Source organism: Periplaneta americana, chromosome 3, assembly GCF_040183065.1.
Source record: "Periplaneta americana isolate PAMFEO1 chromosome 3, P.americana_PAMFEO1_priV1, whole genome shotgun sequence".
In the NCBI taxonomy this organism is placed as follows: Eukaryota; Metazoa; Arthropoda; class Insecta; order Blattodea; family Blattidae; genus Periplaneta; species Periplaneta americana.
The window spans coordinates 126,284,309-126,572,666 of record NC_091119.1 but is presented as its reverse complement, the minus strand read 5'-3'; the positions used below and the strand labels follow the sequence as shown (position 1 = coordinate 126,572,666).

At 35.3% G+C, this 288,358-nt stretch overlaps 3 protein-coding genes and 1 non-coding gene across 4 annotated transcripts; 1 reads left to right on the top strand and 3 right to left on the bottom strand.

Moving 5' to 3' along the window:
• Positions 1–8,489: 8,489 nt before the first annotated feature.
• On the top strand, positions 8,490–17,096 carry LOC138697138 (uncharacterized). The gene is made up of 3 exons (XM_069822718.1): positions 8,490–8,699; positions 14,935–15,083; positions 16,586–17,096. Exons 1-3 carry the CDS (start codon positions 8,652–8,654, stop codon positions 16,722–16,724), a joined length of 336 nt encoding a protein of 111 aa, XP_069678819.1. The 5' UTR covers positions 8,490–8,651; the 3' UTR covers positions 16,725–17,096.
• Positions 17,097–55,921: 38,825 nt separating this feature from the next.
• Positions 55,922–105,476, bottom strand: Plap (phospholipase A2 activator protein). The gene is made up of 13 exons (XM_069821568.1): positions 104,992–105,476; positions 104,702–104,895; positions 90,868–91,104; positions 86,769–86,913; positions 83,010–83,177; positions 82,797–82,931; positions 77,760–77,949; positions 75,744–75,969; positions 72,833–72,955; positions 69,755–69,874; positions 64,471–64,623; positions 62,704–62,978; positions 55,922–56,860 (listed from the first exon to the last, which is right to left on the bottom strand). The coding sequence occupies exons 1-13, from the start codon at positions 105,126–105,128 to the stop codon at positions 56,543–56,545; spliced, it is 2,421 nt and encodes an 806-aa protein (XP_069677669.1). The 5' UTR covers positions 105,129–105,476; the 3' UTR covers positions 55,922–56,542.
• A 7,178-nt stretch (positions 105,477–112,654) lies between these two features.
• Positions 112,655–262,796, bottom strand: LOC138696511 (uncharacterized). The gene is made up of 5 exons (XM_069821566.1): positions 262,249–262,796; positions 185,552–185,750; positions 142,832–143,115; positions 133,432–133,757; positions 112,655–119,847 (listed from the first exon to the last, which is right to left on the bottom strand). The coding sequence occupies exons 1-5, from the start codon at positions 262,505–262,507 to the stop codon at positions 119,017–119,019; spliced, it is 1,899 nt and encodes a 632-aa protein (XP_069677667.1). The 5' UTR covers positions 262,508–262,796; the 3' UTR covers positions 112,655–119,016.
• TRNAA-CGC (transfer RNA alanine (anticodon CGC)) lies at positions 156,273–156,344 on the bottom strand. Its single transcript has one exon. It is a non-coding gene; the product is annotated as a tRNA-Ala (tRNA).
• Positions 262,797–288,358: the final 25,562 nt, after the last annotated feature.

The following is a 288,358-nucleotide window of genomic DNA, read 5'->3' as shown; positions in this document are numbered from 1 at the left end:
GAGAAACCTACCTAATGGGGTTTGAAATATCTCGTGCCCTAAAGCCTGTTAATAGTACAGAATTCCTCAAAAGAGTAATGATTGAGGTAGCTTAAATAACTTGTCCATAAGAAGTTTTTAATTTTGAAAAACTACGAATTTCTCGACCAATGTATCGAGAGAAGAATTTAGAAAATTCCTGATTAATGATTATATTCAAGAGGAAGGTTAAAAAAAGAAGCAGGCAAAATCATTATTCACTGGTTCTTGATGACAGCAGTGACATTACTAATACAGCAAAGCTTGAGATTTTTATCCGCGGGATTGATCAAGACGTTAGTACAGGAACCACCACTGGTTGTAGTTTTCCTGCCAAGTACCTTTCCTCCGTCTTCTTACTTCATAGGCTGTCTGTCGCATGTAATCACTGCAGCTCGAGTTTTGGTCACCACTGAAGGTACTCGTATCTCCGTTGACGTGTTAATTAAAATAATATTAGTAATTTTGTATTATAAATTATGTATTTATTTATTTATTTATTTATTTATTTATTTATTTATTTATTTATTTATTTATTTATTTATTTGTCTGTCTCTCTGCCTGCCTGCCTGTCTGTCTGTTTGATTGTTTCTTTTCATTTATTTGTTTGTTTATTTGTTTAATTATTCATTCATTAAATCGTAGTTTCATTGTTTCAATTCTTTTTGTTTCTTCTTCAATTTATTAATTCGCTAATTGCTCGTATCTTATTAATTCACTAATCCATTCATTTGCTCAATCTTTTATTCATTCATTCTTGAATTCATTCCTGCAACCATTATTTATTTATTTATTTATTTATTTATTCATTCATTCATTCATTTATTCATTCGTTCATTCTTAGCTCGTCCATTCTTTCATTCACTCGTTAATTCATTCGTTCATTCATGATCTCAGCCATTGTTAATTCATTCGTGTTGTTGTTCTCTTATGTTCATTCATTCGCTCAATCGTTCATTAATTTTTTATTCATACATATATTATTTCGTTCATTCACTCATTGTTGTATACCGGTACATACGAACATTAATGAAATAGTTCATTTATTCTTCCATTAATTAATTAATTCATTCATTCACTCATTCACTCATTCCTTCATTTTACATTAATTTATTCATTCATTCTTTCGTTCTTATATATTCTCTAATTTTTTATTACGTCATTCATTCTTTCATTAATTTTTCTGCTCAATAATTCGTCAGTTCCTTTGATCATTTTTTCATTAATTATTTCGTTCGTTCTCGCACTGTATAAAATAATAAAAACAATGTTATAATAATGAAAAGAATTGTTTCCTTTGACAACACGTCACAAAGATAATAATTATTTCATTTCAACAAAATTTGTTGAGTATTCATTTAATAAAGAGATAAAGTAACCGCATATGGTTAGAAATTGTGGAAGCAGTTGTACGAATATAATCTGAAGTTTCAGGTGGCACCATCTGCCCACACCAGACAAAACAGAGAATCCGAACTCTTGATAACAATAAAATGCTTATAGCTACTTCCCCCAATCTCTGAAGTACACAGTTAAGCCGATAGGTCAACTAGCTACCCGAGCTGATTCGAGGGATGCAGGAACCTTACTCCTCTACGTAACTCATGAGCCGGAAAAAGAAAATCCAATTACAGTGCCTGTGAAAATCTGTCCTTCCCCACCATCTTATAAAGATGTACAGTGAAGGAGACCAACAGGAAGTCGAGAATTGTGACATTCTTTTCAAGTACAATTTTACAAAGTTTGCGCTTACCAATATACATTTCCACCAAAAACGAATCAAGTCATTCCGTTAATATTTTATTTTCATTACTCAATGCCCTTTTAGAAGAAGAACAAGTTTTGTGTCATAACTAGAACCGAATATATTTTTTTTCATGGTTATATACTTTTGCGTCCCTTCACTTCATTTCTCTCGGTAATACTATAAAGTTGTGCTTCAATTACTAACGTCGCGTCGGATGACTTGTATAACCGCTTGCTACACCCTTCGACTCCCGGCAATGACCACCTCATCAGGATTTTATTCTGACTATTACACTTTTACTGGACGGCCGGGTAGCTTAGTTGGTTACGGACTGGAAGGTCCGGGGTTTGATCCCAAATGGTGACGGAATTTTTCTCGTTGCCAAACTTTCAGAACGGCTCCGAGGTTCACTCAGCCTCCTATAAAATTGAGTACCGGGGGTAAAAGGCGGTCAGAGCGTGGTACCGACCACACCACCTCATTCTAGTGCCGAGGTCATGGAAAGCATGGGGCTCTACCTCCATGCCCCCCCAAGTGCCTTCATGGCGTGTGACGGGAATACCTTTACCTTTTACACTTTTACTACGTCATACTACTTTTGACCATTAAAACGGTACGAAAGGACGTATTTCAACCAATCATGGCTGTTTATCGCTACAATTTTATCACTTCCCTAGCATTTGCTTGTTTTTATCCCTAGCATTTGTTTCTTCGCCAACATTTAAAACTGCAAATTCTTTACGGTACTATAAAACATGCTTCGCGATCGTTATTTGTTTCCCGCATAGATAGCCAACAGAAAATGGCGGCTCCGTTCAAACGTTTTGATGAAGCTAACATTAGTGAAATAGAATTTTAGTAAGTCAATTAATACCTATTTTATTGTATTAGAGTGCTTTATTTCTTCTAATGTTTATATACTTTCTTCTTATCGTGTAATAGTCAATTAAATCCCACTCGAATTTAGATTTTCTCTAGATAAATCAAAACCTCTAGTGAGATTACTGTTGATAGTTTGCAGAGCAAGACAAAAAACTTTATTTTTCTTGTTCTTCTTCTTCTACTACTACTACTACTACTACTACTACTACTACTACTACTACTACTACTACTACTACTACTACTACTACTACTATACTACTACTACTCATTTTATGTCTGACGATTTGTTTTCCCAAAGTAACTGGATGGCGACTTGCTGGTTTTCCTTATAGTGTTGTGTGAGTCAATATATTTCCTCCCATACGTTTTATATAGTCATACCATTGTCTTTTTCTTTGTCTACCTTGCCTCACTATGTTCTGTACTCCATATTGATTGCTTACATCTACATTAATTATGCGGTTTTTTTTTTTTTTTAAGTTTTTCAGACAACTGCTCTCAGCCTCTTCATTTCTGCTGTTCGTTATAAAAGCCTACTTTTAGTTTTACTTCTGTCCGCTTAAGTTTCAATAGTATATGTCTTAATTGGTCTTATACAATTCTTATTAGGTAGAAAATCTCTGTCAAGCTTTCAGATGTTTTTATAACCCTACTAATTTGAAGCTTTTCCCTTTATAGGATCATGGCTGCTTAACAGACCTAATCCGAGATATTTAAATTGTCTTGTTCTCCACCACAAGTTAGCACCTGACTGGATCCTACACGTAAGTCACACATTCAGTTTTGTTCACAGATATTCATTCCATCTGCATCTGGTAAGTAAAAATTCTCATAGGAGCAGAAAAAAAAGTTATTTTTTTTCTTCTATTATGGTAATAATGCCAAAAAAGTACTTGTACAAATTTTTGCCACTCGAGCGCAATTACGATGGTCGTCCAGAAAGTAAGCTTCCCTGGAGCCGTTTACAAGAAGAAAACACAATTTCATGGAAAAACTTATTGGAACAGATACGGTAATTCTTGAGCTATTTTTGAACATATTTCCCACCGGAATTGAGACAATTTTATTGTCATACCGCGGGATCAACAGAGAGGTGCAGACGGCTGTCATATACTGGTTTCGATCCCAAGCGGGAGACTTCTACGACAAAGGGATACAAAAGTTATTGTGAGACATATTAAAGCATAAATAGCCAAATGGTTCGGTTATTTAATAATTGAAAAATAAGGCACTAGAGTGGATACTTGCAGCAAGACGTGCTAAAGGAAGACCGATATCTTGATAGCTAAATTATATTTCTAAAGATCTGTACACTTCAAGATTACAAAAACTGGGATCAAATCGTTCGAGAAGGAGGGGGAGGAGCAGGAAGAGGAAGAGGTATTTGGAACAAATTATGGAGTAGGCCTGTTTTTTAGTAGGTTATTTTACGACGCTGTATCAACATCTTAGGTTATTTAGCGTTTGAATGAGATGGTGATAATGCCGGTGAAATGAGTCCGGGGTCCAGCACCGATAGCTACCCAGCATTTGCTCATATTGGATTCAGGGAAAATCCCGGAAAAACCTCAAGCAGATAACTTTCCGCGACCGGGATTCGAATCCTGGCCACTTGGTTTCGCGGCCAGACGCCACAGTTGTGGACTGGAGTAGTTCGGAAAGCTAAAATCAATATAATAATTTAACACTCAAGGAAGAATATATTTTTGAATCTATATTATTCCCTCCTTCCCTCCCGCAGTATCACATTGCAAATTGTTGCCATACCTCATAATTGTCTGGCTACCTCTAATTAAGGTCTTCTGCCACTTTAAAAGATTATATTTTAATACTGATGGTATAGACTCAGTGTAGAGCATCCTTAACATCTTCAACTATGTTATGTTTGTTGTTGAAACAATATGATGGCAGAAACAATAGAACGCATACAACTTGGTTCGTTTTATAGTAGCCATTAACACTTGGTTTCTTAAGACGCTTATGCCGAGAAATCAATATGGCTCGAAGCCATGTGATGGGCTCGAAAACTGTCTGATCTACCCATAATTCAAAGCTTTTGTCCCGCACCTTCAGGTTTCCCCGCCTTTCGTTGCTATGACATGCTCTCCGCTATGCTCGCTTGTTTTTCGTAATTTATCACTTCGGAGCTCCCAGAATACCCCGCGAGAAGCTAAGAGATTGTGCTGGGATATCTTAAGAGTAGGCACAAAGCTAGTTCAACAGACGCGTTCAATCTGAAACGTTTAGCATTTAGCCTGATTTTAATTCAATGCAAATAAATTAATAACAAGAATCGGAATTCATCTTTTTTATTTTAATGTAATTTAACCCATGACCTTTCTTGGGTGATACGGTACTTCACGTGTTGTGAGCGGCTATTGCCGCTATATAACGCGTTTTAAAATTTAATTCTCTCTTGTCCTACACTTCCATTATCTTCTTTCATGTATTAAGTTCAATACTTTCAAACATATGATAAATTACCGTGTAAGGGGTTAGGTACAGCTTAAAGGAGTAAAATTTTGGAAATATTCAACATTTTTTTCCTCCATTACTGTATCTTGTACAATAAACACTGTCCTTCTACTGTATGATAAACATATTTTTACGATTAAAAAAAATTATAAGTATCCAACATTCTGTGATGAAATTTTTTGTGTGTATTTATACATGTCATATCTACAATATGATGCAAAATCACTTCTCTACCTTTGATAGATTGTCTGATAAAAATAAATTCATTTTAAAAAATTGGTCAAATATCAGTATTTTCTTGTAATACAAAATAAAAAAAAAACATTATTTATTAAGGAATGTAGCTGAAAGAGCATGATATTGTAAACATAAGCTTCAGCAATAAAATAAAAGAGAGAGAATATGAAAAAGTTAACAAGTTTATGAGTTATGAGGGGAACGCTTCATCACTGCACAATGAACTGCCACCGTTTTTTAATTTTGAAAAAATATATATAAATAATTTTTTTAAATCGTAAAAATATTTTTATTTCGTATAGCAGAAGGACAGTATTGTACACATACCAATTTTCATTATTGTACAAGATACAGTAATGGAGGAAAAAAATGTTGACTATTTCCAAAAATTTTACTGCTGTAAGCTGTACTCTAACCCCTTAAGAAAATTTTGTCAATCAGATACTCAGCCGTGTACATGTTGCACAATAGTTCACTATTCTACTAACTTTGAGCGATGCGAAGTATAAAATCTTAGACTAAATCGCAACTAAAAGTATAAAAAACAATTACGTAACATAATTAACTTCTCCTAGAAAAATATTTCATTCGATATGAACTATAAATTCTGTATCATTAATTTTTATTTGTGAGGTTATTCTAAGTTAGACAAAAAATTACGAATATTTCGTTAGAGTTTGTGCTGCCTCAGTCGTCGTGGGTTTTGGACGGACGGACGCACAATTTAATGTCATTCAGCAAATATACAGCCCATAGACAACGTCAAAATACAAAATATGTAATACATGGCCTACAAAAATATAAATTAAAATTAAAATAAATATACAATTACAAGACAATTACAAAAACGGATTAAAAGTGTTGAAAGAAATGGTGTAAGATCAGATTAAAATGTACAAATGAGTTCAAACAATAGTACCTAAAACGTAATATTACTAAACTCATTAACACTGTAGAGTGGATTTGCCATCAATGCCTTTCTTACTAAACTTCTGAAAGTAAAATATGACTTATTTCTTATATTCATATTTTGTTTTATTTTAAACATTTCATTCCGAAGACTGTACAATGCAGCATAGGAAAATGTCATGATTTACAAGTAAGCAATAAATTCATAAGTTACATATAATGAAATAATCACATTATATAATATCATGTGGAAAATTCTCCCTAAAAGTTATACAGCTATATAGAGTTAAAATACTCACCAATATTATATAATGACAAGTCTATTAATTTATTTTTAATTTCTTTCTTAAAAAGCCTCAAGCTTAAATTTCTAATATTGCCGGGTAAAACATTATATAACTTTTTACAAATCTCTACAAAGCTGCTATTAGTAGTAGTGTAGTTGCATTGTCCTTTTCTTAAATCATTTTTATGCCTTGTAGAATAGCTATGTACTGAGCTATTTATAGTAAAATTATTAATATTTTGTTTGTACATACATTAAACAACTTAAAATATACAAAGACGGTACAGTTAAAATTTCAAGTTTCCGAAATAAAGGTTTACAATGTGTACGGTTATCAACATTACAAATTATTCTTACTGCCCTCTTTTGTAGTTTCAATAACTTTATTATTTTAGGATCATTACCCCAAACTATTATTCCATACGTCAGATGGCTATGGATATAAACATAGTATATGGATTTTAGCACTTCAACACTAACATGTGTTTTTAATTTCCATAACATAAAAATACCTTTGTTGAGTTTCTTAGATAGTATGTCAATATGACAGTCCCATTTAAGTGTAGATTGTATATGCACTCCTAAAAATTTGACAGATTCTTTACAATTGATTCTATTGTTTAAGGAAAACTCTAAGTTCTGTATCTTCTCTTTGTTTAAGCAAAGAGAATTAGCTGAACACCAATTTTCTATTTTTCGGTTGATTGCATCAAGATCATTAATAATTTTCAATTTATCATATCCAGTATTTGTTATAGCAAGATCATCCCATATAAATATAGGTAAAGAGTATAAAGTTTATATGATATGAAAATAAAACTATTGCTTGTAGTAGGCGTATATTTGTACTTGGTTAAAATATATAAAGTCTGGAACGGGTTGAATAATAAAGTGGCTAGGCTAGGTCTACTCGTTATTGAATATGAACAAAATCTGCCAAATATCTTAGGAAAAGTCTCTGTCCACGGTAGATCTAAGCATGGTGACCAGAGGTCCGGCTTTTGGAGGACATGTTCCTCCTTTTTTGGCCTTGTCCTCCAGATACTTTAAAAATTGGCAAAATGTCCGGCATTTTAATGCATGGCTTGATTATTCAACTCTTCGCAATTCGTGTTATTGATTGTTACAATGTTCTATAACGCTCATTGCCAAAGAGTAGTAGTAATAATTAAAAGAGAAAAGCACGCACTCCGCATAATGCATGCAATCGGTAGTCGTCTGTTCTTCGTTTGGTTTGCGTTGTCACTGAACTTCCATTTTTACAGCTGGGTATAGTCAATGCCACAGCCAAGTCAGCCATTAAACAAAGTTCATCAAATGAAAAATGGAAAGAAAAACAAAATAAGACATGGAAGACATGGAAAGAAAAACAAAATAAAGTGGTGTAACTTTCTATCAAATATTACTAAAATAATAAAACATAGGAAACAGTTCTTACAATTCTGATTTTTATGTTTCACTTACTATTAAACTTTGGAGAATTCTATGAAGATTTACACATAATGCTCATAACTAGCATAATATTTTAATAAGTTTGTTTTTTTTTTTTTTACATTTAGAATTGACATAATATGTTATCAGAACAACATCATAAAGGAAAAATAGTTCTTAAACAACATTTTTTAAGTGTTCAAAATAGTGTAATTACATGAGAACATCGTATAATTGCCCATTACCCTCCTTTCTGGTTCAATGTTCTCCATTTTCAGTCACTTTGCCATCCATTCCATTTTTTCAATGTGGCCATCCTGATAAGATGACATTACTAAAACAAATTTTGTCGTATCAAGTATGCAGAAAACTATATTTCCTTGAATACCTAGCAAATGTTTCCTTTTCAGCATCACAGTTCTTTCTATTTATATACAGAATGGACATAAAGTCTCGATATATTTTTGAGCTAATGTTGGAATTTATTATTTGTTTAAGACTAATCTATTAGTAGACCTATGCTGAGTAACATGTGCACAGGTGCAGCAGGCGTTTGTACGAAAATTACGAAAACGGGCGAGAACACAAGAAAACATCCGACTCCTTGTCAATAAATTCCAGCGAACAGGAAATGTCGCCGATGAGCCGCGTACTGGTAGACCTTCTATGCCCAAGGAGACTGTGGAACGTATTCGAGAAGCCCTCAAGCACCGGGTTGGTAACCAGTTACATGTTCAACCGTTCTGAAAGTTTTTAAGTTTACACTGAAAAAGTGACCTTAACACATCTAGGTGTTGCACAAACTAGATGACGAAGATTATGCAGCTCGTAGGACAGTTTGTTATGATTTAATTGAGGCTGTAAACAACGAACACCTCTTTGATCGTATCGTGTTTAGTGATGAGACCACATTCCACACTTAGGCCTATGGTAAAGTTAACAACCACAATTGAAGGGTACACGGGAAAAACGAACAAGGTCACAATTCTGTTAAGGGTGATGTCGTTATCTAATTCACTGTATTACTACAAACTTTAGTGTTATTTTTACCAAAAGTGGTAAAGGAGAATTAAAACCACTGATACACTCATCATTTCCTTCATTTCAAGTAGAAACACCAATACATTTTGTAATAATATACTGAAATAGATCATTATCTCACTTTTAATGGAAATGTGACATTGTTCGTTTTTCCGTGTGCCCTTCAATTGTCGCGTATGGGGCACTGAGCCACCACACAATTCCTCTGAATGGAAAAGAGACTCGCCTAAAGTGAATGTGTGGCTTGGGTTCACAAAAACAATTGTTTATGGTCCTTTTGTGTTTACAGAAACTACTATTACAGGTAACATTTACCTGGACATGCTGGAACAATTTCTAGAACCACAGCTACAGCAGGATGTCATTGTTGACACGGTTCTCTTTCAGCAAGATGGAGTACCCCATAATTTTGCGATAGCCTAGATGTAAAAATGTACGTACCTCAATCAACGCTTTCCCAAGAGATGGATTGGCAGAGGTTCACTACGAGTATGGTCGTCACGTTCGCCTGATTTGACGCCCTTAGACTTTTTTTCCTGGGAGTTTATCAAGTTGCGAGTGTACAAAACCAACGTAAGAGACCAACAGGACCTGAAAAATCGTATTCGGGAAGCATCTGCAGCGATTTCTGGTGACATGCTTGCGAATGTCTTTAGAGGGCAACATTCGAACGTTGGACACAATGCTTTTACAATGGATGATGGTCATGTTATGTTGCGATGAATTACATTTGTGCGTAACATTACAATACCCCTATATACAGTTAATGTCTAAATAACCATTATTTCACGAAAATGGATCGAGGCTTTATGTCCACTCTGTATTACATAATAAAAAAGCACGGCCAATTCTATTCGTAGGTGTGTAGCAATGAATTTGTGAACGCACGTGAATGTTAATTTTAATTATGCAGCGAATGTACTTGATAGAATAATCGGAACACGGGGAGGGAGGTTTCTTGGATGTATGCGCTGGGCGTTACAGATATATGGGCGCGAATTGAGGGCCGGCAAGCCGCGGCCAGGTGTAGGTTGGTAGAAAAACCCATCGTAATGTGTTGATACCCTGGAGAAGAAATCGCAAGATCATGTGGCGAGAGTGAAAACATCGATCGCAGTTGAGTTGGACCTCTATATTACAATAAGCAACGCGCCAGTTAATTCAATTTTTTCTTTCGGTTTCTCATTATTATAGTCCACGTGGTATAAGTTATACTACGGACTGTGATGCTAAAAAAAAAATTAATTTCGACAAATTTGTGGAAACCACACTTTCGGCCAATGGTGCAGACAGTGATGGGGTTACAAGGCTGAAAACATCCCCTCTCATTTTCAAGGAACAAGGAAACAATCCGTTTTGTGACCAGAACATAATACGAAATAGAAATATAAAAATTGGAAATTTATCCTTTAAAGAGGTTAAAAAATGCAAATATCTTGGGGCAACAGTAATAAATATAAATGACATACGGAAGGAAATTAAATTTAGAATAAATATGGGAAATTATTCGGTTTAGAAGCTTTTGTCATCCAGTCTGCTCTCAAAAAAGCTGAAAGTTAGAATTTATAAAACAGTTATTCCTATTATCGGTTCTTCTGTATGATTGTGAAACTAGGACTCACTCTTTGAGAGAGGAACAGAGATTAAGGGTGTTCCATATTAAAGTGCTTAGGAAATTATTTGGTGCTAAGAGGGATGAAGTTAGAAGAGAATTGAGAAAGTTGCACAACGCAGAACTGCACGCGTTGTATTCTTCATCTAACATAATAATTAGGAACATCAACTCCATAAGTTTGAGATGGACAGGGCACGCAGCGCGTATGGGCGAATCCAGAAATGCATTGGAAGACCTGAGGGAAAATACCTTTGGGGAGGCTGAGACATAGATGGGAGGATAATATAAAAATAGGTTTGAGGGAGATGGGTTATGATACTAGGGACTGGATTAATCTTGTTTAGGATAGGGACCGAAGGCGGGTTTATGTGAGGACGGCAATGAACCCCCGGGTTCCTTAAAAGCCATTTGTAAGTAAGTAAACAAAGAAATAATCCACAATTGGCATTGAAAGTGCTACTGAAAGAAAAATATTGTTCGACTGTTTTTACTGGTAATTATCAATATTTAGAACTACAAATTCTTTATATTTCTGCTGAGAATTGTTTTTCAATTGACCGATGATTTTCAAAGAAATTATGAAGCTATCATTCTAAACACGATAACTAAGATGAAAGAGTAATGGAACGGAGAAAAATTCTCTCCGGCACCGGGATTTGAACCCGGGTTTTCAGCTCTACGTTCTGATGCTTTATCCACTAAGCCACACCGGATACAACCCCGGCGTCGGAAAGAATTGTCTCTGATTGAGTTACAACTCTTGGGTTCCCTCTAGTGGCCGCCCTCTGCACTACGTCATAGATGTCTATGAACATAGGACCGAAGTCCACACATGTGCTGAGGCGCTTATTCCGTCAGATCCCGGCCAACTAGTCACTCATAACGAGTGCACCTCAGCACATGTGTGGACTTCGGTCCTATGTTCATAGACATCTATGACGTAGTTCAGAGGGCTGCCACTAGAGGGAACCCAAGAGTTGGAACTCAATCAGAGACAATTCTTTCCGACGCCGGGGTTGTATCCGGTGTGGCTTAGTGGATAAAGCATCAGCACGTAGAGCTGAAAACCCGGGTTCAAATCCCGGCGCCGGAGAGAATTTTTCTGCGTTCCATTACTCTTTCATCGTATGATGACGCAGAATATCTGCATGGAAATATCATTTATGATCGACATTTGTTCTTTTACTCTCCAATGACGGACAATGGATTTTGTTTCATAACAAATTTGGGGAGCCTAAATTGATATTAAGTTGATTAATATTAAACAATAATAGTGTATAATAATAATAATAATAATAATAATAATAATAATAATAATAATAATAATATTATTTTTGTAAACTTTACCTGAGAGAATTTTATTTCACTTTTGTGGAAAACGTATTTAGTTTTGATTAATCTTATAGGAAATGACGTCAGTATGAGTCAAATCCGACACAAGACACTGAAGACAGACCTAAATATTATGATTTTTTGTTTTTCTTTTTACAAAGAAATTGTAATTTTGCTCTTATTTTACAAAAACGCAAACATTTCGCATTTTATACTAATTTCGCATTTTATCGCGGATTAAAAACTACGGTAACAGTAATCATAATAATAATACTAATAACAATAATATTTTTCTTATTGCCTGATTCCTTATTTATACCGAATTACATTCAAATGCGGTATAGGAAGTTGTCTTCGGACAATCACTAGACATTCTCACAATGCAATCTTCCCTGGTCGTGTGGTCAGCACGATGGATACGCTACAAGAAAAATATTAGACAAGGAACAAACATCTAGTTCCATGGAATGAAGATAAATCGTCGCTCATGCCGGGAATAGAACCATGAACTGTTTCATTGAGAAGCGCACGAACTATACATTGAGCCAAAGCGGACTAATATTTTTTTACTCGGTTATTTAACGACGCTGTCTCAACTACTAGGTTATTTAGCGTCGATGGGATTGGTGGTAGCGAAATGGTATTTGGTAAGTTGAGGCAGAGGATTCGCTATAGATTATGTGACATTCGCCTTATGGTTGAGGAAAACCTCGGAGAAATCTACTAAGTAATCAGCCCAAACGGGAATCAAACCCAGGCCCGAGCGCAACTCCGGATCAGCAGGCAAGCGCCTTAGCCAACTGAGGTAAGCCGGTGTCTGACTAAAAATAATAATAATAATAATAATAATAATAATATTATTATTATTATTATTATTAATATGAATAATAATATTCAGTATAATTTAATATAAAATTCAAAGCGTGGCCTATATGTTACGCGGCCGCAGAATGTTGCAGGTGTGTGGGGGAAGGAGAGGCGTGTGTATCCCGCGGTAATGACAAAGCAGCGGCAGTTAAATAATGTCGACACATTCCACTGTAATTGCTACGTGCGACTCGCGCCCCGAGCGAGAGGAGATTGTAGCGGGCGTCTGTACAGAGAGAACAGGGGAGAGAAAAAAGAAGGGGGGAAATAAAACAGAAGGAGAAGTATGGTTACACAGAAATGAAAGACCAATTGAAGGATAAACAAAAAAGGAATAAAGGATTGATGAAAAGAAGTAAACAGAGAAAAAGGAAAAGGAAAGAGGGCAAGAAAGGAAAGAAAACGGAAAAAAGGTGGAGGAAGAGGAACAAAGAGAAGAAGGAAGAGAGAGGAATGAAGTAAGAGAGAATAAAGGAAGAATGGAAGGAAGTAAAGAGAGAGAAAAAGAAAGAAAGATAGTGGTAAGAAGAAAAGAGGGATAGATAGGAAAGAAAAGAGAAAAGGAAGAAGAAAATATGAGTGAAAAGAAGCAAAGAGAAGAAGGAAGAGAGAAGAATGAAGTAAGGAAGGATAAAGGAAGAATGGAAGGAATTAAACAGAGAACAAAAGAGGGATAGACCAGGAAAGAAGAATACAGCCCTAAAGAAAAATGGAGAATAGGTAAGTGAATAAACAAAAGAAAAAGAAAGAAGAGATTTAGGAAGAAAGAATGAAAGAAGATAAAACAGACACGTAGAAATGAAAAAGCATGGCAAATGGAAAGAAAGCATAAACAGTAATAATACAATTAAACATCCTACGAAGTAGTTGTAGTTGTTGTTGTTTTCTAATGACAGGCGTTTGACAATAAAGTCATTTGACCTCTTGCACTCCAATATTTTTCAAAGATATTATCATGGCCAGCCACTGAAGCACAGATTTTGAGATGTTCTGAATCCATTTCTTGATTTGAATTGCACAATGGGCAGTTAGGGGACTGATATATCCCAATTCTATGCAGGTGCTTGGCCAAACAGTCATGGTCTGTTGCCAATCTAAATGCAGTTACAGACGATTTGCATGGTAAATCGGGAAAACTGTGAATTATGATGTAGAGAGTTCCATTTTTTCCCTTGAGATTGTGTTATTAAATTTTGTTTGTTGAAGTCTAAGCATGTAGATACATCCTAGAAAGTGAAATGACGGTATAAGGACGAAAAGAAAAATAAATAAGCCTATGAAAAAGAAGTGGAAAAAAAATTGATGACCTGTATATACAGGTTAGAAAAGTATCGATGCACCAAAATTTAAGAGGTGATTCTACAAGTTATATGTAACAAAACTTTTATTACACTTTTCCTTTGATGAAGCACCGTTAATCAGGAAAAAAATAGTCTTTGCCCAATGTTTGCAGCGCTCTATTGCCGTAATGGCCAGAGAGAAATGGCTGATTGCTATACAAACAGATAGGTAAAAATAATCTGAACAATTAATGCCTTGAATCGTTTTTTGAAAATTAAGCAATTTAGCCATGAATTTAAATTGAATAATTGTGAAAATCATTAAAATAAATCTTGCAACGCAGGGCACTGTCGCGTTACAGACTGAGTACAGCAGAGGGGGAAGGGGAGGTAAGGAGTATAGGGCGCGCTTACTTAGAGTTATTGCAGCAGTCGTGTTGCCAAATGCTTCATAGAAACATAAACGGTGAATATTAGAGAAATAACTTATTTAGATTTTTAAATCACTCCTCATGATCTTATCAGTTTCATTTTGGTGCAGAGGTTACCATCCACTATATAGACTACATGAAGGGAAAAGTAAAGTAGATGGAATATAGTAAAAGGCGAGAAATAGAGATCTATTTCTCGCAGCGATCTACGAGTGACAGCGGACCAGTTAGAATTATGGAGAGACTTGTGCTCAGTTACCTTTCTATTTTCTACTACTACAATGTGATCCCGCCATCCGGGAATGTCAGACTTAGTAAGCTGCTATAATTTTTGTGCGCTCATCTGAGTGGAATATTACTCAGATGGAATGATTATTTTCCAGAGATCGCCGAGCGGTTGGACAGTGCATATCGCTTGCTGCGTCCGTGGAGACCGAGCGGAGATCGGGAGGCGTTCATTGGGGGACGATCGTTTTGGTGGCGCTGATCGTGCGCCTGTTGTGATGACCCTCGATCAGCGACCGCAGGGAAGGTCAGTGGACTCCGGGCAACGCGCAGTGTGTAATAACACAAATCTAGCTGGACAAAATTAATAACTTCTCTACATTCCAATGGATTGTTATGGAACTTTGTACAGATTTTATAAATAGCACATATTTTTTGTGTACAAACTCTGACTACATTTGTGTACGAGGAACTATCCCTTTATAGGGGGTGTTTTTAGACTAAAATATTAACTTCTCTCCCATCTAACAGACTTTTATGAAACAGTGTATGGAAGTTACAGGTAGAATATATTTTTTGTGTACAAACTATATTTACGGTTACATAAGAGGAAGTAAGCCTACTCCTTTACAGAGAGTGAATTTACGCAAAATTAACTTCCCTCCCACATAACAGATTTTTATGAAACTTTGAACAGGAGTTACAGGTAGCATATATTTTATGTACAAATTCTAATTACATCTGTATGCTATCTGTAGGCCTAATTGTTGTACAAAGTTTCATAAAAATATATTGTAAAGGAGAGAAGTTATTAATTTTGTCTAAATGCACCACTATAAAGGGGCAGTTCCTCTTATGAAACATAATCAGACTTTGTAGACAAAAAATAAAACATTCCACCTGTAACTTCTGTATAAAGTTTCATAAAAATCTGTTACAAGAGAAGTTATTAATTTTGTTTAAATGCACTCGCTATAAAGGGGTAATTTTTCTTGTGCAAACGTAATCAGAATTTGTACACAAAATGTGTGTGCCACCTGTAAGGCATGTACAAAGTTTCATAACAATCCGTTGCAATGCAGAGAAGTTATTAATTTTGTGCAGCTAGTGATTTGCGTTCTGATTCACTGTGCGTTTGTTAAGCTTAGATAAAAATGTGTCCAATGTATTCTTAACCTGATGTCTGATGTCATGTGAATAATTTTGCAGGCCTAAAACACTCACAAGTGATTAAAAACTTCCTTATTCCAAGATTCTTTTCTGCTGTTAAGCCAAAGATGGAACAGTTACCGTATGCCCGACCACTGAAAAAATTAATTACTGATATATGCGCAAGAAAGCGCGAACTTTAAAACAGGGATTCAACACTCTAAATGATGCTGTATTAAATGGTTAAAGGAATTGTAACCGGACGTGACCGGCTGTATTAAAACCCACATTATTTTTGGAGAACTTTAAAATAATATATATATTTTTTTCAATTGTAATATTTAAACCCTTCTGTAAGGAGAATAATACTTTACAAACTTGTAATTGAAGTTACATTAGTAAGAACGTACCTATCTGAACAGAGTCCATGTCTCACAACACAATAGATTACTAACAATTGGCTTTTTTTCACCCACATAGTAAGCCTCTCTGTCTACGACTGAACAGGAGAGAGAACTCATTGTTTATACCCTTTTAATATAGCTTGCGGCTAATAAAACAGTAAAAGCTACTTCTCACAACATTCCCCAAATGTTGATGAACATGAATTCATATTCATCTATGCCTAATTAAGTCTAAATTTGATTTTTGTCCACGTAGACTGGGAAAATTGCACACTGTGCGACGATCGGAAGGCGTTCCTTGGGAGACGGGCTGGGACAGCGGAACAACCGACTACTGGTGGAGGAGTCGACCGTGTGTCTGTTATAAGGAGCTGCAACCAGGCCGTCCAGGGTGATTCAACTGCAGCAGAGCGACTAATCAGGAGGCGTTCTGTCGAGAATGGATTGGCACCGGGAACGTCTCGAGCGGACGATTATTATCGCCGAGTGGCATGTGTTTGGACCATATACTTTGTGATGTGTCACCGCGGAACGACTTGCCACAAGACAGTGGGATGTAATTGCCGAAGCTTATGGTGAAATTCCCCTAAGGGCGATACTGTATTCTGGCTCTGGTTGGAATAGTTTTATGAGTTATGGATGGCTTGAATGGAATGTTCGGTTGGATGGTTTTGTGAATTGAGTGATATTGTGTGAGTGTGCTAAAGGAATATTAGATATTTAAGTATTAGTTTTAGTTTATATCTTTTTACTAAATTGTTATTAAAACGGCCGTTTATATTATAATACTAAATATTGTTTTTTTCATTGTCCCTCATCCAACCAGGCGTCCCGTAGTAACTGAAAAGAGTACGAGACTCGGACCCGGGAGTATATTGTGATATAAAAGAACTAAAAAGAATAAATCCGCGCCTTTCTGACATAGAATGTGATTGAAGTTAGTATACTGGGACTCTGCAGACGACGAATATCAGGGATAAAATTATGCAGTTGAGTTCAATCCATGATACCAGAGAGTGCCGAACCGATCCTGATCCATTTACAGAGGTTTGACATGAAGGTATATTTTCAGGACTTTCAACTGTTGTGTTTTACAAGTGCCTGTACCTGCGTCTTCATTAGATAACACTGAACAACAATCTAACCCAAATAATGGCCGCACATATTGGTTATGCGTCAGAAGAAACATATGTAAAGAAAGTTATGTTACTGAATGTGAGCTTCCGAGGGTAGGGAAATGCACAGAACACGCTCATGCTTAAAATATAGAGGCGAAAAGGATAAAAATGTCAATAATATGAAAAGGGTCGCGGAAGCGCATTCACAGTAACCACTTGTAAGAATTGAAGGGTTCAGAGCCATAGTGGGCCAAGCGCCATTTACTCGTATTAAAAACGGAGAAAGTAAGGGTTAACGTTAAGTGAATACCATAGTTTAATGAAGATTGACATATCATTTAGTTTGAATGTGTATACTTTATATTACTTGCTATATGTTTCCATTTAATTATGGTAATAATTTCATTTTAACCCTTGTTTGTACGGTTTTAGTAAATGGCGCTTGGCCCACTTTGGTTCTGAACTCTTCAATTATAACAGATAAATTGGCACGAGTAGACGAAGGTATATTATCACAATTACCTGAAAGAATTGCCATATCCTGTACACTGAATAGACGTCGCCAAATTAACCCTCCCACCTAACCTTACTACAGTCGCAGACTTTACGGAAATTGCAGTGGAATATACCACAACAGTGAGAGGTGAAAGGTTTCCTTTATTTGAAAACTTTAGCGAAGAAACAGAAAATAAAGTGGTCGTATTTGCTTGCGACAGTTATAAGTTATTGTCTTAGCCAATGCGATGTGTGGTTTATGGATGGCACCATTAAGATCTCATCACCTATAATGACTCAAGTATTTACCATTCAGGGCATGTATCAAGAAAAAGCTTTTCCTTTTCTTTACGCACTATTAGTATCTAAAACAGAAGCATCGTACACTGAAGTCCTAAACGAGTGTGAAAACTATTGCCAGCAAAGACAAATTGATCTTCATTCTACTACCATTATTTATGATTTTGAGTTAGGCATTATCAATTCGCATCAAGTATTGTTTCTAGAAGTATCAACAAGGCTCTGTCTTTTTTTTCCATTTATTGCAAAGTGTATTTCGAACTGTTCAAATAAGAGGCCTCCAAGCTTACTATGATGATCTAGAAGGCAGACGTTTTAGGAATTGTGTCCATCAGTTGCTGAGTTTGACGTTTGTGCTAAAGCTGATGTCGGGACATCATTTGATTAGCAGTATAGTGCGGTTCCTGAAACTTTGGCACCACGTATATTAGAGGAAGGGCAAGTCTTAGAAGGAGGAGAACTACAGCTGCACGGTACAATCTAGCATCATGGAATCAGCATTTGGCTGCAATTAATAACGATCCGAGAATCAATGACGTAACTGAAGCCTTGTCATAACCGTTTCAGGTAATGGTAGGAAAATATCACCCGTCCTTATATACTCTCCTTATAGAACTTAAGAAAGAGCAGCAAATTAATGATGATAGAAGTTGATCCCGGAAGAAGGTTATGACCAGGGAAAGGATTTATATGTAAATACATATTTACTTATAAAGCTAATATAATTTATATTTTGCATTATCTTTATGTTTCACAATGTGTAGGGTTGAAAAATCCTACTTTTATTTTCCATATTTTTCCATATTTTAGAGTTTAGTACATATTTTCGTTAATTTCCATATATTTTCCATATTTCATATAAAACAGTCCATATTATATTAGGTTTAACAATAAAACAAAACAAAATTCCATTAACTTTTAAAAATACATTTCAACAATAGAGATTTAAACACATGTTCAGTAATCCCTTTAACATCAGAGTTATTTGAAAATTAGCAGTCCTATCAACAATGGGAAAGTAAGTTACAAAACTGTATTAATTTAATTTAAAATTTTTAACAGACTTCAGTTGTGCAGCTCAACAGTTAAATGCCAGTCAGAGTACACATAGGTTCAGTTTTGTAAATCATACTATAAAGACGGTAAATATGCCAAAAGTACGTCATTCAGTCAATTTAAAATCAAAACTAACAAGTTACATTTCAGAATTTAAAGAAGATGGTTTATCAACTGACAATAAAATATTATTTTGTAATTTGTGTCAGTGTGCAGTATCATCTACACAAAAGTTCCTGGTGCAACAACACATTACAACTAGTAAACATCAGGCCAACAAACAACTAAATTCCAAGCAGAGACAATTGTTTTTAACACAACCAACAACATCGAATGTAAGATCTGAGTTTAACATCGACCTGTGCCGTTCTCTCATCTCTGCTGATATTCCTCTCTACAAACTAAAGAATAAGGTCTTCAGGGAATTCCTTGAAAAATATACTCAACATACAATCCCGGATGAGTCAACACTTAGGAAGACGTATGCTCCATCCATCTACGATGAGACAATACAGAAGATAAGAGATGAAATTAAAGATAGTTCAATTTGGGTTTCCATTGATGAGACTCCCGACAAAGAAGGTAGACTTGTTGGTAATGTAGTTATCGGTTTGTTAAGTGAACAATATTCTGAACGAATTCTTTTACATTGTGATGTTCTAGAAAAGTGCAATAACAAAACTATAGTTAAACTGTTCAACGAAGCTATGGGTATCCTGTGGCCAAAGGGTATTATGTACGATAATGTGTTATTCTTTATTAGCGATGCTGCCCCTTATATGGTCAAAGCTGGACAAGCATTATCTGTTGTATATCCTAAATTGACTCATTTTACTTGTGTGGCGCATGCATTTCATCGTGTGGCAGAAGTGGTCAGAGACAATTTCCCTAAAGTATATTTGTTGATTTCATCAGTGAAAAAAGTATTTCTCAAAGCTCCCAGTAGAGTTAACGTGTTGAAAGAAATGTACCCTGAAATTCCATTGCCACCAAAGCCAATTTTAACTAGATGGGGTACATGGCTAGAAGCAGTTGAATATTATGCCGAACATATAGACTCTATTAACAATGTTCTCCTTGCATTGGACTCTGAAGATGCAGTCTCAATTGATACTGCGAAAACAGTTACCTGTGACATAAGTGTGAAGAATGACTTAGCTCACATTCAGCATACATTTTCATGCATCATAAAAACGCTCAAAAGTCTCCAAAATAGGCACCTTTCACTATCTGAAAGTTTTGAAATTATAAATAGTACTGTGGAACAACTGAATCGTGGTAGAGGTAAAGTTGCAGATGCAGTAAGAGCTAAGGTGGACACTGTACTTTCAAAAAACCCTGGATATGAAGAACTACAAAAGGTTGTTGCTGTGATGAGTGGTGAATCAACAGTGAAGATTAACTTGGACTTATCCCCAGCAGACATTGTGAAATTGAATTATGTACCAGTTACTTCTTGTGACGTCGAACGCTCTTTTAGTCAGTATAAATCTATCCTCAGAGACAATAGAAGAAGATTCACTTTTCAGCACTTGAAAGAAATGTTTGTAACCTATTGTTATGGTAACAGACAATAAAAATTGTGTTTTGTTGAAACTACATTGGAAGATAAGGTACGTCCATTATATTTTTTGTTTAGTTTGATTAAAATGTACCAATATTTAACGTACATAGTCATTTTTTTATAATTTTAAGTCCATATTTAATTCCATATTTTGGTAAAAATCCATATTTAATTCCATATTTTGGTAAAAATAACTACATATATATTTACATATTTCATATATTTTTAGTCCATATAAATCCGTTCCCTGGTTATGACATAAAGAGCGGGCAAGATATCAAAGGGTAAACATCAGGCTACAGAGAATAACACAAAGATAACAAATTTATAAAGATGAAGGTCGCGTATTAGATTACCTACGAAACTTGTGGACATGACTTCAATATGTAAAATTAAGAAGTAGATATGCCAAATGTGGCTTGCTTAAATTAGAAGTAGGCCAAATGAACATTATGAAAAATTGTTACATTATGTCAAATATTCATTGTATCAAACAGCCATCTGCCATTAAACCGTATGCCAATAAACCGTATGTCAAAAAGTCAGTATGTCTACTGGTTTTAGGTCATATGCGTCGTGCCACGAATTGTGTGGTACTATTAAAATAAATCATGTATATATGCGGTACTGTTACAATAAAAGCATGCAAATGTTTTGCGTTAGCATAAAAATAAAACGAAGGAAGTATTTTGCATAAATACTGAATTAAACCATAGAAATGTTTTGCGATACTATCAAAATAAAACCATAGAAATATGCGATACAATTAATTAAAACAATGGAAATTTGCGATATTATTGAAATAAAACCATGGATATGTGCAATATTATTTAGTAAAACCATTTGAAATTGTTTATTTTGTATTAAAATATTATCTTGGAAATGTGCAGTACTATTTAATTCAAAACCATGGAAATGTGCTATGCTACTAAAATAAATACTATTAAAATATACCCGTGGGTATATGCGATATTATTGAAATTATACCATAGAATTGTAAGATACTATTCAAATAAAACCAAGGAAATGTGCGATACTATTAAAATAGAACCTAGGAAGTGATCAATACTATTAAAATGAAAAAATGAAATTGTGCGAAAAACAAAACCAAGGAAATCTGCTGTACTATTAAAACAAAACCATGGTAAAGTGCAATACTATTAAAATAAAACCATGGAAATACGTGATAGTATTACAATAGAAGCATGGAAATGCTCTCGGCCGGCCTCTACCGTCCATATGCCTTGGGGCAGAGGGTTGCCCTATACACCACAGATAGAGTTCGAGGAGCTCTATTCGCCTCACTTACCAGCTTTGTTCTCACTATACCTACGGTTGGGATATGGCAGTGAGAATGTTTGCGGAATAGAGGTATTTTGGTATTTTTTTCTCGAAAATCAGCTTGTGTTCGGGATTCACATTTTGATACTACCATATCCGAGGTGAGTCAAGAGGGAACACAACACCATATCCCGTTCCTCGCTATCGCTATTATTTCCGCAGATTTGAGTCTGAAACATTCCAGGTAGGCAAATATACGGCTACGAATCAGTGCAAGAGATTTGCTCGATTTTACTAGCGATTAGTGGCAAACATGATGGGATGCTAGAGTGAAAAGGGCGGGTCTCTGAGCCCCATGGTTCTCCTTTTGTAGAGTAAAGTCTCTTTTGGGTGGTCAAAATCGCCATTTTTTTTTTTTATTTGCCTGCCTCTACCTTCCATATGCCTGGGAGCAGAGGGTTGCCCTATACACCACAGATAGAGTTCGAGAGTGCACCGGTAGCAATCTAAAACATGGGGGCATGAGATAGTTACTCTGCCTGCCATTAAAAATTCACTTCACTAAATCCCCAAGGTAAAAAAAAAAAAAAAAAGGAGCTCTATTCGCCACACGTATCAGGGTTGTTCTCACTACACATACGTCGGAATTATAACAGCGAAAATGTTGGTATTTTTTCCTCGAAATTCAGCTGAGTTCGGGATTCCCATTTTAATGCATTCGCGTCCGAAGTAAGTCAGACGGGAATACAACAGCGCATCCCGTTCCTCGATATGGTTAATTAAAATGAATTGAATGAATTTAAATAAAATTTAATGAAAATAGAATAAATAATAAAATTAATATAAAATAAATTGAATTATATTGAATTAGATTAAAATTAAATTTAAGCAATTAAAATTAATGCAAATAAAGTAAATTAAACTATATTAAATTAGATTAATATTAGGTAAATGAAATAAATTAAATTAAATTAAACGAATAAAAATTAGTTAAATAAGATAAAGTAAATAAAGAAAATAAATTAAACTAAATAAATAGAACCAATTCAATTAAATTAAATTGAATGTAAAAAATTTAATAATACAAATAAAATGTACTAAAATCAAATAAAATTAATTGAAATAATATAAAGTTAATTGAAATAATAATAGACTGAAATGAAATAAATGAAATATAATAAACCAGTAAAAATGAAATTAAATTAAGTTAATGTATTTAAATAAAATAAAATAAATTAAAATTAATGAAATAAAATAGATTAAATTAAATAAAATTAATTGATATGAAATAAAATAAGATAATTAAATAAAATTAAATTAAATTTATTGAAATAAAATAATGTAAAATAAATTAATTGAATTAAATTAATTGACGTAAAATAAAATAAAATATATTAATATAAAATAAAGTTAATTAAAATAAAATGAATAAAAAGGAATAAAATGAAATAAATTGAATTAAATTACATTAATTAAAATAAAATGTAGTAAATAAAATAAAACATATTGAATTAAACTAAATTAAATTAATTGAAATAAAATAGAGTAAATTAAATTAAATTAAAATTAATAAATTTAAAATGAAATGAAATAAATTAAATCAAATTAAAATTAATTAGACTAAAGGAATTAAATTAAATTAATTAAAAAATTTTCATAAAAAAATTAATTATTTAAAATTAAATAAAAATTATTTAAAAGCAAATAAAATAAAATAAATTAAATTATATTAAATTAAAATTAGCTGAAATAAAATAAAATGAATTATAATAAATTAAATTAAATCGTCTCTTCGTCTAGTTATCGCAGTCTCGTCGTCGTATTCGTCGTATCGTCGACGTCTTTTACGTCTAGTTGTATCGTTGTCGTCGTCTTGTCGTCGCCTTCTGGCCGTCGTCTTGTCGTCGTCGCCTCGTCGTAGTCGTCGTCTCGTCGTAATCGTCGTCTTGTCGCCGTTGTCTCGTCGTTTCGTCGCCGTCGTATCGTCATCGCCGTCGTTTTGACATCGTTGTTTTTGTCTCGTCGTCGTAGTCACTTTTCCTTTGTCTCGCCGTCTCGTCGTCTCTTCGTAGTTGTCTCGTCTTCGTCGTCGTCTCGTTGTCGACGCTGTCTTGTCGTCGTCTCGTGGAAGTCTGCTCCTTGTCTCATCGTTGTCGTCGTCGAATTGCCGTCGTCTTGTAGCTATTCGACGTTTCGCCATCATTTTCTCTTCGTCTCGTCGTCGTCTCGTCATCTTCAAATTCTTTTCTGCGACTAATCTCATCTCGTCGTCATATCATTGTCCTCGTATCGTCATCGTCTTCTCTCCGTTCTGTTGTCGTCATCTTGCTGTCTCGTCGTCGTTGTATAGAGTCTAATCGTCGTAGTATCGTCGTCGTTTCCGTCGCCTCGTCGACTCTTTTACGTCTCGTTGTTGTATCGTTGTCATTGTCTTCTCATCGTCGTCTTCTCGTCGTAGTCGACATATACTCCTTCGTCGTGTTGTGGCCGTTGTCTCGTCATCGTCGTTTCGTCATCGTTCTCGTCGTGGTATCGTGTTTGTCTATTCGTCGTCTTCTCGTCGTCTTGTCGCTGTCTCGTCCTAGTCGTCGTGTCCTCCGTCGTCGTCTTGTCGTCATTGTCTCGTCGTCGTCACGTCGTTGTCATCTCGTCGTCGGTGATCTCGTTGTCGTCTCTTCGCGGTCCTCGTCTTCGTCTTGCATTCATGTACTAAGATAAAAGAAAACGAATGATTATAAAAATAAAATAAAATCGATCAATTAATTAAATGAAATTATATTAATTAAAATAAAATAAAGTAAATTAATAAAATAATATAAAATAAAATAAATTAAGATAAAATAAAATAAATTAAATTAAATTAAGTTAATTAAAATAAAATAAATTGAATTAAATGATATAATATGATATAAAATAAATTAAATTAAATGAAAATTATTTAACATAAAGTAAAATAAAATAAATTTAATTTAATTAAAAAATTTAACGTAGGAGAAATTAAATTACATTAAAATTAATTACAATAAAGTGAAATTAATTAAAAGAAAAGAAAATTAATTTAATCGAAATGAAATAAGAACTTATAATAATTAACATAAAACAAAATAAATAAATTAAATTAAATTACATAAAATAACATTAAGATAAATTAAATAAAATTAGATAATAATTAATTGAATTAAGTTAAATTAAATTAAATAGCATTAATTAAAATAAGATAAATTGAAATAAATATTATAAAAGATAATAAAAATAGTTAATTAAGAGAAAATAAATTAAAATGAATAAAATAAAATTAATAAAAAGAAAACAAATTAAAATAGATTAAAATAAAATATATATTAAAATAAAATATTGAAATAAATTGAATTAAAAACTACAATTAATTAAAGCAATAGAAATTTAAATGAATTAAATTAAATTGAAGTAATTAAAATCAAATAAAATACAGAAAAATTCTTACTTTTTGTTCCTACAGAATACATCTGTTATGGTAACAATTAATATTGGAAGAAAGAATTTCGCTCCAGTACCGGGGATCGAACCTAGGTCTTTGGTTCTACGTACCAAGCGCCCTCACCATTAAGCTGCGCCGACGTCCAATTCGTATCACCGGATCGAACACATTTGTGACCTGACTGCTAGTTGGGCAGGTATTCTCACATTTTATATTACGTCAACTGCCATTACTGTGGATTGGACTTCGGCGAAGCTCAGTGGTGAAAGCGATTGGTACGTAGAACCAAGGACCCGAGTTCGATCCCTGGCGCCGGAGCGAATTTTTCTCTCTTCTAATATCAAATTTAATAAAACAGAAAAAAATAAATTTATAAGAAATAAATTTAACTTAAATGAACTAAATTAAATTAAAATTAATTAAATTAAAATTAATTGAAATATAAATAAATTAAATTAAAGCTAATTAAATTAAAATAAAATCGAAATAATGAAAATCAAAACCAATTTATTATTTATTTTTTTATTGTTACTAGCATTATATGGTACTAATTTTTATTGTATTTATCTGATGCATGTAACCTATAAGATAAAACATTGTAATAAATATAAATAGATCATTTTCTTAATTAATAACAGTGTATATCTCCAATAAATGATTTCTTAGCATCGCCACAGATACACTTGATTGTACTTGTCACTATCTCTTGTCACTAGAGAGTTCTTGAAATTTATATTTTCCCCGCCATTCATAAAATATTTTGATATGATACCCCTTGCACAAAAGGGGAGATCTATAACTGAAACTAGATTAATATATTTCAGTATTATTTGTATTTATCCTGGTAATAATGAACAGTTTGACTCGTAGACATTTCGTTTTTGCAGCATTAACTTCCCATGATTGTACGAGAAGATTCGAAGAGAACGGCACTTACGCAGACTTTCGGCTTCCCCCTACTACCATTAATGCACAACATAATGTCAATACGGCGGTTGCTGTCGTCTGCGATACAACGAACTTTTCTGTTGATTTTCGAGTTCATTTTTTTCCGGTTATTATATGCTCATTTAAGTTGTGTTAACTCTCGCTAGTGGTTTTATATTTTATTTTATTCGTCTTAGTATTTATTTTATTATTGTAAATATTTATGTTTTATCACTATTATTGTTATTATTATTAATATAATTATTATTACTATTATTATTATTATTATTATTATTATTATTATTATTATTATTATTAATGAATTATTTTGTATTACAATCTTTGTATCATTTGTCACGATTATATTATTATTATTATTATTATTATTATTATTATTATTATTATTATTATTATTATTGTTATTATTATTTCTATCTTCAGCATTATTATTTGATCCCTGTAAAATTTATGTAGACTACTGGACTGTACCCGAGCACGAGAATATGCTCATTTCGGGTATCTATTCACATGTATTCATTTCAAATCTAAATTGTAAATAAATTTGAATTTGAATTTGAATTAATTAAAATAAAATGAAAATGGAATTAATTAAAATAAAATACAATAAAATCAATCAAATTAATTGAAATAAAATAAATTGAGTAAAATTAATTGTAATAAAATAAAATGAAATGAATTAAATCAACTTAATTAAAATAAATTAAAATTATTTAAATATAAACAATTATAATAAAATGAATTATACTAAATTAAATAAATTAACTAAATTAAAATAAAATTAAATATATTAAATTAAATTAAAATTTATTAAAATAAAATAAAATGAAATAAAATAAGATAAAATAAATTAAATTAAAATTAATTATAATGAAATCGCCATCTCCCACTCGTAGTTTCATCCTCGTCATCACGTCTTCGTCATCGTGTCTTTGACCTCGTCGTTGTCCTTGTCGTCGTTCCTTCGTCGAAGTCTCGTCGTCGTATCGTCGCCGTCATCTCCTTTTTGTCTACTAATCGTCGTCTCGTCTTCGTTGTCATATATTATCGTTGTCCTCATCTTGTCGTCGTCTCCCTTTTCGTCGTCGTATCGCTGTCTCGTCGCCATTGCCTCGTTGTCGTCTTGTCATCGAGACTCGTAGTCGTCATCATCGACTCGACGATGTCTTGTACGTCTCGTTATCGCATCATTGACGTCGCTATCTCGTCGTCCTCTTGTCGTCGTCGTCGCCTCATCATAGTCGTCGTGCCATCTAGTTCTCGTATCTCTGCCTCTTCCACATTGCCTCGTCGTCTAGTCGTACTATCGTCCTAGACTCGTAGACGTCTCTTCCTTTTCGTTGTCTCTACGATCTCGCAGTCGTCTCTTCGTTCTCGTCGTCGTTTCTTTGTTCTCGTAGTCGTCTTTTCGTTCTCGTCGTCGTTTCTTCGTTCTCGTCGTCGTGTCTTCGTTCTCGTCGTCGTCTCTTCGTTCCCGTTGTCGTCTCTTCGGTCTCGTTGTCGTCTCTTTGTACTTGTCGTCGTCTCTTCGTTCTCGTTGTCTTCTCGTCCTCGTCTCTTCGATATCATCGTCGTCTCTTCTCGTCGTCTCTTCCTTCTCGTCGTCGTCTCTTGGCTTTCGTCGCCTACTTGTCGTTCTCGTCGTCGTCTCTTCGTTATCGTTGTCGCTTCTTCGTTGTCGTTGTAGATTCTAAGTTCTCGTCGTCGCCTCGTGGTTCTCGTTCTCTCTTCGTTTTCGTTATCTTCTATTTGTTCTCGTCTTCATCTCTTCGTTCTCGTCGTCGTCTCTTCCTTCTCGTAGTCTCTTCATTCTCGTCGTCGTGCCTTCGTTCTCGTGGTCGTCTCTTCATTCTCATCGTCATGTTTTCGTTCTCGTGGTCGTCTCTTCGTTCTCGACGTCTTCTCTTTGTTCTCGTTTTCGTCTCTTCGTTCTCGTCGTCTTCTCGTCGTTATCGTAGTCTCTTCGATTTCATTGTCGTCTCTTCGTTCTCCCCATCGTCTCTTCGTTCTCGTTGTCGTCCTTTTGTTCTCGTCGTCGTCTCTTCGTTCTTGTCGTCGTCTCTTTGTTCTCGTTGCCGTCTCTTCGTTTTCGTCGTCGTCTCTTAGTTCTCGTCGTCGTCTCTTCCTTCTAATTGTCGTGTCCTCTTTCACGTCGTCGTCATCTCTTCGTTCTAGTTGTCGTCTCTTCGTTCTCGTCGTCGTCTCTTCGTTAACTTTGTAGTCTCTTCGTTCTCATCATCGTGGTGTCTTCGTTCTCGTTGTCTTCTATTCGTTCTCTTGTCTCTTCATTCTCGTTTCGTCTCTCCGTTCTCGTTGTCGTCTCTTCGTTCTCGTTGTCGTCTCTTGGTTCACGTTGGCGTTTCTTCGTTCTCGTCGACGTGTCCTCGGTCTCTTTGTCGTTTCTTCGTTCTCGCAGTCGTCTCTTCGTTCTCATTTTCGTCTCCTCGTTCTCGTCGTCGTCTCTCCGCTCTCGTTGTCGTCTCTTCGTTCTCATCGTCTCTAAATTCTCGTCGTATCGCATTTCTCGCCGGCGTCTCTTCGTTCTCGTCGACGTGTCCTCGGTCTCTTTGTCGTTTCTTCGTTCTCGCAGTCGTCTCTTCGTTCTCATTTTCGTCTCCTCGTTCTCGTCGTCGTCTCTCCGCTCTCGATATCGTCTCTTCGTTCTCATTGTCTCTAAATTCTCGTCGTCTCACATTTCTCGCCGTCGTCTCTTCGTTCTCGTCGTCGTCCCTTCATTCTCGTCGTCATCTCTTCGATCTCGTTGTCGCCTCTTCGTCCTCGTCGTCGTCTCTTCGTTCTCGTCGTCTTCTCGCCGTATTTGCCGCCTTCTCTTCGTCCTCATCTGCGTCTCTTCGATCTCGTCGTCGTCTCTTCAAACTCGTTGTCTTCTCGTCGTTCTCGTCGTCGACTCATCGCTCTCGTTGTCTCTTCGTTCTCGTCGTCTCTTCGATCTCGTCGTCTCTTCGTTCTCGTTGTATTTCGTTTTCGTCGTCGTCTCTTTCCTTCTCGTAGACGCCTTTTTCTTCTCGTTGTTCTCGCCGTCGTCTCTTTGTCCGCATCTTTGCCATCTCTCCGTTCTCATTGATGTCTCTTCGTTCTCGTCGTCTCTTCATTCTCGTTGTCGTCTCTTCGTTCTCGTTGTCGTCTTTCGTTTTCGTCGTCGTCTCTTCTTTCTCGTAGACGCCTATTTGTTCTCGTCGTATTCTCGTCGTCGTCCCTTCGTCCTCGTCGTCCGTCTCTCCGTTCTCATTGATGTCTCTTCGTTCTCGTCGTCGTCCCTTCATTCTCGTCGTCGTCTCTTCATTCTCGTTGTCGCCTCTTAGTTCTCGTCGTCTCTTCTTCCTTGTTGTCATCTCTTCGTTCTCGTCGTAGTCATCTCTTCGTTGTCGCTGTCGTCTCGTCGTTCTCGTCATCATCTCTACGTTCTCGTTGTCTCTTCACTGTCGTCGTCGTGGTCTCTTCGTTTTCGTTTTTGTCCCTTCCGTCTCTTCGTCGTCTCTTAGTTCTCGTTGTCTCTTGGTTCTCGTCGTGTCTTCGTTCTTCTCGTCGGTTCTCCTTTCTCGTCGTCGTCTCTTAGTGCTCGATCTCGTGTCTTCGTTCTCGTTGTCTTCTCTTCGATCTCGCCGTCGTCTCTTCGTTCTCGTTCTCGTCTCTTTTTTCTCGTCCTCGTCTTTTCGTTCTCGTCGTCGTCCCTTCGCTCTCGTTTGTCGTCTTTTCGTTCTCGTCGTCGTCTGTTCGTTCTCATTGTAGTCTCTTCGTTCTCGTCGTCGTGGTCTCTTCGTTCTCGTTGTCATCTCTTCCTTGTCGTTGGCGTTCATGTTCTCGTCGCCGTGTCTTCGTTCTCGCAGTCGTCTCTTCGTTTTCGTTGTCGTCTCTTCGTTCTCGTATTCGTCTATCCCTTTCCGTTGTGGTCTCGTCAACCTCGTCGTTGCCTATTTGTTCTCCTATTCACGTCGTCTCCTAGTCGACTTTTCATTCTCGTCGTCGTTTATTCGTTCCAGTTGCCGGCCCTTCGTTTTCGTCGTCGCCTCTTCATTCTCATTGCCTTTTAGTTCTCGTTGTTCTCATCTTTCTCGTCGTTTTTCGTCGTTATCGTCGTCGTTTCCTACTTCCCGTCGTCTTCTCGTCATCCTCGCCGTCTTCCCGCCGTTCTCGTCGTCTTCTCGTTGTCCTCATCGTCATCGTCTCTTAGGCCTCGTTGTCGTCTCTTCGTTATCGTTGTCGTCTCTACGCTCTCGTCGTGTTCCTGTCGTTCTCGAGGACGAGAACGACGAGAAGACGACGAGAAGACGACGAGAACGAAGACACGACAATTGTAACGAAAAGGAGACAACGAGAAAGACAAGAACACGACGAGAACGTAGAGACGAAGAGAACAAAGAGACGATGAGGACTAAAACGTAGTGAAGACGACGAGAACGACGATAATACGACAAGAACGACGATACAACGACGAGAATGAAGATACCACAACGAGAAAAAAGAGAGAACAATGTGAATGAAGGGACGATGACGAGAACGAAAAGACGACGACGAGAACCAAGAGACGACGAGAACAAAGAGACGACGACGAGAACGAAGAGATAACAACGAGAACGAAGAGACGACGACAAGAACTGAGTGACGACGACAGGAACTTACAGACGATGAGAACGAAGATACTACACACGAAGCGAAGACACGACGACGAGAACGAAGAGACGGCAACGAGAACGAAGAGACGACTGCGAGATCGAAAAAAAGACAAGGAGAACGAAGCCACGTCGACGAGAACGAAGAGACTCCAACGAGAACGAAGAGAAGACAACGTGAACGAACAGACGACAACGAGAACGAAGAGACGAGAACGATAACGAAGAGATGATGAGGAGAACGACGAGTAGACGAAGAGGACGGCGAGAAGACGAAGAGAACGACAAGAAGACGACGAAAAGGCATAGACGACAACGAGAAAAAAGAGACGACGAGAATGAAGAGACGTCGACGAAGAAAACGAAGAGACGACGACGAGAAGACGCCGAGACCGAATGGGCGAAGACGAGAACGAAGAGACAACGAAAACGAAGAGACGACGACGAGATCGAGAAGACGACGAGAACGAAGAGACGACGATGAGAACGGAGAGAAGACGACGAGAACAAAGAGACGACAATGATAACGAAGAGACGACGACGAGAACGACTAGAAGAGGGGAAATACAAAGAGATGACGAGAACTAAGAGACGATAACGTGAACGAAGAGACGACGACGAGAACGAAGAAGTAACAAGAACGTAGAAACGACGACGAGAACGACAAGACCGAAGAGACTACGACGTGAACGGAGATACGACAATGATAACGAAGAGACGACGACGAGAACAACAAGACCGAAAAGACGTCGACGGGAACTAAGCGAGGAAGTTAAGGGCAAAGAGAAGGCAACGAGTGCAAAGAGACGATTACGAGAACGAAGAGACGTCGACGAGAACGAAGAGACGACAAAGAGAACGACTAGACGACGAGAACGACGAGAAGGCGTAGAGAACGAATGGCCAACGACGAGAACGAAGAGACGAAAACGAGAACGAAGAGACAACAACGAGAACGAAGATATGACGACGTGAAGGACGAGGAGACGAGAACTAAGAGACGATGACGGGAACGACGAAAAGACGACGAGAACGAAGAGACGACGACGTGAACAAAGAGAAGACGACGACAACGACGAAAAGACGACGAGATCGAGGAGACGACGAGGAGTACGAAGAGACGACGAAGAGAACGACAAAACGACGAGAACTACGAGAAGTCGACAAGAACTAGGAGACCACTACGATAACGGAGAGACAACGAGAACGGAGAGACATCGACGACGAGAACGAAGAGGAGACGACGAGTACGATCTGAAGACGACGAGAACGAACAGACGACAATGATAACGAAGAGACGACAGCGAGAACGACGAGAAGACGACGAATACGAAGGGATGACGACGACGACAACGAATAGACGACAACGAGAACGAAGAAACGACTGCGAGAACGAAGAGACGAAAACGAAAACGAAGAGACGAAAACGAGAACGAAGAGACGACGACGACGAGAACGGAGAAACTAGGACTAGAACGACGACACGGCGACTAGAACGAAGAGACGACGACGAGAACGAAGAGACGGTGACGAAAACGACGAGAATAGGACAATAACAAATAGGAGACGAAGAGAACGTCGAGACGACAACGAAAAGGAAGAGACGAAAACAAGATCGAAGACACGACGTCGAAAATGAAGAGACGACAACGAGAACGAAGAGACGAGAACGAGAACGAATAGTCGATGACGAGAAGACTAGGAGATCGAAGAGACGACGACGAGAACAAAAGATACGACGACGAGAACGACGAGAAGAAGACGAGAACGAAGAGACGACGACGAGGACGAAGAGACGACAACGAGAACGAAGAGACGAGAACGAGAGCAAAGAGACGACGACGAGATCGAAGAGACGACAACGAGAACGAAGAGACGCTTGTGAGAACGAAGATACGACGAGAACGAAGAGTCGACGAGAATGAATATTCGGCCACGAGAACGAAGAGAGTAAAACGAGAACTTAGAGACGAGAATGAATATACGACCACGTGAACAATGAGACGGAAACGAGAACGTAGAGACGACGACGAGAAGGAAGAGACAACGAGAACGAAGAGATAACGACGAGAAAGAAGAGACGACGAGAACAACGAGACAACGACGAGAACGAAGATAAGATGAGAACGAAGAGACGACGACGAGAACGAAGAGGCGATGTCAAGAACGAAGAGACAAGGAGAATGAAGAGACGACGACGAGAACGAAGATACGTCGAGAAGGAAGAGTCGACGAGAATGAATATACGACCACGAGAACGATGAGACAAAAACGAGAACGTAGAGGAAACGACGAGAAGGAAGAGAAGACAACAAGAACGAGAACGAAGAGATAACGACAAGAAAGAAATGACGACGACGAGAACGAAGACACGACGACGAGAACGAAGAGACGACGGGTATAACGAAGAGACGACAACGAGAACGACGAGAAGACGACGAAAACGTAGAGATGACGGCAATAACGAAGAAACGACGACGAGAACTAAGGGACGATGACGAAGAGAAGACGGCGAGAAGGACGTCACGACGATGAGAACGAAGATACGACGAGAACGACGAAAATAAGCCGAGAACAGTGAGAACAACGAGAACGAAGACACGACGAGAACGAAGAGACGATGGGTATGACGAACAATTATTATTATTTCAAATAATTTAACTTATTTTAGTTTAATTTGTTTCATTTTAATTAATATAGTTTAATTTATTTTAATTTAATTGATTTTAATTATTTAGTTTAAATCATTTTATTTCATTTTATTTAATTTATTTTATTTTCTTTTATTAAATTTTATTTTACTTTTTACTTTATTTTACTAATTTTTATTAGTTCAATTTAATTTAATTTATTTTATTTTACTTAGCCAATTTTAATTTGATTTAATTTAATTTAATTTACTTTATTTATTTTAATTTACTTTATTTGAATTAATTTTAGTGAATTAAATTTAATTTTAATTTAATTATATTAATTTATTTCATTTTATTTTAATTAATTTCATTTATTTTATTTATTCTATTTTATTCCAAGTGATTTTATTTTATTTTATTCAATTTATTTTTGTTTAATATTATTAATTATATTATACTTTATTTTATTTTGTTTTAATTAATTTTATTTTAATGTAATTAATTGTAATTAATATTTCTTTAATTTAATTTAGTTAATTTTTTCAATTTAATTCAATTTATTTTATTTGAGTCTTTCTTAATTAATTTTATTTAATTTATTTTATTTTATAGTATTTTAATTATTTTTATTCAATTAATTTTTTGCATTTATTTTCATTTTAAATAATTTTATTAATTGATTTTATTTCATTTTATTTTAATTAATTTTAATTTAATTCATTTTAATTAATATTAATTTAATTTAATTATTTTATTTGAGTATTCGTTAATTAATTTTTATTTCATTTCTTTTATTTTATAGTATTTTTAAAATAATTTTATTAATTTAATTTTTTGCATTTAATTTAATTTTATTTAATTTCATTAATTTAACTTATGTTATTCAATAATTTATTTTACTATATTTGAATTAATTTAATTTAATTTATTCTATTTTATTTTAATTAATGTAATTTAATTTAATTCAATTTATTCTATTTCAGTTGCAAAAATTTGAGTTAATTTAATTTATATTATTTTATTTTAAATAGTTTAATTTAATTTAATTTGATTTAATGTAATTTATTTTATTTTATTTTAATAAAATTAATTTAATTTAATTTTAATTTACTTAATTTCAATGTACTTTTTTTAGTTAAATGTATTTTACTTTATTTATTTTATTTTAATTAATTTAATTGTATTTCATTTTATATATTTTATTTTATTTTAATTAACTTAACTTAATTTTGTTTTATTTTATTTTAATCTTGCTTTATTTTATTTAAATGTATTTTGTTACTATGTTTTAATTAATTTTATTTTAATTAATTTGCTTTATTTCATTTTAATTAATTTAATTTATTTTATTTTATTTTATTTTGTTTTTTTCTTCATTTATTTTATTTTTTATTATTTTATTGATTTTATTTTATTTTATTATTTTATTTAATTTATTTTATTTTATTTCATTTCATTTTTATAGTTAATTATATTCTATTTTTTATGTGTTTTATTTTATTTTGGTACACGAATACGACACGAAGACGAGGACGACGAAGAGTCGACGACGAGAAGACGATAACAACGATACGACAACGAGACGTAGAAAACGTCGACGAGACGACGGGAACGACTATACGACGACGAGACGATGGCGACGAGACCGCGATACGACGACGAGACAGCAAAATGACGACGACGGAACGGCGAGAAGACGACGAGACGAAGACAGTGATATGACAACGACGACGAGATGACGATTAGTCGACGAAAACGAGATGAAGGCGACGAGACGACGAGACGAAGAGTAAACGACGCCAACGATGGCGAGACGTCGAATACGAGATGACGACGACGAGACGAGCAGACTTCTACAGACGACGACGAGACGACTACGAAGAGACGACGAGGCGGCGAGACATGGCAAACGTGACTACGACAACTATTTGCTTATTTCGCCTCCGCCCGCCTCCACTCAGCGTTGGCAAACTTACCCATGCTCCGACTTGTAACTGAAGATGACTCTGGCCGATCTATTCTACTAGATACCAAGCCCCTACAATCTCGGCTGCGCGAAACGAGGAAACCGGGGCAAATTGAACACTGCGCTTACCGCCATATTGTTGGAGAGCAGACAAATAATAGCAGTGCGTAAATCACGCAATTTAACGCTGTGATGATCTAAAATTGACATATTATGGCCATTTTCGACGTTTAACGTAAAATTAGGACGAAATAAATATATTCAAAGTTTCATTGATATGTGTTAGAACATTAAAGAAAAGAAAATACGTATGCAGCAATTTATAGAAAACATACTGATACATCCATAAATAGGCCTACACAATACACATTATAGATTGTATAATTTTACGATAATCAGCAAATTGTTAGGTTTCAGAGAATCTAAAATTATATTAACATATTAAATCTTAGATCACAAGACATAAATATATGCACCTTGATTACACAAGTTCTTGTTATAATCAAATTCCTAAGTGAAATAAATATGCGATAATCAGTATAGACTTGTTGTTAAGTTTTAGAGAATCAAAAATAAATTATATTACCGGTACTTTTAGACCACAGGACATAGGTAATCTGGCAAAATATAATATGCGAAGGTAGCCAAATTACATTGAATTCACTCTTCAATTAATAAAGGGAATGCTATCAATTATAAAAAGTATCGGTATCTAATACATTGCAAACAATAGGTAACGTGAAGACCTAAAAACTAAACAATCACTTTATGCAAGATAAAAAAAACACATACTTTTTATGTGTGGATTTTTTACATATTGTATTTTTATTTTAAATAAATAAAATAGATATATTATCATTGCTTGCGGAGTGATGGTACATAATTTTTATGCACATATGCAATATCAATAAGATGCCGTTCCTTGCTTTTGTTAATAAAATATATCCGGCAAAATGTAAAAGAGTTATTTATAGGTAAACTCTGAATCATAAATTCACAAAGGAGGCTTAGCTATTATAGCTATTTATTTATTTATTTATTATCTGTATATTTATTTATCCATATATGGATCTTGAATGAAAGTTTATTATCTTGCAGATAAATTCATTTACATAATAAAAACAAAAAGTTATCTTTCCACTAATGTTTTAACATTTGATGTGTAAGTCTAAATAATTCACTCAGTGGGATTTCTCTACAGTCTGATATACCTGTACTAACAATTAAGTATTCTTTATTGTCGTAAACTACTGATTGATTTTTAATGATATTGATATTGTAACAACAGAGATAACATTATATCGTACCTTTTGCAAATAGCTTGGAAAATTAAACAGGGATGGTATTATCGCCGCACTCTCATGGTTAACATTCGGCAGGTCTTTGAGCGGCCTCATGCGTTCGGCAGGTCTTAGAAATTTAATTGTATTATTGTTTTCAATTTCTTGTGTCGCCGCTCCAATCACTCGCCTCAATTTCAATAATGCAACCAATAAGCTGCTTCAATTATTATTAAATGACACTTACTTGTCTAATCCACGTAGACTAAACCCGACGTTGCAATGTCTTGTGCTGAGGACGAACATTAAGGTATGTGATTAAAAATTATTATTAAAGAGTTATTATTAAGAGTTAAGAAAGCCAACGTACTCGTATATGAAATAATAATAATAATAATAATAATAATAATAATAATAATAATAATAATAATAATAATAATAATAGCCATTTAACAATATAACAAACTAGTGCTTATTCTTATCGAGAAAGTAGACGTGACAACGTGACGCTTAGAGTGAAACCTACAGAGCAACAATCGGTCGGCAAAATTATTATTTTAAACCACACCGCACGTTATTGTATGATGCCGACATGTTAAGCATGAGTCCGCGGCGATAATATATCATCTTTAAAAATTATATTGCCATTACTTTCACACTATTCACTAAAAACACCCGAGACAAAACAAAGGACAAGTATGACAATCGTGTTTACCGCTCTATTTCTACCAGTAGCATGGCGGCGTAAACATGCGCAGACTGGTTTCAATTTTGGACAGCACACCAGCGCTCTGTGTGAGTCTAGTATACTATTATAACGTCTTTGCTAGATACAGTACTATCTGTGTTTTCGCCACGGTCGACTATGGTTTCGCATGTCTTGGTTGTGTCCGGACGAGTTTCTATCTACCATGGCATCTGTTGTATAGAGGTGCTCCCAGATGGCTCCTCTCGCCTCTCCTCCCCTTCATCTGTTTGTTTATTAACAAATGCCTATCATTGCATACATACCAACCATACCAATTCCAATATTAATTTACTGAGTATGGAAAATTATGTTTATCAAATGAACGGTCATAAATTTAGTAAATTGAAATTATATCTACAGACGTTCATTTTGTTAATGCATCTTGATTTACTGTCATATTGAAGTTCACTTTTAGTATTGTAAAAAAAAGTTATAAATTTATAAATGTGGCTATCCTGCACACGCTTGTGAAGTTGTCATTTGGATTCTGGTAATTTCTTATGCTTTTAAAAACATATAAAATATATTTAGTTACAAACGTTAGTATTACAATAAAATATTTGTTGAATATATATTTACATATAGTCTCTCCGCTTTGAGTTATCACGAAAGTTTGTCACTTTTGATTTCATTTTGTTATGTATATGTGCAGGTTATACTTTTTGCTACATGACATTTACTTTTTTCATTTCAGCGAAGCCATGGGACGAAGAAAAAGTAAACGTAAGCCCCCACCGAAAAGAAAGGCAATTGAACCATTGGATATTCAGTTCAACTGTCCATTTTGTAATCACGAAAAATCATGCGACGTCAAAATGTAGGCATTATATGGCAGTAAGCTCCTATTGACGGCAATCATTTCTGTACGGTGTTGTAATGAATGTCTCTGTTTCAGGGATAAAGGGAGAAATACAGCAAAGATAACGTGTCGAGTTTGTCTGGAAGATTATCAAGCAACTATAAACTTCTTGTCAGAACCAGTTGATGTATATAATGACTGGATAGACGCTTGTGAAAGTGCAAATTGAATATTTCTCCATGTGAAGCCTATATCTACTTATATCTTAACGTATTTCATAATTGGATATATATCTGTGGAGAATAACTGATAAATTACCGATAAATGTTTAGTTTACGTGTTTATGTAAATGTTTCATTGGTGAAAGGCTGTCATTATTTCTATTAGACCTAGTCATTGGTAATTTTGTTTGTATGTTCGTTTCCTCTGTCTAGTTTGCATTCACTTTATTTTCTAAGTAACATCCTTTCTGAGTCCGTTATCTGACTCGCGTCTTATTCTGGAATTGCTTAAAATCAATATACCTAGATTTTAAAGTTGGCTTAGGAAAAGGAAAACGGAAAATAAATGTGCAAACTGGGGCCTATTGCACTATGTTTTGTTTGTATCTCGTAAAATTGGGTATTTTTTTTTTATAAATGTACATACATAATCTGATGAATTTCTGTTATCTAATTAGAGAAATGATAGACATCTTATTTGCTGTGTAGTTATTTGATTTTCACTTTGTGGATATGGTAACGCGTTCTTAATAAAATCTTGTAATTACTTACAAAAACGGTGGATCACTGCCGTGAGAGATCTAGGAGGAATGTCTAGGGCATCAGGCTATATAGGCCTTATTTGTTATTATACATACCGGTACTATTAATCAGTACTTTTTTTCTGTCGGAACATGCCGAAATGCCATTCCAGCACCATTTGTAATATTTTTCATTATGGAACCGAGAATTTTTATAAATTTGCACTGTCAGTATATTGTGAGACTTCTGTCAATTCAACTTCATTGTCTCTGCATTGAGATCTTCACTGCTTTTTAACACCATGAGAATTGGAAGTGTTGAGCTTCCTTTGATCAACTTCAACTTTTACAAGTATGTTAAGTGTTATGTCACAAGGAAAGGAGAAAATACTGAAGAAACGACAATGCTCTGGAAAAATCTTCTAATTCTTTGAGTACTAATATATAGTTTAAGTTGCAAACCAATTGCTGGTATTTATTATTTTGTAAACTCAAATTGGGTCAGTTTATACAGTGCGTATACTAACTAGCTCCACAGTGAAGCAAACGGCAGCGATGTAAAGTTGGTACTGTGAAGCGCCTGATTCGATCATAGGAATAATACATCTCTCTCTCTCTCTCACTCTTTCCCACCCTCCACCATTCAGTGCAGCCAAGATCTCTGACTTACTACATGCACCGATACCAACACAACTTCTCGAGTCCCTGCGTTCTGCTTTCCACTTCTCCTGCGGAGTGAGTTAGTATATGCACTGTACTAATATGTATTTAATTTGTATTTCTTTTGAAAAGTTCATTAAGATGTGAAAATAAATAAGGGTTAATTATGTTCTTAACATTATTTTTTTAAAGTCAGTTTAGGCCTTGAATTCCCTGTGCACTGAACAGTAATTTGTCTCCAATAAATTTTACACAGTTACATCACCTTTTCTCCAGAAAAAAAACACTGCATATTATGATGAAACAAAGCTAAAATAACATAAATGTACTCACGTTGCCGACACCATCATGGTTACTTTAGAGCAAACACCTACATAAACCTACGTAAATCCCAGTCTTTGTAAATTATTTGCATTGCCTGACTTCTATTACCTGTTGGACGACTTAAAAGCAAGGTGACAAGTTCATGTTTAGTTACATTGATTTGATTGAGTTTAATAATTCAAACTTTTTATTGTCTATTTTTTTAAATAAGTAATGATATACAACATCAGATGCTTTTCTTCGTCCAACAGTAAATGAAGTTTTCAGTTCACCTGTTTTTGTTCTGCCGATATAACCTGTTTTTGTATCTTTCTGTCACCATCTTTTATTGCTATAACAGCGTACCTTGCTTCATCTAAAATTCAGGAAGGGACAAATTAACCACAAAGATGACACGAACTGATATAATTCCTTTTTCAGTGAAAGCTATAATTTGCGTTATAACTAAACTGAGGATTTCCCTGAAAATACATGTTTTTATTCCTATGTCATGTTTAAGTAGTACTCATATCTGCATTTCGAACAAAGAATAATCGAATAAAACCAATTTTATTATGAATAATAGGCATATTTCAACAGTTTGATAAAAAAGATGCATATATTAATTAAATATTACATATTCTGCAATATTGTTTCACGTTTTCCGCACATTTTTATGATATTTTAAAAAGTTCCTTGTAGTGAGAAGGATGATTGTCACAATTACGTTCATTGGATTCGTTGACCCATGGAGATGGACAAAACTTACAATATATTTGGTTGTTTATGCACTTGGTTTGAGCCAGCCTCCAAGAAGATGAAAAGAAACAGCTTATTCACACTTCAGAAATGGAAATTCTCTAAAAAAATTAATCACAGTATGCCAGAAAATTACTGCTCTAAGTCATTTGCAGAAAATGACATCTGTGTTGAAGGTCGGATAAACTCTGGGCTAAGTACTGGAGATCTCATCGGTTCCCCTTTTTAAGTTTGCCCAAGTTACATTCTATGATGTTGGAAGTCTGTATTAACTGAAAAAAGGTGTTCCTTCACAAAAGAAAATTGGAAAAACATTTACTGTGTATTGTCACTTAAACTGTAGTGAATGCAGTTGCATAAAGACATGTCACATTATTAAAATTTATCAGAATTTTTTAAAAATAGAATTATGTTAAAAGCAGGAGTATATTTCAGGCCTGGTGGGCCCTGGCAGCACCAAGGTACTATTTTTCGAGGCCAGGCGGCACCAGGACACTTTACTGATTTTAATATATTATGAAATTTTGCATTTTTAAAGTCATATTTAAACAATTTCACACACCTAACAATCTCTATATCTAGATTCGAATCAATCTATTTTCTCAGGCATTCCATAAGCATTTCTGTGAAAATTGTGGTGATTATGATCATGATGATGAAGACGGTGATGACAAAAACAACTATTACAACTATTTCGGATACTACCAAAATCTCAGAACCAGGGCGCTTTTCTGTTGAGAAATACACTACTGGTTAAAAGTTATTCTATAGTCAGCTTATTTTTTGTGCATATAAATCCTCAGTATAGTTGTTGTAACATTCAAACAATTGTGAAGAAAACAATATTTTGCTTGCTTCTACTATAAATTCAATCATGAAGATTTCTTCCCAAAAGAAATAAAACTTCAATTCTGATAGATCCTCTGTGATAAAGCAACTAAATTACTAAATTTATGACCGTTCATTTGATATACATAGTTTTCCATACACAATAAATTAATGTATTGGAATTGGTATGTGTGCAATGATAGGCATTTCTTAATAAACAAACAGATGAAGGGGAGGAGAGGCGAGAGCAGCCATCTGCGAGCACTTCTATACAACAGATGCCATGGTAGATAGAAACTCGTCCAGACACAACCAAGAAGAGACGACAAGACACAACCAAGACGTGCGAAACTATGGTCGACCATGGCAAAAACACAGATAGTATATATAGTATTCGACCCATCACTGAAATACAGGTGTAAACTGTGTGGCAAACCATACCACTTCAGTGAGTGTTTAAAGAGAAAATTGCTGCTGGAATATAGCAGAGCCCAAAACTAATGCACATCTGTGCACACTTCTCATTATTATATAGGCCTATATTATACAGACGTGGACAAATTATTAGCAAAATTGAAGATTTTTATTATATATTTTTACAAAATATGATTCTTCAATTTAGACTACAGTTGACATTTTTGTGTGTTTCCAAATTATTAGCAAAATTGAAGATTTGTATTGTATATTTTTCAAAATTTAACTCCTCAATTTGGACTACATTGGATATTTTTGCATATTTACAAATTATTAGCAAAACTGAAGGTTTTTATTGTATATTTTTACAAAATTCGATTCTTCAATTTGGACTACAGTTGACATTTTGGATATTTCCAAATTATTAGCAAAACTGAAGATTTTTGTTTTATATTTTTACAAAATTTGACTCTTCAGTGCAGTTGACATTTTTGCTAATTTACAAATTATTACCAAAATTGAAGATTTTTATTATATATTTTTACAAAACTTGACTCTTCAATTTAAACTACAGTTGTCATTTTTGCATATTTCTGTCTACTGTAATGATGGAAATATCCAAAATTGTCAACTGTAGTCTTAATTGAAAAGTCAAATTTTGTAAACAGAATTATCATAAAAATCGTCAATTTTGTTAATAATTTGTCCACGTCTGTATATAGTAGAATAGATCGGCCAGAGTAATCTTCAGTTATAAGTCGGAGCATGGGTAGGCTTGGCAACGCTGAGTGAAGGCAGGCGGAGGCAAAAATGCAATGAATCGTAGTAGTCACATTTCCATGTCTCGCCATCTCGTCGATTTTTTTTTTTCAAACATTTTTAATCCTTCATATAATGACTTCAACTGAAATACCGGTACTATGTTGGCTTGAATATAAGTGTACTCAGTTTTCAGATGTTCTATATGTGAAAGTAAAAATATCTAGATAAAATAGGACATACATTTTAAAATGTTATAAAGTGAAAGACTTACCATTTTGATGCTATTTTCAAGTTTCCAGTTTCAGTCATTTTCTGATTATCACTTCCAGTCTCCATTTGTCATCTTTTTCTTCTTCTCTTCTTTTTTTTCTTCTGTCACCTTATCTTCTGAACTGGAATTGGGTTGTTCTTCAGACTGGTAATATTCTCACAAAATGTCATCCTCCATACCATCTGCTACAGTATTTACAAACAGCACTTTTTGAAACTGTTTATAATTGAAGAGTCCTTATACATCAAAGGAGACACTAACAGATTCATACTAATTATGGTGGCTTTAATAATGTAAGAAAAACAAAATGTGACAAACAAAGAAGGCACTTCTCAAGGTAGCCTGAAATCAGGCAATAGTATATTACGATACAAGGTTGGGAAGTGCTTTTTACAAAATCGAGAAAAAGTTTGAAAAACGAGCAGAGCAAGTTTTTCAGTTTTCGAGATTTTGTAATGCACTTCTCAAACGTGTATTGTATAACATTTTTTGCACGATCATATTTTTAAAATTGCAAATATAATATATTTTGCATTGAAAATTTAGAGCAATATTATTCCAAAGCTTTCGCAAAACTGCACTGTAATGGTAACTAAGTAACAATGAGTGCACTGTAATGGGTCTATTTCAGTATAGTTTTATGTTATGAAGAATGGTTTCCCTAGCAACAAGTTTCTGTGTGGGAATTCTAACTTTCAAGGCCTAGTAACATTAGCTGTAAAAAAAAAAAAACGATCATGCAAAAAATATTCGACAAAGAGTATAACAACATTCTAGTAAAACAAGACATGAAACAAATCTCCTTGGTGATGAGGTAAAAAGCGGTTAAAAGAGGAAAAAAATAACAATGGCCTAGACAAGAAGTACGTAATTCCCTCGTAGCAAAATAACTTCCAAAACCTCCGTATACAGAGTCAGCCCAGCTTATAAATCAAACATAATCACACTTATATCATCCACTCTAACATATTCTTCGCTAGTCATTTCAAGCACTAGATCATTGTTCGTGAGTCTGTGGAAATGTAGAAAAGCCAGCTTCTGTGCATCAGAGTCCCATACAGAACAACACAGGAGAGAATCGCCTCACACAGCCAATATGTCTTCTTCATCCATCCACGATCTGTTGGATGGCAGACGACTCATCCAGGTTGCTAATCGCTAACTCCCATCCAGCTGCACATCTTGCTGGGTCCCTCTAACTCAGCAGAAGGTCAACAACTGCTCGACTCGGATGCTGAACGCTAAGTCCCCATATCTAGAGTCTGCCCAAGATGATCCCAGACCCAAAAAACAAGAAGTGGGAACTTAAATGACAATATTTCTAAAAGCAAAGCACAAACAGTAAGGAAATCACACAATTATACCTTGTCTAATGAAACAAGTAATTTGCTACTCTCAAAGGTCCCAACTGATCTACATAAGGAAAACAAAAGGCTAAAGAAAATCAAGTTACATACAGAAAAAAAGGATACAGGAGTTGTTGTTTAGTCAACTGTCCGAAGACAGGTTTGAACTTCATAAATAACGCATCACTCATGAGGCAACTAAGCCAGAGAGTGAAAGGAAAAGTAGTGTAAGGAATCAACGCTACACTACAACACAAAAAGAGGGAATGTCATACCAAAACAGTACAAGAATGTTGAAATTTAAAGCCTGTGACATTCCCCCTTTTGGCAATGAAACTGATTCTTCAATTGAAAGGTTCAGAACCATAGTGGGCCAAGCGCCATTTACTAAAACCGTAGAAAACAATGGTTAAAATGAAGTTATTATCATAATTCAATGGAAACATATAGCAAGTAATATAAAGTATACATATTTTGTCATCTAGTCTGCTGTCAAAAAATCTGAAAGTTGGAATTTATAAAACAGTTATATTACCAGTTGTACTGTATGGTTGTGAAACTTGGACTCTCACTTTGAGAGAGGAACAGAGATTAAGGGTGTTTGAGAATAAGGTTCTTAGGAAAATATTTGGGGCTAAGAGGGATGAAGTTACAGGAGAATGGAGAAAGTTACACAACGCAGAACTGCATGCATTGTATTCTTCACCTGACATAATTAGGAACATTAAATCCAGACGTTTGAGATGGGCAGGGCATGTAGCATGTATGGGCAAATCCAGAAATGCATGTAGTGTTAGTTGGGAGACCAGAGGGAAAAAGACCTTTTGGGGAGGCCGAGACGTAGATGGAAGAATAATATTAAAATGGATTTGAGGGAGGTGGGATATGATGATAGAGACTGGATTAATGTTGCACAGGATTGGGACCGATGGCGGGCTTATGTGAGGGCGGCAATGAACCTGCAGGTTCATTAAAAGCCATTCGTAAGTAAGGTGGAAGAGGACTAAATAGGGTCCCTTTTGAGAGATGAATCAGGAAGGCGAGTTGTACATAAAAGTATATCATTGTGGTCACTTGTGAATAGCTTTTGAGACATTCATACAAATAAAAGGACAAAGATGGCAACATATGTTCATGTAACATTTAGTCCCCTTCCACTTTTGATTATTTATTTTAATACAGTGAATTTTCACACATTCCTTAACTTTGAAAACCAACATTACTACTGTAATAAATAAATTTATTTGCGCAATGAGAATATAAATCCATGTAAATTACATGAAGAACCTCCTCATACTAACATACTTGTGCTCTTCAAGAATCAGTACCTTAGAGATAACGAGCACTTCACTTCACAAATACTCTGACTTTAAGATACCCTGCATTCATTCTCCATACTCTCCTGTCAAGACAACCTGACATTTGCATGACTCTATAAGAGTGAGCAAGCCCACACAGATGATTACTACAAGCTTCATGAGTTTTCAACATCTGTAAAATAAGAAAGTCATCCTAATCACGTGATATCGTGCACTGCCAGCCAAATGGCTCCAGCATCAGCTTTCCACTCTGAAGACCTGCATTCAAATCCCAGAAAGTGGAATTTGTGCTGGACATAGATGGCAATGGAAGAAGCTTTCTCTTACTTTTATTCCACAATTTCCTCTTTACCAATGAAACAGGAAACTTGCTGTATCATACCATTTTCCTAGCGATGAAACTTTGTGGGATTCTGACAGTGAAAGTTTTACAGAACAAGAAATGACAAGAGTCTGTGCTGATTAGCAGTGTTGCCAGCACAGTGGTTTACCCACTAAATCCAGTTTTTTTGGTCCTCTGTCAGTGGCTCAAATTCATTAAACAGTGGGCAATGGGAAATCTAGTTTATTTTAATGTCTTTGGAAATTTTTAATGATTGGCTGCAAAAGGGTATCTGTCGGATACAGGGGGGAGAGCCATTAATCCTTTCCATTGAAGGCTTTAAGGAACCAACCTGGACAAATACTCAATGTCCCATCCCTACCTTCCCGTGGTGCAGCTGTTAGTAAGCATAATTTTACAAGCTGAACTAAAGGGAGGGGCTACTCATCAATTAGCACTCATCAGCTTGATGAGTTAATGACTGAATTTGGTATAATTTTCCTCTACTCAATACCTAATTCCCTCTTTACCCTTTCCTATCCAGTCCTCTGACTGAACTCTTACTTTCTTTGACCCCGACGGCATTAAAGCATTCGAGGCTTAGGGATTCATTTCCCTTTCCTTCCTCCTCTTTCTACTTTTCTGTTCCTAGTGCTGACCTGCTATGGCACTAAAATCGTCCTCCAGTGGCTTAAGGAGGGAAAGCTGGTGATCAACAAGATCTCCCAGCTAGGTCCAATGGACCCGTCGACCTACAGCAGGTGTGGTCCTCCAGACATTCTGGGGGTTGTGTGTGAATGAAGTAGCCACCAAAACGTTAAAATATGGTGTTCACTTAAATTGGCTACAACTTGCCATTTTCACTCCACAATTGTCTTTAGAGACAATTAATTTTAGGTACCCTCCACAAAACTGGCTTCATTTATACACCGACGGATCCTTGATCTCCTGAGAACAACGTGCCGGTGCAGGTATTACATGCTGTCTCTTCTCACTTTATAGATCTCTTGGATATGGAACAACAAGTTTTGATGGAGAAATCATGGCAATAAGTGAAAGTCTCAGGAATCTTCTATGCCACATCAATAAATTTAAGAATGCAGTTATATTGTCAGACTCCAAAGCAGCTATTCTATCAATAGTCTCTAAACACACACCTTAATCTCAAACAGCAGAAATAACTAAAATGCTCTCTCAATTAATATCACTCAATAAAAGAATTGTATTCCAATGGATACCATCCCATTGTGGAATCCTGGGAAACGAGAATGTGGATGCTTTAGCAAAGAAGAGCAGCACTGCTACTTACAGACCTGTTACTAAATCTGTGTATTACTCTGTGAAAAGATTTATTAAATCTACGTACTTAGGCTTGAACAAACAAAATTTGGTAACACAATCTCAAGCGAAAAAATGGAACTCTCTGCATCATAATCCACAGTTAATTCCCGATTTACCACGCAAATCGTCTGTAGCTGCATTTAGATTGGCAACGGGCCATGACTGTTTGGCCAAACACCTGCATAGAATTGGAATATATCAGTCCCTTAACTGACCACTGTGCAACTCAAACCAAGAAATGGATTCGGAACACCTCAAAATCTGTGCTTCAGTGGCTGGCGATGATAATATCTTTGAAAAATATTGGAGTGCAAGAGATCAGATGACTTTAATGTCAAATGCCTGGCATTAGAAAAAACCAACAACAACATAATTCTCAAACACGTCTGTAAGGCAGATTATATATAAAACACTCAAGACTCTTTTGACGATGGCCATTATCTTTTCAGAATACTTGTCTTGCAATATTAGATGTCTTATCAATGTACTCTGCAGTTAAACGCATAACGCAATGGCTGAAACTGAAAACAGAGCACAGTCTTAATACACAAAGTGAGAAATTAATTCCATGACAGTGCGTTTCTTTCGTTATTCTTCAATCAAGCAACTGCTGAAAAGACTTTATGAATGTATGGAAATACTGAAAAATGTTAACAGACAAAGTTTCCATTATGTTCTACAACAAATTAAGGTTTTCTTAATTCAATACAGCCCAAAAACTTACTGAAAACGTTAAAGTATAGTAGGGAGTGATGAACTTATTGAAACGAAACATTTCAGCATTACTACTACTTATAAAGTTTTCCTGTACAAAGAGGTACCAAATAAAAACCAGTTAAAAAAATTACAGAGTTCACGCCATCAATGCCAGGGTCTATGTTGTTTGGTTAAATTCAGAAATGCATTCAAAGTATTATCATTAAACCAAAATTAGAAACAGCACGGGAATTTCAGTAAATTTTGAAATTAGAGCTGCACTAAGACATAGCGGTGTATGTTGTTATAATTTTTAATAATTATTCATACTATTACATCTTAATATGCGCATTATTTAATAATTAAGTGCAAAAAAAAATCTATAGGAACGAAAATTTGGTGGGTTTTTTTTACATATTTGGCGAGTTTTTGTAAGTGTGCAGTGGTTTCTCGCAGACTGGCATTGGCAACACTGTTGATTAGTCACGAATGGCAATATATAACATTTTAATAATTTCTGTTGTAACTTAAGGAGATTAAGTATAACACTGACACTAAAAATAATGGAAAATGTGATAACTGAACCATTTTAAAAGAAGTCAACATATCTGATTTAGGTTGTGGGTTAGCTCACTCTTTACTGAATCACTACTCTCATACTAGTGCCACACTTTCAAATCACCTTGAAAAACAAGTGGGGCATGCCATTTTACTTTCACCTTATTACTTGAGCAAATGTAACTGAATGTTCATTCTTATCATCAGCTCAATAATACGATTACAAATCGATATAGAGTACTCAAAAGTGAAATCAAAGTCTTAGTGTCCAATACTTCGTAAATGCACAAAGTACATCATTGCAGAAATTACTGTCAAAGAAAGAAGAGAATTATCTTTATACACATGATACTAGAGTATTTCTCGAAAAATATACGCCACATTCATATACAAGCTCATACAAACAAAATTTGTTGTTTTGTAAGCAAAAACATATCAATTTAAAAGTCATGTTAAGGTTAAAGTTCACAATGATAAGAAAAATTATATTACAATTTCAGTCAACAACTTATCAGATTGGTACAAAAACAAGTTTTGTTACAAGGATTACATTATAATTCTTGGTAGTATCCACGAATATTTTCGATTTTACAAGAAATCATCATCAGGTGGAAGCAATATATTAGACAAGTTGAACACAAGTGAAATATAAAATATAAAATGTATACATAATGAATAAAACAGTATAGGAAACATTATTATATGTCAAAACATTAAAAACAGCATATAAAAATTCAATAATGACATGTATTCAAGAAGTAAAGCATATGTAATTTTTAGCAATCAGAATGTTATACATGCATGTGCACTACTTCTTGAATACATGTCATCACAAAATTTTTATAAGTTGCTTTAATGTTTTGACATATGATAGTGTTTCCTATACCATTTTATTCATTATGTATGCATTTTATATTTTGTGTTTCGCTTGTGTTCAACTTGCCTAATATATTGCTTCCACCTGATGATGATTTCTTGTAAAATCGAAAATATTCGTGGATATTACCAAGAATTATAATGTGAACGTTGTAACAAAACTTGTTTTTGTACCAATCAGATAAGTTATTGACTGAAATTGTAATATAATTTTTTTATCATAAAAACACATCACTTATGGAATTTATTTCAGGCTAGTTGCCGAAAAAAAAAGAAAATAAGAAATTCACATTCATGTAAGTATATGCATAAGTCCCTGATAACTTCTATATGTGTGAAACAATCTTGTCTGATCTTCATATGCAAACAGTACAGGTCATGGACATCCAAAATGTCACAACTTCAATATTGTTTACTTGCTTACTTACTTACAAATGGCTTTTAAGAAACCCGAAGGTTCATTGCCGCCCTCACATAAGCCCGCCAGCGGTCCCTATCCTGCGCAAGATTAATCCAGTCTCTATCATCATATCTCACCTCCCTCAAATCCATTTTAATATTATCCTCCCATCTACGTCTCGGCCTCCCTAAAGGTCTTTTTGCCTCTGGTCTCCCAACTAACACTCTATATGCATTTCTGGATTCGCCCATACGTGCTACATGCCCTGCCCATCTCAAACATCTGGATTTAATGTTCCTAATTATGTCAGGTGAAGAATACAATGCGTGCAGTTCTGCGTTGTGTAACTTTCTCCATTCTCCTGTAACTTCATCCCGCTTAGCCCCAAATATTTTCCTAAGCACCTTATTCTCAAACACCCTTAACCTATGTTCCTCTCTCAGAGTGAGAGTCCAAGTTTCACAACCATAAAGAACAACCGGTAATATAACTGTTTTATAAATTCTAACTTTCAGATTTTTCGACAGCAGACTGGATGATAAGAGCTTCTCAACCGAATAATAACATGCATTTCCCATATTTATTCTGCGTTTAATTTCCTCCCGAGTGTCATTTATATTTGTTACTGTTGCTCCAAGATATTTGAATTTTTCCACCTCTTCAAAGGATAAATCTCCAATTTTTATATTTCCATTTCGTACAATATTCTGGTCACGAGACATAATCATATACTTTTGTCTTTTCGGGATTTACTTCCAAACCAATCGCTTTACTTGCTTCAAGTAAAATTTCCGTGTTTTCCCTAATCATTTGTGGATTTTCTCCTAACATATTCACGTCATCCGCATAGACAAGAAGCTGATGTAACCCGTTCAATTCCAAACCCTGCCTGTTATCCTGAACTTTCCTAATGGCATATTCTAAAGCAAAGTTAAAAAGTAAAGGTGATAGTGCATCTCCCTGCTTTAGCCCGCAGTGAATTGGAAAAACATCAGATAGAAACTGACCTATACGGACTCTGCTGTATGTTTCACTGAGACATATTTTAATTAATCGAACTAGTTTCTTGGGAATACCAAATTCAATAAGAATATCATATAATACTTCCCGCTTAACCGAGTCATATGCCTTTTTGAAATCTATGAATAACTGATGTACTGTACCCTTATACTCCCATTTTTTCTCCATTATCTGTCGAATACAAAAAATCTGATCAATAGTCGATCTATTACGCCGAAAACCTCACTGATGATCCCCAATAATTTCATCTACGTACGGAGTTAATCTTCTCAAAAGAATATTGGACAAAATTTTGTACGACGTCAACAAATGTGATATTCCTCGAAAGTTACCACAGCTGGTTTGTCCCCCTTTTTAAAAATAGGTACAATTATGGACTCCTTCTATTGTTCTGGTACAATTTCCTTTTCCCAAATAGCAAGTACAAGTTTATAAATTTCGCTATATAATGCACTTCCACCCTCTTGTATTAATTCTGCTGGAATTTGATCGATATCTGGAGACTTGTACTTTTTCAGATTTTCTATCGCAATTTCGACATCTGAAAGCGTGGGATCGGGTATAAATGGCTCAGCAGTTTGTATTTCAATTTCGTCCCGATCATTTCTATTTGGCCTATGTACATTTAGTAGTTGCGCAAAATAGTTTTTCCATCTGTTTAGGATTGATGGAGAGTCTGCAAGCAAGTCACCATTTTCATCCTTGATCACGTTTACCCTTGGCTGATATCCGTTCTTAAATTCCTTTATACCCTTATATAAATCTCTAATGTTTTTATTCTTACTATTTGTTTCTACCTCATTCAGTTCTTCCTTCAAGTAATCTCTCTTTTTATTCCTAAGTGTACGACTTGCTTCCCGTCTTTCATTGAAATAATTATAGGGACCCACAATACATGGCTTCAATATTGTTACATTTCAAAACTGTGTATAAAAGAAATTATTGGTCAAAGATCATAATATGATGCAAAGAACAGGCAATGAAAAGGGTTAATTTTGTCTGAATTTAATAAACCAAAATTCGTGAAGTTCTAGAAGGAGATATGCTAAAATAGTCAATTCTAAGCTTTAGTAATGATTCTCTCTACTAAACTAAATTAATAAACACATTTTGGACTTACAGTTTAATGCCTAATAATTATACTGTAATATGCAAAGGTATGCATTGAACAAAATTCAAAACTGAATACATTAATAGTATACAAACAATTATTATATTATTTGGTAAGTAGTAGGGCTTCATATATAGTCAAGTACACGAGCTGAATATATAGGTAAAATGGAGCAGACACACAATTATCTCAATTCATCATAGTTACAAAATCAGTTTAAATACCGGTATTCTTTGAAGACTTCACTAAGCCAACGTATGTCAGCGATTGGAACAACTGAACTGCCACCTCTCCTTGCCAGTATAATCCATGCTTTACATCAATGAATTATCATCAATGACGGACTTCAAACATGACAAATCTCTCATCTTCGCCAGGAATGGAGAGAAAAGTTTTCTTTTATGTACAACGAAAAACTATTTTGTATAATTTATAAATCTTCAATAAAAGAATACTATAACTGGAAGAAATGTTAAAACAAAACATCTAAGAGTATAGAAAAGAAGTTCTATCAAGTATCCATAATAATTCGTTGTAGTATATTTACGATTACACAACCTGTTTTAGACAAATATTACGAAGAGATATTTTCTGGTCAGCATAACTTTTGACTGTTTTAAACTTCTATCTGTACTTATGACTAGCTCGAGAGCAAAACGGAATGACTTAAAATACAAATTCTCTGTCAAATATATTGAAAATTAAATTCCATAGCCTTTGAGAGATTCCATTGAAAAAGTAGTTCATGCCAGCTAGGGAATTTCTTACAAAATAGCGGAAACATTGCATGGTTTCTCCAAGGGAAACTGTGTAAGAAATGCCTAGTAATGGCTGCCAAATAGAGTAGCCCAAGACAAGTAAAAATACCTTCAAATAGATCTGCTTATCACCTCAACACTGTTGTTGGTAAAATTACTGATGGGAGTGACGAAATTGAAAACCAATTACCAAACATTTTGAAAGAAATGAATTGGTTTTCATTGGTCCTTGATGGGAGTAACAATATCAAAGATATGGCACAGCTGGTTGTTTTCATTATTATACGTGTTGACTATGAATTGAATATTATGTAGGAACTTGTGAATTTAGCCTCTATAAGCGACTACCGACTACTTGTGGAAAAGGCAGTTTTGATGCTGATGTGCGAGTACAGAAAACTTGTGATATTTTAATTGCAGAGGTTATTCAGCATCGTAGAAAATGTAGGCAAGAATTGGCAGACAAATTTTGCCTGGCATCCTAAAGCTTCACTTAATAGGATTTTATCATCCTTTAAAATCCATCAACCTCAGCTGTGTTTGAACGCATGAACCTTGAATCAAATGGTTAGCACAATTAAACCATCAAGGATCACAAAACACATGTAGAGCATTAGATTCTCTGATAGGAACTGCAAGTGTAGTACATTTTTTAAGTTAAAAGGGACTGTCCGGCATGTAATCTACGATTATGATTCATTAATGCCCAGTTTCTGGAAAGACAGTTACCTGTACAAACAGAGTTATCTATGATTTAATGTGCTGATATGTTTAAAATGAGTTTCCGAAACAACAGTTATCGTCATCCTTACAGTTATCTGTGCTTGAACTGGTAACTGTGCCTCAGCCTGTAGTTACCTGGCTGTTAGTACTGATCCGAACAAATACAGGCATGCGGCGCTACTGCATTACTGTTTCATAAACTATAATAAGTGGTATTAAATAATAATATAGACTGGAATAAATTAATTTACTATATTATCAGTATAGTTTTAAAATTTTGAGTTTTAGTCACGTAACTTACGGTAAATGTTTTACTTTCTATGACATATTACAATAATAATGTGTGTTTATAAAGACAATTTCGAACATCTCAAGCTTAATTTTCGTCATCAACTTCAGATTCTATGTCGTCAGTCAAGGCATATTTTATTTTTGGGTGTTCTACCAATGCCAATGGCATTTCAGGCTCTGAAAAGTTCATTTGAATACATGAAAGCATTCATATGGGCGAATGTAAAATATTTTAATATGTTTATCAATATGGCTGCCATAGTCACCACAGCTGACTGCATTGCAGTTTTGTAGCAGAAGTTACATCTAGCCCTCTCTTCACTAGTATTATGTACCTCGATAATCACACCAAATACCAACAATTATTGCTTTTTTAATCATATGTACATGTACACTATTTTTATCACCCGGTTCCTTAATTAAAAAGTCTTGCACCTACTAGTACAGAGCTCACTGTGTACCTATCAGCCACATTACTACCGAAAATTTCTGCAAACAAAAGTAACTATAAATAACTAAAAAATCACTAACAAAATACTAGTGGAGACATCTATGGACGACAATAGATACTGAACTTGAAGTTACCTCAACTGTTAGTTACAAGCGCTGATAAATCTACATTTAACTTTCCGGAAACTCATGAAAGTTATCAGTGCAGTTAAATTTATAAGAGCAGCTAAGTAACTGAGAGTTAACTGACGTGTACTGTACCAGAAACCAGCCATAAGCCTCAAAAGATATTAGAAGTTCTGAAATAAAACCCACTAAGTCCACCTCCAACAGCAAATGAGTTCAAAACGCATTCATACTCAAAGGCCCTACATCAGGCCACAAACGCCATTCACTTACATCTCAATTATTTCTCTTTGAATAGAGTTTGTAGCCAAATTTAGATCTTTACGACAATATGAATCCATTTCAAACACAGTTTCAACTGAGGTGGACTTAACAGGTTTTTTTTTTTCCGAAGCTCCGCATATAAACTATGTGGTGCTGAGCAGAAAATACTACAAAAGGATTAACGTTTAAATACTGTTTAATTAAATCCATTCTTTTCATATTAAAGAGTGGGCAAAATGGATTCACTGAGAGTGAAGTCTTCAAAGCAAACCTAATTCGTCTATACTTATCTCCTATTTCTTATATTCCCAGAATAACTTCACTTAATTTTGATATCAGAAATGCAAGGATGAAAAGATATGGCAAAATAGCAGTAAGACTAAACATGGGTCATCAGTTACAAAAGGGATCGAGAGAAGATGAAGAAAGTGAAATAAGAAGTCAAGACTCTGCAAGAAGTGGGAGGGAAGAAGTACTGTTAGCGACACCAAATAGAGGTATGTCAGTGAGAAGAAATAAAGGACAGAAAAGTTGTAACTTAAGAGGTTAGTGCCGGCAAAAGGAAAACAAAACATATGAAAGTTATAAAATGAAAATGGTGATAGTGACTGAATAAACAGTAAGGCAAGAGAATAATAGTGGAAAAGGATGAGAAAAATAATAGCCAGAGTGTGATAATAAGTAACTTAGTACCGCAAATATAATAAAACAATGGGAGTGGAAATGTAATGAAAATGTTGAAACTAGTTTGTCGGTAAAATATACAGATTAGATTAGTTGGAATAAGTGATCAGTGAACATTAGTGATTCAAGTGAATGAATAGGATGACAACTATGGAAGAGTTCAACTCAATGTAAACAATGTTGGGAACAATTAACAAGGAATAGAGAGAACTGAGTGTTTAGTTAAATGAGATTAGTAAGAATAAGATGGATAAGGGAGAAAGTATGTATAAGAAGAAGGGAGATGAAACAGAGGTGAGAGAAGTGGTAGAAAAGTGATCAGGAATCATTTATATGTAATAGCCGAATGTTTAAAAAGACGTAAACAGAATGAATCCAAGGGAGTGATGACATTGTATACAGAAATGTGAAAGACCATCACGACCAATGTAAGCTGGTGGAATAAATATTATATAATATATCATATTATAAAATATCAATTAATGAAGAAATAATTATAACAAAAAATGATGAAGTTCTATCTGCAATGATGTAATTTGAATATTTATTTAAATATACACACATACTTATAGCTTAATACTTGTTGAGATCCGAAAATGATATACAGAGATAGTGAATAAACTATTTTTTTTAATATTATCATCATCATCAGAACTGTTATGTTGCTGCTATTTTTATGAAGCTGTGATACATTTTGTTTATGAGTAGAACATTACTATTAACAGCGTATTAAAGAGCTCAGTACTTTTATCACACAATTTATGAATAAAGCTGCAAACTTTGAGTATCACAAGTTGATACAGTTGAGTACTCTAGCCATATTCACATTAAGCAATTGACACTGCTTCATGTAAAAAGCAGCGAAATGAATTCTGAATCAAGTAAAACACAATGCTGGCACTATTGCTGGCATGTCTCACACCTGCATCAGAGCAGACACCTGTGCGGCACACTGCGTCACTTTGTCCATGGATGAGCCTGCACTCAGTTTATTGAGCAATTCTGTGAATTCCTTTGAACTATTAACAGATGCGATCAATTCAGATTTGTCTTGTAGAGTGTCTGCGTCCCATATTAAAGTTCCCAGAGCCACCAAACCACGAAACAAAGCTTCTGGATCAGAGAGACGAGGCAGTACTACACACAACGCACTCACAGCCTGCAAGCGACCTATGGAGTCTTGAGTACGGTTGAATGCTACAGCAAGGTTCAGCAGTAGAGTTGACAGGGCCACCTGAAAGCATGTGACATAATAAGTACTTTGTATTTCATTATACGTTTAAAATGCAAATTGTATACAATCCACATCAATTTCAAATGCATAAGCTTAACTTTACAAACATCATATGGAATTTGTGATCTGTGCTGACATAAACATTAGATTATCTCTCGAAAATTTTCCGTAAAAGTAAATTAAACTCACTTCTTGAAACTTATAACTAAGGGGCGGATGTTGATAACTTAAAAATCTACTTAAAATGATCATTAAAATGCCCTTAAATTAATGGAAAAATGACATAAAATTAAAAGAAAATGACATTTAAATATTAGTCACCGTACTCGCACTACAACTTCTTAAAAATTAGTCACTTGTTTCAAGGACTGCTCTGCAAATCTCGGAGAGAGGAGGCAACTTCCTGGAATTTGGCTAAGATAAAGGAAAAGAACATGCAACAAAACGAAGGTTTCAAGGGAAAACTATAGATTTTAATGAGGGTTTACAATGTGTTTCAATCAGTGTCAGTGCCTTCATTCTCCATCTCCTCCTCCTTCCGTGCTTCACTTTTGTTACCAGATCTTCCAGATGAGAGAGTGTGAATGACAAAACAATTGTGGGCGCAGCATGCATTCTTGCAATCTTTGTGTTAAAAATACTGTCTACTAGAGTAGACATCCCTTCTGAACCATGTTGAGGACACAAAGTCCTGTCCAGGACATGGTGAAAGTTTCCTCCCTTCCAAACATAAATTCTAAAGACACCCTCATATCGACAAAAGAACAGTAGTGGTCAAAGTCCTCACTTAAACTAATTGAACTGAAAGAGGAGAATTGGGAGGAGAAATTTAAAAGGTACGCAAACGCGTCCTTGCAAGGGGTTCGGGGCTGAAAGAAACTAAATATGTGAGCTCCAAGCCTGTTGGCCACTTGTCTCACTCTGGGTTATGTTGCTCCACTGAAGGAGCTCTAGAAAATTTTGAAGGGGAAAGCCGAAAATGGACGTAACCTCTTAGGTACCACATACGTGAGGGGACGGAAATGTGATCAAAGTGATCACAGGACAGGACAAGGAGTAAATGGCTGGTGTAAATCTGCATATTGAAATGAACTCTGTCATATCGCAGTGCAGGTAGAGTCGAGAAGACTCGTTTGCCATTAGGATGGCAGGTGTTGTCTTGCACATTGAAAGGAGCTTTGCATTTCGCAGTGCAAGTGGAGTTGAGAAGACTCTGTCATCTGTTGTTCGATCACAAGGCAGGTGAAGGCCATCAGAAGAAACGCCGTGAATTCTGAATCTGCAAAGTGAAAGGTTCCCTGTCCTTTCGCATTGCGACTAAATGAGTGACCTCATACATTTAATTTGCAATTTATAGGTTCTGAACTAGGGCATTACGTCGTTTGTTAGAAAAGGGGGAATATATGGGGAAGGGCATATAGCTCCGTGGCCCATTTCTTTTAGGCTCATCCCAACATTTGTCTTACGCCTTAGGAAAACCACGGAATACCTTAGGCAGGATGAGTTGTCTCATATAAGAGATTAGCCAATTTGGCTATTAGGTGGGAGGTGATTGATTATGTCTTAACCTAACCTAACCAAACTTAAACTAAGCTGCTGTAAAGCATTTTATATTATTTCCGTTGTGTAAAGTGAAGCCTTCAGTGGAATGAGGGATGGACTTTAGAGTCTGTTCCAAACTATAAAACTCAAACTTCACTGTTATTTACTTATTCGGTAGGTAATTATTACTGACCTATTTGGTTAGAAAATCATTTAACAGACCTATCGGTAGAGAAGAAAGTAAAATGTATTCCAAATGATCTAAAAGTTCTTCAAAGTATTAAAAATGACCAAAAAATATAAAATTATCTTATAACCTTACTCATACAGTAAATTTCCCAAACAGGAGTATACAAGTTGGAGATGCTGCAATTGGTTACTTAACAGATGCATTTAAAACTGAATTTCCAGGTCTCAAATGTATTCTCACTACTGCAACAAAAATCATGTATATAATAAAACATCTAAACACAAAAAAATTCCTCTTGATATGATGAAATACCAAGTAAAGTTCTAAAAGCCTGTTATGAAATAATATCTCCTCCATTAAGCTATTTACGCAATTTGTCAATGCAATGTGGTATTTTCCCAGAAAGACTCAAATAGCTCAATAGTAAAGCCAATATACGAAAAGGAAGATAAATGTACTATTGCTAATAATTGTAGGCCCACATCACTATTAACAACATGCTCAAAAGTGTTTGAAAACATTATGTACACACATCAAAATAGTCTAAGGAACAGATGATTTTATTAACAAAATTCTTTGCAAACCCAAATAAGTACCTACTAAGCACTGGGCATACATAAGTGAGTTGTTCATTTCACTATGCACCAGACACCATAGCAACCAGTGTTTTGTTTTATTTATATTACATTGGAATTTCTTATTTTAGTGCGTCAGATAGGGTGATTATAGACGATTCCAGGTTAAGAAAATATAATTTGGCATAGGAGGCTATTCCATCAAATGAGCAGTTGCCACAGAAACGCCTATTTATCATGCAGCATTGGTCTTATGGATCTTGTCTTGTACATTACAAGACAAGATCCATAAGACCAATGCTTTTTTCTTAACGTGGAATCCTCTATAGTTCATTTGTAACAGAGAATTCGGGTAACTTCAACAATGTAAAACATTAATAAACTGTAGAAATGAATGCTCAACGTCGTCATTTAAGCCGCAATGACATGTTTAGAGCAATTGGTATAATTGTAAACAGTGGAACACAAACTGACGCAACAAGGGCTCTAAATACTGGAAGAGACATAATATCCAGAATGTGGAGTCGATATCGTGAATTTGGTAGTCCAGAAGAACAACATTCAGGTAAACCGAGAGTTACAACTGCCATACAACACAGATTTCTGTGCCTAAGAACCTTGAGGAAAGGACCTCAACTGCAAACCTGTTAAGAAGTGCTTGGCATAATGTTGGGAATGTGGTTGTATCAACCCAGACCATTAGGAACAGATTGCACGAGCAGGTCTTAATGCCCGCCGCCCATTGAGATGTCCAGCTATTCGACCTGGAAATCGAGAACCTCGTGTTTTGTGGTATCAGCAACATCTAGATCTCAACTGAACTGAACTGATTTTATTTTATTCTATTTTATATTATTTTATTTCATTTTGTTTTATTTTGTTTCACTTAAGTTAATTTAATTTTATTTTATTCAATTTAATTTTTAATTTAATTCAATTTCAATCAATTTAATTTTTAATTTAATTTAATTTAATCCATAATTTAATTTATTTTATTTTTAATTTAATTTAAAATTTTATTTTATTTTTAATTTTATTGAATTTTATTTTATTTTTATTTTAATTTAGTTTTATTTTATTTTTAAATTTTATTTTATTTTCAATTTAATTTAATTTTATTTTATTTTTAATTTAATTTAATTTAATTTAATTTAATTTAATTTAATTTTTATTTCATTTAATTTTATTTCATTTTTAATTTAATTTAATTTACGTTTAATTTTAATTTTATCTTATTTTATTTTATTTTTGACTTAATTTAATTTAATTTAATTTTTAATTTAACTTTATTTTATTTTTAATTTCTTTCAATTTTATTTTATTTTTAATTTTATCTTATTCTATTTTAAATTTACTTTTATTTTAATTTTATCTTATTTTATTTTATTTTTGACTTAATTTAATTTAATTTTATTTTTAATTTAACTTTATTTTATTTTTAATTTCTTTCAATTTTATTTTATTTTTAATTTTATCTTATTCTATTTTAAATTTACTTTTATTTTATTTTACTTTAAATTATTTTTAATTTATTTTATTTTATTTTAAATTTAATTTAATTTTATTTTATTTTTAACTTGCTTTCATTTCATTTCATTTTTAATTTGATTTTATTTGAATTTATTTTTAATTTAAACTTATTTTATTTTTAATTTAACTTTATTTAATTTTATTTTTAATTTCATTTTATTCAAATTTATTTTTAATTTAACTTTATTTTATTTTATTTTATTACTATTGTAATTTAATTTAATTTTATTTTTATTTTTATTTGTTTTGTTTTAATTTATTTTAATTTAATTGTTTTTAACTTAATTCAATTTAATTTTTATTTTTAGTTTAATTTAATGTTATTTTATTTTTAATTTAATTTAAATTCAAATTTTACTTTTAATTTAATTTAATTTTTAATTTTATTTTTAAATTAATTTAATTTTTAATTTTACTTTTAAATTTATTTTTAATTTAATTTAATTTTATTTCATTTTTAATTTTATTCCATTTTATTTAATTTTTAATTTAATTTTATTTTTATTTAATTTTCTTTAATTTAATTTTTATTTAATTTTATTTTTAATTTAACTTTATTTAATTTGATTTTTAATTTGATTTTTAATTTCATTATAGGCCTATTTTATTTTATTTCATTTTTAATTTAATTTTACTTTAGTTAATTTTATTTTAATTTAATTTTAATATATTTTATTTTAATTTAATTTTTTAAATTTTATTTTATTTCATTTCTAATTTTATTTTATTTTATTTTATTTTTTGTTTAATTTAATTTTTAATTTTACTTTTAATTTAATTTAATTTTACTTTTAATTTATTATTATTGATTCACACACATATTAATATTTCGTTTTCTTGCTTTTTAACATTTTCTCTAAGTTCATTCCAACTGGTCCACCACTATCTTAACACCAACATAGTTTTTAAAAGCCAGGATTACCACTACATTCCTCGTATCTAGCAAGTTCTCGCTTATTTCACTACCGTGAAGAAAAGATCAGGCTGTAGTTTTACAATGGATTGCAGCTCACTATGCAGTGAACTGTATGAAGTGTATTACGAAAAAAAAAATAGCTTCAACTATCACTACAAATTAATAGCTGAAAATCAAAATTGAAGGTGCAAGGTCGAAGTACTTCTGAAACAATTTAAAATTAATTCCTGATCTACAAAGAAAATCTTCTGTTCATAGTGGCTATTAGTGATAATGCCTCAGTAATCACTTTTATAGAATTTTTGCTCTCTTAATGTCACCAACTTGCTTGTTATGTAGAAAAAAAAATTGAACACTTGCCAGGCTGTGACTCTCAAGCCTTTTGTAGATCATATCTTCAAAATAATTAAAAGCAAGAAGAAAGATAATTACTGTCTAATTCTGAACATCACATACATACACACACTTTTAGAATCGCTCTCATTCAATTCGACACTTATAGTGACAGTGGAGCAAAATGCGACTTCTAACATCTCTAGTAAAGAACATGAAAGATACAGGCCCAGAGAGTGATGTTGCAACCAATAGCATTCACCTTTCCCGCACCCTGATGGCAGACAGTCAGCTCATTGGCAGGCGGGTGGATGGGCAGGCAGATAAGTGTGAAAGGTAAGTTAGAGAATATATCTATGTGACAACGTCATGTCCACTTCCTGTATGGCACCAGAAAGGAGAGACATAATTATTTCTCATTGGCTGATAGATCTGAGGAGCAGACAGGGCTGTTACAAGTCTCTTTTTTTTGCCATTGTCCCATTCACTGTTAAAGTCCGCGTCATTGTTATTGGCGTGTGAAGTAAGTAATGGGAACGTTAAGTGCGAGTGTTTTACATTTGCCGCAGTCAGTCTGACAACTGTGTTTGGCAAATGGCTGATGTGACGTGTATAGGAAGTGGTTCCATTCTCAGCTGCACTACCATCATGTGCACAAACTGGGCACTATATATCTGGCGCTAGCAATACACTCAACATCACTCATTCACTAAATCTAGCACTCTCACACCATGCACACAGCGAGTTGTTGCCTTACCTGCATCTGTTTGTTGAAGGGTGGAGTGAGGTCATGAGTGACAGTCAACAAAAAGTCTTTGTAACGCAGAGCCAAGGCCTCTCCATCAGGATGAGACAGCATATTGCAGAGAATGCGAAGCGACAGCATTTGATTGGCTGTGAGAGAACCAGATTGAAGGAAACATTGCATGCGGCTGATTAGCTGGTCACCCATCTGACCAGAACAGAGATCAGAGTTGATGGCAGCATTACGAATTGCTAACCTTGTCACATCCAGCACTGGAAATACGATATCTGTAAGGTAAAATACATGTGATTAATAAGAAATGGATTATAGGAGTACAGATATGAGAAGTCTTACACAAAGAAATCCTATATAATTATACAGACTGGGCAAAACAAAATGCTGCCACAGTTGAAGGAAACCAGTCAGCCCCTACAAGCTCTCTAGTTTTATGGATCTGTTTACCCTCGTAATAGATTCCTCTTCATTCCTCAGCTGTGGAACAACACAATCCAAATGCAAAAACATTTATGCCTCACCATTTGAAGAGTTAGAAAATATTATAAAGAAATGTATTGTAAATAATAATTGTAGGCCTAGTTAAATGATTATAATGTTTGGTATATAACACATATTACTACTTCCCATTTTATGTAAACCCTCTTTTAAGAAAAGTAATCTCTCAGAGATTCATTAAAAGAGATTCTACTGTAGTAGGCCTATGTTTCATACAGGTTTCATACTCTTTATGACAGTCAGCAAGTGAAATTAGACTGCACTTTTACTCTGATAATCAATTAACAGAATCTATATAGCGACAAAATGAACCAGGTGCCGTTCCTACATGTTCACTTTTCTCGTTTTATAAATCCATAAGGTTATGCAGCTACAAATTTTTATAAAAGTCCACTGCTGTGGAGCAACCGCATACCTGACAATGAAACGAGTGGACCTGGGTTCAAATCCTGTAGTTGGGACAAGTTATCTGGTTGAGGTTTATTCTAGGGTTTTCCCTCAACCCATTAAAAGCAAATAATGAGTAACTTTCAGCACTGGACCCTGAACTCAATTCTCTGGTATTATCACCTTCATCTCATTCAGACGCTAGATAAACATAGCAGTTGATAAAGAATCGTAAAATAACCAATTAAAAAATTATGGCAAAATTAAAGCCATTTATTCGACATTTTGAAATCTGTTATACCTAAGGTGACCCAGACATCCCACTTTCGGCGAGACGGTTCCACTTTGAAGCAAATTGTCCCGATGTCCCTTGAATTATGGTGGGGATGCTTAAAAGTCCCACTTTTCGAATTTGTAGTTCTATCGCCTGAGTGGACAATGCCACCTAGATCATATGTTGTAGCCATGATTCACATTGTATCCAGTTGGCTATGAACTAAAACTGTGTTTCGGGAATTGAGTACGGCCATGTCTTAATACCAAGACTTCATATAATAATCATTACCAAAAAATTTCAAGTAATAAACAATGAGAGTGTCTCAATATAGAACAAAATATCATTCCTGAGTATCCAAGAAAAAGTACAGTTGCATCCTTTCCATTATTCAACGTCATGACTTGAACAAAATTGGAATTATTTCTTCACCACTTTGTACACTGTGCAGTTTTCAGGAAGAAATGGATCAGAATCAACTTCTTCCAGTTCTTTCCTCTAAATGCACTGTGTGTGTGAAATATCTGAGAGCAAGAGAGTTAATGGACTTATTACCAACTCAGTATTAGTAAACAACGACAATAACATATTGCACCATTACTTACCCTGTGGCCATTCCAGAAGTTGTTTCAGTACTTGCATATAGATGGGATTAGCAATGGCATCAGCTTCCGCCAGTTTCACCACACCCTCTAAGTTACTCTCCTCAACCTTGTGACTTCCATCACCAGTCTTGCGATTAAATTCTATTAATTTTTCTAAAATCAAATAAGACAAATCATATTATAGCTGAGTCTTTTCAGGATTTAATAATATTTAATTAACTGACACTATTCAACTATTCTATTTTTCACCCCCCATAACACCTGTATATAGAACAGCCCTGGGTACAACAGAGAAGTGGGACGAAACTCTGAAACCCCCCTCCCATGTTCTTTCCGCTTCACTGCCTTATAAACAAATGCACAGTGGACCCTGTGCATCAGTGATGGATTTCAGCGACTAGTGAGAGCAAAAGTTCGTAAAAGCTATGATGCACTCCGTCACTGGACAGTGTTTAACAGCCACCGGCATGGCTCAGTCGGTTAAGGTGCTTGCCTGCCGGTCTGAAGTTGTGCTTGGGCGCAGGTTCGATCCCTGCTTGGACTGATTACCTGGTTGGGTTTTTTTCCGAGATTTTCCCCAACCGTAAGGTGAATGCCAGGTAATCTATGGCGAATCCTCGGCCTCATCTCACCAAATACCATCTTGCTATCACCAATCTCGATGCTAAATAACCTAGTAGTTGATATAGCATCGTTAAATAACTAAAAAAAAACAGTGTTTAACTGCTGGTCTAGTCGTCTCAGCTGGGGAAGGTGGAGTGAGGAGTTAAGGGGGATTCTGTATGAATCAATTGAGTTAATAGCGTCCAGGCCTGATACACAGTTGCTTCATAAAATTAAAAATAAGAAAGCTACAGGCATTGTTTCACTTTGTATTGTAGAAATGCGTAAGTGTGATTGAAACACAGGCTGAGAGAGAGCAAATACATAATTCCTAGTCTATGTTGAATTTTTCGTACATTACTTTTAACACTTGAATATAAATAATTCATTAAATGGCGATCTTACTCGTGTTAATTATGTAAGCACGTGCCGATTGCAGCTGTTTCGGTGCTATTCGATACCATCCTCAGAGCCTACTAGATCTCAGCGCTATCTCAACTTCGCTGCCAGTTGTGTGGGTGAGTTCGTGTGATGAAGAGTTGTGTCAAATAGTGTGTGTGTTCTGAAATCGATCTCTGTGTTGAGAATTTGATTGGGGTGTGTTTTAGTGTGTCTGTATATTTCATATTGTTCTAGTGTGTTGAGTTTTTGGTTTTTAGGTTGTATGTGTAGAATTTCCATGTCTGTATTTATGTTATTGTATGTGTGGTTAGCATTAGTTATGTGTTCGGCTTATGTAGATGTATTGTGTCCTGTGGTTATTGCTTTAATGTGTTCTCTGTATCGAGTTTGGAATGATCTGCCTGTCTGTCCAATGTAGAAACTGAGGATGGTGTCGAATAGCACCGAAACAGCTGTAAGCCGCACATGCTTATATAATTAACACGAGTAAGATCGCCATTTAATCAATTATTTAAATTCCTAGTCTGTTGTTATCAACAAAATTATTTTCTTGACTTTTTACTGGAGTCTATATAAGAAAAGTACAAAGTTAAAATAGATACTGAATTAAGTGACAAGTACAGTTTACAACATGACATTATTTGGCGCTGAAGTAGATCCCAGAGGCAGGACATCACAGAATAAAAACAATAACGATTATTCAATTCTTACTCAAATGAGTGCATAATGAAAGAACCATGGTTGATCAGAAGTGGATTTTTGGATATTCTACCATGTGCTGGAATTTAACATCTCTAATGTTTCGGCACTATATACAGGATCCATCACAAGGGCAAGAGGTCTGACCAGACGGGTCATCTACTTTGTTGGGCCCATGCTTGGCTACTGACCTCAGTTGTTTGAAGTAGCCAAGAATGATGAGGCCAACAAGTAAGCAACTTTATAGGTCGTACCTACTGTCCTGATGATTAAGCACAGAGGCACAGAGGGGTTTCCAATAAGCACAACATGAATCGACTCACGAAATAATTGTAATGTAGCAATCCATAGGCGAAGTTATGGGGGAGGGCATGGGAGGGGACAGTGCCCACCCAAACTTGTCTGAACTCTTCTTTTTCTATTAACACCAGTGACTTGTGCAGCAAATGCTGCAAACTAAGTTCATTAGACGTTCAAATAAAAATTTTTCAGATTTACTTTCAATTAAGAATACCAGACATTTTGAAAGTTATTTACTTCCATAATAATGAAACACACTCCCTCTCAATTATTTTTTTTTTTTGTCAAATACTTTTTCTTCAACCTATCCACCTTCAGTTTTTGAGTTTCAACGTGAAAACGCAAGTAACAATGTCAGGACGATCAGAGGGTTTTTCATGTGGGAGTAAAGCAATAGCTATTTCAGGTCATTGTGGATTGTAGGTGAAAGTTTAAAAAAGTCAGGTCTGCTATGGTTTTGAACAATAGACGTAGCATCTTGGTATAGCTGCTGCATGTAGAGCTTCAAATGTAGAGGGTAAAATCATTTTATCCTGTTAAGAAATCTTGTTGAAATGATCAGGAGACTACAAAATCTTGTAGGCCTCTTATTTTATCACTAAATAATACCGTTTGATCTTTCCTTTGGAACTGTAATTTTTGCTCTCTCTCGAGCCAATACTGAAGAGAATCAGGCATATAAATATCTATACCACACCGCCATTAAATATAATGAAAAAGACTCAACCCCACTTAATTAATAACTATAAAAATATCTGAATTTTAATAACAATATTATTATCTTACGCGAGTTTTGTAGTTTTATATATATATATATATATATATATATATATATATATATATATATATATATATATATATAATAGCCACAATTATAGAAATGAAGATCTAATTTAAGATACTCTCTACATCTACTTATATAACACCAGAGCGTTTCACTTTCATATCATCAATATTAATATGTATAATTGATGAAAAAGCACATCATGGCATTAACTATAATAATAATTCATTTCTAATGGTAATAATGTCATCAAACCACCTCAAGTTTTGTAGATTTTAATATCTAATACACAGCTGTACTCAGAAAATTACACACCGCAGAATCAGACCTGTAAATTATCCTTGGTAAGTCTTGAAGTTTGTAATAACCAATTGAATTTGAACTCTAAACATGTCAGCAATCCTACAGGTCATAGCCTTCGTGTAATAGCCTATTGTTTATTGTAGTGTATGTTTTGTTTTATTCTGAAATGCAATTGGTTCTCAAAACTGACGGAAGATGGATTTTGGAAAATAGGAAAATTATGTAGGAAAACTAATGTTTCACTGAAAGTAACTATTTTTCTGAAAATCCTTGGATGCCAAGCTTCAAAATGATGGGTCATTCATTAAAATCCATTCAGCCGATTTCCCGTAATTTCCATTACCAATTCAAATCACATATATAGATTAGAAAATACTGAATTCAAAAGATCTTTTTTGCTTTTGTTTATGATTAAGACGTTTCTGTGCTTAAATTGATGAATTAGTGTCTTCAGATCATGTGTCTGGACTATAATTTTTATTTTTAATTTCTGAATGTATAAGAATTTCTATACCTGATTTGAGGAATGGAAGCACTGTATTGTTTCTTTTGTAATAGCCTGTACTCATGTGTTAGAAGTCTACAGGTGTTCAGCCCGCCACTTTGAGAAATATGAATAACATACTGCACAATAATACATAAAAAATAAAAATGATCCCGGTATAATGTGTAAACTTAGAGACGAGATTAAATAAAATAATTAAAGTTTACATTTCATATGATACCTTCAGGAAGGTAAACTTCATATAAAAAAGTTTCTGTTAGCACTGTTTCGTAGTTTTATTGAGTAGGCATGTGTTTGTGTACAAGAGAGAAAAAGAGGGAGATTGTCTTTAAGTTATTCCCTATTATAATTTGTAGTAGATTACAGTTCAAGTTTTATACAACTCAGTCTGAAACATCGCAGATGTGGATGTAACACTGTAAGAAACATGCCCTCGAAAATACCTTTATTAAATAATCATATTCTGATATACTGCACCACGGTCAAGCTATAATGGGGGGGGGGGGGGGGAAAGGTAAATGATGTCCCACATAACCCCATTATAGGGGGATTCTATGGTTTTGCTTTGCGTTCTCCCCCCCCCCCCCAAGGAAACGGTTCTCTCTTCGCATAGGTAGTGATTCCATCCTGCTTCCGCGCGCACGCACAAAAAAATAGTTTGTTACTTTATTTAGGTTGGTTTTAGTTTATGTTATTTGCATTGTTTAGGTTAGTTTTGATATAATTTTTGGTTAGTTTTCGTTTATTCATGTTAGTTTTGATTTTCTCGTTTCTTTAGGTTCATTTTGGTTTGTTTGAATTGGTTTTGATTTGATTAGGTTAGTTTTGATTTTCTAAGGTCAGTTTTACTTCCTTTTAATTTTGATTTGCTTACATTAGTTTCATAAAATCAAACTAACCTAATTACTGCATTAGTTTCAGTTCTGTATGTTATTTATTTCATAAAGAAACTAAAACTAATTTAGGAAAACCAAAACTAAATTAAAGATAATTTACTCAACAAACCAACACTAATCTAAAGAAAGACTGACCTGAGGAAACCAAAACTAACGCAAAGAAACAATTTGCATATGAAGGGTACACGGGAAAAACGATCAAGGTCCATCAAAAATCGAAATTGAGTTAATAATGCTATCTTATAGTGGAAAAGAAGTACTATCATGTGGTCTAGCTAGTAATAAGAAATCATCGTTCTTGACATTTCACTACGTCAATTTCTATTAAATATACACATAACAAAGTATTAAGTGCTTAAACTTTAAAATTCGTTTTTCTCGAAACTTTTTAAAATGGACCTTGATCGTTATTCCCGTGTACCCTTCATATGTTAGTATATCTAAGGAAGGAGAGTTTATATAATTTGAATATAAACAGACCTTGATTTAACTACAGTGGTGTTACAATGTGCTCTAGTGAGCCAGGATTGAATTATCATTTACTTATGCTTAAGACCTATGTACCTGTTAAAAGTGGAATGGGATAAAGATAAAAGCACTTGCAACTGATTTCTTTTCCTTGTACTGTATATTATGAAACATGCTTTCTGTGCATCACCTGACATTCAACCAACGAAAGACACAACACACAACTACAAGAGAATCTGTCTAATGACACGTTACTTCATACTCCATGTGTGAATAATCTATAATTGAAAATTTTAACTAAAAGTTTGAGAATTGAATTCTTACCTAAAATAACACTGAGGTTAGCCTGATCAAATCGTAGATATGTCTTCTGTGGAAAGTAAGGCTTCAGGGGGCAGTTATCAGATGCAGTGGATGATACTGATGTAGAACTAACAGTCATGCCTGAAAAACAAATTATATATAAACAAACTTACATTTCTGTTAATGTTCAGATATTTCTGATGTAAATTCAGAGTATTTACTTTCTCATTTTTATGTACTGTTGTATAAAGAAAAAATATTGTAATGTTACAAAGGAATGACAGAGATTTTCACACAAATGTCCCTGATATGAAAAATGTTGTTCTTGTTTTCTAATGCCAGGCGTTTGACAATAAAGTCATTTCACCTCTTGCACTCCAATACTTTTCAAAAACATTGTCATGGTCAGCCACTGAAGCACAGATTTTGAGGTGTTCTGAATCCATTTCTTGGTTTGAGTTGCACAATGGACAGTTAGGGGACTGATATATTCCAATTCTATGCAGTTGCTTGGCCAAACAGTCATGGCCTGTTGCCAATCTAAATGCAGTTACAGACGATTTGCGTGGTAAATCGGGAATCAGGGCCGGGCATCGAACCTTGGACCTCTGTAAACCTTGCAAACTAAACTACTACTCTTTTACATCCTACTTTATTACATAATATTTAATTGCTGTTGGAAAAAATACAGAAATTATTTTGTAATGCATTACTACTGTATGCACCAATAACAAATATGAATAACACTCGGGAAGAAATTAAATGCAGAATAAATATGGGAAATGCCTGTTATTATTCGGTTGAGAAGCTTTTGTCATCTAGACTGCTGTCAAAAAATCTGAAAGTTAGAATTTATAAAACAGTTATATTACCGGGTGTTCTGTATGGTTGTGAAACTTGGACTCTCACTTTGAGAGAGGAACAGAGATTAAGGGTCTTTGAGAATAAGTTGCTTAGGAAATATTTGGGGCTAAGAGGGATGAAGTTACAGGAGAATAGAGAAAGTTACACAATGCAGAACTGCACGCATTGGATTCTTCACCTGACATAATTAGGAACATTAAATCCAGACATGGGCAGGGCATGTAGCACGTATGGGCGAATTCAGAAATGTATATAGTGTGTTAGTTGGAGGCCGGAGGGAAAAACACCTTTGGGGAGACGTAGGTGGGAGGATAATATTAAAATGGAATTGAGGGAAGTGGGATATGATGACAGAGACTGATTAATCTTGCACAGGATAGGGACCAATGGTGGGCTTATGTGAGGGTGGCAATGAACCTGCAGGTTCCTTATAAGCCATTTGTAAGTAAGTATTACTACTGTATGCAATTAGTCCATCTTTTTCATTGGCTGATTGAACACTAGACTAAACGTCATGACAATAATAAAGAAATCAGAACCTCCTCTCTCTCTCGAGTAATAAACATATCGTTCTCCTATCAGCAAACATCATCCTCCTTACCTTCATAATGCATCTTGGCCCAAGGCTCTGAATTGATTTATTGTTTTGTCTCCTGATGTTTATGCAGCTGAATTACTGTTATTATACACACTGATTGTGTAGGCAGATACACACAAATTTATCTGCGCCCTAAAAGAATAGGGCATTTTTTTTATTAAATGCGTGTCTTTACTTGCTTATATCCGAGTTACCTGATTTTTTTTTGTAAGATATACTTCATAGTAATGAATCTGCCACACTGAATTCGCACAATTTTTCATATTTGTATTTTCTGTTTGAAAACCTCCCAGATACCAAATTTAGTTTCTCACCCATTTCCATTCCTCTTCACCCACATTCGGACAAAATGTCACATTCTTATTCTGTGATCCGAAAAACCTCCAGATATCAAATTTCACCCAGATTGGACGATATGAAATTTCTCATCCCTTTTCGTCTCCTCTCCAGTACCTTAAGGAATATTAACCTTCTTAAAAATGTTTAACCCAAATTGTAAAAAGTACCCGTAATTTTAAATTTTAAGGCTGTATGTTGGCTAGTTCAAGAGACATTAGTGAATTTTGAAAAACTTTCAACTCCCCACCATTTTCTTTCTCTCCTCTCCACTCCCTTAAAAGGTAAAAAAAACCTCATAAAAGACCATCAACCTCCAGTAATGTAGTTATTGTATGAAGATTGGCCACAGAGAGCAGATATTAAAGGATTTGGTCTCGTAGAGATTTCAGTTTGGTTCTTCAGCATAGAAAGCTGATATTTTAGCTATCTGGTTAATGACTAACATTAACCTCACCAACCAAAAATTCGTATTCCAGGAACTTGAACCAGGGTATCCAGCTTCAAAAGTTAATGCAGTAGCTGCTAATGTAAAAGTGAATTCCATAGTGAAAACAATGAGAGTTGTGAAGATGACATATACTTTCTCATTATGCAATTTTTACGTATTTCTCAAGAATGAAGTTCCGTATCATGTTACCAATGATTTTCCTGTTCAGTTGAGAAGCTTTTGTCATCCAGTCTGCTCTCAAAAAATGTGAAAGTTAGAATTTAAGAAACAGTTATATTACCGGTTGTTCTGTGTGGTTGTGAAATTTGGACTCTCACTTTGAGAGAGGAACAGAGGTTAAGGGTGTTCGAGAATAAGATGCTTAGGAAAATATTTGGGGCAATAAGGGATGAAGTTATAGGAGAATGGAGAAAGTTATACAGAACTGCACGCATTGTATTCTTCACCTGATATAATTAGGGACATTAAATCCAGAAGTTTGAGATGGGCTAGGCATGTAGCACGTATGGGTGAATCCAGAAATGCATATAGAGTGTTAGTTGGGAGGCCAGAGAGAAAACGATCTTTGGGGAGGCAGAGACGTAGATGGGAGGATAATATTAAAATGGATTTGATGGAAGTGGGATATGATTGTAGAGATTGGATTAATTTTGCTCAGGATAGGAACCAATGGTAGGCTTATGTGAGGGTGGTAATGAACCTCCGGGTTCCTTAGAAGTCGTAAGTACTATTATTATTATTATTATTATTATTATTATTATTATTATTATTATTTGTATTCAAAACCAAAATGTAAATAATAAGTAAAAAACATAAATCAAGTAAATGACAATGAATTTGATATACTTACCATTTGCTCTCTGTTCACTGTTATAGGCTGGAACATACCGAGAGCCACCAGTGAATGGATCGCCAGTATTGCCTGGGCTGGATGCACTATTGCTGCTGCCAGATGGTATGTAACGGTTCCCTCCTGAAATACACACATGAAACAATATTCACTTAAAGTGCTCATATGATAGAAACCTCATAAAATTTCGATTATTTTTATGAATCTGTATAATTTATGAACCGCATTTAGAGTTATAAGAAAGTTGTTCTAAATATCTAGTGGTTACCATTCCAAGTACTGTGTATTCAAGCCACACTGAGTGTGATGAGTTTTAAACAGAAGAGTCTTAAGTGCAGATTCCATTTGATTAAGAGATGATTGAGCAGTTTAGTAGATTTACTGCATGTAAAAAGTTCTTTTCAGGAATAATGTTCCCTTTATTCTATTGCTCTGACTGCGTGACACTTCACAAGTTTTCCTTGTTATGCATATAAAATAAAAATTTCTAGTGAACATTGCAAATCCACAGCCTTTGCATTTCATTTATTAAGTAAATGGCACAAATGGCTACAAAGAAATTAATTATGATTTTCAATAATTTTTTCTCATCTGTTGTCCTGAGAAATCCATTGACTATAAGCAATGTCAAGGTTAATTCCTGAAATACAGTTCTTAATTCTCATTAGATCATCCAAATTTTCAGTTTCTACTAAAATTAAATTTGATCGTATTCATGACATTAAATCCACGTTCGTATTCAATACCAAAACCTAGAAATGTTCCAGTAATGTCAACAAGAACTGAGAATTCTTCACATTGTTTGTTTTCATACAAGCAATTTAAGGCATCAGTGAAAGAGACAACTGAACAATTCTTACCTTTCTAAAAAGAATGACAAATTTCAAATCACAGAACTGTCTTATAATTGTCGCAATGCTATCATTAAATGCAATGGTAGCTGATATTATTTACAGTATTATTCTTTTAACTTTCTTTTCTCAAAATTTTAAATTTGTTGCTTTCTTAATTCACCAGAGGAACTTCTAATTTTACCAAAAACAACCGTCACAATATTGTACACATCTCACAGTACATCTTGAGTGATAGCAACCGTTAGATTGAAAATGTATACTTACTGTGTATCAGTTACACTTCAGCTACAACACATCAATTGTATCAGATGAGGTAGAGTTGGGAACGGAGCGAGCAGAACTGTTGAGTAACTCTGTTCTAGCAGTTTAATGTGCTTGGTGCGGAGCACTGGAATTACTCTGCTAACCGTAACCATTACAGGTCAGTTCAAACATTCGAACAGAGTTCACGTGTTTCACTTAATTCTAGCAGGCAGCGACATAGGTACTATTGTTTTAAATATTTTCTGCTGCAGAACAAATTATTTCCAACAGGCGATATCCCCAAGGTGGGCTGAAACCCTAGTATTTTTGCAGAGGAATTCATCCTATATATGACCTATCAAGTGGGCCTAATGAACACTGACAGTCTGTACATATTACTGTATATAACAATAATAATAATAATAATAATAATAATAATAATAATAATAATAATAATAATAATAATTATTATTATTATTATTTTTTTATTATTATTATTATTATTATTATTATTATTATGATTATTATTATTATTATTATTATTGAATAACTCTTCTCGGGTTCTCAGCCAAGTGAGTTGGAGATTAGCTTCCAACTCACCTGGCTGAGAACCCGAGAAGAGTTATTCTATATCAAATGCCGGGAAAGCCTCAAGTCATACATTATTATTATTATTATTATTATTATTATTATTATTATTATTATTATTATTATATTAGAGTGTTTGATTAATATTGAAATATGTTAAAAAAGGAAGTGCACTATATTTTTCTATTTCTGTTTATTGGATTTATGTTATCTCATCAGTCATCATTTTATTTGTATTTATTTATATGATTTGTTAGCTAATTACTTTGATTTATCAATAATATTACTCTGTACCAAAAAAACATGGTTGTATGGAAGGCTAGTCATGTTATAAAATAAATAAGCATTATGTTCTTCAGTTCAAGGTTCCACGTTTTATTGATTATTTTATCCACTTTCCGTAATAATAAATAATTCTGTGTGTTATTTTAAAATGCTTAGGCAGCACTTCATGGAGCTCGTGTCTTTCTATCTTCCTTTTTACTTATCTGCAGCATTTAATGTTTACCTCACATGTTAATTTATTAGCCGTTAGTATTATAAATTATTTTATCAATTTTATTTCGTCTGTCATATATAACAACACTGAAGGTTAATAAATAGGCCGTTCATATAAAATAACTCCGAAAATAGCTGTAATCACTCAAATAAAATTTGCAACCGCCATTTTGCAATGAAGCAAAGTGAAACACTTTTTTTCTCGTCAATTGGCAAGCAAAATCGCTTTACTACAACGCTTTTAAAACAAGCTGGTTTCACTTTCAAAGTATGTTCTAAAATCGACTCAATCAATCCAAATTTTAAATCTGCTGCTACAAATTTGTATCGGTCCTGTACTCGGATCAACCGAGTAATGATGTCACAGTACATGCTCCAAACTGAACCGCTCCGTCCGCAGCCCTACGATGAGGTATATGAACAATGTTTGTAGTTTGCCGTATAAGAGCTCCCATTTTTAATTCTAATGTCCATAGATATACGGTGAGATGTGTAGAAATTTTTTACCTTTTTTCCTCTTGATGTCAAATGTAAATACTAGTTATAAGCTGAGTCTTCCACAACTTGGCTAAAACTAGTACAACACAGCCTTATGTAACAGATGTACTGCTGCATAATTTACACTAATGCAAGTAAGAGCAAACCTTATACTACAAAAATACTAGACTACCATATGTTCTATATATTTCAACAGAGAGAAACGAAAAGAATTTCAACATGATACTGACCTGTAAAAGGATCACAGAATTCCGATGAAGTCTTTGGTCCAAGAGGTACATTTGCCTTACTATTATTCACAATGAAATTCGCAACTTGATCAAGAAATAATTGACTCAAATTGTTATCATGTATGAACTTCTGGGCAGCAAACCAGGGGTCTTCATCTGTATTGTATGGGAGTTTCAGTGGTGGTTTTCCATCCTCAATATCTACACTAAAAACATAATCATACTCCTGGAACAAAGAGAAAAACAATTACACATGTTACAAATAACGAGGAAAGTATACACAATGTGCATAGGTCATTAATTCTCATTCCATACAAGAAGACTCCACATATAAACAAATATACCGCAAAATCCGTCCACACCACAACCGCTGATTCCAGGGACTCGAAAATTTCACAAATTTCATAGGAAACACTATCAGATGTTACATGAAATCAAAATCAGAGAATTTGAAGATCATCATATCAGCAAGATTGTACCCCTGAATTTACAGCCACGTGACACTGTTGCATGCATCTATATGGACAGTGATGGATCGCAAAAACTGAGGACATCAGTTTAGAAAACAATGATGATGTTCTATCAGCCAGCAGGTCTAAGAACCTCCTTCAAAAGAGTTTGGGTGCCTATTGAACATGTTCTTCAGAAAATATCTGTTGAACAGTAACAGGCCACTCACATGTTATTTCTGACAAACTGTCTAAAGAAATATCTCAACTTCATAATCAACACATATCTTAAAAAGTTGTTGGTATTGACTTTTTACACAAAATATCTAATTTGTATGCATAGTAACAGTATTTATATGATGATTTGTTAAATATAGCAATATTTAATCATACAAATATTACTACAGTAGACTCTTGCTAATCCACCCATTCTTTGCACAGAGGGATAGCGAGAGTGCCGGATTACTGAGTGTGCTTAAAAATTAAGCTGTCCCAACCACTCCATTTGCACTTCTAAATTGAAACTATAATGTTCCATACGTGACCAGCGCGTGTATACGTATACTGGGTGTTCATTTCAAAGTGTGTCATGATGTCACTGTTAGTTTTTTCTCTTCCCACCAGATTTTTAAAAATGAATATTGAAGAAAAGTCAATGAATAAAAAGCCTTTAGTTTGCCGAAAATTTTTCATTTTTTTCATTTCGCCCACTCACTCCTGTGTTACAGAATATGGAACATGTATTTTGCAACTTTTTCTTAGTGTTACAGTAGTTGTCATACTTTACTTTGGACTCAAATACTGTGTGTTCAAACTGTGAAAAGAGCAATTAGTTTTCTGAGCAAAATAAATCTGTAAGAAGAGCTTCTTCTGGGAGTGAAATAAAGTAGTGGACCTATGTGACACTAATTTAATGGCATATAGAAGATCACTACAACATTCAACAGTTACATGTCATAAGAAAAATTCCCAACAATCTTTTTATCGTTTATCTATGGGTCCTACTTTCCAAGTGCACATGAGTTTGTCAGCTAACAACCAACAAACACAAGAACAATGTAAAAACTTTCTGCTGATCATTACCCTCTTCTATGATCATATAATTGCGAATCATGAATTCCAACTGACACTGACAAGTAATGTGAAAAATGTTTCAAATGGAATTAAACTTTTATGGACAAGTAAAATTTTAGAAGTGCCTTAGTTGACCAAATAAAATCCCATAAGGACTGTTATGATCCACAAAAGTTTTCAACCCATCTCTTCATTGGACATCCAGTTATGATGATGATGATGATGATGATGATAATAATAATAATAATAATAATAATAATAATAATAATAATAATAATAATAATAATAATTCAACATCTTTTTTCAATAGCAAAGGCTATTCAGAGATGAAGAAAATCTGTCAATAATGCAATAGTAGCAGTGGTGAATGAAAATTTGTAGAAGAAATCGAAGTTTTCAAACAATTCTTACTTAGCAACAAGTTATTTCCAGTCACAAGTCAGGAAAATGGTCTCTGAGAGTTACTTAGACAGGTATGTTGCCTGCAACTCACCTTGCCGTTGTAAAGCTGCTTTCCCGATGTGCTCTGTGTTCCTCCACTGGCTCCCAGTACATCTCCAACCTTAACCCACTCGTTGTTCGCTGCAGACCAGTTGTAGCAATACACTTTGGTGCCATCTCGTATAAGTTTTGTCTGACCGTCAGTGCGACCTGGTTCATACAATGCCTCTTTGCCTGGCAAACTGTAATAGATTTCTCATAAACCACTTGTTTCATTCATACTTCATCATAAGCTAAGAAGTATTTCAATCCATAAAAGCAGATTAGAAACTTATCAAATAAACCTTAATCATCAAAGAAAACATAGACTGTCGTGGCAAGTTTTGATAATGTTCTCATTCATTCACTAAGTCATTAGTTTAACCACTAACTCTGTCACTCATTCATATAATTATCCATCCATTCATCTAGCCAGATATTCACTCATTCATTCAACCATCCACTCTATTAGTTATTCATTCATTCGTCGACCTGGTTGGCGAGTTGAAACAGCGCTGGCCTTCTATGCCCAAGGTTGCGGGTTCGATCCCGGGCCAGGTCGATGGCATTTAAGTGTGCTTAAATAGGCTCATGTCAGTAGATTTACTGGCATGTAAAAGAACTCCTGCGGGACAAAATTCCGGCACATCCAGCGACGCTGATATAACCTCTGCAGTTGCAAGTGTCGTTAAATAAAACATAACATTTAATAACATTTCATTCATTCATTCACGCATTGATTGTAATAACAGGTTTACTGAGGCCACCAGTATAGCTCAGCTGCTAGCGAGTTGGATTAGAGATATAAAGCTGTGTTCAGGAATGTGTTCAAGTCTCACTCGAGCTTCTCTACTTGGTAAGGATCTTGTATTAAACATATCAATTACATATTTAGGAGTAATCCTTGATTCCCAATTGATTTGAAAAACTCATGTGGAATGTCGTACCAAAAAGATTACTGCTGCTTTTGGGCCTGCAGATGAGCCTTTGGATGTACTCGGGGCTATAGCCGAAAATCCTTTATTGGATATACTATGCTGTTTTACGCCCCATGATTCTGCGACTCCAAGGCAAAATGTGATGTCATTTTTTGTAACTTTTCAGGAGCAAGAATTCAAACTTTGTATAAAATCATAACATTTCATAACAATGGGTTACACAGAAAAATAATAAAAATATGCATGTAATCTTTTGCCACAATAAAGATACCATCAGGATGCACAACACATCGCAAAACCTCATTTTCGCCAGAAACTGACATATCACCTTTTGCCTCAGAACCACAGGATTATGTATGCAGCAGCTGTATGATGGTCCCAGACTTTGTTTTCTCAAGCAACGACCTTGTTGAATCTCTTACAATGGTTTGTGTGTTTAGGTATCACAGGAGCCATGAGAACTACACCAACCAGGGCTCTCGAGGTTCTGCTGTTTACCTCCTCTGGATCTGGCAATCCAAAATGCAGCCATATTAGCTGCCTCTCGACTCCAAAGCCTTGGTCAGTGGATAGATAGGGAGGGATGGAGCACTTAGCCACATATGTATTTGGAGAATGGCAATGAATATCAATCCCATTGCAGACATGAGACAAGACAGTATGACTCCAGCTTAATATATAAATCCTCATGTTTGTATTATTCTTGATAGGGAAGAATGGGAGGGAGGTTACCTTAACCAGTTCCCCCCCCCCCCCCCCGTAGTCTGGTATGGTTTACTGATGCCTCCAGAACTAACAGTAGTACTGAAGCAGAGATCTATAGTGTAAGATCTTGGTCTAGAATATCTATCCGTCTTAGTCTATATAGTATGGTTTTCCAAGCTGAAGTATTTGCGATATTAGCTTGTGCTCAGGAAAACCTATATAGATCATGCCAAGGCATGAATGTCTATATTTACTCTGATAGCCAGGCTGCACTAAGTGCACAGAGTCAACTCCAGGCTGGTTGAGAAATGCATAATTACCCTGGAAATCTTATCCTAGTTATAAAGAATTAAAGGACACCAGATGAACTCAAACAACTGACATTAACCACAATAAACGCAAGATTCCCTGTAACAGAATGGCTATATACAGATGGTTCAGTGCAGTGGCGGCTGATTGGCTGAAGCAAGTGAGGCCGGGCCTCAGTCACTTTGCTTCCTTAAACTCAAAATTTTGGTGGTTTTTAGTCATATATAACATATTATATTAGTTATTTCAATGAAGCGTATAGAGTTGTAGACTTAGAAAACTTTGTGATGTATATAGACCTGTCTTGCAGTAAAATTTGTTCCTGAGGCCAGGATCGCTCGTGCTGGGTCTGGCTTGGGCATTTCGTATGTTTCCACACTTTTTAAGGTTGCACTCGGAAAGCTGAAACTGAGACACATTTCTTGTGGCCTCGTGGCCTAGCAGGTATTCCCCCACCCATCAGCCTTCACTTCCCCCATTCAAAACCCAGTCTTTTGTCAACGCCAGTCTCAAGTGTCGATAGGGATGAGAATAACAGTCGTGAATTGTCGTGAGGTCCACTGTGGTTATGTGTTTTGGGAAAATAGAACTCGAAAGAAATGCGAGAAATAATGATGATAATTGTAATAAATTCATTGTTAGAGTATCGTTATCGATAGGAAATAATACTGAAATAAGGAAAGTTTTAAATTAAGACAGACCTACGCCATCACTGACAATTTTACAGAAAGATAATCTTAAAACGCGAACTTCCAATGCATCCTGGTGTGAGTAACGTAAATGGGTCTACGGTAATGTGGTGCGAAATAAACTTTTCTGTTGGTCGTGCTTGTTGCTGTCAAAAAACAAAACAAAAACAAACAAAAAAAACAGAGAACAGTGTATCTACTGAAACTTCAGCGATCTGAAAAATATGTTGTTGTTGTTTTCTAATGCTAGGCATTTGACAAAGTCATTTGACCTCTTGCACTCCAATATTTTTCAAAGATATTATCATGGTCAGCCACTGAAGCACAGATTTTGAGGTGTTCCGAATCCATTTCTTCCTTTGAGTTGCACAATGATCTGAAAAATATTTCCAGGGGAATTTCAACACGTGCTTCTTCAGTTCAGCATAATATTCGTTGCTTTATAAAAATTAAATAGTTAAGTCTACTGAAATCAACTCACAGCATAGCAACTTATTTGAAGATTGACATATTATTTTTAATTAATAATAATAATAATAATAATAATAATAATAATAATAATATAGTAATAATGTCAATCATAATAAAGCATCATCAATAATAAATATTTTGTATGGAAGGTAGCCTGCTTAAACTACTTACTACAGGCCTCACCGAGGATTTTGGTCACCAGCCGCTACTGGCTCAGTGATGAAAAACGGAAATATGACTAGAAAATGTCAAACTACTTGGTCAATACTAAATCACAGGGAGTGTTGTACATGGCATGTCAGCACTTGCTATTTTTTCACATTGGAAAGCTGTTATCCACTTTGCAGCAGTTCTATATGGGACAGCATGATACCTAAAGCTTCTACAAGCTCTGCGTGACATTCCCTCGCATTTCTGTCATCGAGTACTGATACTTTTATGTACATACTCTGTTCTAATCGACTAATATCCATACTGGACGAAGGCTGAAAATGAACTGACTTTACACTCCCCTTCCTTCGACATTCTTAAACATGCACACTATCTGGAAGCATCACTAGGTGCCATATGTTTCAATGGCATAACAATATATTCTAAAATTTTTACCGAGGCCTGGGATTCCTCAAAAAAAAAATGTTATCATGGCTTAGTAAGTGACCTAGGTATTTGATGAAGCACAACAACAATATAACAAATGAATAAACGATCATGGATACAAACAATAAGAAAACTAAATCATTATATGCTCGAGGAATAACAATATAACAATAAATAAGAATAAATGTAAAATACTTTTTCAACAACTGAGTAACATATTATAAACGAAAACACTAAATATTAGCAAAACATAATGGCTTAACAAAATGGCCGTCGAAGGACTACAAAGGGCAGTTATCTAATCATAAAACCAGACAGTTAAACAATGATGGAGATGCCGAGAATAATGACTTTAATTTAACAAAACTCAACAAACTCGTAACAAGATGAAACTAATTACTTTTTAATACATTGCCTCTAAGGTTGACACTATCAGCTCATTGTCCCTATGTGTATAAGTCCACATGAGTTTTCTGTTGCATAGCAGTCTCATAGCTGACGATGTCCTAGCATATCTCATTCCCAACGTCTTCCTAGAAGCCAGCTCAACTCAGCATCCTCTCCATGATTGCACAGCTCCAAGTCCGGTCATGCATTCCATGTTCCCCAGTGGGAAGTCTTTTACATCACCAAACTTAACCGACAAATTCAAAAGTTGAGCACTTTCAACTGTAATAATAATAATAATAATAATAATAATAATAATAATAATAATAATAATAATCCGTGGCGCTACAGCCCACGAAGGGCCAAGACCGACCAGCCAGCTGCTGGCCTCACGACCACATGCCGAAGCAGAGGTGGACGATCATCCAACCAAAATAGAGGTATCGTGTGGTTAGCACGATGATCCCCCCAGCCTTTATAGCTGGTTTGCATAACCGGATTTTGCTACCTACCGAAATTTCATGAGAAAATTTCTCCTCCCATGAGGGCTCGAATCAGTGTGCATTCCGTAACGCGAGTCTCAGGCAGGATGCCTTAGACTTTCAATTACCAAGACCAAAGTATAGAGGGAGAGCACGGATAATACGACAAAGAATATAAATGACTGCTATATCTCAGACACAATACAGTTTATAACAAGATATCGTAATATACGTAAATTGATATAAGCATGTCTATAGAAAGAATTATAGGCAATAAAAAGAAAGGATAAAAAGGTAGAAAATAGTGGCAGGAAGAAAGGAAGCACCACATCCCCCTCTCATTCACTAACTGTCACTTGCTCATTCATTCACACAATTACAGGTAGTTATTTGTTTCCTCAATCTCCCAACTTTTTTTGGTGCACAAACCAGTGCTAATCTAGTCATGTGACTGTTCTACTGCAGTACGTACTCACTAATCTTGACACCTCCTATCTCCTGCTGTGCTGCTACACTTGTGTTCGAAACCTCCTCAGAAAACTGCTGCTGTAGAGCTGGGTCCGCCTGACGACTGGGGTCAGCACTGAACACCCGCACAATGCCATCACTGCAACACACACCACAGTGTCAAAACCACTCACCACCTTCAACTATCCAGACTTCACCCTAACATCTAATGGCTTACCTGCTGCCTGTAACGATGTCGCCATTCTTAAGATATGTAACTGACCAAACACTCTGTGCTGGCAGTGTCAGACTCTGCAGGCATTCACCATTTTGCCATATCCTCACAGTTCGGTCCTCACCCGAAGTTACAAAATTATTAACACCAGCTCCAGGAAAAACACTTATACTGAAAGCAGGATCAGAATTATTCTCTTAGTACAAAGCCACTTACAGTAAACAGGGGTGCATTTAGGCTTAGGCAGACTAGGCAGCTGCCTAGGGCGGCAGATTTGAGGGGGCAGCTTTTAAACCATTACTGTTAATTTTTTTTTATTTTTTTAAATTTTGTTCATAACTCTTTAAAAGAGTACATGAACTTAAATGCACAATGAAAAGGATATGAATAACATTGGCAACAATCAGTTCAAATTTAATCAAAGATCTGCCAACGGAAGAAAGACAGTTTTTCAATAATAGTGTTACAATGTGATCATAGCACTTTTTTTTCAACATTATGCCCTCTCACGTGATAACATTAAAGAACTTACTGGTATTATATTACGATACGTTAGAAAGGCAAATCTCGTTGCTCGCAATCATATGCTTTGTGATGAGAGATGCCACTAACTCTGTCATAAGAGTAGCCAGTATCAACACTCAATGATGCCCATTCAGACTTAAATTCAAAGAAAATACCGCCAGCCATTGTAGCAGTCAGATGCTTGGCAGTTCAGTTTAATTTGAAACAGTAAAGAGTGCAGTTATTTTGTACCTAGGTGATTTATATTTTAATATTCATTATAATGAGTGACAATCGGAAAATGCTAAGAGGTTCTCAATACCGAAAACACCTCTGATTGAAGTTCTGGCTGATTTGTAAATCTATTATCAGACAGTACATCTCACTTGACGATTATGTGTCGAAAGGAAGAACTGCATCTGAAATGTGATTAGTGTAATATGTAGCTAGTCAGCGATGTATGCAGTGGAGGGGGAAAGGAACTGGTCACCCTACCCCATTATCTCCTGGCCTAGTTGCCTTATGAGTGATGCCTTGATAGTGTCACTTGTGGGGGTCTAGACCTGTCTTCGGACAGTTGACTAAACAACAATACCGGAAACTCGTGAAAGACAAGGCAATAAAGAAAAGGAAATTGTGAGAAAAAGTGCAAAAATTGATGTTCTAGTTACAAAACAAACAGCCAGCTTGTTCCAGTTCGAGTCCAGATACATCAGAGTGTAAGAATGTGGCGAACAGTACTGAATTTAGTGGAGTGTGTGGTTTATCTGAGTCGGGCATTTCAGATATTAGAAACAGTAATAATGACGTGGGGAATCAATTATTTCAGCTGATCTAAATGACGCATATAGGGCGAAATAAGGGACGGAAATAATTTTCTCTGCCTAGAGGCGCAAAGTTGCTAGATTCGCCCTTGACAGTAAACTAGGTAGTTACTTCCTCAGTTCATTATGTTTGAACTATACGGGATATTCTCAATTTAATAAGATGATTCTTGATACCCCAATCTAATCTCTTATGACTTTTATCTGTGGAGAACTCTAAAAGACAAAGTGTACAAAAACCATGGTCTGTCGGTGTTATAACCAAACATTTCATCCACTTTTCCGGTGGACATCTTCAGTGGTGTGGTACACGTGTGCGGAGAGATCTGTTGTATGTATCAGGAACTGGCATTGAGACTGCTAGCACGTCGGTATTCAAGGTGTGGGATGGTTGTGGCTTGTCGCCGCAGTCCGCACCAATGGCTTCGGTGTTCTAATTGTTTGTCATAGTGTCTAATTGTCGGAGAAAAGAGTTTGACGTGTGTGCTTCTGAGGGCCAGATACCAGCAGATCTCTCCGCACACGTGTACCACGCCACTGAAGATGTCCACCGGAGTAGTGGACGAAACATTTGGTTAAAACACCGACAGACCACGGCCCTCTAGCCCGGAAAATACCCATCCTATCAACGCCGGCCGTGAAAGCCTACATTCTAAGATTGTACAAAAATCATCCACAGACCATGAAAGAATTAAAAAAATAACATCCATGAATGTACTGTCTCATTTTGAACTGCAACACATGATGTGTCTGTCACTTATTAAGCAGGTGCGACAAATGTTTGGAACAACAAGACAGACCATTTTAGTATCTCCTTTTTTGATTTGAGTTTATTGGTGTTTTAACTTCTTAGATTTAGTAATATTTTACATTATTAGTTTGTGGTGTGTCAATATACAGATACTGTACTATGTATCACTGATAGCAAGCTGTGCATAAGAGGAGCTTGCATGCAGGTAACTCAATCTGGAGTCACATTGTGGTTTCTCTTCAATCTACTACAGAAAAATCTACTCCACAACCATTTCATTCACCAAATATTAATTTCCCATTGACAAGAAGTCATCGCCTGAATGACAGAACTACTTCTAGGATCAACAACTTCTGTATGGAGCCTGCGCTATTATTCTCCGCAGAAAATCTCCTGCATATGACCTTCAGCGGTTTCACAGATCCTGCGAATCACAGGAGTGCAGGGTTGCCTAATAAAGGAATATAGCTATCAAAGGGGATGTTGACGGTCTGGCATTTATTTAATTCTAAAATTCTGTAGCTTGTCAGATATAAAAAGAATGCATTTGTAAGTATGTCCGAAAAAAAAAAAAACCTAATTTTAGGTCAAACCATTCCCTCTGTACAATTATTACAAGGATATGGGTTATAGCACAGTGTTAGATCTTAATGCATTCCAGAAGAATAGCGTTATTGTTTAGAATGCCTGCATCACTCAAGATACGTACTTTATAGATACAAGGAAACAAAAACCAAACACACACACTCAAGCTGACACACTCTTATCATTCTTCCTCTCTATTTATATTTGTACAAAAAGCAGATCACTTCTCGTTCATGTGTAGAATATTTCTGTTACACCTTGTCATTCAGTAATGCAAGTGGTAGTGATAAAAGAGAGACAAAAGGTTGTGTTTTACACAAACCACGCACAATTGATATTTAGAGTTTACGAGTTTTTTTAATATTCCAGCATTCTTCCTCTTTTAACAGAAAAAGGCTGAGTCTTGAGTTCTTCGATGAAGCAAAAACGGTCGTTTAACTCACCATAACTCGAAAACCAGTAAAGATTTTGAGTAGCAATAACTTTTAAAAGTAATTTCCATTCTTTTTCAACATTTCTCTCACTTTCACGCCCCCCCCCCCCATCTAACGTGAAAAACAAAAAAGTTTGTTGCTTACCAATTTTTGAAGGTGTAAATGTCTATTTTGAACAATCACTTTGAAGTTATTATTTTTTCTCCTTGTTTCCTAAAAGATATTGATTTCGAATTTTTTTCTATGCTTTCCACAGATATTCACCTGTCAATCATAAAAATTACAGCACGATTGATTGACTATATTAGGAGCTACAATGTGATAAATATTTAACGCAGCGGGAAACTGATTTCTCCCTCCCTCTGACTTTGGTATAGCCATCTCTCCCTTGTAAGAGATGACACTCTCTCACACAAGCAATCTATATTACGTCACAGTGATCTCCAATTGGTTCTTCTCATATGCAAGAGATTTGCTGCGGAGAATAGCAACAGGAGTTTGTATGTTTTGTAAATCTGTGACATGGGGCCTCCAGTATTACTCCCCTTTCAAAATCCACATCATTAAAAATCATCCGCCCTCAACAGGTACAAAGCCTCAAAACCACGAATCTAATACCAATAACAGAAAACAGTCCAGTATGCAAATAATTCAAAGCACTAACCTATAAATATAATTTGAATGACCATAGAAAGTCGAAAGGCAGGTGCCGGTGGAAGCATTCCAATGGCGAATAGTTGCGTCATTGGCACAGGAGAGGAACTCATTGCCAGATGTTGCTGTTAACCCTCGAACACAATCAGTGTGACCTGAAACAAGTCATATGAAATGAGACTACATCACTGAACTACATGTTAACTTGTGTACAGAGTGAATGAATGGCACAAAGTCTAGTATTCACCAGTTCATTTATTTACTCAGTGCTTTATGTTAGGGTGAATGCTGTTGTTGTTGTTCAGTTAACTGTCCAAAGACAGGTTTGAACCTCGTGACACCAGTAAGGCATCGCTCATGAGGAAGCTAAACCAGGAGATAATGAGGTAGAGTGGCTAGTTCTCTCCCCCCTCCATTTCATTCATGACTGACTAGTTACATGTTACACTAATCAGACTTCAGATGTATACAAACAATTGTTTTTCCTCTGATACATATCATCAAGTGAGACATATTGCATGATAATAGATATACATATCAGCCAGAACCTCAATCAGAGGTAAAAGGTGAATGAGTAAGCGCTATTTATGGTTGAATTTTCCATAAGGTTTTGTATGAACGAGCCTCCAATGCTGTAATTACAAGTTTTCTTGAATCTCTCATCCCCTAGTTCTTTCTTTTGAAGAGCTCGACATGATATAATACAATGGCATGCATGTCCTTATTCCATGCAATAGCGGTCTTTTCAGAAAATATTGTTCCTTTACTAGTGCCTTTTTACTATGAAAGAACTCAATTCAGTTAAAGCTGACATGAAATTGGAGTATTTCCTCATAGTACTCTCATTTTGAGAAGAAAACATGAATTTGTAATACATTTTAATTATCGTATTGGCCAGAATCTAATACAATATATATATTTTTTTTTCATAAAAACAGTGCCGCGAAAACTGGACACGTATTATAATCAAGGCCTTAGCCATTTCAAGCGTGAAAGAAGTCTACTTACACATTACACAGACTGTACTAACAACGTATTGCGCAGAGACTCTTTCTGTGATGCATACAGGATTGGACCTGCTGCTCTGTCAAGGTCATATGTTTAATCTGATCTACCCTATTCCCGATTTTTATTACTGTACTGATACATATTACTGTACTCTCTCTCTCTCTCATGCATTGGTTAAATTTATTTTACGTGTTTGAAGTTTCTTTAAAGGTTTAGTAAATTCATGTAAAATACGAAAAACAAAAGTCTGTAAATAATTATAGATGACTGTACAAAGATGCAGTGTGCGCTATTTATTTAGTCAACAATCACAATAGTACTGCATCGGGTAGTAATGAATGATTTGAAAGAAATTACGGTTCTACCGGAGATAAAGGTTCAGTTTATTAGTTTTCTTTCATTCTATAACATTTTTAATGTGCACATTGTATATAGTGTGATATTTTTATTTTCCTAAAAAGAACATCTGTAAACTTGGAGTCGTATTAAATTCAAGGTCGTATTAGATTCGGGCCAATACAATAGTCTGTAACGAGTAAGCAATAACACGTTGTCATGTTTGGACGGACACTGGAAAGTTTTCTTTTCTCAATCGTACTATCAGGGACTGGAATGCTTTACCTGCAGGCTTACTAAAGGCTTTACCAATAACCAAAAATGTATTTAAAAATAGGCTTAAGGACTTTACTAATAGACGGTAGTAACTATTTAAAGGGTGTAATTGATATCTTGTTATTTGAAGTGTTCTATCAGTGAGGAAGTGTGTTGTGTCAGTGAAGTGTGTAGTGTCAGTGAAGTCTATTGTGTAAGTGAAGTGTGTTGGCGTCAGTGAAGTGGCTGTGCAAAGTATTTGAACAATGAAATGGTTAGAAGTGTTAGTGAAATCAGGTAGAATCAGGGCAGTGAGTGAGTTGACAGCGAAATAAGTGTAGTCCCGAAAGGTACTTGTGTAGGTATGAACCTGTCACACTCATGGGTCTTAGTTCGAACTTAGGGTTAAGATACAAATTAGATTTACTTTAAATGTTATTTTAAGTGACCATGCTTCATTTAATTTAGGATGCTCCTTGTTATTATTATTATTATTATTATTATTATTATTATTAATTACTGTTTTTATTAGTTGCGTTTATTAATAATTGTCATTATTGAGTGTAATTAGTTACCACTGCCACCGGGTATATACCCATTTGCAGTGTGAATAAATACATACATACATACATACATACATACATACATACATACATGCATGCATGCATACATACATCCTCTTCTGAGTAGGAGACCAACCAGCTATGGTAATGTTGCTGTAAGTTAACTTTTTTAATAAGATGGAATTCTTCTATGTCTCACATCATTACCACATAGTTAAAGCACCATGCCTTGAACTGGCAGTATGGAATGCATGCTATTTTCAGTTTACATGAGAGAAGAAATTTTCTCATAAAAATTCGACTAGTATGGGACTGGTGCCCACCACACATCATGAGAAAAGTGAAGAGCTACAATGAAACCAGTCTAGCAAACCAGCATCACTGGTGGTGAACAAAATGGCCACACATCCCCTTTTTTAATGAAATGATCATCCTCTTCTGGAAGGAAGTGGGCATGAGGACAGTAGTAAGCTGGCAAGTCTTTACTTTATTAAGGTAGCTGCACCACGGATCATCATCATCATCATCATCATCATCATCATCATCATCATCAGAATTCTTTTATGATATCCCAAATGATATGCTGACTGAGCACATCTTCAAATTTGCCACAGTTTCTAATAATTAACAACAACTCATTATGCTGCCCACATTTTACATTTTGTTTCAAAGAATAAATCAGCGAACATGAACTGTCAGCTCAAAACATTACCACAAAACAGCCTATCTATTACTTTTTGTCACATCTTTCCTTTCCTGGGGTAATATGAGATTAATTTGACATTCATTTAACTTTTTTCTTTATTCTCTTAACACAAGTATTGCTTTTTCTGGAGTATTTAGCTACTCTTTCATGCTCTTTATCAAGAGGCTCCAGTAAAAACTTCGACTTTTCCCTATCAGTACTTATAGCTTCATTATCTGTATTGTGGATAACAGGGTTACTTTTATGTGGTGGTGTAATTTCACCAAATCTGCTAAACTTTAATTGCTGCTTCATTCTAAAAGTTAAAGATACTGTGAAGAGTATACAATGTTCCTCGGCATGACATTACAACGTGCAGCATGCATATAACATAACATTTTCTCTATCCTTTTTCCTTACTTTCCACATCTCCAACCCTTCAGTGCTCTTAGGAACAACATTTTTTTTTTAAATTCTCCTCGTATTTTATTTATTGGTATATGCGATAGTATCCCACAAATTTGTCTAATAATCATTCTTATATTTTGTTTTATCTGAATTCACCTCATGTCTCGACAGTCTTATAAGAAGTACCTGCTATGTATTATAGGAGGTCACTGATATATGAAAATAAAAGAAATGTGTAAAATTACTATAAATATCAGATATTTATCAACCTTAAATTGAGCCCAAAAGCTTATCCTTACTTTCTCAATTGGTGAGCGAATTGCAGAAGAATAATTTAATTTCTACAGTCATTCTGTGAACTACAATGTCTTTTAGATTGCTATGGCAATTATATTGCCAAATTTCCATCAACATTATATTAATTTGCCTAATATCACCTGATATTATGAGATCTATTGAAGTGTCAAGATTGAGATGGGCTGGACATGTGAAAAGAATGGGAGAAACTAAATTACCTAGAAGGATATTGGAATGCAATCCAGCCAAAAGAAGAAATTAGGATGGCCAAGGTTAAGATGGTTCAATGGAGTGATGGAACATCAGAGTTAAAAGATGGTGGATGGTTGCCAGGGTTTGGGAGTCCTGGAAGAAGATCTCAAAGGATGCAGAGGTTCAAACAGAGCTGTAGTACTGCTGCTGACGACGACGATGATGATGATGATGATGATGAAATTTGCATAAGAATGCAAAAATGGCAATATTTTATGGTAATCATCAAAATGTTTTTTGTCTGGGTGAAATTTAGAAACATATAAAGCAAGCCTGTACTACATGGTGAGTTACAAAATACACACCTGTCAGTGTACTTCGGATCAAACCATCCTTGGACCATATTTTGATAGTCTTATCAGCTGAACCCGTCACAATGTCACCAAGTGTCTGCAGTTGAATAACTGACCATACTGCTGCCTGATGCCCTGTTAAAGTAACTATTGCATTTGTACTGCCATTTGTCTTCCACAAACGAGCTGTTGCATCCCATGATGCACTGAGTACTGTACCCTTTTCTGCACCAGGAGAGAGATTGCACACTGGAAAGTAGGAAAATTGTTTTCGTTATGAAGTTTTTAATACAATTTTTGTTATTCTTTTTTTTCCTGTAAGAATTTAAATTTCTGAATAGTTTAATAATGATATTGCTCACAATCAAAATACTGAGAAACATGAGAATAAATGTTGTTAAATCATTACAAACATACATTCATACATAATTATAATAATCATGATAGTAAGCTCAGTAAATTAAAATTCCTAATTTTTCTCCAACAATCTAATAATATTAATAATAATAATAATAATAATAATAATAATAATAATAATAATAATAATAATAATAATAACAACAACAACATTCTATTGTCTTATGGATGGATTGCACATAACAGTTATTCACAGCAGCTGAAAAGTGGTTGATTGGCTTTTTTTTTAACAACTTACTCTTGATATGATAACATAGTTTAAACCTAATGGCTTCTGTTGGTAGTGCATTAGCCTCACAAGAAAATACTCCATATTCGATCTCTGGCTGTTAATTTTTTATAATTATTTATTATTAGGTACCGTATATCTTTTCAATTTGAAATATATATTTATCAGAACTGTATGCTTCTTGAATACATTTTGGATAAATTACGTAGCCCTGAAAACGGATATTTTGGGATATCCATTCAATATGCACACCAATAACCTCTGTTATCAGCGACTTTCTGTAGTAGAGTGGAAAGGGATACTCTCATTTATAATATTTGCAGAAGCATATCACAAGACTGAAACAGTTACACAGATAAGAATAATGATTTATAATTGCCAACTATAATACATGACTAGTGTTATCACTTATCACTAACGTTAACAATGGAATATCAAATAAATAAAATTAAAATAAAACGTGTATAAAAAGGTTACATAAATTTAATTACTGGAATTATTTAATGCATTTTATAGCTTTATGAATGAAAGACCGAATATAAATCATTACATTTTTTATCCTCATGGGATTTTAACGTGGAAAATTCACGAGGGAATAATCTCTAAACTCCATCTTAACCAATACACCACGACGTGCAGACAGAATCAATTGATAAGGAAGGCCCTGTGAAAGGCTATTCTGCCCTGCTAAGCAAAAGTGCCGTATCTGCAGGAAAATTGAAAAATGGGGTTTTCACACTTTATAGGGTGTTTTACTGTCAGAAATTCATTGAAGTAGGTAAAAATGCGGTATCTCCAATGACAAAAGAAATATAAGCTTTTTATTTTGCCGTATTTGCACAAAATCGCTAGATAAACTAAGCAAGACTGCAGTATGTCTCTCATGCTACGCAAAAGTGCAGTATGTGAGTTGCAGATACTGCATTGTTGCTTAGTACCAAGCACATACTGCGGTCTTTCTTAGTATTGTCACACTCTTTTTATCCACATGCCGCTTTCTGCTTCAGTATGCACCTGTCAGTGTTATATTAAACAGCAATCTGTGTTAAAAGCAATTATAATTATGTCTTCTTCTAGATCTAAACAATTAGTAAAATTAACTTTGGAAAAATGATCTTTATCCAACATGATAGAAAATGAAAATTTTAATTCAAGTGTTGCAAATCAACTTATGAATTCTAGCTTATGAGACATTCGCTTCAGTGGGAAAGAAATCTAAATTGAAACATTTTGCATTTGTTTGGAATGAAGCTATTACAGGACGAAATAAGGAAGGTATTATAGGTACGTTTTACATGTTCCTGAAAGACACAGAGATGTCAAAATATGGTAATTTGGGTAGATAATTGTTCAAGGCAGAACAAGAACTGGTTTCTGTATTCTTTCTTGGTCTTCATGGTGAATTCCAAGGAAATAGCTGCCCAAGAAATCAATCTTTCTGTTTTGAACCAGGACACACATTTATTCTGCTTACAGTATTCATCACCAAGTTCAAAATGTCTCTCAAAAAGCAGAAAAGAACATACGACTTTGACGATTTTGTAGACGCTTGTCAAGATGAAAATAACGGAAAAATGGAACTAATAAAGATAGATCACACAAACTTCCCATCAGAAAAAAATGCAAAACAACTACCTTACCTCAAGGATATGGTTCATGTGAAATCAGTGAGAGGTAACTATGTATTGGAGTACATAACAACATATAATGAAACTGAAAGTTACAAAACTTTAGATTTCCTGCAAAAGAAAGCACAGAAAAGACATGCCATGCAATTCCCTGAATATCTGGATAAGCCCTGTGGATTTGATCTTGAGAAGAGAGATAGAATTGAGAACACCTTGAAAGAAGGCATTCCAGAAAACAGACTTAAATTCTGGCGATATTTACTAATACAGTAAATATTTTGTGCATACTTATGTTTAAAGATTGATTATTATTATTATTATTATTATTATTATTATTATTATTATTATTATTACATTGTTAATACTATAATTCTGTTCATGACTTAAATTGTGATTTTTTTTGTCTCTCCTAATATCAAGTTGTGAAATAATTAGAAAGGATTTATCATATATATTCAATTTTTGTTACTAATGGGTTTCTGCATTTGCTATTGCATATTATTCATGTAGCAATATTAATTAAAATAGAGAATCGTCAACTTCAGAACTTAAACACAAGAGACGTCTAGAATCATAAGGGCCTAAAGCACACTATGGTGAATTTGTATATTTTAGCATATATGCATGTTCTGATATATTTTAATAGATATTGTGGGATGTATAAGATTGTACCATGAACAAATCAAAATCTAACATATTAGAAATCTGAATAATAATTTGAATATCATAAATTAATGTGAATTTTTCGATTCCGTACTTTGGACCCTTATGGTTCTAGACGCCTATTCTTTCATTTCTTAATTTTATGCAGATACCGCACTTCTCCTTAGCAGAGTGGCAACATATGGCATTTTGTAGTTAAGGCAGATATTTATATATTAAGTCATGCTGTGTTAAAGAGCGGTATCTGTAGTTTCTATTAAATGGCTGAATTAATATAATTTTTGTTTGTTTCAGTAATTTTGTAATGTCGTATATAGCTGGAAACCACATAAATTATGTAATCATACGTAAAAATCGAAAGGGGCTGTACAGAAAACTTTAAACTCATTTTTCTCGATACTTTGCTTTTTGTAGATACGGCACTTAGCCTTAGCAGGGCAGTATTAATGTAAGTTAAAGTAAAATTGGCATTGTCACTTCAAAATAATTTATTGTCCTTATTTCATTATATTATCATTTAATAATATAGCCTGTTTTTCTACAGTAATGGACTTTAAGATTACGAGTAGGCTATTTCAGAAAGCCATACAATAAAATCAGTAAGCATACCACATTTTAAACTAAATTTAATGTACAGACAGTTAGCCTACTGCCTCTCTCATTCCTAGCATCTATACTAATAATAAATCTGGTAATTTTCGATTTTCCAAAAATAATTGGTCCTAACAGATATAATTAACCACCCTGAAAAGGAAAATCGCTTTTCTGAAATTTTTGTTTGCATATCTGTCTGTCTGTATGTTTGTTACCTTTTCACGCGATACTGGATGAACGGATTTCGATGAAAATTGGAATATAAATTATGTTCGTTGTAACTTAGATTTTAGGCTATATGGCATTCAAAATACATTATTTAAAAGGGGGGTTATAAGGGGGCCTGAATTAAATAAATCGAAATATCTCGCTTATTATTGCTTTTGTGAAACATGTTACATAACAAAAGTTTCTTTAAAAATAATTTGCGATAAGTTTTATTCCTTGAAACATTTTGATAGGAGTGATATTTAATGAGATAAATGAGTTTTAAAATTAAAATAACTGCCATCTAAGGCCATATAATGAAATAAAAAACAAATGACTTCGTCTATAAGGGGCCTTGGACAGCAACAATCGAAAGTTATGAAAGATAGCCTACAGAGAATGTTTCTGTGTTTGTATGAAGTAATATCGGAAGCTAAATTAACCGACTTGTATAATTAATTATTATTTTACCATTGGAAAGTGTAGTTTCTCTAGATAGACATAATGCTATAATGTTATTACAGTAACTTCTCATATAATATAATGTAATGTAATATATAATATATGTAATGTAATATTATATAATATAATTTAAGTTATTTAAAGGGTTCAGAACCATAGTGGGCCAAACGCCATTTACTGAATACGTAGAAAACAAGGGTTAAAATTAAGTTACCATAATTTAATGGAAATCTATAACAAGTAAAATAAAGTATACACATTGATGTCAATGTTCATTAAACTATGGTTGCATGTAATAAAAATTAGAAACATGTTAAAGGAATTGTCATTGCACCAATGAGTGGTCTCTGGACCAAAATGATCGCATTTTAATTATTTGGATGCAATTTAAATTAAGTAACATATTAAACGATTTATCCTTCTATCAAACACGAATGTTCCCTGGATCAAATGTCCTATTTTAATTATGTAATTACTTTATATTTATTTCTAACGGGTGCAGCGGAGCGCACGGGTACGGCTAGTATACAATATGCTAACAGAAAAAATGGAACTCTCTGCATCATAATCCACAGTTAATTCCCGATTTACCACGCAAATCGTCTGTAGCTGCATTTAGAGTGGCAACAGGCCATGATTGTTTGGCCAAGCACCTGCACAGAATTGGAATATATCAGTCCGCTAACTGCCCATTATGCAACTCAAATCAAGAACACCTCAAAATCTGTGCTTCAGTGGCTGACCATGACAATATCTTTGAAAAATATTGGAATGCAAGAGGTCAAATGATTTTATTGTCAAATGCCTGGCATTATAAAACAACAACAACAATATGCTAACGAGATTCAGAGAAATAAACGTTGATATCAATAGTTACATTGAAATCAATAAACATATATCCGATGGAGGAAACAATATCTCAATAATGATAAGAAATGTATTGAGATCAATCTGTGAAACAATGTCCTTCCTATATGAGGTGCCCAGTACACAAATGGCCCAACCCATAAAATTATATTTCCACTTTACCTCTTTGTAACAGTGCGTGAAACGCGATACACAAACGAAACTTGTGCTGAAATCCCATGGAAAAACTGGGAATGGAGTTTAGGTCGATTTACATTTTGAAGAGAACAATATGAGGAGATCTTTAATGCAATAAACTCAGTACGCAAATTTTGTGGGTTGGGCCATTTATGCACTGAGAATGTCACAGGGTTGACATGTTTAAAACAAAACATTTTAAACAAACTGTTCAATATTGTTTAAAACAATATCTGTTGATTAAAACATTTTAAACACAATGTTTAAAACTATATGATATTAATTCTTAAGACAACAGAATTCTCTGTTATGTTTTTATTTATTTTTCCATTAATAAAAAACAATGATTAAAAGACTGTATCATCCAAACATGTCCTTTTTTTTACACAAGTTATTTCTCTTGTTTTCTGGTCGTTTTATTTTATCTTACTTGTTTACAATATAAAATCATGTTTGCCTTCTATTCAAGCCTTTATAAAATGTACAGTTATGAATTCACACTAGTGCTCCTGACTTTATGGAGCCAAACTTTAATTTTTTTTCCAAACAAACATTATTAATAAAAAACTGTTGTAGGATATACAGTGAAAACAATCTGAATGCTGATATCTGCATGTAGGCCTACCATCTGAAGCAGGTTATGTTATACAATTTATAAGAAATCCACTGAAAAGATTTTAAAATGCTTAAATTGTAAACTATTCTAGTCTTTTTTGCTATTCTACAAACTTAGCTTAACATTTCAAAATGAAAAACTGAGCTATAAAATAAAATTTTGAAATTACACCACAGGGTACCAATTTTTTCTGTTATATCACTGAGTCATTAAACAACAAAACCACTTCTACTACATGAAATGTTTTGATTATTGAGTGTATGAAAAAGACATGCAAGTTTGGCAGTCTTCTCTGTGGTACAAGAAATCATTCGACCATGATCATTTGCTCACTAATCGATACTCAACAGTAGCATCATAAAAAAGCAGAAATCCAGATATTCAATTTGATTGGAAATATGTCTTTGTTTTTCTGTTGTGTGGTCTAAGTAATAAATGGTAAATCCAAAGTAATTGGTGTTTTAAGTATGTTGTCTAAATATTCAGGGAAGCAAAATTCTGATGATAAGGAAAGAAAAGTATTTAAAGAGGTGGAATGACAATAATTGCTTGTGACCATGTGGAATAATCCCTCTTAAGCTCACAATGAACCAGAAATGGTCAAACAGCAGAAACAGGTACCCCGCTGTTTTAATGAAATCAGAATTATAACATTGTGCCAATTCAAAACTGGACTGTCAAGCTTTTTTATAATGTTGTAAAAAATGATTTCTCACTGTTAATAGATGATAGGTCTTCAGAGAAATATAAGCAATGACTCAATCTTCTTAATGTATCCAGCTGTTTGCTGACAACGCTGTAGTCTATTCAGTTTTTGTTTTTCATGAGAAATGAGGGGTATTTTGATCGGTGTTCATTATAGATGCCTGTTGCTAGTAGCCAGAGTTGAGGTGTAGTCAATATATACTGCAGAACTGTGTCTTCTGTAACTGGTACTGATGATTTTAATTTACTTCTTTTGTGGTTTATGAATGGACAGTACAGAAGAATATGTTCCAGATCTTCATCATGATTATTACACCACAGACAAGTAGGATTATCAGAAAGGTGAAAATCGGTGTAGGTACAATTGTGTGACAATGTGACCTGTTCTGGCTCTTGTTAAAAATGTTTGAACATGTCTGGGCAAGTTTTTGTACATTTCCAGGTCATTTGGTTTCTTTTGTACAGATTGTAAAATTTTTCCTTTGTCAGAAGAGAGCCAATTGTTGATCCATAGGTTTATAAAATGAGACTTTACTGAAGCCGAAGTGAACAAATACTTTAAAACAAAAATCTTCAAGACATACTTCTTTTCTGTGTTATTCTTATTAAGAATATATTGAAGAGTTGAAGAAAGGTTCAGTTTGTGGGTCTGTAGCAATAACAATAGTGTTTTTAAAACAATTGACTAATGGAGGGAAAAACACTATTAATTTGCTACTCAACAGTGTAGTTTTCGTGGTTTGCAAAGTAATAATTTTTTGCAAAGCAAAGTCAAAAGACGTAAGTCAAAAGACAAAGCAATAGCATTTGTGGGGATATATCAAAGTCTACAATTTGGAATTTCTCAATAGAGATATTTCCTTCTCCACTCTGTCCTAGAGTAGTGATCGACAGAATTTTTGTCATCACACTTCTCTAACTGAAGAGGCGAATTGAAGCCGAAACAGAGAAAACGCAAAATCACAAATAGAGGTTATACTCTTTAAAACAAGTTTGTGTTTTCGCAGTCGTTGCAATTACAATGTTGCGAGATATAATTATAATCACCAATCTCATTCTCATCTTCGTCACAAACACTAACTGGGTATTCTCTCTCCAAATCTATTTCTGACAATGTTTCTAAATAATGCAGACTTCTTCATCGCTCATAATCTTTCGTTCCAGAAGTTTTTCAAAGCTCAAACTCTTTTGTTCAATGTTTGCAACATTTGCAAAACAACTAGGCTACAGTAAACGGCGAATAGCAATCTTGAGAAAGACTAATGAAATACACACATTTGTCAATATAATTGCCGCTGTCATCCAAAATATACTGACTGTATTGTAATGTCACAGGACCTAACTGCCCAAGTCAACACGACCTCCACATCTATACTGATGGGTCACGTTTCGTCAGAAATGAAGAGTCATGTACACTTGTTGGTTGCGCTTTCGTTGTTTACGATAGAGACTCTGAAATATCCTACAAACAGTATGGTCTCTCACCAGCGTGCACAATATTCCAGGCGGAACTCCTAGCACTGAAGAAAGCAACAGAATGGAGTGTAAATAGACCGTGTAATGTACGAATTTTATGTGATTCTCAAGCAGCACTCGCAGCAATTGACGATAAATATAACCTCAATCCAATTGCGGTTGGTATTAGGGAAACTTTGATACTATGTAAGCAACATCTATGTTTCGATTGGGTACGTGGTCATGTAGGGAACACAGGAAACGAAAGAGCAGATCATCTAGCCAAGATGGCCGCAATTTCGGAAACAGAACACACATACTCTAAACAACCCCTCTCTTATGTAAAAATGCAAATGAAGGTGGACATCTTAAATGACTGGAATGCAATGTGGTTAAATAGTACAAATGGTCAAATCACAAAATCACTATATTTTCCAACAGTTAAAGATAGACTAACCGTAAAGAATTATGAACCATCTTACATATCCACGTAATTTATGACTGGACACGGAAAATTTAGTTCATATTTTCAACGTTTCAAAATTGACAACCCAAATGGCTCTTTATGTCACTGTGAACACCCCACACAAACAGTCGACCACCTGTTATTTGAGTGCCCACTACAAGAAAGCAAGAGATACCGGCTAGAAACCCACCTTAGCATGTGTGATACAACTTTCTCACCACCAATTACAAAAGTTCTTCTGAAGCAATGTTGCATAAAGGAATTTCACATATTTATTACAGGTGTATTTAAGACCTTGTAGAAATAACAGTATTTAGTAACAGTGTCCTATTTATTCTTTTGCAGCCAAATTTGTAACTTTTAAAAGTATAGTTATCATGTTGAAGTGTATGTGTTGTAGAGGATGCTTGATTTGTTGTGTATGTGAGTCATAGTTGTGGGATGCTTGATTGTGTTTGTGTGACTATTGTGTATTAATTTATGATGTATGTTAGGGAAAGTTGCTTAATTGTGTTATAGAGTACCGCTATAAGAAATGTTTTGTTTATGTGTTGTAACTGTTTTCTGTATGTCTCAATTGATGACTGATGTTTGATTTGCAATCGCAATGTTTAAATTACGGATTGTTTAGGTTTTATTTCCATTGTGTAAGCTAATTTATTTTTCTTTTCAATTTGTTTTATGCTTAGGCCTATTTTTTGTGTAAAACTATAGCCCTAGCATACATATGTAAAATAGGGCTACCCCTCATTGGAGATACAATAATAATAAAGCAGTCGCTCGTATGTTTTGAGTACCAACCAGTCTACATGAAGGGAATATTTTCGGTACTACGAAAGATTTTCCACATACATTCAAAAAACCTGCCATATGACGACAATGTATTGAGTTCATTGTTAGATGGAGGAAGAAGATCATAAAACAGCAATATTCGTAGTTTGCCCTGCCCATCTCAAACATCTGGATTTAATGTTCCTAATTATGTCAGGTGAAAAATACAATGCATGCAGTCTGCATTGTGTAACTTTCTCCATTCTCCTGTAACTTCATCCCTCTTAGCCCCAAATATTTTCACTAATTTAAAGTTTGTGTGACTGCAACCTGTGTATATTTTTGTGTGGCTTTACTTTGTTTATAGTGTTTTTTTTTTTTCGTTTTTATTTCTATTATTGTATTTGTATTTCTGGTGGTGTGGAAGAGAAGGCCTGATAGCCTTAACTACACCAGAATAAATAAATAAATAAGAACCTTATTCTCAAACACCCTTAACCTCTGTTCCTCTCTCAAAGTGAGAGTCCAAGTTTCACAACCATAAAGAACAACCAGTAATATAACTGTTTTATAAATTCTTTCAGATTTTTTGACAGCAGACTAGATGACAAAAGCTTCTCAACCGAATAATAACATGCATTTCCCACATTTATTCTGCATTTAATTTCCTCCTGAGTGTCATTTATATTTGTTACTGTTGGTCCAAGATATTTGAATTTTTCCACCTCTTCGAAGGATAAATCTCCAATTTTTATATTTCGTAGTGATGTTTCAAAGTAATACCAAATAATTCCAAAAGTTCAGCCCTTTAGCCATGCCAGGATTTCTTCTTACTGTATCCGATGCATTTTAAATTTTTTGGTGAGTTCATTTCGAAGTGATTTTATTTTTCGTTTCAAAGTGTTTTCATTTTATTATTATTTCCCAGTTCATTTTTTGAGTTGAACTACATTATTTATTTCTGAGTTTTTGTGACTTTTTGAAGAATAACTTATACTTTGCAATATTTTAATATTTCAGCGAATTTTCACCACTTACTTACTTACTTACTTACTTGCTTTTAAGGAACCCAGAGGTTCATTGCCGTCCTCACATAAGCACACCATTGGTCTCTACCCTGAGCAAGATTAATCCAGTCTCTACCATCATATCCCATCTTCCCTCAAATCCATTTTAATATCTTCCCATCTATGTCTCAGCCTCCCCAAAGGTCTTTTTCCCTTCAGCCTCCCAACTAACACTCTATATGCATTTCTGGATTCGCCCATACACGCTACATGCCCTGCCCATTTCAAACATTTGGATTTAATGTTCTTAATTATGTCAGGTGAAGAATACAATGCGTGCAGTTCTGTGTTGTGTAACTTTCTCCATTCCCCTGTAATTTCATCCCTCTTAGCCCTAAATATTTTCCTAAGCACCTTATTCTCAAACACCCTTGACCTATGTTCCTCTCTCAAAGTGAGAGTCCACGTTTCACAACCATAAAGAACAACAGGTAATATAACTGTTTTATAAATTCTAACTTTCAGATTTTTTGACAGCAGACTGGATGATAAAAGCTTCTCAACCGAATAATAACAGGCATTTCCCATATTTATTGTGTTTAATTTCCTTCCGAGTATCATTTAAATTTGTTACTGTTGCTCTCAGGTATTTGAATTTTTCTACCTCTCCAAAGCATAAATTTCCAATTTTTATATTTCCATTTCGTACAACATTCTCGTCACGAGACATAATCATATAATTTGTCTTTTCGGGATATACTTCCAAACCTATCTCTTTACTTGCTTCAAGTAAAATTCCCGTATTTTCTCTGATTGTTTGTGGATTTTCTCCTAACTAGTCACCACTAGTCACTGCATTATTTCAATTGGGCTAGTCTTGAAAACCTTGTGATAATGAAATTAAGTTAGTATTGATTCTGTGAATAGATACATTTTTAATTTATACTTTCCTACATTACATGCCGTACAGTGTCGGCTGGTACAAGCAAAATCATGTTACTAATATTATCCATTGCCCTAACGGCGAAGTATAGGTGAAAAAGACAATACCTACTTATAACAATAGGGTTCCCAACCATTCAGGATACAGCAGGATTGACCAGAAATCGTATGCTATGTTCCCAGAAGAATTTTTTACTTTATTGGGATGGAAAAAAATCCCAGAATTAGAATAATTTCTGATTAGTAACATTTTTGAACATATGAGTAATGCAGAGAGAAAGAAGTTTGAGTCAATTGTATCTTCTTTTTAACATAGCTTTAAAATTATTTGCAGATGACACAGTATACCCATAGTAATAACAGCCAATAACTCCAACACTTATTCCAATCTTCAAAAAGAGGCAATTCTGACCATACATTTGAAGACAGTCAAATTATTTTATCTTATTGAAGATTTTAACCACCAGCACATTGTTCATAATTTTTACTGCTGTGTACTTGGTTATTTTAGATTTTGTTGTCACGCATGCGTTCATAACCATATATGTTTGTATTGGTTACCATTTTAACTTTGTCTGTCCAGACATATACACCAATGATTGTATACATACCAGAGATATAAGTGTTCATTTGTGTTTCTGTCGCCATGAGACCTGAAGATGCCATACTTATGGCGAAAACGTTCGTCTTTCACTATGTATTATCTTATGTCATAATTTAATGACTTGAATGATTGTTCTTGATAAGTAACTTTGACGGTAATAAACTCACATATATATTTAAAATTGTATTAATTATATTTATCGGACCCAACATGCCTTTGAATTTGGTTAATGGTCTTCAGTTCAATATTCATGCAGACAAGGTTACATGAAGATATTTGTTTTCGGGCACACTTCCATAGAGGGGCAGTGGCATTTCTCTAAGATTAGAGCCCAGTTTAAGTGTGTGTGTGTATTAATCGAAAAAAAAAAATGTCATATAGGCCTAAACATGCAACCTATTCTCAACATTTTCTAGCCCATAATTTTCGATTATACACACACATACACCTAAACTGGGCTCTAACCTTAGAGGAAATGCCACTGCCCCTGTACAGAAGTGCGCCCTTGTTTTCTTAAAATTCCACTAGAAATTTTCAATTAAGTTAAAATGTTATAGTAACTTAGTAGGTTTATTTTGCCTGGCAGAGTTAAGGCCATGAGGCCTTCTCTTCCACTCAACCAGGTTTCAATAATATACATGAAATACAAAATTAGATTACAAAACAACACAAAAGGAAATACCTTAGAAATTACATGAAATATAGTAGAAAATTACAATAGTCAAGATCAGTTACGTAATATAAAATTACAAATAGTCAAGATCGGTTACATAATATATTATTTCACATTATAACAAACTTTTTAGACCTGTTTTTTTATCAGTGCTTGTTTTCGATGTTAGGGCTATTGTGAGAAGGTTTTTAGTTTTAGTCTACAGACATCATAAACAGAGTAGCCTAAGTGATTTATCAGTTGAGGTAGAAATCCAGGTGAAACTAAATTTGAACTTGTAACTGAGTTCGTTGCCAAATTTTCAGAATGGCCCCGAGGTTCACTCAGCCTCCTATAAAATTGAGTACCGGGTCTTTTCCGGGGGTAAAAGGCGGTCAGAGTGTGGTGCCGACCACACCACCTCATTCTAGTGCTGAGGTCATGGAAAGCATGGGGCTCTACCTCCATGCCCCCCAAGTGCCTTCATGGCATATTACGGGGATACCTTTACCTTTTTACTGAATTCTATGACTAGGCCTATGTTAAGAGTAGGCCAGATCTGACAGAATCAAATCTCAAGATAAATACACGTTTAAAAATTCAACTGCGATGTCTGCTATCACTACTATTGCCATTGCTGTCAGAAAATTATCAAAACAAAATGTTGATGTTTATCAGTTTCCAGTATGTTAACTCTAAATTTGCAATTATCATCATTTAATGAATATGTGATGTCTAAATTTGCTGTTTATCAATTTTGACAACTAAGTAAGTGGATAAATTAGTTTGACCTAAAATCTGATATGTGATTAGCATATAGGCTATAGACAAAGACAAATTAAAATAATCATGCCAACTGAGTTAATTGTAATGGTCTATACTTGATTCATATAAATTATTGGCTTCCCCACAAAAGCTGTACAAAATCCCCCAAAATTGTCCTTTTTGGTCAAGAACTTTTCTTTTCCTGTGCCTCTTATAAGTTGTCCTGGAAGGCATAGACACAAAGTTGACAGTCCTATAATTCGTAACAATATCATTGTGATAATACTGTTCATCTTCGCGTACTTCTATTTTCGGATCCCCTATTTTCTTTTCTTAAATTTTGAATTAGAAGGTTACCTGCCTACATTTTCCTACTTTGTTTATAGGCCCACTAAGTTATATTTAGATACATAAAATATTTAAAAGTGAGGTTATGTACTTTGTGAATTATCAATGTGTAATTATACTAATTACTCATATTTCATAATATATTTCATATATAACATAAATAGGCTTACTTACCGGCATTATTATGTCCTTTTAACACGAACAGTGGTTTAGCAGAATCTGGAGAAAAGGCACAGATAGAATGAGCGTTACTTCCCATAGGCTTACTTACCGGCATTATTATGTCCTTTTAACACGAACAGTGGTTTAGCAGAATCTGGAGAAAAGGCACAGATAGAATGATCATTACTTCCCGTTAAGATGAGACCCAACTTATAATCATCGTGTGGGGGCAAAACACACACAGACGAAACAAAATTTGAATGACCAACCAGAGTTTGGGATACGGAATACCCCGTATTTATCCTGCAAAAAGAGAACCAAAAAAAATTGTTATACACAATAGTAACCTATAACAATAATACTTACAACTACAATGCATTTACTCATTACAAAAATTACCCATTTGGCTTCCAAATTTTTGCACTTTTGTCTCTTGATCCCGATACAATGTAGCCTTCTTCAGTAACAGCTACAGATCTAACATCTAGAGTGTGTCCAAATAGAACACAGCTTAATTTGTAGGCAGCTGAAGCCATCGACACCGTATTTTATTCGTGTAATACGAATAAAGGAATAAATCCAGATTCTCAGGACACAAAAATCACAGAACTATACAATACGACCAGTCATCTTCCGACATCCGTCAAAGATGCAATGACCATCAGCCACGAAGTACTACCATTGGCATTATAACCAATACCAATTTAATAGTAGTTTTGTACTAAAAAAAAAATGAAAATTCTTTCAAAAATGAGTTAATTAAATTTTCTAATGTTCTCCAATGGGTATTGACGTCATTCACAAAAATATAATCAAATTATTTTTTAAAAACATGAAAGACGATACAAAGAAATATTTCAGTTTAACTTCGATCTTCGATAATTCGATATTCTATTAAGCAGGGTGGCAAACATAACACTTAATTATCTATTCAGCAGAACGAAATTTCTCAGTTATATAATTTTTAGGGAGGTTTCTCTCTCGCGCTGGTACAAGCAGTGTCGCCAACACCTAATTTGTGTCCCCGTATTTGTATCCTAGAATTCGTCAAAATTAAATTAAAATAATAAAACCAATTCACTATATCTATATACAAATAAAAAGCAAATTTTAACACAGCTTACTTATTAATTTTGATTAAAATAAAAATAACATGGTACGGCACGGGCAGGGCTGTTCAAAGAAAAAGTAAAATCCCCCAAAAATTAACAATTAAAAATGACAGCAGCTGAAAGTCAAAAGGTGATGCAAATCGTAATATCCGCCAGAAAATCCGTCACCCGTCAAAGCCATTCTTTTTCCGTCCGCTACGTTGAAATTTCGTCTGTTTTGACGGAATTTCCATCCTGTTGGCAACACTGGACACAAGCCCCTACAGCAGCCGTGGCGAAATGTGACTGGCAATGACAGCTATGCATTTCTCTTGTTTCCTACCTCCCACAACCCCCACTCGCTCACTCACTGGAGTCAAACTCCGTTCCATTTGTATTTGTCTCTGACCTGCGAGTGGCGTATCGTCGTAATATCTCTCTCGAAACCATGTATGGTACCTCTACAAAAACGAAAGTTTCAAGTAGAATGGGAGGACGCATTTTTTTGCTGCCAATATGATAATATTAAATGTATGATTTGTTCACAAGTATTACGAGGTAAACAGTTATATAACATAAAACGGCATTATACTACATGTGACTCATGAAATATTAAAAGGTTAAGTATTATTATTATTATTATTATTATTATTATTATTATTATTATTATTATTATTATTATTATTATCTCTGTACGTTGATTCTTTTTCAGCAGATATACGAATAATGCAGTTAGATCTTCAATTTAAACTCACAGATTTACAATGGAAGCTAGATGTAAGGACTTGACAAATGTTGAACTTTTCAAATCTTTGCCAAAAAATAAATATCCGAAGCTTTGTTCTTTCGCTCGCTCTGTTGAAGCCATGTTTGCTACAACTTACGTTTGTGAAAAATTATTTTCAACATTGAAAATAGTAAAAACCAAATTTAGATCACGACTGACAGGCAAATACCTTCGTGATCAACTACAACTGGCAATAAGTGACATAATTCCTGATTTTGAAACTCTCTCGCAGAGACATTCTGAAGACAGTTAATTTCAGGTTGTGATAATGTGTCCTATGTTTTACTGTTCATTTCTTTCTTCGTTACATATACTAAACATTAGTTTGTAACCTTGTACTGTATCAAATTATATTTGAGTGCTTGATGTAAGGAAAATGAAAATCCGTTAATAAGTCAGACAGTTGCTTCACTTCCCCTTCGGGTGTCTACTTCCCTCCATAGGTATTATGCATGTTGCAGGTTACACAATGGGAGATATTAATAATGTTGAGTTGTTACTTATCACTCGACAATTCCGAGTTATAACTCGCATGTGTACTAATAAACATACTTATCTCTCACTCAGGCTGGCACTGACCTTTGATCCTTGAGTAACAACTCTTGATTACGCAACAGACGAGAGACGATATTAATAAACGTTACCTCTCACTCATATACTTGAGTTTATACTATCAACTTTCTGAGTTAACTGAATAGGTGACTCAAGGCGGTTGAGTGAAGTTAAAAAATCGTAATGACGAGGTATATTATTGTTATATAACGCAGAAGAAACGGTATAAACATCACAGAGGAGCTTGTAAACATAGTTAAGCCTACAAAGATTTGTACAAATTTAAGAAGGAGAACGTACAGTGGCAGCGCTGCATTTCTTGCAAGATTCAAATGAGAGAAAAGGAAGAGCTCTCAATAATGAAATAAAAATGAGAATTTTCTTACCATATGTGGCCGATCCAGGTTTTCAAATGGGCGTTCCAGAATATATGGATATTTTTCATGGTACCGTGTCACTTTTCATTTCATTATATTCCATAGATTTTATGTTAGCATTAAGGCTTCAAGATACGAAACAAGACTTAAACAATTTTTTTTTTGAGATGAAGTGAGGCCGAGGATTCGCTATAGATTACTTGGCATTTGCCTTACGTTTGGGGAAACCTCGGAAAAAAAACTCAAACAGGTAATCTAACCCAAGCCCGAGTGCAGCTCCTGATCAGCAGCTAGCGAGTCTGCCGACTAACGTAAGTTACTCTGGTGGCTCTACAAAATTATAGCGCAATGAATAACAAGAAGTTTCATCAGTTGATCTATACAAAAATATATAATACACAGAAAGCAGAGTAATTCAATTTACAAGCATACATTTTGTTAGATTAAATAAATAAATAATAATAAAAAAACAATTCGTCAGTTATGTAGAAGGTATGTATATGTAAAGTTGGCATGGTTGGTGCAGTTGGTATAGCGCTGGCCTTCTGTGCCCGAGGTTGCGGGTTCGATCCTGGGCTAGGTCGATGGAATTTAAATGTGCTTAAATGTGACAAGCTCATGTCAGTAGATTTACTGGAATGTAAAAGAACTCCTGTGGGACAAAATTCCGGCACACCGGCGACGCTGATATAACCTCGGCAGTTGCGACCGTCATTAAATAAAACATAACATTTTAACATGTAGGCCTATATGTAGAAGTTTGGTTAATTCTGTTCTCAACATGGTCCTTCGAAACATTAAGATAATTAGGCAGTGCATTGAAGACCGTAATAGGTACATGAATAGTGAACTCCTTTTTCATAACAGCTTAGACTAACAGAGGATAGATGGAGATCTGATTTGTGTCTTGTATTAAAATTGTAAATGTTTTGAGTAGTATTGAATATACCTTGATTTTTTATTTAAAACATAATCAGGGAAAGAGTAAGTTATTTTACGATGCTGTATCAACATTTCAGCTTATTTAGCGTCTGAATGAGATGAAGATGATAATGCCCGTGAAATGAGTCCGGGGTCCAGCATCGAATGTTACTCAGCATTTGCTCATATTAGGTTGAGGGAAAACCTCGGAAAAATCTCAACCAGGTAACTTACCCCGACCGAGATTCGAACCCGGGCCACCTGGTTTCGCGGCCAGAAGCACTAGCCATTACTCCACAGGTGTGGACTCAGTGAAAGAGTGTAGACCTACTCACAATGTACAATAAAGATTTCTAAATTTTGGAATATCTTTTTACATGATGTCCTTCTATGTACCCCAGTCATTATCCTTATAGCTTTCTTTTATAAAACAAATTCTAACTGCTGGGAAGTTGCAGATGCTTTGAAATTAAAAGCATTTAATTGCGTTCAATTTCCAACAACTATCCAAGAGTTACAGGATGCAAAAAGAAAGTATCCATTTCCTGACGCCATTGAAGCTGTGAATTGTACCAATATTTTTATTTAAAAAAATGAACATGCCGATGAGTATTTTAGCAAAAAAAAAAGTGTTGCCAGCCTTAAAGTACGAGCTACCTGCAATGTCAAGGAAGAATTCACAAGCGTGGATAATTATTTCTATATTCGGCCTATATGAAGAAATTCGGCTGTTTGTAGAGTAATGATTGGCAATAATACCAATGCACTTCTTCTAGGTGATATGGGCTATGGAATTCTGTGGTTCCAAGGCAAAAGATGATATCTAAATTTTTGTTGAACATGAAGTTTTGCGATATGTTGTGCATCCTGCTAGTATCTTTATTGTGGCAAAAGATAACTTGTATTTATCTCTATTATTTTTTTGTCTAATCCATTGTTATGAAACATGATTCCTACGATTTTATAAGGTTGTTCAAATTATATATGTACATGCTCGCTCTTGAAAAGTGAAAGAAATAACATAGAGGCCTACTTTTGCCTTGGAGCCACAGAATTGCTCCTTGGCTTATTCTTATTACTTTACCATCATTTCACAGCAAAGAGCCTACAATAAATGTATACTGGTAACGAAAGAACATGCGATTATAGAGATGTTTCGGCCAAGTGAAGCAACGATTTCCAATTCTCCGAAGCAAAATAAGAGTTACAATGGAAAGTGCGTTTGATCATATTATGCTGCATTATATCGCACAAGGTAACTAAACACCTACTTGAAGATTATGAAGTTCCATTACTGTAGGATGAAGTGGAGGAAGATAGAGTAGAATTACCGAACAGGTTATTTATATCACTCAGACGAGCCATTAGAAAGGAAATACTAATAATATACAGCGTACACATATAGGTAAGTTTATCATCACATTATGTTACACATTCATAAGACTTTTTTTTTTTTTTTTGTGCTTCAGAGAAGACCATGTTGCAAATTCCTTTGCATTTGTCTTCAAGTCTTCAATGATAGGAAAAGACTTCCTATTTCTCATTTCCGGTAACTGATTTAGTGAATAATATGTGGTGTTGTTTCAAAATATTAACAAATGAAGTTTGAAACTGCACACTTTTCTCCTCCATGATCGAAACAAAAGTATATTTACAAATCGAATGTGACGAAGACTTCCCTCTGCAAGGAGCTCTAGTCTAAACATTGATAACTTGCACAGCTATGTCTAGGCGATAAAATGTGAGTAACAACTCAGAGTCACGAGTGAGATATGTCCAGGAGGGGAAAATATTTATTAATATGAAATTCAGACTAATCACTCACTCGACCCTTTACCACTCACTGAGTTGTCCGATACATCTCACTCACACTCAAGCAGTTTTATTAATATCTGTCAATGGCTTGGCGCACGATCACATTTTCTACACGGCTGCCCTACAGTCTTGGCTGCGCAGAACTGTGCGCAGAACGAGGAAACCGGGGCAAATTGAATGCTGTGCTTGCCACCATGTTGATGGAGAGCAGACGCATAATACCAATAAGTAAATTACGCAATTTAACGCTGAGGTGATAAAAAAAATTGACAGATATGGCCATTTTCGACGTTTAGCATAGAATTGGGACGAAGTAAATTTATTCACAGTTTCATTGATGCGTCACAGCATTAAAGTAAAGAAAATACGTACCTACGCAGCAAGTTATAAAACACATGCTCATACATCCATAAATAGGCTTACACAATACACATTATAGAATGTATAATTTTACGATAATCAGCATATTGTTAGGTTTCACAGAATCGAAAATTATATTAATATACATTACTTTTAGATCACAAGACATAAATATATGCACCTTGATTAGGGTAAGCTCTTATTATAATCAAATTCTTGAAATAAATATGTGATAATCAGTATAGACCTGTTGTTAAGTTTTAGAGAATCGAAAATTATATTACCGGTACTTTTAGACCACAGGACATAAGTAATGTGGCAAAATATAATGTGTAAAAGTAGCCAAATTAATTGCATTTATAAGTCATTTTTCAATTAATAAAGGGAATGCTATCAATTTATAAAAAATACCGGTACCTAATACATTGCAAATAATAGATAACGTGAAGACCTAAAAACTAAACATAATCACCATATGGAAAATAAAAAAAACATATTTTTTATGAGTGGATTTCTTTACATACTGTATTGTTATTTTAAATAAATAAACACATATTATCATTGCTTGCGGAGTGATGATACATAATTTTTATGCACATATGTACTGGCAATATCAATAAGATGGCATTCCTTGCTTTTTTAATAATATATAAAAAGGTAAAGGTATCCCCGTAACATGCCATGAAGGCACTTGGGGGGCATGGAGGTAGACCTTCCAGTCCGTAGCCAGCTGCTCCACCAATTGAGCTACCCGGCCGCCCCTTTTAATAATATATATCTGGCAAAATATAAAAAGGTTATTTATAGGTGAACTATATACATTTATAACACCCAGTGGAAAATAACACACTATAGGAATATCTGCAAAAACAAAACAATAACAAAAATTGCTGTGCAAATGACAACATAGAGAACTCACAAATATAAAGTAATTTTAAATAAGCACTTCAACCCAATTTGAAATGATGACGACATACCTGTTGATTCTTGAAAGGATGGTTTTAGGTAAATGCTGCCTGATGATGACTTAAAAATAAATGACACATTAAAATGTAAGATATTATAATAGATCTTCATATAAGTTAGGTAACTATTTACATTTATAACCCTAATGGAAGATAATATTGGGAATGCCTGCAAAACAAATTGATGAGCAATTGACAATATAGATAACCCCCCCAAAAAACTAATTTTAAATAAGCACTGTAATCCTATATGAAAAGATAACAACATAGGCCTATCTCTTAATTTTATATATGAATATTATAGCCATTTATTTATTTATTATCTGTATATTTATTTATCAATGTTTATTATCTTGCAGATAAATTAATTTACATAATAAAAACAAAAAGTTACCTTTCCACTAATTGTGTGTAACATCTGATGTATTAAGTCTAAATAATTCACTCGGCGGGATTTCTCTACAATCTGATATACTGTACCCGTACTAACAATTAAGTACGGTATTCTTTATTGTCGTAAACTACTAATTGATTTTTAATGATATTGACATTGTAACAACAGAGATAATATATCGTACCTTCTGCAAATGGCTTGGAAAATTAAACATGGATGGTACAGCATCAGCTTTTAAAATTTTTTTTCCATTATGTACTTTCTCAAAAATCTGTATCTTTAAAATGAGCCGAACACAATTTTAGATAATGTGAAGACAAATTTATCTCTTTTTATAGCAACAAGCCACTTAGAAAGTATTTCGGATTTCTTCAAAGGGAACCTGTAAACACAGATTGTTGCCTAATTATAAATTATGTATCTATTATGACAGTAAGTCTACATCTCACTTGACGATATTTGTCAGAGCAAGAACAATTGCTACATACATCTGAAGTCGTATGATTAGTGAACTATGTTACTAGTCAGCTATGTAATGCAATGAAGGGGAAAAGGAACTGGCCATCCTACTCCATTATCTTCTGGCGTAATTGCCTCATGAGTGATGATTTATTGGTGTTACTTATGAGGTTCCAAGCTGTCTTCGGACTAATCATTAAACAACAACATTCTCGAAATCATTTTACACTGAGAAAGTAACTTTGTAATCATATACGATGCAGTTCACTTTCACAGCTCCCATTTTGTCTTGCTAAGGATAGGTATACAGTACAGTAAATAGAATGGAAACAAGAAACCTACAAAAAATCTCTCTATATTTGTCCGTTTAAATTCAAAGTTTATACAAATTAACATAATTTCATATGTATTACATATTTGAACAGTCATGAGTAACTAAACAATCAAGGAAGTCAATGAATATAAAAGTAGATGAAGCTTGTCTAACAGTGTATTTCCACCTGTAGAACAGTTATTACTAAGTGAAACTCTATTTACTACCAAAACCTTACAGAAGTGAAGTTATGGAATAAATAAGTTACACAATTATGTCAGATAATAGACAGAACGAATAATAGAAATTGTGTCAATGGAATTAAACGAGTAATTCACAATGAAGAGTAAGAGAAACAAAGTTAAAGTTTATACTAACTTTAATTTGTACTAATATATATTTTATTACTTCATTAAAATATTTGTAGCGAGACTATAATATGGTTTTAAGAATGAAGTTAAATGTTGACATTCGAACTTATTTTGTATTGTACCTATATAGATTTAAATGCAGTGAAATAATTTTCACAGCCATTAGACTTGATTTTTAGTACGAAAGTCTATTCAACGTAAGATCCGCTCTTAACATAACAAATGTGTACTACTCCACTCATGTGTTCAACTAACTCTACTCTAACATGTTGTTACGACTATATTGTGTCTTACTGTATTTATTTGCAGTGTATTTTTCGCATTTATACGTCTTTGTTCGTGACATGGAATAGTACATCCAAATAGGAAATTGACGACACTTATTAAACAAAATAGCTACCGTACTTCAACTATTCACGTTTTTACAATTTGCTTATTTATTCGAAAGACATAATGTTATTTGCTTCAATATGTTTAACTTATGTGTTGTCATAACAAACTTCCATTTGTCAATAACACAAATCACTATCATGGACAATTTCACAATATATGAGGTACTGTTGTATATTATTTTAAGAAAGAATAAGGGTATGCCACGTCTTTGCTATAAATTGTGAAATAACAATTCGTATACCCTTCCTGCCTGAGTATTTCCGTCAATGTTTACATTAAGGGCAGTTCTTATTTTGGTTAGACAGTAGTTAAACTTTCTTTTATTTCTCTTACAGTTCAATTCTTCGTTCTTGTTAAAGTAAATTTATAAATAAAAGTTTCACACTGCAAAGTTACGTACATTTCTTAAGCTTCTTGAATACTGATATTATTGTACGTGGCTGCCAATGGAATAGAGAAAGCAGAAACATTACATAGCTCCATTTTTACAATCAGTCTCTAAAATTTTTAAGTACACTAAATGGAAAAAAAAAAAAAAAAAACTATAAAAAAAAGGTTAAACAAATATCTAACATAGTTTGTGATATCATTTATAATTAAGTATAAGGAGGAAAAAGCATCCTGGCATGAACCATATGAATAAATATCATTAAATAAATAAATAACTTAATTGCAATAAATAAAGAACAATGAACAAATAAATAAAACACAAGGCTTTATTTGTTGAAGAGAATGAAATGATTCAATCACTTTAAAGTTTAACATTCCTGCTGATATTTGAATCATTTCGCTCTCTGAACATAGTACAAACCAAGCCCTGATAACATCTGTATATATATAACACCCAAATCCTCTTCAGTAAAACCCTATATACAGACATCGAATCTCCCAACACCACCCATACTGTGAACTTTGCACCGTTGTGAAACAGTATTTCCCAACAATCAGTCAGTGTGTATTCACAATCATTCGATATTATAACATTTAACATCTTTAGACAAATTCAAATTGATTCATTCCAATCACAGTAGAACACATCTTAGTACAGGATAGTTAATGAATGCTATATAAATCACTATTTCATGTACAGAACTTACACAAATGGGCAAGCTACAGAAGATAATGTTAAAATTTCTTTCCTTTGTTACTGATGAAGTATAACCGAAGGATAATGATACTGGTATTTATAGAAAATTCTGCACATTCAACTCTTAACCTAAAACAACGAAAAAAACACTCAAAATTTATACTTCAAAATGATTTCATGATTGAAACAAAATTATGTTTGTTACATGCTGGTATATGAAACGTAAACACTAACAGAGTATGATACTAATAACGATTTTTTTATTGTCTCTAATAACACTCACTTTCAGCTACTAGATTCAGGATGGCCACTCGTAGGTAATTGAGTCATGTGCAAGTAAACATAGTGCAATTGATGGAGTTAACTTTCTGTTATCTGACATTCAGATAATAGAGACAGCGTTATCATGGATTGGTACCATTTGCATTTCTACAGGGAAAAAGTAGAGTTGATATTATAAACAGTGTTCATTATGAACTTTAGTACCAAGAACATGATTTGCCAGAAGTGAAGAAAATTCAATTCGGCTCCTGTATTTTAAAGATTTTTGTAAGAAATCTTCCTGCAGAACAGAGAGCTTCCGAAGGTTTGTTGAGGAATTAGCCTACTGAAAATTCTTAAACATTTTCTTCAAGTTTCTTTCAACCACTGGTAAATTTATTAAACCACTTAAAATGTATAAGAACTTAGGTTGATCATGTACTCGTACACAATTCGTTTTTCTACAATTAAGACAGAACAATTTCAAGTTGAAGTAAATAAATTAAGAATGGCATGATTTCTACTTCTACGTCTAGCTAGGAAGTTGTCGCTTAGGGTAAAATATGTTTAGCACAATTATACCCAAGGCTGGTTAGATGAATTTATCATATCACTGAATGCTTTTTGTTATTAAAAATTGGTCATACTGAGAATCTATGCTGACACAACTTCCTCAAATGTAAATATGTACCAATATATTGTACTAGAAAGCATATAAAGAGTTCGCGGGAAAAACGATGAATGTCACATTTCTGTTAAAGATTAGATAATGATCTAATTGAGTCTATAACTGCAAGATGTAGTGCTGTTTCTATAGAAAATAAAGGAAAGGATTACTGTATTCGTGGTGATAATTCTCCTTTTTTACCATTTTTCATAAGAACAACATTAAATTTCGTAGTGATTCATTGAATTAGATAATGACATCAACCTTAACAAAATTGTGCCATTCATCGTTTTTCCCGCGAACTCTTCATATATAACACTTTACCAGGACTTTAGGACGAAAATAACCAATACTTTATATGATTACCTATCGTATTGTCTGAACATATGTTTAAAATTAAAATTTAGATAAAAACTGTTTTTATTTTAGACATCATTTGATTATACTTTATGTAAGTGAAAAATAAGAATTAGTGGTAAATGAGTTTTTCATTCTGGCATTAAATTTACAACGTATAAATTCTATATATACCTCACTGAATTATTATTTTTTTTTAATGTTTAATTTTAAACTCGTAAATATATAGCTGGTGTGGGGGCATGGAGGAGAGCAGTAAGTGACAGGATGAGATGGAGGACAATTGTTGGGGCGGTCAAGGCTGGCAAACGGCTGTAGTACCACGAGAAGAAGAAGAAATATATAGCACCAATTTATTTCTGAAACTTTGAATTAATGTATTAACATTTTATTTGTAACACTTAATGTAGCTTATCACAAGTCCTTTCTTTTGTTGTTTTGCAACTAACGACTTTCAGGCTTGTGAAATAAGGTGGAATTTCTTATTGTTTCATAGGATGGTGAGTAATGACGAACATATTAAACCAACTTTCAAAATAACTTGCGTTACTATATCTGTTTTGGGCACATAATGATTCAGAGTTTCATACAAATACAGTGAAACCTCTCATTTATGGTCATCGAAGGGACATAACAATCTGTCCGCTTCTGGGAGGTGTCCCTTATTCGGAGGGAGGCTCCCCAATCTAACAGTAAATTTATAATATGTATTAAGTATCCCTTCACGCTTTAAATGAAATGTATTACTGTAGTTTAATTCTAAATACAGTATACTACAGTAAATTCTTTGAAATTTTTATCTACAGCAGGTAAGACCGAAAAAGGAAAATACAGTACTGTGCCATGTAATTTTATTCTAGGTCTACAGTTATGCAGTACTGTAATTTACAGTTTTCAACTTAACCTTTACGTTCAGGTGCCATGTCTCTCGAAACAGAACAACTGATTGAAGTGAAGAGAATAATCCTACTAATCCTATCATGTGTCAAATACAATTTCACGATCGCGGAAAACTTGGACCCATCAGACAGGTTAAATTTTATGACTCTGTTTATCCACCAACTTCCAGCTAACAAGGGGGGTAGCCGGCTGGGCTAGTGGTAGCCTACGAGATCCTTATTGTCTTCTTTAATTTTAAGGAATTTCTGTAAAGTTCTCAAAACTAAATTTTCAATTTTTGTGACACATTAAGTCTTGAAATCCAAGTTCGTCCGCAGTCAGGAGGTAAAACAAGCTTTAGGACTGTGAAACAGCTGTCTGTGTCCATGTCTGAGAGTGTCCATATACGAGAGTTAAATTTATCATTATTTCTATATTATTTCAGTTGGGACATAAAAATCTGTCCGTATATGAGGAGTGTCCGTATTTTAGGGGTGTCAGTAAGAAGAGGTTTCACTGTATTATCAAACTGACATTTCTGTCATTAGGATATAGATAGCACTGACACATAAGGAAATCAACTTGCTCTCAAGTACCAATGCTGAACACAAGATTCTGGATCCTGGCAAACTGACAACGACTGATACAGCTGGCAGACAACACGATTATACTCGTATGTGCGAAAAGTTAAATACTTTAGGTACTGGTGCTTCAAGTATCGTGAGCTGTGAGTAGGAGTGACAGCTTTACAACCAGCAGAATGATATCAACAAATTTAGATAAACTATTTCACAACAATAAACATGTTTTCTGTTGTAAACTAGATTTACAATAGTTCTGCTGGAACAAGGTTGACATATATTCAGCCATAACACAAGTCAGCTGATGTCTTCTCACTAAAGAGACATGTATTCGATACTTGGACTGTAATCAAAACATCACTAACAATTCATTCCAAAGTATTCACTAAGCTTTTCATTCTTTCATACTGATTTGTAACTGAATTATTTAATAAAATTACCCATTCCACAGATCAGAGGTCATCAGCACAGTGCACCCTCGGGCTAGCGTCTCTTACCCGCAGATAAGAAATTGTGCTATCATGCATCCGTGGCTGCTAGTGTGTATGTTTTTTCTCTCTCTCTCTCTTTTCTGCACGATGGTGCATTTCCGAGACACTCCTTACCCTTTACCCATTTCAGCGAATGCTAACGACCACTGCCATAAATTTACAAGTAATACCAGTAGTGTTAACAGTTGACCAAAAGGCAGTCTCTACTGAACCACTATTATATTAGTATCTTTCAAGATGTCCCAAAGATTACTATCTCTGCCTTTTGCTCTCGAGAGCGATGTACTCCAGAAAAATAGGCCTAGGTGTCGCTATCTTTTCGCTGCTTTTAAATTCAGCAATTATTATTACACCTTAGGCTACTTCACATAGCACAAAAACTATAACTCTTGACTTGTTTCACATCTTAAAGTTTCAATGCTGATGTAAGATTGATCCATGGAATACAATAAATTAATATAATAAAAGTCTGAAAACTTTAAAAAAAGGACACAGTGTTAACATTTGTTTTAAAAAAGTTAATATAGCCTGCCGTAACTTCTATAAAAAATTTTAACAATGTGAGGATTTTAAAGTTTTTGGACTTTCATTATGCTATTTAAATAGTAAATGTTATAAAGTGAATCGATAACAAATGAAACGAAACTGAAAATAATAAACTCAACAGCCGAAAATGTCTGTTTACTGGAATGGGAAACCCTAGCAAAAAATTAATTGGATTTCTTGACAAGTATTTGGCAATATTTTGACAAAGAAAATCTTCGGTACATTTCATATTGCAATATTACCAAGCTGCCTTCTCTGAACAGTCTCTGTAATTTAAAAGGACTTGAAATGAAGGGTTCAGAGCCATAGTGGGTCAAGTGACATTTATTAAAAACGGAGAAAAGAAGGGTTAAAGTTAAGTAAATACCATAATTTAATGAAGATTGACATATCATTTAATTTTAATGTGCATACTTTATCTTACTTACTATATGTTTTGTTAAATTATGGTAATTACTTAATTTTAACTCTTGTTTTCTCCGTTTTTAATAAATGGCGCTTGGCCCACTATGGCTCTGAACCCTTCAAATAACTGCCACAGCCATACAGCCGAAAACAAACTGACAGCAAATCACTCCTTGGAGGGAGATGTTATTTCAGTTGTGTCAGTTGAGTTGGCGGTATGATGCGTCACGTCTGACTCGGGATTCAGAATCAGGACTAATGTAGGAATTAATGTAATGTCAGAGAGATTTTAGGGAATCAACTTAGCTTGAGCATTATATGAAACTTGGAATCACTGAGTAAAGCTGTGGATTCAGAAGCCACGTCGGTATATATGATAAGGAGGTGTAGATTCACTCCTCCATTTGCGCTGCCAGAGACACACCATGACAAGCAGGACCTGGGTGCAGAGGAAGATGGTGGCAGCAGCCGCCAATCCCAGAATATTCATACAGAACGGTTGCTCACCTCCTTTCTCAGTAAGTCCCGCCCTATTCGCCTCGTCCTCCTTGCTGAACTGAAACTTGTCGGCGATCCTTATACTCTGAACCAACAGCATGTCCTCGTCCTTTTTGGACCCCACCTCTCGTCGTTTCCTCTTGCCATATGAGTCAACTCGTCGCTCAATTCCGTAATAATCTTCCACGTCGCAAGAGACGGGCTCGCAGGACGGCAGACAAGGAGTGACTAAAGCTTTGAACTGCACAACATCCGAAGTTGGGAATTTGAAGGCGTCAAATGGGGCTTGAAGAGAACGAGCGACATCGTCTACGGAAGTGATGGGGCCCATGATGGTGGGGTCGGTGGGGCAGCCGAGGCTGTCGATGAGGAGGATCTCGCTGGAGTCCACCCCATCCAGCGCGACCAGTTCCCTCACGAAGATCTGGTAAGGGGTGTCTTCGTCCAGGATGTTGAAGCGCAGGCTGAGGGCGTCGCCCACCTGCGCCGTGTGGATGTCGTGTCCCTGGCGGTCCGTGATGCGCATGGTGACGGTGGGCGACAGCACGAAGGCGTTCTCCTCGCTCCCGTCGGGGTCGCCGCTCACCTGCAGTTCCATCCCATGCCCCACGCTGCGGTTCTGCAGGTTGTATGAGCATCGCACCGACAGACCCACATCCTGGCTCGTCACTATCTGGTCGTGGTGCTGCAACAACGTATGTCTGTGTCACTCCAGTCCCAGAGCAATTTAGTTCTATAATAACCCCATACAGTTATCTGAATATTAATTTGTTGTTTTCTTAATTAGACCTAGCCTACAACATTAAATGCCGATGCATCAACTACATGATTATAGGTATAGCGTCAGTGTAATTGGTGGTAACAATATGGTAGCCACCAGCGTGGCTCAGTCGGTTAAGGCGCTTGCCTGCTGGTCTGAAGTTGCGTTCGGGCGCGAGTTTGATCCCCACTTGGGTTGATTGCCTGGTTGGGTTTTTTCCGAGGTTTGCCCCAACCGTAATGTGAATGCAAGGTAATCTATGGCGAATCCTCGGCCTCATCTTGCCAATTATCATCTCGCTATCACCAATCTCATCGACGCTAAATAACCTAGTAGTTGATACAGCGTCGTTAAATAACCAACTAAAAAAAATATGGTATTTTGCTGAGACGATTAACCCAGCAGGAATCGAATTCACGCTCGAGTTCAGCCTCGTATCATGAGTCGCTTTGTCGGTTGTAAATAAGTGAGCTTTAGACACTTTGACGTATTGTAGAGAAGTCAAAACGCAAGAAAATTTGTTATACCATATGTGTTTATGAGCGGCGACTATAGGCAGAGGAGTTCTAAAGCTCCACTTCCATTTGCAAATGCAGTACTAATGTTAAGGCTGAATATATGCTGAACAGTGGCGGTGCGTCAATAAGAGCACAAGAGCACGACTAGTCTTATTAAGTATTTAATACCATATTGACGTAGGGGGATATATAATATCAGAATCGAGTATTTTAAACTTCCCGCATCTTGCATGAACTTATGTAAACTTGGCAACTTGGGTTCACTTATAAGCTCTTTGCAAGGAGTTTACAGGAATTACACGCATGCGCGGGACAAAACTGTCTTTAGCCGGCTGCTTACCCGATTACAACGTCTTTGGCTGCTTATGACTCGTCAAGAGCACAAAGCGTTAAGTGAACAGTGAATCTATCCTACAGATGTCAGGTGAATCAATGCCTATCTTTCACGTGCTATATTTCGAGGCAGGGAATTTAATAGTCTGTATTTTAGCCTGTAGGTGTCAGCATTTCTCACTGTCGGAACGTTTACTTTGTGTGGATCTGTGTACAGTGCTGCTACGAGAGTTTAGTTTGTGAATTACTATACTTTAGTGTTAGCATAATAGCATAGTGTAGCTTTCAAACAAATGCTGGCAGACTGTGAATTTAAGTATCTATATGGTGGTGTATAATATTTAAGAATAATACTTACTGGCATGTATTTATAGTAATCAATATATGAGAATGGAATTACAGTAGTGTTATAGGCTATAGTGTATCAGTGTGTTGTGAACGAAAATATATTACAGAACACACGCTTTTTTAAATAACGGTCTTGTGGTAGTAATTTTTAACAAACATAAACAATGAATCTGTTCAAGCAGTTTTGAACATGAAGAATCGGGTAAACTGACTTACTAGGAAAAATTGGAAATAAAAAAAATTGGGTTTCATTATTATTATTATTATTATTATTATTATTATTATTATTATTATTATTATTATTATTATTATTATTATTATTATTATTTTGAACTTGTACACGATTTTTTAGATAGTGAAACATTGGAATCATAACATTTCATATTAAACGTACGATTTCAAATTCTCTTCGGTTTTGGAACACCAAATTGTGAACACGCGTAATATTTTATCACGAGCCGCCACTGATGCTGAATCAGAGAGTAAGCAACGCAACAGTGGATTGTTCAGAAGAGGAGGTGTGGCTAAGTACTTTTCCATTGCCGATATGACGATGAATGCAGGAATTGACTTGTGTCAAATTTTTCATCCTCTCCGGATCAATCGAATGAGTTTAACCATTCATAACGGCCCGAAGAGTACAATATTTTTCTCGCTCCCACCTCCATTTTGTTCACCTAAGGACAAAGAAAGAATCGGTCTTCGAAGCTGAAATCCAAGTCTTAAATTTGTTTCATCTGCTTCTTTTTAGTTGGTTATTAACGATGCTGTATCAACTACTAAGTTATTAGCACCGGTGGAATTGGTGATAGCATAGTAATATCGTATTTGGCGAGATGAGGCCGAGAATTTGCCATAGATTAGCCTACCTGTCATTCACCTTACGGTTGAGGAAAATCTCTGAAAAATATAACCAGGTAATCAGCTCAAGCGGGAATCGTTCCCACGCACAAGTGTAACTCCGAATAAGCAAACAAACGTGCATACCGCCTGAACTACGCCGATTTCTGTTTGTTTAAATTTGAAATAAGTAAGATTAGCGCATCTTTCATTATGCATGATTGCCCTTTTAAAATTCCAACGTCTTTGACATTTTAATTTTTTATTGGCAAGCTCTTTTATGACTCAACTCCGCTAGTAGGGAATTTTACGTTATGTTTGGTTTTTAAAACCTTTTCTGACTTTAATGAACGTACAGGCTACTGTAAAATTAACAAGTGGTGTACTCAGTTGAACTAAAATACTTTCAGTATTTTAAGTTCAATGCGTTATTTTTACTTTTCACATCAACAGAAGATATAAGAATATTTAATTGAATTTGAACATTCCCAGAATTTAATTTGAGCTAATGTACAAAATTTTTAATCTTATCAGTGCAACTCCGTTACAGAATTACTTAAGGGCCTTAAACTTAGAAAACGGCGTTCCCGACGTTATGAATACAATAAAAATATGTTTTTTTTTATCTTACCTGAAATTTCGCAGTTTATAAAACTCATATATGCCCTATTCACATCATGTACATAAAACGATTTCTTATCCTTACTTAATATCCTGGCAATCATATATCATTAGTACAGATTATACTAACATGATGCAAGACTGGCTCTGAGTTCAATAATTGAATCCTCCAATGTTAAAAGGAACTAAGTCAAAATAATGCATTTTTACTTTTCTTCTGGTTTTCTGTTCTGCTATATAAGTTCGGAAACATTAGGGGTGTTTAACAGTTAGGGTAGTCAAAAAATGTGTTTAATAGGCCCCTAATAATATAACAAAACACCGCTTTGTTTTATCAAATAAACTCAAAACGACAATGTTTTTTCTCCCTCCTGAAAAGTTGTATTTTTTGACTTAGATCGTTTTAACATTGGAGGATTCAATTGTAATTAATAGGCCTAATGCACAAAAAGGTTAATAGTAAAACGACTTCGTGTCCTAGCAACCACATATCGAACAGCAACAGGTGTTGAACAGGAAGTATGGTATGTCAAAAATAGTAATATGAGTTACAAGAGCGGTATGTTGAAGTTTTCATGTTCGAGGAAAAGTTTGAAAAAGCGAAACGTAGTTGAGCTTTTTTAATTTCCGAGAATTGAAAGAAAACATACCGCTCGTGTATCGTACATTATTTTGTGCGAAGATCGTTTATTACATACCTGAAAGAGGAATTTCTAATTAGTTGCAATGAAATCTCCATCTTGGTTCCTGTTCAATGACGGCAATTTTGGAAAACAAATATATCTATCTTCAACATTGTTGCTTTAAAATGTTTTCTGTGTTTACTATACTCCAGCAGGCCGTGATTTACGTCTGTCTTTTTTTTCCCCCAGTCTATAAATGCGAACTTAAAACAAACGGCTTCCTTAACGTTACATGCATCACGAAATGCAGTAACTTTAGTGGAGTTGTAGAGTTTACTTAATTTTTTGCAAATATTTAAAAACAATAATTAACAGTGCAATTTAGGTGAAATTGCAATGGTAAGTTTCCAATTTATAATTATTACTATATTGAACGTCTCTAAAATAATATGTTAAAAGCCTAAAGCAGTAAAATCGATATGTCACTTAAGCGGTAAGAAGAGGGAAATTGTTATGTGTGTTCGGTTGGGAATACTGAATGTGGAATTTTAGACTTACCGCGGATTGGTTTTGTGCGGAAACCAAGCAAATACGCACGATCTCGCACAAATTAAATTTTACAGGATAGCGAAAAAAAATTTAATATCTTGATAACGAATAAATATCTGATATAAAAGGATATTTAAATATCTTCTTGTAAAGTTTGTATCCATGCCTTGACATAAGATGTGGATTTACACAAGATTCGGGAAGACTTTTTTGATAGGGATAAAGTGAAATCTCATTTCGTTCATATTTTCTTGACATATGAGGTTGCTGTTCGACACCATCGATATGCAATATACTATGTAGGCCTGTAGGGTATAGTAAGTACATTGCGATACAAGCGTGGTAAGTGCGTTATTACAAAATCGAAGAAAAGTTTGAAAAACGAAATGAAGTCGAGATTTCCAAGATTCTGTAATCCACTTACCAAATGTATTGCATACTGTTTTTAGACAATCGTCATTCAGTTTAATTAAAATAAGTAAATTAATTAAGTAATATTATGTTTTTATTTTATTTTTTGGCTTATTTTACGACGCTGTATCAACATCTAGGTTATTTAGAGTCTGAATGATATGAAGGTGATAATGCCGGTGAAATGAGTCCGGGGTCCAGCACCGAAAGTTATCCAGCATTTGATCGTATTGGGTTGAGGGAAAACCCCGGAAAAAACCTCAACCAAGTAACTTGCCCCGACCGGGATTCGAACCTGGGCCACCTGGTTTCGCAGCCAGACGCGCTGACCGTTACTCCACAGGTGTGGACTTATGTTTTTAACTTTACCTATATATTAAATGGAAATGTACAATCTTAATTTACTTCTTAAGCGATTTATCAGGGGGATTTGGATTTTTTTTGTATTGGTGTAAATAATGCTTTTATTTTTGTGACTCTGCATTATAATCAATCAATCAATCATTGAGGGTATCGTACTCAAAGAATCAGAATTGAAAAAAAATACAATTGGATGAATTAAAAAGTCGTAGATTTAATAATTGAAGAAGATCAAAATATTGAAGAGGTATGGAAGATCGGCTGGGCGGCAATGATTACTTAAAAATCTAGAATGAGAAATGAAAATACATAATACTAATTTCAGAAAATGGTTTAATTTCTGGAATTATTAGGGTAATTGTTTTGAAAATACAAGTTTTATGACATAAGCTAAAAATCATGCCGATTCGGTGAAGAGACAGTGTGATACATGTACACATTTATGATCACACTTAAAATTTTGTAAACGTAAGTTATACCCTATATCATATATATATATATATATATATATATATATATATATAACAGGTAGCTCATCCCTATGTTAAAATCGGTAGCACTTTGAAGAAAACAATCGCCAGGATCGCCACCCGTCCGCCGTAAACGAACACGAGATGGCAGTACAGTCGCTAATTCAATTTAAATGGGAGTTATGGCGTGGCTCCTTATGTAGCAACTAGATGGCAGCATAGTAAACCTGACAAAAAAATGTTACCGTCAAAGCCTATAAGGCCGAGCAATCTGGGTATATATGATCTAGGGTTATACTTGAATAGATTTTTTTTGCACGATCTGTTTTTTTTTGTTGTACTACTTACAGTTATTGTTGTTAGGCATTGAAAGTTAGAATTCCCACACAGAAACTTGTTGCTAGGGAAACCATTCTTCATAACATAAAACTATAGGCATACTGAAATTAGAACCATTACAGTGCACTTATTGTTACTTAGTTACCATTGCAGTATAGTTTTTCGAAGGCTTTGGAATAATATTGCTATATGCAAATTAAGCTTTCAGGAATGACTCCCTGTAAAGTTAATTTGAATAATTTCGAGGAAAAAATTGTTCCGGGGCCGGGTATCGAACCCGGGACCTTTCGTTAAACGTACCAACGCTCTCCCACTGAGCTACCCGGGAACTCTACCCGACACCGATCCAATTTTTCCCTCTATATCCACAGACTTCAAAATGGGCTGACAACCGGGAGAGCGTTGGTACGATTAACCAAAGGTCCCGAGTTCGATACCCGGCCCCGGAACAATTTTTCCCTCGAAATTATTCAATATTGCTCTAAATTTTCAATGGAAAATATATTGTATTTGCAATTTTAAACTCGCTTTGCTCGTTCTTCAAACTTTTCCTCGATTTTGTAAAAGGCACTTCCCAACCTTGTATTGTAATATACTATTATTCATTTTACTTCCCACATTGTGTGCGGGAAGAAATAACAGCATGTTTATCTTTTGTTCGTATAGCAACCTGGCAAAGTGTGGTAATATCAACTTACGAGATATGTAAACAGCATCCGTGAGTACATACAACAAAACTACGATCGTTTAAAAATATTATTAATGGAATATAGCTTTCGATATTATATTACATTTCTATAGGAACGAACAAAATTATTCCTTATTCTCTCTTATTCTACAAAATAAAATAGCCCGTAGAGATGAAACGATGGTGAAACAATTACTTAAAATAATCCGACGCAGAACTCGTGACTTTCCACATCGAAACAAGTCGTTATTATAGCCTACATTACACTCTGGTGGCTGCCACCGGGAAGAACTGCCATCATGCATAATTTGGACAGTGCGGTACAAATGCCCCTCTTCATAAGGCCACGCTTATTGCTCAAAGTCATCTACGGTGAAGCTGTACAGTTGTGTGCTATTAGTACCGCATCGTTGAGGATGCGAAATCTGATTCACCTCCATCTCATATGCGGAAGATGTGAGGCAGATATCAAAGCAAAATGAAAGACAGTAAATGTAACATACGTCCACAGTCTAGTATACAGTCACGAAGCTTGAGTTTATGAGGGTACTAGAAACATAGACTGTGCAGGTACTATTTCGCATTGTCTGTAATGAGGCGATAGTGGCGATCCTAATGGTTAGCAACTATCTATGGATGCATATTTACTACGTATTAAGCTTCGTGACTATATTATACAGTATACTAGACTGTGACATGTCGTTGATTTTATGAAACCTCCTATGTGACAAGTACAGAGCATAATTTTTTTCAGGAGGAAGAAAAAAGTAATTAAATATCAATAGGCCTACAGAAGAATATTAGATACTTCGGTAGAAAACGTTTGTGAATTTGATGACATCGTCGAGGATCAGTGTAGGCCTATTGATGTTTAATTACATTTTTCTTCCTCCTGAAAAATTATGCTCCATACTGCTCCATGCCCTTAACAAAGAAGAAAAATGAGACAGAAGGGAGAAAACAGAAAGAATGACGTAATGAAAGAAAGAAAGAAAGAAAGAAAGAAGAAAGAAAGAAAGAAAGAAAGAAAGAAAGAAAGAAAAAGATAAACGGGTAAGATGAAGGGAAAGAAAGAAAACATGATTACAAATTAATGTAACTATATAGGTCCATAGGCGGAGAGAGAACCGTTCCCTTGGGGAGGGGGCAAAGCAAAATCATAGAATCCCGATATAACGAGATTATGGGGGACATCATTTACCTCCTCCCCGCGTTATAGCTTGACCGTGGTACAGTATATCGGAATATGATCATTTAATAAAGGTACTGTAAAGTAAAGTAAAATTGTAACAAAATATACCAACAATTTTACTTTTTTTTCCTATTGTACGGAGGAGAGACCCGAAGACTTGCACTGCAGCCTGAGGCTTATTGTGCTTACCACTCATGTTCTGTGAATGATTGTGTAGCCGAATGGCCGTGCTCTTGTACAAATATAGCACGCCGCACCATAAACTTAACCCAGGCTTTTGTATGGATTTTTTATTAGGTTATTTTACGACGCTGTATCAACATCTAGGTCATTTAGCGTCTGAATGAAATGCCGGTGAAATGAGTCCGGGGTCCAGCACCGAAAGTTACCCAGCATTTGCTCGTATTGGGTTGAGGGAAAACCCCGGAAAAAACCTCAACCAGGTAACTTGCCCCGATCGGGATTCGAACCCGGGCCACCTGGTTTCACGGCCAGACGCGCTGACCGTTACTCCACAGGTGTGGACTTTTGTATGGATAATGATATGTGAATTAATTATGGCGAAATATGTCCAAGGTCCAACACCGAAAATTACCCAGCAATTCTGCTTCAATTGGTTGAGGAAAAACCCCGGAAAACCCCAACCAAATAACTTGTCCCAACCAGGATTTGAACCTGGGCCCGCTCGTTTCATGGCCAAACGTGCCAACCATTACTCCACAGCGGTGGACCAATTTTACATTTACTTCAATCTGTTTATTTAAAAAGCAAGATATCATATGAAATGTAAATCCTAATTATTTTATTTAATCTCGTCTTTAAGTTTACACATTATACCGGGATCACTTTCCTTTTTTCTGCACTGTTGTGCAGTATGTTATTCATGTTTCTCCAAGTGGCTGCTTGAACACCTGCAGAGTTCTAACACATCAGTACAGGCTGTTACAAACAAATATTATAGTGTTTCCATTCTTCAAATGAGGTATAGAAATTCTTTTACATTCAGAAATTTAAAATAAATGTTATAGTCCAGACACATGGTCTGAAGACATTAATTCGTCAATTTAAGCACAGAAACTTAATCATAAACAAAAGCAAGAAAAATCTTTTGAATTCAATATTTTCTAACGTTAATAGAAAAAAAAAAAAGAGTTCGCCCAAGTTTGGGGGGCAGTGCCCCGCATGCCTATGCATAGGCCTAACCATTAATTGCGTGAGCAAACGGCGATAAATTTAGATTTATTCTGGTTTAGTGTTGAGAGGTGTGAATTGTGAACTATGCAGACCGAGTGTGTGCTCAGTCATGGCTCATAAACCCGATGGCCGACTTGGCACAACTTCTGTGCAGATCTTTATAGGCAATAATATTAACAATGAGCACGGCCCAATTGATCGCGAGTAGCGGTTGACCAGTATACAAACAATAGCCAGGCAGTAGGCAGGAATTTCCTCATAGCTAGAAGACCCAGCCCATATTATTAAACGGGACCGAACCGCGGAGGAAGGCGTAACGGAATCCGTGCGTGGTGATGCAACCATCATCGCCTCCACTTCTCACGGAAATCGACACACTTCGAGAAAGCGCGCGGTGAGAATGTGATGGTGCGTAACTGTGGGTAGTGTGCACGCAGAGGACGTGCCTTTGTAACACAACAGGAAGTGTACCTGATGATATGTTTATATAATGATAGTGTATCATAGCCAATAGGCTTGATCTCGCAGATTGTTCATTCTTAGGGTTGCAACATCTCTTCCAAAAGCCACCACGGTGGTCTAGTGGCTAGAGCACTGGACTTACAATCCTGTGAACTCGGATTCGAACCCCGGCATACCCCTGATTTATAACTTGTGTTGGGCAAGCCCGTTGTCTAGGTACCAGCCTCCTACGGCGCACTCTTGGCTACTACTCTGTCGGTAAATTGATCTACATAACTGACTTCATATGGGTGAATGACAATCAAGTACCCGCCATCAGTAAAAAAAAAAATCTCTTCGAAACTTGGACGGAACACTAAGACTGACTGCATAGAAGTCAAAATTTAACAAGTATGAAGTATCGCACAAGCGATTCTGTAGGTTTAAGTGTAGTCGCTTCAATCATGCATGCATGAAACGGTGATAAATCCAAAACAGATAAAATGAGATCAAGAGAAATTACAGACTAAGCTAAAGAGTAAATAAAACTTCAATTCGTAGCGTTGCTCAGGTTTCATTTGATGGGAATCTGCTGTGTGTCCATCTAAAATTAGATTTAGTAAAGTTCGGATAGGACATGGGTGTCCAAACGCCTATAGAACCAGGAGATAGTGCACGTCAAGGATGCTTTGTTAAGGACAATAACTTTCCATATAAAATAGGAAAAAGGACTTAAAGAATATGCGATGCGGGTTGCTTACGCCAGGGGTTACCTCGAACGAGTTACAATTGGACATCTATGGGATAGGGACTTGCAACAAAGTAAACTTCAGCCTCTAGAGTGATAGAGAAGGATTACATGTAAATAAGATAACCAGACTCTTCAAGTGGTCAATTATTCTTTTCATTTAATAAATTATGCACTATTATGTTTTTATCACAACACTAGTTCAGTGCCATGATAAAACACAGTTTTCAAATTGTGCGCTGTTTTAGAATTTTCTGTCCTAAATGAAGGCATTCGCGCAGAAACATGAGAGGGATTTCAGTATCTTTATGATATTACTAGATATCTAATTCTCTACATCAATTTTTACTTTTAAACAGGGCGTTAAAAATTCAAACTTCAAAGAATTATGTTTTGAATTGAAAGTAGCTTTTTTTTGCCAGTAAGAGACCTCCTTACTCAAATTTGCTGCCGGAATATATGCCTACCTATTATTCGAAGCACATGAATTACATGTTATAATAACTAATCTCCATATATATATACTTATAAAACTAGCTAACTAAGTAACAAACTAACCAACTGACGGTCTGACTAAAAACTAGTCACTAATCAATCAAGCTTTCTACTAACAATAAATAGATAACTGAATTAATTTTCTCTTGAAGTATTCTTTTCCTGTGTCGTCTTATATATTCTACGCTCCTGCTTCCTGTAGACATGTTTGTCTGTGCGTGATATTAAACGATTGCAGTTGTTAAGGATAATACGTCATTCACTCAGCATAGCAGTTACGTAAGTCAAACTAAATGGTACTAACTCCTAAGCCGTACGAGACGCATAAAAACATATTCTGAAAATGGTTTACTTATTAACAGTTTCCTTGTATTACGGGGCTCGTATGTCCGATCCATCTTTTACGGTTTGGCTATAGGCCTAGCAAGCGGTTCAAAGTCTGTGAAAATAGGAAAAGTGTTGTAATCTTGTAAAAGTTTGACCTGTTCCACATCTTAAAGCTTCAATGCTAATGTAAGACCTATGAAATACAATAAATTAAATGAAAAATATATGTATCAGTCTTTATTCTTTCAAGTGCATATAATAGCATTAATATGTTCCTATAATTGCGCCATAGATATTAGGCCACAAGTTATTAGTATCAAGGGTTGCCAAACGTTCGGAATTTTTTAGGATTGTCAGGAAATCAATCCTCTATCCTAGATCATATATGTAACAGATTGCTCATCCCTATGTTAAAATCGGCAGCACTTTGAAGAGAACAACCGCCAGGATCGCCACCCGTCCGCCGTAAACGAACACGAGATGGCAGTACAGTCGCTAATGCAATTAATGACGTGACTCCTTATATAACAACTAGATGGCAGCATAGTAAACCTGACAAAAGTTGTTACCGTCAAAGCCTACGTATAAGGCCGAGCAATTTGGGTATGATCTAGGCCTCTATGCAGGAAAAAAATTAAATTGTTTTCAGGACACTTAATGTCCGGAATTGTGTTCATTGCAATATTATATTCTGAAATTTCATATTGATATTTTATTATTAAAGATCCGACGTAGTTTGCAATGGCTACCAAAGATATTTTATAATTTATTATAGATCTACGATATACTTTTTGATGAATAGAAGCAAAGAGTTTGTAAGTATTATAAGCTCTTTGGATAGAACACAGAAGCGAGTTCGTGGCGCTCATTGGTGACATGGCTTGGCAATAAATCAGCATTTGAATAACTTGAGTGATTCTGATGTGCATCTCTTTAAGAAGGAAGCACTGAATGTGTATCAGAGGGCCGTTGCAAAAATAGTTTCATTAAGATTCTTCATTTCTTAAGAAAATATATTGAATGTTAATACAGAACTGGACTTTGAAAATGGTGATGCATTGTACCAAGAGTAGGTATTGCCTACTGAAAGAGATGATGCCGATACTGAAAGATCTATCAACTCCTCAAGAATGCTGGGACACTGTTTTGAAGACACGTAGTGTGCCAGACTTAAAGAAAATTGCTGAACACATACATGCTCTTCCAATTAGCATGTGGAGCGAGTTTTTTTTTTTTTTTCGAAAATGAAGAATCTCTCAACTGAAGAGAGGAACCGAATGGGGGCAGAATTTGTAAAATCGGAACTCTTAGTAAAGACGAACTTTAATATGTCATGTAGAGAATTTTTTTATTATATTTTAACAAACAAAGCACTATTAAAGAAAAGCAAAGGAAGCAACAAGTATTCTTATAAAAAACAATGTTAATCTAGTGAGTGTAGAGACATGTATACTTATCAAACCCTGTGCTTTTCAATGCGTACAGACTTATGGCATGTTCTTTAATATTGGGCTACACCGCTACAACCAAATAATAACACGAAGGCAATTCTAATTGATTAATTGAGCGTCAAAATACAAGTGTATTTACACTAAAATTCATTATAAGTTTATGTACTTGTTATTTTTTTAATGTGTAATGAATTTCCGTCCTCTGGAGTTGGCAACCCCATTATCATCCAAAGACGGAATTGCGTCAGTGTTACGCGAAAAATCTGTCCGTTTCTTTCTAGTGATCCTCGAATAATATTATTCTACATTATAATAATAATTGTTCAATTACTGAAAGTATACCATTGAAATTGAGAACAATACTTTTAGCCCTAGTTCAATCTGTAATACAGTATGGAATAATAGGATGGGGTGGATTATCACAGAGTACCATTTGCCCATTAATATTACTACATAAAAGAATTATTAAAATATGTTTAAGAAGAAAACTTGATCATCCAACTCATCTCATATATGAAGAATTTAATGTTTTGAATATCAAGCAAATTTGTATGTATACTATTTTGAATCGCTACGATATATATGAAGCTAAATTTATATCATCCGAACATGGCCACAACACAAGAAGATACAATATTTCGTTCCTCCTAACTGAGCCAAAATGTGAGACTGAAGCAGGTCTAAGGCACAGTTCTAATTATGGCCCAAGATTGTATAATGATTTTATAAAGAGGAATCCTAAACTAAAATTATTAAACAACAAATTATTTAAACAAAAAAAAAGTGCTTGAACTGTTTTTAAAATTACAACTCATGTAAATTCTTATCCTTTATTTATTTGTGCTTTTTGTCACTTTTACAATGTTGTATTCTTAACTTAGTATGTTTATGTATAGGCTATGTACTGCTTGTTTGTTTTTTTTTCTTATTCTTTTTAAATTGTATGTGTAATTACAGTTAACAGTTTAATCACAGTTGTGATTATTATTATTATTATTATTATTATTATTATTATTATTACTACTATTATTTTTTTTCTTCTATCCAGTTTTCATTATTGGTCACACCCAACCTCAAGCATTTTGCTTCTTCGGGTGTGACCCAGTTACATTGTATTTGTACAATTATTTTTAATATGTATTTGACTATGAAATTGGTAATCAATTTCGAATTTTGAAGAATATTCATATACGAGTATTACAATAGTATTGTAAAATCTTTGTTATTGTATATAATTTTTGCTTGCAATAAAAAGTTATAAGAAAAAAATTGTTATTGATGGAAAATCGCTATAGAATAGGTAATGGATAAAAAGGAAGTTTCAAAATAAGAAAATAAGTTAAAACATATTCAATAGACGATATATAATGGAGAATAGACAAGAATAACCAAATTAATAGAATGCAGTTTAGACGACCCAGGAAAATAGTGAAATACATCTCAATTGAAAGAAGAAATTTGGGCTGCCCTAGAAAAAAGTGGCATGATACCGGAAAAGATTTGATCCAAGTCCGGATGGTGATGTTGGTGGTTATGTTGATGGGGGCGGCAGCACTCTTACCTGGATGATGATGTCGGTGCTGAAGCGGCCCAGAGCATCCTGCTTGACGTCGCAGTTGAGGTCGTGGTATCCGAGGCGGAGGTCGAACTCGAGGTCGTTGACGACGTCGGCCACGCAGGAGTTGGGGCGGTTCTTGGCGTACACCTTGCCGTTGAAGACCTTGTTGGTGCGGATGCGCGCCACCATGTCGGAGGCTCGGCAGTCCACCGTGACGTTGTAGCAGGCGGTGAGCTGGTGCGTGGTGGCCGCCTCCAGCTCCAGGTACGGCTCCTCGATGTGCTGCAGGCTGGGCGCCGCGTGGTGCGACAACCGGCACACGCCCGGCCCTGCCACGCCACATTGAACATATTGTTAAATTGGTGAAAGATTAGTCTTCAGGAACAAATTCAGAATGAAATATATAAACGCAAAAAAAAAAAAAAAAAAAAACTGTAATTACACTGGTCAACAAAGTTAAACGTTTTTTTTTATAACGAATCGGCGATTCTTATATCGTTTTTCGTGCTGATTTCTGATCTGTTTTCAAAATTTTTCTATCACCCAGGGTTTTGAGTAATTATATGAAATGTACTTCAGACTTTTCTAGTATTGATACCTTGTAACATTTTACCTAAAATCATATTTATTTACCTAAAATGCATGTGAAATAGATTTTAGGCTACACTTCGCTTGAAAAAATATCTCTTTTGAGTGTCCAGCAGTAGTCTGACAGAATATTTGGACACCATTTTTCCTGGTAGGACCTTTCCATTTCAGAAAAATCCTGGTGAAAATGCTCCCCATGTTCATCGCTCACTACCCGAAGGTTTTGAGGAAAGAAAAAAATAGATGAGAATCCAAGAAGTTATTTTGAGAGACATATTACACCCCATCATGTTATAGTTCTGAATCAGCTCGCTGACAAGTTCTCTGTAATCTTCTGATCTGTGGTTCCTAGAAAGTAACAGTCTGTTGAAAGATCCTTAGGTTCCCGGCATATTATTGGAGCTGAAAAAGCCATATGACGGGATCCTTTTAGCCAACCAGTCTGGAGTCACTTGAAACATAACAGATTTCAGGGGACCAGTTCTTGTCCTCATTTATTTTGCAATCACAAAAACACTCGTAAGGTCTTTTAACTAGTGTAGTAACATTCAAAGTCAACTAATCACAAACGTAACAAAAATTGTTTATGTGATTTATACAGTATTTCGAGGTAAGTTTCACTTTATAAGATACTTTTAGCACACTTAGAATTAGGACAAAGAAACCACAGGTTATGAAAATTATTTCATGAATGTAAGTTTCAACTCAACTGACTCTCACATTCTATTGAGAAAAAAAAATCATTTTTAATGAATTCTGACTTGACAGGCAACAATGATCTAAAGTTATAGGTCAATTGTTAAAGCAGTAAAATGAAATAATTATCATTATCATTATTACGGACGAGAAAAAAGGAGCAGAAGAAGAAGAGAACTAAACAGATAAGAACAGGAGGAAGAGCAAACTGGAGGAGAAAGGAATGAAAGAGAAAGGGACCGAAAATATAGAAAGAGCAATATAATTTTAGCTAACAATGCCGACACTACATTCAAGTGCAGATGAGTAGCATATTTAAAGTGTTTCATCGTCTAGAACGATACAATGGGGCTAGTCTGTGTATTACGGTTAAGACATGAATCCTAAGTCACTCGCCAAGAACGGAGCTCGTAGTCACACCTCAGACAATAGAGACGTGCATGGAATGAAGGCCAAAGGGGTCACTGTGTCGAGATTTTGACTACGAAATAGGTTAACACGAAACGGAAACTGCAAACAGCAATCGGGACTTCAAGACATTATGCAACATGTAGTAGTCATTTGTTTTACTTATTGCTGTGCTTCTAACGTGAGCCGTGTACATCGTGTTCAATTAGGTTACAATGACTGCTGTCTTTAAAATACACTTCCTAAAACATGATTACTGCGTCCGGCAATAGCTACACCAGCTGATGGTTTTTTAAACCAAAAATCCTGTGAGACTGATAACGGAGGTTGTAAATGTTTTCTCAAAGTATTTTGGTCTCTTCTGCCATATTATTTCGCTACTTTCCCATTTTATAAATAGTCTCTCGAGTTCAAAGCATAGACCTATTTATTAATAAATAATTGTCTCACTTTCAATTAAGCTTTGTGATTGCACGGCGCTGATCACAGGACGAATATCGCCATGGTTCATATGAAATCCGAATTAAAAACATCTCTCTCGCGCTCTTTTTTTTCGAAAAGTTCGGAGCCCTTAGCGAGCGAATCACTGTGTAAATCAAACATAGAAAGAAAGAAAGAAAGAAAGAAAGAAAGAAAGAAAGAAAGAAAGAAAGAAAGAAAAAAGAAAGAAAGAAGGAAAGAAAGAATGAAACGAAATGGAAGCTGAATTTCTACAGCCTATCGTCATTTGAGAACAAGCCGATACACCAATCATGACACAGAGAGAGAATATAATACATTTTGTTCTACTTGATTGTTGTGGAGACAAAGATATTAAGTTTACTTTTATTGACTCTCTCTCTCTATCTCTCTCTCTCTCTCATGAATGCGCCCGTTACAAGCAATGGCGGTTTATGGCTGTGAAACAGAAACACTACGAAAGAAATGAGGCAAAAATAATACTAATTTATAGTACAAGAGAATAAAATTAGATTTTTATCCGCGAATGGAAAGTTTGGCGTCCAAAACGAAGCCGAAGGTGATAATTTCCACGAGCGCATAAAATCTGTTTACTCTCGTGTGCTATACAATATTTGAGCCGTTCAGAGCAGAAGTGATGTAAGTCAAAAATGGGTAATGAGGATTAAAGTAAAAATTCTGTAAAAATACAGCGCAAAGTAGCAATTAATACTCAATTTATTTAAACTATTAGTAGTCAGTGGATAGCAAGACGGGCATATTAATTGCTACTTTGCGCTGTATTTTACAGAATTTTTACTTTAAACCTCATTACCCAATTTTGACTTACGCCACTTTTGCTCTGAACAGCTCATTTTATCCATTACTGGTATCTAAATTTAGTTTTAAATTGTAAGTCTTCTTTTTGAAATGTGTTGTTTGTGAAGAAGTTATAAATGAATGACTGTATTATGCATTTTATTGTTGATAATGTATTGATGAGAGTGATTAAAAAAATTTAATTCACAAGTGAATTAAAAACTTTTAATTCATTGCTGTGAATAAAGCCATGGTTTAGGTTGCTAAGAACAGGGAAATAAAGATCAGTTTAGATACCAGTGTTGGATTAAAATATATATATATATATATATATATATATATATATATATATATATATATATTTTTTAAATACACTTGAGAGATATACTTTGCTAGACTCAAAATTGATGTCATAAAATAAGAATTAAGATTTTATACACTATTAATAGAAAGGTTAGAGCGCGACTTTTCATGCTGATAACCCGAGTATGATTCCCTATGGGCATAATTTGTGGTGGACTATGATGGTGTTTGGCGATAGGTTTTCGTGGGGTACTCTCGTTTTCCCTTCGCTATTCCATTGTAATCATACTGGTGCAATGTATATAATTAAGCTGTAGAAAATGAGAAGAGAAAAAAATGTGCATTCTAACATTTCAAAATCAACTATGAATGCAAAAAAAAATCTCTTAGAACTGAAGCCATAAAAGATGACCTAAAGTATAGAATTATTTTTAAAATTGTTTTTTACGATCCGTTAGCGGTGAAGTCCATTCCCCACGATTTCCATTTCAGATGGGATATTGTTTCTGCTACATGATGTGAGTGTCTTGAGTTTGCAAAAGAAAGCCATTAGAATTCTATGTAAATCAAACTATCTTGAACACTGTCGACCACTTTTCAAACAATCACAGATATTAACAGCCATAAATTTATATGTATACGACCTAGTTCTTTACACTTGACAAAATATAGACAATTACTCATTAGTAGCCTATATATATGATCATGAAATTATAAATAATGTACAAATTAATATTCCATACTGTACATTACATAAGACTAGTACAAATTTTTCTGTCATGGGGATGAAATAATATAATAAGCTTCCCAGTCAATATTATAAGTTACCAACAAATAGTTTCAAAACTAGATTTTATAATTGGCTTTTAATTAATCCTTTCTACTCTGTAGATGAGTTTCTTAATATAAATTCATATGAAATTGTTTTTTAATAAATGAAATTATTTACACTTAGTAACAAATAATACATTAAGAGTGAAATGTTTTCATTAATTTTTAGAGTTTAAAATTTTTTTTTTTATTTTCATTCTAATTAAACTTTACTGTTTTCAATTATATGTGTATTTTGAAATGTATGTTTTTTCCCCCTTTCTGTATTTGTGGACGAAGCCTATCACTGTATGTTTAATGGCTTAATAAATTGAATTGAATTGAATATAATCATAAAAAGAGATAAAGGGTCATTGGTAATCCAGCTCCAGTGTACGATGAAGTGGAAGTATGGTATGCAATAAACACTTAATATAACTGTAGATTTATTTGAAAGTGTTAATTCAATATTGAATGAGTAAATTAGGTCCTTAGGATTAACGATTATTTTGGTGGTTCCGACAAGATTCTGCAACTGTCTATACTGCTGACAATTCCATGTTCAAATAAAGAGCTATCCATTGCAGGCTACACCAAACATTACATCAAAGGGGATATGGAAATAAACGTTGAAGGACTAAATAACACAATTAAACATGTAGGAACAACTGGAAAGAATATATAGTCAGTCTGCCAAATATTTTAGTAAAACGACGATTTACGGGAAAAAAAATCCAGGAATACTTTAGCAAGAAATGGGCTCAGCAATTTGGAACGGGAACGGGTTGAAGTCCAACCCGCGAACGAAGAAAAGAACGAAGTGTGCATGAGGACTGTGTAGTAAGCCGTGGTTTGTGGCCGGCACTTTCCCTACGATCTGACTATTATGTTCTTTATTTACGACTTATTTTAAAACACAGAATTTGTGTTATAAGCAGACATCGGATTCCAGGGCAAATGCCTATTTTGTTTCTTTAGGAGAAAAGTAAAAATAATTATTAATATTTGTGTTTCATGGAAATTGAAAGGTATTCAAAGAGTTTTATAGTGCCCTAAAATGCCCTAAAACGGTTATTAGAGCCTAATTTGCTAATATTCGCCTAAAAATGCCTAACTCACTGTAAAGTTTCGCATTTTACTCTTACTTTTTATAATTTATACATGCATTCACTGCGAAATTTAAGGCATTTAAAAAGTGGAAAGTTTGCTTCACACCGGCCATGAAACCATTGATAAAGGAAACAAAATGTTTTGAATCTCACGACACTCGCAATAGATTTCACCGAATTTAACATGTTTGGAGGCATAAATGCCGATAAAGAACCAACCTTAGTTTTGAAGCAGGCAACAATCACAACATGTGCTGCTAGCGATTCAGAGATATACTATACTATAAAAATGACTGTTTTCGGTCTGAAACCGATTAGCTGTACTGCCCTTCAGAGTGTCATAAAATCACAATTTTTGGAGAAAGAGTGTTTTTGAAATATTTATGAAAAGTCGTAAAACTGCGAATTAGTAGGGTAAACCGTTACAAAATATTTAAAAGAATGGCCCTCCTAGTGTTAACACTACCAGGAAATGCAACAATAAGTGGAACTTTGTATTTTTGTCCAATTGAATCTCAATAACAACGGTTCATTTGAATGCTCGTTAACAGTTGCTCTTTCCCTCACCTTATTTGTGTTGAGAAGTTTTGAGCGGTAGGACGTTTTCCTGTGAAGTTTAACGCGATAATGCCGAAAAATATAAGTGCAAAATCTACATTGATCCGGCAATGGCTAACAGAATATTCAGAATTCACTTATGATGGAAAAATAATATTTTGCAAGATTTGTAGCAAACAGGTATGTAACAATAGTTGAAATATATAAATTCTATTAATTTTAATGAGTAGGCCTATAATATTTATACATTGACTGAGCTATCCTGAGGTATAATTCTTTTTGAGACCACTACACTTTAACCTTTTAAATTCCGATAGTTAAAGTATTTGCAGGTCATTAAAATTTTGATTGTTCGAACCCACTAACTTTGTGATAGAAATACGGCAATACAACAATTAGGATTTTATTTTAATTCAGTTTACTTTACATTTTTAGATTTCGCAAGAAAAGAAGTGCCACCTAAAGCAGCATGTGCAAGGAGCGGCTCATAAGGCTAAAGCTCAGCAGAAAAATCAACTGCAACAAACTTTACTAACACAGCCTACTTCATCCAATCTCAGCAGCAATTTCTATGCTGATTTAACCAGAGCGTTTGTTGCTGCTAACATTCCCTGCAATGCAATTGAAAATCCGGTTTTAAGACAGTTTTTACAAAAATACTGCAAACAAAATATCCCATCTGAGTCGACCCTAAGAAAAAAAATTACTTAGACAGAATATACAATGAAACTTTAGCTTCCATTCGGGAGGATATAGGTGATTCTTACATATGGGTCTCTATGGATGAAACCTCAGATCCTATGAATAGGTATATAGCAAATATGGTAGTAGGAAAACTTAGTCCTGATGGACCTTCGATTCCACACCTCGTATGTGTTAAGGAACTTTCGAAAGTGAATAGCCAAGCCATTGCTTATTTTGTAAATAAAGGCCTACAGTCTTTATACTCAGGTAATATAGACGATTCTAAAGTTCTGTTGTTTTGTACTGATGCTGCCTCATACATGGTTGCTGCAGCTCCACTTCTTAAAACATTTTATCCTAACCTCACGCATGTAACCTGTCTAGCACATGGCCTTCACAGGGTTTCTGAAACAATCCAGAATGAATTTCCTCTTGTCAATTCGTTTATTTCTAACACAAAAAAATGTTTTTGTAAAGCCCCATCCAGGATTTCAATATTCAGAGAGAACTTTCCAGATATCCCAATCCCACTCCCACCTCAGCCAGTTGTTACACGATGGGGAACCTGGATTCAGTCAGTGGTGTATTATTCTAAGTATTTTAAAGAAGTGGTCACAGTTATTGATAAATTACCTGAAAATGATAGTGCAGCATGTGTGAAAGCAGTGAAAGATTGTCTGAATGACTCACGAGTGAAAAACGATATTGCCTACATAACATCAAACTTTTCTTTCATACCTGCAAGCATTGAACAATTAGAACGTGAAAAACAATCTCTTTGTAGCCAAATAGCAATAGTAAAGGAAGCTCAAGTGAACATACATTCTGCTTTGGGCGAAACTGGGAAAAAAGTTAAAAATAAGTGGAACAACGTATTAAATAAGAATGTAGGATTTTCATTGTTGGAAAAAGTATCAAGAGTGATATCGGGGGAAAGTGTAAATGTTCCAGTAAGTATTGATGTTTCTATTGTACCTAATTTAAAATTTGCGCCTCTCACATCAGTTTCGGTTGAAAGAAGTTTTTCTGCTTTCAAAATGATTCTCAGTGACAAAAGGCAAAGGTTAACTGTGGAGAATTTAGAAAAAATTCTGGTGGTGTACTGTGCAGATAATTATAATAAAGTCTGAGCATGGAACTGAATTTCAATAACTTAAAATGAGTAATCTTGATATCAATAATCATTATTTCATTAGTTTCAATATATTAAATTTGTGCAGCTCTGTTTGTAAATATAATATAGTATTCTTTTTTAATGTTTAAACATACTTTTTGTGCGTATTTTAGTGAATAACTAAAAATTTCTGTGAAAGAAATAAGTATGATACCTTGATGTGCCTAAAATGCCTATTTTCATTAAAATAGAGCCTAATTTTACAAATTTTGAGCTTATTTTAGGCGCCTAAAACTGCAATTTTTAGTGCCTAAAAATCCGATGTCTAGTTATAAGATATCCATTCAATAGAAGAATTAAAGAATAATATTAATAATATTAGGAAGATATTCTGGCAATTTGTGTAAACCAGAATCTTTTTATGAATTTCAGAGTATGTTTGCTGATGGAGGGACTGCGTTTGCAGCATCTATAAATTTTTTGTTGGTGCAGCCTCTTGATTTGTCACGCGATCGATGGTCGATTATTATGTGCGTGACAATCAAGCGGAAGTTAATGCAATAGCCACCGGCGCGCAATACGTGGGCCTGCGGTCAAGTAATAAATAACTTCATTGTACTTTATTGCGTATTATAGTCCATCATAACTAGAGCCTGGATGTTTAGGCATTTATTTTGGTTAAAATAGGCAGGCATATAGGCACTAAAATAGTAAAATTAGGCAGTGAAATAGGCATTTATTATTCATGGAAACAGACAAAAAATAGACAAATACTTAATAAACTATCCCATACGGTACTCACTTTCCTTGATTGCATGTCACAACAAGATGCTTTTTCAAGTTGGCAACTGTCATAGTGAGCCGCCTGTCAGAGAGAACGTTTTTCATGGTGGAAAAAGATATTTCTACTTCTACTGAAGTGATTGGAACAAACTTAAGACAACTTATTTCAGAAGGACTGTCTTTACTTTCTTCCAGAGATCGGGAAAAACCGAGTGTGTATTGTCTCAAAAAGAGGGGTGTGAGAAGGGATTAGAGATTTCAAAGTACGCGTGACTTGTGCGTGCAAGCGACAACAGTAACGGGATCTGGAGTTTTGCTTTTAATACTTCCCTCATCCCCTTTCTTTCGCTGGTAAACTCCCGAAGTGACCTGAGCACTAAGGGTTATACTGTTCAAACATCTTTGTTAAGTAACATAAAAGATGGAATCGGTAGGGGAGAAAAGTTTACGACTTCTTGCTGGAGAATAAGATTCTCAGTAAATATTTGTGTGAGGTGAAAATATATTTTTAATTTGTACAACCGTTCCTTTTTGTTTTTTGATAAGTAATTAATGTGCGGTTTATTTTAAATGCATTAAAATATAGAAAATGTACGATAACGACGTAAAAAGACTAAAAAAAATGCATTTAACCTTAAAATAGGCAACGGTAGCTAAAATAGGCAAAAAAAGGCAAAATAAAAATTGGGCTTATCGTCCCCAAATGTGTGGAAACGGTTTATCTCTAATAGGTCTTTCACACATACACTCAATTTAAAAAAGGCATTTTGTCTAACATCCGGGCTCTAATCATAACTATTATAAGGAACACAGATCAAGGCCTGCTGCATAAATGGTATGGCAATGAAGTGAAATGCTAATTTAGATGTATATTTTGTCAGTAAAGTTTGCAATAGAGAGGGAGAGGAACTGGCCACCCTAATCCCATTACCTTCTGACTTAGTTTCCTCATGAGCAATGCCTTATTGGTGTCACTTATGAGGTTCTAACCAATCTTCGGATTGTTGACTGAACATTATATACAATATCTGAAAGGCTGTTAGAGAAGAAATTATTTACGACAGAGATCAGCTCGGTAATGTTGCTTAGGTACCTGTGTCACCGAAGTCGAAGGTATGGCATCGAAACTCGGTGGACTGAAGGCAAAGTTGACGGCACTGATCCACGCTGGACACGTCCTGGTAGATGCTGTCCACCGTCTTGAGGATGCGGCCTGCTAACTGCGTGAAGTCACACATCTTGAGGGGATCGCTCACACAGTTGGACTCGATGTAGTCGATGTGCTCCTCGGGGCTCAGACTGTTCAGCCCCGACACCGTGAACCTGTCCATGTCGCTCATGGCGCAGTCCCCCGTCTCGTGGTTGAAGTTGGCAGACCTGCACAACAACGTTACAAACATAGAGTTCTAATTTAACATTTGAAATTTGGACACTAAAAATATAAAGTTTTAGGAGACTGAAACATAGGCCCACTAAGAAAGTAGGGGAGGGGATGAGTGTCATGAGGGTGACACACACTTTCTCATTACAGATTGGTTTCACTCGTTTCATAACAATTCAGTTTCTTTATCATGTGACGAATGGCATTACCGTTTATAGTAGGCCCTATTATGATATACTGTATATTTGATGTCAACATTTACATCCATATAACGTGGACCTCACAATTTTGTATCCGGTGCCACAATTACATTCATTACAGAAATACCTTTTGTAGAAGCTCTTAACTTTCGACCCCATTTAAATTGATCAGTATTCCTACCTTTAAAACCTAACAACTTCATACAGATCATTCAAAATTGACGCTTTTACAACTCTGTTCTTGATTTTGAGTTCAGTTATATTGAACATACACTGTTTCTAATAACACTTGTTACTAAAACATCCTACACCATTGTCCTATATGTTCGTTACTGTGTCTGTTTCTTGTGTACTGTACATTTCATTTTCAGATCTCACTAATTTTTTACGTATTATAGCTACTTCGCTATCCTAGCTAGCCTCCCCCACCATATTCCTCACCTATTTTCATTATCTCTAACGTTTTACTTAACTTCCTATTACAGGCCTCTAAGTCATTAAAAATTGACACTTTTATCACTCCATTCTTGATTTTCAATTCACTTATATCGAACACACACTGTTTCTAATAAGCTCAATACTTGTTACTAAAACATACTACACCATTGTCCAATATGTTCTTTAGTAGACCCTATATTTAAAAGCATGCATACTGAAATAATTTAATATGCACTCTAATAATAGTATACTACGATAAAAGTTTGGTAAGTGTATTATATCAGAATCGAGGAAAAGTTAGGAAAGACGAGACTTTACTTCAGCCTTCCTTCGTAGGTTTGCCACCTCTCAACGACTGCCAGACTGAACAAACCACAAACCTTTCATGCACAAGGACCGAGAGACAAACCGATTTCTTTTCATTCAGTCGACTTTATATCATCTCACAAGTCAAAACAGTCAATATAAAATTCAATATTTCCCATTTAAATATAAAGTAATTTTAAAATAAAGTGTCAATATTAATAATTTAGGCCTGAAGAATATTCTTTATCATCCATCCTGTTCAACATCTACTTCGAAGATTTTAGTGAAGAACTGTTTTCAGAATTGTTTATGATACGGTGTTGTTAGCAGAAGAGAAAATGATACTGATGAATAAGCTAGTGGAGCTAAATAATAACTGTGAGTAGATGAAGATAATTGCAAACATGGTCATAGGAAGAAAAGTAGAGAAGGTAAACTTGCGAATTCTAAATGAGGTAGGAGAACAAATAGACAGCTTCAAATACTTGGGGTGTACCGTTAGTAACATAAGCTGCTGCCAGCAAGTCAAAAGGGGGATAGCAATGGCTAAAGAAGCATGCAATAGAAAAAGGAGCATCTTCTACGAATCTCTGTAAAAAGAATTAAGGAAGAGATTAGTGAAGTGGTTTGTGTGGATATGAGTAAGAAAGATAGACATTACGACGAAATGAAGATAAATGACTAGAAGCAGTTGAAATGTGGTTGGAGAAGACTGGAGCGTATGAAATGGACAGAAAAAATAAGACATGAAGCTGTGCTAGAAAGAATGGGTGAAGAAAGAATAATGATGAAAATGATCAGAAAGAGAAAAATAAATTGATTGGATCACTGGCTGAGAAGAAACTGCCTACTGAAGAATGTACTGGAAGGAATGGTGAACGGGAGAAAAGTTCGAGGCAGAAGAAGATATCAGATGTTGAACAACATTAAAATATATATTACTAATGGCTTGTGCAGCAAATGCTGCAAACTACGTTCATTAGACGTTCAAATAAAAATTTTTCAGATTTATTTTCAATGAAGAATACCAGACATTTTGAAAGTTATTTGCTTCCATAATAATGAAACATATTCCCTCTGAGTGTTTTTTTATGCCAAATACTTTTTCTTGAACTTATCCACCTTCAATTTTTGAATTTCAACGCGAAAACTCAAGTAACAATGTTAGGACGATCAGTGGTTTTTCATGTGGGAGGTCACTGTGGATTGTAGGTGAAAGTTAAAATCATTTTATCATGTTGAAAGATCTTGCCGAAATTATCGAGAGATTACAAAATTTTGTAGGCCTCTTATTTTATCAGTAAGTAATACCTTTTGATAGTCCCTTAGGAACTGTAATTTTTGCGCTCTCTCGAGCCAGTACTGTAGAGAATCACGCATATAAATATCTACACCACACCGACATTAAATATCGTCCCTCCTCTGGCAAACTAGCGAAAGTGAAAATAAGCGCCCCTGCACTTAAGGTCTATATTGTACTAAGTACTAAGTAAAATATAGACCTTAAGTGCAGGGGCGCTTATTTTCACTTTCGCTAGTTTGCCAGAGGAGGGACGATATATGAAAAAGACTCAACCCCACTTGATTAATAACTATAAAAATAATTGGTAAATATTTGATTTTTAATAACAATATTATCATCTTACGTAAGTTTTGTAGTTATATAATAGCCGATACTCAGTAAATTATAGAAATGAAGATTTAATTTAAGATATTCTCTACGTCTACTTATATAACTCCAAAACGTTTCACCATGGTATTAACTATATTAATATTTCATTTCTAATAGTAATAATGTCATCAAACCACCTCAAGTTTTGTAGATTGTAATATCCAATAGACAGCTGTACTCAGGAAATTATACACCGCAGGATCAGACCTGTAAATTATTTTTAGTAATTCTTGAAGTTTTTACTAACCAATTGAATTTGAATTCTAAATAATGTCAGCAATCCTTCAGGTCATGGTCTTCGTGTAATAGGCTATTGTTTATTGTAGTGTGTGTTTTGTTTTATTCTGAAATGCAATTAGTTCTCAAAACTGACGAAAGATGGATTTTGGAAAATAGAAAAATTATGTAGGAAAACTAACGCTTCACTGACAGTTACTATTTTTCTGAAAATCCTTGCATGCCAAGCTTCAAAATGACGGGTCATTCAGTAAAATCCGTTCAGCCGTTTTCCCGTAATTTCCATTATCAGTTCAAATTATATATGCCTAATAGGCAATGCCTATATATATATATATATATATATATATATATATATATATATATATATATATGGATTGTATGCGGAAACGAAGAGGAAGGCGGAAAAGAGAGAAGATTGGAGATACTGGGTTTGCATTGAAGGACCTGCCCTTGGGCAGAAAACTATGAATCAATGAAGCCTATAAACTCTAATGAGTTAGCATAAAATTATGATCACAAACAAAATGTTTTTACATGCTCACTCACTCTTTTGTTTTCATGTATATTTCGAATAGGCCCATTGTTACTTGCTACTCTCAAAATCGGCATAGGCGGAACAAAAGTGTGTCTGCCCGGGATCTGGGACAGTGTTTTAAATTCCGCGATAACCCCGATAGTTGGATGGGAACAACCCTATCCCTTCGTATGAGATGAAGTCGTGCTGTGGCTTTATTTGTTTTTATCAATATTTCCCGCTGATGACATGGACTCGTCCTGTTGGTTTATTTGTCTAGTAGACGACATCACTATCTCGTTACATAGCCTAACAGCAATAATACTGGGGATATGCTGTTATGCGATGACCAAATAACGTTACTGCTTCCTGTTACACATAAAATGTAACATTTTTTCGGTTTGTTTGTACCTCCAATAAAGACGTAGTAGTCACGTAAAAAATGCACATAGGCGGATTTAACTTGGTTATGTTTTACATTCTGACTTTTGCAAATATAACATTTGTTTCTTCCGATGTTTAGATCTTACTCGAAATCTTCTGAATTTGTGAGAAATCGTACGTTAAGAATTAGATATTATAGTTCGTGGGATGAATCCCGTACAAATTACACTGATAAACAAGTGGTAGATATCTGACATGATGTTTACTATTTCTAATGCAGTTTTTCATGCTCATTTCAAATCTGAAAACCGTTTTGCGCTATCACGTCAGGTTTTGAAATTATCGACGAAATTTTATTTTTACATGGAACACGGTTCGTCGATTTTTTTTGTCGTTTTTCCAGATGATGTAGAATTTCACCAGACGTGTTTTGATACATGTGCGGCTATGTAACAGACAAATTCCATCGGAAAACTTTTACACCGTTTCTTAAGAAAACATAATATGAACTACAATTTGATTCGAAAATGGATAGTGGTAAGTCGTGGGCACCATAGTTCATCTGTTTGATCTATGCATACAACTTATGCTGTTGGATAAGGAAGGCGAAGAACAACAACCATCTGATATTTGGAGTTTCTGTGATATGGCGTGAGTCAAGCAACCACACCACAGACTGTTATTTCTTTTTGTCAAACGTCACCGGATTCTCCTACAAAACTAGTGTATCTGTAAAGTATCCAGACATTCCTTCAGTTTCTAAACTAATTTCACATGATCCCGTCACTTGTCCAATACCAACAGCACCTGCAGAATACACAGTTAATAAAGAAACGCAAGAAGAAAGTCCTCTTTCATCTCCTACCAACGACCCAGACTCTGACTAATACCAACCTGGAGAAGATATTTATTTAATGAATAATGCTCAACTTTGTGATTCGTACGGGACCTGGCACTAACAAAAGGCCAAGCTGAATTGCTCGGTTCACGTCTTAAACAATTTAATTTCCTTGCACCGGTTACAACGTCTTCACAGTTTCGGCACAGACATAAAGAACTTGTGACGTTCTTTGCAATGAGTAATACTATTTGATAATGCATGGACATTCAAGATCTTATGTCAAGCTTCGGGGTAGAACTCAGCATTGAAGCATGGCGACTGTTCATAGACTCACCTAAGACAAGTTCGAAGGTAGTAAATAATATTATTACACAATGGAAACAGATATGGGTCAGTACCGGTTCCATATTCTACGCACCTGAAAGATACGTACGAAACCATGTCGCTATTTCTTGAAAAAAAAACACGCTATCCCGAGGGCAATTGTCGTATATGTGGTGATTTAAACGTTATCACTATTCTCATGGGAATGCAGAGTACACCAAGTACTGCTGCTTCATCTGCGACTGGGACATCAGAGATAGAAAGAACCATCACATAAAGAACAATTGGCCGTTCAGAAATAGAATGCAGCCTTCATGTGCCGTTGGTTGTGCATGATAAAGTTATCATGTCACCGCTTCATATACAGCTGGGGCTCATGAAGAATTTCGTGGAGGTACTAGACACCGACTCAGAAAGTGAAAGAAGGTGTGTTCATAGGTCCACAAATGAGGAAGACCATTGCAGACAGCCACTTCCAAGACTTACTGGATGGCACTGAAATATTACTAATATAATTATGTGTCATGTGGCGCAATTGCACCATTTTCTTAGCTAAAGCCATGTTCATTAAGGTACGGTCACACGTCGCTACTTTTGCAGCGATGCAGTACAAAAAACTGCGCAACTCTTGTACTGCGACGTGTGAACAACGGTGCAACCCGAAAAGTAGCGGCTGCCGAACCTGCTGCTCGCTACTTTTCCATGCTGCGCGCAGCTTAAAAGTAGCGACGTGTGAAGAGGGTTCTCAGGGTTGCAGCCGCAGCATTTTTGATATCGGTTTTGTTGAAACTTTTGCTGCGGTTGCGACCAGTGTTGCCACCCAAATGTGCCAATGATGCTTTTATTGTTTGGTTGTATTTTAATGTTAGATGTGATGAAAATAAAAAATTATTTGTGACAGTTATTAAATGCACAACACAGTCTGAGCATATTTGCTGACGATATAATTCACTTTTTTAATTTTCTGTAGCGCAGTTTCAAACAGGAGGGTTGCCAACATTGATTACGTGAATATGCTATTGGTTATCATTTAAGTATATAGGCGTTTTTAAAAGCTTTATAGCAAAAATAATACCAATTTCTGAACACTAGTTAGGACGGAAAAGCAAATAATAGATAAGTAAGCTTTCGCATGAGTTTATTAATAATGAGAACATAACCACAAAATGTATATTGAGAAGTCAACACGGAGATGGAAACCTGCAGCATGACTGCGGCTGCAAAAGTAGCGCCTTGTGTGTGAACAGACTCGCAACCTCCAGTTGCAACCTTTGCTGCACTCGGGTTGCGCAGCACGAAAAGTAGCGTGCAGCGCGCTACTTTTGGCTTACGTGTGAACACGACACGCAACTTTTGCAGCCGCAGTACAAGAGTTGCGCAGCAAAAGTAGCGACGTGTGACCGTACCTTTAGTACTCCATGCTCTACTGAAACTCCTGTCTGTGAGTTGTTATATATAATGGTTGATGTTGTATATCTCAAGAACGGTGGGTAATAGAGACAAATGGTTTGCATATTTGGAATCGACATGTTTCAGTTGTCTTAGAACGCCTGTTGGGTGCCAAGATATCCACCGAAAGGGTTTTTTGTTATTCAGTGTTATTATTAATCAATTTGAGAAAGATCTGTTTTCGGGATAACAATAAGTTGCAATCCTGAAGTTGAATAGCGTAATTAAAAAAAAAGTTACATTATAATAGCTAATAGCCTATTAAAATAAATAAAAATAGTCCCTCAACTTTATAAATTACAGTCTTTCTATTCACGTATCCATCCATTTTCCTGGATTCTCCGTTATTGCGTAGTTTATGCCTTCTATTACGTTACGAGCGCTTTGATGCATCCGACACGGCGCACAGAAAATCTCTTTGTTGTCGTTGAAGCCAATAGAAGGAAGGCAAAGGTCACACCACTAATAAGTGTAACAATGGACAATAGGAAGAGCTTCAGGGCTGCCATCGTAATTGTCCATATAATCGTCAATAAATTACCGACACGCTGCGCATTCAACGAGAAGCCATGGTCACTGAACACGCGCAGGCTCTGGAAGCCCGTGGTGATCCTGGTACCGTTCGGAGGGAGGAAGCTCCTGGCACCACGGATTCCAGAAAGTCGTTAGGCGTCATTATTATTGTACTGTTACGTGGAGAATCGCTTCTCGTTACGAAGACAATAGACACTCCCCAGACGACGGCTGTGAACAAGACTGAGAAAGAGGCCGGAAATAGATTTCCGGATACATTTTAAATTACGACAGAAGAATAACGTGAGTGCGCAACTTCGATTCTCACTTAACTGAGTTAATGTGGGTCACATGCACCCATATCCGGTATTCCCACAATTAAGTGGCAGAAGTCTGTCTTCCACTGTTAACAACTGAATATTTGAACTGATTATATTAATTTTTATTTTATGATATTGCAGAAATTACTGGGATGCTGCAAAAATTGATTTCGAGTCTTTTTTTCGTGGAAATACAAGTTTACAGTATTCTTGACAGCGACAATGTGGTTTTGCGCATGTAGTCTTTCTATGTCCTGAACTACTGTAGAGATTTTGTTCCTATTTAGTCTTTCATTTTTGGCGTTTCCACGCATTTAGCTCGGTTGCCATATTTACCTCTCTTGTCTTCCGATTTCGGCTTAGGAACTGCAGCTGACATTAAGGCCTTTGGATACAACTGAACTACCTTATATGAAGGGTTCAGAACCATAGTGGGCCAAGCGCCATTTATTAAAAACGGAGAAAGCAAGGATTATAGTTAAGCGAATACCATAGTTTAATGAAGACTGACATCATTTAGTTTGAATGTGTATACTTTATATTACTTGCTATATGTTTCCATTGAATTATGGTGATAACTTCATTTTAACCCTTGTTTTCTACGGTTTTAGTAAATGGCGCTTGGCCCACTATGGTTCTGAACCCTTCATATATAGATAGAAAAATCAATATTTCATCTGTATTACGCAACAACAATACGTTAACATTATGAACTCAAATAAGATACCGAAGAGGAACTGCAGGAAGATCATTAATAAATAAACAAAACATTGTTTAAAACCATTCATAAATAACCAATAAGTCATTTAAACTCGAAAGGTTTTGCGCTTGCAAATTAAATTTTCTGTAACTTCTAGCTATCGGCCAACCATGTTTTTTTTTATGTGTGTTATTGGTTTATGGCTGTAACGTGGTTGTTAGTTACAGTTCATGCATTTTGTCAAGACACTCGCGATGCGCAGTAGCGTAACAACGTTTCTTTGAAGGGGGTAGGAGTAGAAGGGAAGGTCGGGCGTGTGTCTACCAAGTTCAAGGCAAAAGCTAACCCATTCCCCTATAATTCGTAAGTAGACTCATTCGATCTCGTGCGCAGCTCTGTAGGAAGAGAGGGGGAATGTCTTGATAAAATGCATGAGCTGTACTACTGTTTCCACAAAATACATAATTGCAGATTAGATGCAATAGTTTCTATGAGACTATTACACTTTTACTACGTCATACTACTTTTGACCAATGAAACGGTACGAAAGAATGTGTTTCAACCAATCATAGCTGTTTATCGCCACAATTTTATCACTTCCCTAGCATTTGTTTGTTTTTATCACTTCCCTAGCATTTGTTTGTTTTTATCACTTTCCTTGCATTTTTTTTCCTTTGTTTGCCAATATTTCAAACTGAAAATTCTTTACGGTACTATAAAACATTATTTACGATCGTCATTTGTTTCCCGCATAGATACTCAACTGAAAATGGCGGCTCCGTTCAAACGTTTTGGTGAAGCTAACATTAGTGGAAAAGAATTTTAGTAAGTCAATTAATATCTATTTTATTATATTAGAATACTTTATTTCTTCTAAGAATTATATACGTTCGTCTGTTTTTATCAACTCCCTATCATTTGTTTCTTTGTTTGCCAACATTTCAAACTTGCAAATTCTTTATGGTACTATAAAACATGCTTTAGCGATCGTCATTTGTTTACCGCATAGTCAACTCAAAATGGCGGCTCCGTTCAAACGTTTTGGTGAAACTAACAATAGTGAAATAGAATTTTAGTAAATAAATTAATATTTTATTGTATTAGAGTACTTTATTTCTTCTAATCTCTATACACTTTCTTCTAATCGTGTAATAGTCAATTAAATCTCACTCGAGTTTTGATTTTCTCTAGATAAATCAAAACCTCTAGTGAGATTACCGTTTACAAAATTCATTAAATTTTTGTATTGTAAATTGTTTAAATATAGTTTAGTGCGTTTAGAAGTACCTCAGCGACAGGAATAAAATTTTTTCCACTGATAACATAATACTGTATTACATTCTGCCTACTCACTCTTTAAATACTGATTTCTCCACTGATTTACTCAGGACCAAAAGTACTGCTCTACTGTAGCTGGAATTCTGAAAAATGCTTATGTTTACTGGGGTTCAAAATCCTCACAGGAATGGAAAAGGATCGGGCCAAATAGTCCAATCTTGAGATGCTTGATGATGTTGACGATGATGATGATGATGATGATGATGATGGAAATGATGATAATCGTTATTACAGCAATTAAAACTTTGCTATAAAATCTCTAAAATCTCTTTAATACAAAAGTCTTTAGCACTGCATTTAATGTAATAATAAATTTTTTAAAATGAAGCTCAAGGTATGTCCTTTTAACACACATTTGAACCTTCAAAAGATTTAAATTATACGTTACAGTTTTCTCTAAATAAGGGTACAATATCGGAGCAACAAATTTACGAGTAGCTACAATATTTTGAAAGCCATAAATGGAAAAACAACTTTAAAGTTTAGAGTCTTAATACATATAATGAGAATAAAGAAGAGGAGAAATTTAGCGCGTTTAATGACAGAATAATTACGATAAAAATCTTATTTTTAAAGTCTTGAAGTACGTTAGAACGGTTCATAGCGGCCACTGAACAATGTGGTAGTATCACATTCCAGGACACAAGCCCAAAACGAGAATATCGTTGTAAGAACAGAAGAGAGAACCTATAATTTCCCGTCTCATTAGATAATTACGATGGCCCATGTTATTATCTATTCAGGTATTCCGCTTTTGGAAATAGCCATGACAACCTAGAAACAAAAGAATACCTACAGGCGTAAATATTCTTCGCCATGCTAGTGACTGCTTTATTCTTTTTAATTTGAAATAGGATCCAATAATTTTTATTGAATTTCAATATTTATTAAGCTACAAAAACACTCAGCATGTTATAATACAATAGATTTAAATAGGCTACAAGTTGTTTTGAAAGCAAGTTCATGTAATTTTAAGGAGATATATTTTTCATTATTATCCCTTGCAAAACAATCGTGGCAAGAAGTCAAATTCTTCAATAAAATGTTCCTTAGATGAGTGGAAGTATCAGAAAATGTTAATGTTTTAATTAAATATGTTTCTTATTAGAGCTATTAAATTAGAGTTAGTTCTGTGGTAGCGTGTCTGCTTCCAGACTAGCCGGCCCGGGATCGATTCACGGTGAGATTAGAAATTTTCGTGTAAAATTTTTACCTCGGGACCAGGAGAGGTGGCGGTGCACAACTTCTAATCGTTAGATTGTGCACCAATATGCCTGGGCTAAATCCCAAATATCTCTGCAGTGCATATGGTTTCCTATTCCATATACATTTACACGAACAATTACACATATACTCATTCTAGGACACGACATAACTCTTCACAGATACACATCATGCATAGCGTGGCCTGCCGAAGTTGTGTTCAACTTGAAAATGGGTCACAGTCCTGCCATCTATCCTCAATATAGTATATGGAACCTGAATCACGCAAGTGAAGTGGGTAGGCATGGGATACACACATATTTTATTGATGTTTGAACCTGGTCACCTTATATATTTAAAAACATTCATCATCATCATCATCATCCTTCATGCATTAGGAAATTGATTCCTGTAGCAGCTACTGAAATTGGTCCATCCATCTTTTCGCTGGTCTTCCAATATCTCTTCTTCCCCGAGGTTTATATTTCCAAAACTTATATGGTATCCTGTCCTCCTGCATCCTTGAAATGTGAGACAGCTTAGTCGTCATATTATTATGTGATCGGGGTCCATTATTCTGTAGCTTACCAGTAATTGAGATTTCATCTGACCGCCTTACGAGGGCTGTGCAGATATAGTTGGACGGTGGGGTTGCCACCTTTCAGCATTCCAACCTGCATGGTTTTATTTCAGGGTACCTTCCCTTACGCAGTATCTAGTAATTATATCTCCGATGTCGCCGTTGGTCCTTAAGAACTCTTCCGCCGCGCATCTAGATGCGGAGCCTGCTTCCACTTCGCATCATTCTGTCAGACCTTAGCTGAGGTAATCCTTAGCAGCTCTGACAGAACCCCCGTCTCTCATTTGTTCGCTGACCCATGTCGCCGAAGGGGTTAATACCACAACCTTGACATGGGTTACTCAGCTTAACAGGTTCCACCGCTAGTAGGTGAGAGTGGAGTTGAGATGCAGAGGCTAGAGGACCTCTCTTGTAGAGGTTCTTATAATCGCTTGCATCCCCTTGGAACCCTTTAAAAACATTCGTGGGACATTATTGCGCCAATGCTCTGGACAACCATCGTGCTAGTACCACATGCTTCAAGGCAGGTGGCGTTTCATGGAAATAGTGGAAGTAAATACCATCGTTCAGACGCAGTGGTAGGAAGATGGAACCAAGAGTTGATGAAGTCACAAGCTAAAAACTAATGACTAGGGGGCGGATTCATATAAACTAAAAACGGCAAAATATGCATGCACTTAAGCAGTTGAGTATCATTGATAAAACAATTAAAAATTGATAATTTTCTTGCTCCTAAGCTATTCTAAAATACGATTCACTTTACACACTATCGAATTTTCTCCGACTTGTAACCACAATACAATTAAATATTCTGATTTTCCACGAGTCCATCTTTCTCCACATCCACATTTCAAATGCTTCTATTCGCGTCTCTTCACTTCGTCATAATGTCCATGTTTCTGCTCCATACAATGCCACACTCCACACAAAGCACTTCACTAGTCTCTTCCTTAGTTCTTTTTGCAGAGGTCCACAGAATATGCTCCTTTTTCTATTAAAAGCTTTCTTTGCCATTGCTATTCTCCTTTTGACTTCGTGGCAGCAGCTCATGTTACTGCTTACCGTACACCCCAAGTATTTGAAGCTGTCCACTTGCTCTACTGCCTCATTTTGAATTCGCAAGTTTACCTTCTTTATTTGACTGTTAATAATATTTTTATTTTATAGAGTCTATCTCATATGATTTTTTCCTTCATAGCTATTACTTTAATCTTTGTTCTAAATTTTTCTAATTATATTTGTTTGTTATACAGAATGTAAACGATATAAACTGTCAATAAATAATAATACTGGTACAAGAGCATAAATAACGATTTTCTATAATTATCAAGGTTTTTCCCATAAAAACTGTCTTTTTTATTCTAACTTTTTTGAAAATGAGAATAAACAGTCATTATTTACTTCGTCCGATATGTAACTTAGCTGAACCAGTCTTTATTTGTACTTATACCACAGTCTAGTATATACAGTCACGAAGCTTGAGTTGTTGAGGGTACTAGGAACAATAGACTGTGCCGGTACTGTTTCGCATTGTCTGTGATGAGGCGATAGTAGCGATCCTAGTGGTTAGTAACTATTTATGGTTGCATATTCCCTACGTATTGAGCTTCGTGACTGTATATACCAGACTGTGCTTATACTTCGTGTCTCTGTTGTGTACTTATTGATAGCCTATGTGTTCGGCGCAATGATATTCACGGTCAGTCAAAATGTAAACAAATAATTTAACTACGGTACTGTCAATCTTAAAAACATGGTATTTTATAAATTAAAAATAAAATTATAAGAAATAATTACATTTCATTGGACATTTTATTCGGATAAACTCCAGAACACGGATTCCACCCTTCCTCTCTACCCCCACAACACCTACCTTGCAACAAGCTACTTGCCCTGCATAAGTTTGTCTATGGACAGTCAATTGTAAATTAGTTTCTTAATTACTGAATATTGCTTGGTCATCCGCAAACAGATTCGTATTTAAAATAATATCATTAATTTAAAATTTGTTTAGTAGGTTCTTTTGCAATTCCTTACGTATTTCCGTATATACTTATATATATAATAATATATAATACGTACCCTATATATTTACTCAAGTTCGTGTAATGTAAATACCTAAAAATTTCTATGGAGATGCCGGGGATTGAACCCGGGAATTCTCACATGCGAAGCGAGCGCTCTACCACTGAGCTACATCCCCACATACTCAAAACAACTTACGTTTTCCAGCATCTCTGACCGAACCGTTTCTGACTGTCCATTGCGATTTATTCAAAGTTATTTGATAGATTTTGTTTATATGTGTGTGAATGAATTTATCCGTGAGGTATGTAGAGTACATAGGAAATAATAATTTAGTAAAACATGAGCGGGTAATTTTTTAAATGAAAAATACACTGGCGATTTATTCTATATCAGAACAGGCGATTTTTCGAAATATTTTGAACGACAAAAAATAAACTGACAAATAAACTAATGCAGTTCGTATTGGATGAAAACTGATCTCATGAGAAAAACGAATTTGATTTACACAATGAAATTATTTCTACTTTAGTTAGGGGTTAGGTCTAAGTTTCTATACTTCAGTACAAAATAATAATTAGATGTAAGCATAATTCTGTACCTTAGAGCGAAATGAATGGAAGTTTCAAAAATATAACTTTTCAGGAAAGCAATAAAACCCAAAGCAAGTAAATGGAGACATTTGAATTTAAAGAGAATACGGATTTTGTGCACGTCCATCTTTTTCCAGCTGGTAGAAGAAGAAATTCTGATCAAAATTATGTGCTTATCTCAAAATCAGTAAAATTGGACTTCCATCATTTTCGCTCTGAGGTAGAGATTATTTATGTTCCTCTTTCTTATTGGATCAGCAGTAATTAACAATAACCACGTTGTTATGTGCAAGCGAATGTCGGAAGAAGCAGTAGCCATAAGTTTTTCGACTTTCTCTTCAATTGTCTGATAGTAAAGCACAGCTACAGTAGATAGTTTCAAAGAAACGAGTAGGCCTTTACTTGAAATCTCATTAACTACAAAACTAAAATAATTTTACGAGCTGATATTTTATGTGAATTTGTACTTAAACAGTAAACACAAATTAAATAAAAGTCTTAGTTTTGTGGTTGTAAAGCTTACCTATCTTTTTGAGTAATAATTACGTAAAACGAGAGTTTACCATGTTATTTAGATGCATATTAAATTAATAATTTCATTTCTGTAGGTATTCTTTTGAAAACCAATTCAGAAAAATAAGTAATGAAGAGAACATAAATCGCAACACGATAAAATAATTGAATTGTGGAAAACGTAAAAAATTGTAGAATGAGAAATCATGTGTTACCTTCACAAGGCAGCATTTTTTTACAACGTTCTTTCTTCCTGGAAATAAGTAGTTTATAGATCAATATCTTAACATTTGTTGCGAAGCTCAAGATTTTATCACTATATAGTTTCAGTGAAGAGCACAGGGAATCTCTGAGAGCTTGTGTTTTCGTTAGAGCTCTGCATTTCATTAAGAATGACCGACCGAGAGTCATGATATACACTCGGTCAGTCGGTCGATCCGTACTAAACGTAGCAGGGTGGCCGCCACGTATCCTGACTCTGCAAAAAGCAAAACACTCGATGAAGAATTACGGAATCACGGACGACCGATCGTCTCGATCGCTTGAAGGGTATCATAGATTGAAAATTGTCCTCGAACGATGTGATTATAGTATGCGCTATGGAAATGTTAAACTGCTTGATGCCCTATCACCTGATTAGTGAACCTAGTAGATATACAGGCTATCGGACTGAATAAAAGTTACAATAAACTATTTAAATATTATTAATAATAATAATAATAATAATAATAATAAATCAATAAAATACAATTTTAACAAACTACGTTGTTTATAAGAATATAAATATGAAGTATAAACAGCGCTAAAAAGAATAAAAAATATGTTAGTCTTTATCCTCGAGTTGAACGGAACATTTAACTTATAATATTTTGTAACAGTGTTGTATTCATAATGGCACAGGGCAAAAGTAACTATATTAAAGAAACCAAGGAGGAAATTCTAGAAAAGATTGAACAAAAATGATTAATTTTAAAACCAAATGGCGATTTTTCTAATGATTCTTTTAATTTTGGAATAACTTCAGCACGAATTTTGTTTGCTGCATCCTTGACATTTCGTGATAAGGTCGTTGAATGTGGAATAATAGAATCTTCATTCACCTTAACATAAGTAGCTCCAAAGTCAATCATTGTCTTTTAATATATTATTATTGTAAAAATGTTAAGCAAAGTGAACATGTTGAGATTTGGTTCATTTTTTATTAAATACTGTGACTGATACACCTACTGAAATATATTAAACAATGTTAAATGTCTATGCAATGCAAACTAGAGCTCTGCATTCTCTTGAAAACGACCGACTGAGCTCGCCGTTTGAGATTTAAATCAATGGTTTTCTCAAAACACGTTATGAAATGTTTCACATAAAACAATTTTTATCTCGAAAAGGGAGCAAAAACGAACAAAATTGTAAAAACTTTCTATTTGAAATATCTCAAAGAATAAGCTCCTGAAATTAATGCCATTACTTACGGCTCACCCTGTATAACTGCGCGGTTATCTTGTGACAATGGAATTGCTAGCGAGATGGTACATCGAAGATATGAGTGCTAGGATTCGCCAAGGGATTGTCTAACATTACCTTGCAGTTGGAAATAAAATCTGTATTGGATAAAAATAAAGGGCATAAGACAGTATGCCAGATACCCAGTATCTTGTCAGGAGAAGACTTCAGAATTAACATTTCTGAAAAGTATTTAACAGCCAGTGACATTGTTTTTCCTGTGAAAGTAGAAAAATGTTCCTCAATATACGAAACAATGTTAGCTGACAATCGCCGATCTTTCTTCTTTGACAACTGGAGGATAACTGGTTGTGTATCGAAATACTGAGATATGTCTAGTTATTAATTTTTTTATTTTATTTTAATAGAAGTGACCTTACTTACTTACAAGTGGCTTTTAAGGAACCCGCAGGTTCATTACCGCCCTCACATAAGCCCGCCATCGGTCCCTATCCTGTGCAAGATTAATCCAGTCTCTGTCATCATATCCTACCTCCCTCAAATCCATTTTAATATTATCTTCCCATCTACGTCTTGGCCTCCCCAAATGTGTTTTTCCCTCCGGCCTCCCAACTAACACTCTATATGGATTTCTGGATTCGCCCATACGTGCTACATGCCCTGTCCATCTCAAAAGTCTGAATTTAATGTTCCTAATTATGTCAGGTGAAGAATACAAAGCATGCAATTCTGCGTTTTGTAACGTTCTCCTCCTTTCTCCTGTAACTTCATCCCTCTTAGCCCCAAATTTTTTCCTAAGAACCTTATTCTCAAACACCCTTAATTTCTGTTCCTCTCCCAAAGTGAGAGTCCGAGTTTCACAACCATACAGAACAACCGGTAATATAACTTTTTATAAATTCTAACTTTCAGATTTTTTTTTACAGCAGACTAGATGACAAAAGCTTCTCAACCGAATAACAGGCATTTCCCATATTTATTCTGCGTTTAATTTCCTCCGGAGTGTCATTTATATTTGTTACTGTTGCCCCAAGATATTTGAATTTTCCACCTCTTCGAAGGATAAATCTCCAATTTTTATATTTCCATTTCGTAGAATATTCAATAGAAGTGACCTGGTGATAATTATTATTTCAGTAATTAATACAATAATTTCAATAGAGAAGTTTGTTTTACAGGACTGTTTTATAAAGTAATCTTTAGACCATTATTAATTATATAGCCTAAATAAATAATTTTCATTAAGTTATTTTTTTTTTTACTGTTTTATGTCATTTTAAAAGAATTTTAAGGGAATTTTATAGGTCATAAACGTCTGGGTCCTATATAGTATATTATAACATGTAATAAGAGACACATGTGGATGTTACAGATACGAGTGTTGATTACGTCATTGCATCAGTGAATGGGTGGGCGCGGGGCGAATCTCCCTGGAGGTAGAGAGCAGTGGGCTCCATTTTTTATGCATCAATGAAAGTTGGCGCGCACCAGGCGTGACCCAGTACTCGAGTACTCCATCTGCAGCGCAGGCCTCGCCTCGTCCCGTTATAACAGGTGCATCCCGTTACCGGCCAACCGACCAGCGCTCGCATGCATTTCATTTGACAGTTTGCCGGCTTCTGGGTAAACACCAGATCGTGTTACTAGCACATTTTCTGTCATTACGCATTTAACGCTCTATCTTTTAAACGGTCAGTGTCATGAAATTTATGTGGAACGAGTTGTGAATATCTGATCGAGAGTTACGACTTTCGTCTCAAACATTTTCACATTAATGCATATTCACTGAAATGCATGTAGTATTTCCTGCACTGATGAATAAGCAGTTTTCATGAAACAAAGTAGTGCATGAATCTGAAACGGCTTGCGGCAATGACTTTCAACTTATTTTTGTTTGTTTTTGTAGCTTTTGAAACAGAGGACATTTTATGATTAATCTTGTCTGGAAATCATCAGATGCACCATCAGAAATCTCTATAGATTCGTTCTAGAAACTCCAAAAGCTGTTATGATTTCATCTGATGCTTTGAATAATGTACTCCAGTGATGATTACAGACTTTTTCTTCGGGGGTCGGGGCAATATTTTTATTGCACGAAGGAGTTTTATATTGTCAATGAATAGTAAACAGTAAGAACTTATTCTTGTATAGATGTCATCTATGGGAATTAAAAGAATTACAATATTAAAAATAAATATACGGATTTATAAAGCATTAGGCCTTCTATACATATACAGTACAATGTTTTATGGATTAATTCCATACAGACCGCCACCTCACTGTTTCATTTCCTCTTTGTCTCCGCATATGATCCTTATATCTTAATATCGTCTATGATCTGATATCTTCTTCTGCCCCGAACTCTTCTTCCGTTCACCATTCCTTCCAGTGCACCCTTCAGTAGGCAGTTTCTTCTCAGCCAGTGACCCAAACAATTCCTTTCCCTCTTCCTGATCAGTTTCAGCATCATTCTTTCTTCATCCACTCTTTCCAACACAGCTTAGTTTCTTATTCTGTCTGTCCACTTCACACGTTCCATCCTTCTCCATATCCACATTTCAAATGCTTTTATTCACTTCGTCGTAATGTCCATGTTTCTGCCCATACAATGCCACACTCCATACAAAGCACTTCACTAGTCTCTTTCTTAGTTATTTTTCCAGACGTCTGCAGAAAATGCTCCTTTTTATATTAAAAAGGTTGTTTAATTGATCATATTGTGCAAATGTTTAATGAATAGAACGTGATTAGCAGCCTAAAATATACAAACTATTTTGGGGGTTGACTAAAATGAAATATAAACTTCAAGGGGTCCGTGGTACTCAAAAGATGCGAACTACTGGTCTAAATCAAAATGGCCGGCGTTGTCATATCCGTCCTAAGAAAAAGAAAAATAATTACCACATTTGTAAAAGAATAAATCTGCATAATGTACTTACATATTTAATAATTGCAACAAGGCAACAAGGTTTTATTTTATTGGTAAACATGGTTTCATGTAAATTATACAGTTTTTCAAAGAGTGGCCAATCCAAAACCGAAATAAAAAATCTTAACTTATGTTATAATGTTTTTCGTTGTTGAGGTATTCCAAGTGTTTGTGAGGTGTTCAGGTTGAATCTTGATCAGGTTACACTAACGTCATGTATTCCTCCACTTTAGTCTATATCGGGTACCGGTATCTGTTTGTGTAATCTATAAGACTTCATTATAATTACGCGATTGTAAAATTATCATTATATGTTCACGTCATCCGTAACCATGGCAACTTGACATGCCCCAGTTCGTTAGACTGTTTTAAAGTTAGACCATAATTTATAAACTACCATCTTTATTTCACGTATTTTCATGGTCGTATTTGTTGCGTAAATAATGTTTTAATATAGAAAATTACTGACGCCAATATAACATCGTAAGCGAAGAGAAAATTGAGAATATCAATATCACAAATGGTAGGTTTCAGCCGCAATCAAATCTTATCAAATTGTAAAATAACTTACAACTTTAAACAAGAGAAAGCCAGATATCTTAAGTCCTATTGTGTACACAGGGTCGAAATAGGAAACAAAATTATGCCAAATTTGTTCGTTCATTCTTCCGTCCTTCCGTCCCTCCATCCGTCCACCCACCCCTCCCTCCCTCCCTCCCTCCATCCATCCACCCACCCACCCATCCCTCCCTCCATTCATCCATCCACCCACCCATCTCTCCATCCACCCAACCACCCACCCACCCACCCATCCATCCATCCATCCATCCATCCATCCATCCATCCATCCATCCATCCATCCATCCATCCATCCATCCATCCATCCATCCATCCATCCATCCATCCATTCACCGAGTTGAAAAATTTTCGCCTAAGAAACTGCATTTGGATTACTCGGGAACTTTTTTAATGTGAAATGTTTATGTTCGAGTGTCAAATAAATAAAGTGTTACCAAAATGTCAATATTTGACGTCAGTTGTTTAGCTACGGCAATGAGTTACGTCACACTATTCTGATGTCACGTGCTTAGCAACAGACCATTTAAATGAAAAACAGTAATTCCATTGCAAATGTCTGTACAGAAGTATGGTATATATCCAATGAAGAAATAAATTAAAAATAATAATTAATAATACAACACATAAATTGCATTAAATTTATTTCACTCTCAATCATATTGACAATCTTTATGTGTCACAACCAATTTCTTAAAAATCTGAATATCACAGTAACACCCAGCCGAGAATATAAATCTTCCATGCAATTACGTAGCTAATATAAACAACTATTCAGGTGGCTAACTATGATACAATGTACACGACCTGCTTTATCACTCTGAGCCTAAATGATCTAGTACTATCTAAAATATAAAAAAAAATTACTTACAGAAGTCATCAACTTTCTTAAACCAGCCGCAGCTACTCTCTTAGATCGATATTTCAATCCAAAACAAATTTGCATTGGAAACTTGTTCTTACGAAGAAACTCATGTCATAACATTTTATTATAATTTCCTACAGTTACGAAACCTCTCATAAAACACATTTCCTCTGCCATTCTTAGCTCAGGCATGAGCGATATTTCTTTTTCGTACATGAATGAAAATATGACTGCTTCAGTTACTTATTTATTATTAAACATGGTAACATCACAAAGTCTTAAGTATGGAATTTCTGTCGATCCAGAGGAAACAGATCGTTTGCACGGATTCGTATCTCAGGGGCGACCTGCACATCCTGCACCTGTCTGAACTGTCAGAGATTACTCCAGTGGCACTGAACCGGGTCCATGAATCTCCGCGCTTGGGTGACGCGCTCTGCGGAAGCGGCTTCACACTCTTAATCCGGCAATTACACACAGCATCAAGACTCATCCTCCACCCCATGTCTCAATTACATTCAAATCAGTTTAAGTCGCTATCTGTGGTTCCACCCGGGGGAAATCAGCTTCAACTTCCTTTTCCTTTCTTGTTATTTCAATATAAATTAAGTGAAGTTAAAGGCAATCGATTTCAAGAGCATGTCGAAAATATAGTTAAAAGATTTCTTCCGTGTTAGTTTACTACAGTCTTCAGTAGTCAGCCTAACTTTAGTATGATCTCCAGTGTCCTGCCTTATTTTATTACGATCTCCAGTACTCCGTCTCACTTTAGTACGAACTACAGTGCCCTGCTTTACCTTATTTTTTAATTATTACGATCTCCAGTACTCTGTCTCACTTAATTACGATCTCCAATATTCCGCCTTACATTAATACGACCTCCAGGATTATTTTCCATTATTTTATTTAAAACTCCACTATTTCTACTTTACGTATTTCAATCTCCAATATTCCTCTTTACCTTACTGCAAACTCCCGTATTGTTCTTTATTTTATTGCGATATTTTGTTTCCCACATTTTCAGGTTTTATTTTTCAGCTTTTCTTGCAACATAACTGGGTATTAGCCCTGATCACCTATAACAGATTGATCAGCATAATGCACTTTCAAGACAACAACCTTTATCAATTTCACTGTGCTGTCATATTTCCGTATTGTTTACACCATCTTAAAGTCAAACCACTTCATACTGGGCACAGGAACCATGCCGTGAAGGCACCAATTAGAGTCGGGCAGACTGCCTCATATTATCGCCCGTTCTCGGTTGCGTAATCACCGCAGTCCCGAGCAGTGCGCGAGTACCTAACGTAGCCAAATGACTCATTGATAGAGAACACGAGATTCTCTTGGTCCCGAGATTACCGATACTAGGTCATTCCCGACAGTCTCGGAGGTCTAGGCGGGACTGTAGTACTGATAAGAAAGCGGTATCGCTCGGGCCGTGCTCCTATAGGAAGCATTGGCTTATACATTTCCCGGTTCTTTAAATATATATCACGTCGTAGCTCCTATAATACTTAATCAATCGCGCTGTAATGTTTTGGATTGATAGCTCAATGTATAAGGAAAGCATAGAAAAACAAATCGAACTGAAAATCTTTTTTGGAAAGTGAAAAAAAAAAAATATATATATATATATATATATATATATATATATATATATATATATATATATATTAACTTCGATGGAGATTGATCTGTTCAGATTTCACCTCTGGTAAGCGGCAAACTTTTTTGTTTTTCACGTTAGATGGGGGGTCAAAGCGAGAGAAATGTTGAGAAAGGATGGAAATTACTTTTAAAAGTGATGGCCACTCAAAATTTTTACTGGTTCTCGAATAACGGCGAGTTAACCTGTTAGCGCTGGACTCATGACTCAAACGTTTGTTCCGTAAAATTTGTACGGAACCCTTCAACGCATGAAAACTCGTTATTGTACGGATAGTATTAATTGGTATTTTAATAAAGGTAGTTGAAAATGAGGCTATATAGTCCAAGATGGTTTACACTTTATAGTAATTAGGCTATCTTTTATAGCAACTAAATAAAAAAAATTGTTTGTAACACAATGATATGAAACATGAAAATATTAAAAGCTGGTTCACAATAAACCGAGAACGGAAACGGCAACGAGAACTAGAACGGAAATATTTTTAAAATAAATGCATTTAAAGGTAAGCATTCACAATTAAATATTCTGAATGCTCACATTTAAATACTGTACATTTATTTTAACATTATTTCCGTTCTCGTTTCCGTTCCCGGTTTATTGTGAACCAGCCTATACTATAGAAAACTACACTTTCTATTGGTGTGCACGTTATAAATTATTGTTACAGAACAATCATTATTGTATTCTAGCCATGTTACAATATAAAATTATATAGGCCTATATGATTTACAATAATTATCCTATGTTATAGGAACGAGAATAACAAATTAAGAATTAATCAGATTTCTAATACTTGTACCTAATGATAACTTACAAGATAGTAATAAATAATAACCATCATAATAATCCGGATAATCATAATCTTAATCATCCTAATGATTACGATAATGATGATGATAACAGTAATACTACTAATAATAATGATATAATGATGATAATAATAATAATAATAATCGCTGTAGAGTAACGGTTAGCACACCTGACTGTGAAACGATCGGCTTCCGGTTCGAATCTTGGTTGGGACAAGTTAAGACTGGTTCACAATAAACCGAGAACGGAAATGACAACGATAACGGAAATATTGTTAAAATAAATACATTTAAATGTGAGCATTCACAATTAACTTTCACGTTCCCGTTTCCGGGCTCCGGCAATCTTCTCGTCAATTGTGAATGTTCACATTTAAATACATTTATTTTAACACTAGCTGTACCCGTGCGCTCCGCTGCACTTATTAGAAATAAATATAAAGTAATTACATAATTAAAATATAACATTGGGTCCAGGGAACATTCGTGTTTGATAGAAGAATAAATCGTTTAATATGTTACTTAATTTAAATTGTATTTAAATAATTAAAATGCTATCATTTTGGTCCAGAGACCACTCATTTGGTGCAAATATAACTCGTTTAACATTTTTCTAAATTAGTCTTGAATGCATCCTTTAATAAATCACTCCAAATTAATAGAGTTGATTGTGTAAAAATGTAAGAATTCACGATTCCCTATGCACTACTGCCATAGAACGAATAAATTTGTTTTTCTTCCTACTAAAAAATTTAATAGTTTGCAAATAGCAGTTACGGAACAACGACACTATAATCTGAGGCGGCGGTGGAAATGTATTGTATTGTTATTTTAAAACTCTTTTATATCCTTAAATATCAGTTATATCAAATTTTTGCCTGGAATAAAACTTATCGAAAATCATTTTTGAAGAAACTTCTGTTATGTAACATTTTTCACAAAAATCAATAATAAGCGAGATATTTCGGTTTATTTAATTCAGGCCCCCTTATAACCCCCCCTTTTAAATAAAGTATCTTGAATGCCATATAGCCTAAAATCTAAGTTACAACGAACTTAATTTATGTTCCAATTTTCATCGAAATCTGTTCAGCCATTATCGCGTGAAAAGGTAACAAACATCCAGACAGACAGACAGACAGACAGACATACAAACAAAAATTTCAAAAAAGCGATTTTCGGTTTCAGGATGATTAATTAATTATATATGTTAACACCAATTATTTTTGGAAAAGCGAAAATTACCAGAAAAATTTCGCTTACAGATTTATTATCAGTATAGATTATTTCTCGTTGTCGTTTTCGTTCCCGGTTTATTGTGAACCAGCCTTTACCTGGCTGAGGTTTCTCGCCTCAACCCATTGAGAGCAAATGCTGGGTAACTTTCGGCGCTGGACCCTGGAGTCATTTCGCTGGCATTATCATCTCATTCAGACGCTAGATAGCTATAGCAGTTGATAAAGCGTCGTAAAGTAACTAATTTAATAATAATAATAATAATAATAATAATAATAATAATAATAATAATAATAATAACCCTCTTTTATTCTCTGTTGTTATGATAAAGCAAATATAAATGACACTCAGGAGGAAACGCAGAATAAATATGGGGGGAAATGCCTGTTATTATTCGGTTGAGAAGCTTTTGTCACCCAGCCTGCTCTGAAAAAACTTGAAAGTTAGAATTTATAAAACAGTTACATTACCGGTTGTTCTGTATGGTTGTGAAATTTGGACTCTCACTTTGAGGAACAGAGGTTAAGGGTGTTCGAGAATAAGATTCTTAGGAAGATATTTGGGGCTAAGAGGGATGGAGAATGGAGGAAGTTGCACAACGCAGAACTGCACGCATTGTACTATCACCTGACATAATTAGGAATATTAAATTCAGAGGTTTGAAATGGGCAGAACATCTAGCATGTATGGGCGAATCCAGAAATGGATATAGAGTGTTAGTTGGATGGCCGGAGGGAAAGGACGTTTGGAGAGGCAGAGACGTAGATGGGAAGATAATATATAAATGGATATGATGGTAGAGACTGAATTAATCTTGCTCAGGATAGAGACCGATGGCGGGTTTATGTGAGAGCGGCAATGAACCTCCGGGTTCCTTAAAATGCATTTGTAAGTAATTATGATCAATTTGTGAAAGGATCTACTCTATTTCGTAATTCTGTCCTTCCTCTTGCAAAAGTGTTTTCATTTCACATTCAGCATTTTATCAGTTGGGAAACAAAAATATCTTTTGTCAGAGTCTTTGGTCCTTTATAATAATATAAATAAGTATTAATTATTTTATTTCGTCCTTACACAGCGCAATAATTACCGATGCTGATGAAGATGCCCTTGCATAACAACGAAACATCCAGTTGTGAACGCGCAATATAATAATATAGTCGTGTGATATCCATTACTATAGCGTATACAAAACACTATCGAATGATTAAATATGGAATGTCAACGAAATGCTGATAGCGAGAAAGTATATCATAGCTCCAACCATAACTTGTTATTGTTTTAGACTAGCTTAGGATTAGGTAACGACTGAAAGTGCTGCATTATTTTGCTTCTCCAGAAAGGCAATAAATAGTTCATTAAAACAGTGTGACTTCTGTAAGAATGTCGACAATCATAATGTGCTGTATTATTGCATACCACACTGCTGTGCCTTCTTAAATTACTTCATGAACATTAATATTTCAGAAAGAGTCACGAATTGCAGTGATGAGCGGCAATTAAGCCGGCAGTCAGTGTACGCATTTCATAACGATAAGTCGGCCGTGCGATAACAGGCCGGGACCCGGTATTCCTCGTTCCCGAGAGTGCCAATCTCGAGAATACGATTCTTGGAACTGGCGTTATCGGCCAGCCAGTCTCGCCTACGAGACGAGCGGGAGTAAGAGGCTGTTTGCCCGACTCTAGCACCAATAACGTTCCGTTTATTAACGTTATGTTTATCAGAATGACTTACTGTAATACATTTTTGAAAAGGTCTTGACGAGCTTAATTGAAATATTGAATAGCAAATACAATAGCGCCATTTAAAAAAAAACAATGTTAGTACTGCTATCTCGTTAATAAATAATGCTACAAGATTGTCTCTCCATCAGTATTATTTCCTCTTTTCAGTTGTACACCTTTTAGTATGAAACAATTTTCCATTTGGTGCTTGCGAAGAAAAGTTATTTTGGGTGGTTAAGATAAATGAGACACTCTGTATATTGTAACATGATCATTACTGTGTAATATTAAAAATATAAGAAGAATAAAGTTATAATTATTTGGAAAACACTGTGTGAAGATCACAGTAGGCTATATCAGAAAATAACAGCTAGTGATAAACTGATAAGAATCTCTGGTCACCGCCGTAATTCAGACGTTTTCAGTTAAATTCATGTTCCAAGGTTGCGCTCGAGCGTCGGTTCGAATCTCGCTTGCGCTGATTACAAACATTTTCTCAATTGCAAGGGTAATGTGAAGAAATTCCATAGTTAATGCTTAAAATAATGTTGCCAAATACTACCTCATCACGAATTTCAGAAAAGTTAGACAACTTCATAGTTTGTAAGGCGTCACTAAGTAGCCTAAACGATTAGAAAAGAGAAATAAAAATCTCCTCGAATTTAGGGAGTGCTTACTAGAGATGAACAAAACTAACTGCCGCTCTCCTCGTTGTGTTCGTTGCATTTGTCTTTCGAATCTCGTCTCGTAATTCTCGTGCGCTTCGAGTCTCGCTCATCATTCTCAAAATAGCATTTGGTCGGCGTGGAAAGATTTCGTAACTTTGAATGACATACATCATTGAAATAAATAACATTATAAATGTTTAAATGAGACAAAAAGACAAAACAGAACAGTATCTTAGTTATCAAAATGTTCTGGTTCTATTATATGATGTTACCTATGGTTATATAAAGGGAAAAAAAAAAAACAATTCTCAGATAAATTTGCATTTCTAAGAAACATAAAACATAACGTTAATATCTTTTTACTTGAGATAGCACACTTGATCTCAAACATATCAAAAGAAAATTCCTAGCCTTTTAATAAGGGCCTAGTAATTAAATAAAGATTGGGGAACGGATTATTATACACTGAAAGGTAGAAAGGTGATGTTTGCATATAGACTACTTGATTGTTTATACATATATAACAGTTGCCAAAGTAGATATTCCAGTCAGCTATAAACAATTGTGGCGATTCAAGGCTGCTTGACGTTCGGGACTTCGAGAGTGATCAATCTGGACGTCTCGAAACACTCACAAGCAGTCTTTACGTCAACGACGCGACGTATACAACATTGTCGTGCGGGTTTTCGGCTTTGCGGGCGCTGTTAGTCTTGCTTTCTCGATCGTTGTCATCTCTAGTGCTTACCTCTGGTGAACTGCGGTGTATATTTGTGTAAAGTATCCAGAAATTTCGCTACACCGGTACAAAGGAATACGCCCATTCTGCCAGAGGCGCTTAATGTCTGCAAGTAATTACTTTAATCATAGCTCTGCGATGTGTCACCCAGCTAACTGGAAGCATGTCCTCAACAATTAGCGAGGCACTGAGCTTTGCGTTTATAATCTCTAACTCTGTGCGTGAATCGTAACCTAAATGCAACGGCGGCCACAGCACAGCGTCTGTCTTTCTTGCATTACGTGACGAATTCGACATTATTCATACATTTCTTATAGTTGCCCCTAGGTTCAGTAACGATTCTAGTGTTGCTGCCTGGATCCTATTTCATTAAAGTACAAACATCAAATTACAGTTACTCTTGATTCATAACACAACGTCTGTAAACATGTAAGTACATGACGAAAAGTACAACTTTAAACAATGCCTCATAGACAAATCCAGAATAGCCCAACATAGCTTTGAATCTGGACACAGAATGAAGTAGGAAAACACCTCCATCTTACAAACCGAGCGTTCTCTAGTTCAGAGGAAGTACAAGGAAGCCGCACATATGAGTTCTTCAGGTAACGCTATTAGCCAACCTAGTCTCATTCTTCCGGACATATGGCTACGTATAGTCGAACAGGACATCAAGAAAATTCAAGAAAAATGCAAGAAGTAACGCCACTAGAAAGCAGTAGTAGCTAGTTTGTTTCCCTGCACCACTAGATGGCAGTAGTAGTTTAATTGTTTCCCCGCTTATTTATTTATCCCTATTGTTTCATCATTTCACTATTTCCACTGTTGATTATTTATTAGTGTTATACAGTTCACGTTACAACAGCTTATTACATCGTGTGTTCTGTCTTTATATTGTATTTCGCACCAACCTGACGGTCGTCGATTAGTCAGAAAGGCTAGCTGTTTGTAACGATCCCCACAGTAGGTTTTTACCTGACGACGAAGAGAGATCCACTCTTCGAAACGTTGTGCTGCAATTTTTTTTAAATTAGCAATGGAAAAAGTCCAAACGGCTCAACCATTGAACGAAAATTACAAGTTACAGATGAAGCTTTTTCAAGTTAACAAATGTGATTCTAATAGTGCCATAGACTCTATTATTTCACCAATATGCAAGTGACAGGATGCAGGTGAAACATGTACCAAGATCTAGGTATTGTAATTTACACATGATTACTGAAACTACATCTGTTAAATTTGTAAGAACATGAGAAAAATGACAAGTTACAGGTGAAGCTTCTTCAAATTAACTTAAATGCGATTTATATATTTACATTCCAGACCGTATTTCACCAATATACAAGTAAAAGGTCACAGATGAAAATGTAACAATTTGTAGAAATTGTAACTTACAGGTGATTAATGAAACAACGTCCGTAAGCCTGTAATTACGCAGATTAAAAATAGCGACAAGTTACAGATCAAGTATTTGAAACTTAACTAACAAATTATTCAATTGGTAGCACCTAGACCGTATTTCAGCAACGTAGAAGTAACAGGTTGCAGGTGAAGCATGTAACAAATTGTATAAATTGTAATTTATAAGGGATTCATAAAGCAAAACATATAAGTTTTTACGCACAGGAGACAAATGACAAGTTACAGATCAAGTTAACTTAAAAGTGATTCTAGTGGTCCCATCTAAACCATATTATATCAGTCTACAATAACAGGTTACAGGTTAAACATGTAACAAATCGTGGAGATTATAACTTGGAGGTGATTCATGAAGCTACATCTGCAAGTTTGTAAGTAGAGGAGGGAAATTACATGTTACAGAAAAACATTTTCAAGTTAACTTAAATGTCATTCTAGTGGTGGCATCTAGATTGTATTTACCAATGTATAAGTAACAGCACCAGTGTATAAGTACAGGTTACAGATGAAACATCTTACAAGTTGTAGAAATTGTTACTCACAGATGATCATGACGATAGAGCTGTTAAGTTTGAAAGCATGAGAGGAAAATGACAAGTTACAGATGAAGCTTTTTCAAGTTGACATGAATGTGATTCTAGTGACATCATCTAGACATCTTACACGCATTTAAACAAACGAAAAGAAAACAAAAGCTTATAACCTGTGACTTGTACCTACAAGTATGTAAACTTATGAGCTTTTAAAACTGATAATTGTAATTTTGTGAAATACGGACCTTGCGGTAATACGGAACATGGCCGGAATTTTATTTCCCATTGTAAGTTGGCTCTTTTAGTGAGATATATTATATGATATAATCTCATAATGTACAAAATGAAACATAAGTAATGTCATTAATTTCATGGGATTTTCTTTGAGATATTTCAAACAAAAAAGTTCAGTGCTATTTTGCTCGTTATTGCTTCCTTTTCGAGATAAAAACTGTTTTATATGAAACATTTCATAGCGTATTTGGGAAAGTCATTGATTTAATTCTCAATATGCTCAGTAAATTTAAGAGAGTAGTGTATTATTATAATGAATGATTAAAAGAATTTTAGTTTTGTCCTTTAAATGTGCAGAAATTTGAACCCAACAAATGTAACATTGTAAAATTCCTTTGCAGAACGAAACGTTACATTTGTTCGGATCAAATTTCTGCACATTAAAATTCTTTCAAACATTTATTATCAAAATACACTGCTCTCTTAAAGTGACTGAGCACATTGGGGATTAAATCAATGGCTTTATTAAAACACGCTATGAAATGTTTCATATAAAATAATTTTTATCTCGAGAAGGAAGCAAAAACGAGCAAAATTGTATTAAACTTTTTTTGTATGGAATATCTAAAAAAAAAAAAAAAAAAAAAAATAGTAATAACCCCCTAAAATTAATTATAGTACTTACGATTCATTCTGTATATTTGTAACATAAGAGATTTTATATTTATTCAAAGACATGCAAATGAAATGTAACATATTTTTAAAGATATCACGTTACTCGAAAACGACATGTCATTTGTGTGGCGTCGGGAGTAGATGCGGTGAATCAATTTGCACTGCCCTTATTTTGTTTGATCATGATACGACTGTTTTTAAATATTGCAGATGATAGACGAAATGAGGGGGAGGTTGGGAGTGTTCATGGAAGCAAAGAGGGAAACGGTAGTACCTTGAAAAAATTATTCTAGAACTTCCACTTTGTCTATCACAAATTTCCACTAAAATGACAGCTTTTTCCCTAATTATTTTTTTTTTATTTTGAGAGCATGTGTACTATGTAAAGGAATAACAAAATCCAACTTTTGAACTGCCAAATGTTTCTGGCTTTTGTTTTTTTATTTTTTAAATTTTTTTAGAAATATTTTCGAACCCAAGTTTTAGTAGAAAATCTTAATTTTAAGGATTTGCTTTTTGTTACATTCACAAGACATAGAAAAATATTTCTATACATTTATTTTATGGAATATCTGACTTTTGATTTTTTATTCTTTTTCTATTTTTTAGAAATATTTTCAAACCCAAGTTTTAGTAGAAGATCTCAATTTTTAATATTTGTTTTTTGTTACATTCACAAGACACAGAGAAACATTTCTATATATTTATTTTATGGAATATCTAATTTATTCACTTTGATTTTTTTTAATTTGTTGTCTAAATTCACGAAAAAAATTAATAAAATAAACTAACAGTATTTCTTATAACGTAAATGCATGGAAACATGCAGCTACCTCATAAATACTTACAGTACAAATTTCATCTAGTTTTATTAATATTTGGCATAAAAAAGTTAGTGTTGAATCAAGAAATATAAACTTACGGAAAAAAGGAATTTAAAGTAAAATGAATATTTATGCAACACATACCTATTAAAATTCTCTTCCATTACATTCAGGGAGCAAACTATAGAACAAAATATTACTAGATTTGTGATCAGAAATTTGTAAAAAAGAATTCTTTTATGAAAAAAATAATTTTGACAGCTCTTCAAATGCCAAGCCCCTTTATAGTCTTAATTAAAAACATTAAACATATTTGTAATCATAATTGAACTAAATCTATATGGAATATGAAAATATACATTCTAAAGATGTGAAATAATCAATACAATTTTTTTTTTTAATTTTTCATTATTTTCAGTGGAGTCTCCCTTAAGTATGGTCATGGGGATCGAACTCAGGACGTCTGAATAGAAGACTAGCACATTATCGCTGAGCCACAGACGCGATCTTCGATTTACATTACTAAAACGTATAACAATCTACGACCTACATCTTAACATAAATCAAGGTCGTTCAATATTCAATATTCGAGATGATGGCATGGTGTTTAATCACCGTGATGGGTATTGTTTTTACATTACTCTTCTTCCCTGAACTTTATGGAGAATCACGGTCAATATCTCAAGATAAATCAAGGCCTTCTGATTTATAGCTTATAATCAAGGCGACCGTATTTCCCTTGGCAACGGTTTATAAGAGCATATCCGGTGCCCAGTGATCCATGGCTACTTGAGTTAATGGGTCGTGACGGATTCATTGAGAGCTCGAAGCTCAATTAGAAAAACAGTTCACAACAAAACCACATGCGTAACACGCCCGAGGCATGTTTGTCGACTGCAGCGTTTGAAGCCGCATGAATGAAGGCTCTTTACATGGAGGTAATCCAGAATCAGTTCTTTCACAGTTTATTTCATGCTGTCGACCTGAAGTCTTAGATTGTGGTTTGGAAGTAAGACGGCAGGGTTTGTGGAATAAAGTCTGTCATTTTAGCGATGTGAAAATTTTATACATAGCACTCAGATGTAAATTATTTAATTGAAGGTAAGATTACAGCCTATATTCAAGCTTCGTATTTTTGTGAGGGGAGAGAGGAGCAGTGGGAACTAGCGTCTATGTAACGATTTCCTAAAGCTCGTAGTCGCAGGACTTTTCGTCACACAAGAACAATACGTCGCAGTACCAAACTTGTTGTAAGAATATCCATTTTCGCTGTTTAAAGTACTGATAAATTCGTCAGCTGCACATTCCAGTTTATCTAGGAAAAAATAAAAGTCTTCCGATAGTATTATAAAAATAAAAAGCACCGTAAAATGTTGCGATACTATAAAAATAAAAGCCATGGAAAAATTTGTGATACAGGCACTATGTTCAGTTCAAGCACAGTCTAGTATATTCAGTCAAGAAGCTCATGGAAAAATTTGTGATACTATATAAATAAAATCCATGGAAATATTTTGTAATACTATATAAATCGAAACCATGGAAATGTTCTGAGATAAGTCTATTACAAAAATAAAACCATGTAAATATTTTGTGATGCTGTAAAAATAAAAACCATGGAAATGTTTTGCGATATATTATTATAAAAATAAATACATAGAAATTAAAAACTATGGAAATGTTTTGCAATATTATAAAAATAAAAACCGTAGAAATGTTTCGCGATATTATAAAAATAAAAACAATGGAAATTTTAAGCGATGGGCCTGCTGTAAAAATAAAAACCATGGAATTGGTCTGCTATAGGCCTACTATATAAATAAAAACCATGGAAATATCTTACAATCTTGTAGTGTTTTTGTATCGCAATTTTACTCCTGGTTGAGTGTTAGAGAAGGCTGTATGGCCTTAACACCGCCAGGTTAAATAAACTATTATTATTATTATTATTATTATTATTATTATTATTATTATTATTATTACTATTATTATTACTATTATTATTATTACTATTATTACATTATACAAATAAAAACCAGTGAAATGTTTGATGATATTATAAACATAAAAACGACGGAAGCGTTTGTCGATATTATAAAAGTTAAAAGTATGGAAATGTGTAGCAAAGGGCCACTGAAAATATAAAATCCATGGAATTGTTTTGCGATACTATATAAATAAAAAACAAAGAAATGTCTTGCGATATTATAAAAATAAAAACCATGGAAATGTCTTACGATATTATAAAAATAAAAACCTTGGAAATGTTTGTCGATATTACCCCGTATAAAAATAAAAGCCATAGAATTGTTTTGCGATATTACATAAACAAAAACCATGCAAATGTCTTGCGATATTATAAAAATATAAATCATGGACATGTAGCCTATTGCGATAGGCCTGTTATAAAATAAAACCTTGCAAATGTTTGTCAATATTATAAATACAAAGGCCATGGAAATGTTTGTCGATATTATAAAAATAAAACCTATGGAATTGTTTTGTGATATTATATAATTAAAAACCATGGAAGTGTCTTACGGTATTATAATAGTACATTATGCAACGAGCCTATAATGAAGGTAATTAAGAAGTGAGTATGGATATTTATGAAACGAGCGCAAGCGAGTTTCATAATTTTCATACGAACTTCTTAATTACCATTATAGGCGAGTTTCATACGACTTTTTAAGCTCGACCATATTTCTAACTTGATATTATTAATGTTATTGTTTCTGACCTGGAGCAATGTCCCGTATGTTGTGAGATGTGCGCAGACGCGAAAGTATTGATTTTTTCCGAGGAACAGATGTCAACATTGACCTGCTAGGCCATAAGAACCTACAGAGATAACATTGAAATAAAATTAGACATTGAAAAACGAGATGACAAATTGAATTTATTTGAATATTATTTACAATTAACGCTAATTATTATAGTAACAGAACATAACCTTCTGCGACAGTATTGGATTTCCAGCCTCCATGACTTTTCGCTAATTCTCTTTCGATTGCATATCCGAGAATAATCGATACTTGCGGTTTTATAACGGTAGAAAGTTGACCTGTCATTGGCTGAACAGTTGTAACCTGAGTCGTCATTGGCTGAAAGACCTGACCTTTAATGAGTAGGTGTACTTTAATGACATGCATTAAAGGTCTGCTACGAGGTGTATAATTACTACATTTCGGCATGGTCGAGCATAAACATAAAAACCGTGTAATGTACTGCAAAAATAAAACCCATGGAGTTGTTTTGTGATATCATATAAATAAATACCATAGAAATGTCTTGCGATATTACAAAGAAACAAAAAGGAATCCTCTTCGACACTGCTACGCTGTAACTGCGAATGTAACATGAAAACAGATTTTCGGACTATAACCGCAGGTCAGACTTTAAAAAAAGAAGGAAAATCACTTCCAGACTGGCGTACCTACTTTAACAGACAGCTGACTAAATGAAGATGGGAAAAACAAGAACAAACTAAATAAGCTCCTCGTGACTACAGACAGCACTTGAACCACTAAAAGCATCACGAAACAATAATTGAATCTAAATACAAGCAGTCTTAACAGCAGCGCTCTAAGAAACATTACTCTTGAATTCTACAGTGACAGTTTGACAGGAGAGGTGAGAGAAAAGAGGTAAGGAGACGGAAGAAGACAAGAAGCAAGATTAAAAGAGATTGGAAACTAGGAGTGGAGGAAAGGAAAGGAAAGGAAAGAAAAATTTAGAGAACGTAAAGGGAACTATAGAAAAAAAGACGAAGAGCAAATCAAGTAAAGAAAAGGAATGAAAGTTTTTTTTAAATTTATTTTACGGCGTTTTATCAACTGCGATGATTATCTAGTGTCTGAGCGAGATGAAGGTGATAATGCAAGCGAAATGAGTCCAGGGTCCAGCGCCGAAAATTACTCAGCACTTGCTCTTAATGGGTTGAGGGAAAACTCCGGAGAAGACCTCAACCAGGTAACTTGTGCCAATCAGGATTCCGGGCCCGCTCGCTTCACGGTCAGATATTCTGACATATAGACAGAATAAATGGATAGAAAAGGAAGGTAATAATAGAAAATAGGAAAGGAAAGGTTTAGAAGGGGAGAGAAAGGAAAGAAAAGAAAGATAAGGGGAAAGGAAAGGAAAGGAAAGGAAAGGAAAGGAAAGGAAAGGAAAGGAAAGGAAAGAGAACGGGAGGGAAAGGAAAGGAAAGGAAGAGATGGGGAGGGAAAAGAAAGGAAAGGAAGAAAAGGTGAGGGAAAGGAAAGGAAAAGAAAAGGAAGGAAAGGAAAGAAAAGAAAAGGAAGAGAAGGAGAGGGAAAGGAGAAGAAAGGAAAGAAAAGGAAATAAAGAGAAGGGGAGGGAAAGGAGAGTAAAAACAGGAAAAGGAGAGTAGAGAAAAGAGAGGAAGGAAAGAAAAGAAAAGACAAGAAAAGTAAAGAAAAGAAAAAGTAAAGAAAGAAAAGAGAAGGGAAAGGAAAGGAAGAAAAGAGAAGGGAAAGGAGAGGAAAGGAAAGGGAAAAGGGAAGGGAAGGGAAAGGAGACGAAAGGAAAGGAAATAAAGAGAAGGGGAGGGGAAGGAAAGGAAAGGAAAGGAAGAGAAGGGGAGGGAAAGGAAAGGAAATGAAAGGAAGCGAAGGGGAGGGAAAGGAAAAGAAAGGAAAGGAAAGGAAGGAGAAGGAAAGGAGAAGAAAGGAAAGAAAAGAAAATAAAAAGAAGGGGAAGAAAAGAAGAGCAAAGAAAAGGAAGAGAAGAGGAGAGAAAGAAGAGGAAAGGAATGAAAAGAAAAGACAAGGAAAGGAAAGAAAAATAAAGAAAAGAAAATGTAAATAAAGGAAATGAAGAAAAGAGGAAGGAAAGGAGAAGAAAGAAAATAAAAGGAAAGGAAAGAAAAGGAAAGAAAAGGTAAAGAAAGAAAGGGGAGAAAGGATAAAAATGAAAAGGAAAGGAAATGAAATAAAGAGACGAGGAAGGAAAGGAGGGAAAGAGAAGGGGAGGGAAAGGAGAGGAAAGAAAATGAAAGGAAAGAAAAGGTAAAGAAAGGCAAGAGAAAGGAGAAAAAAGAAAAGAAAAGGAAATAAAGAGAAGGGAAGGGAAAGGTGAAGAGAGGAAAGAAATAGGAGGAAAGGAAAGGAAAAAAGGAAATGAAAGGAAAGAAAAATAATAAAAAAGAAAGAAACGAAAAGATAAATATATGAATGGAAAGAGAAAAGGGAAACAAAGATGAAAGAGAATAAAAATGAAAGGAAAAGCAAAGAAAAGAAGGGAAAAAATTAAAGGAAAGGAAAGAGAGTGCGTCCATACCGTGTCGAGTTCCTTTAAGGACACATAACAATTTAACCATTAATTTTACGTCATCTCGTGACAAACAAATAATTTAATAAATATTTAAATAAATAAGTAAATAAATGAAAAAATAAATACATAAATAAACACTAAATAAAACAAGAACGAAGATACACAAAAAAACTAGACAAGTAAATAAATTGATACCTGCATTTAAACATTCATAAATAGTATACAGCTAATACTGTTTTTAAGTGTGGGATAGTGAACATCGTGAGACGATATTCTTGTGGAACTGTATAGCACCCAATAGCAGGTTAGTGTGACAGGAGATGAACAATTTCCGCAGGAATTCCTCCAAGCCGTTAGACTGAATCTAATCGCCCAGTAATCATGTTAATGCTCGTGTGATAAAAACGGACTAACGGCACTTCATACATCGACAGCTCATCGCAAGCTTCAGATTCTTGTAATGTTATTCTAGTAGACGACGTAGCACGGATAGTAGCGTGCGTGTTTATTACAGGAGAGTGGGTTTGATGTTCGATTCTTGATTATTCTACTAGAATTCGTTAGTACTTTTACTCTTTATCTAATTAGGGAACGTAGAAAGATCCAAAAACACACTTCTGCCTTTTTCCCCCTCTCTAGAAACGAAAGTTTTTCCTCCACCAATAATATTAGTTTTATTTTTTCTGACGAAAGCTAATTTGTAAAGACTTTTTATACTGGTAGCTTAATAAGGGATCCTTCATACTCTGTCTTCATCAAACGCTACATTCACAGCAGCTCGGAGAATCACATACCATTATCACTGCCTTTACATGCATACATCCGCTCTTTATAGAGTAATACAAATTATACTACTGACCCAGTTTTGTAGCAGTCACAGAGCAACTATTTGTAACTGAAGTTGAATAGGTCATTCGTAAAACCACATGAATTCACCTTCTTAAGATAGAAAATTGTCTTCACTGTAAGAGTAAACGCCCCGTTCCCTGAAAACATAACCATTTCGCTGTCCTTTCTACGGAAACGCAATACTAACTTCCTTAAAAATTCACAACAGTGTGCATTAATAAAGAATTGTCTTTATTTATTGTTATTAGAATATTATAAGTCGAATAATTAATTTAAATCATTATATCACAGAGAAATTAATCTTAGCAATACAGATAATTACTCTATAACAAGAAATGCTTAATCAGTAATCACATTTCTCCTGACAAAGTTACATATTGGTAACAGATGTTTTTACTGAATTTACAAAAAAAAAAAAAAAAAAAATGCCTTCAGAAATACAGGGTTGTTTCCGATCTCTGATAACGAATTTTAATGACGTCAGGTGCATCAGGAATCACACCGACAGCTGAATTGCGGCGAGAGGTGACAGACCAATAGTGAGTGACTTCATAATCAGAGTGCACGGTGTATCACAGTAGCAATGCCCAAGAAAATCGAGCCTTTTTGGGAGGGGTACATAACAACTCTTTCCGATGGAAATCATAGGAGCCTGCAAAACACGTGGTTTCGTTAATTCCAAGAAAGGCATCTTCTGTGTACCTAATAAGACTGGCAAAGCTCGGATGGGATTAATTCCAGAGACGAAAAAGTAAGCAAATCCACCCCCGTCACAAGTCGCTGCACCCCACGAGGTGATACAAATTAATTCCATTCGAGCTTTACCAATCTTATTAAGTACACAGACGATGCCTTTCTTGGAAATAATGAAACCTCGTTTATTGTAGGCTTATTTTATTTTCACTTAACAATACTTGGCATTGGAAAGGGTCGTAATGTATCCCTCCCAAAAAGGCTCGACTTTCTTGGGAATTTATGCTGTGAGTCGCCGTGCACTCTGACTATGAGATCACTCATTACTGGTCTGTCACCTCGCGCCACAGTTCAGCTGTCATGTGACTCCTGACGCACATGATGTCATTCAAATTTGTTATCAGAGATTGGAAACAACTCTGTAAAATGTATTATGAACACATTATATCACAAGACACACCCTGCGTTCATGCTATTTGTTTACGTTTCTTGTTAAAAAAACATTTGCCCCAAAATTGAGTATATTATGAAGAAATTAATTCAGATCTGGCTTCGTAATGAGATACAATTACTCGACTAAAGTTACGCTGCGTTAATATTTGTATCAAAGTTTGTTGTCAAAGTAGCACATGTTCAAATATAAGACATGAAATTAAGAAAATAATTGAGATCATACTTCTGTAATTAGACACAACTATTCGTGTTTCTGTTACAAAAGTTGCAGTGTTAATGTTATTTTCTTTCTCCCAAAGAGAACATGTTATGAAAAAAATAATTCAGATGATACGTATGTAATGACGGTTAGTTACTCATGTTCATTTTACCAGATTTACACAGTTTTAATATTTTTGTTAAAGATTCTTGTTAAAACGTTTGCCCAAAAAATATATATATATATATGTTATTGAGGAATTAATTCAAATGATATGAGAAACTTGCTTGTGTTTGACTTGCCAAAATTAAACAACTTGTTAAAACAATATTTATCTAAAAGTAGAATATTTCATGAAGATATTAATTCCGAAAACATTATTTTAATGACAGACATTAAGTTGTGTTTCGTTTGTCAAAGTTACACAATGCTAGGAAAGTGGTCCTATCGATTATATAAACATGACGAGTACAAGAATGAAAACATAATGATATGATTTCAGATAATATTTATGTACTGAGAGACAATCACTCATGTTTGTCCTGTCAAAAATACACAGCGCTAATGAAATTGTTTTTTTTAACACGAGTTCAAGAATAAAAAAAAAATAATGCTACAAAAATAACTTCAGATAATATTACAGAGAGAGTAGGCTACTTACTCGTGTTTGTCTTGTCATAGTTACAAAACGAAAATAACATTTATTTTTTCTTGTTAAACAACATGAGTCCAAGATTAAAAATACTTATGTAATGAGATATACTCGTGTTTGTCTTGGGAAATGTTATAAAACGACAGTAATATTTATTTTTATTTTTCCTTGTTAAACAACATGAGTACAAGATTAAAAAATACTTATGCTATGAGTTATAGTAGTGTCTGTCTTGTGAAAATTAGAAAACGACAATAAACTTTATTTTTATTTATTATTCAACATGAGTTCAGGATTAAAAATACTTATATAATGAGCTATGCTCGTTTTTGTCTTGTGAAAGTTACAAAACGGTAAAATATTTTATTTTCATTTACTCTTGTATCTTGTAAAGCAACATGTGTACAAGATTAAAGAAATTATTTTATGAAGAAACGACTTCGTATAGTGCTTACTGTAATGAGTTGGCCTGAGAAGTATATGCCTTTATAATACCAGTGCGCTTCGTGCGCCTCTGACTTTGAGTACGTCTCAGAGTCGGGGTGAGTTAACGCAGTGTCTTTCGTTCGTTTGAACTCATGCTTATCCTCACTGTAAGTTAGTCCTCAGCATTTGGATGGTTGAAAGCCACTCCTTTGACTTCGAAACACAACTATCTGCTAAAGAACAATTTAAAGACATCATTTTCTTTGTTAAAAAAATTGCACTATTTTAAAGACATTTTATTTTCTGTCTGTAAAAATACACCTAACATGACATTGACAAGTATCAGCCTTATTATTTCACTATGTTAATATGACAGTGTATTATATTTTTTGTTTCATATAATTTTTCATTTCATATATTGTTGGAGTAAATAACAAACCATATTTTCAAATTCCCAAAGGAGAATGATTACCTGTTGCTAGAAAACATGGCATTACATATAGAAAAACTTCGTTTCACTTCTGCAGAAACAATGAAGACATAATTGAAATATTTTACACAAGCATTATTTATTTCAAAATCTGTATCATTATTACAAATTTCCTCATTTGAAATTAAGTCACAAATTTCGTCCTCGGCATCTTGCTATTATTCTTCTTTACAGGACGTTGAATGTTGCCTGTTACGAATAGCAGTATTCGGTCGTAATGTAACCGATCAACTGAAGTTCACTGCTGAACGAAACACACTGAAATCCCCCACCCCAACGCAATTACGTATTGGTACCAGTGGCGTAGCAGGAAATTTTGAGCAGGAGAAGCTAACTCAAGTTGTCTTTCATGTACATATGAGAAAAAGTATTGCAAAAATATAGTCTTAAAATAAATAGTAGTCAATGTCAAGTCAGCAGTCCGAAGATTGGTTGGAACCTCGTAAGTAACACCAATAAGGCATCACCTCAAATGGTACCTAGTAAAATATGATTCACAGTTTACACATATCTCTAAGAAATAGATACGTATACGTATAACATTAGCTCACTCCTTGTCATATTTAGAGAAATCACAATATTAACGGTCAACAGATACAGTATTAGTATCATTACGTAAGTATGCGTCTATCTTTTGGTTGTGTCCATTGCCAGCAAGGGAGGTCGGTCGTTTGTTTTATTTATTATATCAACCACAATGCACACAAACACTTCAATTGAACACAACTCACGAAAGAGATAACTCGGAATCTAAATTCTTTTCAATGTCAAAGCTAGTTTCTTGCGAGTCTTGCGACTAACTATAGTTTAGTTAGAAAGAGATGGAAAATCTGAGGGGTGGTTACACAGAAGATTGCGTGAAAGAAACCCAGTGGCGTAGCGTCAATGTAAGCTAAAAAGCTCAGCTTCCCCAATTAATAACTCCACAATAAACTGCAGCTTATGAACAAAATTATTTATTAATTTTTATACAATTTATAAGTACGTCTTAAATGTTGTGATGCGGCAGTTCAGGATGATCTGTGATGCAGCAGTAAACATGAAGCCTGCACACACCAGCTTCCAATCCCCTCCACAGACTCGTTTCTTTCACGCATTCTTCTGTGTAACGCACCCCGCAGATTTTCCATCCCTTTCTAACTAAACTACCCTGGTCGCAAGGCTCGCAAGAAGCTAGCTTTAGCATTGGAAATAATTAGCTTCCGAGTTATCTCTTTCGTGAGTTGTGTTGCACTTTAGCTGATATAATAAATAATGAGTGAAATAACAGTTCCTGACACCAATTTATGTAGTCAAAAATAATCTTCTGATAAAGATTTTAACGTTGATTTTTTTACTTGGTAATTTAACGACGTTGTATCAACTACGAGGTTATTTAGCGTCGATGGGATTGGTGATAGCAAGATGGTATTTGGCGAGATGAGGCCCGAGGATTCGCCATAGATTACCTGACATTTGCCTTACGTTGGGGAAAACCTCGGAAGAAACCCAACCAGGTAATCAGCCCAAGCGGGAATCGAACCCACGCCCGAACGCAACTCCGGATCGGCAGGCAAGCGCCTTAGCCGACAGAGCTACCCGGTGGCTTTTAACGTTGATTGATGTAATTTTACTAACACTGTATCTATTGACCGTTAATATTGTGTTTTTTTTTCTAAATATGACAGTGAGTGAGCTAATGTTAAATTATAAGTATTGTATGTGTCTATAGAGATATGTGTAAACCATCAAATTATATTTTACTACGTACCATTTGAGGTGATGCCTTATTGGTATTACTTATGAGGTTCCAAGCAAACTTCGGACTGCTGACTTGACATCGACTACTATTTATTTTAAGACGCAATACGTTTCCTCGTACATGAAAGACAACTTGAGTTAGCTTCCCCTGCTCAAAATTTCATGCTACGCCACTGAAGAAACCAGTATGCTTGTAATTCAGTGGAGGGGATTGGAAGCTGGTGTGTGCATGCTTCATGTTTACTGTTGCTTCACAGATCATCCTGAGCTGCCGCATTACAATATTTAGCGCGTAAATATAAATTGCATTAAAATTAATAAATAATTTTGTTCATAAACTGCAGGTTTATTATGAAATTATTATTAAGTGGGAAAGCTGAGCTTTTTAGCTTACATTGACGCTACGCCACTGACTGGTACCTAAAGACAGGGGCGCGTGAAACGCAATGTAACGGGATACAATTCTTAGCCCTAATAATGAGATATACTCGTGTTTATCTTGTCAAAAACGTTAATAGAGTTTGTTTTTATTGATCCTTGATAAAAACAATACGAGTCCAAGGATTTAAAAATAATGCTCTGAAGAAACGTAAGATAATACTTATTTATGAATGAGAGATAATAAAGTGTTTGTCTGACATAGTTACACACCTATAAAAAAACATTTATAGTATTCTTTCCTCAAAACTAAACAACTGTGAACCATGTAATTTTGCAAATAACCATTACAATTGCTTCGCTCAAGTAGATGAAACCAGAATATTTACTAATTCCTACGACAGATTTCATCCTCTTAGTTCAATTTACTCGAAAGTCACGTTCGGTTTCTCGATCTCTCAGTAACTCGTGATGGAACTCCAGTATCGTGGGAACAATACGTCAAACTTTTTCCACTTCAGACAACACATTGATATCTGTCAAAAATCTTTGTCCTGTGGCTCAATCCACAAGTTCTACCACTACTCAAGGTTCCTTTCCGTTAAGTCATTGTATCTAGTATTACCAGACTCATTTTCTTTAACCTCAACAAGTCTTCCATCATCTGAGAGATTCGGCTGGGCCAGGCTCTTCTTTGGAGGGTGATAGCCTAATACATAGCAATATGTAGAAGACTTACCTGCACGTGAATTCATGTTCCTGAAGACACAGCTCCATACACTCACGGCGCGTCCCCACTCGGCGTCGACGTCGGATGTAGGTGCGTAACTCGTTTCCGCGAACCACCTCGAACACCCAGGGCCGCGAGCAGGACGCCCTGATGCAGGTCTTCTGCGCGAAAATCGTGAACACAGGGAACTGCGACTTGGTGAGCGCGCCTGTCAAACAACAATAGCAAACAATATAAATATAAATATAAATAATAATAATAATAATAATGATAATAATAATAGTAATAATAATAATTTTTATTTGAAAGATAATAGTACACTTTTGGTTACACTGCCGATGAAGCAAATGCTTGTGGCCGGAAGTGAAGTTTACGTTAAATAATGAATAAGTAATGTTACATGTTTAAGCCTACACTAAAATAATTATTTTATTTAATTAATAAAATATCAGTAAGCAAAAGTAAAGCGAAAAATACCAAAATAATAATACAAGAAATGCAATGAAATTGTATCAGGTAATACACAGAAGAGTAGGTTAACTAGACTATTTCGTTTATATGACGTCATAGACGTCATTTCATTTTCGACCAATGAAGTGTAATGAAACTTTGAATTCCAACCTATCACAGTCATACACTGCGATAATTTTTGCAGCTCGATTTGTCACTAACAATTTATCGCATGGTCGTTCTTTTGTTTTGTCAGTGTCATCTGTTTCCACGTAAATCAATGAGCATGAATCTACTGTAATAAATAAAGTGCGAAATTATACTTCCACGTCTACATCTTCATCTTTTAATTCCATGTCCATTGTGTCTAAATAAAATGACACTCCTTCATAACAATTGTTCATTTAATTAATGTACCGTACTGTACTAATCAGGCTAATTGTAATTATACTATAAAATGTTTCAATTTAATTATGATTTCAGCAAATACTGAAAATGTATTTCTGTTATAATAACAAGACAAAAGCGCAGTACATGTAATTAACATTGTTAAACCTGTATTTCGCTTTTCTCAATTGGCATTACCGAATAACATCCAGTTTCTTTATTGCAGTATTCGATATTTATCTATTTTAACTTCACAATGTCTGAATAGGTTAAGTATTCATAAATATACAATTACTAACATTTTGTCAGCGAATTTTAGAGATATATTATTTACATTTTTATTTTATTCACGAAATGTCCTAATAAATACCACTCGAGGTCTGAAATTTCCCAGATAAATTCACTCGCATCGCTCAAGGATTTATCAGGAGACCTCAGACCTCTTGTGACATTACCATAGAAAGTACAAGGAGCGATGCCCCTTTAAACATTAATACAGTAAAATAAAAAAGTATTAAGAATATAATTGCAAAGTAAATACAAAATATTATTCAATAATATAATGGAGTAATATATTATATACATAAATAATAGGGGGAAAACATCTGGCCACTCTACCCCATTATCTCCTGGCCTAGTTACCTCATAAGTGGTGCCTTCTTGGTATCACTTGTAAAGTTCAGACCTGTCTTCGGACAGTTGACTAAACAAACAACATAAATGATATTTTAGTTCTATATTATTCATTGAATTTTGAAGGATTCATGACATTTTTTTTTAATTTAATGTAAAAGAGAAATAAAATATAAAAAGTAAATTAAAAAAATAAAATTTATTAGAATACTAATCAGTAACAAGAAATGTCAATTTTGTTTTCCGTATTTTACACCAAATGTGTGATGTAAATAAACGTAGACTTCAAAGCACGATAACTTGCAATGAGGCCGAATTGAACTGGTCAACTACAAAATTAACAGAGTGTTTGCTATGATCAATTGGTTTTATTAAGTGAATATTTTTCTGCCACAACTGAATTACTAGAGTTGAAATAACTTTCGACGCCGAAATAAAAACATGGGAGAAGTGAAAGCAGGAGGAAGAAGAATAAAGTGCATAAGATTTGATGTTGACATGGCGTTGTTAGCAGAAGAGGAGACAATACTGAGGGATATGCTACTGGAGCTGAATGACAGCTGTGAGCAGTATGGAATGAAGATAAATGCAAACAAGACGAAGTCCATGGTTATCAGAAGAAAAATAATGAAGGTAAACTTGTAAATTCGAAATGAGGCAATAAAGCAAGTGGACAGCTTCAAATACTTGGGGTGTACTATAAGCAGTAGCATGAATATGTGCCAGGACATCAAAAGGAGGATAGCAATAGCAAAGGAAGCTTTTAATAGAACAAGGAGAATATTCTGCGGATATTTGGAAACAGAACTAAGGAAGAGATTAGTAAAGTGCTTCGAGTGGAGTGTGGCATTTTATGGAGCAGAAACATGGACATTACGAAGAATTGAAAAGAAACGACTGGAAGCATTTGAAATGTGGATATGGAGAAGAATGGAGCGTGTGAAATGGACAGACAGGATAAGAAATGAAACTGTGCTAGAAAGAGTGAGTGAAGAAAGAATAATTATACTGAAACTGATCAGGAAGAGAAAAATAAATTGGTTGCGCTAATGACTAAGAAGAAACTGCCTACTGAATGATGCACTGGAAGGAATGGTAAACGAGAGAAAAGTTCGGGGCAGAAGGCGATATAAGATGATAGACGACATTAAGATGCATGGATCAAATTCAGAAACTAAGAGGGAGCTGGAAAATAGGAAAGATTGGAGAATGCTGAAGGACCTGCCCTTGGGCAGAACACTATGAATTTAATGAATGAATGAAAACATTCATATCTTGAAAGGTGCCTAATATGAACAATTGTAAATTACCAGTTCTATCAACTTCTAATGCACTGACGTAACTTTTTTAATGGCCCGCTATATATTTCAAATATGATACGAAATAAAATCCTGACATGTAATAATACACTGCGTCCCGCTTAGAGCGATCGAGAAATAAGTGATAATTTCAAGTGTAAATAATGGTTTTGTAACATAACTTTTTACATAACTTGATGTAAAAACTCTCAGAGTTTCGAAGAATGGTCAATGCAACTCGATGTATACGCCTAGAGTTACCCTGCAGAATCTAAACGGTACTCAACCTCCTGCCAAGTGTTCTGTAACATTTGTGGAGTGACTGGCGCAGCTGCATTTGTAATGCGTTGCCTCAGTTCTTCCAAAGAGTCAACTCTACCATGTTGGTGCACAACAACCTTCACAAAGCCCCAGAAAAAAGTCAAAGGGGGGGGGGGGTCAGATCGGGTGACCTAAACAGCCACTTAGCCAGGCAAGGGGAACTCATTTTCCGATCAATCTATGAGGAAATTTTGCATTGTTTCACAGCAATGGGTGGAGCCCCATATTGCTGAAAAACCGATCCTGGGGGGGAGTTGGCCAACAACAAAAGTTCTGCAACATGTCCAGATACACATTCCCCATGACTGTCGCCTCGATGAAGAAGAATGGTTCAGTGACGAAATGCTCTATTCGTCTACTGAATGACGTCAGGCTTGTTTCCGCGTTAAACATTGGTGCACATGCGCCGGAATATGTAGTTGTTTTTGAACCATTGTTGCATAAACTTGGACAGTTTCTGTATTTTCTCAGATGTAAATCACAACAATGTCTTTATCTGATTTTAAATGGTGAGCATTTATTTCTCGATCCCTCTAAACGGGACACGGTGTGGTGTTACAGTTTGCCAGACATTGCATTATCTTAAGTAGTCTGGGTATAAAATAACTGGATTTGCCCACCCATTGTGTTTGAATGTCTGCAATAATGCCATCCCATGCAAATAACATTTGTTTGATATCATTATTGTGCAGTATAATACCAAATTGAGGGCAGAAAACATATCATTATAGTTGGGTCACAGTTATTGAGGTTATGTCAAGACAAGTAAAAGGCGTAGGAGTCGAAGATTTGAGTCGTCGCACGTTTTAGTTGTAGCGACGTGTTGAGAAACGGTCCCGACCTCGCACCTCGTTCCCAGTCTGGGTGCACCTGCTACACGGTGCATCCGGCCTAGCTTGTCTGTTCCCACGTTACAGAGCGTGGACCGGTTCCTCCCTCACCACCATCGGTACCACCACAACCACCAGTATCACATTATCACCATAATCGCCATCAATTACACCGTCATCACATTACAATAATCGCGAATACCACAACTATTATTAATGTCACGATGTCACTACATTCATGCTAGAGAGTCCACACCTGTGGAGTAACGATCAGCGCGTCTGGCCGTGAAATCAGATGGCCCGGGTTCGATTCCCGGTCGGGGCATGTTACCTGGTTGAGGTTTTTTCCGGGGTTTTCCCTCAACCCAATATGAGCAAATGCTGGGTAACTTTCGGTGCTGGACGTCGGACTCATTTTACCGGCATTATCACCTTCATCTCATTCAGACACTAAATAACCAAAGATGTTGATAAAGCGTCGTAAAATAACCTACTTAAAAAATTCATACTATAGAAGAATAAAACTAACTGCCGCTCGCTGTGTTCGTTGGATTTGTCTTTCGAGTCTTGTCTCGTCATTCTCGTGCGCTTCGAGTCTCGCTCATCATCCTCGAAATAGCATTTGGTCGGCGTGGAAAGATTTCGTAACTTTGAATAACATACATAATTGAAATAAATAACATTATAAATGTTTAAACGAGACAAAAAGACAAAACAGAACAGTATCTTAGTTATCAAAATGTTCTGGTTCTATTATATGATATTACCTATGGTTATATAAAGAGAAAAAAAAAACAATTCTCAAATAAATTTGCTTTCTAAGAAACATAAACATAACGTTAATACTTTTTTATTTGAGATTGCACACTTGATCTTAATGATATGAATAGAAAATTTCTAGCCTTCTAATAAGGGCCTAGTAATTAAATAAAGACTAGCGAACGGATTATTATACACTGAAAGGTAGAGATGATGTTTCAAATAGCCTACTTGATTGTTTATACATAACAGTTGCCAAAGTAGATAAAAGTTCAGATTCATTTATTTTTAGAATTCAGTTAATAAAACCATTTGTTGAAATACTTTCAATTACGATCAGGTATAAACAACGTGGCGATTCAAGGCTGCTTGACGTTCGGGACTTCGGGAGTGATCAATATCGACGTCTCGAAACACTCACAAGCAGTCTTTACGTCAACGATGCGACGTATAGAACACTGACGTGCGGGTTTTCGGCTTTGCGGGCGCTGTTAGTCTTCTTTCTCGATCGTTGTTCACCTCTAATTCATACTACTTGCACTGCCACCCTACCACGTCAAAATTACGATGATTACCAACACTACCACTATGAAAACTACCCCCATTACCACTTCCATTTGACCACTACTAACATCATTACTATAACCATCACAATCATCACCATCACTAAGGCAAGGGAAATACACTGTCCGACCGGTAATGAAACATAAATCTCTGATTTATTACCAGGAATTGAACTCAAGTTCACTGAATTAGAAGCCTGCAGAATACAACTAATTTATTATACTATTAGACAACCTGCTTTCAACTTAGAGACAAAATTCCAAATCAGCTCATGTGAACGGTAGTCTTGCGCTGTGCTGACACATAGTTAAGGAATCCCGCTTGTTGTGACTGTGCGGTGTTGGTCGAAACGCTCACAGGACTGAGGACGGAGAGACAAAGGACTACAGTCCTTGAAGGGAAGAAGTAGAGGAGTGGTAGGTGCAGATATTTGCAATGGATAAAAAGTAGATAACCTTTCCATCAATTTCGTTTCGGCTATAATTCTCATTGCTCCATTATACCATTTCTTATCATCACATCATTAGCCTAAATTATAGATTGTGAGTAGGATAGAAAATTGTTAAATGCCGCAATGATAAAGACTTAAGAACGAAGTAGTTGACAGAACAGTAACTCTGAAAACTGACAAGGTGACCGTCCCTGGCCGTGTAGCTAGAATTTAATGAAAATGTATATTTATTTTAAGTTAATTTTTGTTCGTTAAGCAACGTGGTGATAATCGTTTGTTTCGCTTTCGCTTTCGCTTTTTCTTTTTCGCTTTCAGTGTACGAGTAATCAATAAGTCATTTGTCTTTCCTTCTTGCCACTTGGTGTATCTCCACACTCATTGAAAATTAGGCACACGTTTATATAAATCTATTTACTCAGAATAGTCCATACTACCATCCCCTAAATATTTGATATTTATCCTTAATCGTCCTATATGTAAAAATAACTACTCCATCAAAACGAGATATCCAAAAAACGTTTTTTTTTATTTTAGTAGGTTATTTTACGACGCTTTATCAACATCTTAGATCATTTAGCGTCTGAATGAGATGAAAGTGATAATTCCGGTGAAATGAGACCGGGGTCCAGCACCGAAAGTTACTCAGCATTTGCTCATATTGGGTTGAGGGAAAACCCCAAAAAACCTCAACCAGGTAACTTACCCCGACCGGGACTCGAACCCGGGCCACCTGGTTTCATGGCTAGACACGTTAACCGTTACTCCACAGGTGTGGACCTCCAAAAAACGTGAACATGTAGGCTATATATATTATAATACAATTAATATAAATGTTAATTTATAGTATAAGAGAGTAAAATTAGATTTTATCCGCGAGTGAAAAGTTTTGCGCCCGAGATGAACCCGAGGGTGATAATTTTCAAGAGACCATAAAATCTGTTTATCCATAACTGGTATCTAAATTGGTCTTTATTTCACCATCCTCAGCAACCTAAGCAATGGCTTTATTCACAGCACTTCACTGCTGTGAATTAGAAACTTTTTGCATGAAAACCAACACAATAGCAACCATAAAATCCATACATTCATTCATTTACAACTTCTTCACAACAACACATTACACAGAAAAGGCGTACAATTTAAAATTGAAACCAATAATGAAATATACAGTCTGATCCGTTTGGGTATGGATAATAATAATAATTTATTATAAAGCTATTATTTCCATATATGACAATCAACAATGCATAATCTGAAAAGACAAATGAAAATCGTAAATAATTAAAATGGTTACTACAAATCAACAGCGGGCACAATGTGTTCTTTGGTATGCTAAATTTGAGAGTGTTAAAAGAGTTCAAAGGGAATTTCGACGTGAGTATGGTGTGCGTAATGTAACTAAATACGATTCTATAATGTTGTGGTATTGAACATTTGTAGAAACAGGTTAAAAAAACATCCAGGAGGTTGCAGGCGAAACCCAGTACGAGAAGCAGCTATCTCTTGGCTTGGCCCCCAAACTCCCCAGATCTAACCCCTCATGACTTCTTCGTGTGAAGTTTTGTTAAAGACATTGTCTATTCAAAGAAACCCAGGAACATTGATGATCTGAGAGTAAAAATTACTGAAGCTTTTCAACAAATCACCCCTCTTATGTTACAACGGACAAGGGCTGAATTGCATCATCGTTATGAGTTCTGCAGGGTGCGCAATGGGGGTCATGTTGAGCTCTGAGGAATTTCCCATCTTTCAGTGTTGTATGCACAAAGTTTCAACAAATAAAGTTCAGTAGTAAATGTTTTACGGTGTTTTTATTTTATCCATACCCAAATGGATCACTCTGTAGATATCAGTAATGAATAAAATATTGTATAGCAGACGAGAGTAAACATATCTTATGCGCTCGTGGAAATTATCACTCTCGGCTTTGCCTCGGGCGCTAAACGTCCTCCTCGCGCATAAAATTCAATTCTACTCTCTTATAGACTAATATAAAATAATATTACTCCCGTGTGTTATATAATATTTTATTCATTACTGGTATCTAAATTTAATTTTAAATTGTACGCCTTTTCTTTGTAATGTGTCCGTGACGAAGATATAGGTAAATGAATGTATGTATTTTATTGTTGCTAATGTGTTGGTTGTCATGGAGAGATTTAAAAAAATTTTATGCTCGACCATGCCGAAATGTAGTAATTATACACCTGGTAGTAGCCTTTTAATGCACCTCATTAAAGTACACCTATTCATTATAATTCAGTTGTTCAGCCAATGAGAAATCACCTTTGTACCGTTATAAAACCGCAAGTATCGATTATTCTCGGATATGCAATCGAAAGACAATTAGCGAAAAGTCACGGAGGCTGGAAATCCAATACTGTCGCAGAAGGTTATGTTCTGTTACTATAATAATTAGCGTTAATTGTAAATAATATTCAAATAAATTCAATTTGTCATCTCGTTTTTCAATTCTAAATCAATTTCCATGTTATATCAAAACTAATGTTCATCTTATTCTCTAGGTTATATCAAGGTCAATGATATTCGTGCCTCGGAAAAAATCAATACTTTCGCGTCTGCGCACATCTCACAATTCAGGTCAGTTCCGCTCGTCACTTACATAACCATAACATGAAAACTTATGAATAATTTCAAGTTAGAAATATGGTCGAGCATAAAAAGTCGTATGAAACTTGCCTATAATGGTAATTAAGACGCTCGTATGAAAATTATGAAACTCGCTTGCGCTCGTTTCATAAACAAACATACTCGCGTCTTAATTACTACCATTATAGGCTCGTTGCATAAAGTACTATTAATTCACTGCTGCAGTGAATAAATCCATTGTTTAGGTTCCTAAGGACGGTGAAATAAAGACCTAGACACCAGTCATGTCAACTGTCCGAAGACAGTTCTGAACCGCACAAGCGATACCAACATGGCACCACTTATGAGGCAACTAGCCCAGGAGATAATGGGGTAGCGTGGCCAGTTCCTTTCCCCCTCCATTGCATATATCGTCGACTAGCTGCATATTACACTAATCAGACTTCAGATGTATACAAACAATAATTCTGTGGTGTTTGGGTAAAGGGAGATAAGTTATAAAAATGAGTTCGGAGATAAATGAAAATTAAACTTGGAACCCTTATTACAAATAATTTTCTACACAAATAAAACACATCAACTGCTTGTATTCTTTGATTTTTGCACATCACTTGTATAATTTAACTTGCGTGTTCATCTGGGGAACAAAATTCCACCTGGACAAAAAAATGACTTATACCCCTTTACCCGAACACCACAGAATTGTTCTTCCTCTGTCACATATAGTCAAGTGACATGTACTGCCTAATAATAGATTACATATCAGCCAGAATCTCAATCAGAGGTGACTGCAGTCATGAATAAACATAATTTATTCAATACTAGTAGAATTAATTGATAATGTTGTTAGTACAGAGATTAAGATTTTCCAATCATTCTGAGAAATTAGGACTTAGTTGTATGATCCGGGTTATAGTATGCCATGATGCAATCATTGACCGAAAACCGATTTTACATGTTAAAATACGAAGAATGAACACTTGAATGAATTCTACCTTTGTAATAACTTTGTATATTTTAACCACCGGACATGCACTTACAATTAGTTCAACTGTAACCAGTTTCGCTTCATCACAGTTACTATAAAGACATATTATCCGCCACATTGGTTTTGACGGCAGTTTCCGGCCGCTGATTTCATCATGGGATACTACTTCGCAGATCATAAAGTAGGCTATATTTAAGTCTATTTATGAGACTTAATGATTGGAACTTTTCTGCTCTGTACCAACAACATGATCAATTAGTTTTATTAATCTCAAATATTTTTTATCTCTTTCACATATGTATGCTTAAATTATAATATCGATTTTCGGGTGTCTGATTTATCCCTAGTAGTCAGTTATTTCTGCATATAAGTAGAGCCCGGATGCTTGGCAAAATACCTTTTTTACTGGGTAGAAGTAAACCGTTATTTGCATAGATATAAATGTGATTTGGGGTAAATCAAAGTGATAGGGCCAATTTTTATTTTGTCTATTTTGCCTTTTTAAGTGTTTCTTGCTAATTCAATAATAAAAGCCTTTTTTGTCATTTTAAAGCAATAGTTCTTGCTTATTTGCAATTTTATAATTAATTGCAATGTAATGTGTATGAAGAAAAAATGACTCACTAAAAATGTTAGCAAAACAATAATAAATGAAAGTAATTTATTTCGGTGCTTAATCTTCTAATAATCGTGATCTTATACTACTGGTATAATAGGAATAATGATTAATGATCGACAATCCACAGTTACAAAATATAATGTCATGTCTTCACCATACCAACAATCAGCTTCATAATTTTAAAATATATTAAGCTCGTTCTCATAGAAGTTGTCACGTAACATTTTCAATTCTTTGCTTTCATATTTTCAAATCTTACTGTTACTGTATAATTTTGTGCTACAAATGTTTGTTATGGTAGGAGAAAGAAATCTGAGTGAGGAAGAGTCTGTTACTGTCGGTGACAGAAGGTATAAGATCGGTTAGCTAGAATGTCTACATTCAGTAAACCATTGAAAAGTAAACTTCATGCTTACGTTAGTGAATTTGGTACCCATATGTTTTCAACCGATGGAACATTTTTGTTATGTAAGGTTTGTGGAAAGACAGTTAATCACGAAAAAAGTATTTTATAAGTCAACATGTGTCAACTACGAAGTAAAAATGTGAGTTATGTTGATATAATTTAAATTTGTTCTAAAATATATTATGCCTTTTTAAATTCATAATGCCTTTTTCAAAATTGATTGTGCCTTTTTACGTTTTTATTGCCTTTTTTGCCTACCTATTTTAACTGTTATAAATACCTAAACACCCGGGTTCTACATATAAGGAATAAACGTACCATTATTCTTGTTCAATTCCTTGGAGTAACCAGATATAACAAGCCCAACAAAGTAGGTGACCACTCTGGCGGTACCCATTTGCCTTGATGATGGAACCTGTGTGTAGTTCCGAAACGTTGAAAATAAGTTCCAACACACGTTTGAATACACGAAACTCTATTTCTGAAGTACAGAATATTTGACCGATACAGATCAAGTTTGGACATTGACACAAATTTCCTTAGGACTCCTGAGAATCAAGGACGTAAAATTGTGCCCAGTATAGCTGAATTCCATGCAGTCAAACAGTTGGACAGACAGATGGTACCCTATGTCAAGGGGACAGCCAGACAGGTCGACATAAGGCATTTCTTGTACAAACGCGACTGGACCTAGAAGTCAAGTGCAGTTGTAGGACACATACATGTCCTTTAATGCATCTGTAAACATTTGTCCGAGACGTCATGTTAACCAGGGTCTGACCTCAGATTATTTGCAAGATTTGCGACAGTTGTTGAAGTGTGTGAGCTGCACTTAACTGTTTCCACGGGACAAACAAATAGATATTCTGGTATCTCCGCTGCAATTTTGAGACACAGTGGACCTTGAAAGCCCGGTTGTCATGCCTCGATGGCACCCGCAGTGCCACCTGTTCGCAGTCATTACACCAGATCTCCGAGTCATTACATCTGACGCGAACATCTTCCACCATGCCTTGGGAACTGCACAAGAAGGTGGCAACTAGAGACTGGGAAATATGCGCATTTAACTGTCCCCAAGAGATAAGAATGTGCTGTTACAACTCAAGAGGATCTGTATTCGAAGAGGATGTTTATCTACATGTCTGTCCTCTGGTTTGTGTCTTTCCAGAAACTTCCGTCACATGTGAATGTCTAATACAGAGCGATCCAAAAGTCGCGCACATCTTAATAATACGTTCACATATAAGTTATTTATAAAGATGAATTTATTAAGTTTACTTACATCAGTTTTCACATTAGTTACATTAGTTTTCACATGAGTTACATCATTTTTCACAACATATGCTGAAAATGGCAACCTCCTTCAATAATAACATATATCAAAATATAATTAATTATTTATTCCGTCTTATGGCTTGAGCATTGATTACATATAAAAGAAAACACTGATGTGTTACATCTTATTTAGTCTTAATACTAACGTTTTCGCCCTTTGTAGGGCATCTTCAGGTACGAGATATAACAGATATCCATCTAAAATCAATTACAAAAACTTTGCTTTACATTTGGAAATGACATAACTAGAGTAAAATATGACACAGTGACAATATTAATCATACAAAACAATATTAAAAAGATCATGTCAAATATTAAAAACAAACTAAAATGACGTAAGTTTGCATAGCTATGAAATAATACTGAATACGCGATGTTGGCATACAAAGTATATCTCAACATATTGTCTTATTGTTCAGGCCATATAACGGGTATGCAGAGGTAATACAATTGTTGGACAGTGACAAAATCTTGTTACCGCGGTTTCATGGTCGAATGTTTACAAGAAACTAAACTGTAGGCTATATTAAAAAACAATTTTCAGAAGATCACAAAATCAAAATGACTGGTATATCAGCGAAAGAAAAGCAATGACTCTATCGAAAACATAAAGAAATGAAAGAAGGGAAGCTAGAAAAGCCGAAAAAAAAATTCAAAGACCGGCACAGAAAAATCAAGAAAGTGGAGTACACTCTCAAAAATTATTGCTTGTTGTAGGTTTCTAAAAAGTTTGTACAGCATAGGCTACATGTATATCGGACACCGTGAGCCTATCACGTCGACCACACCATATACAGTAAGACGTTATTCTACTTAAAAATATATGCTTAAATCTATATCCGGTTTATTTTATATATTATTTTAATGTACCGAAGTAATGTACTTAGGTACATTAAAATAATATATATGATATGCGTAAATCACTTCGTGATTTAAGACGGCGCTTATTCCGTCGGATCCCGGTCAACTAGTCACTCATAACGAGTGCACCTCAGCACATGTGTGGACTTCGGTCCTACGTTCATAGACATCTATGACGTAGTGCAGAGGGCGGCCACTAGAGGGAACCCAAGAGTTGGAGCTTAATCTGAGATGATTCTGTCCGACGCCGGGGTGGTATCCGGTGTAGCTTAGTGGATAAAGCATCAGCACGTAGAGCTGAAAACCCGGGTTCAAATCCCGGCGCCGGAGAGAATTTTTCTCCGTTGCATTACTCTTTCATCGTATATCCGGTTTGTTTTCAATGCGGAGATGATAATGGAAGGGGAATTGTGCAGAGTGGTGTAGAGTGACAAGGAAGAAACATGAGAATTCCTAGAAAACGTTGTGAGAATTGTCTTTGTTCAACATATACAACTACGACATTGCCGGTATTTGAAGTCTGCGGTTGTCGTAAGCTCTGCCAACTCAGCTTAACAAGGGGGCAGATTTTGTTCGGGCAAACGGGAGAAACGCGAGAAACCTACAACAAGCACAGCTTTGTCTACCATAAATTCCACTTCAATCGCTGGAAAAGCCAACATTCTAGCCGTTCTACTAACGGTGTAAATTTAGCTTCTATAGAATTAGGGAGGCGGCTAAGCAGAAGTAGGCAATATATTAAAAAATCTTAAATCCCTTTGTTTCGATAAAATTTCTGCACACTTAAAGGAGAAAACTAAAATTCTTTCAATAATTTATTATCATAATACACTGCTTTCTTAGACTGAAAGACCATTGGAAATTAAATCAATGGCTTTCACAAAACACACTATGAAATGTTTCATATAAAACCATTTTTATCTCGAAAAAAAAAAACAGAAAATAGCAAAATTGTATTAAACTGTTTTGTTTGAAATATCTCAAAGAATAACCCCTTGAAATTAATGACATCGAGGGCCACTTACTAAGTCATGGCAACTATTTCTTCCTGCGGAATCCCGGACCACAATTCACATTTTTTGATATGCAACATTTACATTAGGATGTATAGTAATAATATAGATGCCGCTAGATGGTGTAGATATTCAAGGACAGAAGAAGAGGGATGCGCGCAAGTCAGTCGGTTCATTGTCGATGTTTGTAGTTTCTCAAGTATGGATATGAGTCGGCTAGAACAACGTGCATACGTAAAAATAGCAGTGCTTCGCGGTCAAAACGGGAAAACACAAAGTCCGTCAAAATCCATCTCCGGTGAAGTTAATGGTCATTTTAGCGTATAGCATTCGAGGAATTATTTTGTGTCATTTTGTTCCCCAACGCCGGACTGTTAATGCAGCTTACTTCGACGCTTATTTGCAGAATAACCTACGTCACGCTATCAGGAATAAACGTCCCGAATTGTTGGACAATGCAATCATCCTTCACGATAATGCAAAAGCCCATACGGCAGTCATTGTTCAGACCCATTTACGGCGCTGGAGATGGAAAGTACTAGAGCATCCTCCCTACTCCGCCGATCTGTCACCATGCGATTTCGATTCGATACCGAAATTAAATGCTCCATTGCGTGGGAGACGCTTTCATACACGAGAAGACATAGCCAACGCAGTGCGACGCGAGATTGCCAGATTGGACAATGAAGCAGCTGATGGTATTGGTCGTCTTCCTCATCGTTGGCAGCGAACAGTTGATTGCCTTGGAGATTACTTCGAAGGATCTTAATGTGTTCAAAATGTGTTAATGTGCGTGCAGACTTTTTTTTAATGTGTTACTGTGCATGCAAACTATTGTTCTCAACATTATGACATAAGATAACATTTTCTTAATTTTTACTCTTCTCCCTTGAGAAATACATGATGTATTTTCATAAAGTGTATAATGAAATGTTGGTATAACAACGCATTTGCCTAAAAGAAATAGTTGCCATGACTTAGTAAGTGACCTTTGTATAAAGATAGTGGAAAAAATTAAGCATACAACTTGAGGCTAATCGGCTTTACACCATTCATGGTTATTATGGCACGAGGCTCGTGTCATTAAACGAACCACTCGTGAAATAAAACTTTGCATTAATCTCAAGTTGTATAAATAACTATTATCATTTTACAGGATGAAATAATGCTAACTAAGATGCCATTATTTCGCATGTGAAGTGATGAGCTATTTCTTACAGTTGCTAACAGTTTGATAAACAGTGCACTACGTCACTAGAAAAAGATGAAATCTTTTAAAAATTTCTTGGAAATTAACGAAGCTGAAACAATATCGAAAAACGAAAATGTCTGTAGTTCTCCATCTCCCGCAGCTAAACAGAACGTACTTTATAACCATTCATTCTCATCAAAATGAACGGAACATTACCGTACCCATCTTGCATACAGGCGGTTGTACCAGGTGTGCATAATTAGTTACATGGACTTCAAATAAAGCTCAATCTTCTAGCAATAAATTTTTATATGTTAAGCAACAACGATAACTACGACATAAATTTTATGTTACTCGTTTCTCTGTCACCAGGATATGAAATGATTTATGCATCACGTAGCCTACTTGCTGACTTTATGCACCTGATGTTGGTTTACAATCCCCTGCAGTAAATCAAGGACATTCTTCAGCTTTTGATAGACTGCAATATAACGTAACGGTTCAAATTGTCTCCATGGCGACGGGCACGTGTTCAATTGTTCGACGAAGAGATACTCTTTTGATAACAAAAGACTGTCACCATCTATATAGGCTGTAGTTATTAATTAGCTCTAAATTCTGTTCAACGAACTTCCATAATCGAAATTCATTGAATTGTTGATAGAGAACACGCCTCGTTTAGCCTACTTTTCATGCTATTGCGTTCTTTTTAGAGTTACTATATTGTATACCGGATAGCAGCGCCATAGAATTCCTGAGTGAACTAAGTTCAGTAGCCCAAATCATCAATGGAAAGAAAGAAAAAAGTTATGCGGGTTTGAGGATATCATATCATGTACAATTTGCAGAAAACAGCAGAAGATTTTGACATGAAAATATTCCCAATTAAAACAAGAACTAATAGCATTTCAAGGCAGCATACCAATCAGAGGTAAAATCTACATTGACAATATTATAATTGAGTGGCTCAGTGCCAGAGATGCCTAAGCCACAATTACACTCAAAAAAGTTATTGAAGTCTAAACTTAGACCTCGCTTTTTAAAACTACGTGCTCTCAATTGGAAATTATTTCTCATTTACTATAATCTAATATTTATCTAGTACATCTACTTTTCCACACATTTTATGCACAAATCTGCGGCTAAATTGAACTGTACAATATCATATGTAAGAGAGAAAGACATATCACTAAATATTTCAAAATTTATTAAAATGACTGGTGTGATACATAAAGGATTCAAACCAGCACAAGTTCAACGATATATCAGACTTAATATCTACAAAATTTTAGTTTGTTCAGTCTTAGTTTACTGTAGTGAAGCGTGGACACGTTGAAAAATAGATGTAAAATTATTAACATCTGCTGTAATGCGTTTTATGATACGGACAGCGGGATATACACTTTTAGATCATCGAAGAAATGAAGACATCCTCCAGGTGCTGAAAGTTGAACCAATTTTGCAATACATTCATAGTTACAGAACTCAGTGAAAACAGCATGTGCATAGAATGAAGAACCTTAGATTTCCCAAATTATCTTAACATAACATACACCAAAGGTCGTCGACTTCATGGAAGACCTAAGAGGAGATGGCTAGAGACCGTAACGGTCCAGTGATCTCGCTATCACTAATTCCATCGACGCTAATAGTAGTTGATATAGTATGGTTAAATAACACACTAAAAATAACATTACTTTTTTAAATATATGGTAAAGCCCATAGATTGGAAAGACAGCAGTAACCTTTATATGAAACAACGAGTCTAAGTCAAATAGGAGAAGAAATGTCAGAAGGAAGTGAAATAGGGAGAGGAATACGACAAGGATGCCTTTATCACCTACCCTGTTCAACATCTATTTGCAGGATTTAGTGAAGAACTGTTTTCAGAACATGGGAGGAGTGATGGCTAGTAGGAGGAAGAAGAATAAAATGTATAAGATTTGCTGATGATATGACGTTGCTAGCAGAAGAGGAAATGATACTAAAGGATATGGTACTGGAGCTAAATAACAGCTGTGAGCAGTATGGAATGAAGATAAATGCCAACAAGACGAAGAGCATGGCCATAGGAAGAAAAGTAAATAAGGTAAACTTGCGAATACTAAATGAGGCAGTAGAGCAAGTGGACGGCTTCAAATACTTGGGGTATACTATAAGCAGTAACATGAGCTGCTGCCAAGAAGTCAAAAGAAGGATAGCCATGACAAAGGAAACTTTTAATAGAAAAAGGAGCATCTTCTGCGGACCTCTAGAAAAAGAACTGAGGAAAAGACTAGTAAAGTACTCTGTGTGGAGTGTGGCATTGTATGAGGCAGAAACATGGACATTACGACGAAATGAAGAGAAACGAATAGACGCATTTGAAATGTGGATATGTGTGAAGTGGACAGACAGAATAGGAAAAAGTGGCTGAAGAAAGAATGATGATCAGAAAGAGTAAGAGGAATTGGTTGGATCACTGGCTGAGAGGAAACTGCCTACTGAAGGATGCACTGGAAGGAATGGTGAACGGGAGAAGAGTTCGGAGCAAAAGAAGATATCAGGTGATAGACGAAATTAAGATATGTGGATCATATGAGGAGACAAAGAGGAAAGCAGATAATAGGAAAGACTGGAGAATGCTGGGTTTTCAGTGAAAGACCTGCTCTTGGACAGAACACTATGAATGAAAGAATCTTGAAAAAATGTCCACCGTTGTGGAATAACGGTTAGTATGCCTGAGCGTGAAACGAAGGGTCCGAGTTCAAATCCTGGTTGGGGCAAGTTCCGGGGTTTTCCCTTAAATCCTTAAGAAAAAATGCTGGGTAACTTTCAGCGCTGGATCCTGGACTCATTTCGATGGCATTATCATCTTCATCTCACTCAGAGCTATGGGTAGATAACCATAAAGCGTAGTAAAATAATCAATTAAAGAAAGTTTGAAAGCGCTGTAATTTTACAGTAATAATCAATATTAAAAGTTACACAGCTTTTGAATGAGTCAAGAATTAGGTTATTCTATATTTGAAAATATAGTTGATATATTCAGCCTGTAAGAGAGTTTGTAAAATTTCATACAGGTACTCCCTCTGATTGAGGTTCTGGCTGATATGTAGGCTACATCTATTTTAAGGCAGTACATTGACGATATGTGTCAGAGGAAGAACAATTGTTTGTATACACCTGAAGTCTGATTAGTGTAACATGCAGCTAACCGGTGATTGTATACAATGGAGGGGGGGGGGAAGAAGGTTGTTAGGACGTAAACTTTTCATTATCGAGGAAGTGATATTGATAAGTGGCTTTATTTTTTCTAAAGTATCTAAAGAAAGTGTTTCAAACGTAAATGAGATAAGCCTTTACTAAACATTCCAGCTTTGAATACTTTTGTAGAAAGGAGTATTTTCGCTAATGAAAAATAAATGAACAGTTGTTAGAAAGAGAAACCATTCTGAGCTGATCAAAGCAGAAAGACAGATTGTACAAAACATGTGATTCACTTGTGAACAGTTTCATCAATCTGTAAAACAGGATGAAAAAAAATTTAAGAGCAGCTAAATCTCAAGAGAAAGACCAGAAGGGGTAGATGAAAATATGTAGGTTATATAAGCAACAATGTTCTATTCTGCGTAATAAAATGTTTACGGTATATCGTGTAAAACCTTCAGTTTCTTTTTTTCGAATAAAAACTAGCAACCCTGCATGAGGATCTATACTTTCTACAAGCTCTGTGGGATATTATTTGAAAATCTTGAAGTAAAAAATGGAGAAGTTGCTCGTGAGAGATATGATTGCTTCTAATATGAGACCACACGCGGTAGAAGTAATGGCGGACTCAAGTACAGCAGAGAACATATAATTGAATCATGCATAGCCTCCTGGGAGCGAGGATGACAGGACGATCCAGGGGGGCAGTGGCGCGCGGCAGTTGGCAGGCGTAGACCAACAGAGCAACGGGAACTCGACACGCCGCGCCGCCCGCGTACGTCGGGGGGCGTTTGCCCTTCCACTTTTCATCAGCAGAACCGGAAATCGGAGGTTTGAGCAACATTTTACATGGAACTTGTTATACGCAACATGGCCGACATAGTTCTAGCTGAACAGACACCGAGATTGTGGGAACTATGCAATCAGGATGTCTGAGGCTCAAGAATTTACGTGACTGTGACACATTTTGAGGAATTCCACGGAATGTGATGAAAATATATGGGAAGTATGGAGATGCCGACTAATCCCGAAGATTATATTATTAATGCAATAACATTTTTGGAGGATTAAACAACATTATCCTGCCGAATATACAATAATTTGGAAATGTTATCTGAGGAAGCAACAGTCATGGAATTTTATGGAAAAGATACAGTTAAATAAAAATTATTGTTAATAATATTGCTATTGAACAAGTAATGGATTTTAATTACCTAATACGGAGATTTTACAAGTCGTGTGAAGAAGACAAGATTGCTGTTTTCGAATCCGTTGCAAACTAAACATCTGTGCTTGATACTTAAAATTTACTTTGCTGTGGATGTTACTAAAAAAGTTAATGACTACAATGAAGAAAAGTGCCTTCTTTAATTTTATAAGTGATGTTGTAAGTGATTCATATGTTCTAAAGGTGTTGTATGCCTAATATGGTGATATTAAGCAATGATGCATTGTCGTTAATGATTCGAAATGGAGTGCCCGTGCTAGTCATTAAATGAGGAGCTTGGTATCAAAGTTGGTCAACTCCACTTTTGCTTTTTTTACAGGAGAGGCGAAAAACTAGATCCTTGGAAACCAATGTCACCATTATAGTACATTTTTTTAAACATTCTCATGGGTCATGGAAATATTTTTTCAGTCTCAAAATGTGATTATAATTAATATTCAGGTTGAAATTTAAGTTTAAAAAGTAGAGTTGTCCATCTCTAAAACTAAGTCATGGAGTTGTTTGTTTTTGAAACCAAATGAAGCCATATTTAAAGTGGTGTTTTATGTTTTTGAAACCAAACGAAGTCATATTTAAAGTGAAATCGTCTACTTTTGAGTCTAAGTCTCTTCTAACTCGGTCTCAAAGCAAATTTACGTAAAACAGTACTTATTCATCCACAAACCGATTATATACACAATCAGCCATGTTAGATTCGCGATGGGTGATGGGAAAAGATGGTACGAATGTGGTGTCTCATTGGCTGCTGAAAGAATTGTCCTAATTTGAAACCAAGAAACAGTGGAGTTGTCTACATTTTGATTCTAAAGCGCACAATTAAGTGCTATTTTTGCTCTGTTCTGTCCGTTTTTGAACCTAAACAGTTCCAGAATCGCATTCAGTACACAAACTTCTAAGAGAAACAATCAATATCTCGAAATAGCAAAAAATGGAGTTGTCTAACTTTGATACTATGCTCAAGTATGACTAGTTGCTCAAATTTTGAAAGTTAAATGAATAACAAAAGAGAGTGTGTGGGGGCGTGCGCGTGTGTGTGTGTGTGTGTGTGTGTGTGCGTGTGTCATTTTCCTGCTGAAATATGTAAAGTTAACTTATTACGACACTTTTCCAAAAATCGGGCACCATTCCATTACAATACGAACAGATTTGATATAAGTTTTAAAAATGAAAATATGACATCTGATTACAAAAATATGTATAATTATTATAAACCTTTCCAAGAAATTCGAACCAAGTAGGCTATGCCTTCACCTTGGCATACACGTAAGATGACCCTTATGCTTATGCAATCCCGCTGCAACTGTGTACGGCTGTCCAAGTACGTAGCTGATATAGGCTAACTGTAAGACCGCAATAGTCTCTGGTATGTGCGAAGCTGGACTGGATATAAACGGTGCAATTCTATTGCGTATTTATAAATCACATAAGGCATTACGAAAACGCTGAGTACGAAATTTCTTTGCTCCTAGTTGCAATTTTTCAAGACTACAAGTAGCACATATTAATCCTTTAACTTCCACTGTACACAAAATCTACTTCTACGTATACGAACGTTCTATCACCATCCTCTGTAGCTTGTAACTCCAAAGAAAATCCCGTCTACTAAATCCGTATCTATACGTTTTTGAAGTTGAATAACATCTATCTGCGAGTGTATAACGCAAAAGTGTGTTTCAAAACGTGATAATTCAGAAACAATATAACTGTAGCAATAAAATCTGCATGTAAATGAAAGAGTAAATGATGGTCTATAATCAAATAAAATGTTTCCTTGCAAATGAAATAATTTTTATAAGGTCAAATATTTACTTTATTGGTAACAAACAACCCCATTGTACAAGTGATACTAAACAAGTTATTTATAAAAAAAACACTTACTTACTTATTTACATATGGCTTTTAAGGAACCCGAAGGTTCATTGCCGCCCTCACATAAGCCCGCCAGCGGTCCCTATCCTGTGCAAGATTAATCCAGTATAAAAAAAACACTCCTTACAAAAAAACAACTAAGTACAAACTTGCTCAAACTGGCCTCCGCCTGTGCCGATGTATTCCCTGAGTCTGCGTTCCATGCTTTGGCGTACTCTGTTGACAACGACTGGTGTGTTTCGAATTTAATTCTAATCCATTTCAAATATGCTGTCTCAGAACATCAACATTAGGTACAAGAGTTACATATACAATGGACTTCAAATATTACTAGAGATAAAATCCGTGGAATTTAAATCTGGCAATCGGGCAGGCCATTCACTGGATACTCCTCGACCAATTCATCTTTGAGGTAAACTGCGATTCAAATGACGACGAACTCTCAGACTAAAGTGAGCTGGAACGTCATCATTCGGCGGATGACGGCTCAGAGGTAGCTACATCATCTATTAAATAGTGCAAATCGTTTCTGAGAAAACGACGATACTTGACACCTGCCAGATGAAAGAAACAGGGACCAATAAGATGACAATCAAACAAAGAAAAACAAATCTCATGGCCTGTTCTAAAAAAATTGTAATATGAAAGCAATTTGAGTTGGCTACTCTTCAGGAGTCAATGCAAGGGCAAACTCCTTACTCACTCTGAAACTAAGCATTTTCAGGAGCATGTTTATATGAAAGCTTTCTGATGTTTTGTTGTTAGGAATATGTCCCCAAAATATACGACACCAATGTATGTTCACTATATATATTGTAACACGTTTAACAAAAGAATACAACAATTTATAGTTGTTTTATATCGTGATTGCCTGCCAGTTCTAAATTGTGAGTGTGTAAATTTCAAGGAGTTTTCAGTCTGAATCTACACTTTAAGTAATATTTGTCTGCGAGCCTACAAATGGACAAAAGTGAAACGCTAGCAGGAGAGCGTAAAAGCTTGTTTATAACTCAGGAACCATTGAAGTTAAAACAACAAAACCTGTGTGTAAATGAAAGAGATGATAAAAGGCTTTAATTAGATGTAATTAGTTTCACTGTAAATAGAATATTTTATCGACTATATATTGTAACATATTTAACACAAAGATGAAACAATTTATGATGGCTTTAGATTTTTGATCGCCTGCTAAATTTAAATTATAGGAGATAGACATACATACATAGGTCCACACCTGTGGAGTAGCGGTTAGCGCGTCTGGCCGCGAAACCAGGTGGTCCGGGTTCGATTCCCGATCGAGGAAAGTTACCTGGTTGAGGTTATTTCTGGGGTTTTCTCTCAACCAAGTTGGGTAACTTTCGATGCTGGACCCCGGACTCATTCACCGGCATTATCGCCTTCATCTCATTCAGACGCTAAATAACCTAAGATGTTGATAAAGCGTCGTAAAATAACCTAATAAAAATAAATACATACATTGCAAGTAAAATAGGCCTATATAGGATACATTTTGAGGAACTTTCAGATCTGCAGTCAGATTTCTCGTACCTCAAATTGGTTTTGAGTTTTAGATTAAAAGGTAATAAAATAGAAAGCTCTGAAAATAGTTTATGGATTGCAAAATATTCTTGTGTCAGATACTGATAAGACGTCGATTCGCAGCAAGAACGGTGACTATATGAGAGAATATAGGAAAAGTAAACCTTTGGAATATAGAAATTGCTCCACGTCAACGCGAAAATCTGTTTATAGAGCACTACGTGATTATAAAAGCTGGACATTAGACAAATGCATGAACTATAGCTAAATAATACGTAGCCTATGCTATAAACGAAGTTATACAAAGATAAACACATTGTTATTGAAATAATGATACTTCCTTCAACGATTTCTGTACTGTATAGGTTATTTCTTCCTCCAATTAAAAAAACTTGTAATTTTAACACTAAATAATTAAACTCACTTTACCCTACAACTTTACTATAAACAGTATTCTGCTCCCGACATAAATTTTCAAGATAATCTACAGCTTCGAAAGCAATTCAGTTTCATTGATAAATAACTTATTCTTCTAAAAAAGAAAAAAAAAAGATGGGCTATATGTAGGATAAAGGTTAGTAATATTGTAATACTAAAAATATTATAATAGTTATTTTTGAGAATTTTTTACAATTTTACTGAGCGAGTGAAAGATCGGTTTTCTGCGTCAACGTATTAAGGGAATGTTCGTGGACAAGTTTCTGCACAAAACCGGTCCTTCTCTCGCTCAGCAAAATTGTAAAAAATTCCCAAAAAAGAACTATCATAATATCATTAATATCACAATTTACCAACCTTTACCCTACAGTAAAACTGGAATTTACGGACTTATTTGTTTACTTACCTATTTATATTTATTCACAATAAATTAAACATGAGTAAATTACAAAAACTGCAAAATTTACGAATTTTATGAAATCGAAAGTCATAGGAAATGGACGAGAATTGTTCAAATTAAGCACATGTAGCTATCAATTAGCAAGTCAGCCATCACTTTCCCAAAAGTTATTATTATTATTATTATTATTATTATTATTATTATTATTATTATTATTATTATTAGTAGTAGTAGTAGTAGTAGTAGTAGTAGTACCAAAAGTTACTAGTATTATTATTATTATTATTATTATTATTATTATTAGTAGTAGTAGTAGTAGTAGTAGTAGTAGTAGTAGTAGGCGTAATAGATCGACTATTGATCAGATTTTTTGTATTCGACAGATATTGGGGAAAAAATGGTAGTATAAGGGTACAGTACATCAGTTATTCATATATTTCAAAAAGGCGTATGACTCGGTTAAGAGAGAAGTTTTATTTAATATTCTTATTGAATTTGATATTCCCAAGAAACTTGTTCGATTAATTAAAATGTGTCTTAGTGAAACTTACAGCAGAGTCCGTATAGGCCAGTTTCTATCTGATGCTTTTCCAATTCACTGCGGGTTAAAGCAGGGAGATGCATTATCACCTTTACGTTTTAACTTTGCTCTAGAATATGCCATTAGGAAAGTTCAGGATAACACAGAGGGTTTGGAATTGAACGGGTTACATCAGCTGCTTGTCTATGCGGATGACGTGAATATGTTAGGAGAAAATCCACAAACGATTAGGGAAAACGCGGAAATTCTAGTTGAAGCAAGTAAAGCGATAGGGTTGGAAGTAAATCCCGAAAAGACTAAGTATATGATTATGTCTCGTGACCATAATATTGTACGAAATGGAACTATAAAAATTGGAGATTTATCCTTCGAAGGGGTGGAAAAATTCAAATATCTTGGAGCAACAGTAACAAATGTAAATGACACTCGGGAGGAAATTAAACGCAGACTAAATATAGGAAATGCCTGTTATTATTCGGTTGAGAAGCTTTTGTCATCTAGTCTTCTGTCAAAAAGTCTGAAAGTTAGAATTTATAAAACAGTTATATTACCGGTTGTTCTGTATGGTTGTGAAACTTGGACTCTCACTTTGAGAGAGGAACAGAGATTAAGGGTGTTTGAGAATAAGGTTCTTGGAAAAATATTTGGGGCTAAGAGGGATGAAGTTACAGGAGAATGGAGAAAGTTACACAACGCAGAGCTGCACGCATTGTATACTTCACCTGACATAATTAGGAACATAAAATCCAGACGTTTGAGATGGGCAGGATATGTAGTACGTATGGGCGAATCCAGAAATGCATATAGAGTGTTAGTTGGTAGGCCGGAGGGAAAAAGACCTTTGGGGAGGCCGAGACGTAGGTGGGAAGATAATATTAAAATGGATTTGAGGGAGGTGGGATATGATGGTAGAGACTGGATTAATCTTGCTCAGGATAGGGACCAATGGCGGGCTTATGTGAGGGCGGCAATGAACCTCCGCGTTCCTTAAAAGTAAGTAAGTAAGTAGTAGTAGTAGTAGTAGTAGTAGTAGTAGTAGTAGTAGTAGTAGTATCATCACGATCATTCTGAATGGGAGGACGATACATCCATCTGACACAGCTATTACGTTCACTCCAAGACAGGCATATCAGTTGACTACGAAAAGGTTCGCTGAGTATCCAGGCAACCCCGTTCGTCTCTAGGCCAGGACCCTATTTCACGAAAGAACAAGTTAAAATTTACAATTGTACAAGTACGGTCTTCAGTTTTGACAAAACTTGTGCAACATGCGTTTCACGAAGTTTTGGTACATTTGTATAAGGAAAAATACAATTGCACAAGAAGGTGCACAAGTGACGTCATCTTTCAAGTCAGTGCCAGTTTAACTGAAGTAATTCTAAATATATCTCATTGAACTTGAAGACATTATCAAAATACACTTTTGCGCTTTAAATGTTCTACGTCGACGAACGAACACATTGTGATTTTCTTCTTCCTCGGAAGAACTATCAAACATGTTACAACGTATAAAATATTCACTTTACAATCACTTGTAAATAAATTAACCTACCTCCGAAGGTAGGTAGAATTGTAATGGCACCCAACAAGTGTAATGTACTAACTTGTACTCTTTTCAAGAAATGCCTGTGCAATTGTAAAAATAACACCTGTAATCTTAGCATGCAGGCTTTCACGCCCGGTGTCTAGTTGAAACTGAGCTTTCAGGCTAAGATGCCGTGGTCTACTGGTGCTGATGTTCCCAGACGTCTGCACTTACAAGCGTTTACTTACTTGTACTTTGGTGAAACAAAATATATATTTCTTTCTAACAACTTGTACAATTGTGTGCCTGTAATTCGTAATCTGCACTTTCGTGACATAGGGCCCAGATCTATGCGCGCGTCGCCAGTCACCGATCGAGGAAAGCTATAGAAACATGAAGGGATGGAGGTCAGACAGATGTTGGTAGCTATCTAGCGCAGGGGAAGGAGAGAACCACTTTTATGCAATTATTTACATTATTATTTTGCTCCAAATTTATATTATTTTTGCCTTTATTAGTTTTGTTTATTATTCCTTATTTTACTGGTATAGCCTCTCTTGAATTAGGTTAATTATTTTTCCTTTGTTGTACTAGTTTGGGTGTATATACCTCCAATCACGCAAGCAGTCCGGATTAAGAGTCCCAGCCAAGCCCATTGTTGTATTATCAAGACGGTGCTCTTTGAAAGAATAGTATCATGACTTAACCACCAACATTATACAACTATGAGTCATGAAGTAAGGTGCGGATCAGCTGAGAGGCTCCTCTCATACCTCGGGGGACGCAGCTGGAGCGTGAAGTTGACCACTAACCCCAATCTAACGCTAAGGTCAAGAATGAGTGGAATTTTACTTCCACCATAGATCTTGTCACGACTACAACGGCCAGCAACTGTTTAACAAAAGTGTGTAAACATTTTGCCAGGTTACCTACTTACATAGGTCGTGATAATGACCTTGGGAAGCTGTACAGGTGTGCTATGTTTCGTTAAAATCGGGTTAAAACCACAAAAATTGTTTAGATAACATTCATGACAATGTAAAAGTTTGTAATGCTAACTGTAGCGTGTGAGGAAAATTGGAGCAAGGAATACTCTTGCATTAAACTGCTGTGAATACTAGAGCAAATAAAATGAATACAGCAGTGACTTTTTTGTGCTACCACAATTTTTGTGCTTTTGTGCCATACCATATTAAGTAATGATGTAATTGTCACTTGGTTATTTTAACGATGCTTTATCGAAGTAGACTACGCTGCTATTTACGTAGTATTAATGGTATTTCGGGATCCTAAAGAAAATTGGCGTGGATTGAAAAGAGAGGAGGCTGTTCAGAAATCTTTATATGAAAAAGTCAAAGTCAGAATAGGAGAAGAAATGTCAGAAGGAAGCGAAATAGGGAGAGGAGTAGGTACGTCTAGGATGTCCTTTATCACTTATCCTGTTCAACATCTACTTATTTAGTGAAGAACTGTTTTTCAGAACATGGGAGGAATGATGGTAGGAGGAAAAAGAATAAAGTGTATAAGATTCGCTGATGATATGGCGTTGTTAGCAGAAAAGGAGATGATACTAAAGGACATGCTATGGAGCTAAATGACAGCTGTGAGCAGTATGGGATGAAGATAAATGCCAACAAAACGAAGACCATGATCACAGGAAGAAAAGTAAAGAAGGTAAACTTGCAAATTCTAAATGAGGCAGTAGAGCAAGTGAACAGCTTCAAATACTTTTTTTTTTATAATTTAGTAAACTTTGTTGTACATAAATAAATACATTATAGTTGAGAATAACAAGAACAGAGAAAGGAAAAACAAAAATAAAATAAAGTAACTTGACACTCGTTTATGGGTATTGCCCACTGGCAATCCCAAAAGTACTCTATAGCCTCATATCACTATGACGTTTCCTTTTTAGTCTTCTATGTGCTGGTTCTTGCGGTGGATTAGTGACAATTACTTGAAGTAGCGGATTCATGTGATTTAGAAAGGACTTATACAGTCTGATGCCGCTCTGTCTTAGGACCTCCATCACCTCAGGAATACAGAGATCATCGTGCAGGTTCTTGTTACTGATATACCAAGGTGCACCAGACATCAGCCTCAAATAACGATTTTGCATGACCTGTATTAGTCTTATTTGTGATGCAGAAGCAGATCCCCAAATTGAACATCCATATTGCCACACAGGGCGCACAATTGAAATATAGATAAGTCTCTTGTAGTGTAGAGGCAATGGAGACCTGTCTTGAATAATGTGTTTTAGCAGGTAGATTCTGTGTCTAATTCTTTTCAAATACTTGGGGTATACTATAAGCAGTAACGTGAGCTGCTGCCAGGAAGTCAAAAGGAGGATAGCAATGGCAAAGGAAGCTTTTAATAGAAAAAAGAGCATCTTCTGCGGACCTCTGGAGAAAGAACTATGGAAGAGACTAGTGAAGTGCTTTGTGTGGAGTGTAACATTGTATGGGGCAGAAACATGGACATTACGACGAAGTGGAGAGAAGCGACTAGAAGAATTTGAAATGTGGATATGGAGAAGGATGGAGCGTGTGAAATGGATAGATAGAATAAGAAACGAAGCTGTATTTGAAAGAGTCTATGGTCTATGGGCAAGCAGATGGTGCGTTGCTGATGTAGACAATTTTCAGCAGGACGCCAAAATATGAACGACGAGGAGCGCAGTGGGAAGCCAACCATCATCACAGACGACCTTGTGGAGCAACGCACCATCTGCTTGCTCATGACGTTAGGCCCATAGACCTGGCACAGCTGATGATCAATTTCAATCGGCGCTATGCCCTGTGCATTCAAAAATTTTATCACTGACCGCATTTCACGCGGCGGGAGCTGGAATAGGAACGTCCATCTTCAACCAATGCAACGAAGCTACTTCCCTGAGAGCACTCGGGAAGTTCCGCTAGCGCATGCGCCATGCTAGGACATTACTCTATCACGTACATGCAGTCGCTTCTCTCAACAAATGGTTTGCTAGCTGTGGGACGAGTGGGAAAGTTACTTTACGACGAGCCACGTAATTCAATTTTCACTTAAAATAAGTTTAATATCACCATTGGCTTTCAAAGAATATAATGAGCTGGCCATGTAAACTGAATGCAAGATCAATGTATTCCAAGAAAGTAATGCACAGTAGGATCGAAGAAAAAAATTTAGTGGGAAGATCCAAGGAACGCAGGACTGATAAGGTGCAAAAAGAGACTTTACTCCGAACGAAACAGTGGATGTGTACAGCAAATGATAGAGAGGTGGAGGCAATTGATAATGGAACCTAAAGTTCGATTTTCAAAGTGTTACGCCATAAGGGAAAGAAAGTGACAGAGGATTTATGAAATACTTTGGATTGCATGAAACTTTTTTACTCCTGATATGTAATTTTAGATTAGGTAAGGAATGATTTAAGGGTTATACAAGTACTACCATAGGCAGGTTAAGTACGTACTATTTAATAATGAGATAATGGAGCTACGCGGACCGTGTGGAATGACTTAATGACTCAATGAAAGAAGAGGAAAAGGGAGGAGGAATAATTGAAAGGTACGCAATCGCGCGTTCTTACAAGGGGATCTGGAGCTCTCAGGAATAATCTATGTGAACTCCAAACCTGTTGGCCATTTGTCTCACTCCGTTTTCCACTGTTCCATTGAATGAACCTAAGAGAATTTTTAAGGAGAAAAAGACGAAAATTGACGTTAACTAATAGCTACTACATGATGAAGAGAATCGTGTGGTGAATCTCGACGCACATTAAATAGAGAATAAAGCGAAACATTCCGCGTGGAAAACCACAAGGCACGAAGTTCATATTAAACTTCTGTTTCCATGGCACCACAAGTAACGTCAGGATAAATCTTTCATGTGAAAACGTTAGAAATCTTCTCTCTTCGTTAGTCAAACCAAAATAAATTGAATAGCGACTTTTTCTTTAAGTTTTAGTATAGAAACAAACTTTGTGGCATAAGAAGATTGACACTAAGATCGTATTGAAATTAAAAACAGATATAAAGTAACTTTCCATCATTTTGCTATATCAGTTTCGATATTATTCCTATTTTGTTTCATATAAACTTCTTGTAATTAACCGACACTAGGATTGAGTTTTGAAACTGTTACAGCTTTAATCCGATTTCTTTCATTCTTTAACTGTTTCTTAGATGCCTTAAGAATAAGGTGCAAATTTTCAGCTCAATCGGACTGCTAGTTTCGAAGTTAATTTTATTTTAATTTTGCACATTAGTGTTATAATCAAAATGTTCCATGCGCATCTATATACATATAATTTGAATTGGTAATGGAAATTGCGGGAAAACGGCTGAACGGTTTTTATGAATGACCTCTCATTTTGAAGCTTGACATCCAAGGATTTTCATAAAAATAGCAACTTTCAGTGAAGCGTTAGTTTTCCTACATAATTATCGTATTTTCCAAAATTCATCTTTCGTCAGTTTTGAGAAATAATTGCATTTCAAAATAAAATAAAACACACACACTACAATAAACAATAGGCTATTACACGAAGGCCATGACCTGCAGGATTGCTGTTATATTTAGAGTTCAAATTCATTTGGTTATTAAAACTTCAAGACTTACTAAAAATAATTTACATGTCTGATTCTGCAGTGTGTAATTTTCTGAGTACAGCTGTGTATTGAATATTAAAATCCACAAAAATAGAGGTGGTTTGATATCATTATTACCATTAGAAATGAAATATTATAGTTAATGCCATGAAGTGACTATTTTCCATTAATTATATACATATTAATGCTATATTGATGAAAGTCAAACGTTTTGGGGTTATATAAGTAGACGTAGAGAATATCTTAAATAACTGGATCTTCATTTCTATAATTCACTAAGTGACGGCTATTTTATATATATATATATATACATATATATATATATATATATATATATATATATATATATATACACACACATACAAAACTTGCGTAAGATAATGTTATTAAAACTCAAATATTTTTATAGTTATTATTCAAGTGGAGTTGGGTCTTTTTCATATACTTAATGGCGGTGTGGTGTAGATATTTATATGCGTCATTCTTTCCAGTATTGGCTCGAGAGAGCGCAAAAATTACAGTTCCTAAGGAAAGACCAAACGGTATTACTTACTGATAAAATAAAAGGCCTACAAAATTTTTTAGTCTCCCGATCATTTCAGCAAGATCTCTCTACATTTCAAGCTCTACATGCAGCAGCTATACCAAGATGCTATGTCTATTGTTCGAAAGCATAGCAAACCTGACTTTTTTTAACTTTCACCTACAATCTACAATGACCTGAAATAGCTATTACTTCACTCCCACATAAAAAACCCACTGATCGTCCTGATATTGTTACTGCGTTTTCGCGTTGAAATTCAAAAGCTGAAGGTGGATAGGTTCAATAAAAAGTATTTGGCATAGAAAAACCATTCAGAGGTAGTAGAGTATATTTCATTATTATGGAAGCCAATAACTTTCAATACGTCTGGTATTCATCATTGAAAATAAATCTGAAAAATGTTTATTTGAACATCTAATGAACTTAGTTTGCAGCATTTGCTGCACAAGCCACTAGTTACATATAAATATAACAAGTTTATATAATTTCATGTGGATCGTGATTTACAGGCAATATTGTAACGTTCAGGAATTCATGATATCGATGGCTAAGAAGTGATACTTTGTATCTACAAAAATGGTAATTTATTTTTAATTAAACATTATTATTATGTTCACAAAATTGTAAAGTTAACAGATATTTTGTCCTCGAGTAGATCTTGAAAGCAGAAGCAAAGTTTGTCTATTTTGAGAAAAATTGATTTTTAAAACAGTTTTTTTATTCACCTGCAAATTTACAGATACGAGGTATCACTTCTTAGCCATCGATATATAGGTTAGTTTAGGCAAGATAAATTTGTGAAAATTGGATCTTTGTTTATTCATTTATTTAACCTACTTAATTTTTAGCTCTTAATTTTCTAGATACTTAAGATTTCTCAACGGTATTATCTGAGATCATATATGCAGGGACAAGTACGAATATTTTCATTGAATGTGGTGGGAACTGCATGTGTATGGAGCATTTTGAACATCTAAAAATGTAATTCCGAGAAAAATACAGATTTGCGAGAGGGCATGCAATACTGATGTATGAAGCAGCTTATATAGAAATCGCTCCTGGTTCTCAAAGTAGACGTAGAGAGGAAAACCCTCTATCAACTTCCTAAGTTCCCAAGGAAAATTTCCGTAAAAAAATTTTTCTTTGACAATTTTTTCGCAAAACTTTAGCCAGTGTTCTCTAAACACAGATTTACGGTGACATAAGAAGATTGATTTTAAAAGTTGAATTGTAAGTCAATATTGCACATAAATTGAATGTCAAAGGAGTTATAAATGTATATTCGAATAACTTCAAATACCTCATGCAAATTATTCTCCGTCTCGTTGACAGACTCCGGTACTTAATAAATGTCCGTGTCATCATCAGCAGAGGGCACTGGGGCAGTGGCAAGGAAGTTCGCTTAATGCTTTTTGCTTGTAAATCTTCGAACTCGAACACGGGAAATGAGTTATGTATGCTTTTGACCTCAATGTCTTCTAGATGTCAATATTTAATTATGAAATCTTTCTCAAAATATTATGGAAACACGTAATTAAAATGAACTAAACACAGAATTCTCTCTCAATATTCATTATCATCAACCTTTGAGGACGGTTGCTTTGGTTCGTTTCGTTTCCAGTATTTTAAGGGTTTTGAAACATATTTCAGCTCTAAAAGGGATTGGAGATGTACCAATTCAGTTTCACACGAGCATCCATATTATTACCTTGAATAATCTTGATTTTTCTAAGTCCACACTTAATCGAAAGGGGTTCTACACCATGAGATACGGGAAGGCCTATTAGGACGCTGAAATAGTATAATGGCTGGATAGGAACACTATTTCTTCTGGCTCGTATAATAAAGTGTGCATTGAAAAAAGGACCTCATGAGCGTTCGTGCTCGCGAGCACATTTTTATTCGCATAACGAGAGCACCAAATGTAACTAAAAGAGCACCAGGTTGAGAACGCCTGTTCTATATTAAGGAGGCAAAAATAAAAAACGAAGTTTAAGACGACTTGTGTCTCTTTTACATTTAACTTGACTTCCAAAAAAGAAGAAGTTGATTTTTGTAATTTTTGACAGTTTTTATTTCGCAACTTCCTTCTAATATTTCACACGAGAGAGCTGTTGACTTTCACGACAAACGCTGTTAATGCATTTCTTGTATGTGTGAGCGCTCTGTTTACCGTACTAAACAGAAACGAATGTAAACAAACAGAAGTCATTGCACGTCTTTCCTAGCCCTAGCGTGCTTGCTTCTGGATCAAAGGTAAGCGTGTTCGTACCCGGCTGAAAACGGGACGTTTTTCAGGCGGAGAAATTCTAAGTAAGGCTTCAATCCGCGGAGCCGTTTGGGCAACTCAGCTGTCAGACCACTGGCTTACGATTACTGAGGTCCCGGGTTCGAATCCAGGTCGTATTTGTAGTGACAAAACCAAAATTCTTAGGCTTTTTTTCGGGGCTTTCCGTTTCACTATATAATTTTTCCGTCACTCTACACTTCAATATTCATTATCATCATTACAGCAGTATTACACAAAGCGGTGTGGCGTGGTGTAAAGTTGTGACTGGAGTACAGATATCAGTACGCTTTCGGTGGAGAGGAGTGGAGAACACTGCAGTGGAGTCCCCTGATTTGTAAACAAGGATATCACTACAGTTGCAATGAACGTAACGGACCGAAGTAAATAATGACGGTCTACTATCATATTTTCCAATAACATTAGACTCACAAATAACTTTTTTTTTCTACGGAAACCACAAGATTTACAGAAAAAATTTTATTAGCCTCTTTTGTTCAGTAATTTATGCTCTATCACCAGTATTTCTTTCTTATTTGGCAGTTTATATCGTTTATATATACATTTAATGTGTTCATGGTATGTAGATGTACGGATTTTTTTTTTCACTTTTTTCTTATATATTATATTGTTGATATACATTATTTATGCTAATATAATCTCGATTACAGCAAACTTAAGGGGTTAGATACAGTTTACAACAGTAAAATGTTTGGTAATATTCAACATTTTTTTTCCTCCATTACTGTATCTTGTACAATAATGAAAATTGGTATGTGTAAAACACTGTCCTTCTGCTGTATGAAAAAAATTTACGATTAAAAAATTATTTATAAGTTATATACATTTTTTTTTTTTTTCAAAATTCAAAACGGTGACAGTTCACTATGCAGTGATGAAGCGTTTCCTTCATGACTCATAAACTTGTCAATTTTTCATTTTCTCTCTCTTTTATTTTATTGCTGGAACTCATGTTTACAATATCATGCTCTTTCAACTACATTCCTTAATAAATAATATTTTTTTCTTTATTTTGTGTTAGAAGAAAATACTGATATATGACCAATTTTAAAATGAATTTATTTTTTATCACACAATCTATCAAAGGTAGAGAAGTGATTTTGCATCATATTGTAGGTATGACATGCATAAATAGACACAAAAAATTTCATCTCAGAATGTTAGATACTTTTTGAGTTATGAGGGAAACGCTTCATCACTGCACAGTGAATTTTGAATTTTGAAAAAATATATATAAACATTTTTTTTTAAATCGTAAAAATATTTTTATCGTATAGCAAAAGGACAGTGTTTTACACATACCAACTTTCATTATTGTACAAGATACAGTAATGGAGAAAAAAAAATTGAATATTTCCAAAATTTTACTCCCTTAAGTTGTACCTAACCCCTTAAGAGAGAAAAAATTAGGTTTAACATTTAAGATAAAAGTTTTCTTTGTTTTTTTAGTTACCTAGAGCAGTTCATTACAAATATGAACTCATCACTATTCCCTTACTTTAATCAATTTTTTTCTGACGTAGTGATGTGAATCTATATGATGAGGCAATATTACGACAGAGCTTCACGAACAGTACTTATGCTCCAGTAATGATTTCGGCTAATCCGAAAATTTTCTAAACCGAACAGGCCACGTTCTCAATTAGTTCGAATTAACCTTACTTGTGCAAACTAAAAAGTACGTGGATCATGTTTTTAATTATCCTACAAATTTCTGTTTCATTATCTCTGAAGCAGTTAAAAATAAGATGGAAATGTACATGCGAGTATCGGACTGGATTTGAACACACGGATGTCACGAAAGTACAAGTGTGTGCTTCTTGTTGCAGTGTGAGAGAAGTAGGTTATGAAACCGCGGGGAAGGAGAGGACGGAGTAGCAAGTGTCGCAGAGCGATTTTCCCGTCCAGAGAGCAACTCTGGAGTACGCCCGCCCTCACTGGCGCGCGCGTTATGGTGGACGACGGAGCAAGAAGAGTAACAACCTGCTGCACTTCCGCTTCCTGGTCTCCAATTCGACAGTTGGCAATCTCATCTCATCTCTTATTGTTGTCACCAGCATAATGACGACAAGAAATGCAGTAATAAAATTGTTACTGTACTTATGTTTTATTACCAAAGAAATAATAACAATGTACACCTTAATTATTACTGATACCACAATATATTGTTGTTAATATTATTCTTCGACCATGACAAGACATAATTAAGACTTCTTCTTCTTCTTCTTCTTCTTCTTCTTCTTCTTCTTCTCATTGTTTCTCAATCCAGAGCGGGTTCTGCCAAGCTTAGCAATTTTCTTCTACTCTCTCTCCGGCTAATCATCTTCATACTCTCACTTCCAACACCCTCAGATCATTCTCTGTATCTTCCGCCTATCTCTGTCTTAGTCTTCCTCTCAGTTTTCCAATCAAATGATTTTCTAGTAGTCCTACCATTGTCCATGAGCAAGACATGATCCAATTTTGATGCTTTCCCAATAATTCAGTAGTCACACAGTAAACCAATTGGCTTGTCGTCAGTACAACTCATTCTGCCCTTCGTTTTCGATGGTTTTCTTCGGGCGTAAAGATAAAGTCGGGATGACACCTAAAAGAAATAGGCTACGGACCTAAATCCTTCCTTCTAATTTTTTTTTCCTTTCCGCTTTTCACAGATAATTTTTCGAAATTATTGTCGTTCATGTTCATCGTCGGGCGTTACCTTCCTTCGGAACTGACTTCGCAATCGGTTCTAATGCCGGCCGAGTGACCTTCTTCAGGCTCTTGTGGGCCATCTCCATGTTATAACTAAATAGATTGAAAATTATAAACACTCCAACGTCATATTAATACTTACTGGCTTTTAAGGAACCCGGAGGTTCATTGCCACCCTCACATAAGCCCACCATCGGTCCCTATCGTGAGCAAGACCAATCCAGTCTCTATCATCATATCCCGCCTCCCTCAAATCATTTTAATACAGGGTGTCCGGGAAAGACCTGACGAAAAATAAATAACTATATCTCTGAAACTATTGCATTTATTGTCATGATGTTTTCACACTTACAAAGAGAGACACAATAAGTTTTAATGTACCTCTATATGAGCACCATTTGTGAGCAGGGCTATGTCCAGGCGATACTCAATCTCCTGCCATACACACGAAAGCATCTCCGGTGTGACTAGTCCTGTTGCTTCGTAGATTCGGCCACGTAACTTACGTCCTTCACAAACTCCACAGAAAGAAATCCATTGGGGTCATGTCCGGCGACCGTGATGGCCACGGTGTAGGTTCGCCTCTTTCAATTCAACGGTCAGTAAACGTGTCATCGAGGAAAGCGCGCACATGGTTAGCATAGTGTGGGGGCTCCGTCCTGTTGAAACACGGTTTCTGGTGGTAGTTGTGGGACAGCGTAATTTCGCAGCATATCCAGGTATGTGTTACCTGTTACTGTGAGCTCTTGTCCGTTTGGAAACGACATTGTACACGTTTGACTGACTTAAATTCAGCCAGTCACAAAACGCATTCTGCTTTTTCTACTGTGGTAAACATTGTTCGGCTGTTCACTTGGTACACGCACAACTTGCATTCCCAGCACTGAGAGCAAGGCTGACTATATACGCTGCGCAGAACGCGATTTTTCTCGTTTTCTCCTATGGTATGCGCACGCGTGTAACATGCTGCCAGGTAACAAAACTTATTGAGTTTCTCTTTCTAACTGTGAAAACATTGAGGTAATAATTGTAACAGTTTCAGATATACAATTATTTCTTTTTCGTCAGGTCTTTCCCGGACACCCTGTATTATCTTCCCATCTACGTCTCAGCCTCTCCAAAGGTCTTTTTCCCTCCGGCCTCCCAACTAACACTCTATATGCATTTCTGGATTCGCCCATACGTGCTACATGCCCTGGACATCTCAAACGTCTGGATTTAATGTTCCTAATTATGTCAGGTGAAGAATACAATGCGTGCAGTTCTGTGTTGTGTAACTTTCTCCATTCTCCTGTAACTTCATCCCTCTTAGCTCCAAATATTTTCCAAAACACCTTATTCTCAAACATCCTTAACCTATGTTCCCCTTTCAAAGTGAGAGTCCAAGTTTCACAAAATTTTATTTTTTTATATCTTTATTTATCGATATTTAATTGTTTTATTGGAATTTTTATTAATTATTATTTATTTGTAATTATGGTGAAATTAGTAATTTTGTAATTATTTTATTAAATTTTTGTTAAAATTTTAAAAGGAACTAGGCAAGTGACTTATTCTCGCATGTTTATCAAAAACATAGTCTATAACTGTTTTATAAATTCTAACTTTCAGATTTTTTCACAGCAGACTGGATAATAAAAGCTTCTCAACCGAATAATAACAAGCATTTCCCATATTTATTTTGCATTTAATTTCCTTCCGAGTGTCATTTATATTTGTTACTGTTCCTCCCAGATATTTGAATTTTTCCACCTCTTCAAAGGATAAATTTCCAATTTTTATATTCCCATTTCGTACAATATTCTCGTCACGAGACATAATCATATACTTTGTCTTTTCGGGATTTACTTCCAAACCTTCTCTTTACTTGCTTCAAGTAAAATTCCCGTATTTTCCCTAATCGTTTGTGGATTTTCTCCTAATATATTCACGTCATTCGCATAGACCAGCAGCTGATGTAACCCGTTCAATTCCAAACCCTCTCTGTTATCCTGGACTTTCCTAATGGCATACTCTAGAGCAAAGTTAAAAAGTAAAGGCGATACATCATACTACTACTACTACTACTACTACTACTACTACTACTACTACTACTACTACTACTAATAATAATAATAATAATAATAATAATAATAATAATAATAATAATAGCCTAAAATAATAAATAATAGCCTAATAATAATAGGTAATTATTAAGTTATGATCACTATTATTATTATTATTATTATTATTATTATTATTATACATTCAGAATATGGACTTCTACATATGTTTAACATAATTTAGCCATCCTCTTACAAACTTCTCTCTCTTTATAATAAATCGAAAACTCAAATAAAGGGGTACACAGGGACAACGGCACATGTGCAATTCTGTACGTACCACAGGAATAATGTATATGCACACACATCAGTTCCGTTCATTGCGCTATCAAAGAGAAATCAAGTGGTCATTTCACAAGATGAGTTAGTCGAGTGATATCAACAGCTGTCGGAATGTCGTGGTTCCTCCAACGTGTGTTTTGTAAAAGCCGGCTAACGGTGCCTACTCACAGATGTGGCTACCTCAGTCGGCGAACTATTTGGACATAAGGCGCATTTCTGCTAAGTCACTCCAGTTCAACACTCTCCTCAACCAAATCAACGTCTGAACCTCGGGATTGACGTATTTTTCAATCCCGTACAACAAACGGAAAGTGAAACTTCTGGGGAAAAAAACAACCTACCTTTATAGCGCTCAGCGGCAGTTCTTAGAGATTTTTAATGATATTCTCTTATAATTTTGTGCTATGTTAGTTATTCATTTATTACTATGTTTTGTGAAGGCTATAATTTAATTTTATATTATTTTCTGTCCTCCACAGTCATGCAACTGTTATTTCAGCGGAAGGCCGTTGCTGCTTCTGACATTGATAAACTTGGTGTACGTTCATGTGGCATGTATAGAGAAAGGGTACATAAATAGTCTGAAGAAATGAGACATAAAATTTGTTTCTGATAGCAGGCTCCAAGGTATTTGATAGTTCAAACAACAGACGACCTCGCTTTCTCTTTTTGATAATTTACACCTTCTGACTTGACAGTCTGCACAAATCTTTCTCCTTCTTGCCCGTTCTTTGTAAACGTGTGTCCCTGAATATTTTTAATATTTTCCCTTTCAATGCCTCACACATGGTAATCATGTAGTAAATTATATTTTATAATTCTACGAAACAGTTCGTTGCCGCTCTTAAAATTTGCACTATTCTATGCGCTATTATTATCTTCTGACCAATATATTGGTCTAGTGGTTAGCAAAGCTGGTTACTAACCAAGAAATCTCGGTTTCGATTTCTGACTCTGCAAAGGAATTTTTCATTGGCTAGGAATTGTTCCTTGGTATACAAAGTCTGGATGTTTTCATTTGTCCTTAGATTTAAGTTACATCTAATTGACGTAGACATAATTGTTAAGAGAATATTGGTGCAATGTTTCAAAAATGCTCTAAGAACACACTCTTGGAAGAATCACCGGTGTTCGTTCGCAACACGATTGACTTAGAACTACGTTAAGTGGGATATATTTAGGCCTAAGTTAGAGTGACCAGATTTTCAAAATAAAAAACGAGACACTTATTAAAGTTGACATGAGTCAATATTTTATCTAAACATTCATTATTACTTGTGTTTATATAATGTCAGTGAGCAATAAGGTCCAGTTTTATTTATTTTAAAGTAATACATACTAAGTTACACTGTTTACAATAACTAGGCTATAAAAATTATGCAAGTACATAATAGAGTAGCATGGATACTTGGCTTAAGTCATTGTTAAAGATTTATTAACTTGTTCTACAGAATAATACCTGTAATATTGACAATTAATATTTGAGGAGAAAAATTCGCTCCGGCACCGGGGATCAAACCCAGTCCTTGGTTCTACGTACCAAGCGCTCTGACCAGTGAGCTACGCCGAATTGAATCCACAGCACCGGATCGAACTCTCCTCCTTCAGTGTTTCCCTTTGTGGCCTGACTCCAAGTTAGGCATATACGTTGACATTTTATGTCCAAGTCAACTGCCATTATACAAGGGGCGCACTCAACTGAGTGACTTGTTTGGCCGGGATTCCGCAGTTAAGTGCACAGTAATCTGTACAGAAATATGCACTGCTAGCTATGAGATCATTGAAGATTTATTAATTTGTCCTACAGAATAATATCTGTAATATTGACAATTAATATTTGAGGAGAAAAATTCGCTCTGGCGCCGGGGATCGAACTCGGATCCTTGGTTCTACCGGTGCTGTGGATTGTATTCGGCGTAGCTCAGTGGTTAGAGCGCTTGGTACGTAGAACCAAGGACCCGGGTTCGATCCCCGGCGCCGGAGGGAATTTTTCTTCTCAAATATTAATTGTTAAGTCATTGTGTTTATATTACTACTCTGGATTAATTGCTTAACTTATCTGTTTAAAAATACTTCAGATTAATTGAACCTTACATCATATCCATGTAACAAAATTTTTTGCCTCATATTAAATTTTAACTATTTTAACATTCTCCATGAAGATCAACTGTAGAATCAACATCATATTTCTTTGATGAGTGAAATAGCTCTAGAAGTGTTAGTTTTTCCTTCAGAAAAATATAGAAGTTCATGCAAGACACATTTTTGAAATGACATTTTGTGATTAATATGATCTTTATTGAATTCATTACGGTGACATATGATGGAGACAGTATAGAATTAATCAATATTTTACGTGATAAATAAAATAAAAGAAAAAGAATTATTTAACAATAAATTAGGGAAACAGGACGCAATTTAAAAAAAAACGGGACATTTGGCGTCTCGAGCATATTTCTCTCGGGACAAGGGCAAGAGGCTGAGAAAAGGGACAATTTCTGGTCACCCTAATTTAAGTGTTATTGTTATTTTCTTTTTCGGTTTGTTTGTTTGTTTGTTTGTTTGAATTTGAGACACGAGTGGTGCAGAAAAGTCGTATTATTCATTACCTATCATAATTACTTCGAGTGACCAGAACATAACAGTCTCTACACCAGTTGTAGGCAAAGATGACGTCATATGAAATGCAACCCGCAAAGCACACCTGGGAGAAAAGTAGGAGTAGGGAGATACAGTATAAGAGGAGAAGGCGGGGAACACCTTCGCTATGGCACTTGAACACTGTGTAACTTGGAATGAACAAGTGATGGCTCAGGGGAGGAGGATCATGCCTTACCCCTCCACCCTGCTTACATGTTAAGAGGTTGACACGCGAGTCAAGAAATGCCGACCACTACTCTACACTGACAAATAGGAAACAATCTTAAACCACTCTTTTTTTGGTACCAGAGATAAATGGATTATAACTTGTAAGTAGGACAAACCTATCGCTCTTATGGCCCGTCCCAGGAATCTGTGAAATACGAAGACGAAACAAACCTCTGCGCAAGTGGTATGTGGGAGGGCTAGGACCAATGACTGCTCTGGGGGGAGGCATTGCTTGAACGAAGTGACCAATCGCTTGCGGGGAGGAGATAATTTCTATCTGAATTCTACTCTACCTTCTACCACGAGCATCTTACCCCTTAGCGGACTCGAGCTGATACTGCCCGCAATACACTCCGGAAGAGATAGACTCCGCCTCCATATGCGCGAAGTTACTCTACAGATTCCCAGGAAGGACCATAGGCCCATACGAGTCCATTGTGCTAATTTCAGAATGAATTTTCACTTGGAAGTGAAATGCCAGGCAAATTATGTCTTCTTATTCAGAGACAGGATTCTCTGTTGTGCTCCCAGCTTTACTATATTTCTGAAGGAATAGATGCTAAGGATTTGTAACGTCCTTGAAATCTATCGTCTTAGCATGACTCATGGCTTCTTTCTGAAGGGAAGTAAAGCTCGAAATCCCGTGCATGAAACATGGACATCTAGAACCATATAATACAATATGAAATTTGTCAGCCAATTTTACAATTCATAGTTATGATGGACCATCACATTTCTGCTTTTTGATCGACTATCCCTTTTCTATTAATATATTCATTTGCCAAGTAGGCCTATTTCCTGATTACTTCCTATTCTTTGTTTTAAATGAATTGCTATCTGTTCTTATCTATCTATCCTATTCTATTCTCTCTCTCATACCTACACTGTCTCCCTTCCATTTCTCACTTTCCTATTAAATATACATATTCCTTTTCTTAATAATTTATATTATTTATTTATTTATTTATTTACTTATTTATTTTATTCTTTATTCTCAAATCTACCTGCTCTTAATCATTATTTTCCAGCTATTTTCTCCGAAATTATTTGTTTACATTTCCATTTTCTCTATTTTACAACACGTCACTTAATATTTCCCTACTATTCTGTCCTCTATTTACGTATTTAACTTTCTCTCTTCACATCACTCCTAAATTTTTCTCTTTTATTACCTCTTTCCAAAAATTTATTTCTATAATACTCCTGATACTACTCCTAACCCACGACATTCAAAAACATGAAATATCTAATTCAATTAATTACACTTACAATTTCTCTCTCTTCTACTTCACATTTGTTCAGATGTTCTTTCACTTTAATTTTCTTCCATTCATAGAACCAAATAGTAAATGACTGAAACAATTTAGTCTATACTGAATACCACTCAACAACTCGACTAACCTTGAATTTAATGGCACGTATGGTAACCACTAGGTCACCGAAGATAACTTAATGTCAAAGATGATGAATCTCATATAAAATCTCAAAATCCATTTCTTTGCAGTATCACACAACTTTGTCTCTATAGCTACTTCATATATTGACAAATTAAATGTTGAATAAAGAAGTCTTGATTTTTGATATAGGAGGTTCAAATTGTGGCTGTGTGGTTAATGGGACACTTCATTAAAATTCACTGCTCGTGGGAAATTACAGTACGTGAAGGTGGTAATGAGATTTATTGCAAGAATATTCATTGCGATGAAAGTTATACACAAGTAAATGAGGACCCCCTACTTGAGTACATAAATGAGCAATTAGCCTGTAAGCTGAAACGAAGTTCAGGGACTCGTATGTGCTGTATGTGGGTGGAGGTAAGACACCATTGTTCGTCACAATATGTGGCCACGAGACAGGAGAAACTGCCTCACTGTGCTACATACAAAATACAGAAAGATCTAATATTTATTACTTTGGTAGGAAATGTCACCGCGGTAGTCATGGAAACGGTGCCATGCAAGTTCATGGCTTATTTTGTATGTTTCAGTACATGTCCTACAGTTTTAACGGTGTTTTAGAAGTTTCGTCACCTTGGAAAGTCATGTATTTTACAAACTCAATAAAATCAGGTGTTACATTGTCCCCGTCGAGAACATAGTATACATGTTGTAGTTGTTGTACACACACATAAACACAGCTGTTCGCCATTATGTACAATGCCGTTTAAAAGCGTGCAATTTTAGTGGATGCCAGCTGTAATTGAGAACAATAACTTGTGACTTGAGGATTTCAGTAGAAATGAACGCAAATAATTTAAATTCCGTATTTGAAAATTAACATATTTTTTTACTTCACATCTCTTTACAGTTACGAAAGCAATGGGACGATGATATGGCGGAAAATGAATTATAGTGAAGTTAAAATGGCAGAAAAACTGAATTATTCATAAAAACTCTACTGCTCATCCGCTTTATCCACAAAAAATCTCACAAAACTGTAGAAATAAAAAACCGATCTACTTAAGTGAGAAGCAATCAAATGGCTTACGTCTGGAACCAGAGAGAGGGTAATCGAGTGAAAATTAATTGATTAGTCGATTGTGTATCATCTGATTATTCGATTGTATTGAAAATCCTTCGATTAGTTAAGTAACCGTTTATTTTATAATGAAGGCAAATGATTGTTTCTCAGATGAACGTAAACGATTTGAAAAGATTGCGCATGGAGGTAACTTCTATAGCCTACTTATTTTATGTCAAGTTGTTTATATAATTTTCATGCGTTTTAGTTCAGTATCATTTTATAGTTTAAATTGCAATAATTATGAGCAAAGCCCGTTTTCTTGGTCCCCTCAACATTTAAATGAGAATAAGTGTGCATGGAATATACAATATGGCACGTGCCCTTCAGTACAGACTCTGCTCACAATCACAACAAATAATGCGCACTACAAGGTCACTCTATAACAGATTCCTTACTCCTAAACAAGTACAGTATACCTCAGTTTAGCGTTTATAATATTATGCACTACTAGTTGAAATAAAGCTGCCTAACACAAGTACGAGAGTACAGAAGTGGGTACAGGAATTCGGAAGACAGTATGCCTGTGTAAGTGGTGACATAATTATGTGTAATTTATGTAAGACTGATATAATTTGTTCTAAAAGATGATTTTTATAGCAGCAGTGTAATTAAAAACATATAAACCATTTGAAATTGATAGAAGTGTGACGATCTACCTTCAACTAGTAATTCAGTGCCAGCGGACAAATTTTGCAGAGATCTGTGTGAAATGATAGTGCATACCAATATTCCTTTCAACAAAGTTGAGAACAAGTACTTTAACTTTAAAAATTTTATTGAAAAGTACACTTGCACAAAAGGGTAGTACTTGTGTTATGGTAGTACCGGTATTTTAAGTTAAATTTTACAGCAAAGATTCTTTTAATTTAGGCTTAAACATTTCATTAAGCAGTACCTGTGTTACAGTAGAAACATGCTGTAAAGACTACTCAAGAATAAGACCTTTTGCATATTGGCTGAGGACTTGAGGAGATCTGCAGGAGACATCGAACCATAGCACTCTGCGGACGCTCGTAGAAATTATTATTATTATTATTATTATTATTATTATTATTATTATTATTATTATTATTATTATTATTATTATCATCATATACCTCAAAACATTAAGAGTTAAAAGTGCCCGAAAAAAAATTGGAGATAGCAGTTGCTCATTTATCAACTTTTGAGGGTGTCTATTTTTAAGAGGTCACTTCGAAGTTATTTTTTCTTTCACTTTCCAAAAAAGAATTTGATTTCGTTTTTTTTAATAAATTACCTGGTTGAGGTTTTTCCGGGGTTTCCCCTCAATCCATTTAGAGCAAATGCTGGGTAATTTTCCGCCCTGAACCCCAGAGTCATCTCATTATTATTATCTTCATTCTTCCCTCTATTTTGCCCTCATTTTCTCCTCTATTTTCTTCTATATTTTACCGTTATTTTCTCCGCTATTGATTGTTCTACTTCCCATATATTTTACCCTGCATTCCCTCCTCTATTATATCCATTTTCTCCGCGATGAAGGTACTAGCTTCTGGTTTTTTTTTATGCGAAAAATTCGGTGATATCCATTTCAGTGGTTTCCAAGTTTTGGTAATTTCTTCCAAACAGATAGCAATCTGAAGGCACAAGATCAGGACTATATTCCGGGTGTTGTAGCAGTTCGATTCCTCCCAATTCATATATTTTTTCCATGCTTGTTCGAGCGGTATGGGATCTCAGGATAGTTGTGAGTAATGTACTTTGTTTCCTTTTGTGCATAATAAAACAATGATGATCTATTTACGCATCTTTCAATTTCCCATACACATTGCCTCCTGTACCCGGACCCAATTTTGTACTAGCATTGCGAAGCACATTCCAGTGACCTTCAATCGCATATAGTGAATATATACTCCTGCAGCTTTATTGGCTGATATAATATGAACATATGAACCAGTTGTTGTAGCAGTCTAATGAACATTTTTATTGAAAGTTTTATTATTATTATTATTATTATTATTATTATTATTATTATTATTATTATTATTATTATTATTACAGAAAATGAAAACTAAATCCGAATCAATCACAGTATCAACAAGGGAAGTACAGTTTTTTTCAGTCTAAGATACATTACTTTTACTCAGTATTTTCTTTTCAGAGTGTGCAACTGGAAAAAAGAAGAGCATCGAACTCTCCCTCTACGGTTTCAGATGATACCGTAACGTACAGTGAACAGGTCATGAAGCAAGAGCATTAGAAAGCAGCTGACCCGCCCTTTTTCACGCCCCATGGTTTGTGAAACAATTTGTCTTCACGTTTGTGCCACTTTAACCTGAGCGAAAGATAAAAATCTCAATAACAAGTGACAGCTATAAACTACTGTATAAAAACGCAGTGCAAGAGATTTTACATGTCGAGGAGAAAAAAAACAAGTTGGTGTTTCCGCGCCCAGCAATCATTCCTTGAGGATCACACGAGACAAAACTGTGATATTATGACTTCATTTTTACGTTATGTGAAATGATGCTGGGACACTCTAAAGACATTAAGATGGTATTCACAGTGCAAGTAACGTCACGTAGAATACGTCTTTGCCCACGTAAGGGTACACGCTTCAGGATCCGAGGTTAAACAAGTTATACAATTTCAAGTTCTTAGTGTGAAACAGCTGCATGCTAATGTTGTTAGTATCCAGACTATGAACCAATGTAATTCGTGTGACCACACACGCTATGGGCATGAGGGCGCCGAATTTGCGTATAAAATTAGGAATGTCGCGCGGCCTCTCTCAGTAATATCTCGGCGTCAAGAGCAGCTATAGACGCGTGTGACCACTCATTTGATTTTAATCGCGAGTTACTTAACATTAAAGTGATAAGAGACACGCACGATTCACTTTAACCGAACCATAGCGAAAAATGTGTTGAGCTGGAACTAATTTCGGGACGTCGCCTTATATGAAGAGAAAATACAGTCTAATCCGTTTGGGTATGGATAATATTAATTTATTATTATAGTAAAAAACGTGTTTTTCTGGTTATATTATGATTAAAAGATGGGCGTTCCCATATATGACAATCGACAATGCATAATCTGAAAGGATAAATGGAAATTGTAATGATTAAAATGACTACTACAAATCAACAGCAGGCACAATGTGTTCTTTGGTATGCTAAATTTGAGAGTGTTAAAAGAGTTCAAAGGGAATTTCGACGTGAGTGTGGTGTGCGTAATGTACCTAAATACGATTCCATAATGTTGTGGTATCGAACATTTGTAAAAACAGGTTCTTTGTTTAAAAAAAAACATGCAGGAGGTCGTAAGCGAAATCCAGTACGAGAAGCAGCTATCTCTTAGCTTGGACCCCAGACTCCCCAGATCTAACCCCTCCACACTTCTTCGTGTGGGGTTTTGTTAAAGACATTGTCTATTCACAGAAACCCAGGAATATTGATGATCTGAGAGTAAAAATTATTGAAACTTTTCAACAAATCACCCCTCTTATGTTACAACGGACATCGGTTGAATTGCATCACCGTTATGAGTTGTTCAGAGTGCGCAATGGGGGCCATGTTGAACTCTGAGGAATCTCTCATCTTTCAATGTTGTATGCACAAAGATTCAACAAATAAAGTTCAGTAGTATATGTTTTACGGTGTTTTTATTTTATCCATACCCAAACGGATCACTCTGTATATTACACGCCCTTTATTAATTAGGCTACTTCTCTTATCATAGAATCATAATCTATATTTGTAAACCGAAACAACGATAAAACATCAAAACCAACACAACTGCAGTTTCATTCTTGTAGTATTATAGACCTAGAGTGAAGGGCAAGACCTCTCTTGTGACCTTACCATGTGCCGTGCCTATATGGAAGGAGAAGATAGGTTTTAGTCTGAGATGAACTTTCGTGTCCGTAGATTCGTAAAATATTAACCATCATGAAACAAACTCTCTTTCTGATAGCTCATTCTTTCCCCTCTCGCACAGCTTACATGCCAGATCTTGCCTCCTCTTCTATAAGTACAGTAGCTATGTAATCTTGGTACAGAATTTTTCATAATAGAATTTTGCACTGAACTTACACACCCACAAGCTGCACCTGTTTTCTCCAATAGCAAATAGATGTTGGCCCATATTATGTGAATAATTACATAAAAGATAGATTTTAGTCTGAGGTGAACTTTCGTGTCGGTAGATTGGTATAATATTAACCATCATGAAACAAACTCTCTTTCTGATAATGCATTCTTTCCCCTCTCGCACAGCTCACATGTCAGGTATCGCCTCCTCTACTATAAGTGCCTATGTAACCTTGGTACAGAATTTTGCACTGAACTTACACAATCACAAGCTGCACCTGTTTTCTCAAATAGTCAATAGATGTTGGCCCATATTATGTGAATAATTTCATAAAATAAACTTCATTAGCTTCGTAATTGTCCATAAAAGTCACGTTAAGGACATAATATGTAACTAACTGTTGTAGAAACGAAATGCTCTTAGAACATTTTAAAGCCCCGATCAATAACTATGTCTGTGGTATTTTTACTTCCCATGTTTTGGCATGCCATCTCTCTGTCTGTCTGTCTATCTGTCTTTCTGTCTGTCTACCCTCTTATGTACAGCGATTGTTCCTACAATATTAGTCGGAGTCTTTGTATAGTTATTGTTTATGAATTAGGCCTAGTTTTTTCAGATATTATGCACAAGAAATATAATAATTTTAGTAGAAAAATACTAAATTATTATTTAAAATAAAAAGAAGCTATGCTGATGAATCTAAAATTGATCCCAACGTTTTCTTCAATGTGTTTCTTCCTTAAAATAAAGAGATGAATTAAATGAGATGTGCAGTAAATTATCCAGACTTCTATGTTTCAGAGAAATTAATTAAATGCAGGATTATTTCTACTTTTTGTTGCGAATTAATTTAAACTCCGGCAGTAATCAGGAATTGAAGACCTGCAGATAACATCGTTGTAAACAATTGAAGGGTTCAGAGCCATAGTAGGCCAAGCGCCATTTATAAAAAAAAAACGAAGAAAGCAATGTTTAAAGTTAACTGAATACCATAGTTTAATGAAGATTTACATATCATTTAGTTTTAATGTGGATACTTTATATTACTTGCTATATGTTTCATTAAATTATGGTAATCACTTAATTTTAACTCTTGTTTTCTTCGTTTTTAATATATGGTACTTGGCTCACTGTGGTTCTGAACCCTTCAATTATTTGTTACGCATAGGTAAACCATTGAAAGAAAGTGTGAAAGGGTCCACATGAAAAGGAAACAATTTGTTTGGGTATTACAATAAACCACTGATATTAAATTGTTATGTCATTTATATGTTGATTTACGTAAATAGAATAATAATAGTAGGAACGATTACATATGTGAACTTGTAAAAATTAATTATACCTGGGTATATACTGTCACAGTACAAATTTTAAATTAACTTCAATTTGCGATTTTATAAAATGCCTTTCGTATATAATCTTGGAAACAAAAGTTCATCTTCATATTTGGATGCAAATTTAATTATTTCATTTATGTAGGTAGGTTACGTCTTTTGAATAATAGTTGAAGAAAATGAACTGCAAATGATAAAATCAATCGAAACATGACAGAAGAATTGAATTCTTACGACATTAGCAATAGCCTACATATCATGAGAAAGTGAATAATTTTTGTGTCACCAATTTTTTTAACTCTAGCCGTTACGAAAATAGGGGAAAATATGAGACCTGAATTTCCAGCAAAACATATATAGCTGCAAATCTACGCATTAGATCGAAAACATTCTGAGACAAGTGTTAAGGCTTAATAATGTACACACGAATTTTTGTATTTGATTGTTTAACGACGCCTTATCAACTACTAGGTTATTTAGTGTCGATGGAATTGGTATTGGCGAGATGAGGCCAAGGATTCATCATAGATTATCTGATATTCGCCTTATGGTTGTTGAAAACCTCGGAAAAAACCCAACCAGGCAATCAGCTGAAGCGGGAATCGAACCCACGCCCTAGCAAAACTCTGGATCAGCAGACAAACGCTCTACCGCGCAGAGCTACGCCGGTGTCTCCCATACGAATTACCTCACAAAATTAACGTATCCTCATTTCTTACAGAATTAGCTAAAAAAGAACTGATTTCGAATTAAATGTACGGTATACTTTTATATTATAGCTATAAGTCCAAATATGCTGCTGCTACTACTACTAATACTACTACTACTACTACTACTACTACTACTACTACTACTACTACTACTACTACTACTACTACTACTAGGTCTACTAGTATTACTACCACTTATTAGACCTACTAGTAGTACTACTGCTACTACTATTACCACCACTACTATTACTATTATTAAGGAGGTAGGATTGTGTTGTAGTGTTTAGTTTTGTAAAGTTTGTGGTATAAAGAACAATTTGGCGAAGAGCCTTCGTCTGTCTGAGGTTCTTAACTTGATTATATTCCGTAACACGAATCAGTGACTTCAGTTATTGTTGGGATGTGATATATCTCTATTTTCTTTCCGAATAATCGCCTATTCGATTAGATTTCGCCACGGTCTTTGGGTTTACCACACACGTCTCTGCTTTGTACCTGCGATCTATGTCGAATCGGTTTACTCCGCTGTAACAAACGTAAAAATCTTCAACGTATAAAAAGCACGCAAATCACAACAGCTGAACACCGCAAGACGAACCGGTCGGTTAACAACATGACAAGTCTTCAGTCCACTATACGAGACACATTACCATTTTCAATCCAACACTGGACCAAATAAATTAGCTTGCGGCTTCTCGTGCAAAGGGACTGAACTCTATTCCCTGCATAATCTGTGGTATTTTTTTTACTTGCTTATTTAACGACTCTGTATCAACTACTGGATTATTTATCGTCGATAAAATTGGTGATAGCGAGATGGATTTATTTATTTACTTGTTTATTTATTTATTTACTTACTTATTCTGGTAGAGTTAAGGCCATGAGGCCTTCTCTTCCACACTACCAGAAGTGAAACACATAATGAAACAATGACAAAAATAGCAATATTAATAGTCATACATTGCACGTATATGATAATAGTTTATTTATTTATTTAATCTGGCACAGCTAAAGCCAGTAGGTCTTCTCTTCCGCCCAGTCAGACTTCAATTGAATACAATAACTTTACCTAGTACAGTAATAATTAATTACAATAGTATCTAAAACATACAACAATAATCCATGCTGAATCTTTCGTACACTACTTTTAACAGTTGAATATAATTGATTAAATGGCGATCTTCCTCGTGTTAATTATGTAAGCATGTGCGGCTTACAGCTGTTTCGGTGCTATTCGACACCATCCTCAGAGCCTACATTGCATGTATATGATAATAGTTTATTTATTTAATCTGGCAAAGCTAAAGCCAGTAGGTCTTCTGTTCCGCCCAGTCAGACTTTAATTGAATACAATAACTTTACCAAGTACAGTAATAATTAATTACAACAGTATGTAAAATATACAACAATAATCCATGTTGAATCTTTCGTACACTACTTTTAACACTTGAATATAAATAATTGATTAAATGACGATCTTACTCGTGTTAATTATGTAAGCATGTGCGGCTTACAGCTGTTTCGGTGCTATTCGACACCATCCTCAGAGCCTACTAGACCTCGGCGCTATCTCAAATTCGCTGCCTGTTGTGTGGGTGCCGAGATCTAGTAAGCTCTGAGGATGGTGTCGAATAGCACCGAAACAGCTGTAAGCCGCACATGCTTACATAATTAACACGAGTAAGATCGTCATTTAATCAATTATTTGTACAACAATATCACTGAGTAATAATAAATATGTATGTATGTATGTATGTATGTATGTATGTATGTATGTATGTATGTATGTATGTATGTATGTATGTATGTATGTATGTATGTATGTAAAAATGTTATGTTTTATTTAACGACGCTCGCAACTGCAGAGGTTATATCAGCGTCGCCGGATGTGCCGGAATTTTGTCCCGCAGGAGTTTTTTAACATGCCGGTAAATCTACTGACATGAGCCTGTCGCATTTAAGCACACTTAAATGCCATCGACCTGGCCCGGGACTGAACCCGCAACCTTGGGCACAGAAGGCCAGCGCTATACCAACTCGCCAACCAGGTCGACTGTATGTATGTATGTATGTATGTATGTATGTATGTATGTATGTATATATGTATGTATGTACGTAGCGTATGTATGTATGCATGCATGTATGTATGTATGTATGTATGTATGTATGCATGCATGTATGTATGTATGTATGTATGTATGTATGTATGTATGTATGTATGTATGTTAGATTTATATATGTGTAAGTATGCAAATTTCCCATATAAATCCCACATAACGGAAAAGAAAAAAGAGCAACTGTCTGGTACGAAGTCCGTAATGACCGAAAATGAGGCTGAGGCTAAACTCCTCGGCGGGAAATGAACTCTTAACGAAATTACGAGCTCCCTTTACGACAGCCTTTGATGGGAGGTCTGATTCATTGAGAATGCCGCCTCACTCCCTGGAGGTCGAAGAGACAATCTCGGTACAGTTTCCAGTCTGATCGTCTCGCTCCGTAAAGAACGGATAATGATATGTTCGGGCATCACGTTCAGGTGGTTTAAATTTTATAGGCTACAATATCTGAGTAAAACTTGTTAGATCCTAAAAAACGGTCGACGACGTAATCTAACTGTAACTTTATTAGATTGAGCATAACATCCAGCGTCTTATGTTATTTTCTTACCCTACTTCCTATTTCATTTCTGGTCTCCAAGGCCACGATGATGAAGTTATTAACACAGTCTTTCTGGCTTCTCTTCTCTAGACACGTTCTCGTTCGTGCGTTTAGCAAAAATCAACTAATGCACTTTACTAATGGCCGATTTTTTTTTTTTTTTACAAAATTTGATATTTAGGGAAGTATGAGTTAATCCACCGCTATGGAGTAACGATTAGCACGTCTGGCCGTGAAACGAGCGAGCTCGGGTTCAAATTCTGGTTGGGACAAGTTACCTAGCTGAAGTTGTTTCCCAGACTTTTCCCTCAACCAATTGAAGCAGAATTACTGGGTAACTTTCGGCATTGGACCTCGGACTCATTTCGCCATAATTAATTATTATCATCCATACCATGGCCCGGGTTAAGTTCACGGTGCTGCATGCTGTACTTGTACAAGAGTGCGGCCGATCGGCTACCTAATCATTCACAGAACAGGAGTGGTAGGCACAATATGCATCAGGCTGCAGTGTAAGCCTTCGGATCCTTCCTCCGTACAACAGAAGATTTAAGATTTTTAAGATTTTCAGGATGGTCAGTGGGGTGAAATTTTTTTGAACTCCACGTGTCATGAATGTAACAAAATCCAAATTTCTAAGCTAAATATCGGCTCCGTCATTATGGAAAGCAAGGAAATACGAATCTATCAGTTAAATGCACTAGCCAGATCTAAAACGCTATCGATAACTAGATCATTTTTTTTAATTTAGTAGGTTATTTTACGACGCTTTATCAACATCTGAGGTTATTTAGCGTCTGAATGAGATGAAGGTGATAATAACGGTGAAATGAGTCCGGGGTCCAGCACCTAAAGTTACCCAGCATTTGCTCATATTTGGGTTGAGGGAAACCCCCGGAAAACCTCAACCAGGTAACTTGCCCCAACTGGGAATCGACCCGGGTCACCTGGTTTCGCGGCCAGAAGCGCTAACCGTTACTCCACAGGTGTGGACAACTAGATCAATCCTGGAGAATTCGAAGAATGAATGAAGTGAAAAATTAAATAATGATGAATGAATGCATGAATGACAAGCCAATAACGAAGAAATGGATGAAGAAATCGTGTCCGAATAGATGGACAAATTAATTTACTGAGGAAATAAGAAATTTTGGCTCAATAATAAACATAATATGATGACCGAACGCTGAAAAATTGATAAACAAATGAATGATCAAATTATTTTTGTACAAAACAAATTAAATCTTCAAACACTGTATTGAATTTGTTTAGGATAACAAAATCTGTGTTCAATTTTGTACTTGTCCAGACAATCAGCACCATACACCTTCAACATTTCCCTGTGGATTTCACTCAGACGTTTTTGTTTTGCTCAGGAAAGAAAGGGATTACACCTCGCTGCTCTTCACAAGTAGACGATGCTAGCACACGTTCCATCTTTACTTAGTAGTTACCGCTCGTTTCGCCATGACAACTAATCGAGCCATCGCTGTCTGTAGCGCAAGATTCAAACTATCTGCCAACGTCCTAACCAAAATAGTATACAGTAAAGAAATTGTTGTGCGTTACTTTCCGATCCTCCCCAGTAATAATAATAATAATAATAATAATAATAATAATAATAATAATAATAATAATAATAATAATAATAATAATAATACAGCTAAAACTTTATGGAATGAAATAATAAAGATGCCTAGATAACTGAACTGTTACGTTATTCTCTCGTGGTCATGTCTGTATTTGTAATAGCGTCCGATATCCAGGGACCGGTTTGGAATCCCGTTCCGAGCCACCTGGTCTCGCACTCGAGATGGGATGGAACTTCTGTGCGAATGACAGAGGTTGCAATCCCGGACGCGCGGTATTCACTATCGCTTGACGTGAACAACAGAGGGGCGTGGCCTCTGGGACGTATCTTCATAAACACTAGTCATTATTTTTTACTCCCTCGAAGTTGGGTTCACTTTTATAATCAAAGACAGGTTATGGACAGCTCTAACGTAGGTACTTCACTAGGCTCTGAGTTTACTAATTATAGCGGAACTATGTTGATACTGTGAAAGACAAGCATTCTGCTATATAGTCTGCAACAGAGTCGGTACAGCCGTTATTTTATTAAACTTTGGAGTGTGACAACTCTTGCTCTGTCACGTGGAGTCCTTATAATATTGAGTCACACTTACTTACTTACGGCTTTTAAGGAACCCGAAGGTTCATTGCAGCCCTCATATAAGCCCGTCATCGGTCCCTATCCTGTGCAAGATTAATCCAGTGTCTATCATCATACCCCATCTCCCTCAAATCCATTTTAATACATGGGTCATTCAATAACACTGAACAACAAGAATTTTGCTCCGACTTAAAACAATGTGTCCCTTATGGTTTGATGTGCGCTGAATCCGAAAATGCATCTCTTTTCTTCGTATCACGTAAGGTTTTCAAGATATACTATGATTTCACTTTTCGATAAGCGCTTCCCCAGGAAACATTTGGCGCTGGTTGGGGGTATAAACCAAAACAAAAGCTAATATATTTTATGAGTTTAGACTTATTTACGGTTTATTATGGTTGTTGTATTTTGTACTTCTAATAAATAAACAGTTATTATTCCCTTCTATTAAGTAAATTTCAAAACAGTTCAAAGTGAGGTCCATGTAATGAACAAACACGTGTGTGGTTTTCAGTATTTAAAGGAAAAGTTTACCAGTTTGAGTGAAGGAAAATTAAAAGAGGGCATTTTAATCGGTCCAAAAATTCACAAAGTTATGGCTGACCCTTTGTTTGAGGAAAAACTTTCCGTTACAGAAAGAATGGCATGGCGCGCTTTCAAAGATGTTTGCTCGAATTTCCTTGGAAATTCTAGGGCAGAGCTACATAGAACTTGTTGTGAAAATCATGTTAAGTGCATATGACAAAATGGAGTGTAATATGTCTCTCATAATACACTTTTTACATTCTCATTTGGTTTTCTTTCCTCCTAACTTTGGAGCGGTAAGCGACGAGCATGGGGAAAGATTTCATCAAGAAATATCAGAAATGGAAAGGCGATATAAAGAAAGATCATCATCTAGCATGCTTGCAGACTATTGTTGGTTCCTTATAAAATACAGTCTAGTCTAGTTATAAACAGAAGTCATCCAGAAAATTATTTTAAATGTAAGTTCAAATTCCGAGATTTTTCTCATTATATGCATGAAATATTTTTATTGTTGTGTTTTAAACTATGCTACATCATTTTTGTATCCAGTACACATTTTTCAAGTATTATGAGGAATTATGAATCCATAGTGTGTTATAATTTTATCAGTAGCAGCGAAAAATTAAAAACAAATAAATTTTGTCATAAAAAATTCAATTCATTTTCCCCGGAAAATGGTACGTGATGGGGCAATTTGGATTTTAAATTCAGATTTAGGGCACACATATTAGTAACATTCACCTATTTTTATTTCGGAGCAAGACAAAAAGTAAAAATTTGTTGTTCAGTGTAATTAGTGGCAACATTTGAATTAACAACAAAGAAAACATTTTTGGAACAGTCACATTGTTTCAGTTCTCAGAAGTAATCTCCTCCAACATGAAGAACCCGCCTCCACACCTCAGGGAGGCGACGGATGCCATCCACAGCGTCTTGTTGTACTAATCTTCGAACAGACACGAACAGACAGCTCTACTGCTGCTATAATTGCCTTTCTGTTTCTAAATCGAACTCCTATAAGTGGTAATTTTATTTTCGGGAAAAGGTCAAAATCACAGGACTCGTATCTGGAGAATATGTAGGATGCTCCAGAACTTTCCAGTTCCATCTGCGAAGTAAATTAACCACAGGGGCAGCTATGTGAGAGTGAACACCATCATGTAGCACAGTAGGATGAGAATTCAGGAGATTTGGACGTTTACGGCGCACCGCTGGTTGTAAATGGTGTTCCAGAAAGTAACTGTACTATGCACCATTCACATGATTTCCGATAGGAACTGAATGAGTGAAAAGGATTCCGTCAAAATCATAAGCAACAACGGTGTTCTTCCAGAAGCGCTCTTACAGCGTACACTTGCCGATTACGGTCTGCCAGCTCCACATTTTTTATGAACATCTTCCCTCCCGCTGCGAAATGAATGCTCCCACCTACCTAGCCATGGTACGATATAGTGAAGTCTCTCTACCACAAACTTCCAGTAATCCTGTATGGCATTGTCGAGTATTCTCGCCTCTTGCAATATGAATTTCAATGAAGCATCTTTGTTCGTATTTGCTAAACATTTTAGAGCGCTCTAGATAACAGTCTACAAATTAAACTCACTACAAATATATTATAAATGAGATCATTGTCTTCAAACTCACAGATAACACAATCAGATGCTCTTCTTTCTCACTGTTATCACTTTGCATCATTTACAGCTGATAGCACCATTTACAAACATTGTTGTCATTAATTCCTGAATGACCCATGTATTATCCTCTCATCTACACTAACTAACACTCTATATGCATTTCTGAATTCGCCCATACGTTCTACATGCCCTGCCCATCTCAAACGTCTGGATTTAATGTTCCTAATAATAATGTGTCACACAGCATTAGAAAATTCTTTCGTATCTAGGCCATTAGAATCATTAAAACTTACATAGGAATGTAGAATTTAAGAAAACAATCTTCTTCAATTCGTTCTTCAATTCGTTTGTCTTAATATTTTTAATGTTTTCTTTACCAAAAACCTAACTCATGTTCACTTGCATGATAGTTTCCTTCTTTTTTCCCACAACAGATTTGTAGTCTTTTATCATAAAATTTTAATCAAGTCAGTAAGTGGGTAGAAATTTATTAGCTACAGCTGTCGCAAGAATCTTCTACTTCTGACGTTTCTAGAGAAAAACATAAAGACTTGGTTTTTCTGAACCGACGCATGCGACATGCGAGGTGCGTGGCCCGCCTAGCACAAATCTGGACTACATGAGGGATAGTGAGTGGTTTCTATAACTGCGAGATGCGCAGACCTCACATCTCGCAGTTATAGAAACCACTCACTATCTCTCATGTAGTCCAGATTTGTGCGAGGCGGGCCACGCACCTCGCATGTCGCATGTGTTGGTTCAGAAAAACCAAGGCTTAAGAGTCGTAGAAAGTAAATGGCCAGAAAGCGAAGTTGTAGCTAACAGCATTGCCTTTTTCTTATCTCCAGACGGAAACAAGCAAGAGCCCAGAGATTTTGTATTTATTACTGATAGAAAGGAATTGCTTACAATACGATGACGAGAAAAGGACTTACAGGTCTACCTATGACAACATCGTCCTTACTTGACTTGCGACGTCAGAAACGTTGGGGACGAATTCAGTTTCTATTGGCTGATCTTACGGTTAGCAGGTGGAAGGAGTTTAAATGCGTTTTATACAGAGTGATTCATATAAAACTAACACATTTCTTTCTTTATTTATTTAAACAAGAACGATGCTAATCACAATTTGTTATACCTCAAATGTAGAGTATCTTTGAGTGATTACTAGCCTCTATAGAAAATTTCCTCCCTCGTGCTCAAAGCAGGATCTTTGACCCAACTCTACATCGTCTAGTAGCTCAACAAACTCCATGAAAAAAGCGACGGTACCCTTCAGTGTTCACAGTCTGGTCGACAAAAATTGGTTTCACTATTCTCTGTGGGGAGATTGTGCACTAAAGCCCGACTTTCGCTGAGTGCATAGGTGCTTCGTGAATGGTATGTGGATTTTCAACAAGACGGCGCCAATTGAAAGTTTCTTTGACGACCGGATAATTTTCAAGAACCTGTGGCCATCGAGATCTCCTGACCTCACAACACCGGACTTCTTCCTATGGCATTACTTAAAGGACAGTTTACGCCACACTCTAGACTTTGGACGATTCTAAGCAGAACATTACACACAAATTACTGGTTGACAGCAGGCAAATAGGCAGTTAATATTCAGTAAATATGCAGTAAAATAATAAAAAACAGGCATTTAAAATTACGAAAATATACAGTAAAATCTTCAAAACAGTGATTTAATGTAGGCTACTTAATAAATCTGTTTATCGCTTTCAGTAGGCCTTACTTACTCTTACTTTTCTTGGTTATATACCTACCATAGCAAGATGTTTTTTTCAAGTTCTCAACTCTCTTATACGCTTGTCAGAGACAATGTTTACCATCATTGAAAAAATCATTCTACTTCCATCGAAGTGATTGGAGCATATTTCAAACATGCTATTGTGGATGGACTCTCATCGGTAACAATAGCGCAAACTAATGCGCCAATCCTGCTAATCGCTTTCAATACGATTCCACTTGTCAAAGAATTTATTCTTTTTCCCACTCCGCAGTGTTTTCTTGGAATATGGAGGAACTGAAACTCTCAGACGAGAGAAACCAACTACCTCGGTGTGATATAGGCTTACAATAGCAGTAACTGGTCTCACCAACCCTCTCGGCAGACTGATCAGCTTAGGGCTGATTAGTAGGCATGCCGCTACAAATAATTTAAATGTATTTATGTGGAATGAGATTCTTAATAGATTTCACACTGTGCAAAAATATGGTTTAAGTTTTGTAACAGGTGTTTCATTTATGAAATAAAAAATTTCCATTAATATTTTAATAGGCTATACCTATTCGGAATTCGTACAAACGTTTCCTTATATTGATTATAATCAATAATCAATAAATAATTATTTAATATATTGTTCTTGTTTATTCAACTGTCCGAAGACAGGTCTGAACCTCACAAGTGATACCAAAAAGACATCACTTATGAGGCAACTAGGTCAGGAGATAATAGGGTAGGCTGGCCAGTTCCTTTCCCCTTATTTAATATATAGGCCTAAATAATAGCAGAAAATGTTCATCAAATACAAAAAAGGCAAAATAAGGCATTGAACCTTAAAATAGGCAAAAAAAGGCAAAATATAAACTGGTCCTGAGATCTCGAAATGTGCGCAAACATGTTTTTCTCTACCAAACTCTTTCGCATATCTATCCAGTCAAAAGTGGTATTTTGCCTAACTTCCGGGCTTTACTTATGGCTCTCTTACCCAGTCTTATCCTATTTCTTATTTCATGTTCGTTTGTACCCTCACTGGACATCATTACTTCTAAATATTCATAAGTTCCACGTTGCTGTGCGGCAAAAATAGAAATCGTATCTGAAGCAGGTCGCTGCTATATGTTTATGGTCATCAGTTTGTGGTTAAATTACGGACCTACCAACTTTCATGCACATGCGCAAATCGCCCACAATCTGCTCATGACTTCCGCTTGCCTGCATTGACAAGATAACCCCCCGGAATTTAGAGGTAATCGCATAATCTTCATGTTTAATATTACGTTTTCTTCCCATAGATATTATTATTATTATTATTATTATTATTATTATTATTATTATTATTATTATTATTATTATTATTATTATTATTAAAAAGGATATCCACTACTAAATTCATACCACCTGCATTTTATCCCTCGTAAGTTGGCAGATCTGATGTTACATGCGCTTTATAATTATTTAAGAATAACATAAAAAGTTTACTTCACTATTTAGTCGATATGGCTGAACGTTTGATCGCAATATACAATATTATGTAGACCCTTCAAGGCTAAGATATTTGGCAGAGTTTTCTAATACCATATAATTTGTCTTCTTCGTGTTCATATTGAGGCCCCATTTTCAGAAGCGTCACTTAGCTTCCTCAACATGCATTCAATTCAGTTTTCATCCTCAGCAATAATAACATCATCAGCAAAGAGCAAGGTAAAGCAAATAGCTTTTTATCAACAGTAATCTCACTAGAGGTTTTGATTTATCTAGAGAAAATCAAAACGAGTGAGATTTAATTGACTATTACAAGATTGAAGAAAGTACATAAAGAATAGAAAAATAAAGTACTCTATTACAATGAAATATTAATTGACTTACTGAAATTCTATTTCACTAATGTTAGCTTCACCAAAACGTTTGAACAGAGGCGCCATTTTCAGTCAACTATGTATGCGGGAAACAAATTACGATAGCAAAACATGTTTTATAGTACCGTAAAGAATTTGCAGTTTGAAATGTTGGCAAATAAAGAAACAAATGCTAGGCCAGTGATAAAAACAAACAAATGCTAGAGAAGGGATAAAATTAAACAAATGCTAGGGAAGGGATAAAATTGTGCGATAAGCAGCCATGATTGGTTTAAAGACGTCCTTTCGTACCGTTTTATTGGTGAAAAGTAGTATGACGTAGTAAAAGTGTAATAGTCATCTATAAAAATAGTCATGTGGCAGCAGGTGCTATACAGCAGGCTTGTCTGATGGCTTTCATCGTTTTAAAATAGTGCTCTGTAGCAGCAAATGCTGCTTGTTGATTTTCGACAAATGTAGTAGTAGTAGTAGTAGTAGTAGTAGTAGTAGTAGTAGTAGTAGTAGTAGTAGTACTAATAATAATAATAATAATAATAATAAACTAAAAAGAAAATGATAATATAGGGTCCAGAAAAAATATCTGACTTTTTAGCTTTGCAGTAACAGTCGAGCAGCGGTGAAAGAATATGCCATTGTTGATGTCATTTCAGTTTCAATGGATCCGTGGAACGCATCGCATCGCAGCGGACGTTTGCCGTACAGAAGTTTTTTCAAAACAAATGATTCAGTAGTTCTTACGCAGCATAGGTTCCGACAACATTTCAATGTGGATCGACATGAGCGAGTTCCCAGCCGTAACACAATTTTGTTCTGGATAAACAATTCGGAACGACTTCTTCAGCATCAAAACGTATCTCAACAGGAAGGCCAAGGATACCCCATACCACAAGACATGGTAGGGGGTGCAGTGCTGAACTTGAGAGTTAGGCTCCAGGAGTGCATTAGAAAAAATGGACGTCATTTGGAGGATGTAGTTTTTAAAACCTAATTTTCTTCTGTTGTATCAGTAAATGGCAAGAATGCCTCTTTCCGATAAAAAAAAATAAAAACCAACTTACATTAAAATTCAACTGTGTTGTTTTATTTCAAAAAACGTTAGATCTTTTTGCCGGATCCTGTATATCCTGAATATGTTGTTGCAACAACCTGTTGCTTCTGCGAGTCTTTCTTAGGAAACAGAAGTGTTGTACAATGCAAAAGCTGCCGGTTGATTGCAATTAATATTAATGTTTCAGTATAAATAACATTTTTAGTATAATATCCATCATGATTATGAAACAGCCCTGATGTGATTTTGATTTTTACATCCCTTGATGTTTTCACTCACCATGAGTCATGCATAATATTACATTTTCATAATGTCTTGGAAACTATTTTATTTACGGCAATTAATATTAATGTTTCAGTATAAACAAAATTTTTAGTATAATATCCATCATGATTATGAAACAGCCCTGATGTGATGTAGGAACAATTTTGATTTTTACATCCGTTGATGTTTTCACTCACCATGAATCATGCATGATATTACGTTTTCATAATATCTTGGAAACTATTTTATTCACGGTGTATACAGAAGGTTGAGGGAAAAACACTAAACAGTTGTGGTAGCATGAATTAAAATGTTCATTCACGATCATACTTTTAAAATGAAATGTTTCACAATGACTACATGTATCATTTGTTGGACCTACATCATTATGCTTACATTGTCTTCATATACGCTATATTGCTGTAACAATGCCAGCTTTTGACGACTTTCGAAAATTATATAGGACAGAGTGATTCACGATGATTTACCGCCACTTACGGAGCTTATTTTCGAAGATATTCTGAGCAAAAAAAAAAAAAAAAAAAAAGACAAACATTTGTCCGAATCACAATATTTTCAGAGTTACACTAATTTGAATTTGTTTGTAAAATACCATTATTCCTTAGTTTCAAGGGTAAAAGAATAGTACAGATAAAGAATGAACTATTCAGGAGTATCATGTCTTTAATTGGCTAGTATTCTGAAGCTAAAAATGTGTTATTAATTGCTTTGTACAGTTTTTATTTGTGAATTTTTAATTAAAAATTACATCATTCTTACGCACTTATCACAACAATTGTTACAAATCATACGACTTTAGGAACTTGATTCTTTACAGTTTAATAATTATATGCATCCTAATGTACACACTTAAAAATTTACAAGAGTGGCGTGATTTGTAACAATTATTGTGATAAATGCGTAAGAAAAATGTAATTTTGAAGTTAAAAATAGAAATAAAATTCTGTACGAAGCAACTATAGAATTCACAACACATTTTTAGCTTCAGAATACTAGCTAATTAAAGAAATGATACTCCTGAATAGTTCATTCTTTATCTGTAGTATTCTTTTACCCTTAAAACTAATGAATAATGGTATTGTACAAACAAATTCAAATTAGTGTAACTCTGAAAATATTGAGATTAGGACAAATGTTTATATGTCTTTTTTGCTCAGAATTTCTTCGAAAATAGGCTACACAAGTGGCTGTTAATGCTCGTGAATCACCCTGTATATGTCCAGTTTAGAAATGTTTACAAAACAAATGTATTCCTTCGCTAAAAATGAAACAGTGCTTATCATTTTCGTGAATTTTGCAGCTTGTAGAGTTTTCCATGTGAATTTCATTAGTAAAATTGCACTAAGCATTCAATAGTTAGCATTTTTATACACACATTATGTGCAAGTAATTAAAACAAATTAAGTTAGTTACTATTAAGAGAGTCCGGAAAGGTCCTATCTTATCAATGTTAAAAATGCATACATATAATTTTCTTTTTCCCAGAGACTGTTAGGATTAAATCTTGAAAAAAATATAATTATGTAATGTACCTTTCTGATTGCTTTAATACAGGGATTTTTAAAATATCGATTATTTCCAAAATTATTTTTTTTAAATAGAAATTTAACATTTTTCAAAGCTTGTAAAATCCTAACTTCTTTGAAATGCAATAAATAAAAAAATCCCCATGTTAAAATATACTCAAGACTTTAATAATTCTATCCTGTAAGTTTGAACCAATTCAGACAAATAGATCCTGAGAAAAAGAAAATTTTATATGAAAAATATAAACTTCAAAGTTTGTCAATGCATTCAAGCACCTTATGATCGATTTTCAGCATCCTCCTCATCTTCATCTTGAGCACAGTAAGATACATATGTGTATCATATATCATTGGAAAGGGTAAATTCTGTAGATTATGAATAATAAAAAAAATGAGAATTGGAAGATTTTCACCTTTCCGGACACCCTTAAGTTATACATATATATTGATTTTTCGGATATCTGATTTTTAGCCTTAGGTTCCAGACTTTAAAACTCTTCACTGTTTTTACAAGATATGTATAATGAGCAAATATGTGTATAGCATATTGCACCGTTCATTTTTGTCTGAGATATAATTGGACTCAGCCGGGGCATCTCCACTGAGCGTGCACGTAAGCGCCGCTTAATATCTAGCTCTCAGTGCCGTTAATTTGAAAAGAACCTGTTATCCAAACAAGCGGAGGTGTCCGCCGCAGGTCGACGGCGGCTCTCACAATTATGAAAACATTTCTATCTTGTTGAGATAGAGTTGTCGGCTGCAGAGACACTAGTGGCATAATTAAGAATAAAAAAAGAAAAGGAAAAGAAAGACATCTTTGTTGGACTGATGAAATACCGAGGAAAACTTACGTTAATGTCATTGTGGAGACGAAATGGCGATACTCTTTTGTTTCATGTAAACGTCTTCTCTTTTAATAAGAGCGGTAACGAGACAATTCGTTTTTGTTTCGTAAAATGAATGTCATCTTGTTGAGTCGCTGAATAAAGGTAATAAAGAGTCGCTCTCATTTGTTTTAAATAAATGACTGTCTTCAAAGAAATTAAATGTTAACAACCTTCAGTTCTATGTCAATTAAATTCTGTTGAATAAAAACACAGAAGGCGATAATGTTCTGAAGGAGAGAGTCCTTCAATTATCTAGTGTCGAACATAGGACAGTTAGTTTCACATCGACATCCACATCACTGTTCCACGATAGTAGAATAAATATTCTTAGTCCGTTATTTAATGACGTTGTATCAACTGCGGGGTTATTTATATAGTGTCGACGGAATTGGTGATAGCGAGACAGTATTTAGCGATATGAATGCGAGGACTCACCATGGGATGACCTGACATTCGCCCTGAAATGTATTAAAGAAAACTTAATAAAAATTCCAAGTAATCATCCTAAGCGAGATTCTAATCCAGGGCCGAAAGAAGTTTCCTGATCAGTAGACAAATGCACTACCATCTGGTAGCTCAAGAATAAATATTATCTTTATCTTAAACAGTATTATAACATTGTTTGGTATGGTATGGTACGGTACATGTTTGAAATGGTATGGCAATGTACTGTATATGTTTGGTATGGAACTGCGTGGTACAGTACATGTTTCGTATGGTATGACATAGTACTGTACATGTTTGATATGGTATGGATGGTACGTACATGTTTGGTATGGTATGGAATGGTACGGTACATGTTTGATATGGTATGGTATCGTACGGTATATGTTTGGTATGGTACTGCGTGGTACAGTACATGTTTCGTATTGTGTGACATAGTACTGTACATGTTTGATATCGTATGGATGGTACGTACATGTTTGGTATGGTATGGAATGGTACGGTACATGTTTGATATGGTATGGTATCGTACGGTATATGTTTGATATGGTACTGCGTGGTACAGTACATGTTTCGTATGGTATGACATAGTACTGTACATGTTTGATATGGTATGGCATGGTACGTGCATGTTTGGTATGGTATGGAATGGTACTGTACATGTTTGATATGGTATGGCATCTTACGGTATATGTTTGATATGGTACTGCGTGGTACAGTACATGTTTCGTATGGTATGACATAGTACTGTACATGTTTGATATGGCATGGCATGGTCCAGTAGGCCTACATATTTCGTATGATATAGCATGGTACAGTACATGTTTCGTATGGTATGACATGATACGGTACATGTTTCGTACGGTATGATACAGTACATGTTGCATATGGTATAGCACGGTACAGTACTTGTTTCGTGTGCTTTCTATACGTTTAAAACAGAAAAATTAAACAGTCTTACCATTTTTTTTTCTTACAACATTGAAAACAATCTACGAGTATATGGGAATGACCTTCTATTTTCCTATTAAGAATATGTCAGGTGAAGGCGTTGTTCAACGGAACATAACAGACTACTGTGCATTCGGCCGCAGATTAAAACGTTACAAGGCGCGGCGGCTAAATTCACGCAATTAAAATTCCCCGTTTTTCTGGAAAACTATCCGAAACACAACAAAATGGTATTTGACTTTTCGTCGTACTTTACTAAAGAAGGAATCATCCACCAAAATTAATGGCATGATAACGGTTCACCCGGTATGACAACATATATCATACCATGAGATATGATACAATGTGCTATTGTAAAATAATACATTATGTAGTGGTATGATATATTACGTGATATATATTATAGAATGATAGAACCTATAGGTATATCACATTTTCAGAATGCGTTTTGATCTCGAGACCGAGTGTTCGAACCACATACATGCATACCCATATCGTATATAGTCTAACTTTGCAGTGTTGTCACCCACGTGTTAGTGTAGAAATCGGTGCCCTCTAGCTACTAGGATTCATTGTCATCATTATGCAACAAGCTGCTGCACCTCGTGAACGAGGTCGCATCTCCGATGAAATGGAGAAAACACTAAAACTCAAGTGCACAGGTAACGACTTCGCCACTGGCAGATGCAATCCGGAACCCATCGCGTAATACCAGTCGTTGGCCATTACGTCACGTGTGCGATTTATTAAAAGGCAGTTGAACTTTATGTCGCATTTGGTGTCCGGGGAGTTAATACTTAAATGAGAAAATCGCTTCATGGTTACACATACTGTGAAACCTCTCTAACCTGGACACGGTATGGTTCAATAAAAAATTTTCCAACCTAAAGGGGTATCCAAAGTAGAGGAAAGTAGACATTTTTTAGCATGTAATGGAAAGAAAATTACTGTACATAATGTTAAGGAACTACAGAATTCAAACACTTTGTCATTTAGTTCGCCATTAACAATTTTGCGAACTCTTTTTCTTTCCCCACTGCCATTTCGTTCCCATGCATTTAATATTGAGGTCCTATTGTTGCTAATGTCTGAAACTGTTGATTTATAAATTCCAAATTATTTTACAATTTTTCTATAGGGCCTAACTAACACCATAACACAAACGATCAATAACTTCTTACTGATTAAATTTCCAACATCTTTACGTGTTAATATTTAGGATTTACCTTAGCTGGCTAGTTTAGAAGTCTGTTCTTCGAAACTAGTCAGGTAAGGTAAATCCTAAATATTAACACATAAATACGTTGGAAATTTAATCAGTGATATATGTGTTAAAAGTGTATATAGAAAAATGAGAATGACTTCTTTCTTCCTTTCAATGGTTAATTCCACCAACTTACGCTTATTGATATTGAGGTACTATACAAACAGATAGTCGACCTGGTTGGCGAGTTGGTATAGCGCTGGTCTTCTATGCCCAAGGTTGCGGGTTCGATCCGGGCCAGGTCGATGGCATTTAAGTGTGCACATCCGGCGACGCTGATATAACCTCTGCAGTTGCGAGCGTCGTTAAATAAAACATAACATTTGTAACATACAAACAGGGTGGAGTGAAAATATGAAGTTTAAGGAATCAAAATGTAATACCAGGGATAAGTTGTCGGGTGATATCATAAAGAACAATACAAACTATTTTTTCTCTAGCTTAATATTTAGAGGTGCCCCAAGAGCATCATATTTTGAAATTTTCACAAAATTTGGAGGTTCAGATTTTTTAGCGCGAGAACATTCTCCAGTGATTTAATCTGAACAGGATATCAGGATAATGTTTAAAAAATACATGTTAAAGATTCTGCATATTTTTGGTCCCCTGTTATTTCATCTTCAAATGTCACAGAAACCTCAATTTATAAGAAAACTAGTGGCTTGTGCAGCAATTGCTGCAAACTAAGTCCATAAAAAGTTCAAATAAAAATTGTTCAGATTTATTTTCAATGAAGAATACCAGACATTTTGATAGTTATTTGCTTCCATAATAGTGAAACATACTACCTCTGTATGTTTTTTTTTTTTTTTTTGCCAAATACTTTTCCTTGAACCTATCCGTCTTCAGTTCTTGAGTTTCAAAGTTTCAATGCGAAATCGCTAGTAACAATGTCAAGATGATCAGTGGGTTTTTCATGTGGGAGTAATGCAGTAGCTATTTCGGGTCATTGCGGATTGTATGTGAAAGTTAAGAAAATGTAAGGTTTGTCATGCTTTGAACAAAAGACTTAGCATCTTGGTATACATAGCTGCTGCATGTTTCGTGAACTACCCTGAAATGTAGAGGACAGAATCACTTTTTCCCACTAAGAGATCTTGCTGAGGTGATCAAGAGACTACAAAATCTTGTAGGCCTCTTATTTTATCAATAAGTAATACCTTTTGGTCTTTTCTTATGAATTGTAATTTTTTTGCGCTTCTTCCAGAAAATACTGATCTACCAAATACTGCTGGATTAATTTGTGTAATAATGAATGTTATTTCGTATATTTTCTGTAATATAGGCTGTTGTGAGGAATTTATTGCTGAGATGTGGAAAATGAGGCGAATGATATGTCAGAGTTGTAGAATCTTATATGCGCCCTAAATAAAATTGTCCATCGTAAATCGTTAGCAGCTTCAGTGTTTCATTTGTTGCTGGCTGCGGAAAATAAACTTACTCATCATGGTAGCAAGAAGTGAAATGGCATGCTATTTTCCCTACAACAAAATATGCTTGGCAGCAATCACAAATCTAATCAATTAAGCCAAAGAAATATAAAATTAATTTTGATGTAGTTTAAAGACGCAGCTAAAATAGGAAGCATGACTCAATTACTACCAAGGAAAGTTAGAGAATCAGACATATAAATATCTATATCACACTGCCATTACATATATGAAAAGGACCCACACCACTTGATTAATAATTGTAAAAGTATTTCATTTTAATAACAATATTGTCACCTTACGTAAGTTTTATAGTTTTCAGTAACATAAGTTTATAAAGGCCTATAGCTGTCACTCAGTAAATTATAGAAATGAAGATCTAATATAAAATATTCTTTCTCTGCGTCTACTTACATAAAGCCTCAAAAGGTTTCACTTTCATATATCAGTATAGCATTATGTGTTGCATTAACTATAATAATATTTCATTTTTAATGGTAATAATGTCATCAAACATTCTTAAATTTTGTAATTCTTAATATCCAATACACAGCTGTATTCGGAAAACTAAGACCAGAGAATCAGACCTATAAATTATTTTTTATACTTTATCAAAAAATTGCACAAATGAAGACGACATATTGGCATTATGATGGGAAAGAATCTGAGCCGTCTGAACTCTATGCCAGCAATCCTGTAGGTCATGGCCTTCGTGTAATAGCCTATTGTTTATTGTAGTGTGTGTTTTGTTTTATTCTGAAATGCAACACGGCCGATTTGATGCTCGCTTCACTTAAGGAAGCGAACGAAAACTGACGAAAGATGGATTTTGGAAAAAAAGGAAAATGATGCAGGAAAATTGACATTTCACTGAAAACTACCATTTTTCCGAAAAACTTTGGGTTCCAAGCTTCAAAATGAGGGGTCATTTATTAAAATCCGTTCAGCCGTTTTCCCGTAATTTCCATTACCAGTTCAAATTATATATATAGAAGATTGTGCATAATCACAAAACCCTTAAGTATAATGTAATTAATATAATTAATGAAAATTCATTCTTCTGATGTTGCAGGTATTAAATCAGAACAATGGCTCTAATTACGACAAGAAATTTGACCTGCTGCCCTGTAGGGGTTGAACACTTCACAATTACCTGTCATGACGTAATTAAATATTATCTATGGATAAAAAATGAATTAAAACCTGATTTCAAACCAAAATAACCTACTGTTGGAGAGATTTCAGAAAGAGTTGCTAACAAAAGTAAGGAAATCTGGGTAAAGTCATCTATCCGGCACTCATACAAGAACATTACTCGTGGTTACCATGATCAATACAGAAAAATGCTGTTTACTGCAACCCCAATTTAAAATCTTCCAAATAAAATTTAAATATGTGATTTTACAGCAATTCACTAGCTATATAATGAAAAACAAAATAATAGAACAAATATACAAGAAGGCAAAAAAATTATAATTTTAAGAAATTTCAAAGCCCTTTGGGAATCTCAAAAATGAAATGTAGAAACTCCATATTTTTCACATTCTTAAGTTAAGTGAAAAGACAGATTTTTTTCAACTATTACATTTAGAAAATAGATAAAAAACAACTTAATGTATACATTCACTCCATCCTAATATACAACCTTCAGAAACTGATTCTCACGGGTAAACACCTCAACAGGGACTGATTTCTACACTGCAAGTCTACTGAAATAATTTCGCATTATGAAGTTTATTGATATGAAAAATAATACTCCTTCACTCCATACCCAAATTTAGTTACACTATAGTCACAAAAAGATGGAAATGGGTAATTCCAGGAATGTAGAAAGAGGTTCACTGTTACTGCACTGTACAAGGAAAACCCCCTCTCATTGCACTCTGTTAATAGTCCTTGTAGAACACGAGGGTTCAATGAAATAACTCTAAACATTTAGTAGAAATACACAATACAATAAGAGAATCGTCCAAGATAGAACTATAAGGGATGTCCAGCTTCCAGAATTGAGGGGTGTCCAACATAGAGAATATTTGGACATGTAAAGTATAGAAATTTGTCCGGTTCCAAGAAAATATATCTAATATACTGAGGAGACCTAGGAAGTTCGTACCAAAACAGTAGATTTCAGTAGAGTACAGCGAGGAGTATAGATATCACCCGCGCCTCGCCCTGCTGCCGCTCGCTGCAGATGATACACAGTATGATCACATACAACGCATAGTGACATTCTGTGGATCTGTGTAGAGTTGTGAATAGTTTGAAGAATATTGTTAATTTATATTAATATTTTAGGTTCTGAACAAAGTGAGCTATTCTGTTATTATTGTATTATTTATGTAATGTGAATAAGATTCCAAAAAAAGTTAAACTCATCTGTTATTAAATAATTATCCAAACAGGAGTGTGCAACACGTTTATTTCTTTCCCCTATTATTCTTTGTTAAATGTTGTCGTGCTGCTATGCATTCAGTTGCGTTACAGTCCAAGTTCAACATCGGAATTAAGATACGAACTTCCTAGCTGCCATTACAATAGAAACGAAACATTTTCTTGAAAACAATTATGGATTTAATACCATATGCCACATACGAGATACACTATTAGATTCACAAAATAGTTGTTAACCTGATGATAATAATAAATACTATATCATATTTCAGATTTGCTCCAGTAACGTCTTGTGACGTAGAACGAATATTTTCAGAGTACAAATATTGTTTTTTTTTTTCTGAACCTAAAAGGAGTATTTCTTTTGATAAAATGAAAATGTTCATTGTTGTTTGTTATAAAGAGGCTAGAATCATAATTGTATATTGTGTATGTTGTTTTTATATGTATGGGTAAATTATTTTAGATTGGGATTTATGAACTTTATAATTACAAATTATTGTTTTTATATTATTTTCTTGTACTAAGGCTGTGAACGATTGGAGCACATGTTTGGTTACTACCCGGCTGTACATATTAGTCGTTCTGCTTCACTGACACCGAGAGACGCTCTATTACTTTTCATTCGGTAGAGATATAGTCCAAGCTAACACAACTTAACAGTTTTAGTACCAACTTCCTAGCTCTAATAATGAGGTATCTAACATACAGGGGTGTCCAAGTACAGAGAAGTTCCACTGTATTTAGCAATATCTTCCAAAATTTCGCATCCTAGCAAAGAATTTCAGTTCAGGAAGTTAAAAATAATATTAGAACATCGATAGTTTAATATTATATTTCGGTATAAGTGTGGTAAGCGCGTTATTACAGAAGCGAGAAAAATTTTGAAAAAAGATACGAAGCCGAGATTCTTTTATTTCCGAGATTCTGTTACTAAACTTAACACATGCATATTCATATTATTTTTTGGACGATGGTCATTTAAATTAATTAAAATTAATAAATAAATATGTTAAGAACCTTTTGCATATCGTTGCTAGGGCACTATGTAGCTTCTCTTGTTTCCATGTTAATAGTTCATTCGATGTTTATTCAAGCAGTTATACTGTAGATTGGACGCTTGAAAGTAATGTAGCAGGTTTACTGTAATTCAATATAATAGTTTTGTAACAATTCGATGATGGCGGAAGTAGGCTATTAACTGATGTGCTAGAGGATGCAAAAATAACAAATTCCCATACTGCACTGTTTAGGCCATTTAAAAGTTACTTAAAAATTTTAAACATTATAAATATTATTACACTTTTTATATAACAAAAACAAAATCTTCACTGCGTTGGGCAAGAAAGAAAGCTGTTTGGTATTTATAAAATATGTCCGCCGTTGTCTTCTTCGACAAACACCATTCCTTCTGCGGCACCATGCACAATATTTTGCAGTATTCCCAATTTTTTGCGAGAAAGAATGTATCAGTTGCTATAGGATTGTTAGATTGCCACAAAATTTCGTGTTTTAAGCTAACCACACAACCAAAAGTCAGCCGAATTGAGATCTGGAACCAAGTTTCAACGTCCAGTACAAGTACAAGACTGAATGCTACTTTATTGCACTATCTCCAATGACCCCCCCGTACCGACTGTCCCCGCGTGTGCTGGGCGCGAGGCAGGTAACAGTTCATTTATGTCCCGGGTGAAGCGACCCAATTGGAACCCGTTCGACAGCTTCTGCGGTGAAGGGAATTCAACGGATTCCGGTAAAGCGACGAGACTCAGAAATCGCCGCATGGACTTCACTCCCCACACCACTAGCATTGATACCCAAACCGAATGTTCGAAGTTTCGTTGCAGACGACCGTTCCTGCAAATGTTACTGATTTCTCATAAATAGAGCCCGGATGTTTAGGCATTTATTTTCGTTAAAATAGGAAGCCATTTAGGTACTTAAAATAGTTAAAATAGGCAATGAAATGGGCATTTATTATTCATGGAAACAGACAAAAATAGACAAATACTTAATAAACTATCCCATACGGTACTCACTTTCCTTGGTTACATGTCACAACAAGATGCTTTAAGTTGTCAATTGTCATAGTGAGCCGCCTGTCAGAGAGAACGTTTTTCATGGTGGAAAAAGATCTACTTCTACTGAAGTGAATGGAGCAAATTTAAAACAACTTATTTCAGAAGGACTGTCTTTACTTTCTTTCAGAGATCGGGAAAAACCGACTGTCTATTGTCTCAAAAAGAGGGATGTGAGAAGAGATTAGAGATTTCAAAGTACCCGTGACTTGTGCGTGCAAGCGACAACAGTAACGGAACTTGGAGACTTGCTTTTAATACTTCCCTTATCCCCTTGCTTTCGCTGTTAAACCCCGAAGTGACCTGAGCACTGAGGGTTATACTGTTCAAACATCTTTGTTAAGTGACATAAAAGATAGAATCGGTAGGGGAGAAAAGTTTACGACTTCTTGGAAACATATATATTGCTGGAGAATAAGATTCTCAGCAAATATTTGTGTGAGGTGCATATATATATTTTTAATTTGTACAACCGTTCTTTTTTGTTTTTTGATGTAATTTATGTGCGGTTTATTTTAAGTGCATTAAAAATATAGAAATGTACAATAACGACGTAAAAAGGCTTAAAAAAGGCATTTAACCTTAAAATAGGCAACGGGAGCTAAAATAGGCAAAAAAGGCAAGATAAAAATTGGGCCTATCGTCCCCAAATGTGTGGAAACGTGTTTATCTCTAATAATAGGTCTTTCATACATACACTCAATTTAAAAAAAGGCGTTTTGTCTAACATCCGGGCTCTACTCATGAACATGGTATAAGCTAGTTGGCATCGTAAATGATATTCTGACTGATTCAATTTTGCAACTTTCCTCGCAACTTGCTGATATGCATTTCATTTATGGAAGATCAAAAGGCAATGGAAGGAAAGTTACAAAATTTAATCAGCCAAATATAATTTACGATGCCAACTATACTATGTTTATGAGAAATCACCAACGTTTGCACGAACAGGTCGTCTGCAACCAAACTTCAAAAGGATGATCTCGAGTTCGATTCTAGCTGGTTGCACTGACTAACATATCTAGGCTTGTAACTACAAAATGAAATATTTCCGAACATAGGTTCCTACATGAAAGTTATTCATAATTGTCTCCTCTATCATCCCTAAGAGTTTGTAACATAGTCACTGAATCACCCTGTATACCAGACCAGTAAAAATTATGGAACACAGCTTGTCGCTTTTCTATTTTTAATTTGGTAAAAAAACTCTATACACAAAAGTTACAGGAGGTGAAAAAAGTTATACTTTGAATATGTTTTCAAAAACGATGATTTTTATTAATAGGCCTAAAGGGTGCGTCAAGGAGTCTGTTTTTTTAATGACACCTTGCACTTATTTTTACATTTGTTGGGTTTATCAGGTCTCAAATTGAACAAAATCATTTATTTTTACCATTTATAGGCCTAAACAATTATTCTGTAAAAACTGCCTCAAATTTATTATACTTAATGCATGTGTTACTTTATATAACAAAGAGAAATGCTTCAGTATATTAATTTATCACTAGAGAGAATAAGGGAATCATGAAAAAGCTTTTGTGATCATTAAATTCATGGCCCTTTTATTGTCTATTAATATACTGACGCATTTCTATTGTTACGTACATATAAATTGGGATTATAAATTTAAGATCTTTTTTATATTTTTTATTTATTTTTATTTATTATTATTATTATTATTATTATTATTATTATTATTATTTACAAAATAACAGTTTATGAATGGCAACAAATATGAGTTTGTACGTTCTGAGACCTGAAAAATTCAAGAACGGAAAAAGTATGCCTACATAGTGTCATTAAAGAAGATACTTAGTACAACCGGTGTTAGGAGAAAACAAGAAATGTTCATTTTTAACGATTTTATGGTAGATAGTGCATTTTATAGGTGGTAACTGGGACTATAGAACTGCCCAATCAAAAAAAGTTTAAAAGTGGAAATGTCCGTATAAGGTAACATTAAACATTTGGCATAGTGCTAAAAACCAGCAATGTCCAGGTATTAAAACTTGTTTTTCTTTTGATAATGTTCTATGATATTCCCTATTCCCTCTCAACACCCTTCAAATGAAAAATATTATTTTTGAAAACATTTTCAAAATATTCCTTTTTCCACATCCTGTAACTTTTGTCTACCGAGCGAGATGGTTCAGTGGACTCGCATTCGGGAAGTTCCGGATTCGAACCCCGGTGTCGGTATCTGGTTGAGGTTTTCCCGTGGTAATCCTAGACTGAACGTAACTAATTTTCGGTTAAATAAAGGTGAATATCGGATTGGATCCCAATTACCACGGAATAATAACAGTTCAACAGCAAAAAGGATTCCCGACAGTAAACTACAGATAGGTGCGATATAACCCAGGACTATAATTAAAATACAAATGAAAACTTTTGTATATAAAGTTTCTTCATAAAATTAAACATAAGAAAACTACAAGCACTGTTCCATACATTTTAGATGCGTATGATAGTACTATGTGTTAAAAAAGTATACAATATTTTAGGAGGTGCTAGTATGCATCAAAACAAGAAAATAATGTCTAATAAACATGGGTCCTACAACACATACTTTCTGAGATATGAACACTTGTTCATAGGAGGTGCTCAATGTGACGTCCATTCATGACAATGCATTTCTCTGTCCCTCGGCGTAAGTATTCACGCACTCTTTGAAATTTGTTTTAATACGTTAATAAGAAAGTCCTGATAACGATCCCCAGTTAATCTCTGTGGTAGCACGTACGGTCCTATTAATCTATCACCAAGAACGCCTGCCCATAAGTTGATTGAGAATCGGTGCTGATGCCTTGTTTCTTCAACTGCATGGGGATTTTCATCATGATGATTACGAAAATTCACAATGCCATCTCTGCTGAACACCGCTCACATCCGCAACCAGACTTTTGTTTTCAGTATTCCTTGCGACGTATCATTATTCCATGCCAGGGATGTCAATTACGGTATGATTATCTGGTAGTCTGCTGTATTGTAGGCAGAGAAATGCATTGCCAGGAATGGACATCACATTGAGCACCTCCTATGAACAAGTGCTCAGATCTCAGAAAGTATGTGTTGTAGGACCCATGTTTATTTGACATTATTTTCTTGTTTTGATGAATACTATCACCAGTGGCGTAGCGTCAATGTAAGCTAAAAAGCTCAGCTTCCCCAGTTAATAATAATTTCATAATAAACCTGCAGTCTATGGACAAACTTATTTATTAATTTTAATAGAATTTATATTTACGCGTTAAATATTGTGATGCGGCAGCTCAGGATGATTTGTGATGCAGCAGTAAACAAGAAGCCTGCACACACCAGCTTCCAAGCAGACTGGTTTCTCACACTCATTCTTCTGTGTAACCCACCCCGCAGATTTTCCATCCCTATCTAACTAAACTATCCTGATCGCAAGGCTCGCAAGAAGCTAGCTTTGACTTTGAAAATAAGTAGTTTCCGAGTTATCCCTTTTCGTCGGTTGTGTTCAGTTGAAGTGTTAGTGTGCACTGTGGTTTATATAATAAATAATAAGTGAAATAACAGTTCCTGACACCAATTTACTTGAATTTTTTAGGACAATTCTATTATCAAGACTGACTTACGAACAAAAGTGTGATCTAAAAAACAAATGACCGACTCCCTTGCTGTCAATGAAGGACACAACCAAAAGACAGATGCATACTTACGTAATGATACTAATACTGTATCTATTGACCGTTAATATTGTCATTTCTCTAAGTATGACAGGGAGTGAGCTAATGTTATACGTATACGTGTCTATTTGTTAGAGATATGTGTAAACCGTGAAATCATATTTTACTATGTACCATTTGAGGTCATGCCTTATTGGTGTTACTTATGAGGTTCCAACCAATCTTCGACTGCTGACTTGACATTGACTACTATTTATTTTAAGACTATATTTTTGTAATACGTTTTCTCATATTGCATGAAAGACAACTTGAATTAGCTTCCCCTGCTCAAAATTTCATGCTACGCCACTGACTATCACCTCCTAAAATATTGGATACTTTCTTCAATACTCTGTATAGGTCTCCGTTACCTAGCACAGATTTTTACAACGGTGAAAACAAGCGTGTCACGTTAAAGACTTTCATGTAACTTATCTTAATTTGTAGCAAGTCAAAAATGAATTATTTTATCTTATTCCTTGAACTATTCTCCGCTTCCTAACGACGATTTACAAAATAAAAATTTATAATACGCCTATATTGATTCTATGGCAGTAATATCCGCTTCCAAGCCTGATTCACAAAAATGGGCATACCATACAATGCGGCTGTATGACATGTTATATTAATCTCCGTTCCGTAGCGACAACTCCCACATTCAAGTTGCAGCAAGTACCTGGCTGGTCAGCGTAGCTGCCTGCGAACAGCACGCAGAGTCCAGTCTCGAAGTTGACGGCGTGACAGGAGGCGTTATGCCGGCACTGCTCCACGCACTCGCCGAGGCGCAGCACGCCGGGGCTGGTGGCCATGATCTCGCCGGGCGCGCTGTACACGTAGCCCGTCATCATCTCGAAGTGCACGTCTTCGGGCCGGCACTCTCTCGCCGCGGCCGGACCCGCCAGCACCGCCACAACCAACACCAGCGCGATCATCATGCTCTCACTGCGAGCGCACACACCACTATGACTGAGAGAGCAGCCGGCGTGACCGAGCTGACCCGCCCCACATACTGTACGACGGCCCCCTCCACTGTGTCATCTCTTCCGCCCCTTATGGTTCTTCTCATTCTTCCTCTGCATTTTGCCCCTATTTTCATTACTATTCTTCTCCTTCATACTATTCTTGTTCCTTTCTCGGTTCTTCATCTCTTTTCCCTTCTTTCTCTTTTCCCATCTTTTGTTTTTTGTTACTCTCGTCTTTCTTCTACTTATCTTCCCCTTTTTCCATTAGCGTTAATTTCTTAATCCTTCTCTATGTTATCCTGTAATCAGACTCATTCACTTCTTGCTTTCTTTTCCGTTCCTATTTCCTCCTTAATATTCTTTCTTTTCTTGCTGTCCATTTGCTTTATTTACTTCGTATTCTTCCTATCTTTCTTTTTTATTTTTCACTATTTTATTATCCTTCTTTCCAATCGTATCTGTCTTTCTTCAGTAGTCTATGATTAGTTCAATTTGTATTCTTCCTTATCTTTTTCTCCCTTTCTTTTCTATTCCATTTCTACTTCTTGTTACTTTTCTTCTTCAACAAATAATAAACAATGCGATTATCTACTACTTTACAGTCGTTTATCTCATACATTTCCCATAACCGTCTATTTTGCCAGTCTTTAACCTATAGACATCTAAGGCTAATATTACAGGGTTGTATCCGATCTCTGATGGGGACAGCATGTTTGCGGCAGGACAGCTTATCAGGAGGATTAAATCACAGCCAGTTTGTGTTGGTTTTGGAGGACCCGATTGCGGTATATCGAAAAAAATCTTTTAAGTCTGATAAACTGGAAGGGTGTCCCAAAAGTAACAGCACCAACGATATCATAATGTTCACTTAACGCAAAAAATAACGCTTAAACTATCGATAAAAAAAGTATGTTGATATTTCTGAACTAAGCTTATCAATTAAAGTTGACACCATCGATATCGTAATGTTCGTTTAAGGCAAAAAAAATAACACTTAAACTATCGATAAAAAAAATGTTGATATTTATGAACTAAGCTTATAAATTAAAGTTGGCACCACTGATATCGTAATGTTCGCTTGACGCAAAAAATAACACAAACTGCCTGCACCAAGATAAACTCTGTAAATTCCGAACAATATAACATGAGGAACAAAAGTACGACCGACAAAATTAATTCCATCGTGTCTCTATGCGAGGAATATCAAAATGGAGATTTTGGACTCTTGCAGTACATTAAAGTGTTGGGGATGAAATTCCATGCAACAAAGTTGTAGATTTTCATGAACATCAAACGAGGTGCCAGAAGTATAGCGATATTTTTAACTAAGCCCTGGACAGTCCTAAGCTTGTGAAAATTGGGAAAGAAAATGTGACTATGTGTTACAACAAGAATTTGTACACCCCTAACTCAGTCACCACGTGTTGCTGAGTCTCACCGCAAACATGCCCTTGAAACTAGCAGAACCATGCTGCAAATGGGTTGCCCTTTTTGACGCAAGAAGATTATGTTTCTAGAAAATTACCGCAAACGTGCTTCCCCGACTCTGATAACGAATTTGAATGACATCATGGGCGTCAGGAGTCACACGACAGCTGAACTGTGGCGCGAGGTGACAGGCCAGTAGTGAGTGATCTCATAGTCAGAATGCACGGCGACTCACAGCAGAAATTCCCAAGAAAATAGAGCCTTTTTGGAAGGGGTACATTACGACTCTTTCCGATGCCAAGTACAGTTAAGTGAAAATAAAAGAAGCCTGCAATAAACGACGTTTCGTTATTTCCAAGAAAGGCGTCTTCTGTGTAGTTAATAATACTGGTGAAGCTCGAATGGAATTAATTTGTATCATCTCGTAGGGTGCGGCGACTTGTGACGGGGATGGATTTGCTTGCTTTTTCCATTCTGGAATTAATCCCATCCGAGCTTTGCCAGTCTTATTAGGTACACACAAGATACCTTTCTTGGAAATAACGAAACCACGTTTTTTTGCAGGCTCCTATGATTTTCACGTAACTGTACTTGGCATCGGAAAGAGTTGTTATGTACCCCTCTCAAAAAGGCTCGATTTTCTTGGGCATTGCTACTGTGATACACCGTGCACTCTGATTATGAAATCACTCACTACTGGTCTGTCATCTCTCGCCACAATTCAGCTGCCGGTGTGATTCCTGAAGCACAGGACGTCATTCAAGTTCGTTATCAGAGATCGGAAACAATCTGTACACTATCAGAGCTCTTTGACAAAGCACGTGATAAAATATTTTACCAAAGATCTGTGACAAAAGGTAGGGTTTGGAGTATATTACACTATATAAAATATTATATCAAAGATAACATAAAATTAAGAAACAAGAACTATCACCCTCCATTTATAGTAAAATAAAATAAAATCTTGTTTGATCACAGGTATTCATAAATGAATGAATTATAACAGTTGTATGCTTGTTTAATTCAAAATATTGCAATATGTATACTGCTGAGAAAGAAACAGAAAAGGAGGAAACACCTGTGGGCTAAGCCATGGATCGCATGACGTGACAAGAAAAGTAGTCATCAGAACTTACTAAAAGAGCTATAATGCAAGAACTTGAAAAGTTATATATATTATTTGAGAATGGTTGAAGATAATTTGTCAGTTTGTCCAGACTTGTGCATCTTTTCTGTTCAGTAGCTATAGTCTCCTATTTTTATATAGGCCTACACTTCTCGTCTTTTTTTGTAGTCCATGTGTCTTGTGTTCCGTAACATTTTATTTTCTTCATATTCTCATATTAGCATTCTGTTCGTAGTAACAGTCCAACAATATTTTAAGTTCCGCCATATTGGTTTCAAGCTATTCATATGTTTTATAAAAGATAACAAGATGCATTTACAGTTCGTAAAAGATATTTTATCGAAGAAACTTTTATAAAATAAAACCCGTTACACTGTGATATTTTTTATAATATATATACAGGGTGATTCACGAGGATTTACCGTCCTTTACGGAGCTTATTTCCGAAGACATTCTGACCAAAAAATGTCATATAAACATGGGTCCTATTCTCAATATTTACAGAGTTACGTTCCGTTATTGGAACCTATTGCTGTGAACGCGTGATCTTGGTCAGCGTGCAGTCAGCAGCCAGCGCGAGCGCTACGGAAATCAAAGATAGCCGTATGCAGTTACGTAGAGCGACGAGTGCCGTTCACAAGCGTGCGGCCAAGTGTACTCAAGCGGACGGCGACATTTTTTTTAATATGTTGTAAACTCTCCAAGACTGTAAATTAGGATGCAAAATTGAACTACAAATAATTAAGTCGGTGGAAGTGGTGTTATTTGTAATAATTTAATGTTGTGATAAGTGCGTAAGAATAATGTAATTTTCTAGGTAAAAATAGAAAAAAAAAGATGTCTGTACGAAGCAACTAAGGAGTTCACAACACATTTTTAACTTCATAATACCTGCCAATTAAAGAACTGATACTTCTGAATGGTTAATTTTCTATTTGTATTATTCTTTTACCTTCAAACTAAAGAAAAAATGTATTTTACAAACAACTTTAAATTAGTGTAACTCTGAAAATATTGAGAATAGGAACTATGTTTATATGACTTTTTTTTTTTCAAAATGTCTTCAGAAATAAGCTACGTAAAGGACGGTAAATCCTCGTGAATCACCCGGTGTATGGTGTGTATATAATTATATGCACCATATAATAATAGTAGTAGTAAAAGTAGTGGTGGTAATAATATAGTAGTAATAGCAGTAGTTCTTGTAATAGTATTAAAGTAACTAGCAGTAAGTCTTGGTATTAGCTGTAGTAGTAGTAGCGGCAATGGTACAATAGAATTTTACAATAGTAATAGCAATAGAAGTAGTAGAAGAAGAGGAAAATTAAATGTACTTCGAATCCCAGGTCATCAATAAATAAGTTACAACTTCCGTACCGACTCGAGTGCCACTCAGCCTCCTGCTGAGCAAGTAGCAGGTCAGAGCGGAGGAAGTTTGATGTCGATTACTCCTAATCCGAGGTTAGAAAGGCACGGCATCTCTGTCTCTTTGCACTCCTTTCAATTTCATGGCCTGTGTAGAATATCTTTACTCTTAACACATAACTAAGTCATCGAACCGGCGAGCAAGCGTCGTAAAATCAGGGCACGATGTTTTGAGAAATACCGGTCGAGTGTGGCACATAGGTGGCAGTTCCGGTAAGCTCTCAAGCCTGAATTATTGTTCTGTCATTACCGTAACTTGCACATAACATTATCGACCTCGAAGAGATAGCCATGTAAAGTAACGGCGAACAAGCGAATAACCTGTGGCTGCCGATTTGCCGATCGGTACATCACAGCAACATGGTCAGCTGCAGGCAGGGAGGTTCCAGGATTGTGGGTCGCAACCCTCCTCCACAAATCACATAAATCACATACCGGTGAGGTACCGTTTAATGAAGGAAGACAGGTAACATTAACTTGTTCATTTTTTACTAAAATTATAATATTTCATGTGCATCCAAATCCATGGCGCTACAGCCCTGAAGGGCCAAGACCGACCAGCCGGCTGCTGGCCTCACGTCCATTTGCCGAAGCAGAGGTGGACGATCATCCAACCAGTATGGAAGTATAGTGTGGTTAGCACGATGGTCCCCCCAGCCGTTATAGCTGGTTTGCGAAACCGCATTTTCGCTACCTATCATAGCTCCCCAAGTGCATCACGATGCTGGGTGGGCACCGGTCCCAGACACTGGCCGAAATTTCATGAGAAAATTTCTTCCCCCATGAGGACTCGAACCAGTGCGAATTCCGTAACGCGAGTCCTAGGCAGGATGCCTTAGACCACAACGCCACGGGACATTTCATGTGCATCATTCTAGAATAAATTGTCTCGCAATAAAATTATCATATGAATAAAACCTACCAAATTGTCCAGGAGAAATTGCTGTACACACACGGTCAGATAGAAGACATGCCCCAAACCGAATTTTCATACCGAAAAAGCGGTTACAGAATGATAGGAGAAACGTGTATTTCTGAGAATATCTCGATATAATTTTATGTAGCAATACAATTTATTCAATGAGAAAGCAGAAGGAAGAAGTATTATGAAGAAAAAAACATGAGTGTGTAGGCCTATCCTTTACGCGCAGCGTAAGTGAAACCTCTTAAGTTGTAAATATTTAGGGGTGCTTTGCATAGACATTTCGCTAGCCCGCGCTACGAGCGTGCTAAACTAGCCCCGGCTATTGACTGATTACTTGTACAGGATTCATATCATATCCTATCGCTAATACTGATTTATGAATACGAAAAACGTTAATTCGCTGATCATCCACCGGAAGCCCGCGCTAAGAATGTCTATGAATATGGGCCCTAGTAGACTAATCTTTTTAGATATTCCTGCAATGAGAGACGTTAGATCATAATTAAATTTAAAATGTTTAAAAAATATATGGTTTACTTAACGACTGTTCGCAACTGCAGGGGTTATATCAGCGTCGCCGATGTGCCGGAATTTTGTCCCGCAGGAGTTCTTTCACATGACAGTAACTCTACTGACATGAGCCCATCGTATTTAAACACACTTAAATGCCATTGACCTGGGCCGGGATCGAACCCGCAACCTTCAGCATACAGTAGAAGGCCAGTGCTATACCAACTACGCTACCGAGGCCGACTAAAAATGTTTATACTAAATACTTTTCAAAATTTAAAAATTAAACAATTTGTTTTTTTTTTTATTGGTTTATTTTATCACGCTTCCTCAACTGCGATTGTTTCTCAGCGTCTAAGCGAAATTAAGGTGGTAATGCCAGCGAAATGAATTCAGGATCCAGCGCCGAAAGTTACCCAGCATTTGCTCTTAATGGGCAGAGGGAAACTCTCGGAAAAAAACCGTAATCAGGTAACTTGTCTCAAGCAGGAGTTGAACCTGGGCCCGCTCGTTTCACCATCAGATATGCTAACCGTTATTCCACAGCGGTGGACAATTTGTTTATGGTACCTAAAATATGGAACACACAAAACCAAATTTATTATTTATAGGACTAAATTGCTTTAGACATTTTATGATGAACACTTTTATTTGATTTAAAGTCTTTATATGGTGAACTATGATTTAATTATAAATCATTGAGACGAGTTCGATCGCGCATTGCACTCGTTGATTGTAAGCAGCTTACGAACATTCATTCAACTGTTGATACTTTGTAACTGAACTGTATTTTTCTTTGCCCTGCATTCTCGCACTCGTTCCAGTTACTCCTTTTCGTTTTCGGATCTATTTCGGTGGTTCATTTGCACGATTTCTTTCACGCCACGCTCTCTTTCGTTCAGTCCCTGATTTCGGCTTATTTTATAGCAAGAAGCTCTTCAACAATGTAATACCAGTCATTGGTTTAGACTCTATAATGTCACAATACTACACATACTAGGTGAACAGTATACAGCAGAACAGGTTTCACAGCCGGCCGGCTATGCGCGTGGAGGTGGGGGACTCAAGGCCGCGCGAGACCGTGAAACCTGTTCTGCCGTATACTGTTCACCCAGTAGAATACACTGATCGGAGGCAACCCCACTCCCACTAATTTATGCATTAATGTTTGTAAATTGATGGAACACCGCAAAAACAACAATTTTATTCATGCGATAAAATAGCAACGTATACAATCTCGTAGCAACACGCAAATTCCTCTTAAGGAGGAGGACGGGTGAAATTTTAGTAATTTTTAATCAAAAATCGCATTTCCATTTTTTATGAAAAATGAAACAGAAATTTCTATGTTGAGCAAGTTGCAATGCTCTACGGAACTTGGAACCATAAAAATTACGTCATATTTAAATGATTGCATTCTTGAATTTGAATTCCTTGCAAACTTTACAATCTGTTTTCTCACTCTCTTTTTTCAGCATATTTCGTCATATTCAATGCGTAAAGGCACTCACAATAATTTTGATACTAGGAACATGAAACTTTTACTGATTATTTTATATACAGGGCTTTCATTTTAAAATTTCCCAGTCTAAATAACTAATTATTTAAATCGAATTCAATTTAAACAAAAAACACGTCAATTAAGATATTGAGGGGTAAGTCTGAAATCAGGCTTAATTGCATTTTAGATTTCACCCTCCAATCCCAGCCACCCCACTTTGAAATTTCAAATGGCACTCCTATATTTTTATACTTGAATATGAAAGAGTATTCAATTGTTTACACACCTCATTCGTTTTCGTATTTTTTTTTCTATCGTCGCCTGGCAACTTGTATTTTTGTTATTATCAGTTGATTGTAGGATGAAAACACAGCTTATTTTGTGTAATTTCCTAAATTTAATCAATAGGAATGATTTATGTTCTCTCTTGAAGGGTATACACCATTTTAAAATAATTTAATATACCAACACAACTATTACATAAAATGCTCAATAAGTTTTTGTAGCTTTATTCTCTTCAGCTCTAAACAACAATAACAACAATCCGGGTTACCAGGCGACGATAGAAAACAAAAGATGTGAAAACAAATTAATGAGGTGTATCGACAATTGAATGCTCTTTCATATTTAAGTATAAAAATATAGGGGTGCCATTTGAAATTTTAAAGTGGGGGTAGCTGGATTGGGGGATAAAATCTAAAATGCAATTAAGCCTGGTTTCAGACTTCCCCCCTCAATATCTAAATTGACGTGTTTTTTGTTTAAAATGAACTCAATTTAAATAATAATTAGTTATTTAGACTGGGAAGTTTTTAAATGAAAGCCCTGTATTGTAGTTAAAAAACACAATAGCATTTTTTGTTAAACTAAATACTTTCTAAATTAAAAGATAAAACATATTTAGTCACGAAAAATTTTAATTTTTAAGATGCTCATATTTTTAAATATTATGTTCTCTTCATTTATAAATGTAAATTTAAAATTATGGATTCCAGTTCTTTTCTAACTATATCAAGGAATCATGCATGAAACTTAAATTTTGTAAGGAGAAAGACTGATTTTTAATTTATGCATTTTTTTTTTTAATTTGAATAACTCAAAAACTATTTATCTAATCATAATGGAAATCATATGCAAGAATACTTAGCCTATAGGAAGAGGATGACGTGTGTAAAATATTAAGTCTATACCTTAAAAATTGCAGTAAATAGAAATTCCACCTATCACACCCTTAAAACTCTCGTCAAGGAATGTTGTTTCACAGCGTTCGACCACAGTCTAGTATATACCAGTCACGAAGCTCAATACGTAGTATATATGCATCCATAGATAGTTGCTAACCACGAGGATCGCTAATATCGCCTCATTACAGACAATGCGAAATAGTACCGACACAGTCTATTGTTCCTAGCACCCTCACAACTCAAGCTTCGCGACTGTATATACTAGACTTGGTTCGACTAGTATCGTGCCTAAGAAATTTCACTTAAAAAAATAAGTCAATTAAGGAAGACAGCGATAAACTGTATGGTAGGCTACATGCTTTAACAGCGGTAGACAATTTCATAAAACATGCTTTTGAGTATAAAAATAGGTTCAAGAGTTTCGAGTGTTTGAATTTCGGCCCATTTTCGGGAATTATAGAGGATGAGGATGAGATTTGTGTCCTAGCAAAAGCTTAGAAGAGGAAGTGGCCAACGACTCTGATAACAGTTTTGCCAAGGAATGTCGACAAATCCGCTGGGGCAGACCACCCGCTACATTCGCTGGTGCAGAAAAACATAAGAAGAGCCAGTTCCGTGTTGTGGCCGCGAAACCATGGAAATGCCGACAGTTAACAGTAGAGCATCGCAGTTTTGGTTTATAACGGCCGCTCTCCACCACAAACTGGAATTCCGCAGGATGCGACATTTCTTGCGTCCAGATGCAAATTATTACTGACCGGGTCAACTGCAGAAGCCGTGCCGATACATCAAAGGAGTCTAAACTGAGTGGCACGAAGCTGACACATGCTTTCTCATACGTTTTAAGCGGTTTGCAGTAATTCGGTTATTTTATTACGTTGCGAGTGATATTAGCTTGCCATTTATAGTTTAATTTTTCGAATTATTAGACTATACAGAATACAATTTTAAGCAGTCATTCATTCTCTGAATTATACACTGAATTATACACTGAAACGATCTCTGTAAACACACAATTAAGATATTTAAATTAATTTATAAATTATATACGAGTAGTTTAAACAGAAATATAATTACTTTTCCAAAAAATATACATGTATGTTGCCGATATCATCATCATCCTTCATGCATTAGGCAGCTTTGCTTGTAGCAGTCCATAATTGAATAGAAAGATGTAGAAAGGGCACATCAAACAAAAAAATTACAGTTTTGTTTTTTTTTTTTTTTCATTACATAATAGATTTAAAGCTCTATCAATTTGTGTGAAAAAAGACACGGATAACTGCACTAGAACCTGTTGAAAACGAATATGAAAATTCTTATAAGATGCAGAATGGTCACATCTACTGTAGATATAGCCTAACCTTTATGCAAAGTAGGGACATTTCATAATGAAGTTGTTCATGTGGCAACATTGAAATATGAACAGATGATTGTTGCTGTAAGTTGCATGTATTAACCTTGTCTTAAGAAGAAGAAACAAAGGGCAAAAGACAACGAAACTCTGACAGTTACAGAAGAAATATTATGAAAAAGATCAAGAGTAGCAGGAGAACAACATACAAATTGGAAAGGAAAGGTGATTGAAGCAAGGAAAACAGGAGAAAACTGCAAGCCTTATAAGATGCTGTTAGAGAGTTTCCTCAAGAAACTTAAATATTTATGAACCGATTTTCGCCAATATTGGTAAGAAAATAAAACAGGAGAAGGCGGGTAATATGGGACGGGAATGTAAAATGGGCCACGGCTGTTTTTCTTAAATTAGTGGCGTTATCTGTTACATAAAGTGACATATTTTTCTTCTCGGATAGTCTTTGTCTGCAACGGGATGCAGTAAGTCCATCGAGTGAGAGTTGTGCAAGAGAGGGGGTCATGTTCATTATGTCAGTGTTAAAAGTTTTTGCAGAGGGTGCTTTTCTCGGATGTTACGCAGTAACAAATTAAGGTAAAGAAATTATATTTATGTGTAAAAAAGAAGTAGGAGGTATAGATTTGTAATGCCCAACATCATGGGAATTAAATGCCATTGCAAATTAAATTTATTCAAGGTTTTATGCTATGGTATGAGTGGAGGTATTATGGGACAGGGTTTGTCCCATATTATAACATTAATATTCCTGTGAGAAAAATAGATATTCAGAATATAACTAGAGTCTTAGAACCTTCTAATTTATGTGTAAGGTACTAATAAACGCATATGAAAGGTGTCGAGGACAAAACTATGGTCTTCACTTATGGAAAACGGAAAACTTCATATTTCTGACATAACTATAAAGACATTGCCTTCAATATCAACTCGTGATTGAACTCGTCTCAATGATTTATAATTAAATCATAGTTCACCATATAAAGACTTTAAATCAAATAAAAGTATTCATAAAAATGTCTAAAGCAATTTAGTTCTATAAGTAATAAATTAGATTTTGTGTGCTCCATATTTAGGTACCATAAACAAATTGTCCACCGCTGTGGAGTAACGGTTAGCATATCTGACCGTGAAACGAGCGGGCCCAGGTTCAAATAAAGAGTAGTGATATTCCTATAAGGCAGTGATGTGAAAGCAAGCGCATTTTTCTGACCTTGACGTCGTGTGCGGGCAGCAAGCGCTAAGTATGGAAAGAGGAAGAGTTGTGTATATGAATAAGCAACCTGTTGGATTAAGAAAACAGTGGTGCACAAACTTTAAACGGAACGTGAAATTTTATGTCGTTATTTTTATATGGCTTCTTTGTGTTTAATATTATTTATATTGTCTGTAAAACAAAAGTACTAACACTGATTTCTTAATATTGCACTTGTGTTTTAAATCTTAATAACTTAATAGGGAGTTAAGAAGGAATATTCACTTAAATTCCATAGTAGTATAATATTATACTGTATTAAGTGGATGAAACACATCATTCATAAAGAAAGTGATATTCCAAACAAAGAGATTGAGTATGACATGATAAGTTGGAATTTATATTGATGGTATCTTTAGCCTTACAAAAGTAATCAATAAACTAAGCAAAACAATATTACAGTACAAAGAAAAGTTACCTAGGTACTGTATCTGTTTTAAGTGTAACTAATATTACATAATAAAACTCTTATCGCATTATGCTTTTAAGGTGATATTTGTGAGCAATTTCCTATCATTAGAATATTAAATTATTTTCTCGAAATCTGCTGAAGCTATAGAGCTGACATTTTTACAACACATGGGCACGTATCTTTTGCTTACGATGTAACAGTAGTTGCTTTGTTAATTCATTTCCTTACAAACAATTTCCATGTGAATATTTTCAAAAATTTCAATACACTATCTTCAGTCATACGTATATACGGTATATTAGATTTACGAAAACATTCTGTAAGGCTACTAAATAAATAGGCCTATACCTGAAAATTTCACTTTTCTATACGAAAAGTTGAGAAAATATTTCTTTGGAATAAAAAAATCAAACTTGTGAAAAATGAGCATTAAAATTAAAACTTACATTCTTATAATGCACTTATACTTCTCAGGCAAATCTAAAACTTAACATGGATACAGTTTTAATAAGTTCTCTTCCCTTTATCTATTGAATCAGTGCTGGCCATCCCTGAATATAGCTCGACCAAGCGGCATATACTACCTCTTTCGTCTGTCTCTTTCCTTTCCGCTGTAAAGCGCTCAGGCTCTCCTGGGCTTGCTCCTGTGGGCATCAATTGACATGCCTGCTATAAGGGATCGCCTCAAATTTCATTTTTAATTTTGTTCTTTTCAAATTAGAGACTGTGGAAAAAGACTGTCCCATATTACCACTACTACTCAATACATACCAACGCCGCAAAACGATTTCTTGCTTAAGGGCGGGGGGGGGGGAACAGAACGCAAAGCAATCGTCGAAATCGAAAGAAAATATCGAATATAATTCAATATGTTCCAATCCTGTTTGGAACAAGTTACCTGATTACGGCTTTTTTTCGAGTGATTCCCTCTGCCCATTAAGAGCAAGTGCTGGGTAACTTTCGACGCTGGATCTGGACTCATTTCGCTGGTATTATCAACAGTAATCTCACTAGAGGTTTTGATTTATCTAGAGAAAATCAAAACTCGAGTGGGATTTAATTGACCATTACACGATTAGAAGAAAGTATATAAAGATTAGAAGTAACGAAGTATTCCAATACAATAAAATATTAATTGATTAACGAAAATACAACTGTCTTGAAATGTATTATTGTACCATCTCAACATTACAAATATTACGCTAGATGCATGCTAGATGGCAGTAGGGAGTTATGATTACTAGCAATGCCTTCTCGTCGAGAAGTTATCGATCTATATCACGATGGCAGTGTTACTAGTCAAGAAGGCTTTGTTGATTCAGTTTCATTTTTATTAAAACAGTTGCATTCCACTTCAATTATCCGAATCCCAGTAATCAACGTCACTTGACAGATGATTTTCAATAAATCTTAATATTAAACAATCTCTGATACGTGACTATCCATAATATCATATAGCAGAAGCTATAACATAACCTAAATAATATACACAAGTGTTAGAAAAGTTTTAATTAACGACGATGACATAAAAAATAAACATGAATAATTTTAAAAGGAATAATAAATTGAATGTACAATTTTCAAATTTGAATGTGGTTGGTGGTTCAATTGATGTTATATTGGAAGTGTGCTTAATAGAAGCGGAACTCGTTGATGTAGGCCTACATGGTGTATTCAACTTATTCAGGATTTCCGAATGGTGCTCTTCATTTATTTGTAAATAGGATTTCAGAAGATGCATAGGTATGATCAGTGATTTTTATTAATTCTTGTTCTTGAATGCCAATGCGAGTCATATTTGAAACTGCTGTGCATGGACTGGAGTGGTTTGTAATTTTCTATTTTTTTTTTTTTTTGACGTCCAGGCCAGCGCAGTGTGAAATGTTGGCAAACAAAGAAACAAATGCTAGGGACGCGATAAAATTAAACAAATGCTAGGGACGCGATAAAATTAAAAAAATGCTAGGGACGCGATAAAATTGTGCGATAAGCAGCCATGATTGGATGAAAGACGTCCTTTCGTACCGTTTTATTGATCGAAAGTAGTGTGACGTAGTAAAAGTGTAACAGTCACCTTAATTTCACTTAGAAGCTAGGAAACAATCGCAGTTGAGGAAGAGTGGTAAAATAAACCAATAAAAAAACAAATTGTTGCATTTTTAAATTCTGAAAAGTATTTAGTATAAACATTTTAAATTTAATTATAATCTAACGTATCTCATTGCACGAACATTTAGAAAGATTAGCCTACTAGATATTTACAACTTGAGAGGTTTCACTTACGCTGCGAGTTAAGAATACACACTCATGTTTTTCTTCATAATATTTCTCTCTTCTGCTTTCTCACTGAATAAATTGTTGTATTACTACATAAAAATTATTTCGAGATATTCTCAGAAATACACGTTTCTCCTATCATTCTGTAACCGCTTTTTCGGTATGAAAATTCTGTGTCTAATGTGTTACCAATGTTCATGTCTTAAGCACTGTATATGATTCAAGGCTTAATTTTTAGAATTTACGCAGGCAGTTTGTCTGTCCCATACTGCAACCTTATTTTCTGGAAGTCCAATTACGCGGTATGAGAACTTTCTAAAACATTCGGTTTAGAGCATGTCGTCTATCTGACCGTGTGTTTGTGTACAGCAATTTCTCCTGGACAATTTGACAATTACTGTATATACCACTATTTCTCACAGAAATATAGTAGGTGTCTGGAGACATGGAACTCATTTTATTTATCTCTTCATCTTATGCCTTGGTAGCTCAGTTGGCAAAGCACTGGCTCAAGTTAAAATCTCGGCAATGGCGGAGTTATAGCCTTTTGTGATTGACAAAGCCAAAGTTGTGAGAGTTTTTGTCAGGGTTCTCCCGTTTTTCCCTTGTAATTCTACCAACATTATTCACAATTCTCTTTTCATTATTATCTCCGTCTCGAAAAATAGGGTACCCCTCATGTTTGCGAGACGCTGAATCGATCGTCCGCCATGGTGGGTGTTTATCGCTGTTTGTCTAAATATCTGCACAAGAGACATCAAAGCCTTCCTGGGGGGGGGGGGGAATATGATAACTACGAGTAGATCAGTGGTATATGTCACACCATCACCAGAGGTATAGGCCTACGGGTTTGACGGCTGGAGACGAATGCGTAGTATTGTTAATGATGGAGCCGGCTTACCTGGTCGGCATAATCTGTACGAAATTCACTCTACCACGAGTGCATAAAAGCGCATTTGGGTTGAAGTGCTTAGGGTTGCTCCATGCTCCTCCCGATAGCTCCTCTATATCTCTATGTGTCCTTTAATGGCAGCGCTGAATTATTTTGTTATTGTTTCGTCTGGATTCTTTTGCTTCATAAATATTTAAAAACAGTGATAACTAAGGCCGTGATTCGCCACCGTCTGAATTCTGCGGTCAGGCCAAGATAAAAAAATCTCAATTTTGTCAAGTTGTCAATTGTTTTTATACAAAAGAGTTTCGTTACACATTTTTGCAATGCCATCTTGTGGTGACATTCCTACCGCATAAAACAAATAGTGGTCAACAAAGGAACTTTTTCTACCTACGTCAGTAGCTATCTTTTTGCGGCAAAAAAAACTTATTACCGCTTCTATTACCAGATAAACAAATAACAAACTCGATTATTACCTTAAGAATTTGTTCCAATTTATTGACTGTCTCTTCAATGACCCGTTACGCACACGATAATGTCAAAGTCAAGGTTTCGGGTTCGAAAGTAACGTACCTTTTCAGCTACGAAGTCTATTATAAGATAATGACTGCGATATGAGGATGGTATAGAGAAATGATGTAATAGGAATGACGAATCGTTTGCAAGTCAAGCTTCAGTTCGAATACCACCTGCAGTATCGATGACTGTGTTTTCTTTTTAGTTGGTTATTTAATGACGCTGTATCAATTACGAGGTTATTTAGCGTCGATGGGATTGATGATAGATGGTAATTGACGAGATGAGGCCGAGGATTCGCCATAGATTACCTGGTATTCGCCTGACGCTTGGAGAAAACCTCGGAAAAAATCAACTACGTAATTAACCCAAGCGAGATTCGAACCCACGACCACGCTCGAGCGCAACTTCAAATCGTTTGGCAAATGTCTCAGTCTACTGAGCTAAGTTGGTGGCCTCGATGACTGTTAATTGGCTATTTTTTTTGTACGGTAGAATATTCAAAAGAGGTTCGGATTAATCCTTTTTATTTCTGATGGAATGTACAAAACAAATCATAATGTTCCCGAAAGTTGGATTTACTTTTGTCTTTAGATGTAAAAACGGAGTGAGAATTATATCACTTGGATAGTTATGAGAGAGAGAGAGAGGGGGGGAGAGGGGGGAGGGAGGGAGGGAGAGACAGACAGACAGACAGAAAGTCAGTCAGACAAACACACACAATACGTAGAGTGGAGAAAAGTCACTTTACATTCTCAAAAACAACATATGTAATTTGGCATCAGCAATTTACTAGTGGCGTTTAAGGTTGGTATCATAGATAATCGAAGTTTCGCAGGTTGGAGTATTTACATGTGGCACCAGGCCTCATGATGCATGTGAATAACTTTGATGAAGTCTACTTTCAACTCCTCCCCTTTATGCTAAAGATGTTCGTGGTGTACTTGAATCAAATTTTTAACCTTGGAGTGATAGTACTACATGCAGCCTTTGAAAGGCCACCACGTTCACCCGATCTTATACAAATGGACTTCTACTTGTGGGATGCGTTGAAAGACTCAGTGTTTGGGAGGAAACCAGAAACTCTTGGACAACTGAAAGGTTACATTGAGGACGTCTTCGAGGTTTTGGACAGGAATACTGAGCTGTGTCTTCGTGTGTGGCAGTGTGTTCCACACGTACTTCCACTATGTGCCAATGCAGAAGGAAAATAATTTGAACATAAAAAGAAGTAAAATCATTCAAGTAACCATCAAAGAAAATAAAAGTGATCTTAATTGTAAAGTGACTTTTGTGTCACCCGTTATATCTCATTTCTCTTTTTCACATTAAGACGATGTTAAAAAGGGGTATCCTACTCATTAGAATCGTTATGTGTAGCATACCCTTCTCACACCCTTTTTTCTTACTTAAAAATGATGGTAGATCCAAAATTCGAACAACGTGACTTTATACAATGAGATCAAAAACTTTTTCCTTACATTTTTAATTACCTTGTTTTTTTTTACTATACCATGCAGGCACGTGGTTATAAACCGAGGTAACCGTCGGAACGCTCTCGCTGTGCCGTGTGCAGTCTGGAGGGTCGCAACATTCAGTTGCTGTGTGTCTGTTGCAGACGTAACATAGAGTGGTATAGTGTGTTTCGAAGACATGGTTGCTTTTTCTGTGCAACAGAGAGCTTTTCTTATTGAAGCATACTTCAAGGATGGAGATGAAGACTGGAAGTATAATATTGAAGACTGTGAATAACAGTTTGTTTCTCGTTTTCGTGATTATGTAATCACTGAAAACTTCCGCAGAAATCTTAATAATTTGGTTAGTAAATTTAGAGAAACCGGATGCACAGAACGGAAAAAGTATGTTGAAAAGACTACAAAACTAACAGAAGATTCAGTTGCAAATGTAAAAGAAAAAATGCAGAAGAGTCCTCGTAAGTCCTTAAAGATATTGACTGAAGAAACGGGCATTTCTTACGGAATTCTTAAATTAATTCTTAATTCTTAAATCTGTAATCTCGAGAGATTCATTTTATTTGTTTATGTAATTATGTTCAACTTTTATTTCATATCCACATGTCGGTTTGAGGCACATAGCTTTTTCAGTTTTTTCAGACTTAAATGTTTGTGGATTTTGCTAACATTGCTAACATAAAATAAAATGTGTTTTGTTGATTTCTTATCGACTCACTGTATCACTGCATTTTTATTCCAATAACAGGGATATACCTTTTTCTCATCCTATACCTTCATCAGAAGCACGGCCGCATGCTCTATCTGTACAGTAGCGCATGCAGGTGGACAGTATTCGCTATGCTAAGAAGTTACACTGCATAGGTACAATAAGGACGTAGTTAAAAATACAAGGAAAAGGTTTTTGATGTCACTGTATTTAAACATAGACTATATTGCGTGGTCCAGGCATATTCGTAAAAATAAACTAAAACCAGACAGCAAGATCGTTTTCTCAAAGTACGGAGGTGTGATTTCTGAAAGACGATGAAAGATTAGCAAGGCTTACAAGGTGAAGGACAAAGGGTGAGTGAGTCACTATATGCAGGAGTGTTTGAGAGGGCCAGAATAACTGATTGGGATGAATTATAAATGACAATAAGCGTAGGAATGAGTGCCAGTGAATTAGTAAACCAAGCAAGAGGATGCATTGTAGAAGTGTACGAGAAAGAAGAAATGAGGGGAGATATGGTGATCTGAGGTCTACTTTAGCTTGTCAACCACAAATAAATTGTACCATAATAAGGCCGAGAGTTTAACCGGAATCATGCGGACTGGTTCGAGGTGCGGCGCCCAACACAAATCTGGCACCCCACTCACCGCCTATCCTATTGTGCGGCTGCCAGATTCTCCGTGCACCGTGTCACGAGATCGGGACAAAAAACACGTTTAAGCATCAACATGATTACACTAAAGGAAATAATGGCAACTTCTTTGCGTTCTTAAGCTACTTTCCGAAAAAGGAAACAAGCCTTATAAGATGCTGTTTGAGAGTTTCCTTAAGAAACTTAAACATTTGTAAACCGATTTTCGCCAATATTGGTAAGAAAATAATACAGGAGAATGTGGTAATATGGGACGGGGTTGTAAAATGGGACGTGGCTGTTTTTCTGAAATTAGTGGCGCTATCTGTTACGTATATTTTTATTCTCGGGTAGACTTTGTCTGCAATGGGAAGCAGTAAGTCCATCGGGTGAGAGTTGTGCATAAAGGGGGTCATGTTCATTAAGCCAGTATTAAAAGTTTTTGCTGTTACGCAATAACAAATTAAGGTAGAGAAATTCTCTTTATGTGTAAAAAAAAAAAAGGAGGAGACATAGATTTGTAATGCCCAGCATCATTGAAATCAAACGCCATTGTAAATTAAATCTATTCAAGGTTTTATGCTATAGTATGAGTGGTGGTATTATGGGACAAGATTGTCCCATATTACAACATTAATATTTGTGTGAGAAACATATATGTTCAGAATATAATTAGAGTCTTAGAACCCTCTAATGTGTGTAGGGTACTGATAGACGTGCATGAAAAGTGCCGAGAACAAAACTAGAGTCTTCACTTATGGAAAACAGAGAACTTCATATTTTTGACATAACTAGCAAGACATTGACTTCCATATGAATTGTGTGTCTAATGTGTTACCAATGTTCATGTCTTAAGCATTGTATGAGATTACAGGCTTAATTTTTAGAATTTGCGCAGGCAGTTTGTCTGTCCCATATTGTAACCTTATTTTCTGGAAGTCCAATTATGCGGCTTGAGAACTTTCTAAAAGAGAACCCCTGATTCCTTGATATAATCATGTTATGACATTGCACACATAAAGAGTAATGATATTCCTATAAAGGATCACCTCAAATCTCATTTTTAACTTCGTTCTTTTCAAATTAGAGACTGTGGAAGGAGACTGTCCCATATACCACCTTATATTCTACTACTTGAGGACTTACCAACGTCTCAAAACGATTCCTTGCTTAAGGGGGTTCGGAAAGTAAAAATCTCCAAATGTTCATTTTTTTATTCATAATCTACAAAATTTGTTTCCCTTTTCCAATGATATATGATACGCATATATTGAGAATATTGCTAGGTGTAAGATCTTGAAAAGGTTGGTGACAAATGTTGGATTTTTCACAATAAAATCTCTACATAATATGGACAAGGAGAGACTGAGAGCTTCATAAAAAATCTGTAAGAGACATTGAATCAAGGGCAAGACAACAAAGAAGAGCAGCAAAAAGAAAACTGCAAGATGAAGATGAGAAGGATGTTGACAATACATCATATGGTGCTGGAAAGCACTGACAAACTTTGAAACCCATTTCCCGTAATTTGTATATTTTCATACAAAATTTTATTTTTCTCAGAATCTATTTGTCTGAATTGGTTCAAACTTACAGGATACAATGATTGAGGCCTTGAGAATATTTTAATATGGCGATTTTGCTTATTTTTTGCATTTCAAACAAATTAGGGTCTTAAAAGTATTGAAAAATGTAAAAATTTCCAATTTTTGAAGAAAAAATTAATTTTGGAAATAATTAATATTTTTAAAAATACCTGTATTAAAGCAATCAGAAAACTATATTATACAACTCTTTTTTAAAATTGTAGTCCTAACAGTCTCTGAGAAAAAAGAAAATTATACGTATGCATTTTTAGCATTGGCAAGATAGGACCTTTCCGAATCTCCTTCAGAGGGAAGAAAACAGGAAGCAAAGCAATTGTCAAAATCGAAAGAAAACGTCAAATATAATTGCAATGAAGCAATTTTTCAAGCTTGTTAAGAGTTTAATAATAAATCAGTTCTTTATCAAGTCATCAATGACATTTCTATTTATTATGTTTTTAACTTTTTAAATATGACTAAATTGACACATACATTTTTATTACACATTTCTCACATTCCACAACAGTTCAGTTCCTTTATATGGTATAGGCCTACATGATATACTCTTCAGGCCTATAGCTTACTGTCTTAAATTATCATTTAAAGAACATACATAAACGAAGTATTTTACAATGCATCAAGAGAAGGAAATAAATTTCAAACTGTATGCATTCATTCACTTATTTGCACACGGTCCTCTCCTTCCTGTGGTAGGTATTTTCGGCTTTTCTACTTCAAAATTCTCTAAATTTCCTTGTACGAAACTGTGAAAATGGAGCAAGACAAGTTGGCAACAGGTTCAGAGCTCACAGCGATTCTTCCTCACATTGCCAAATTCCCTTGCAAGGACGCAGGATCGCGTACATTTTAATTATTTTTCCTCTTATTTTCTCTTCATTCATTGCGTCATTCCACACGGTCCGTCTCGCTTCATTATATAATTATTGGATAGGTTGTACTCATTCTGCCTGTGGTAGTATTTATTTAATCCTTAAATCCATCTCTACCTAAACTATTACCAAGAATAAAGACGTTTGACGCAATTCAAGGAATTGCATAAATCTCCTTTCATTTTTAGGAGTTTCTCTTCTGTTACCCTGTTACGACCTTACGGTTGAATTTTTAACCTAACGTTCCATTGGACGACTAGAGATATCTTCTGGTTTGGACGATAGTGAAAAATGGCTTTTGGGATTCTATTTGTAGGTATGTGATGCAGATGATTTATTCATTTGTTTTCATAACATCGTATGTGATGCATTAGGCCTATAAATTCTAATTGTAATTTTTCCATTACATCCTTATTACATTTATGATCCCATTTGGTACGTAATTAATGTAATCACAAAGTAAAGTTATATTCAGATCTTCGTAGAACTGAAGATTTTGAATATAGTAATCAGCACCGGAAATTGTCTTGCCTCCACGTGACAGTACGAGACTGTGGCCATATTTAACAGGCATAAATAACACCATTCAAAAGGCATTATTATTATTATTATTATTATTATTATTATTACTATTATTATTATTATTATTATTATTATTATTATCATTATTATTATTATTATTATTTCAGATTTCAAACAGTTGTCGTTCGACGTCAAACTGTAGGCTTCTTTCTTTGTTAGTTATGGAATCAAAGAGCCTTGGTTTATTGTTATTTTCGTTTAAATTGAATTTCAGAGTATATGAGAGACCGAAAAGAATTCACATTTCATTACATATTTTTATAAAAGGCTTCCGGAAACTAAGGTAACATGACTTGTTTATTTTTTGCTGATGTATTAAATTAAATCTTCACTCTTATCGTTCAATACAATTATCTACATAACATCAATGAATGTAAATAACATAAATTATTAGCGCCAAACTTCTTAAATAACATAAGAGAGGCCTACACATAAAATCAATTTGTAAACAAACTACAAAATCCACAATCTCAACAAAACAGCTGACTCGATGAACCGCCTACGACCAATTTATTAGTACGCCTTAATATCTAGGCCTATCTTGCTTCAGATTTATCCTCTCTCTCCTCTTGTATATAAAATTAGTAAAAATATCCAAGACGTAGGCCTAATATTGTCTATATCATAAAATACTCTATAGTTATTTTCCGAAATCAATACGCATTATTAACACATAGTATACTTCAATTAATTGTATAATCGTGTTAATTTTCTTTTCGTGTGAAAATGTATATGTAACTTCATCAATTTATTTTATTTTATTGTGGATCTTATTTGCCACTATAAACATTTTTATTATTAACTTTGTTGTTTTTTGAAAACTTAAAACTAGATTATTCCGTGTCTCAAAGGCAAGCTCAGTTTATGAGTCATATTATAGGTCTATTATTATAAATAATATAATAAATATAATATTCAAGATTGGAATGTCATTGGACTTATGTTTGGTGCACGAGGAACAATTCCCAAATTTACATTGGAGATCCTCAGAAAATTAAAGGTTTCTGATAAGACTCTTCGGACAATTGCATCAACCATTTTAAAATTTTCATTGAACATCATCAATCACCATCTCTATTCATCTTGATAATATTCAATGTATATTATTTATTTTCAATAAATCTTTATCGTTTTGATTCTTTTTTTAATTTCATTATGTATTTTTTTAACATTAATTTACATTTTCTTTTTTGTTCATTTGAATTGATTATGACACCGATATTTTAAATCCAAGATTTGGACGGCTATCATTTCGATGATATTCTCTCTATCACTAAATGGGGATATTTTATCTGTTCATTATATAACCAAAGAGGCTTATAACATTGTTCTTTCAGCTCATAATTTAATTCTTTAACTCTTAGGCCCGGTTGCAGAAACACCGATCAAAATATGATTGGCAATCAAGGAGGGTTTGATTGGCCATCAGTTCTATTTCTGTTGCAGAAAGAACAATCAGTGTTTGATCGGAAATCAGTCTTCCATCAGATTTGATAAACAGATTTTTGCTGGTTAAGTCACTGATCATCGATCAAGCAGGCAATTTATGTTGTTCTGTTTATAATGCAGTATTATATAGTAAATAGTTATAGCGTAACAATATTGTTTTCGACATAATGGATTCTTCTGATGAAGAAATTTTAAATGAAAAAAAATGTTATTAAGAATAAGGCGTTTCCGTGATAGACATTAATTGTTTTTATGTATAATGACAGAGAATTTGAGCAAAGATTTAGGTTAAGTAAGGATTCCTGTGTTTTGTTACTTTCAAAAATTGAAACAAATATATGCAGACAGATAAATCGAAACCTTTCACTTTCTCCTATGAACCAAGTTCTAATAATGCTGAGATTTTATGCTGTTGGAATTTTTCAGGCGGTCTTGGGTTATCTTGTTAGGGTCCACAAATCAACTATTTGCCGAGTAGTTAGGAATGTTACGTATGAAATTGCTTTGTTATGGCAGGGTCTCATAAATCCCCAAACTTCAAACAGGGAACGATTTGAAATCCAGAGAGAATTTTCAGCCATGTCAGGATTTCCAAGAGTAGCCTAATATTGGTTGTATAGACTGCTCGCATCCCCATCCAATCACCTGGTTGAAATGATGCCGAACTTTATCGAAATAGAAAAGGTCTCTTTTCTGTGAATATACAGGCAATATGTAGTCTACACCATCATTGAAATTCTGGAATGTTGTAGCCCATTGGCAGGGTTCTACACATGACAACACATTATTTTTAATGAGTAGGTTACGAGCTCCATTTGTAAACAGAGAGATGGGAAATGGAATTATTTGGGGTTATGGAGGCTATGCATATTCCAATTTCTTGTCTATTCCCCTAGCAAATCCCACAACAGAAGCCCCCTCACGTTTTTTTCTTCATTTTCTTTCACTATATTGTAGTCTATATACAAATAGAATCCGCCTGTTTCCTTTCTACAAAAAGGAACAAAACAGCAAAACATTCACTTGTTTTCCTAGTCACCGCCCACCTGATATATTCGTTTCGCGACTTTTAAAGAGCATCAAATTGGCTGTGGTTGCTAAATAGCGCTGTTGTCAAATGTATTTCTTTCTTAAATCAGCAATTAGTAAATTGAGACAAGTTGATTGGAGATTCACGTTTGTGCAACGCAATGAACAATCAAATAAATCAGACATCAACTGATTGGCGATCAGGGACTGATTTGATTTGCGTTTCTGCAACCGGGCCTTAACTTAGCAAAGCTTCATTTCTCACACTAGTTTATTAAACCTTGTCGGACCGTAAAGAAAACAACTATCGCAATGTCCATATTTTTATGTGTTGTACAATATTATAGTATTGTGAAATTTTAATTTTCCTACCAATTTTTTTTATTGTTCTATTTTAATAGTACATTATGCAACGAGCCTATAATGATAGTAATTAAGAAGCGAGTATGGATGTTTATGAAACGAGCGCAAGCGAGTTTCATAATTTTCATACGAGCTTCTTAATTACCATTATAGGCGAGTTTCATACGACTTTTTATGCTCGACCATATTTCTAACTTGAAATTATTCAGATGTATACATTTTATTTGTATCTGACAAGATCGGAAGTGGCCTTGTTCTAGGTCGTGAATTGTGAGATGTGCGCAGACGCGAAAGTATTGATTTTTTCCGAGGAACAATAATGTCATTGACCTTGTGTAATCCCGTTAAACTTGGTATAACCTTGATTATTGAATTCGACATTGAAAAACGAGATGACAAATTGAATTTATTTGAATATTATTTACAATTAACGCTAATTATTATAGTAACAGAACATAACCTTCTGCTACAGTATTGGATTTCCAGCCTCCGTGACTTTTCGCTAATTCTCTTTCGATTGCATATCCGAGAATAATCGATACTTGCGGTTTTATAACGGTACAAAGCTGACTTGTTATTGGCTGAACACCTGTAAGCTGAGTTGTCATTGGCTGAAAACACCTGTACTTTAATGACATGCATTAAAGGACTGCTACCAGGTGTATAATTACTACATTTCGGCATGGTCGAGCATAAACTAAATTAAGATCGAATAGGGTTAAATCATCGCCATTTTATTCCATATTTTTATGTGTTGTACAATATTATAGTAGTGTGAAATTTTAATTTTCCTATCAATTTTTTTCTATTGTTCTATTTTAAACTAAATTAAGATCGAATAGGGTTAAATCATCGCCATTTTAGTTCATATTTCAAATATCAGTAAAGTAACTGGCCTACCTTCATTTTTTACTACAGAATCACAGAGACTTAGTATCAGTAGGACAGTAATATTAATGCAAATAAGTTCTTTACTTACGTATGGGCCACCATTTCCGCATCGCTGGACATCAACGACCTTGACTGATATACTGTGAAGGTCAGAACGGACACTGCACTCGCGAGTTGCACAACACTCAATTCCCACTCAGGCGGATAAGGATACCGCTCTGCGAAGGTACCGGTACGGCTGTGTCCCATGTGCCGTAGGAGGCTGTAATGGAATGGAGAATATGCATGAACTTCATTTTCCATCTGAAATTAGTTTTTTTACTGGGAAATATGATGTAAACTCGTAACATGTCTTCAAAAATCCTTGATGTAGTAGTAGTAGTAGTAGTAGTAGTAGTAGTAGTAGTAGTAGCAGTAGTACACTGTGTTTCAAAATAATTATAACACTTTCTACATTCATTCTTAAGTAAATATTAACCAGAAATTTACATGGTAACACATCGTTTGTTAGTCAAACGTTTCAAAGCTTCATATTCTAAGTTCGAAAAACATTATTTCTGTTTTCATGGGAGACAATGTTGAAAAAGAAAACTCCACAACATAAAATCGTTTTGTGAACTGCAGCTTGCGAAAATGAATTCAGTAATAGTGGTAAAAAGGTGGTTGTTTCGTGGATATTTTCGAATTGACCATTTACTACATCGTTGACTACTGCCACTTATCTGGCCAGTCGCCCTTGGCCTCCCAGGTCACCAAGCTTGGCACTATAATAATGGAGTTATTTCTTTGGGGTTATGTGAAGGATACAATTTATGTGTCACCTCTATCCCAAGGCCTTGAAGAAGTAAAATATCGGATCATTGCTGCGATTTTAGTCATAATTAGAGAGTGTGGCAAGAATTTAACTATCGTATTGATGGAGGAGTGCCAATAAAAACGTTGAGAGCTTATTATACAATTTTTGCGCACAAAATAAATGTACCATTAATACTTAATAATACGAAATAGTTACCATAATTTTGAAATCCAAACGTCATTAAACTTCGAAATTTGACGTGGGTAATAAACGGCTAATAAATTTTGCCCGAAGCCCTCATGAGCCATAAATATACGAGCCTACTAGATTTCGGTACCCTCTCTTGTTAACTCTCTAGTATCTATTGGTGCTTCGTGCAAACTAATGGCGTTACATGTCAACAGTGTAACGTTGAAATCGTGTTCAGGCGACATCTCTGATATAATGTATTTTACATCACACTCACATTTACGGACTCAAAACACCAAGGGAATTATTCTTCTTCGAAGAAAGGTCCCCAAGAGTCGAGTTCGGGAATCGAACCCGGGACCTCCAGGTCTGGAAGCCAGCATGCTGACCATCAGACCACAGAGGTAGCGAGAG

What these genes read in the sequence shown, in the direction of transcription:
- LOC138697138 (XM_069822718.1), top strand. Translation starts at nt 8,652, where the DNA reads ATGCCCAAGGAGACTGTGGAACGTATTCGAGAAGCCCTCAAGCACCGG. An exon ending in GAGAAGCCCTCAAGCACCGG is followed by an intron (nt 8,700 to 14,934) that starts GTTGGTAACCAG and finishes ATTATTTTCCAG; the next exon opens with AGATCGCCGAGCGGTTGGAC. An exon ending in GATCAGCGACCGCAGGGAAG is followed by an intron (nt 15,084 to 16,585) that starts GTCAGTGGACTC and finishes TTGTCCACGTAG; the next exon opens with ACTGGGAAAATTGCACACTG.
- Plap (XM_069821568.1), bottom strand. Translation starts at nt 105,128, where the DNA reads ATGGCTTCAGCTGCCTACAAATTAAGCTGTGTTCTATTTGGACACACT. An exon ending in GGAGGTGTCAAGATTAGTGA is followed by an intron (nt 77,950 to 82,796) that starts GTACGTACTGCA and finishes AATCTATTACAG; the next exon opens with TTTGCCAGGCAAAGAGGCAT. An exon ending in ATTCTGTGATCCTTTTACAG is followed by an intron (nt 72,956 to 75,743) that starts GTCAGTATCATG and finishes TGTGTATTTCAG; the next exon opens with GAGGGAACCGTTACATACCA.
- LOC138696511 (XM_069821566.1), bottom strand. Translation starts at nt 262,507, where the DNA reads ATGATGATCGCGCTGGTGTTGGTTGTGGCGGTGCTGGCGGGTCCGGCC. An exon ending in CTTCGACTTCGGTGACACAG is followed by an intron (nt 133,758 to 142,831) that starts GTACCTAAGCAA and finishes GTGGCGTGGCAG; the next exon opens with GGCCGGGCGTGTGCCGGTTG. An exon ending in GCACCGACATCATCATCCAG is followed by an intron (nt 119,848 to 133,431) that starts GTAAGAGTGCTG and finishes ACGTTGTTGCAG; the next exon opens with CACCACGACCAGATAGTGAC.